Genomic DNA, 288358 nt, shown 5'->3' on the forward strand with positions numbered 1-288358 from the left:
TATTTTCAGATAGAGTGGGAGGGAGAGAGAGAGAGAGAAACATCGACATGAAAGGGACACATCGAGTGGCTGCCACCCACACAACCCAACCAGGGCCGGGGACAAACTGCAACCGAGGTACATGCCCTTAGTGGGAACCGAACCCGGGTCTCTCGGGACCGCAGGCCGATGCTCTAACCACTGAGCCAAACCGGCCAGGGCTATAATTGTATTCTTTTTTGTTGTTGTTGTTGTTTTTTGTTTGTTTTTTATCCTCACCCGAGGATATTTTTCCATTTTTTGTACAGATAGAGTGGGAGGGAGAGAGAGGAAGGGAGAGAGAGAAAGAAACATCGACGTGAAGGGACACATCGAGTGGCTGCCACCCGCACGACCAACCAGGGCCGGGGACAAACTGCAACCGAGGTACATGCCCTTAGTGGGAACCGAACCCGGGTCTCTCCGGACTGCAGGCTGACGCTCTAACCGCTGAGCCAAACTGGCCAGGGCCTATAATTGTATTCTTGATAATAGTTTCTCGGAGTTGGGATTAGTAAATTAACAGTAATTTTTCCTTAGTACTTTGAAGATATTCTTTCATTGTCTTCCATCATTTAGTATTGCTGATAAGACTTAATTTTTAAAATTTTTTTTGCATTTATTGTCAGATAGAATGGGACGAAGAGAGAGAGAGAAACATCAATGTGAGAGAGATACATCAAGCGGTCGCCACCCACACGACCCCAACTGGGCTGGGGACAAACTACAACTGAGGTATGTGCCCTTAGCGGGAACTGAACCCGGGACTCTCTGGTCTGCTCTAATTACTGAGCCAAACCAGCCAGGGCTTAATTTTTTAATTTAATTGTTATTATTTTGTAGGTAGTGTTTTTGTTTTTCTCTCTCTCTGGTAATTCAGAATTTTCTCTTGCTCTTAATATTGTGCAGTTTCATTGTTATATGTCTGGGTATGTATTTAATTTATCCTTCTCATTACTAGGGGTAAACTTTTGAACTAAGGACTTACATTTTTTTAATATTGCCTAATCATTCTTTGGAATTAGTACAGTGAAAGTCTATCTTACCAGTTTCCAGATTTAATAAAAATTAAAGTTTTGCCTAATCGCCTCATTTGCCCTTTTCCCCTCTCTCTTTCTTTGCATAAGAGCTTCAGTTAAGTATCTCTAAAAATATATGGATTATTTTCTCATATAACCACAATGTCATTATCATACCTAACAAAATAATTTCTTGGAATCAACTAATGTGGAGGCAATAGTCAAACTTTCACAATTATCTTTAAAATGTGTTTTGTTGCCACTGTTTTGTTTGCTTGTCTGTGGTTTTTTGTTTTGTTTTTCTAGAATCAGGATCCAGATGAGATCCATGTATTACATTGGGTTGTTATGACTCCTAAGTCCTTTAAAATAAAACAGCTTCTCCTTCTCCTTCCCTTCCTTTATTTTCATGCCTTTGACTTTTAGAAAAGCCAGGTGACTTGTTCCATACTATTAAATGTCCTGTATTCTGGAGTTGTTGGTTTGCTTCTTTATGGCATAATTTAAAGTGGTTTAATCTATCGCCCATATTTCTTATGAAAGAAATTAGCTCATGCAATTATGAAGGCCGAGAATTCCCAAGATCCACAGCCAGCAAGTTGGAGACTCAGGAGAGCTGATGGCATAATTTTCAGTTTGAAAGTTAGCAGGTTTGTGACCTACGAAGAGCTGATATATGAGTCTGAGTCTGCAGGCCAGAAAGACCAATGTCCCAGTTGATGTAGCCAGGCTGGGAGTTCCCTCTTACTCTGTCTTTTTGTTCTATTCAGGTCTTCAACTGATTTCATGAGGCCCATGCACATTAGAGAGGTCAACCTGCTTTCCTCAGTCTATCGATTCAGTGTCGATCTCATGCAGTTATGTCCTCACAAAGTAATGTTTGGCCAAATGTCTAGGCATCCTGTGACCCAGTTAAGCTGATACATACAATTAATCATCTCTACTGGTATAACAAAAATCATGACATCGCTTAATTAGAGTAGTCACCTTGATTGATAGTCAAAACAGAACACAATAGCAGAAGGGAAATTCCTTCCACCCTTATCCTCCAAAATTAGGATGCTAAAATGACTCCAAAGCTTCACTAACACTATGTACAAAAGCATGTAAAAGTGGTAAACAAGAAAACAAAAAACAAAAAAATGAAACATGCTGCATTCAAAGATATTGATATTAGGCAAGTCTAACACAGTACCATTACTACGGAATGAGCAAGATAGTCTTCAATCACTTTCCTACTTCAACTCCAGCTCCTGCTCCTTTATTAATTACTAACTTTTAATTATTTAAATAATTTTAACTATGATATTCCTGGTACTATAGTAATAAGCAAACTATTGTTTTTTTTTTTTATCCTCACCCGAGGACATTTTTCCATCCTTTGTTCTGATAGAGCGGGAGGGAGAGAGAGGAAGAGAGAGAGAGAGAAACATCGATGTGAAGGGACACATCGAGTGGCTGCCACCGCACGACAAACCAGGGCCGGGGACAAACTGCAACCGAGGTACTTGCCCTTAGCGGGAACCAAACCCAGGTCTCTCTGTACCGCAGGCCGACACTCTAACCGCTGAGCCAAATCGGCCAGGGCTCAAACTATTGTTTTTTAAATCCTCACCCGAGGATATTTCTCCACCCATCATCAGATAGAGTGGGAGGGAGGGAGAGAGAGGGAGAAAGAAGGGGAGAGAGAGAAACATCAATGTGAGAGAGACACATCGACTGGCTACCTGCCACGTGACCCAACCAGGGCTGGGGACAAACCACAACTGAGGTATGTACCCTTGACTGAAATTGAACCTGCCACTCACTGGTCTGAAAGCTGACACTCTAACCACTGAGCCAAGCCGGCCAGGGCAATAAGCAAACTATATTGATAAAGTTTAACTTAAGAATAATTATTCAGGTATCCCTTTAAATTATTTAAAACTGGTGCCCTTCCCTGGCCAGTTTGGCTCAGCGGTTAGAGTGTCAGCCTGCGGACTAGAGAGTCCCAGGTTCGGTTCCTGCTAAGGGCATGTACCTCGGTTGCAGTTTGTCCCTAGCCCTGGTTGGGGTCGTGTGGGTGGCAACCATTCCGTGTGTCTCTCCCACATCGATGTTTCTCTCTCTCTCTCTTCCCCCATCTCTCTCCCTCCCACTCTGTCTGAAGATAAATGCAAAAATGTCCTCAGGTGAGGATTAAAAACAAACAAACAAACAAAAAAACTGGTGCCCATGCATAGTTACTTTTATTAACATCTTTAAGTTTTAGGTTATATATATCAACTTGATTTTTCTTTTTTTTTCTTTTATATCCTCACCCAAGGACATTTTTCCATATTTTGTTCAGATAGAGTGGGAGAGAGAGAGAGAGAGAGAGAGAGAGAAGCATCAACGTGAAAGGGACATTTAATAGTATGGTTGCCACCTGCACGACCCAACCAGGGCCGAGGACAAACTGCAACCGAGGTACGTGCCCTGAGCGGGAATCGAACCTGGGTCTCTCTGGACTGCAGGCCGACGCTCTAACCACTGAGCCAAACTGGCCAGGCCTCAACTTGATTTTTAAATGTGAAAAGTGATCTACTAAATTTCTGAAATTGACACTTGCTCTCACAGCTCTTACACTGGGGGTGGGAGGGTGGGAGGCATTTACTTGGTTCTGGAAAATAATTCAGGGTAACTATGGAAGAAACATTTCATTGTCCCAGTACAGAAATGTCTATACTTCTCTTGATTAGTTTGAAATTAACGACTGAGATTCTTGTAAACTTCCAAGGTGCTAGTATCCTCAAGAAATAACATGTAAGCTACTTTTTATTTCATTCATTTTTTTTTTGTTTTAAATATCACACATCCTGAAGTTCATTTTATTGAGTAGTGCATCTCACTAGTCTAAATTTTTACTTTATTCTTTTAAACAAATCTACAGTGAGATAGTTTGCATGTCATGTAATTTGGAGCTAGATTTTGGAACACTGAAGCAGAAAATTAAAGTGGAAAATGGGGTGGCAGTAAAGAAATACTGGTTTAAAATCTGCTCTCAAATGATTTATTTGTGTGACAGGATGTTCTCAAAAGTAACAGTGGTGCTCTTGTTTTCTTACTAGCAACTCACCTAGGAACCGTAGCAACAAAACTAGAAATTTCTCTCCTCCTGGAAAACTACACACATTTTAACAAAGATTGGTGGTGGGCAGTGTCCTTGGGAGAAAAACAGGAGGAAAATATGTAGATACTTCCCAAAGAAAAACAGACTATTTATTTATTTACTCACCTGAGAACATTTTTGCATTTATCTTCAGATAAAGCAGGAGGGAGAAAGAGAGAGAGAGAGAAACATCAGTATGAGAGAGACACAGCAAGTGGTTGCCACCCACACAACCCCAGCCGGGGCCAGGGACAAACTGCAACTGAGGTACATGCCCTTAGTGGAAACCAAACCCAGGACTCTCTGGTCTACAGGCCAATGCTCTAACCACTGAGCCCACTGGCCAGGGTGTAAAATAGCTCTTTTAATCACATATATTTTCATTCCCAATTTCCTTTTGATCCTCACATTCAGATTTCTTAGAGTCCATAGAAAACTTCATCGTGTTTATGCTAAAATTTCTTTAAAAAACTTTTTTTTCCCTTTTATTGATTTTTAGAGAGAGAGGCAGTGAGAGGGAGAGATAGAAACATCGATGAGAGAGAACGTGAAAGAGAACATCAATTGGCCGCCTCCTGCATGCCCCTCACTGGGGATTTGGCTCACAGACTGGGCATGTACCCTGACTGGGAATTGAACCAGCGACCTCTTGGTGCATGGGTCGATGCTCAACCACTGAGCCACACCGGCTGGGCTGATCGGGATAATTATTGTTGATATGATAACATACTGTTTTAAGTTTTTGAGCATTTGTGGTGCAGGTGTGGGTTAATTTAATAGACTCATGAAACAGGTGAGCTAATGAGAAATACAGTTCAATAAGTATATAATTATGAAGGTTTTCCAATTTTTCTATGATATAAAATGCATATATATATATTTTTTTATCCTCACCCGAGGACATTTTTTTTCATTTTTGGTTAAGATAGAGCGGGAGGGAGAGAGAGAGAAAAACATCAACGTGAAAGGGACACATCGAGTGGCTGCCACCCACACGACCCAACCAGGGCCGGGGACAAACTGCAAACAAGGTACATGCCCCCAGCGGGAACCAAATCCGGGTCTCTCTGGACCGCAGGCCGACACTCCAACCGCTGAGCCAAACCAGCTAGGGTTCAAATGCATATTCTTGAAAGCCTGGTTGGAATGGATATGCCACTAAAATACAAAATATTTTAATGTATAGTTTATGTTTGACAGTGTTAGTTTTGCATAAATATATTCTGCTTAGAAAATAAAAAATAGTGAAATCATCTTATAACTAATACAAGGGGTTTCTAAGCTTTACATGAACAAAATATTTATATTTGGGAGACAACTATTATTATAGAAAGTTCTACTGCTATTATTTCTTGTAATGAAGCAAATACTTAGATTACAAATACCATAAATAGCAAAGGTGAATGAAAAAAAAAGACACAGAATATTACCTGTAGAAAGTATAAAGCCATTTATATAAATGTAAAAACTACATACAACTTTATATGAATATATAAATACATGCATATTCAGTAAAGAGCTAGAGTATGAATGAATAATACATATGCAATTAATGCAGTTACTGCTTTTGGAAGGAAAGGGAAGAGAATAGGAACGATAAGGAGTTACAAAGAGAGCTTTGATTACATTTTTAATGTTTTATTATTTTTAAAAGAGCACTTTGTAGCAAACATCAAAATAACATTTGATAATTCTGTGGTTAGTAAAAAATACATTTTCTATTTTCATTTTCTGCAGAATTAAATATCAATACTATGATCATAAAGAATAAAATAAATGAGAGACTTCCGGTCAAGATGGCGGTGTAGGTAAACACGGTATCGCCTCCTCCCACAACCACATCAAAGTTACAACTAAACTACAGAACAACCATCATTCAAAACCACCTGAAATCAAGCTGAATGGAAGTCCTACAACTACGGAATTAAAGCAGCAGCCACATCCAGACTGGTAGGAGGGGCGGAGGGGCGGAGGGGCGGAGAAGCGGACGTGCGAGAGCCCGTGGCTAGACGGGCTGGTCCCACACCCACGTGTGGCGGATAAAAATCAGGAGGACACCTCGGCTGGGAAGGTCCTTCCTAGGACTGAGGAATCCCTGTCCCACACCAGGTGCCCCACTCAGGGTTCCAGTGCCAGGAAGAGAAGTCCCCATAACTTCAGTCTGGAAAAACCAGCGGGAACTGAGGCTCAGGGAAGCTGAAGCGGCTGGAGCCCCGGGCAGCTCCTTAAAGGGCCCGCACACCAACTTATTGGACTCACTCCCTCTAAGCTTGGAGGGGAGGCAGCTCGAGGGGCACCAGAGACATACAGGGAAAACTGAGCTGTTTGGCACTGAAGCGAGGGCTGGAGGAGGAACTTTCTCCGGGACAAACGTGCTGTCAGAGGCCTTTGTTCCTTTGGTGAGCCCTTCCCTGGGGCGGCACATAGCCGCCATATCTGGGACTCCAGCAACCTGGCTCACACTGGTAGCCCCGTCCTGGTGACTCCCCTGAGGCCCCGCCCCACCCCACCCAACTTTCAGGCCCACCCAAGCTGTTGCCACTTGCTTAACCATAGGATTGGCCTGTCTTGGATCCTGCTTCAGGTTTTTCCTAAATTCTTTCAAACAAGCAGCATCTGGTCTTAGCTAGCCCCATACCTCTCATTAAGTAATACACAGAAACAAACACAGGGGGGCAGCCAAAATGAGGAGACAAAGAAACAGGTCCCAAATGAAAGAACAAAACCCCAAGAAAAGAACTAAGCGAAATGGAGATAAGCAACCTAACAGATGTTGAGTTCAAAATACTGCTTATAAGGATGCTCAATGAACTTAGTGAGGGCCTCAAGAACATAAAAAAGGACCAGTCAGAAATTATGGATGCACAGTCAGAATTGAAGGAGGCACTACTGATATAAAGAATAATTTATACAGCTTCAATAGTAGAGTATGTAAATCCAAGAAGCAAACCATCGATTTGGAATACAAGGAAGCAAAAAACGCCCAATCAGAACAGCAAAAAGAAAAAAGAATCCAAAAAAATGAGGATAGTGTAAGGAGCCTCTGGGACAACTTCAAGCGTGCCAACATTCGCATCTTGGGGGTGCCAGAAGGAGAAGAGCAAGAACAAGAAATCGAAAACCTGTTTGAAACAACAATGGCAGAAAACTTTCCTAATTTGGTGAAGGAAACAGACATACAAGTCCAGGAAGCACAGAGAGTCCCCAACAAGATGAACCCCAAGAGGCCCACACCAAGACACATCATCATCAAAATGCAAAAGGTTCAAGACAAAGAGAGAATCTTAAAAGCAGCAAGAGAAAGGCAGATAGTTACCTACAAGGGAGTTCCTATAAGGCTGTCAGCTGATTTCTCAAAAGAAACTTTGCAGGCCAGAAGGAAGTGGCAAGAAATATTCAGAGTGATGAAAAGAAAGAACCTACAACCAAGATTACTCTATCCTGCAAAGATGTCATTTAGAATCGATGGCCATATAAAGACTTTCCCAGACAAGAAAAAGTTAAAGGAGTTCATCACCACCAAACCGTTATTATATGAAATGATGAAGGGTCTTTTTGAAGAAAAAGATAAAATATATGAACAAACAAAATGGCAATGAATACATATCTATCAACAATGGAATCTGCAGACAAAATGAACAGGCAGAACAGAAACATTCTCATAGATACAGAGAACATTTTGTTGGTTGCCAGATGGGAGGGGGTTTGGGGGAATGGTTGAAAAAGGTGAAGAGATTAAGAAGTACAAATTCGCCCTGGCCGGTTTGGCTCAGCTTAGAGCATCAGCCTGCAGTCCCGAGAGACCCAGGTTCGGTTCCCGCTAAGGGCATGTACCTTGGTTGCAGTTTGTCCCCGGCCCTGGTCGGTCGTACGGGTGGCAGCCACTCGATGTGTCCCTTTCACATCGTGTTTCTCTCTCTCTCTCTCTCTCTTCCTCTCTCTCCCTCCCACTCTACCTGAACAAAAAATGTCCTCGGGTGAGGATAAAACAAACAAACAAACAAAACAACAAATTAATTGCTAGATTGACAAACCTCAAAGGGAAAGGGGTTGGGGGTGGGATGGGAAGAAATAAACCAAAGGACTTATGCATAACCAATGGACACAGACAATAGTGTGGGAAAAGGCAGGAGGGGGGGGGGAGTGGGGAGGAGGGGGTCAATGGGGGAAAAATGTGGAACATCTGTAATACATTTTACATTCAATAATAAAGATTTTAAAAAAAGAAGAAGAAAATAAGTGAGCCTTTAGATAGCAGTGTTTAATGCAGTATAATTACATAGGTAATTAGAATGTGTTACAACAGGACAGATCTAAGAATTCTTATTAAAGAAATAGCAGTATATAAATTAGCTGTAGTTGACATAGAATGTAATAAATATAATATAAAAAAGCAAATATTTGTTTCTTAGTACTATGAAATAATGAAAATGTACAATATGTATTCAACTGAACAATGTCTAGAGATGAATTTTAGCAAATAAATTTCCTATTAAATGACGTATCACAAAGGAGAAATAATCTCTAGGATTCATGAGGTTCATAATTTACTTAATTGTTTCTTCATGAAGTGTATTCTATCACGTACAGGCTTTCAGTCCAGTAAAAAAATGACACCCATTACTGTATGTGTTCTTTTGCATTTGATAGAATGTTCTTTTATATTTCTATCTTGGCCTACCATAAAGCTTAGAAAACCAGCCCTGGCCTGTTGGGCTCAGAGGTCAGAACTTCAGCTCATGGACTGAAGAGTTGCAGGTTTGATTCCCGGTCAAGGGCACATTGTACATAGGTTTCAAGTTCGATCCCTGGCCCTGGTTGGAGTTGTGCAGGAGGCAACCATTTAGCGTGTCTCTCTCACATTGATGTTTCTCTCTGTCTCTCTCTCCTTCCTTTCCTCCCATTCTATCTGAAAAACATCCTTGAGAATAAAAAAAAAAAGTAAAGTTTAGAAAACCAATAGGTATTTTTCCATACTGTGACAGTGAAATCCAAGTTTCCCCCTTAGATAATATGTGAAATCTACCAAAGTCTAGGAAGGAAAGAATCAAGATGTAAATTCATGACTAATTTTCTTCAAAGCTGGGTTAAGTTCCACATTCCAGATGAAAAATTGAGATTTTTATCTGTGTGCCCTAGAATAGAGGATAAAATATTTAAATTGTTTCCTCATCTATACATTAAGGATGGTAATACCTACTTCATAGTTATTAATAAGAATTAAATAAGATACTGCAAAGTAATGTGTTATGAAATTTTTTACAGATGTTCCTCTTTTTTTCCCCCATTGACACCCTCCACCCTGCTCCTGACCACCTCCCCACCTTCACCATACAGTTGTCTGTGCCCACTGGTTATACATATATGCATATAAGTTCTTTGCTTTCTCTCTGCCCCCCCATCCCCCTTCCCTTTGAGGTTTGTCAGTCGGTTCCCTACTTCCATGTCTCTGGATCTATGTTGTTCATCAACTTATTTTGTTAATTATATTCCACAAATAAATGAGAACATGTGATATTTGTCTTTCTCTGATTGGCTTATTTTGTTTAGCATAATACTCTCCAGGTCCCTCCATGTTGTCTCAAAGGGTAAGAGATCTTTCTTCCTTACAGCTGCATAGTATTCCATTGTGTATATATACTACAGCTTAAAAAAAATTTTTTTTTCCTTTATTGATTTTAGAGAGAGAGACAGTGAAAGAGAGAGAGAGATAGAAACATCGATGAGCGACAACACTGATTGGCCGCCTTCTGCATGCTCCCCATTGAGGATTGGGCCCACAACCTGGGCATGTGTCCTGATTGGGAATCAAACTAGTGACCTCTTGGTGCATGGGTCGATGCTCAACCACTGAGCTACATCGTTGGTGTACTACAACTTTTTTATCCACTCATCTATTGATGGACACTTGGGCTGTTTCCAGATCTTAGCTGTTTTATTCTTTTTTTTTTTTTTTTACTCCTCACTGGAGGATTTTTCCATTTATCTTCAGATAGAGTGGGAGGGAGGGAGGGAGAGAGAGAGAGAAACATCAACGTGAGACAGACACATCAGCTGGTGACCCCGACCAGGGCTGGGGACGAACTGCAACCGAGGTACATGCCCTTGACCAGAATTGAACCCAAGACTCTTTGGTCCTCAGGCTGACGCTCTAACCATTGTGCCACACCGTCCAGGGCCAGATCTTAGCTCTTTTAATAGTACTGCTATGAACATATAGGGGAGTATATATTCTTTCTGATTGGTGTTTCAGGCTTCTTAGGATATATTCCTAAAAGTGGAATCACTGGGTCAAATGGCAGTTCAATTTTTAATTTTTTGAGGAAACACCATAGTGTTTTCCACAGTGGCCACACCATTTTGCATTCCCACCAGCAGTGTACTAGAGTCCCCTTTTCTCCATATCCTCACCAACACTTGTTATTTGAGGATTTGTTGATGGCAGCCATTCTGGCAGGTGTGAGGTGATACCTCATAGTCGTTTTAATTTGCATTTCTCTGATGATTAGTGATGAGCATTTTTCCCTATGTCTCTTGGCCATATTTGAAGACATGTCTATTCAGGTCCTCTACCCATTTTTTAATTGGACTGTCTGTCTTCCCTTTGTTGAGCTGTATGAGTACTCTATTTTGGATATTAATCCCTTATCTGATGTATCTTTGGCAGTTATGTTCTCCCAGACTGGGTTTCCTTTTCATGTTAATGCTGGTTTCTTTTGCCATGTAGAAGCTTTTTACTTTGATGTAGTCCCATTTACTTTTTTTTTTTTTCCTTTGTTTCTCTTGCCCTAGGCAATGTATTGGTGAAAATTCTGCTACGTGTGATGTCTGAAATTTTGCTGCCTACATTTTCTTCTAGGATCTTTATGGTTTCTTGATTTACATTTAAGTCCTTTATCAATTTTGAGTTTATTCTTATGTATGGTGTAAATTGGTAGTCTAGTTTCATTTTTTTTTGTGTGTGTGCAAGTAGCTGTACAATTTCCCTAACACCATTTACTGAAGAGACTGTCTTTACTCCATTGTATGCTCTTGCCACTTTTGTCAAATATAAATTGAGAATAATGTCTTGGGTCGATTCCTGGGTTCTCTGTTCTGTTCCATTGATTTATATGCCTGTTCTTGTGCCAATACCATTATTATAATGGCTTTGTAGTATAACCTGATATCTGGAGTTCTGATTCCTCCAACTTTGTTCTTTTTCAAGATTGCTGTGGTTATTTGGGATCTTTTTTGGTTCCAAATCAACTATTGGGAGTATTTGTTCAAGATCTGTGAAATACACTGTTGGTATTTAAAAGGGGATTGCACTGAATCTATAGATTGCTTTAGGTAGTATGGACATTTTAATGATGTTAATTCTTCCAATCCATGAACAAGGTATATGCTTCCACTTTATATCTTGCTCTAGTTCTTTTTTCAATGTCCTTATTTTTATGATAACATGTCTTTTACCCCCATGGTTAAGTTTATTCCTAGTTGTCTTAAATTTTTTTTGTTGCAATGGTAAATGGGATTTTTTTTAGTTTCTCTTTCTGTGTGTACATTATTGGTGTACAAATCAGTCATGTTTTGTCTTTGAAACATTCTTTGATAGTATCAAGACCTTGAGGTATCTCATGGTAATAATTATTTCAGTAGGAAAAATATTTTTGAGGTTTTTTTTTCTTTTGTTAATTATATATTTGACCTCATTTATCCTTAATCTCAGACATTCCTTCTTGTGGTTAACTGACATGTTTTGAATGAGTACTGGGTTTGAGTAGAGTTAACAAATATGTTACAAGTATAACAGGACTTACATCACATAGAATCAATGACATCTTGACCAGGTGTAATGAGGAGCAGATCTAAGAAGCATCCATTTAGCTGAAGGAGAAGATCCAGAATAGTTCCTTTTACTCAGCTGGACTAATACTACATTTTTGCTGTCATTAAGTTGTAGAATTTCTTTTTTTTTTCCAATCCTCACCTAAGGACATTTTTCTATTTTTGTTCAGGTAGAAAGAAGAGGGAGAGAGAGAAACATCAATGTGAAAGGGACACATCGAGTGGCTGCCACCTGCACGACCAACCAGGGCTGGGGGCAAACTGCAACTGAGGCACATGCCCCTAGCGGGAACCAAACCTGGGTTTCTCTGGACCGCAGGCCAATGTTCTAACCGATGAGCCAAACCGGCCAGGGCTAGAATTTCTTAGTCTAAGTAAATGTTAAGATTCCACACTGATAGTGATGCAGGCAAGTAAAGCATTGTATGCAATTTAATGGCAAAATCATCCTATATAGTAACTTCTGAAAACCTACATGGGACCTGGCTGGGTGGTTCAGTTGGTTGAAGCATCATTCCATAAACCAAAAAGTTGCAGGTTTGATTCCTGATCAAGGCACATACCTAGGTTGCATCCCTGGTCGGGGCGCATATGGGAGGCACCTAGCGATGTTTCTGTCTCACACTGATGCTTTCTTTCTCTCTCCCCTTCCCTCTCTCTAAATCAATAAACATATTCTTGGACGAGATAAAAAGAAGAAAAAAAAAAACCTACAAGGAACCATATGTATAGGATTAAATTATTACTTTATTCAAGAATTTTGGCTCTGGCCAGTTTGGCTCAGCGGTAAGAGCGTCAGCCTGCAGTCCAGAGACCCAGGTTCGGTTCCCACTAAGGGCACGTACCTTGGTTGCAGTTTATCCCTGGTCCTGGTTGGGTCATGTGGGTGGCAGCCACTCGACGTGTCCCTTTCAGGTTGATCTCTCTCTCCCTCTCTCTCTCTCTCTCTCTCTCCCCCCATCTGAACAAAAAATGGAAAGAAAAAAAAATGTCCCCGGGTGAGGATAAAAAAACAAGAACAAATTTTGAATTATGATCCATTTCTAAACGTTTTCACTTTTCCCTCTGTATCTCTATATCTCAAAATGCTTTACGGGAAATGATAGTTCAGGAAAAATGTCATATTTGAATTCTCGTATAACAATTAACTTTTGACAAAACAGAGGAGATATTTTATCTGTGTACTTCAGGCTTTGTAAGTGTGAAGTGGAATTAACATTAGTCTTTCCCTATCCTCACAAAAATCCAAGTTATATGTACTTTGGAAATAATCCATTAGCAAACTGTTACTATTGGTTACTAAGGAATTGGTAGGGTGTGGGTGGGGTTTCAGTAGTGCAGTCTTTTTTACCATATGTACTTTCGCGATTCTTCAATTTATTGCAATGAGCATAGAGCATGAGAGTTAGGGCCCTGGCCAGGTAGCTTGGTTGGCTAGAGCTTTATCTAAATAGACTAAGGTTGTGGGTTCAATTCCCAGTCAAGGCACATACAAGAAGCAACTAAAGAAAGCATAAATAGTCCTGGCTGGGTTTACTCAGTGGTTAGAGCATCAGCCCGAGGACCAGAGAGTCCTGGGTTCAGTTCCCACTAATGGCATGTACTTTGGTTGCAGTTTGTCCTTGGCCCCGGTTGGGGTTGTGTGGGTGGCAAGCACTTGATGTGTCTCTCTCACATCAATGTTTCTCTCTCTCTCTTTCTCCCTCTCTCCCTCCAGCTCTATCTGAAGATAAATGCAAAAATGTTCTCAGGTGAGGATAAAAAAAAAAAAGGCTAAAATCTCTTTAGGTCCTCAGAATACAACCATTTATTTTAGTAATTTTATGTGAAAATGCTCTACTTAAAAAAAGTATTTACACGTACTTGGGTCTTTAATTTTTCTAAATGTTTCATAATTTTCTTAGTGGATGTTTCACATATCTTTCAGTGGATTTTATTATAAATGCTGTCATTAAAAAATTTCACTTTCCAGTTGTTGCGAGTAAACAGAAAAAAATTATTTCTGTATATTGACTTTGTATCCAGTGGCCTTTGCAAATTCACTTCATTCTAGCACTTTATGATTTTTGACTTCTATACACACAATTATGACATTTGCAAATATGTCAGTTTTATTTCTATTCAGTGGCTTACCATAATCATAAACTGGAAAACAAAATTGTAAAGATGTTAATTCTCCCCAGGTTAATCTACATACAGATTGAATGCAATCTCAATGAAAACCCCAGCAGTTTTTTTTCTTTCTTTTTTGGGGATGAAAAATAACATTTTGAAAATGTATATAGGAATGTCAAAGGACAAAAATAGCCAAGTTAATCTGGAAGAAGTAAAAATTGAATTTACACTGTAGATTATATAATCTTACTATAAAGCTACAGTAATTAAAACAGTGTAATATTGGCAAGGATAGAGAATTAGATTGGTCATCTGATTTATGATCCAAGAAGATTGTCTTTTTGATAGATAATAAAGGATCAGTTGGATGTCTACATGGAGAAAAAACTCAAAAAACCATAACCCGCCGTGGCCAGTTTGGTTCAGCAGTTAGAGTGTCGGCCCGAGGATCAGAGGGTCGTAGGTTCAACTCCAGTCAAGGGCACATGCCTCAGTTGAGGTTCAATCCCTGGCCCTGGTTTGGGTTGTGCGTGAGGCAACCAATTGGTGTCTCTCTCTCACATTGGTGTTTCTCTCCCTTCCTCCCACTGTATCTGAAAATCAATGGAAAAGCGAGGATTTAAAAAAACCCAAAACCCTTAACCCCTACCTCACACATACTGTACACACAAATGAATTCCATATGGATTGTAGAACTAAATGTGAAAGTTTAAACAATAACACTTGCAGAAACTAACACAGAATCATCTTCGTGACCCTGTGGAACAGGCAGATTTCTTCTCTTTTTTTCTGTGGTATGTGCCCCTAGCAGGAACCGAACCCGGGACTCTCTGGTTCGCAGGCTGACGCTCAACCGCTGAGCCAAACTGGCCAGGGCAACAGGCAGATTTCTTAAACAGAACACAAAAGCACTAACTGTAAAGTAAAAATTCAATAAATTCTACTTCACTAAAATTAGTAATTTTTATTCATTAACTGATACCATAAAGAATAAAAAAGGAAGTGTAGTAGACAAAATATTATGCAATTCATAGTTAACTAATTTTTATTTTAATCCTCACCTGAGGGTATTTTTCTACTTATCTTCATATAGAGTGGGAGGAAGAGAGAGGGAGAAAGAAACATCAATGTGAGAGGGACACATCAACTGGTTGCCTCCTGCAGGACCTTGACCAGGGCCAGGGACTAATTGCAACTGAGGTACATGCCCTTGACCAGAATCAAACCCCCAATTCTTTGGTCCTTGGGTCGATGCTCTACCTGTTGAGCCAAACCAGCCAGGGCAGAGACATTGTTTTAAATTATTTTTCCTTAATAGGTGCTAGTACAGGCATACCTCATTGTATTGTGCTTCGCTTTATTGTACTTCATAGACATTGTGTTCTGTAGAAACTGAAAATTTGTGGTAACCCTGTTTTGAGTAAGTCTATTGGCACCATTTGCTCACTTCAGGTCTGTGTCACATTTTGGAAATTCTTGCAATATTTCAAACTTTTCATTATTATTGCTATGGTGATTTGTGACCAGTTACTGGTCACCATGTTACTATTGTAATGAGTTTGAGGTGCCACGAACCATGCCCATATAAAATGACAAACTTAATTGATAAATGCTTGTGTCCTCACTGTTCCACCAACTAGCTGTTTCTCCACCTCTCTCCCTGTCCTCCATCCTCCCCATTCCCTAAAGCACAATACTACTGAAATTGGGCCAATTAGTAACCCTATAATGGCCTCTATGTGTTAAAGTGAAAGGAGGAGTTGCATATCTCTCACTTTAATCAAGCTATATTTCCCAGACTTCCTTACAGCTAGAGTTCTGAATATAATTTAGCATAAGTAAAGAAGGCAGATGTGAGATGGAGGCTGTACTAATACTGGCAAGTATTATCATTAAAGTAATTCTTCTGGAGCAGTGGTGACAGAGATCCTGGTGTTCAGACACAAGATTCATTAGTGGCAAGAGGAATGGTACAAAGCATCTAACTTGGTGTGAATTGTAGCAGACATGGCAAAATGTTGTAGAGAGCCAGCTGTAGAGTGGCTTGCTTATCATGGCATTCTTCTTCCTGATCCTCACACCACGTTAGTACACTCTGGGATTTAGTGGTTTCCTGAACTTAGAAGAGGCTGTTTTGGTTGACCTGGTTCTGCAGTGTGGCAATGGGAGTCATGTCTCAAAACTCTTGTCAATTCTCAACCATTCTATCCTCGGGTTTTTTGTTTAAGAAAAAGTCCTTTCTTGCTTAAACTAATTAGAATGAACTCTGGTCTCTGCACTTTACTGGGCCTTATACATTAAATCTTGCTCTGGCCAGGTAGCTCAGTTGGTTAGAGCATTGTTCCAATACACCAAGGTTGTGGGTTTGATCCCGGAACAAGGAACCAATGAATGCATAAATAAGTGGAGCAACAAACTGATGTTTTCTCTCTCTCTAAATTGATCCATAACAAAATACATTACACCTTAACACCATTACACCTTAACACCATTAGGTAATGGATGGTTCTAAGAAGATGATAAGGACACTATCAAGAAGAGTGAAGAGTCCAAGATTTGACTCTACTTGCAAACAAGTTAGTCTGCCAGCACTTCATGGATCCTAGCAAAAGACATGAGACTCCTGAATCACAGCCAAACAACTTGACACCAACAGTACAAGCAGCATGAGCTTTATGTTCTTATCAGTTCCCCTTGCCCTCCAAGTCCCATGAGAGCAATGCAAAGTGGTTCAGGTGGGTGCTTGAGCATATAGGTTTGTTTGTATCACAGCTGAGGAACCCCAAGTTTAGGGTACCTGAATCCTTTGTAACGAGTTCAAGCAAATCTGCCCAACGTTTGCAGATCTGAGGGAGCATTATCTTTACTATACTGGATGGTAGACGTACCTGCCTTCCACTCGAGGAGACACAATATCTTCCAAGGCTGTTCACTATACAAATATCCTTCCTTGGAAAAGAGTCTAGAAGAAATGCAGTCAGGGCCTCTCTCTGCCCATAAGATGTGAGAAATGTAAAAGAGCCATGTAAAATTGTTTCCTAGTAGACATCAGTCAACTTTTCATTTCAACTATATTAATTCTTCTTTTAGAGCCCAAACTAGGCTTTATCTTTTAAAAATTCACTTTAATCTAATTATGGAATTGAACAAATATTTGTACACTCTCAGAAACTAATTTATAGCATGGTTTCTATACATTTCAGCCTTGAGAAAACACCATAGGAGTCATTACTAAAGGTATCCATTCATAAATTACTTTTATTTCTCATTAAATGAGCACAGAGTCATTAGCATATTAATAACAGATATGTTTATTATTACATATCCATCAGTGCGGCTCTCAATACCACTTGAAACATGCATATCATCCTAGAGACGAATCAGTTTTCCAGTGCTTCTTATTTGATACACATTACTGCAAAGCCATTATAAATTACTGAGGAGGTATTTGGTTAAAAAAATAAACAATAAATCATACTGCCCATACAAATATACTCTTGTTATTACACAAGAGTTTAACAGTATTTATCTGGTAATTCCTATGTTAACTGGAAAACATCACAGATGTATTGCCATAATTTTCTTTTATATTGGTGCAACCTTCTACATGTTTTGCTGTTTTATAAAGTCATTATTTTAGCAGGTAGTTTGATGCAAAGACTGTACTTAATTTATGAAAGTCCAACAGACCTCTAAATATTTAAAATTAAACCAATTATCAATGAAAAACCCACTGACATAATTTTTTGAAAATATGTTTTTTGAAACGTCTATATTTAGTCATGGCAGTAAAATAATTCTCTCAAATTAAGGCACTAAAAGCTCAATGCAACGCCCATTGAAGTGTTCTAAGAATAATTTACATTTCAAACAGTGCATACATTTCTTATATGTTTGTTAACTTAATGTCTTTATCACTTAAAACCACAAAGAAATACATTATACAATTACAGAAATGATGTACCCCACAAAATGTTTTTAAACTTGGTTCTTTTGTACAAGTTAGTTCCTAAAGTCTCTAGTAGTAAAATAATTCAATATGGCTTGGCAAAAATGCATAGATTATATGTAATTTTTTTTGCCTTCTCCCATTCCCCAATCTACAAACTTGCTGAAACACATACAGTATTTTGTAAAGCATAAGTAAGATATTTATTCTCCGTCAAGTCCACCATGGGCAATCACTAGTAAGGCTTTTAAATTCTACAGTGAGGGCACTGAAGTCAAGTGAATCACTGCTTTCTTAGAATAGTTTTGTATAGTCTTGCAAGAGCACAAAAACTGAAGTCATTAAAAAAAATTGCAGTTGTCTCATTTTGAGATATTTTCTTTACTCCTTCCATGAGCTGATCTTGACAGCGATGGCCATTCCACTTAAAAGTGAAAATCCCTTCTTCTCACTCATATGAGGAAACTGTGTTCTATCATGACTGACAGGTGTTTTCTTAGAAATTCAAAAAGGCAGCACCTTTTTAAAAAATATATATCTAGCTAAGCTTTTCCCCAATTTTACTTGCATTACATAGTAATAATTAATCTAATCTACCTGTAGGCAAACCCGCAATAAAAACAAAACAAGAAAAAAAACAAAAAACCCTCGGTGTGCTTTTGTGCCAAAGCATGGACAGAATAACAGCGATCTTAACCCTGAAGCCTGTGATATTGTGTCAAAGGAACAGCCTGTCTGCTCTGCATGGTTAAAGAAACCTGGTTTATCAGGTAGCATCCCACATGATTCCACAAGGTGCTAGGTCACGGTTAACTGTTGATGGAAAAAAAAGAAAAAACTATAATTAAAAAAATGTACTCAGTTGGAGGGAAAGGTAAGTTACATTGTTTTTATATCTAATAATTAAACAAAATTTGAAAAACAAGAAAATAAAAAAATACACTTAGTATTATCTCCTTTTTGACTTTTACTCTATTTAAAATATATATATATTTCAAACATATATATGTATATACAGGGGTTGGCAAAAGTGGGTTTACAGTGTGAGTGCATGAAACAGTCTAATCTTGTGTTACTTATTAATTGTATTAGTAACATCTTTAAAAAATTTTTTTTTCCCCTTTGATTTTTAGGGGGAGAGAGAGAGAAACATCAATGAGAGAGAACATCAAATGGCCACCTCCTGCATGCCCCCCACTGGGGATCTGACCCACAACCTGGGCATGTGCCCTGACTGGGAATCGAACTGGAGACCTCTTGGTGCATGGGTCAATGCTCAACCACTGAGCCTCACCAGCCAATTATTAACAACTTTTAATAATTATCATATGAACTATAAACCTACTTTTGCTCTATATCTATAATTTTTTTACAAAGCTATAATAATTACTTTTAAATAATTTTAGATCCAGGTTTTCTTCTATGCAGGAGGGGGTTGATATAGGATTCTAGAGATATAATTCATGAGTGAAGCAATAATATACTGGAGTAGTCTGGCAGTTGAAGAACACAGAAGGAAAAATGGGTATGACTTGGTTATTGACAATAGGGAGTGAAGAAATGGAATTAATTAAAGATATTCTTAAGCCTACATGGATGATAGCAGCAGATAGGTATCAACTTCTAGAGTCAAATGCCCCCTTTAATACAGAAATTACACTCCAGGGAAAGCTGGTATTTGGTATTGCAAAAAAAAGCATAGGCTTTAGAATGAGATGAAAATGGGTTTCAATCCTGACTGCCACTAGTTAGCTGTATGATCTTGTGCATGTTGTCTAATTCCTTTAAGCCTCATTTAGTCATGTCAAAATGAGAACTTAATATCATAACCTCTCTTCAAGAAAGGGTTTAATTATGTTCTATAATTGTTTTTACAGCATATGAACATTTTTGAAAAAATTCCATCAAAATCATTTAACCTCTCCCAAAGGATACTTATTTGGGAAGTTTATTTGTAACACCATAGTCACAGATAATACCAAATAATTTTGATTAAAAAGAACAAAACTATGCTGATGTAGTTTAAAACTAAAAGATGAACAAAGTTTTATATAAATCTATTTACATTAAAAAAGGGATAAACCACAAGATTTTTAAAATTTTAAGGGCTAAATATGTGCCATGTATACCAACCAATGACAAAACTTGACATGGAACTAAATAAATATGATATATAGAAATATTATTAATTTCTAACAGGAATCAGTTAATTTGTAAAGTCATTTCTAGTCATATATAAATACCTAGCTATAAATGATGCTTTCTATGGGGAAAAGAACAATAAGATTCACATTTTAACAGGTGTTATTCACTCACTTTCACATTGTTAAAAAGGTTAAGATTTCAATCCTTACCTAGTTTTTCCAGATGTATTTTTGACCACTTTCCGGAAAGACTGATTTGCAGTGGATCTTGTAGAAAGTGTTCGAGGGGATGCACGAACAAAACCAGATGGTGGATTCTTAGGTATCTTCTTTACTAAATGAGTTACCCATTTTTTTTGTTCATCCTGAGAACAGGCTAACAACAGCATATCTCTTGCTGATGTTACATCATAACTTACTATGTTAAGAAAAAAAGAGTAAAATTAAAGTCACATAAATCTAAAAGCCCTACTGAATGCATACTTTTATAAGTTCTTAAAATTTTAAAAGATTTACTATGCTTAATTAAGCTTGGACAATATCTTTTTCTCCTTAATTTAATTAAGGCTGAAAATTTAAAAAGAAAACACTAGTTATAAACCAATAAGAAAAAGAAAGTAAAATCAGAAATATAATAAATGCATTAGTGAAAAAAATAAATGCATATTTATAATACAAGTTTCTCATCTTAAAATAGCTATAGCTTGTATTCTTTCCCTCTAGCTACCTCTGGTAAACTAGACATTTTGTCTATGATACAGTATGCTGGTCCAGGCAGTGAAAACCAGATAAAAAGAAAACAAGCCAGAGGTAAAAAATTCAAGGGAAGAATATAGTGGAACTCACCTATTACTCTTCTCTCCAATTTAGAATACCTTGTCAGTGATACTTTTTTAAAAAAAAAGAATGATTCTCTTTAAAGACATTATGTTCAAAGCTAAATGTGTAACTGTAAAATGATAGCTATATGTTGCTCCACCAGTGTCAAAATGTTATTTCATAAAACTATTTTTAGCCCTGGCCGGTTTGGCTCAGCGGTTAGAGCGTCGGCCTGCGGTCCAGAGAGACCCGGGTTCGGTTCCCGCCAAGGGCACGTACCTCGGTTGCAGTTTGTCCCCGGCCCTGGTCGGTCGTGCGGGTGGCAGCCACTCGATGTGTTCCTTTCACGTCGATGTTTCTCTCTCTCTCTCTCTGTTCCTCTTTCTCCCTCCCACTCTACCTGAACAAAAAATGGAAAAATGTCCTCGGGTGAGGATAAAAAAAAAAAAAAACTTTTTAAAAATTTGAGCATATTTGGTATTTATTAGAAGGATCCAGACCAATAGAAGTAGACACTACGTTGCAATAAAGGTTCTTTAAGACATACATTTCATAGCTTATAACCTCTTTTCAACTTGGTATAGAAAATGCTACACTTGAAAAAGTTACTAGGACGTAATTCTCTGTTTTAAGTTGTAAAATTTTTCACGCCTTACCTTTACATGGAGAAATTAAGTCCTCTTTCTTATCTAAGTGATCTCTGTGGCACTTAACATGGCATCTTCGACATTCTAGGGCAGGGGGCGGCTTAAAAACATGCCAGAGAGGTTTGGCACAGGCCTCACAGTTGGCAGGAAAGTGGTAGAGTGTAGGAATGAACTCATGGCCTTTGTGATTTTGAAAATTAGTTTTTTCAGCTTGCTGTACTGGTTCCACCTCTACATCTTTTCTACATTCACCTTCATTTGCATATAGTATCTATATTCAGGAATGGTACAAGAAAGAAGATAAAAAAAGATTTGTATCTGTATATACAAATTTCAAATGTATAAAAGCACTTGTGTGTGTGTGTGTATATATATATATATATGTATATTTACTTCAAAAAATATATATACTTAGTACTTAGGTAAAAGATCTTCTGAAATTATAATTTCAGATTTTTACCTGAAATATTTTAGGAATTTCTTCAGTTTCAGCTCTGTACACATCTCCTTGGGTTACAGGTCGAACATGAAACAATTTACTAAAATGGAAATAAATGTGATATAGGTCATCATAAAAACTCATTTACAGTGAAAGATATAAACAAACATATCTTGAAGATAAATTAGTCATTAGAAAAATACAACTTAAAATCATAGTACCAGCCTGACCGGTGTGGCTCAGTGGTTGAGCATCAACCCATGCACCAAGAGGTCGCCAGTTCAATTCCTGGTCAGGGCACATACCCGGGTTGTGGGCCAAATCCCCAATGGGGGTCATACAGGAGGCAGCCAGTCAATGTTCTCTCTCCCTCTCCCTTCCTCGCTCTCTAAAAATCAATAAAGAAAAAAAAAACAACTAAAGTTAAAAAAATTAAATTATAAAAAAATAAAATCACAGTATCACTATACACTTATAATAATTTAAAAAATAAAAATACTAATAAATCAAATGCTGATGAGGATGCAGAGAAATTAGATTACTCACACAATTGTCGTAAAAATGTAAAATTACAGAACCTCTCTGGAAAAGAGTGTGGCAATTTACAAAACTAAACATGTACTAACCCTATGAGACCCAGCAATTGCACTCCTGGGTTTTTACTCCAGGGTAACATGAGGGATCCCTGTGATGGAACCATTCTATATATTGACTGTAGTTGTGGTCATAAGAATCTATACATGTGATAAGGGCATACAGATCGAAACGAAAGAAGTAAAACTTATTATTTGGAGATGACATGATAGTATATATAGGAAAGCCCTGTGAAAACAAAACAAAACAAAACAAAACAAAACAAAAAAACCCATAAAAATAAGAGAATAGCAAGATTAGAGGACTCAAGATTAATATATAAAAATAGTGTTGGAACAACCAAATATTCACAAGAAAAAAAAAAAGTAACATCAACGAAATACAAAAATAAATTTGAGATTAATCATAACTTAATTGTAAAACCTAGAAAAATAAAGTTCCTAGAAGGAAACATAAAACACCTTCAACAACCTTTGGACAAGCAAAAATTTCTTGGACAGACTACAAAAGACAACAATTCTTTTTAAAACCTTGACATATGGTCTCTGTTAAAAGGTACGGTAAAGAAAATGAACAGGCAAGCCACACACTGGGAAATATTTGCACTACATATTTCTGCCATTTAATTTGTATCCAGACTTATACAGAACTTCTACAAATCAATTAAAAAAAATAAGCAACCTAATTAAAAAATGAGTAAAAGAGTTGGAGACACTTAAGAAAAAATATACAAATGATCAATAAACACATAATAAGATTCTTGGCATAATTGTCATGAAAAAAAAAACAAAAACAAAAACAAATTAAAACAATGAGAAAGCACTGTGCCCTGGCCGGTTTGGCTCAGCGGCTAGAGCGTCGGCCTGTGGTCCAGAGAGACCCGGGTTCGGTTCCCGCTAAGGGCATATACCTTGGTTGCAGTTTGTCCCTGGCCCTGGTTGGTCATGCGGGTGGCAGCCACTCGATGTGTCCCTTTCATGTCGATGTTTCTCTCTCTCTCCCTCCCACTCTATCTGTACAAAAAATGGAAAAATGTCCTCGGGTGAGGATAAAAAAACACAAAAACAAACAAACAATGAGAAAGCATTGTTAATTAAAGACTGACAACACCAAATGTTCATGAGGATATGTAGCAACTGAAACTCATATTACTGGTGACTATAAAATAGTATAACCATTTTTTAAAACAATTTGGTAGATTTTTAAAAGATTAAAACACATTTAAACCCAGTATTCCACTAAAGTCCCCAAAAGGAATGTTCATAGCAGTCTAATTTGTAATAGTCTCAAACTGGAAGCAAGCCAGATGTCTGTCAACAGAACAATGGATGAACAAGTTGAGATATATTCATTCAATGAAATATTACTCAGCAATAAAAACACCCAGACAATTGCTATATATAGCAAAACACTATGCTGAGTGAAAGAACCCAGATACAAAAGAGTATACACTATATAATTCCAGTTATATTAAGTTGTAAAATAGGCAGTGATAGAATTCAAATTTAAAATAATGTTTTTATTGATTTGAGAGAGAGAAAGGGAGAGAGAGAGAGAGAGAGAAAGAGAAACATCCATCAGCTGCCTCCTGCCAGCCCCCTACTGGGAACAGAGCCTGAAACCTGGGCACATGCCCTGCCTAGTGATTGCACCCACAACTTTTTGGTGCACGGGACAATGTTCAACCAACTGAGCTACACCAGACAGGGACAGACTTTTTTTTTTTTCTGAGAAGGGGCAAAAGTGAGCTTTCTAGGATGATGGGAATGTTTTCTTTTCTTGTCTTGGCTGGTGAGCGATTACATGGGTGTTTACAATTACAAAAATCACTGAACAGTATATTTAAGATTTATGTATTTTAATGTATGAAAATCATACCTCAATTAAAAGGTAAAACAAAAATGATCTTTCACTGATCTAAAAAGCATTTAACTTAGTTGAAAGACGTTGTCTCTTATATTATTGTTTATGTATTATTCCAATTAAGTGATCATTTAAATTTTCATAACTAGTGCTTTTAAAAAAAGGGGAATAAAATATCAGTACTCTTTGGTATTTACTCAATTCTTTTTATATTCTAACCATAAATAGCTCCACAAATGTTTAATCTCAATGGCAATACTTCATTTTAAGTGTATGTTTCTCTTGAATAGCACCCACCTCATTTTATTTTTTATTTTTCAAGATTTTTTTTTGAGAGTGGATTTTTATTGGCATGGAGTTACACTTCTGGGGTTGTAAAGTCTCATGTCCCTTGGGGTTATAAAGTTCCATGCCCCTCAGTCCTGTCCTGAAAGAGGAGCAGTTGTGAATATAGTAAGGCTAGAAATAAAGCCAGAGTCCAGAGCGTCTGCTCCATGATGCAGCTGGGTCCAGATTAGGATTAGTCCAGATTCAGTCCATTGCACCCACTTAACTTTAAAATATGTTTTTTATTGATTTTTTTAGAGAGAGAGGAGAAGGGAGAGATAGAAACATCGATGTGAGACAGAAACATCGATTAGCTGCCTCATGCACGCCTCCTACTGGAGATGGAGCCTGCAACCTGGGCATGTGCCCTGACCAAGAATTGAATCGGGACCTCTCAGTCCATGGGACGACACTCAATCCACTGAGCCACACTGGCTGGGCAATGTCACTTTAAATTTACATTTTGTTGAATATGTTTTACCTTTTCTACTACTAGTCTGTAAACTCCTTCAGTATGAAAATGTCTTAAACATCTTTATAAGTGCTACAGCACCTGTGATAGTACAGGCAGCAGTGCTAAGAAATGGTTTTAAAATGAATACAAGGAAAAAAACCTAAGCTTATTACAGGCCTCTTTGACCTGTTATTAAAAAAGAACAAATACATTTATATTTATTTTTTAAAAATGACCACATAATCATATACTTTTTGAGATGCTTTTTGAACTTAAAACCAATAAGCATTGAAATAAAACTTTATGTTAAGTCTTACTTTAGCAAAATGTACTTTGGCCAGGTTACTCAGTTGGTTGGAGTATCTTCCCACATACCAAAAGGTTGCGGGTTTGATCCCTGGGAAGGGCGTATGGGAAGCAACTTATGAATGTTTCTCACATCAATGTTTCTCTCTCTCTTTGCTTCCTCTCTCTAAAATCAATAAGCATATCCTTGGATGATAATTAAAAAAAAAAAAGTTGCCCTGCTGGTGTGGCTCCGTGGTTTAGTGTTGATCCATATACCAGGAGGTCGCTGGTTTGATTCGCAGTTAGGGCACATGCCCAGGTTGTAGACCCAGTCCCCAGTGGGGGGCATCCAGGAGGTGGCCAGTTGATGTTCTCTCTCATCCAATGTTTCTTTTTTATTTTTAATTAATTAATTTTTTTTTATTATCACCCGAGGACATTTTTCCATTTTTTTATTCAGATACAGTGGGAGGGAGAAAGAGGGAGAGAGAGAGAGAGAAAAACATCGATGTAAAAGGGACACATCATGTGGCTGCCATCTGCATGACCCAACCAGGTCTGGGGACAAACTGCAACTGAAGTACATGCCCTTAGCGGGAACTGAACCCAGGTCTCTCTGCACCGCAGGCTGAGCCAAACCGGCCAGAGCTCTTTTTTTTAAAAAATTTTTTCTTTATTGTTTTTTAGAGAAAGAGAAAAGGAGAGACAGATAGAAACATCGATGAGAGAGAACATCGACTGGCCGCCTCCTGCATGCCCCCCAACTGGGGATTTGGCTCACAACCTGGGCATGTGCCCTGACTGGGAATCAAACTGGCGATCTCTTGGTGCATGGGTTGATGCTCAACCGCTGAGCCACACTGGCCGGGCTCATCAATGTTTCTATCTCTCTCTCCCTCTCCCTAAAAAAAAAAAATTAAAAAAAAAAAAGTCTTTAGAATAAACTTAGGTATGCAAAAATTTCCCTCTCACATTTCGCTCAAGTAAGATTTAATGTAAAATTATTTAAATTTAAAAAAAAGAGAGCCTGGCTGGTGTGGCTCAGTGGATGAGCATTGACCCATGCACCAAGAGGCTGCCGATTCAATTCCCGGTCAGGACACATGCCCTGGTTGGGGGCATGCAGGAGGTGGCCAATCGATGTTCTCTCTCATCAATGTTTCTATGTCTCTCTCCCTCTCCCTTTCTCTCTCTCTAAAAATCAATAAAGAAAAAAAATTAGTCTTTAATGGTTATTTAAAAGAGAAAAGTAGACAATATTATTTAAATAAAATATAAACTAAAGTGTAAGTCTAAGAATAATTATAAGTTAACACTCAACTGACTTAAAATTCAATCAAAGACAACTTACTCTATGTCCAATACCATAGATGGATTGGACTGCTCCTTATCTTGTTCATCGTTATAAAACAAAATTTTTTTGCTGCTTACCACAACATACTGAAATGAGAAAAAAAGGGGGGGAAAGAGGTAAAAGAGCGTTAACTTGGTTTAAATAGGCATAATATCTGTCATTTATTTCTAAATTATATTATATTAATCTAAAATCAATGCCAATAGTAGGTCAGTTAATACAAGTTCTATGCTTTAAAAGTAAATATAAAACAAAATATCAACTAAAAAACAATGGAGCATATATGGTACCTGTTTCTTCCAGCCATATCGTTTGATATTTCCTCTATTTGGTACTGAAAGCCAACCTTCAATTCTTGACTCTAGAAGAAAAAGAATATATAGTATTCAGTCTTAAATTGTAACAAAAGGAAAGGCTTTTACAAGTTGTCTGACAGCATGCAACAACAGGCATTTGAACACAGCTAAATGAATAAGTGCTATAATTTGCTCTCCCATGCTTCAATCACACAAATCAACTTTAATGGCCATACAATGACTGCAGAAAAGAATTCCAAGCCACTTTTCCCATAAAATAACATTCAATACTCAATTATAAAAGTATGAAGTAATTTAAGAGCCAGGCAAAACTGGAATGGACTGCAGTTTAAATGGGATATGCTATAGAAGACTTTAAATATCGTTTAACATTCATATAAAAATATTTAGCAACAACAACAAAAAAAATTATGCAGCAAGTGAAACAAATCAGAGCCATGATTTACACAAGAAAGAGCAAGCAAAAGTACAGAAGTGTCCTATTACTCACAGAAGATAAGAATAGAAGATAAATAAATAAGGAATGCAGGCAGAATCAACTAGATATAAAGAATAAAAGACAAGCATTTTATTTGTTTTCTCAGTACAATATTCTGATAAACTTTTTGGTAAAACACCCATAATAATTTCAGTAAAATTGTCCAAATTTAGTTGGTGGGGTACTTAATTCTAGTGGTAAGTCCAATTACAATTCTTATCAAACTAAAAAGGTATAGAGCCTTTTAACTAATTGTGATACCACAATTTAATAAACAAAAGAACACACAATTCAGTTGTTCATCCATTAATATTTTAACCAGTTTGTGCATACCAGAAATTCTAGACTAATTCGATCAAGGCATTTCATAGTAATTATTACTACTGTTTAAACACTGGAGAGTATTATGCTAAGTGAAATAACCAGTCAGAGAAAGACAAGTATCACATGATCTCACTTATATGTGAATCTAATGAACAAAATAAACTGATAAAACAGAAACAAGAGGCATGGAAACATGAAATAGACTGATGAACTTCAGAAGGAAGTGGGGAGGGGGTTAGAAAGAGATTAACCAAAGAACTTATATGCATATGTGAATTACCCATGGACACAGACTATAGAGTGGTGAAGGCCTGGGGTGGGACAGGTCTCAGGAGGAAGGGGGCAATGGGGTGAAAAAAAGGGGAACATCTGTAATACTCTCAACAATAGAGATTTAAAAATAAATAAATACATAAATAAAATTAATGATTATTAGAAATACTTGGGGGCCCTGGCCGGTTTGGCTCAGCAGTAGAGCGTTTGCCTGCAGACCAATGAGTTGAGATCATTGGAATCAGGTTCGATTCCGGTCAAGGGCATGTACCTCAGTTGCGGTTAGTCCCTGGTCTGGGCCGTGGGAGGGGCAACCAGCTGATGTATCCCTCTCATGTCGATGTTTCTCTCTCTCCCTTTCTCCTTCTATCTCCCTCCTACTCTATCTGCAGTTAAATAGAAAAAAAAATATCCTTGGATGTGAGGGCGATCTGGCTGTGACATCTGTCACCCCACTGATCTCCAGGGTTGATTCAGCTGATCTGGCTGGCTAGGCGGGTGTCCCCCTCCTCCCTCAACTGACCCATGTGCGTCCCTCCCCAAGCTGCCTGCTCAGTTGAAGAGGACGACCTTCCCCACAGAGAAGACCGGTCTTCAGTCAAGGGTATACGAGTAGCTGCGCTCCCCTGCTAGAACCTCCAAACAAGCTCTCAAGGTCCATTTGTAGGAGAATGTAGGGTAGTCAAGTTTCCAAGACTCCAGACACATCCATGTGAGGCACTACACATGGCAGTCTGCCTTTCTTTAAAAAAAAAAAATCCTTGGGTGAGGATTAAAAAAAAAATACTCGGGAGAAAAAGATGATTCTATTAGAAATGGTCATTTTATACCAGGTTAGAGACAAGAGTACTTTATTGTTTTTATATACACTTTATATTTGAAACACAAAAGAATGGGAAAGTAACCAAATTTAAAATACGATACTATAACGTGACAGATTATACTATAGCTCAAATCATAATCTAATCAGAATATATACACATTGCCCTTCTGCACATAAAAGCTGTAAAATAGCTCAGCCTTACAATAAAGGTAACAACAATAGATAATATTTACTGAACATTTATTTTTGTCAAGTGCTTTACAACTAATATCTAAAAAATCTGTATAATCCCATGAATACAGGATATTATATTATATTCCTAGAAATACAGGATGGGATAGGTTCTACTATCATCCTCCATTTACAAAGGAAGAGACTGGAGGTTAACAAGAACTGACTTGCCCAAGGATACCTATCAGTAAATGTTAAATTTCTGACCTTATGTTCCTAGAGCACAATGGTCTTCCGTCCTTTAACAAGCTTTGCAGTTAACTGAATCAGGGGTCATGTTCTTCTTGTTCCGACTTCTTTCATGTACTAAATGTCCTTTGCTTTTGTTATTCCCTTTCACCAAAATTGCACTTATTGTTTAAAGTAGAGGAAATAATAAGAAACTTCAGCTCAAAATGATTCCCCTCTTATCTCAAGCTTTTTTCTTAGCTGCTGTTATTTAGTTCATCTGTATTATTTTGTTTCCTTTGGTAGTTCCTTGGTAAGTTTGGGAGTTCAGGGACCATATCTTAACACTTTTATATACATCACTGCTTCTGACACAAGGGTACTTGATAACTATTTGGTGATTATTTTATAATTCTGCTTTTCTAAAATTAGCCAATTAAATCATTCTCTATAAATAATTATAATAATTTAACAACCAAAGGGGAGTTTTATATTAAATAAGAGGCAGAGGCTGGTGATCATTCACAAATATTCTCTTACAAAAGCAAAGAAATTATTGCTAGGATTATTTCCCTTCAGTGTGCCAAAAATTGCACCTCTTACTCCTAAGTCTATTTAATACCAGTGAGTCCTCATTGAAAATAAAAAAAAAACCATGAAAGCCATTGGAATCCTGACATTTATACAAAATTGTATATGCCAAAATACCCTTCCCCTTAGTTATTTTTCTATGAGGATAAATATCAAAAACATTTATGATTTCTGGTTCTGGGTTTGGAGTCACCTGCCAGTGTTTTCTTAAGTATATTTTCAATGAATTACTACATGTTATGACTTTATCTGTCATTTTAATGTTTCTACAGAATTTTTATATACCAAAGGCATTTTATAAATTAAATAAGCCGAATTTTATATTTGTTGCAATTTAAATGAAGAAATTTGGAACTCACAAAAGGTGTAGAGGATATTTTGGTTTTTTTGCCAATTTAGAACAATACTGTTATGAAAGAGAATTCTAGTTTTTCCTTCTGGTGAATTCTCTCCAGAGAAATAGCTGAACAAATAAACAATACATACTCAGCAATAACAAATAAAAAATACAAACTAGCTTCTCCTCTGTTTCCTTTACTTCTGTCTTAGATGCAAGTTAACCAGTTTTTTTATTTTTATTTTTTATTATTATTTTTTTATCCTCACCCAAGGACATTTTTCCATTTTTTGTACAGATAGAGTGGGAGTGAGAGAAAGGAAGAGAGAGAGAGAGAAACATCGATGTGAAAGGGACACATCGAGTGGCTGCCACCCGCACGACCAACCAGGGCCAGGGATAAACTGCAGCCGAAGTACGTGCCCTTAGCGGGAACTGAACCCGGGTCTCTCTGGACCGCAGGCGGACGCGCTAACCGCTGAGCCAAACCGGCCAGGGCCCAGTTTTTTAAATATACAAAGACTTCCTTTAAAATCATAACCATTTGTGATGTAAGTGGCAATTGGAAAGTATAATGCAGTAAATTCCTCTTTTACATCACAGACACTGAAATCAGCTTCTCCAGATAAAGAAATGTTGAAGACTGCTAAATCTAGATTACCATCAATAATATACTATAGAAGTACATAACAACTTAGCACCACATTTTCTATATTTGTATAGCAACTTTAACTTACAAAAAAATTAGTGTCTATTATTCCAATATCAGCAATTGACTCCTTTACCCAAATAAGAGATACAGAGGCTAGCTATATGTAAATCAATATTTAATACAGCCAACTTAAACATCAAAGCTAACTTCTGAAGACTACCTAAGTTTACCTGGATAAACCACATAATGCTTAAGAAAAAGAATTAGAAAACCATTCCAGCATAACTTTAATTATATACATTAAAAAATGAAGTCAACCAATGCTTAAGAATTCAGATGCACTGATTATCTTCAAGTCATCGGTTATATGTGGACAAAGTCACAAACTCTCATACACTCACATACTTGGAAACACATCAAGAAATCTACCATTTAAAGGTTTAAATTGCACAGCTCAAGATCAAGCTGGATGGAAAGAGAATGTTGCACATAATCAATAAGATAATGCATATTAAAATGGAGTGTTGATAGCAAGTGTTTTTCCTAATGCTTCATCTACTTTTACATGCTTAGGTCAACAGTTAAAAAACAAGAAAAGAGAACAAGGAAAGAGAGACTTATTACATTATTCTTTTTTTTTTTAGAGAGAGAGAAACATCGATGTGAGAAATATCCATCGGCTGCGTCCTGCATACCCCCTACCGGGGATCAAGTCTGCAACCTGGGCATGTGCCCTGACTGGGAATCAAATTGGACCTCTCAGTCCATGGGACAATGCTCAATCCACTGAGCCAAATGGGCCATAGTTTAACATTATTCTTTTTGTCATGTAGGCAATGGGCAAACCTTACCCCTAAGAGTAATCTTTACATTTTACACGGTGTGCTAGGCCACAACTTGCCACAAAACCAAAACAAGGATAAAGACATAAAAGAAATAAGAGAATACAAGTGATTTTAAGAACTTCAAAGGGTTATAAGTCAGAGAAGGAGTAACGATTTTTTCTAAGCTTTTCAGAATTAGGAAACGTAGAGGAGAGATTTAATCTAGTCAATGACAAGATGCACACTAAGATTATAGAAGCTGAGATCTAGAGACACATAATAATTAAATAAGACTTTATTTTTTTATTATTTTTATTTTTTTATCCTCACCTGAGGACATTTTTCCATTTTTTGTACAGATAGAGTGGGAGGGAGAGAGAGGAAGGGAGAGAGAGTGAGAAACATCGACGTGAAGGGACACATCGAGTGGCTGCCACCCGCACGACCAACCAGGGCCGGGGACAAACTGCAACCGAAGTACGTGCCCTTAGCGGGAACCGAACCCGGGTCTCTCTGGACCGCAGGCCGACGCTCTAACCGCTGAGCCAAACTGGCCAGGGCATGACTTTATTTTTTTAAATATGTTTTTACTGATTATTTAGAGAGAGAGGAAGGGAGGGATAGAAACATCTATGTGAGAGAGAAACATCAATCGGCTGCTTCCTGCAAGCCCCTACTGGGGATCGGGCCCACAACCTGGGGCATGTGCCCTGACCAAGAATTGAACTGGGACCTCTCAGTCCATGGTATGACACTCAATCCACTGAGCCACACTGGCTGGGCTAAATAAGACTTTTTATATTAAATGATGAAATCAAAGAGAAATAATGAAAGTCATATATCAGTTCATCTATCCAATAACCTAAAAAAAATTTCATTGTGTCTGTTTGGTGTGACTCAGAGGTTGAGTGTCAACCCATGCACCAAGAGGTCGCTAGTTTGATTCCCAGTCAGGACACATGCCCAAGTTGTGGGCCAAATCCCCAGTGGGGGACATGCAGGAGGCAGACAATCGATGTTCTAGCTCATCAATGTTTCTATCTCTCTTTCTCCCTCTCTCTCTAAAATCAATAAAGGGAAAAAAATAAAATTTCATTGAACTAAAAATATGATCCAAATTTCTTTTGTTTTTAAATTTTTATTCATTTATAGATTTTATTTTATTAAAAAATCTTTTTTTCTTTATTGATTTTAGAGAGGGAGGAAGAGTGGGAGAGAGAGAGAGAAACATTGATGAGACAGAACATGGACTGTCCGCCTCCTGCATGCCTCCCCCACTGGGGAATCAGGCCCACAACTTGGGCATGTGCCCTGACCGGGAATCGAATTGGCGAACCTCTTGGTGCATGGGTTGATGCTCAACCACTGAGCCACACAGGCTGGGCTGATCCAAATTTCAAAAGGCCTTTAGCTGTTGAGTAAACATATTCTATTTAATTTCCTCTCTGTAGTTTAAATTCATTCACTAATTTTGTAAAATAAGTAAAATTAATCATTACTCATTACTTGTGAAAAATCTTTCAGATATCTGAATGGCATATAGTTCTCTCATTTAAGAACAAAGTGCCCTGGCTGGTATGGTTCAGCAGATAGAGCATCAGCCCACACACCAAAGGGTCTTGGGTTAGATTTCTGGTAAAGGGCACATACCTGGGTTGGCTGGTTTGGCTCAGCGGTTAGAGCAGTGGCCCGCAGGCCAAAGAGTTGTGGGTTTGATTCTGGTCTAGGGCATGTACCTTGTTTGTGGTTCAGTTCCTGGCCCTGGTCAGGGTTGTGTGGCGGGCAGCCAGTTGATGTGCCTCTCTCACATCGAGGTTTCTCTCTCTCCCTCTCCCTCCTTCCCTCTTATTTTATCTGAATATAAATGGAAAAATATCCTTGGGTGAGGATTAACGTTTGTTAAACAAAGAGCCATGTACTACATATCTTACACTACATTTAACCAAAGAATGAAGCTGTGTTTACATTTTAAATGATTCTCCACTGGAGAAAAGAAGACATAAAAAAATCCTAGCTACGTACTTTTGCCTTTATTTGACTCCCTGCCCCCGTCCACATTTCCCAACCCTTTTAATCTATTTCCATAAAACTGAAACTTAAAGTCTGATTAAAGTTTATCACTACTACATTAGGTAAGCTTCTATACAAAGCTGCTATGGTTCTGATTAAGTACAGTTCTTAATTTTAGCACAAAAATACATAAAACATTAAAGAGCTGCTACTTGTGAAACATATAATTTTCTTTAAGTAGTGAGAGGTGCTGTAGCAGCTTCAACTTTCATCATGGAGTTAGGCTGCTCAAACAGGTTCAAAAAGTTCTTCAGGTTTCTATTCAGATAGAGCTTCTCAGATCTATTTTAATAGCCTAAGATTGCTTATGACTGGTTTTATTCTAAAAATGCACTAAGTATACAAACATCAAGATGTAAAATACCAAATGAAAAAAATATACATTAATTTCCATGACATTTAAACAAACTTGAATGAAGCAATAGAAGATTCTTACCTGGAAGGTTGCCATCAGTTTCATCAGCACTAGGAAAACTAGCAACACTTGTAGAATCCGAAAGGTCCAAAAGTTTAGCACGCAATTGTTCGATATCACTCTCTTTACTAGCCAACTGCATCTGAAGCTCATTCCTATGTGTACATTCTTCTACCAATTGCTATTTTTGAAAAATACAAAGATAATATAAAGAGTCAAGAATAAACTTCCAGCATTAAGAAATTAAAAATTAATGGAAATATAAATAATTTAAAGTGGCTAAAACTAAAAAGTCACTGAAAACTTAATGAATGTTTACCACTACAGACTTCAATATAACTATAAATATGCAAGTTCTCTTCCTCAGGAATACATTGCTTAAGCTCCTTTTCTCCTTGCTTTAAATGAGTTTTTGTTTGTGCATCAAAACAAAAACAAAAACAAACACTTAAGACAACAGAAAATGCTTCTTCAGGGCTCCAAATGAAATTGTTTAAAGGGTACAGAGAGCTTCTCAGTAGGGTAAGATTTGTAAATGATAGAGTCAATGCTTGGATCTAAGGTTAAAAATAGAAACCATGTTCTCAATTTTGTGCTATCAACAACCAAGGAAGTATTCAAAAATCAAGTTTGACATTCTGGTTTCAAAAAAGTGAGTCCTGATTAGAAAAAATAAATATACAAAATATAGAAAATATAGCTCCCATATACCAAAACTTCTATCCCAACTACAGTCACTACAATACCAGCCATATCTCAATTTCAGTCTAAAACCAAACAGCAGGTGCTAATGGATAAAAATTATTCAACTTATGCCCAGCCGGTGTGGCTCAGTGGATTGAGCATTGTCCCAAGGACTGAGAGGTCCCGGTTCCATTCCTGGTCTGGGCACATGCCCGGGTTTCGGGCTCAATCCCTAGTAGGGGGCATGTAGGAGGCAGCCAATCGATGTTTCTCTCTCACACACCGGGTTTTGGGCTCAATCCCTAGTAGGGGTCATGTAGGAGGCAGCCAATCGATGTTTCTCTCTCACACAGATGTTTCTATCTCTCTCTCTCCCTTCCCCTCGCTCTAAAAAAAAATCAACAAAAACATATTTAAAAAAGTTATTCAACTTATAATGGTTAATAGACAACAAGACATCTTTCCAGTTTTTCAAGATCATGGTTCATATCAGAGTAATAATAATCAAACTGTGGAGAGTATAAACCAAAATATGCATTTTTATATAAAAAAATATTCTAAATAAGATTAATAGATAATACCTATATATAGTAACAATAATTTAACAAAATAAGAAAATAACCCTAAACACACACACACAAACCTTACCGCTTGCATGTCGTTCAGTTCCTTCTGATGCTTCACTACCATCTGGTTGAATTTCTCTCTTTCTTGGTTGAGTTCCAGTTGTAGCTTTCGATTTTCCTTTTCTTTCTTCCTCAGGTCCTGTGTATTAGCTTTCTTTCTATCAATTTTAAAATCTTTTCGATTCATTATTTCTGCCAACTTGTTAACAGCCTATTCAAATATTAAAATATTATTAGTAGGAATTATGGTATAGCCATCCAATTTAAATTTCCACCAAAAATGTATTTTTCCTTCAAAATCAGGAAGTGCGACTTTCTTGTGCATAAAAATTAGGATAACCTAATGAAGGTTGGAACATGATTAACATGTAGCACAAGTAACAATTAACTGACTTACCTCATTGTTCAAATGTAAGAACCAGACAAGCTTGCAAAAGTCATTTATCATTCAACAATTATTCAGCACTTATATTGTATGTGACACTCTGCTAGGTACTAGATATAAAGATAGTAAATACAGATATGCCCCAGAGGTATTCTAGTCTGGTGGAGGAGCCAGACAAGCAAGCATTACAGTAGAGTAGTAAGTAAGAAGAAAGAGGCACATAAAGGTGCTATAGGAGCTGTACCTAACTGAGAGTTGGTGAAGTAGGGAAGACTTCCTTAAGGACTTGCATTATGTGTCCACTTATGTTTCTTAAGAGGCAAAAAGAAGTTGGATAAGCAAAAATATGGTATGAAGGAGTGGAGGCAAAGATGGCATTACAATCACAGGAAATAGTACATGGGCAAAAAGGCCTAAGATAATATTTTTCCTTTGGACAAGTAGGAAAGTAGGGGGATAGGGCAACCTGAGCAGACCATACTGAGACCCTTTTGAAAAAGAAAGGAATGTAAATAAGGTTGAGGATAACATCTTTTACCAGAAGGAAAAAATATAATAAAAAAGAGAACTGTTAAAAGCATGTATAATTAGCTACAGAAATTGTAAAACATAAATCATGGTATACTTGTTACACGGTAATGTTAAAAAAAGAAATCAGAGATTTTCCATTAAGACAGACAAAAACCCCTAACTACTATTATTTCCATATAGATTAAGTCCCATCTAGGACGAGAAGCCCAGTAAAAGCTTACTTCATTAAATTCATAAATGCATATTTGTGATTTTTTTCTAATAGTAAGTCTAATATTACAAGAAAAATTAAATATAGAGATATATTATGAAGACAGTGGAAAGCCCTTGTAATATCACCCCCTCAAAGACCAACTCTGCTAAAACCTTCTCTTTTCTTTCACTCTACTGGGTGTATATTCTTCTAAACATTTCCCTATGTATATAATAAGTAGATTCCATACATATTTAAATTTAAATGGAATCATGCTATACATTCTTTGCTGCAACATGCTTTTTTAAAAAATCCTCACCTGAGGATATTTTTTTCCACTGATTTTTAGAGAAAGAGTGGAAGGGAGGGAGTGAAGGGAAAGGGGGAAAGAGAGAGAGAGGGAGGGAGAGAAAGAGACAGACAGGGAGAAAGGCCTCCAGAATGTTGAAATATGGGGCTAGGGATTTAACCTAAATCCAAGGTACATGCCCTTGACAGGGAATTTAACCTGTGACGCTTCGGTGTTCTCGTCAACACTCTACTACTGAGCCACATTGGCCAGGGCGCAATACGCTTTTAAATTTAATATTATTTCACAAATCACAAAAATGCCATTTCCCCATGTCATTACTTATACATCTACTTCATTTATTTTCAGTGGATCCATTGCATTCCACTGTATGGATGTATCATGGTTTATCAATAGATGGGTGGTTGGGTTATTTTTATTTTTTCACTATTAAAGTATATAAATAAATTTCCCTACATTCTTGCCAAAGCTGAGTATCATTTCACTTATTTTATTTTATTTAGTTACTGATTAGAGAGAGAGAGAGAGAGAGAGAGAGAGAGAAACATCGATGAGAGAGAACATCAAATGGCCACCTCCTGCATGCCCCCCTACTGGGGATCTGGCCCACAACCTGAACATGTGCCTTGACCAGGAACTGAACTGGTGACTTCTTGGTGCATGGGTTGATGCCCAACCACAGAGCCACACCTGCCGGGCTAGTATCATTTCATTTAAACCTGCTCATTTGACTGTCAAAAAGATACCTCATTTAAATTTCTATTTCTTTGTTATTGTGGTTGAGCTTTTAAAAAACCATTACTGTTTTTCTCTCAAATGTCCCTTACTTCTTTTTTTCTATTCAATTGTCTTTTTCTTTCTTTCTTTTTTTTTTATCCTCACCTGAGGACAATTTTCCTTTTTTTGTTCAGATAGAGTGGGAGGGAGAGAGAGGAAGAGAGAGAGAGAAACATTGAAGTGAAAGGGACACAACAAGTGGCTGCCTCCTGCACGACCCAACCAGAGCCGGGAACAAACTGCAACCGAGGTACGCGCCCTTAGCGGGAACCGAACGGGGGTCTCTGCGCTGCAGGCTGACGCTCTAACCACTGAGCAAAACTGGCGAGGGCTGAATTGTCTTTTTCTTATTTGCTGATGCTCTTTATACATTTATCTATATTTGTTATAAATATTCTTCCTAGTTTGTTTTCTTTCAACTTATATTATCTTGGGCTCCACAGACCTGCATTTTCATGTAATAAATGTCAACCTTTTTCTTCATGCTCTCTGCTTTGGTATAAAGGGAAGTAAAACCTCCACTGAAGGATTTTAAACAGATAAGGACATTTGTGGAAGATTTGTGCAACATAAAGGATTATTAAACGGGAGAGTGGATTAGTGGTAAAGGATCTATTATAATAATTTAATACAAAGTAGAAAATATTCATTTTGCTGTAAAAATTTCGTATAACGACAAGGTATCAAGTTTTAGTGTGCAAAAATCTGATCTAGCTGCATCATTAAACACAAAACAAAATGATATATCCACCCCTATATGGTTTCTTGTTCATTCTCAATTCTTTTCTCTTGGCTTCAATCAATGTTTTCTCTTCAAAGTTTTCAAAGTGTCAATTAGAGGTCTTCTATACAATCTAAAACACAGTCAAATGACTAGACCAATTAGCTTTCTTAACTCAAGTGAAATCTTATTTCCTGAATAAATTTTCTATATTTAATGAAGAAAGACTATTATTACATTATTTGTTGCAATGAAAAGCTTGAATCTTATAATCTCAATTTTAAGAAAAAGTACATAAAAGTATTAACTTCTGAATACTCAATACTCAAATACAAATATGGAAAAGGCTGAGCACAAGTACCTGTGTTTTAAGGGTTCGTTCTGTACTGATATTCTTTTCATAGGTAGCCTTAAGATTACTGATCTCCTCCTCTTTCTTCAATTTATAATCTGTCAACAAATTATATAAAATGTTATTGTATGGCATTAATTACTTTCATTTCTGCACTCCAAATCAGCAATGTCCTTAATTATCAAATTAGTATACACTATAAAGGAACTTTCAGTAACTTCAAAAAGATATTTTTCCCAGCTTTACTGAGGTATAATTGACAAAATTATAAGATATTTAAAGTATATATTATGATGAGATATATGGGGTGGGCAAAAGTAGATTTACAGTTATATAAAAATAATAATAATACAAAAATAAACTCACATACTCACAACTATAAACCTACTTTTGCCTACCCCATACATACATTGTGAAAAGATTCTCCTCTTCCCCACTGAGTTAACATACCCATCACCTCACAGATCTACCTTATTTTTTAAGGAGGAGAATATTTAAATTCTTTAAAAAACATTTTTTTTTTTTTTTAACTTTTATTGTTTTGAGAGAGGGAGGAAGGGAGAGGGAGAGAGAGAAACATCGATGAGAGAGAACATTGATTGGCTGCCTCCTGCATGCTCCCCACTAGGGATTTGGCTCACAACGTGGACATGTGCCCTGACCGGGAACTGCACCGGTGAATTCTTGGTGCATGGGTTGATGCTCAATCACTAAGCCACACTGGCTGAGCTAAGTTCTTTTTTTTTTAAATCCTCACCTGAGGATATTTTTCTTTTTATCCTCAGATAGAGTGGGAGGGAAGGAGGGAGACAGAGAGAGAGAGAGACATCGACTGGTTGTCGATGATCCTGACCAGGGCCAGGGATGAACTGCTACCAAGGTATGTACCCTTGACCAAAATCAAACCCGAGACTCACTGGTCCAAGGACTGACGCTCTAACCGCTCAGCCAAACTGGCCAGGGCAACATTTAAGTTCTACTAAGATAATTCTTAAGTCTAAATAAGTTATTAATATATAAAAACAAATATTTCCAAGCCTAACAAATAATATAAACAGCTAAAGACTTACTCTGCAATGATTTGATGTTATGCTTAAAAAAAAAAAAACAAACCTACCTTCCTCTGATTTCCTCATTTTATCAGTTAGCTCTTCATTTTCTTTTCTTAATAATTCAATATCTTTGGTTAGCATGCTGTTCATTTCCTCGAGCTAAACAAAGCACACAAAAGTTTAAGCTATAATCTCGTTGCTAGCCTTATATTTAAAGCAATAACCTTTAAAAAAAAAAAAAAACTTTCCTTTTTCCATAAATAACACTGCAAAAAAGCCTCATTTCAAGTTTAAATATGTGACTATAATTAATTTAAAATATTTAAAAACAATTGTTAGCTTCCAAAAATGATTTCAGTGTGTGTGTGTGTGTGTGTGTGTGTGTGTATGCATGCACAGATACGTACGTATATATAGATGAATAAAGGACAAAAATGTAATGGAAAAAGAACTAGACTGGAAACTAGAAACATTTCCATTTAGTTTTCTAGCTCTGTGATCCTTAGCAAGTCATAATCTTTCTGAGTCTCAGTTTCTTCATCTGAATAATGATGAGCATGACAATTAAAAACATTTGATTGATTACTTTTAGTAAGGTACTTATTCACCACTCTATGAATATTATCTAATTTAATCTTCATAAGAATCTGTGGAATAGTATTATTATTTCTGTTTTACAGATGAAGAACCTGAGGCTTGGAGAAGTTAAAGCAAACTGCCAAGACCATGTCACTTCTTAGGGACAAAGCTGGGATTTGAACCCAGGCCTGCTTACACCAGAGTACTCGATGGTGGCTTCAAAAGAAGAAAAATCTCTCTAACTCCCCTTTCTAGACCCATGATCTATTTCAGACTATACTACAAATTTCAGGAATAGGTAACTGTTTGTAGTACTAGTTTTTCTATAATAGATGTGTAGATATCCACAAAGAATTCATCATCCCAAAATAGTTTTTCTGAATTTTAGAGAATTCTGGCCATAAAATCAGTTCCAATGTTTTAAGACAATACAATAAATGAATTTAAACTAAGCATTTCTTCACATAAAATATATTAAGATCTATAGCCAAAAGGAAATAAAACCCCAATACAATAAAATTCAATTCTTAGTAACTGTTTTGAATTATATAAACTATACATGAGTACAGATTGACCACTGTATATAAGTAAATATGCATGCACACACACTTATCCCTTAAACGTTAAGATGCAACCTATTTTGATTTAAAATTTTAGTCATATAATTTACCTGACTATCAGCACTTACCCGACTAACAGTGTGATCTTTATCTGTAATCTCCTGTCTATTTCTTGAAGCAGCTTTCTTGCTTTCTTGGGTCAATTCAAAGTACTGTTCCTCTAAAAGCCCTCGAGCCAACTGCTCAGACTCAGCTTTTGTTTCTGCTAGATCCAACTGAGTAGCAAGAGTTTCTCTGCAACACATTTTTAAGAGAAATGGATACAAACAAATTCAGTTCATTCTTCCAATTTAACCATATGCTTAAAAGCACAATTTACAACTTCTTCATTCTTGCAAAGTGATTGCCATGAACATTCTCATGGTTAATGAAGTCATGCGAGCTGGTTTGTCTTCTCACAAAGGTAAGTGAACTCAAAATCAACTCTTCTAAAACCTGAGACTTAGCATATCTTACATCCAACTACCATTATACAGCCTGACCCATTCTTTTTTAAAAACTGATATTTTAGAGAGGGAGGGAGGAAGAAAGAGAAAGTGAGGGAGAGAGAGAGAGAAACATCAACGTGAGACAGATATATCAATTAGTTGCCTCCTGAACATGTCCCTGTTAGGGATTGAACCCACAAGCTAGGTATGTGCCCTGGCCAGGAATAGAACCCGTGACCCTCTGGGACATGGAACAGCGTTCCAACCAACTGAGACACCTTGCTAGGGCAGTAAAGAACTCTTTAATGTTGTACCTGCTATTGTGCTTAACTAAAGTAATAAAGCAATGATGGCAAGCAGTCTACTGGAATTTGTTGTGGATTTGGAATAGAACTTAGCATGGCACAGGGAAAAAGTCACTAGCTTATAAATCAAGAGGCCAGACTTAAGCCCTTATCTCTGTTCTATCACTAACTAACTAGACAGGAACATTGGGCAAGTTCTTTTTACTTCCGGAAGCTCAACTTAATCAACTCTGTAAAATAAGAGAGTTAAATTAAATTATTTTTGAGGTCCCTTCCAGCTCTGAAATTCAATGAGGTTATGAAGACTTGAATAAATTTGTAAACCATTATAAACTATTCTAGGAATGCTCTTTGGGAATTACACTTTAAGGCTTTTCAGAAAGCACTGACATTCAGATCAGGACCAGATCATTCAGTTTGCCTGCTCTTTTTCCCCCAAAAGACTCTCTTCAATAAGCTATTCTGGTCATGACTGTTCCTCTGTATATATCAGGCTCAATAAGTGTCTGCCAAATGAATACCTTCCACCTGTTTTCTAGTAAGGGGTGTTGCAAATAGAATTTCCTGTCTCAGGCCTAAAAAGAGAGATATAATAACTACAAAAAGTAAAAATAAAAAGAGAGCGAATATTCATTCATTTGTTCAACAAATATTTATCTGAATACTACCATGTGCTAAATTCTGTTCTAGGAATTAAGGCAGGCAGCAGTAATACAGCTGCTGGCCTCAGAAAGCATAATTAGTGGGGTGACACAGACAATTTTTAAAAATGAAGTAATACATAGTATGTCATAGAGAACAATAAAAGAAGGTGTTAGAATGAACAATATATAGTATGCCAGAGAAGAATAAAAATAAAGGTGGAAGAATGTCCTTACGACATAAAATGCGGTCACTATTTTATGTAGGGTGATCTAGAAGTCTTTTCTGCTAAGAAGCATTTGAGAAGAGAGATGAAATAAGAGAGTAAGCCACGTAAGTACCTGGAAATACAGTGTCTGGGCAGAGGAAGCATCTAATAACAAATGCACTAAGGTTGGTCTGAAGGAAGCTATTGTGAGTAGAGTGAGAGATGAAGAAAAGCTGTGAGAGAAAGGCGTGGGGGATGGGTGAGAAGAACAGACATTATAAGGCTTTCTAAAACAATATAGAAACTTTGGCTATTATTCTGAGTGTCCTGTTTTAAAAATTCTGGCTTGGGACTTCTGGTCAAGATGGTGGTGAAGGTAAACACGCTACTTGTCTCCTCCCACAACCACATCAAAATTACAACTAAACTACAGAACAGCTAAACTACATCCTTCAGAACTGCCTGAAATGGAGCTGAATGAAGTCCTACAACTACAAAATTATAGAAGAAGCCAATGAGTCATAGGTTTGATTCTGGTCAGGGGAACGTACCTTAGTTGCGGTTCGTCCCTAGTCCTCATCAGGGTTGTGCGGGGGGCAACCAGTCAACGTGTCCCTCAAACATCGATGCTTCTCTCTCTCTCTCTCCCTCTATCTTCCTCCCTCCCATTCTTTCTGAAGATAAATAGAAAAATATCCTTGGGTGAGGATTAAAAAAAAAATGCAAAAGGTTAAAGACAAAGAGAGAATCTTAAAGCAGCAAGAGAAAATCAACAGTTAGTTACCTACAATGGAGCTCCCATAAGACTATGAGCTGATTTCTCAAAAGAAACTTTGCAGGCCAGAATGGAGTGGCAAGAAATATTTAAAGTGATGAAAAGCAAGGACCTACAACCAAGATTACTGTATCCTGCAAAGCTGTCACTTAGAATAAATGGCCATATAAAGAGTTTCTCAGACAAGAAAAAGCTAAAGGAGTTCACCACCACCAATCAAACCAGTATTATATGAAATGTTGATGGGTCTTCTTGAAGAAGATAAAAAAAATATGAACAATTGCCCTGGCTGGTTTGGCTCAGCGGTTAGAGCATCGGCTTGCAGTCCAGAGATCCAGGTTCGGTTCCCGCTAAGGGCGTGTACCTCAGTTGCAGTTTGTCCCCGGCCCTGGTTGGTTGTGCAGGTGGCAGCCACTTGATGTGTTCCTTTCATGTCGATGTTTCTCTCTCTCTCTCTTCCTCTCTCTCCCTCCCACTCTATCTGAACAAAAAGTGGAAAAATGTCCTTGGGTGAGGATAAAATAAATATGAACAATAGAATGGCAATAAATACATATCTATCAACAACTGAATCTACAAACAAAATGAGCAAGCAGAACAGACACAGACTCACAGAGAACTTTTTGTTGGTTGCCAGATGGGAGGGAGGTTGGGGGGGGAGGGTGAGTGAAAAAGACAAAGGGATTAGGAAGTACAAATTGGTTGTTAGACTGGTGAACCTCAAAGTGAAGGGGGTAGGTGGGTCGGGAAGAGAGAAACCAAAGAACTTATATGCATATATGCATAACCAATAGATACAAACAATAGCGTGGGGAAGGCAGGAAAGGGGCAGGAGTGGGGAGGAGGGGAGGTAAATACGCCACAGGAGAAAAAAGGAGGGACATCTGTAATACATTCAACAATAAATATAAGTTTTTAAAAAAAAGAAGAAAAATTCTGGCTGCTGTATTAAAATCAGACACTAGGGGGACAATGGCAGAAACAGGAATACTAGTTAGAAAAGTACTAAAATAATCAAGATTGGAAATGACATTTCGGATCAGATCGGTAAATGGTACAAATGAACAGATCAGATTCTGGACATATTTTTTAGTTATAGTTAGGAGAATTTTTTTATGGACTGCATGAACAAAATTTTAAAAAGATTCTAGAATGATTTTAAGTTTTTAACTTAAATAACTGGGAATAATAGAATTACTAATACTGAAATGAAAAAGATAGGAAGGAGCCGACTGGCAAAGTTAGGGAATCAGGAATTTTTCTGAACATGTTACATATGAGATGCTTATTAAACACTCAAGTGGAGATGTCAAATAGACAACTTAATATACAAGTCTGGAATTCAGGGGAGAACATACTAGTACATTGATGCTATTTAAAGTTGTGAGGCTGGATAAGAACAAGCGGGAGTACTCCCTCGAGCCCTCCAAACTTTAAAGGTCTCAGAGATGGGAAGGGACAAAGGAGCAAAGGAGGTTGAGAAACAGTAGCCAGTTCAAGAAGAGGAAAATAACATGATGTCACAAAGCCAAGTGAAGAACTTTTGTCAAGACAGAGTAATCAACTATGTCAACTGCTGATGTTAAATAAGATAAGGGCTGAGAACTGACTACTGTCTTTAACTTTAGGAAGTTACCAGTGACCTTGAGAAGGGCTATTTTAGTAGAGTGATGTGTGCAAATATTTGACTGGAGTAAGCTCGAGAGAGAATGGGTGAAGAGGACCTTAAGAGAAATGGTATGTCACTTTCAGGACATTTGCTACAAAAGGAAATAGAAAAATGAGATGGTAGTTGGAAGAGGATAGGCAGTTAAAAGAGGGTTACTTAAAAAAAAAAAACATATGTTTTTACTGATTTTTTTTTAGAGAGAAACATTGATGTGAGAGAAATACATTGATTGGTTGCCTCCTGCATGTTCCCTACTGGGGAGCAAGGGTGAAACCTGGGCATAGTCCCTGACCGGAAATCAAACTGGGACTTCTCAGTCTACCGGACGGCACTCAATCCACTGAGTCACACTGGCTGGGAAAAAGAAGGTTACTTTTTAAGGAGATATCTGCCTGTATGTTTATATAACAATAGAAATGACTATAGAAAGGAAAAAACTGATGTAGGAAAGACAAGAGAATTACTGACTGGAGTCATATTTGTACATAGGCAGCAAGTGATGGGATAGAAGGGTTATCTTTAGGCAAAAGCACATTTTTGCCATTTACATCAATCAGAAGGAAGTCAGGAGTTATAGTACAGATGTACACAGGTTAGTAGCTATGGTGGTGAGAGAGAGTACATGCTCTCCAACATCTAGGGAGTAAGGCTATTTGCTGAGTTATGAGGATAGGTTGCTGAAGATCTTAGGAGACAGAAGGTATAAAATAGTTCTCTAGAAGAGTAGGTGGATTAATATATTAGGTAAAGATAGGAAATACTACCACTGGTAAGCCTATGACTACTAGGGGTGAGTCTGTGCTATTATATTGCAGGGCTTCAGATGGATAACATGTCCTCATCTGGGGTTACCACTTTGCATCAATTCAGAATAAAGCACTGAAGTTATACTTTAAAGTGCCAGAAAACTTATTTACCTCAAATTACATTTCTATCCCAGGCTGTGAAACTGTGCAAGAGACAGCAAAGAAGGAGATGGTTCAGGGTAAAATTACCTGCAACTATTTTCATCTGGGTTTCCTTCACAACTCTCCATAGTGAAAGACCTGTCTTTATTGCTGTTTATGGCCAATCTCTCACCTTCCCCCTGCTCCCCCATCTCCTTAAAAAATTTTTTTATCAACAATTCCCAATTCTTCTACATTATGAGATTATAGGCAGGGGCTTTGTTCTTGTCACTGCTACATTCCAAATGCCTATAAAAGTCTTTGGCCCACAGAAAGTGCTCAGAAATTTTGTTTGAATCAAAGAATAGATAGTCCAGCTAGTGTGGCTCAGTGGTTGAGCATTGACCCATGCACCAAGAGGCCGCCGGTTCAATTCCCAGTCAGGACACATGCCCAGGTTGTGGACCAGATCCCCAGTGGAGGAGGCAGCCATCGATGTTTCTCTCTCTCCCTCTCACTTCCTCTTTCTCTCTCACTTCCTCTTTCTCTAAAATCAATAAAGGGAAAAAAAGAATAGATATGCATGCATCTTTTCCCACTCTGATTTCCTTCTCCTGTCTTACTTAAATATGCTCGAATATCTGCTCTCTTTAATAAAAAAGAAATGGCTCTCCTTCACACTTTCCTCTAGCTATTGCTGCATTTCCTTGCTTTAACAACCATGTTTCTAGAATTTTTCATTTGAAAAATATTTATTGGGCATCTACAATATTCTAGGTGCAATTCAAGGTGCTAGGATTAGAGTTAAGAACAAAACATTAGAAAATTCCTTTCTTCACTGAGCTTAAGTTCTGGTGGAAAAATAAAAATAATCAAGAAAATAAGTAAGCAAATTCTAATCAAGAAAATAAGCAAGCAAATTCTACAATATAGTAGGAGGGAATAGTGTACAGAGAAAAATAAAACAGGGAAGAAAGTATTGAACTGGACTGTGACGTTATAGGTTGGTGCGGGGGATATTTGCAATTTAAAAAAGGGCGTTCAGGGAAGGGTTCTCTGAGATGACATTTATACCTAGACTTGAAGAGGGTGAAGAAGCAAGCCATGTAGATATTCAAAAGAAACTGTTCTAGGCAGAGGGAAGAGCAAGTCCAAATGCCCTGAGGAAAAAATGTAACTGACTGATTTAATAAATAGTAAGGAGGTCAATGTGGCTGTTATATACACTGTCTCTACTTCTACCCTTCCCATGTCTCAATTCACTTTCGTATCTATTCTCATCAGTATTTATGAATTGTTCTCATCAAGGTACCAAACAATCTTAAATATAATGGACAACTTATTTTTTCTTGACCTTTCTGAATATTTGGCATTTTAAATTACTTTCTCTTTTTTGAAATATTCTATTCCCCTAGAGTTTGTGATACCCTAACTGTGGTTTTCTCCTTGTATTACTGGTGACTTCTTACTTTCCCTTCCTCTACCCAATCCTTAACAATATAGGGGCTAGCTTTCTGTTCTCCGCCTTTATGTCTTCTAATCATACACTAGGGGTTACAACTTACTGCCTTGGGGGCCAAATGAGTTCACATAAGTGTCCCCCTACTTCCCTCCAGACACATACACACACTAAATTTGGGCCAACAGTTTATATAAAAATTGAGATTCTTAGCTTCTCTTGAAAAACCAGATCTTGAAATAGTGGGTCAGTGCTACCCTGCAGCAACAAGTGATTAGAACTGAGGAAATAAACTATTCAGTTTATTATAATTGTTACACTCACATAATGAATGTATTTATTCTTAGATCCAAATAACTTCAACCCAGCTAAATGTATGGTACCACAGGCTCATGAGTTTGTAAACTCTGACATACACAATCATATTTACAAATGTCTTCTATCTTAGTGGTTTCAGTATACAATGACTGTCAAATCAGTCCTTATCTTTTCTCGAGTTCTGAAGCAGTAAACCCAACTGTCTTGTACCCATTTTTCGTTGGATATCCCATAGGCATCTCAAACTCAACAGGTCTGAAATGGAAATAATACTGTCTCCCCCCTTTTCACAAATTGGCATCCCTTAACTTAGGGACTAGCACTACCATCAACACAATTGGCCTAGATAGAAATTTGAGTGGATCTGAAATTTTCCCTAACCTTTACCCTCATTCCTCCAAAATCTACAAGTCCTCCTGCTTTTACTTTCTTATTTTCCCCCATACACTTGCCTGTCCTTTTACTGCGAACTTCCACTATACTCTTACATTTAGATTATTCCAATGGCTGTATAAGTGTACTCCTTATATCCACTCAGCTTTGACTCACTCCAATGCATTCTCCACTCTAAGGAGTGGATCTTTCTAAAACACCATTTTGTCAATCCCTAGCTTAGAATTTTCATTCTTTCATTCATTCAATATTTATTGAATACTTATTCTTTGCAAGGATCTGATCTAGGTGATGTGTCTATGCAACAGAAAAAAACAAGAAAAACTAAACTTCCCACTTTTCAATGTTTGAGAAGTCCAAACTCTTTAGCATGCCACACAAGGCTCTTTGTAATATGACTCAGGTTTTTTTCCCCAGTATTACCTGTTACCAACTGTCTCCCTACCTGCAAACTAAGCTATTTGCTGTTGAGCAAATAACAAACTGGCTTTTGCCTATATTTCCCCCTTCCCCATATCCCATTTCCTGGCAAATCCTTTTTTCTTGTCACCTGGGAAATGTTCTCTGAATCCCACATGATAAGATGAGGTATATCCTTCTCTGGCCTATATTCTGAAGCACTTGAGAGTGAAAACAGTAACTTACTAGTAATTATGTCATGGTATGAAAGTTAGTACAATAGTAATGATCAATATATTTCTCTTAAATAGATCAAACAAGGGCAAACATGTCAATCCTTTAAAACAATACAGTATGTGGTAGATTGGGTACCCCCATCACAGTGAATGCACACTACCTGGGATTGCATATTACACCATGAATACCATACAAATGATAGGCCAGGCTTTATTCTACAATAGGAGTCTATCACCATCACAAAGACTAACCAAGAAACATAACTTTATACGTACTTTAGACTCTGCCTAATGTATTAAGGCTCTAAGCACTAGTGTCAATGGTTGCTAACAACACAAATAGGCAACCAGACATAACAAAGTTATATATGAGGCGGTCTTGTTCCCTCTAAGAATCATATTTGAATTTGAGTAAGCCTCCAGAATAGGGATGTCCAATTACATTTTCTACAATGATGAAATGTTCTACACCTGTGCTGTCCAATATGGTAGACACTAACCACATACCACTATTAAGCACCTGAAATGTGGCTAGCACATCTAGACTTAAGTTTTAATTTCATTTAAATGGATTAAAGTTTAAATTTAAATGGCTACTAGTGGCTACTATATTAGACAACATAGCTCTAGATTTAACCACTGATTTGCAGGAAACACAGAAGGAGGATGAAAATATCCAAGTAATTATGAAAATGAAATCAACAAAATCACAACTGAGGAAAACTGTATAGGACAAATAATCCAGTTCTTTCAACAGATAAGTGTTAGGCTAGTGATTACTCTTGTGGTAGAGAGGGAAGAAGATATAATTAAAGAGGGAATATTGTGGAAATCTGCTGTGGAGAACAAAGTTCGATCTCTTCCATTAGTGGTAGTTATAATGGTATTTGTCATATAATTAATAAAAGTATACATGTGTATAATACAAATTATATATTTGTTTGTTTCAACAATAAAAGTTACATTTTAAAATTTCTTTCAAAGATGGTGGTTATATGAAAAGAGAATATAACAATGTCAGAAAACTAGTTCCAATGTCTGTTCTAACTCTATATAGCTATGAGAAGTTGTTACACTTAAGTAGCTTTAAAGGTGTTCTCTTTCTAAGGCTCTAAACACATGCAATGGAAATTAACTTATATAATCGGTTAATTTCACATGAGGAAGACCTTAAATACCTTTATCTAACATAAAATGACTTGTGAATATAGCATGAACTATTTATATTCAAATAGATGTTTGAAAATTAAGAGAGCATTGAAAATAATTTACTGGCCCTGGCCGGTTTGGCTCAGCGGTTAGAGCGTCCGCCTGCGGTCCGGAGAGACCCGGGTTCGGTTCCCGCTAAGGGCATATACCTCGGTTGCAGTTTGTCCCCGGCCCTGCTTGGTCGTGCGGGTGGCAGCCACTCGATGTGTCCCTTTCACATCGATGTTTCCCTCTCTCTTCCTCTCTCTCCCTCCCACTCTGTCTGTACAAAAAATGGAAAAATGTCCTCGGATGAGGATTAAAAAAAAAAAAAAAAAAAAAAAAAAAAAAAAAAGAAAATAATTTACTGTCACAGTTTAGTAAATCTATGTACAATTGCTACAGTGTTAATGTATTAAATTATTTCTTCATCATAAAGTTAAACTTTAGCCTAAATCTAGTTTGATTTGTTTTGAATTAACCCAACATTATTTGCTATACCGCTGCCATCAGAATAATGACACATCTACTCTCTATCTTTAAATTTTAAGAATGCTTTGTTATAATACTGAGTCTCATTCTAAAGTAAAATAAACGTACTTCTCATTTTGCAATTCCTGTATTTTCTTCAAATTTTCTCTGTTTTTTTCTTCAATTTCTTCCTTAAGTTCCTTTACCTGGGTTTTATAAAGTGTCTGTAAAACAAGTGATAAGAAAAAAAAAGTGTTTATAGTGGGTTAAAAAGCAGTTGGTATTTTCTTTATAAAGTTAAACAACTAACAGATGATCCAACAATTACAATCCCAAATATTTAAATGGTAGAGCACAAGCTTGGCAACTAAAAGAAACAAACTAAAAATTCAGAGGCTTCAATAAAGCCTTAAAGCTGTAAATGCTCATCAACAGTAATAATAAAAATAACTTGGCATGGAACAAGTAAGAGTTAGACTGACTTGTTTGGAGAAAAAGCAAAACAGATGCATAAAATGCATATATGGCCAAACAGAAAAAGTTTCTTGAACAAATGTTATGTATGCAGGCTACTGTAATATGCATATAGGAACCATATGTGATAATACTCACACTCTAAACCACCCGAACTTGTTACCAGGCAGACAGAACCCTTACCAAAGTCTCATAAGTAGGTCTAGAGTTTGATGGCAATTCTGGAAATATTTGCACAAATAGGGTTATTTCTTTACAACTTAATAGACTATGAACTCAGATTTAGAAATGAAATGTAGAAATGGAGATATAAAAAGGAAGAAAGCCACTTAATAGTCATTTAAAAAATATCATAGTTCACATTACTAATCTAAATATCTTGTTTTAAGTCAGGTTTTGAAACAGTCTATATGCTAAAAATGATTCTCACCGAGAAATATTGCTCAGCTTCAAGTTGGTCTTGTAGTTCTCGCATCTGTCCTTCATTTCCTCTATATTGTCTTCAGATAAAAGAGAAAATAGTAAACATATGCTCCTATTTATAGCAGACTTTATATTATTCTTTTTCTTAAAGTTTCTAAAATAAAGAAGGTTTACTAAAATGACCGTTGTTTTAAACAATCATACTTCATTATATACTATTACTTTACTAATTATATTTGGTTATGTCATACTGTCTGGCTCCATTTTGCTCCTTATAAAATGATACTATGCAAAGCAGAGGGAAACCTTTTCTAACAAAGGTCACTTTCAGGAGAATATTAATTATAGATTAATGCAAATTATAAAAATAAAAATAATTTTTTGGGTAAATTTTTGTAGAGAAGAGCATTCTTAGGGATACATTTAAAATGTATGTAGTAATATAAACCATTAAAAACAAAGAACATAAAATATTTACTATATAATAAAAACACATCAGTACTATATATTATGGCCAATTAAGAACATGGCAGGGGTGAGGTGGGTAGAAATTAATAATTAGGTAAGGAATAAAAAGGAAGAAAAAGAAACACAGACAACTAGCTACATGTATAGAAAACACACAGAAACACTACTCAGAGAGAAACAGACTCAAAAAGACAGTGACAATGTACCCACAGACAGATTTTCAAAGATGAACAATTCCATCTGCAGCTACTAGGATTTCATATTAGATATTAATAACTTTGTATCTTCAGCATCTAATAAGACATATGGTTGAAAGAAGGTATATAGTTAATGTTCACTGAATGATGAGTTAATTTTGGGAGAAGAAAACTATAACACGTATTACTTGGTGAGAAGAGTGGCTCTAAAAGGAAAAAAAATTTCACCAGTATAAATGCAACAAAACCAAAACTGACAATTTTATGCAAGAATCACTGTGTTGTAAATGAAGCTGGAAAGGTATTATAACAAATTTGGAGGAAATAAACATGTGGTTTAGCATAAGATATCTATGATATTAAATGTTTGAAGCATGTCCTTATACAGGTTCTGAAAGTAATACTGACACCTTGCTCTGTCTCCATTTCAAGTTAGTGGGCACATCAGGTCTCAGAATACAGAGAGAAAAATAGTAGTTTGCATTCTGAGACGAATCAAAGGAACAACACAAAACAAATAAATACAGGGTCATCATGTCTAATTCTAGTCTCTAAAATAAACCTTGAACATTTCTTATAAGGCACTGAGTCCTTAATAAAAAGGCCATCCCTGATATTTGTAATTCAAATGTAGAAAAAGATGATTTTTGTGGATATGAAAACCCTGAGAAAATTGTGGTTTTCCCCCCATAAACAGACTTAGTATAAAGTAGCTTGATAATCTTTTTTCTTCCTTTAAATACTTAAAAAAAAAAAAAAAATTTATTTTTTAATCCTCCCCTGAGGATTAAATCTCACCGAATTTTTTTCCAGATAGAGTGGGAGGGAGGGAGAGATAGAAACATCAATGTGAGAGCCCTGGCCGGTTTGGCTCAGCGGTTGGAACGTCCGCCTGCGGTCCGGAGAGACCCGGTTTTGGTTCCCGCTAAGGGCATGTACCTCGGTTGCAGTTTGTCCCTGGCCCTGATTGGTCGTGCGGGTGGCAGCCACTCGATGTGTCTCTTTCACATCGATGTTTCCCTCTCTCTCACTACCTCTCTCTCCCTCCCACTCTATCTGTACAAAAAAATGGAAAAATGTCCTTGGGTGAGGATAAAAAAAAAAAAAGAAACATCAATGTGAGAGAGACACATCGAATGACTGCCTTCCACAAGGCCTCACCCCGACTGGGGCCGGGGATGGAACACACAACCGAGGTACATACCCTCAAACCTGGGACTCTGGTCTGTGGGCTGATGTTCTAATCGCTGAGCCAAACTGGCCAGGGCAAACAAATACCTGTTGTTTTTTTTTTTATTTAGTGAGCCTGTCTGTACTTCCAAAGCCTGAACTCCCCTGTAAACTTTCTTTGCAAGTAAATTATTTTATTTCTAAATGCTTGTTTTAAGTCGTCTTTCAACAAATTCTATGTAATCTAAACAGACATAAAATATCAAACACATAAGCAATGCCGAATTAAAAAAACAATCAAGAATGTTATTTTTGAGACTTACTTTGTAAGCTGAGCTAACTCAAATTCTAATAATCTCTTTGCTTCCAGTAAAGTATTTATTTCCTGTTTCATCTGCTTTTCTAGACCTTTTAAATTGTCTGCCTCAAATGCTTGAGTCTTCAATTCATTTTGTAACAACAGTCGCTTATTTGATTCCTGCTCCAATTGCAGAGTGAGATTCTTTACCTATGAATGAGAAAAATGATCGGGATCTTAAATCTCTTTAAATTTATTAGACCTTATTTGAAAGAATATGAATCAAATCTCAAGTACATTATAATGCCTTATACAAATACAGAATATCAGTATTCTAAAGAGTGTTCATTATTAAATGTGTTTATTATTAAGTCAAATTAATTCCCAAATTTCAGATATGAGATCTTAGGGGAAAATAATTTGGTTTCTTTCAACTTTAACCTCGAATGGAAATTTTGGAGAAGATGAGTATAAAAGCCACTTTGGGGGGAATTTCCTAAGGGAGCAGGTTCTCAACCTGTGGGTCACGACACCTTCGGGTGTCGAACCACCCTTTCACAGGGGTCACCTAAGACCATCGGAAAACACATATTTCCGATGGTCTTAGGAACCTAGACACTGCTCCTCTATCCCTCTCCAGGCGGGTCCACCCACATGCAGACACGCCCATATACAACATGAGGAACTGTATTAAAGGGTCGCAGCATTAGGAAGGTTGGGAACTACTGTAAGGGGTACTTAAATTTACCACTTCATTCATAAGTGTTTATGCTAGCCTACAGCCCTCCAAAGTTTTTGAGGCCTTCCTTAACTATCAGATGTGACACTCCTATAGAACTTGCTACATGCTTTTTAAAATACATGTCATGCTTTTAATTACTATTTCAATATGTGTCTTTCCCTCTGGACCAAAAGTCAAGACCAGACCGATATTGTTCAGTATCCCAACTCCTAGCACAAAAATAGGTGGGTAACAGATGATCTAAAATTATTTTAAATGACTGAATATTATCTTTCAAACTTTCAACATACATTTTTCCTGTGTGCTGACTCTTATAGGTACATATAATTTCCCTTCTTTCTAGGCCATTATATACTACTGGCTGAGTTTTCCTAAAATAATCTTTTCACCTATATGCCCATTTTAAGTTTAAAAGAATAATACTTTGGTTCTCAAGTTTGTCCCATCACCAATCAACACGTCTCTTCTCTGGTAGATCAGGTCCCTTTTGTTCTTCACCTGTCTTTTAAGCACTCAGTAATCTCTCTTTTATTGTTATCTTCACTGATAATGTTCCCTCCACCAACACAGACTTCTGACTCTCAAACTATAAACCTAAATTAATGGTAATGTTCTGTCCCTCTTTTGTGAAGTCTTTCCTGATTATTCTGGTATTCTCTTTCTCCCTTCTCTAACTTACATGTGTAGCCTAATTACTTTCATCTTATAAATAATTTCTAAAATACATATAAGTAGCCACAAAGATATGTCATTTTGACTTTTAAAAAAAAAATGTTTTGACTTTTTTAGAGAGAAAGGGAGGGAGAAAGAGATAGAAACATCAATGTGACAAAAACATTCACCAGCTGCATGACCCCTACTGAGGATTGAGCCCACAACCTGGGTTTATGCCCTGACCGGAAATTGAACCGGGACCTCTTAGTCCACGGAAGGACACTCCAGCTGGGCATTTCATTTTGCCACCCCCCCTTTTTTCTTTATTGATTCTTAGAGAGGAAGGGAGAGGGAGAGGGAGAGACAGACAGGTACATCAGTGAGAGAGAACACTTATTGGCCACCTCCCGCATGCCCCCCACTGGGGATCGGGCCCACAACCTAGACATGTGCCCTGACCAGGAATCGAACCGGTGACCTCTGATGCATGGGTTGACGCTCAACCACTGAGCTACACTGGCCGGACCATTTTGCCTTTTTACTATTGGTTTGTAAATGTGTACCTGTGCTTTCTATCAATCTAAGGCAGTGAAGAATGCAGTTTAACACTTTTTTGGAACCCTAACAGCAATGCTCCTGTTTGAGATTATAGAATACTTTACAATTAAGGCAGGATTTTGTTTTGTTTTGTTTTTTTAAAAAAAGAAGATGGTCAGTTTCTTCAGGGGAGAAGCTATTACACTTCTACACAGTTGTACTGTCACAGTACAAAATGGTACAGACCCTATGATATGATGTTTAATAACTATTTGAAGATGAAAATTCAAAGAACTAGAGAGAAAATGGTGACCATATAGCAGTGAACACAGCTACATATAGGTTATTTCATTCAAATTTCCTCCATGTTGTTTAAATTATAGATAATGACTTTTCAGACATAATGTGCAATTGTTTCTCTTTTATGAGGTGAAAAATCAGTATTATTTTTCTTACTTCATCCTCCATTCTTTCTTTACTTTCAGTCAAATGTTCAAGCTTCTGCTGAGATTGTTTCAGATCAACATCTAACATGGAACACTGTTTCTCAACCTGAACAACCCTGTTTTCAGCCTTCTCTCGAGCTTCTCTCTCTTCCTTCAACTTTTTTTCCATCTCTGTAAAAAAAAAAAAATTACAAACATACATTTAAAGAAAGAGATTACTTCATGATTTTTCACTTTTATGGGCTGTATAAAACAAACTGGTATCCTATATTCCCACTGTTTTTATCATGAGACTCTAATAAATCTATTACTCATTATAGAAGTCCTAATGTTATTTTAATCATTTATATAGTGGAATCTCTAAAGGAAGAAAGTTAAAATATAATAAAGTAATAAAATAAAACCTCCTAAATCCAGCCTTTGCCCAGTGATATGAGAGATTACCAGTGTCATTTTCAGACCAGAAGATGAAAGTATAGCTGGAAAAAAAAAAAAAAGGAATAACTAAGGAGAAAAATGGAGGTAGTTCAGATAGAAGAAGAAAAATAGGTTGTGGTTGCAGATGACATGATATTGTACATAGAAAACCCTAAAGACTCCATCAAAAATCTATTAGACTTAATAAATGAATTTGGCAAAGTAGCAGGATACAAAATTAACGTCAAGAAATCGACGGCATTCTTGTACATCAATGATGAACTCACAGAAAGAGAAACTGAAAAAACAATCCCATTTACCATCGCGCCAAAAAAATTACGCTACCTAGGAATAAACTTAACCAAAGAAGTAAAGGACCTATTTGCAGAAAACTACAGGTCATTGAAAAAAGAAATAGAGGAAGATATAAAAAAGTGGAAGCACATACCTTGTTCATGGATTGGAAGAATTAACATCATTAAAATGTCCATACTACCCAAAGCAATCTATAGATTCAATGCAATCCCCATCAAAATACCAACGACATATTTCATAGAACTAGAACAAATACTTCAAAAGTTCATATGGAACCAAAAAAGACCCCAAATAGCCACAGCAATCTTGAAAAAGAAGAACAAAGTAGGTGGGATCACAATACCAGATATCAGGTTATACTACAAAGCGACTGTAACCAAAACAGCCTGGTACTGGCACAAGAACAGGCATATAGACCAGTGGAACAGAACTGAAAACCCAGAAATGGACCCAAGGCAATACGCTCAATTAATATTTGACAAAGGTGGCAAGAGCATACAGTGGAGTAAAGACAGCCTCTTTAATAAATGGTGTTGGGAAAATTGGACAGCTACATGCAAAAAAATGAAACTAGACCATCAACTTACACCATACACAAAAATAAACTCAAAATGGATAAAAGACTTAAATGTGACCCGTGAATCCATAAAAATTCTAGAAGAAAATGTAGGCAACAAAATTTCGGACATCACACGTAGCAGAATTTTCACTGATACATCACCTAAGGCAACAGAAATAAAGGAGAAAATGAACACATGGGACTACATCAAACTAAAAAGCTTCTGCACAGCAAAAGAAACAATCATCAAAATGGAAAGGCAACCCACTGTATGGGAGAACATCATTGCCAATGATGTATCAGATAAGGGGTTAATTTCCAATATATATAGAGTGCTCACACAACTCCACAAAAGGAAGACAAAGAACCCAATTAAAAAATGGGCAGAGGAGCTGAATAGACACCTCTCCAAACAGGACATACAAATGGCCAAGAGACATATGAAGAAATGCTCAACATCACTAATCATCAGAGAGATGCAAATTAAAACAACAATGAGGTATCACCTCACACCTGTCAGAATGGCCGCCATCAACAAATGATCAAACAAGTGTTGGCGAGGGTGTGGAGAAAAGGGGACTCTAATACACTGCTGGTGGGAATGCAGACTGGTGCAGCCACTATGGAAAATAATATGGTGCTACCTCAAAAAATTAAAAATTGAACTTCCATTTGACCCAGTGATCCCACTGCTGGGAATATACCCTAAGAAGCCTGAAACACCAATCAGGAAAAATATATGTACCCCCATGTTCATAGCAGCACTATTTACAATAGCTAAGATCTGGAAACAGCCCAAGTGTCCACCAGTAGACAAATGGATAAAAAAGCTGTGGTACATATACACAATGGAGTACTATGCAGCGGTAAGAAAGAAAGATCTCTTATCCTTTGAGACGACATGGAGGGACCTGGAAAGTATTATCCTAAGTGAAAGAAGCCAAGCAGAAAAAGACAAATACCACATGATCTCACTTATATATGGAATATAATGAACATAACAGTCTGAGGAATACAGTAGACCCAGACACATGGAAGTAGGGCACAGACTGACATCCCTCAGAAGAGGGGATGGGGGGTGGGGGGGTGGGAAGAGATAAACCACAGAACTTATATGCATGTATGCATGACCAATGGACATGGACAACTAATCCGGGGACAGGGTGGAGGGGGGGTGGGGTGGGGGGGTGCCAATGGGGTAAAAAGGTAAAATATCTGTAACAAAAAAATAAATAAAAATTCATAAAAAAAAAAAAGAAAAATAGGTTGTGGTTATTAATCTATACCATGTATTGTTCCAGAAAAGTTTCAAGAGACTTAAGGCTATGATAGGAATTCTAATGTAGGCAACTCAGATAAACAAGATTCCATGGTAGTATAACACGTATTTTAATTTTTATCAGAAGATAATAGTCTACACTGAGGTTCCTTTTTTGAAATAATGGTAACTAAGGTTCTAAGAGATTAACTTTTCCATGGTCTTGCAATTAGTAAATTGCGCCAACTTATTAAGTCTGCTTTCCTATTTTCAGAGACTGTCCTCTAGGTGACAAAAAGAAACCATTAGAATGAAACTTCAGCCCTGGCCGGTTTGGCTCAGCGGTTAGAGCGTCGGCCTGCGGTCCGGAGAGACCTGGGTTCAGTTCCCGCTAAGGGCATGTACCTTGGTTGCAGTTTGTCACCGGCCCTGGTTGGTCGTGTGGGTGGCAGCCACTCGATGTGTTCCTTTCACATCGATGTTTCTCTCTCTCTCTTCCTCTCTCTCCCACTCTATCTGTACAAAAAATGGAAAAATGTCCTCAGGTGAGGATGAAAAAAAAAAAAAAAAAAAAGAATGAAACTTCATCTTTCGCTCCAAAACCTACAAACATAGCTATACCAATAAAATCATCACCTCTTATTCCCATCTCTCGAATCAAACATAAATCTATTTATTTCTGTTCAAAACTTTGTTCTCTCAATTATCTATCTTCCTCCCAAATGAATCATTCCTATCAACATAATAAGTTAATTTATCATCTCCTTAAATATCTACTGATCTCACATCCCTCTTCAGCTACCATCCCATTTCTGTGCACAACCAAACTTCTGAAAGAGTTGTCTACACTTACTGTCTCCAGTGCCTTACCTACTATATATTTATCTCTTTCCAATTTGGCTTCTATCTCCACCATTTCACTGTAACTGCTCTTTGTTCGTTAACCAATGATGTCCATCTTGCAAAATTCAGAGGACACACAATATTCATGTATCCATCTTCACTGACCTTAACAGAATTCAATATATTGAATCATTTCCTAATTTTTCCCAATGCTTTGCTCTTCAAGTTTCTAATACCATATTCTCTTGGTTTTCCTGTTACCCCTGTCTGCTCTTTCTTTTGTTGGTTTCTCTTCTTCTACCTGACTTCCAAATGTTAGAATGCCTAAGGGCTCCATTATGATTCTTCTTTCCTGATCTTATTCTTCTCTTCACCGCTTTCATCATGTTTTTCATATGGTCCCATGTGTATGACTCCTGAATTGATACTCTCCTCTGAGCTACATACTTATATACCAATTGACTATTTGGCATCTCCACCTAGATAACAAATATACTTTTCAAAGTTAACATATCTAAAATAGACGCCATTATTTTCCTTCCATCCCAAACCACTTCTACCAGTCACCTCAATGTCGAAATATGTTAACATTCATCCAGCTATTACAATTAAAAGACCGAGTCTTCCTTGATTCCTTCTTTTTCTTCTTTACATTCAATTTATCACCAATTCTTGTTCTCTATATCTCCAGTTCTTTTCAGTTTTACTACCAGCAATCCCTTTATAAATTGTTACCTCTCTCAAAAGCATTAACCACAGAGCAGTAAAGGTGGTCTTTTTTTTTTTTTTTTAAATCCTCATCCAAGTATATGTTTGATTTGAGAGGGGGTCGGGGGGGAAGAGAAACATTAATCGGTTGCCTACCATATGTGCTGCCCCAACTGGGGATGGAACTCACGACCGAGGTATGTGCCCTGACAGGGAATCAAACTTGCAACTCTTTTGTTGTACGGGACAATGCTCCAACCAAGCCATCCGGCTGGGGCAGGAGTGGTCTTTTAAAAACATAAATTATACATCTCAGCACAGCTTAAAACACTACAATGGTTTCTTACCATTCTTGGCACAAGAAGAGTATTAAACTTATTATTTTTATTTTTTTCAATCCTCACCTGAGGACATTTTTGCATTTATCTTTAGATAGAGCGGGAGGGAGGGGGGAGGAAGAGAGAAAGAGAAACATCAATGTGAGAGAGACACAACCGGGGCCAGGACAGACCACAACTGAGGTGCGTGCCCTTAGTGGGAACTGAACCTGGGACTCTCTGGTCCACAGGCCAACGCTCTAACCGCTGAGCCAAACTGGCCAGGGTGAGTATTGAACTTACAATCAGTTCTGCCTGGAACATACTTCCTCCCACTCTTGAAATGTCTGATTCATTTCTTACCTCAAATATCATTAGCTCAGAGAGGCCTTTCCTTGATACTCATAACATTGTGTGTATTTTCACATTAATGATTATAATCAGTACTATTTTATTTATGTTTTGTTTTTATTTATTTATTTTAAATCCATTTATTTTCAGACAGAATGGGAGGGGGATAGAGAGAGACAGAGAGAAACATTGATGTGAGAGAAACACATTGACTGGTTGCCCCCTGCACGACCCCGACCAGTGCTGGGGACCAAACTGTAACTGAGGTCCAGGCACTTGACCAGAATTGAACCCTCAATTCTCTGGTCTGCAGGCTGACGCTCCAACCACTGAGCCAAACTGGCCAGGACTTTTATACTGATTTTTTAGAGAGGGAGAGGAAGGGAGAGAGAGAGAGAGAGAAGCATAGATAGATGTAAGAGATACAGCCCTGGCCGGTTTGGCTCAGTGGTTAGAGCATCAGCCTGCGGTCCCGAGAGACCCGGGTTCGGTTCCCGCTAAGGGCACGTACCTCGGTTGCAGTTTGTCCCCGGCCCTGGTTGGTTGTGCGGGTGGCAGCCACTCGATGTGTCCCTTTCACGTCGATGTTTCTCTCTCTCTCTTCCTCTCTCTCCCTCCCACTCTACCTGAACAAAAAAATGGGAAAATGTCCTCGGGTGAGGATAAAAAAAAAAAAAAAAGAGATACATCATTTGGCTGCCTCCTGCATGCTTCCTACTGGGGCTCAAGCCTGCAATCTGGGCATGTGACCTGACAGAGAATTGAACTGGGACCTCTCAGTCCATGTGATGATGCTCAATCCATTGAGCCACACTGGCCAGGCAATCAGTACCAACTTTAATTTATTTGCTTTTTTGTCCTTTCCTACCATCAGAATATAATCTCTTAGAGGAAGAGTTCCTCTAAATTTTATTCTGTGTATGCTCATTTTCAGTGTGCTTGTCCTATAGTAGGCAGTCACTAATTAATGTGTGTAAAGAAATGTAATTTCAATATAGCTGAAGAACGAGATACATAAAAGAAAGTGCAGAGCACTAAGATTATAAAGACAGGTTAAGTGCCGACTCAAAAATTCTGTATATCATGAAGAATTTCACATGTACCTTATGAATAATGAAAATCCACAAAAGGATTTTAAGAAAGAGTAGCACAGTAAGACTTGAATTTTTAAAAGAACATTCTGACCTAAGTAAGAACAACAAATTTATGGATAGAACAACTCTTGGCAGAGTAAAGATTGAATGTCTATTGTAACAGATGAAGCAAAGTGATGATGTCATCATAAACTAAAAGGGAATAAGAAAGGGGGACTACATTATATATACCATTTGGAAGCAGAAATCCTGAATGATTTCCAGATTTCTGACTTGGCCAGCTGGATACTGAAAACCATCACCCTCCTTAACCATAACAATATCTCCCATTTATTGAAAGCTTTCTATGTACAGACATTTTACATGCATTTTCTCATTTAATTTTTCAATTAGTCACAAAATGGCTAACAGGCAAAATAGACTTGTCTGATTCCAAGCTTGGGCTCATAAAACTATATAGCCATTAATCAGGATAGTAAGAATAGGGGATAAAAACAAGTTTGACAGATAATATCTTAAGTTTCTCTTTGAACTAAATTTAAGGTGCCAAGTGACACTTGCAGATTGTAGTAGATTAAGAAGTGAGTAGAAGGTGAAGAAAAGGAACTTTCTTCTTTTTAGAAGTCTGGCTATAAAGAGGTGAATAAAACAGTGGCAATTAGTAAGGATCACAGGTTGCTACAAGGGTCGCCTATTTTTTATTTTTAAATGGGGGGGAGAAAGAGATTTGCACCTATTTATAACAATAAAGGATTCAGTAGAGGAGAAAAGGTTGAGAATAAAGAAGAGAAAAAAAGAGATATAGTCCCCCCTTATCCACAAAGAACACATTCCAAGACCCCCAGTGGATTCATGAACTGAAGATAATACTGAACCTGTATTTACTATGTGTTTTCACTCTTGAAAAAATACTCTTAGGTAAGAAATAACAATGACAAAAAATTGACAGCTCAAGTGAGGCTGCAGATAATGCAGTGGTCTAACACCCATCTGAAGAACTATATGAAGTAAAGAAAGTGGTTGATTGATCTGATCAAGGCCTAATACAGTGGAATTACAAATAAATGAGAAAACTGAGAATACAAAGCAAGAAAGCAGATAAATTAACAGAATGAATTGGTAAGAAAAAAGTAAAAACAGGAAAAAAGAGTGATTTCACTAACAAAAAAAAGTTCTTATTGATTTCAGAAAGAAAGGAAGGGAAAGGTAGAGAAACACCTATCAGCTGCCTCCTGTAAGCCCTCAACTGGAGATCAAGCCCACAACCTGGGCAGGTGCCCTGACCTGGAATTGAACCAGCGACCTCCTGATACATGGGAGGATGCTCAAACAACTGAGCCACACCAACCAGGTGCAATTACACTGACTTTTATATGTAGTAGAGGGTAGTACAGGGTGGTAGAATGAGGAAACTAGAAGGTGAAATTGTAATTTCAAAAAATGGAAGGTATCCAAAAAAGGGGGAATGATTATTCTCTTTCTAGATCATTATTTATAATTTTTAAGAATTTGTACTACTACTATAAAGTAAAATTTTGATTAGAATCTAATCATGTAAAGAACATTAAAATTGACACTTACCATACATTGCAACAGACTTTGCCTCTTCAATGGATTGATGTTTGTCAGTTAAACGAGCTTTGGTTACTTTATGTTCATTTAACTCTTGTTCTAACCGTTGTTGTAATGATTTAAGCTTATAGTTCAAATCTATCTCTAAATTATTCTTTTCCTAGAAAATGAGAAAGTGAGTCATATAATACATTGTTCAAAAGACACATTAATCTTACATTATTTAATATCCCACAAAAAATAATATATGAATCAACTGGTTTGAAATATAACATCATATTTCTTAAATATTTTAATTCAGGACGTGTTTATTTTTTTATACTTTCTTGTATATTTCACATTACCTATAATGTCTTACTATTAAAATCACAATAAGCAAAATATCACATTTCTTTACCCCCAACTTCCCACTGGAATCATTAGCCATGAGTGATGGCAGGGCAAGGTTGTGGTGGTGATTATGTTAGAAGGTTTAAATGCCAGGATCCAAAATAAATAAGACAGCCCTGGCCAGTGTTTCTTAGTGGTCAGAGCATCAGTCAGTGCACTGGAGGGTCTTGGGTTAGATTTCAGGCCAAGGGCATGTCCTTGGTCAAAGCTTGTGGGGGAAGCAACCAATCGATGTGTCTCTCACATCGATGTGTCTCTCTCTCTCTCATTTTCTCTCCCCTTCCCTCCCCCTCTTTCACTCTTTCTAAAAAACAACAGAAAAATATCCTCAGGTGAGGATTAACAACAAGAACAAAAAAGACAATTTTTCAATTCACAAAAAAAAATGTGTTACCTCTTTTAAAAAAAAAATTAAATAATCTCCATCTACATTTGTATCTATACCTAAATTTATGTTGCTCTCATGAAAGAACAAGTCAAATTGTATTTAATTTCATTTCTACCCTTCCTTCTTTCACCTTATTTCTACATTTCCACCAGAATTAGACATGAAAAAACTATTCTGATTGTCACAAAACAGGTACAAAAGACAAGATAACTGGTAGATTTTCTCATCATTTACCTGAGGATCTAGTAAACCTACATTACAGCAAGGCGCCAAAAAAGTGAGCGCTAGATCTGCATATTATCTATTTAAACCCTGCCCTGGTTTTTTAAGCGGGGTAGGAACAGAGGATAACCAATGACATTTTTGATTAAGAAAATTCTACATGTAAAGGCCAATCACTTTGTGCATTTTGTATTTTTCTAATTCCTACCAACAAAATGCAAAAAGGATCTATATACTGATCCTTTGTTTTCCTTCTTCATAAGGATAGTAATAAGGTTCAGCAGTTTCATAATAGCCGTGTACAAAAAAATTCTATATAAAAAAGTATATCCAAACCAAAGCAATTTGTGATAAGACAGTATCAAACAATACTCTTCAAGGGTAAAAACAAAAATAACAGTACAAAGTCCCAACCAAGACACATACTCTCACCCCCCCACAATCTACTGATCAACCATAAAACTTTCAGAAATATAGAAACATTAGGAATGAAGCTATTTTATAAAACTACTTTATATTATTTGATAACGAGTAAATACTATGTCATAATTGGTAATGTTAAATCATTTACCTTTTCTGAATGATTAAGCATGTCTTGAGCCTCTTTTCTTTCTTTTTCTACTCTTTCAAGATTATGTTTGAGATGTTTCACCTCCTCTTGTAAAGATGTAATTCGAGCTATAAAGTGAAAAAGAAGTTCAAGTCATATAGTCATTAAAATGAGTCTTTTTGTTCAGCATTACCATTAAGATATAAAATTTTTAAATTTCCTGATCAGTTTGAATTGTTTTCTTGGTAGTACATAGGGTGACAATAATATATAATAATAAAAATGTAAATGCTAATTGGAGATCATCTAGTACATATTCTTTATTTCACAAACGGTCAAAGAGATGGAGCCTGAATTTGGTCCAGAAATCAAGTCTGAGTCTATATTCAGTACTCTTTCTACCATGTTAAGAGTGAAATGCTTTAGTTAATTAAGGCAAGTATTTAAGTGGCTTTTTATGTGTCAGACATTTTCAAAGTGTTTAATTTTACACTTAAACTTAATGGAACCAAACTCCATTTTTTATAGAAAATTAAGTTTTAAGAAATTCAAGCATTCTGACATAGTTTAGTTTTAACTCACCTAAGACTCATGCCATACACAATGGCAGCAACTTATACTTAGTAATTTCGTAACATGCTTTATGCCATTAAGGTTTTTAATGCATAACTATTTAACAAACACACAAATTTAATACATGTAGAATTTAACAAAAATGAATATAAATATATGGTCTAGTTCTAAAGCCAGAATTTCTAAGTCTTCACTCTACCTGCTTCTTATGTTTTAATGTTTTTACTGAACAAATGATCATTACACCTTTGGTAGACAGAAATGAAACAATTTTATTCACTCACACAAAATGGCATTATGTTCATGTAGGAATATGTTCATGTAGGAGAAAGAAGCATCTGCCAATTTCTCTCAAATGACTGGGCAAAAATACAGTGTGCTTATATGGAGAGATACAAAGCAAATGTGGCAAGACGTTTAAATGTTGAAGTGTTATTAAAAATGTTTCTTGCTCATATAAAAAAGTATATCCAAACCAGGGCACATGCCCAGGTTGTGGGCCAAATCCCCAGTGGGGAGAGTGCAGGAGGTGGCCAATCAATGTTCTCTCTCACTGATGTTTTTCTCTCTCTCCCTTCCTCTCTCTCTAAAATCAATAAAGAAAAAAAAGTAAGTTTCTTCTTGCCCTGGCTGGTTTGACTTAGCAGTTAGAGCATCAGCCCTCAGACCAAAGGGTCACAGGTTTGATTCACAGTCAAGGGCACATACCTGGGTTGCAGGTTCCATGCCCGGCCCATGCAGGAGGCAACCAATAGATATGTCTCTCTCACATCAATGTTTCTCTCTCTCTCTCTCTCTCTCTCTCTCTCTCCCCCTCCCTCCCTCCCTCCCTCCCTCCCACTCTATCTAAAAATCAATGAAAAAATATCCCCAGGTGAGGATTAACAATAGTAACAACAACAAAATGTTTCTTCTTCATGCAGTCATAATAAATAGGTTTTAGCCCTGGCTGGTTTGGCCTAGTGGTTAGAGCGTCGGCCTGTGGACCAATGAGTCACAGGTTCGATTCCGGTCAAGGGCATATAGTACCTTAGTTGTGGTTCGTCCCTGGCCCTGGTCGGGGTCATGCAAGAGGCAACCTGTTGATGTGTCCCTCTCATGATGAAGTTTCTCTGTCTCTCTCTCTCCCTTCCTCCCACTCTATCTGAAGATAAATAAAAAATTATCCTTGAGTGAGGATTTAAAAAAAAATGAATAAAAAGGCAAACCACACAGTGGAAAACGGCAATACAATACATATATTTGATAAAAGACTAGTATATAGGAGCCATACAAACCAGTAAGAAAAAGTAAAACAATCCAGTAAAAAATGGTCAAAAGACTTGAAGAGCACATCACAAATTGCCAGTAAATATGGCAAGTTGCTCAATGTTAGAAATCAGGGAAATACAAATTAACCCTTAAGAAAATATCACCATGCCCTGGCCAGTCTGGCTCAGCGATTAGAGCGTCGGCCCATGAACCAATGAGTCACAGGTTCAATTCCGGCCCTGGTCGGGTCATGAGGGAGGCAACCAGTCGATGTGGCTCTATCACATAGATGTTTCTCTCTGTCTCTCTCTCTCTCTGTCTCTCTCTCTCTCTCTCTCTCTCCCTCCCTCCCTCCCTCCCTCCCTCCCTCCCTCCCTCCCACTCTATATGATAATAAATAGAAAAGTATCCTCGGGTGAGGAATAAAAAAAAAGAAAGTATCATCATGCACCATCAAGACCGACAAAAGTCAGTTGGGATGAATATTGTTCTTGATAAAAATATGGAGCAACTGGAACTCTCACATACACTGCTGGTGAATGAAAACTGGTGCTGCTACTTTGAAATACCTGGAAGTACGTACTAAAGCCAAATACACATATACCCTATGGCTTTGCCACTACAAGTTGTTTTACAACAGAAATCACATGTATGATTACCAAAAGAATATGTACAAGAAGTTCCTATCAGCACTATCCATAACAGTCTCCAAATGGTAGTAATCAGAATATCCATTTGTCACAGAATGATTGTAGTGGTTGTATATAATAAATGGGATATTATATAGCAAGGAGAAATAAATTATTGCCATACACAATAAAGGGATTAAAATCACAAACATAATGTTGAATGAAATAAACCAGACACAAAGGAGTATTTATTACATGATTCCATTTATAAAAAGTTAAAAAGTAAGCAAATTTAATTAATGGTGTTAGTAGTAAGAACAATGATGACTTACAAAGAAGGCTGTTAGAACTTGTAGGTTGCTGATAATGTTTAGTTTCATACTCTGGATTCTTGTTATGCAGGTCTGTTCATGTTGTAAAAATTTCTCCAGATGTATATATATATAATTCATTTAAATATGTGCATATATGTTGAGTTTCAACAAAAAAGCCTTGCTTTAAAAAATCTAAATGTTAAAATTCCGAAATATGAAATCTACAATTTAAATTTGAGGCCTAACAACTACATTAAAAAAAAAAAAAAAAGAATAGTCAAACACATAACAGGAAAGTGCAAAATAAGGAAAAAAAAAAACCCCTCAAGGTCAGATGCACTTAATACCATTTATAATAATTGTAATCCAGTAAGAAGATATAAAAGTCATAAAACCTTGCCCTGGCCGGTTTGGCTCAGCAGTTAGAGCATTGGCCTGCGGTCCCGAGAGACCCGGGTTCAGTTCCCGCTAAGGGCATGTACTTGGATTGCAGTCTGTCCCCGGCCCTGGTTGGGTCGTGCGGGTGGCAGCCACTCGATGTGTCCCTTTCACATTGATGTTTCTCTCTCTCTTCCTCTCTTTCCCTTCCACTCTATCTGAACAAAAAAATGGAAAAATGTCCTTGGGTGAGGATAAAAAAAGTAAATTAAAAAAAAGTCATAAAACCTTAACACACCAATACTGCATTATATATAAACAAATCAGGGTATTTATGAAATACCCATAGCTAATATACTAAATAAACAATATGAAAAGAAAATGAAAACAATTCAATTTACAGGAGCATTTAAAAAAATAAAATACATAGAAACAATGTAACCATGGAGGTGTAAGACTTGTACACCAAAAACTAAAAAACAAAACAAAAAAACTGCTGAAATGAATTTTAAAAAGACCTAAATAAATAAAAATATATCTCACGTTCATAGACTGGAAAACTTAATGTTAAGATGGCAATACTACCCAAAGTGCTCTACAGATTCAGTGCAACCCCTATCAAAATCCCACAGATCTTTAATGCAGAAATGGAAAACCAGATCCTCAAATTATATGAAATTATAAGGAGCCCTGAATAGGTAAAACAATACTGAAAAAGAATGACAACTATGTAGAACTCAAACTTCCCTATTTCAAAATTTGCTATAAAGCTACAGTAGATCAAAACAGTGTGGTATTGATATAAGGGTAGACACATAGACTAACTATGTGTCTGAGTAATATTCTGAGTAATAGAACTGAGAATCCAAAAAAAAATGTATCTATGGCCAACTGATTTTCAACAAGGATGTCAAAACCATTCAGTGGGAGAAAGAATAATCTCTTCAACAAATAGTGCTGGAACAACTGGCCATCTACATGCAAAAGAATAAAGTTGGATCCCTACATCACAAAATATACAAAAATTAACTCAAGATAGGTCAGAGACCTAAATAGAAGTGCTAAAATCATAAAATATTTAGAAGACATGGGTAAAATCTTCATAATATTGGATTTGGCAATATATATGGAGATATGACAACAAAGTATGAGCAACATATAATAGATAAGCTGGACTTCATCCAAATTAACTCTTGTAAGACATTATCAAAAAAGTGAAAAGACAACTTACAGAATAGTAGTAAATATTAAGCAAATCATGTATCTGATAAGGTCTAGTATTCAGACTCTGAAAGTCAACAAAAATATAACCAACCCAATTAAAAATAAATAAAGGACAGAATAGACATTTTTCCAAAAATAATATACAAATGACCAATAAGCATATGAAAAGATGCTCACCATCATTAGTCACTAGGAAAATAAAAATCAAAGCCACTTCACACCCATTAGGGTGTCTATGACAAGAAATGGTTAAATATCAAGTACTGGCAAGGATGTGGAGAAACTAAAACCCTTACACATTGCTGGTGGGAAAGTAAAAAGCACAGCCATTATGGAAACAGTCTGGAAGTTCCCCAAAAGTTAAACACAGAATTACCACATGACCGAGCAATTCTATTCCTAGATATATAAGAGATATGACAACAGATACTCCCAAAAAATCATTGTACATAAATGTTCAGAGCAGTGTTAGTCACAATAGTCAAAAGGCTAAACAAAATACGGTATATACATATAACAGAATATTACTCAGACATAAATGAAGTACTGATACATGCAACAACATGGATGAATCTTAAAAATGTGCTAAGTGAAAGAAGCCTGACACAAAAGGCCACATATTGTATGCTATCATTTATATGAAATATCCAGAAAAGGTAAATTCAGAGATAGAAAGGAGATAAGTGGTTGCCAGGGGATGGGGGGAGGAAGATTTAGAAAGAAACAGCTTAAAGTGTACAAGATTTTCTTTTGGAATAATGAAAATACTTGAAACTAAATAGAAGAGGTGATTGCAGAACACTGTGAATGTACTAAATGCCACTGAATTGTACACTTTTAAATAGCTAATTTCTTATTATATGAATATCACCTCAATAAAAAATATATAGAGCAAAAGTTGTTAGAAATACAAGGGAGCTAGGAGAAAAAGAAGCGAAAATCAAAGTGCTAATTTTCTATTATTTTTAAAATTATTTATTTATTTTTAATTATTAATTTATTTTTGTTACAGATGTTTCTCCTCACCCCCCCCAACTGATTCCCCCCTACTCCATCAACCCCGCACTGTCCCAAGCTTTGTTGTCCATGTCCATTGTTCATGCATACATGGATACAAGTTCTGTGGTTTCTCTCTCCACCACCCCCTCTGCTAGGGATTATCAGTCTATACCCCAATTCCATGTCTCTGGGACTACCCCATTCCTCAGATTGTTAGGTTCATTATATTCCACAAATAAGTGAGGTCAAACGATACTTGTCGTTCTCTGTTTGGCTTGTTTCGCCTAATACTTTCTAGGTCCCTTCATGTCATTTCAAAGGATAAAGCTTTCTTTCTTACAGCTGCGTAGTGCGCCATTGTGTATATGTATCACTGCTTTTTTTATCCATTTGTCTACTGATGGACATTTGGGCTGTTTCCAGATCTTAGCTATTGTAAATAGTGCTGCTACAAACATGGGGGTACACAAATTCTTTCTGATTGGTGTTTTAGGCTTCTTAGGGTATATTCCTAGAAGTGTGGTCACTGGGTCAAACGGAAGTTAAATATTTAATTTTTTGTGGTAACACCATATTGTTTTCCCATAGTGGCTGCACCAGTCTGCATTCCCACCAGCAGTGTACTAGAGCCCCCTTTTCTCCACACCCTCTCCAACACTTGTTTGATGATTTGTTGATGGCAGCCATTCTGACAGGTGTGAGGTGATACCTCATTGTTGTTTTAATCTGCATCTCTGATGATTAGTGATGTTGAGCATTTCTTCATATATCTCTTAGCCATTTGTATGTCCTGTTTGGAGAGGCATCTATTTAGTTCCTCCGCCATTTTTTAATTGGGTTCTTTGTCTTCCTTTTGTTGAGTTGTATGAGTACTCTATATATATTGAAAATTAACTCCTTATCTGATACATCATTGGCAATTATGCTCTCCCATACAGTAGGTTGCCTTTCCATTTTGATGATTGTATTTTTTGCTGTGCAGAAGCGTCTGGGTTTGATGTAGTCCCATGTGTTCATTTTCTCCTTTGTTTCTGTTGCCTTAGGTGATGTATCAGTGAAAATTCTGCTGTGTATGATGTCTGAAATTTTGTTGCCTACATTTTCTTCTAGGATTTTTATGGGTTCATGAGTCACATTTAAGTCTTTTACCCATTTTGGGTTTATTCTTGTGTATGGTGTAAGTTGATGGTCTAGTTTCATTTTTTTGCATGTAGCTGTCCAATTTTCCCAACACCATTTATTAAAGAGGCTGTCTTTAATCCACTGTATGCTCTTGCCACCTTTGTCAAATATTAATTGAGAGTATTGCCTTGGGTTCATTTCTGGGTTATCTGTTCTGTTCCACTGGTCTATATGCCTGTTCTTGTGCCAGTACCAGACTGTTTTGATTACAGTGGCTTTGTAGTACAACCTGAAACCTGGTAATGTGATCGCTTTAACTTCATTCTTCTTTTTCAAGATTGCTGTAGCTATTTGAGGTCTTTTTGTTCCATATGAACTTTTGAAGTATGTGTTCTAGTTCTGTGAAGTATGTCGTTGGTATCTTGATGGGGATTGCACTGAATCTATAGATTGCTTTGGGTAGTATGGACATTTTAATGATGTTAATTCCTCCAATCCATGAACAAGGTATGTGCTTCCACTTTTTTATATCTTCTTCTATTTCCTTTTATCAATGACCTGACAGTTTTCTGCAAATAGCTCCTTTGTTTCTTTGGTTAAGCTTATTCCTAGGTATCTTAATTTTTTTACCGCGATGGCAAATGGAATTTTTATTAGCTTCTCTTTCTGTGAGTTCATCACTGGTGTATTAGAATGCCATGGATTTCTTGTCCTGGCCGGTTTGGCTCAGCGGTTAGAGCGTCGGCCTGCGGTCCGAAGAGACCCGGGTTCGGTTCCCGCTAAGGGCGCGTACTTCGGTTGCAGTTTGTTCCCGGCCCTGGTTGGTCGTGCAGGTGGCAGCCACTCGATGTGTCCCTTTCACGTCGATGTTTCTCTCTCTCTCTCTCCCTCTCACTCTATCTGTACAAAAATTGGAAAAATGTCCTCGGGTGAGGATAAAAAAAAAAAAAAAAAAAAAGATAGAATGCCATGGATTTCTTGACATTAATTTTGTATCTTGCTACTTTTCCAAATTCATTTAAGTCTAATAAATTTTTGATGGAGTCTTTGGGGTTTTCTATGTATAGTATCATGCCCTCTGCGAATAATGACGGTTTTAATTCCTCCTTTCCAATTTGGATTCCTTTTGTTTTTTTCTTCCTGATTGCTGTGGCTAAGACTTCCAGTACTATGTTAAATAAGAGTGGCAAAAGTGGGCATCCTTGTTGTGTTCCTGTTCTTAAGGGAAATGCTTTTAGGTTTTGCCCATTGAGTATGATGTTGGCTGTAGGTCTTTCATATGTGGCCTTTATTGTGTCGAGATATGATCCCTGTATTCCCACATTGCGGAGTGTTTTTATCAGAAATGGATGCTAGATTTTGTCGAAGGCTTTTTCGGCATCTATTGATATGATCATGTGGTTTTTATTCTTCATTTTATTTATGTGGTGTATCACATTTATTGATTTGCGAATATTGTACCAGTCTTGCATCCATGGGATGAATCCCACTTGGTCATGGTGAATAATTTTTTTGATGTATTGCTGGATCCGATCTGCTAGTATATTGTTCAGAATTTAGGCATCTATGTTCATCAGGGATATTGGCCTGTAGTTTTCTTTCTTTGTAATGTCTTTTTCTGGTTTTCAAATTAGAATTATGCTGGCCTCATAAAACGAGTTTGGAAGTCTTCCTTCTTCTTGAATTTTTTGAAATAGATTGAGGAGAATGGGTGTTAGTTCTTCTTTGAATGTTCGGTAAAATTCCCCCGTGAAGCCATGTGGGCCTGGGTTTTTGTTTGCTGGGTGAGTCTTGATTACCTCTTCAATTTCCTTAGTTGTTATTGGTCTGTTCAAGTTTTCTGTCTCTTCCCGGTCCAGTTTTGGGAGACTGTGTGTTTCTAGAAATGTGTCCATTTCGCTTATTGTCGAATTTGTTGCCGTATAAGTGTTCATAGTATTTGTTAATGATCCTTTGTATTTCTATGGTGTCAGTTGTTACTTCTCCTCTTCCATTTCTGATTTTGTGGATTTGGGTTCTCTCTCTGTTTCTTGGTGAGTCTAGCTAAGGGTCCATCAATCTTGTTTATCTTTTCAAAGAACCAGCTCTTTGTTTCATTGATCCTTTGAATTGTGTTTTTTTTTTTTGGTCTTTCTTGCTCCTTGAGGTAGGCCTGTAGTGCTATGAACTTCCCTCTCAGAACTGCTTTTGCTGCATCCCATAGATTTTGTGTTGCTGTGTGTTCATTTTCATTGGTTTCCAGGAAGTTTTTAATTTCTTCCTTGATCTCCATGGTAACTCATTCATTGTTCAATAACATGCTATTTAGCCTCCATGTTTTCAAATGTCTTTGCATGTTCTTGTTGCAATTGATTTCTAGTTGCATGCCATTGTGATCTGAGAAGATGCTTGATATGATTTCAACCTTCTTGAACTTGTAGAGACTTAATTTGTGCCCTAACATGTGGTCTACCTTTGAGAATGTCCCATGTGCACTTAAGAATGTGAATTCTGCAGTTTTGGGGTGTAATTCTCTGTAGATATCTATTAAATACATTTGGTCTAGTGCTTCATTTAGAGTTTCTGTTTCCTTGCTAATTTTTTGTGTAGAGGATCTATTCAGTGGTGTCAACGGGGTGTTGAAGTCCCCTGCTGTGATTGTATTGCTGTCGATTTCTTCTTTGAAGTCCTCCGGAAGATTTTTAATATATGTTGGTGCCCCTATATTGGTTGCATATATGTTTACCATGGTTATATCTTCCTGTTGGATAGATCCTTTCAATATTATGTAGTGGCCTTCTTTGTCTCTAGTTATGGCCTTCATTTTGAAATGTAATTGATCAGATATTAGTATTGCTACCCCAGTGTTTTTTTCCTTTCCGTTTGCTTTAAAGATTTGTTTCCATCCCTTCACTTTAATCCTATATGAGTCTTTTGTTGTGAGGTGGGTCTTTTGTAAACAACTAATGTGAGTCATGCTTTCTTATCCAGTCAGCTACTCTGTGTCTTTTTATTGGAGCATTCAAAACCATTCACATTTAAGCTGATAATTGATATGTACTTATTTATTGCCATTTTTGTTTAGTCTGGTTCTATTTTTCTTCCTATTTCTTCTACTAATTACAGCAGTCCTTTTAGCATATCTTGCAGTGCTGGTTTGGTGTTAATATATTCCCTCAGCCTTTTTCTTTTGGGGGTGGGGGTCTGGAAAACTCTTTATTTGACCTTCTATTCTGAATGATAGCCTTGCTGGATAGAAAAGTCTTGGATTCAGATCCTTGTTTTTCATGACCCTGATCACTTCATGCCACTCCCTTCTGGCCTGTAGCGTTTCTGTTGAGAAGTCAGCTGAGAGCCTTATGGGGTTTCCTTTGTAGGTAACCTGTTGCTTATCTCTTGATGCTTTTAGGATTCTCTCTTTGTCTTTAATTTTTGGCATTTTAATTACTATGTGTCTTGGTATGGGCCTGTTTGGGTTCTTCTTACTTGGGGTTCTCTGTGCCTCTTGAACTTGAATGCCTTCTTCCTTCACCAAGTTAGGAAAGTTTGCTGTCATTATTTCTTTTCATATATTCTCTAACCCTTGCTCATTTTCTTCCTCTTCGGGGACTCCTATAATGCAAATGTTCTTAAGTTTCCAGTTGTCCCACAGTTCTCTTAAGCTGTCTTCCTGTTTTTTTAATTGTTTTTTTCCTTTTGATTTTCTGATTGGTTGATATTTTCTACCGTTTTCTAATTCACTGATCCAGTCCTCAGCTTCCTCTACTCTGCTGGTTAGTCCTTCCAATGTGCTCTTAATTTCTGCTATGTCATTCTTAATTTCCAATTAGTTGGATCTCAATGTTTCTATTCTTTACTCATGGGACTGATGTCCTTACTCATGCTGTTGAGCTTCCTCAAGATCATGGCTATAAACTCTATCTCTGATAATTTGCCTAGGTGCATTTCATTGATCTCATCTTTGATAGAGTTCTTTCATTTGGGATTTCTTTGTTTCACCGTTAGTTATCTCAGTGGGTTTTGGAGCCTGCAAAATTTTCCCTGTGGGTGTTGGTGTCCTGCTGTTTGTGGCTCTCGCTACTGGGTTTGGATGCGCCTGGATGGGCCCACATTAAACACCACTGTCAAGTCTTACTTTCCTGGGTAGATTTGCAAGCCAGGAAAGGTTCAGTTATCTATCATTTTTCCTGGTGGCTAGTCTCAGTTACTCAGTGCCTTGGAATGTAGCCCTGGTATTCTGCATAAGAGGATTTCCAGAGGGTGGGATAGATGCTGGTTATTAATGAGCCTCAATTTGCATTTATTTTCCTCACCTGGGAAAGGCTGAATCTCTGGGGGTGGGGGAAGGAGCACACTGGCCATCATCCTTTGTGGCCACAACTCAGCAAAAACTCTGAGTGTCCTCCAAATCCCGGGTGTCTCCACAGAGTTCCAGCCCAGTTTGCCTTTTCTCTACTGTAGCCCCAGGTGAATGGCTGTGGCTATTTTAGCGCTCTGTCCCTGCTCTCTGAGCTGTGGATCGGGCTTGGTCTTTATTCCCCAAGGGTGCTGCTCACAGCTAAGACTGCTGCTGACTGTGGGCTCCCAGCCTGCCACCCTCTCACGCCTCTGTAGATCCTAACAGTGTCCCTGGTTATATGGTCCTGTCCTGCTGCTTTTCTGTTGCTTTTTTCCAAGGATTTGTCTTTATTTTCGTTGTAGTTCCCTTTTGGTCCTGGGAAATTGTCTGCGTAGCTTCTATTCACTCCACTTCATTTTCACATCCTGTACGCCTATCTTGTGTGCAGCTGGGTCGCACAGGCCTTTCTGGTGCCATGGAACCCTGCAGGTCCCACAGGTAACTGGATCGCAGAGACCCTTTGGGGACCGGGCTCTATGCCTATGTTATGGACTGCTGAGTCGCACAGGCCTCTCTGGTACTTCAGCACCCCACAGGTCCCACAGGTAATTGAATGGCACAGTCGCTGTTGGGTCGCACAGGCATCTCTGGTGCTTCAGCACCCCACAAGCCCCATGCGTAACTAGATCACGCAGTCCCTGCTGGGTTGCACAGTCCTCTCTGGTGCTTCAGCACCCCACAGGTCCCACGGGTAACTGGATCGCACAGTCCCTGCTGGGTCGCACAGGCCTCTCTGGTGCCCCCACACCCTGCAGGTTCCACGGGAGGACAGCTGGATCACACCAGTCTCTCTCAGGCTCCAGTTTCCCACTGATCTTGTGGGCTACTGGACTGCACAGGCCTCTGTGGAGCCCCAGGTCCTGCCACTGGCGGCTGGGGAGTGCTGCTGCCCCATGGGGTTCAACTCTTGCTCAGTTTTTGCTGTAGTTTTTGGGGATGGGTCTCAGCTACTGGTCTGAGCTTCTGTTGCCTGGGGATGGATGTCTCTGCTCCCCAGCCTCTGTTGCTGGGGATATATCTCAACTCTGATCGGGATGTTACTATGGGGGATGGTGCTGGGATCCGGGCTGTCTGCGGTTTCCGTGACCAGCACCTTGGCAGCTCCACTACTATGCACGGATCTGTGTTGACACAGAGTGCCCACTGATCCAATGGTGCCAGGTGTACTGGAGGGCTCAGGTTGCTGGGCCCTAGCCGCTCCCACTGCCTCCTCCCAGGAAAGACCCGGGATCTTCCACAATGGTGGGACCTCTCTGCAGTGCAGGGAGAAGTGCCCTGAAGAGCCACTTACCGCAGTGGCCGGCAGCTCCCGTCCACAGCACAGGAACTATCTGCTCCGCAGCTCTGCACTACTCAGGTTTGGTCATCCACCTTCATGCCCTCTCACACTCTCTCACACTCGCTCACTCTATCACACACTAACCCTCACTTCCGGCCTGCCTGCTGCCATCTTCACCCAAAGTGGTAATTTTAAAGTGCATTTTAAAATTTGACAGATTAAAGAGAAAAAGAATAAAAGGAGTCTTAGACAAATGATTGATTAGGTAAGAAAACAGATCTATTGGTTTTTTCCCCAAAAAACAAATCCAAAATATATTAAGTAAAAATCCTACACAATTTTCAAATGCCCACTGAGAACAAAAAATAAAACAAAATGCATTATGAACCAAGCCAGAAAAAAATTCTGGTGCATAATAGTTTCTAATCACAATACAATAAATGAATTAGCAATTACAATGGAACACAAGTAGTTTCTACCTTTGTCCCACAAACATTTATCAATACAATAGCAATGAGTACCCACAGCATCTAAGTTACAGTCTCTAAATGCCATATGCCACAAAAAGGACTAGGCTTCCTTGGCAAATAGATAATTTCAGGTCTAGACTAGAAAATGATCCTGGAAAATATATTAGGTATACCACAAAGAAAAATGCTATCCAGGACTACGAGGACACTGTCTAAACTTGAAGAGATTTTCACTGGCCGCAAATGAGCATCAATAAGAATATTATGCTAAGTGAAAAAAACTGGTCTGAGAAAGACAAGTATCACATGATCTCTTTTATTTGTGAAATATAATGAACAAAATAAGCTGACGAATAAAACAGATTTGAAGACAGGGAAGTAGGGAACAGACTGACAAACTTCAGAGGAAAGGGGGATAGGAGCATAGGAAGAGATAAACTAAAGAACTTAATGCATATATGCATAACCAGTGGACACACACAACAGTGTGGTGAAGGTGTGTGTGTGTGTGTGTGTGGCAGGAGCAGGAAGGAGGGTGTCAATGGGGGGGGGGGGACATGTGTAATACTTTCAACAATAATTATAAATTAAAAAAAAAATACTGCGCCCTGGCCAGTTTGGCTCAACAGTTAAGAGCGTTGGCCTGTAATCCAGAGAGACCTGGGTTTGGTTCCCACTAAGGGCACATACCTCGGTTGCGGTTTGTCCCCGGGCCTGGTTGGGTCATGCAGAAGGCAACCACTCGATGTGTCCCTTTCACGTTGATGTTTGTGTCTCTCTGTCTCTTCCTCTCTCTCCCTCCTGCTCTATCTGAACAAAAAATGGAAAAATGTCCTCGGGTAAGGATAAAAAAAAATTATTGCCCTGGCTGGTTTGCTCCGTGGTTAGAGCCAAGGCACAAGACTGGGTTGTAGGTTTGATCCTCAACCCCGACCAGGGGTGTGCATGAGGCAATCAATTGATGTGTCTCTCTCACATTGATGTTTTTCTCTCTCCTTCTCTTCCGCTCCCTATCTGGAAAAATAACATCAAGTGAGGATTGACCAAAAAAAAAAAAAAAAAAAATTGCAGTGAGCTAACATATTTAAATATATTAAAATTTGTAAGTTCATAAATATATTTTAAAATGTCACTGGTGACCAGCCAGTGTGGCTCAGTGGTTGAGTGTCAACCCATGCACCAAGAGGGTGCCGGTTCAATTCCTGGTCAGGGCACATGTCCAGGTTGTGGGCCAAATCCCCAATGGGGGGCATGCAAGGAGGTGGCCAATCAATGTTCTCTCTCATGATTGTTTCTCTCTCTCTCTCTCTCCCTCTCCCTTCCTCTTTCTCCCTAAAATCAATAAAGAAACAATATTTTTAAAAATAAATAAATAAAATGTCACTGGTTACCTTTGGAATATACTGGGGATATAACTTACCATTCTGAAAAATAATAAAGAAAAATAAAAGAATCAAGTATTTAACTTGACTTTGTTTTATAAGCTATATCTAAAGATAACTATATAGTTAGTGAAAAAATGCATAGCCCAGTTTGGCTCAGTGGTTAAAGCATTGGCCTGTGGACCAAAGGGTCATGGGTTTGATTTCCACTCAAGGGCACCTACCTGGGTTGCAGGCTTTTTTTTTTATCTTCGCTCGAGGACATTTTTCCATTTTTTGTTCATATAGCGTGGGAGGGAGAGAGAGGAAGAGAGAGAGAGAGAAACATAGACATGAAAGGGACACATTGAGTGGCTGCCACCCACACAACCAACCAGGGCCGGGGACAAACGGCAACCGAGGTACGTTCCCTTAGCAGGAACCGAACCCAGGTCTCTCTGGACCGCAGGCTTACGCTCTAATCACTGAGCCAAACCGGCCAGGGCCTGGGTTGCAGGTTTGATCCCTGGGTCCAGTCAGGGTTGTGAGGGAGGCAACCAATTGATGTGTCTGTGTCTCTCACATTGATGCCTCTCTTTCTCCTTCCTTCCTTCCCTCCCTCCCTTTCAAACTAAAAAAAAATCAATGGAAAAATATCCTAGGGTGAAGATTAACAACAGCAACAAAAAGGACTGCTGAAGGATTTATAGGGGATCACCTATTTTATTCTCCTTGGTTTATAGATAACAAGGCAGATGAAGTGACTTAGTGACTTTCACACAGTTAGGCTCTATATAAAAAGGCCTAAAAAAGCAATTTAAGGAAGTCAAGTATGAGGCTTTTCTAATACATAATGAGGCTACTTTCTTGACTATATTTAGATCTATTTTAAGCCTAGTCCCTGAGAAATAAGATTGCACAATACTACTCAGCTAAGAACCAACGGGAGATCTTAATTTCCGTTTCCACAGTCACAAAAACTGACCCTGACCTCCCTCCACAGAATTATAGCTAATCATCAAGCCCCATGAGACCCCAAACTATGTTCCCATCCTGTTACTAAGGTTAAAACTGACTACCCCACCCCCAATTTTTCCCTTAGAGATCTGGCAACTTCCATGCATATCTGTTTGATTAAGTAATGTAGATGCTGTTGCTAGCAGGAATATAAAATATATGAGAAGTGGGAAGAACCAGGTATCTTTTTAAAACAAACTGAATTTTATTAGCATTATGAAAATTGTTCCTTTATTCACTGTTATACTCAATCTTTTTTCTTTTAGACTCACAAAGACTGCTCATATCTCTAGTTCTAACCTTCCCAAGTACCTAATTCTTTATTTGTGATGGGATTCTATTTCTGCAATTAAGTTTCTATTTCTACCAACAATGCATAAAGAAGTCCCAGGTTTTAATAGTGATAATTCTCTCCGCCTGGATTAGTCCCACGCTGAGTAAAACTTTGTAAATTAGGCATGTTTTTAAAATTAAGTTTTCAGAAATCTGGCTGTAAAGTTAGAAATATCTACATTATCTACCTCACAGGGTGCCCATGAGAGTTAAGAAATTATAATATGATACAAATGTAGGCATTATCCTGAAAGAGGAAAAATGCCAACCATTTCTGGTTTTGCCAAGGTCGTTTTCTTTATGAGGGCAATATGATAAAAAATATACTTAAAAAAGGATTGAGATGGTAAATTTTATGTTTTTAAGCACAATTACAAATAAAAAATTTAGAAAATTACCTTCTATTGATAAAATATATACATACAATGGAATATGATTCAGCCTTAAAAAGGAAGGAAATTCTGATACATGCTACAACATGGATGAATTTTGAATGAAATAAGACAGACACAAAATGTATGATTCCATTTTTACAACAGATTCATAGAGACATAAAGTAGGATGGTGTTAATCAGCGAGTGGGAAGAGTGATAATGGGGAGCTACTGTTTCAAGGCTATAGAATTTTAGTTTGGGAAGAAAAAAAAGTTCTACAGATGGATAGTCATAATTATTGAACAACAAAGTAAAAAGTACTTTATGCCACTGAACTATACACTTAAAAATGGATAAAATAGTAAATTTTATAATATGTATATTTTACCACAATAAGAAAAAATATTACCTTGAAGGTCTCCAATCATCTCAGAATCATGACCTCTGTCTCTTCGTTCAGCTTCTAATGCAGCTTGCAGCTGGTAATACTCCTTGTCAGTTTGTGATTTGGAATTCTCTAAAATTCTATTTCTCTCCTGCAATTCCCTGTTCAGGGACTCTAGCTGACTAATTGACTTGCTCATCTCTGTATGACTCTTCCTTAATCTTACAGCTGTGTCTGATTCTGTCCTAAGTAAGTCATTGGCTTCTTCCAGCTATTAAAAAAAAAAAAAAGACAAGAAAATCAGTTTTTGACCATAATACAATCAAACTTATTGATTATATTTTTAAAAACTATATTCCAAAGTCTTACCTGCTTTTGTAATTGTGCCAGCTTCTCATTAGCAAGCTGTGAATTCTGACTTACTTTCTTTAAGTCTTCCAATTGATCTTTTAATGTAGAAACTAGTAAATAAAGAGATAAAATGTAGAAATTACAAAGTTTTCATGGAAGAAACATATAAACCCATTTAAAAAAGTGAAATTTAGCCTGGCCAGTGTTGCTCAGCGGTTGAGCATCAACCCATGCACTAAGAGGTCAGCGGTTCGATGCCCAGTCAGGGCACATGCCCAGGTTGTGGGCCCAATTCCCAGTGGGGGCATGCAGGAGGCGGCCAATCAATGTTCTTTCTCTTCAATGTTTCTATCTCTCTCTCCCTCTCCCTTCCTCTCTCTCTAAAATCAATAATGAAAAAAAAATTTTGGAAAAAAAAAATTTAGTCTTAGGTCATAATAGTCAGCTACAGTAGGTCCACTCCTAAAGTGAAATTTCATCTTGGAAGTACTTTTTAAATTCATCAAAAAGTACAGCATCGTTTTATAACAAAAAATGCAAAAATAGATTTGTTTCTACTGTTATATTTCAAATTCTTTATTCCTTTAAAAGGTCAATCTATTAGTGAAACATTATAAAGCTAGTTGTTATTGTTTTTTATTTATTGATTTTAGAGAGAGGGGAAGGGAGAGGGAGAGAAGAAATAGAAACATCAATGAGAGAGAACAACCACTGGCCACCTTCTGCATGCCCCTCGATGGGGATTTGGCCCAGAACCTGGGCATGTACCCTGACTGGGAATCGAACCAGTGACCTCTTGGTGCATGGGTCAATGCTCACTGGCCAGGCAAAGCTAGTTTTAATATTAGTTATTTCTGAAAGTGCAAGTCTTTGAATAGTTCATTATTTTTTAAATGATTCAAACCTCCAAAGGTAGCAAATGGTATATAGTATAGAATGAGGCTTTCTGCCTCCACAGTGTCTCCTAGTCCCTGACTCTCCTCCCCAGCTCTAACTATTACTAATTTCTTGCATATCCTTCATAAGACAGTCTATGTATCCATACCCTAATATATAAAAACATACATGTAATAGCTCTGGCCAGTGTGGCTCAGTTGGTTGGAAGTGTCATCCCATACACTGAAAGGTCCTGGGTCTGATTCCCAGTCAGGGCACATACCCAGGTTATGGGTTCAACCCAGCTGGGGTGCGCATGGGAGGTACCAATAGATATTTCTCTCTCACATCAATGTATCTTTTTATCTTTCACATCAATTTAAAAAATTTATTTAAAAAAACCACACGTAATTTATCTGTTTTCACATGTGTATTTATATATGTACACATATATTTAAGCTATATAGACAAGAACCCTTGTTTTAAACAATCTGTACTTTTCTTCTCACTTAAAATACATCTTAGATTCTTTTATGACATTTAAGGAGACACTTTATTATTTTATAAGATGCATAGTATTCTATGATATAGGCATACCAAATTTTATTATATGATTGATTACATTTATGTTGTTTATAATTTTTGCCATTTTAAAAATTGCTACAATGATTAGCCTTGTTTACATATCAGTGTGCATGTGCACAAGTGTGTGTGTAAAATAAATTCTTAAAAGTGAAATCACTGGCTCAAATGATGTAGAGAAAGCTATTTTAAGAGCATTTATAACACAAACATTAAAACATAAAATTCTAGTTTATGAGTTCTCTAAGGTGGCTGCTTGTTAGAAGTACCTAGAGAGCTTAACAAAAATACTGATGCTCAGGCCACATGTCTAGATCAATTAAATTAGAATCTCTGGAGTTTAGTATCCACATTCTTTACTGCTTTCCAGGAGATTCCAATATGCACACAAGGATGTAAATCACTACCTAAAACATTACTGCTGATCTTAATATGTTATATATTTATCTTGGGACATCGGTATTTAGCTCATGAGATGTAGGATTATGGCTTTACAATATATCATAGGTACTAAAATTAAGAAAACCTCATGACAAAGACCTCAAGGATAGTGTTAAGACAGAAATTCCAGGGTTTTTCAAAAAAAGTAACAATTTACCTTCATTTTCTACATTTCTCCTCTTTTCATTTTCCTGTTCTGCTTTCCTTTGGTACTCATTAATTCTGTGCTGTAGTAACATTTTCTCTTTCTCAATCTGAGACACTGTAGATTCTAGACTTCTTCTTTGGTGCCCCTGAAATTATAATGACAAAAGTTACCATTGCAATTAATACTCTTCATTTTTTTGAGAGAATACTGTTCCTAAAAACAAAAACACAAAGACTTAAGATAAATTTTTGGTTTCAAAAATCAGATAGTACCTCCTAATGACAACTTTCTAATAACATAATTACTTAGCTTGCCTTATAAGACAGTGGGCATCCTCTATTCAAACTAGATATGTAAAATATTCAACGAGTTTTAAATTCACGAATATAAAGAAACCATCAGATCAAAAGTCACTTTATTAGTTTAAGATGAGCACAATGCATTATATTACCAATATTTTGGTTTATTTACAATCCTATATTTAAGATATGAAATATGAAAGGGATCAGATAATTACATATTTGATAATTAAATGGTACAAAGCTCAAATGGCACCAAATGCTACAGTATTTGCAGTAAGTTAACCAATCCCCCTGTCTCCCTTAATCTTCTCCCTGTCTCAACAACTTACCTTTTCTAAGATTTTCTATGTATCTACCTACTAACACATACTAAAAACTAATGGAGGAAATATCTATTTTAGAAAATCAAACCACAGGGGAGATAAAAGTTAAAGGAAAAAAAACAACAACCCAAACTTTCACAGCTTAAAAATTTATCTCCAGACTTCCGATCAAGATGGAGGCGTAGGTAAACGCGGTATGGCCTCCTCCCACAACCACATAAAAATGAAAACTAAACTACAACACAGCCATCATTCAGAACCACCTGACATCGAGCTGAAAGAAAGTCCTACCACTGAAAAACTAAAGCAACAGCCACATGGAAACTGGTAGGAGGGGCCGAGGGGTGGACAGCTGGTCCCACACCCATGTGTGGCAGATAAAAATCAGGAGGGACACCTCGAAAGGGAAGGTCCTCCCTGCGGAGTGAGGGATCCCCATCCCACACTAGGCACCCAGCTCAGGGTCCCAGCGCCAGAAGTCCCTATCACTTCTGTCTGTAAAAACCAGCAGAAACTGAGGCTGAGGGAGGCTGAGGCTGCTGGAGCCACAGGCAATTCCTCTTAAAGAGCCCGCACATCGGACTTGCTCCCTCTAAGCTCAGAGGAGAGGCAGCTTGAGGGGCGCCAGAGACATACAGGAAAGAACTGAGCTGTTTGACCTTGGGACGAGGTCTAGAGAGGAGGCTTTCTCCTGGACAAACGTGCTGGCAGAGACTGATGTTTCTTTGGTGAGCCCTTTCCTGGGGTGGCAGACAGCCGCCATATCTGGGACTCCTGCAACCTGGCTCACACTGTTTGCCCCTCTCCCAGGTGATTCCGTGAGGCCCTGCCCCTCCCAACTTTCGGGCCCACCCAAGTTATTTCCAAAGGTTTTACCATAGGATTGGCCTGTCTTGGATCCTGCTTCAGAGTGCCCTAAAATCTCTCAAAAAAGCAGCATCTGGTCTCAGCAAGCCCCATACTTATTAAGTAGCACCAGGCCTGGCACTAGAAGCAACCGGCTTTGATTCACAACTTGGCTTTTCCTGGGTACCTCCAAGCCCAGCACAAGAAGCAGCCATCTACAGATCACTCTGTAGCTTATGCTGGGAAGCCCCAGATAGAATGCAGGCAGTGGTTGACCTTGCCCCAGAGCCAGTACACCCAGTGGACAGCTTCAGACCACATCAAAACATCACCATCCAACCACCTCCACAAGTGACACACTCAATGAGTGAACTCAGTGGGTACCAGAGCCCTGATGAAGTAAGTCTTGCTCTGTGCGGTGGGCCCCTACACAGTGGCCAGTGGAAACAGCCAGTCCTTGCAGCTCATCAGCCTGAGTAAATCCCTCTCATTCACGTGCCAACAGCAATCAAGACTCAATTACAACAGAATGGTGTACAATCCACACTAGGGGTGTACCTCGAAGATCCAGCTGGGGAGATCAGGGAGGCTGTGCCACTGGATCCTACAGGACACCTACAATAGTCCACCCCACGAAGCCTAGGAGACATAGCAACTTTACCTAACACATAGAAACAATCACAGGGAAACAGTCAAAATGAGGAGACAAAGAAACATGTCCGAAATGAAAGTAAAGAACAAAACTCCAGGAAAAGCGTTGAACAAAATGGAGATAAGCAAGCAATCAGATGCAGAGTTCAAAACACTGGTTACAAGGCTGCTCAAGGAACTTGGTGAGACATTTCAAGGAACTTAGTGAGAACATCAACAACATAAAAAAGGACCAGTCAGAAATGGAGGATGCACTAACTGAAATAAAAAATAATTTACAGGGAATCAATAGTAAAGTAGGCAAAGCCAAGAAGCAAACCATCAATTTGGAATATAAGGAAGCAAAAAACACCCAATTAGAATAGCAAAAAGAAAAAAAGAATCCAAAAGATAAGGTTAGTGTAAGGAACCTCTGGGACAACTTCAAGCGTGCCAACATTTGCATCATAGGGATGTCAGAAGGGGTGGGGGGAGAGAGAGAGAGAGAGAGAGAAAGAGAGAGCGAGAGCGTGTGCAAGAAATAGAAAACCTATTTGAAACAATAATGACAGAAAAATTCCTTAACTTGGTGATGGGAACAGACATGCAAGTCCAGGAAGCACAGTGAGTCCCAAACAAAATGAACCCAAAGAGGTCCACACCAAGACACATAATCATCAAAATGCCAAAGGTTAAATACAAAGAGAGACTCTTAAAAGCAGCAAGAGAAAAGCAGTCCATTACCTACAAGGGAGCTCCCATAAGACTGTCAGCTGATTTCTCAAAAGAAACTTTGCAAGCCAGAAAGGAGTGGCAAGAGATATTCAAGGTAATGAAAAGCAATGTCCTACAACTAAGATTACTCTATCCCGCAAAGCTATCATTTAGAATTGATGGATATATCAAGAGTTTCCCAGACAAGAAAAAGCTAAAGAAGTTCATCACCACCAAACCAGTATTATATGAAATGTTGAAGGGTCTTCTTGAAGGAGAACAACAGAAATATGAACAATAAAATGGCAATAAATACACATCTATCAAAATTGACTCTACAAACAAAATGAACAAGCAGAACAGAAAAAGACTCATAGATACAGAGAACTTTTTGTTGCTTGCCAGATGGGCTTGGGATGGGGGGATGGGTGAAAAAGATGAAGAAATTAAGAAGTACAAACTGGCTGTTAGACTGATGAACCTCAAAGGGGAGGGGTGGGGGAGGGCAGGATAAGATAAGCCAAAGAACTTCTATGCATATATGCATAACCAATGGACACCAGCAAGTGTGGGGAAGGCAGGAGGGGGGTGGAATTGGGGAGGAGGGGGTCAATGGAGAAAAAAGGAAGAAACATCTGTAATACATTTAACAATAAAGATGAGTTAAAAAAAATTTATCTCCTGTTTCTGAGTTATCACTATCAGCATATCCTGCGCTTTTGATGCTTCATTTTTATCTTTAAGACTCCGCATTGGAAAAACCACCTTAATAGTATATGTTTTTTTCTGGGCTTTCCCATTTAATAAAAAAAAATCTTTTGGGTAAGATGCTTTCAGATTTAGCAAAATTTGACAGATCATATAAAGTCTTTCCTATTCTAAGACATTTTCCTTTTATTGTTTTTGCATTTCTATTTTGAAATAATGCTATATTTCGGGAAGCTGCAAAGGTAGTACAGAGAGGTCTCAGGTACATTTCCACTAATTTTCCTCTAATAGTTACATTGTATATAACAATAGTACAATAACAAAATCAGGAAAATGATACTGGTAATAAAGTATGTATAGTTCCATGTCATTTTATCTCATATGTAGATTCATGCAACCATCACCGTAATAAAAAAACAAAATTGTTCTATCAGCACAAGGATCTCCTTCCAACCACTACTTACAGCTACACTCATCCCTGTTCTTCCACCACCTAGCAACCAATAATGGGTCCTCTCTCTGCATAATTTTGTTAACTCAAGATTATTATACTAAGGAATCATAAAATATAGACCTTTTGAGACTGACTTTTTACACTCAATATATGCCCTACAGATCCATCCAAGTTTTATCAATAATTAATTCCTTTTTGTTGCTGAGTAGTATTCCATGGTACAGATATGTCAAACTTGGCTCAACCATTGATTTACTGCAGAACATTTTAGTTGTTTCTAGTTTTTTTGCTATTAAAAATAAAGCTACAGGTTTTTGTAGCAGTGTACAGGTTTTTGTAGCAGTGTACAGGTTTTTGTAAGGATATGAGTTTTCATTTTTCTGAGAAAAACTTTCAATTGCTGGATCACATGGTAGTTGCATGTTTTAGTATTTTAGGCAACTGCCAAACTATTTTCCAGAATAGGTGTAACATTTCCCATTCCCATCTACAATGTATAAGTAATTCAGTTTCTCCACATCCTTGTCAGTTTTGGTAGTCACATTATTATTAATAGTAATACAGTAGTATCTCATAGTGCTTTTTCTTTTCTTAATCCTCACCTAGAATATTTTTTCCATCGATTTTTAGAGAGACTAGAAGTGAGGGAGAGAGGGAGGGAGGAAGGGGGAGACAGAGGGAGGAGGGAGGGAGAGGGAGGGAGAGAGAGGGAGAGAGAGAAAGAAACATTCATCAGCTGCCTCCAGCATGCCCCCTACTGGAGATCAAGCCTGCAACCCAGGCATGTGCCCTGACCAGGAATCGAACCAGAACCTCTCAGTCCATGGGACGATGCTCAATCCACTGAGCCACACTGGCTGGACTCACAGTGCTTTTTAATCTGCATTTCTCTAGTGGCTAATGATGTTGAGCATCTCTTCATGAGCTTGTGATTCACTTTGATAAAATGTATGTTCATGACTTGTGTCAATTTTTTTTCTATTTAAATTATTTTTTATTTTTCAATTATAGTTGACATACTATATTATAGTAGTTTTAGGTGTACACCTGTGATTAGACATTATATAACTTACCAAGTGATCTTCCCCATAAATCTAGTACCCATCTGACACTATATATAGTTATTAGAATATTACTGACTATATGCCATATGCTGTACTTTACATCTCCATGACTATTTTGTAACAATCAATTTGTACTTCTTAATGCCTTCATCTTTTCCACCCATTACCCCAACACCCTCCTATCTGGCAGCATTCAAAATGTTCTCTGTGTCTATGAGTCTGTTTCTGTTCTGTTTCTTCTTTTTTGTTTTTTTTTTATCCTCACCCAAGGACATTTTTTTCCATTGTTTTTTGTTCAGATAGAGTGGAAGGGAAAGAGAGAGAGAGAAACATCGACGTAAAAGGGACACATTAAGTGGCTGCCACCCACACGACCAACCAGGGCTGGGGACAAACTGCAACCTAGGTACGTGCCCCTAGTGGGAACCGAACCCAGGTCTCTCTGGACCGCAGGCCAACGACCAGGGCATCTTCATTTGGTTTTTAGATGCATTCGTTGATAAATATGTACTATGGCCATTTTATTGTTCAAATTTTAAAAATATTTCTTCTTTTTCTTAAAGAAGGCCCATTAACATTTCATGTAATACTGGTTTAGCGGTGATGAACTCCTTTAGTTTTTCCTTGTCTGGGAAGCTCTTTACACGTTCTTTGAGTCTAAATGATAGCTTTGCTGAGTAGTTTTGGTTGTAGGTCCTTGCTTTTCTTCACTTTGAATATTTCCAGCCAGTCTCTTTTGGCCTGCAAAGTTTCTGTTGAATAGCTGACAGTCTTACGGAAGTTCCCTTGGAGGTAACTGCTTTCCTCTTGCTACTTTTATAATTCTCTCTTGTCTTTAACCTTTTGCATTTTAATTATGATGTGTCTCAGTGTGGGCCTCTTTGGGTTCATCTTGTTTGGGACTCTCTGTGCATCCTGGACTTGTATGTCTACTTCCTCCACCAGGTTAGGGAAGTTTCCTCCAATAGGTTTTCAATTTTTTGCTCTTTCTCTTCTCCTTCTGGCAACTACATGATGTGAATATTAGTACTATGCTTGAAGTTGTTTCAGAGGCTACTTATACTATCTTCATTTTTTAAAATTTATTTTTTCTTTTTGCTGTTCTGATTGGGTATTTTTTGCTTCCTTATATTCCAAATCACTGATTTGATTCTTGGCTTCATTTACTCTACTGTAGATTCCCTGTAAATTCTTCATTTCAGTTAGTGTATCCTTCATTTCTGACTGGTCCATTTTCTGGTTTCCATGTCCTTTTATATGCTATTAAATTTCGAAGTTCTGCCTGGCTGGTGTGGCTCACTGGTTGAGCAGTGACCCATGCACCAAGAGGTCAGAGGTTCGATTCCTGGTCAGGGCACATGCCCAGGTTGTGGGCCCAATCCCCAGTGGGGGGCATCAGGAGGCGGCCAATCAATGTTCTCTCTCATCGATGTTCCTATCTCTCCCACCCTCTCCCTTCCTCTCTCTCTAAAATCAATAAAAAAAATATATTTTAAAAAAGATTTCTAAGTTCAACTACTCTTCCCCCAGCTTCCTTCCTCTCTCCCTCCTGCTCTAGCTGAAGATAAATGCAAAAATGTCGTCAGGTGAGGATAAAAAAAAAAAAAAAGAAAGAAAGAAAGAAAGAGACATATTGACTGGTTGCCTCCCGCACAACCCTGTCCAGGGCCCTGGATGAACTGAAACCAAGGTATGTGCCTCCTTGTGCCCTTGACTGGAATCAAACCCATGACTCATTGGTCCGTGGGCCGATGCTCTAACCGCTGAGCCAAACTAGCCATGGCTATAACCAATGTTTTAAACTCTGTATCTAGTAGGTAGCTTGTCTCCATTTTGTTTAGTTCTTTTTTTGGAGTTTTGTTCTATTCCTTCATTTAGGACGTTTCTTTGTCTCCTCATTTTGGCAGCCTTTCTCTGTTTGTTTCTATGTATTAGGTAGAGCTACGACATCTCTCAGGCTTGGTAGAGTGGCATAATATAGTAGGTGTTCTGTAGAGTTCAATGGCACAGCCTCGCTGATACCCAAGCTGGGCACTCCAGGAGCACCCCCCCCACACACACACTGTGTAGTCTGTGTACACCCTCCTGTTGTAGTTAAGCCTTGATTGCTGTTGACACATCAATGGGAAGGACTTACCCCCAGGCTGAAAGGACTAGCTGCAACCACTGACCACTGCCACCACCAACCACCATCATCATTGATTACCACCATCATCGACTGCCACTACCATCGACCACTGTGCAGGATCAGCTGTGCAGGGTCCCACCCCACAGAGCAGGACTTACTTTGGTGGAGCTGTGGTGCCTGCTGAGTCTGCCCTTTGAGTGTGTTACTGTGGAAGTGGTAGAGTGGTGCTTCAACATGGTCTGAAGCTGTCCACTGGGTGCGCTGCCTCTAGCAACTTCTAAGAGGTACAGGCCAAGGTCAGCTGCTGCCTGTGTTCTGCCCAGGGACACCCAGCTTGAGTTACAAAGAGATCTGCAGATGGCTGCAGATGGCTGCAGATGGGTGCTAGGCTTGGAGGTTTGCAGAAGAGGCCAAGCTTCAAACCATAGCCAGCTGCTGCTAGTGTTGGGTTGGAGAATACTTAGGGAAAGGTACACAGAGGCCAGATGCTAATTCTTTTGAGAGATTTTAGTAAAGTTTGAAGGGTGAGCCAAGATAGGCCATTTGTATGGAAAAGCCACTGGAAAAAGCTTGGGTGGGCCTAGAAGTTGGGTGGGGCAGGGTCTCAGACAATCACAAGGATGGAGCAAATGGTGTGAGCCAGCTTGATGGAGACTTCGACATGGCACTTGACCGACTATCAATACTGTAGGGCGAAGGGCTCATCAAAAGAAACAAGGTCACCCTGGCTGGTTTGGCTCAGCGGTAAGCGCGTCGGCCCACAGACCAGAGAGTCCTGGGTTTGGTTTCTGCTAAGGACACATACCCGGCTACAGTTTGTCCCTGACCCCGGTTGGGGTTGTGTCTCTCTCATGTTGATGTTTCTCTCTTGCTCTCTTCTTCCTTCCCTCCCTCCCGCTCTAGCTGAAGATAAATGCAAAAATGTTCTTGGGTGATGAAAAAACAAAACAAAAAAAACAAGGCCTCTGACAATATTTTGTCTGGGAGAAAGCTGCCCCTGCCCCAGTTCTCACCTTTATCCCATACAATTCAGTTCTTTCCCATATGTCCCTGCCTTTCGAGGTGGTATCCTAGCGCTGGTGCTCAGAGGGAGTGAGTCAGAGTAAATCCATGTGTTGGCCATTTAAGGGGAATTGCCTGGGACTCTAGAAGTCCTCTATTTCAGCCTCAATCCTTGCTGGTTTTTACAGCCAGAACTAATAACTTCTCTTCCCAGCATTGGAACCCTGGCTTGGGCGCCTGGTGTGAGGCTGGGAACCACTGCTCCTCAGGGGGGCCTTTGCAGGTTGAGATATCTCCCCCCCCCCATTTTTATTTGCCATACACTGGTGTGGGGCCAGCCTGTTCGCATCTCTGCCCCTCCTACAGTCTCAATTTGGCTTCTTCTTTAAATCCCTAGTTGTAGGACTTCTATTCAGCTAGATTTCAATTGGTTCTGAATGTTCTGTAGTTTATTTGTAATTTTGGTATGGTTGTGATAAGGTACAAGTAGTGCATTTACCTACATTGCCATCTTGAGCAGGAGTTCTCTAAAACCCCAATTTTCAAACTTGATTTATTTACTTTTGAGTTTTAGAATTCTTTAAACCTTCTAGATATTCTGTGTCTTTGTGAGATACATTCTTGGCAAATATTTTTTCCTAGGCTATAACTTGTCATTTCATCCTGGTATGAGGGTTTTTCACAGAATAAATATCGTTAATTTTGATGTAGTCCAATTTAGTAAATGTTTTTCCTTATATGGATCATGTTTGTGGTCTCATGTCTAAGAACTCTTCATTAAGCTTAAGTCTCAAGGATTTTCACTAAAATTTTATATTTTTTTATGTTCACATTTAAATATATGATTCATTTTTTACTTAATTTTTACTAGCTGTGTGACTTAGGTTGAGGTTCAAATCTTGGGCCTATGGATCTCTAATTGCTCCAGCACTACTTGTAAAAAAGACAATCCTGCCCTGGCCGGTTTGGCTCAGCGGTTAGAGTGTTGACCCGCAGTCCAGAGAGACCTAGGTTTGGTTCCCACTAAGAGCATGTACCTCGGTTAGAGTTTGTCCCCGGCCCTGGTTGGGGTCGTGCGGGTGGCAGCCAGTCAATGTCTCTCTCTCACATTGATGTTTCTCTCTCTTCTCCATCTCTCCCTCCCGCTCTATCTGAAGATGAATGCAAAAGGGTCCTCAAGTGAGGATAAAAAAAAAAAAAAAAAATTCCTCCATTAAATTGCTTTTGTACCTTTCTCACAAATCAGTTGGTTATAAATTGAGGAATACTGATCCATAGTTTTCTTTGGTGTACTGTCTTTATTAAATTTTCATATTGGGGTAATTCTAGCCACATACAATTCTTTGGGGAGTGTTCCCTCCTCTTATATTTTCTGGAAGAGATAGTATAGAATTGGTGTTATTTCTTAAAATACCCAGTAGAACCTCTAGTAAAACCATCTGGTCCTGCAGATTACTTTTTTTGGGGAGCTCTTAAATTATGAATTCTTTTTAATAGTTTTATAGGGCTATTTAAATAATCTATTTCACATTGTGTGAGTTGTGGTAGTTTGTATTTTTGTAGGAATTAGTCCATATAATCTAAATTTCACATTTATGTGTTTAGAATCTTTGCAGTATTTCCTTATAGACCGTTTGATATCTGTAGAGTCTATAGTAATGTGTCTTATGTTATTTCTGACATGGAAAATTTGAGTCTTCTTTTTTTCCTCTATCTTGTTAGAAGTTTGCCAGTTTGTTAATCTTTCCAAACAGCTATCTTTTGGTTTTCATTGATTTTCTCTAATGTTTCTGATTTTAAGTGCACTGATCTTTGCTATTATCCTAATTTTTTCCTTCTTTTTTTCCTATTCTTTTCTAGGTTCTTGAGGCACAAGCATAGACAACTGACTTGATACTTTCAATCTTTTTCTAATGTAAGCATTTAATGTACAAATTTCTCTTAGAGCACTATGGTTGTTACATCCACAAGTTTCCATGTCTTTTTAAAAAACGTTTTTATTCATTTTGGGGGTGGGGGATAGAAGCACCAATGAGAGAGAAACATTACTGGCTGCCTCCTACACACCCTCTACTATGAACCCAGGCATGTGCCCTGGCCAGGAATCGAATGGGTGACCTCTTGGTGCATGGGACAGTGATCAACCAACTGAGCCATATAGACTGGGCAAATTTTCATGTTTTATTTTCACTTTCATGGTTCAAATATTTTTAAAAAGATGAACCACCATAATTAACATTACAACGTATTTTTTCATCTGCTTTGTGATTTCCTCTCTTACCTATGGATTATTTAGAACTGTGTTTAGTTCCCATGTGTTTGCAGATTTGCCTGATCTTTCTGCTATTCATTCTAGTTTGAACACATTTTGGTCAGAGAATACATTCTGTGTGACTTCATTTCTTTTAAATTTGTAGAAGTTTGCTCAGGATGTGGTCTATCTTGTTCCTTGAGTGCTTGAAAAGGATGTGTATTTTGCTGCTGTTTGGTGGAGGATTCTATGAATGTTGAACAGATCCTCTGGTTGACGGTGTGGTTGAGTCCCCCATGTATTTGTAGATTCTCTATGTATGGAGTGGTATTGAAGTCTCCAACCATAATTGTGAATTTTTCTACTTCTCCTTTTGCTTCACTTACTTTGTAGCTTCATTGTTTGGTGAATACAAATGTAGGAATGCTATTTATTACTGGACTGATTATTTTAATCATATGTTATATACCTCTCTGCCCTTGGTAATATTCTTTGCCCTGAAGTCTAACTTACCTGATATTAATATAGCCACTGCTGCCTTCTTTTTGCTAATGTTTGCATGGTATATTTTTCCATCCTCTTATTTTCAAATTGCCTATTTTGTTACATTTAAAGAGTATTTATGATAGATAGCATATCGTTAGGTCATTTAACAATATCTACTCTGACAATATTTTTCTTTTAATTGCTGCTACATTTAATTTACCCTTAATGTAATTATTGATATGTTAGAATTAAGTCTCCCATTTTTGTTTTTTGTTTGAGCTGTGTTTTTTTCCCCTTTCTTGTCTTTCTGTGGGTTATTTGAACATTTTTTAGAATTCTATTTTGATTTACCTATAGCACTCTTTAGGGTATCACTTTGTATAACTTTTTAGTAGCTTCTTTAGGTATTATATTACATATACAGTACACAGTTTATCACAATCTACTGGTGTTGGCATCTTACCAGTTTAATTAAAGTATAAAACCTTTACTTCCATTTATATCTGTTTATCCTCCTGTTCATAATTATCTTAAATATTTCTACGTATACAGAGAGTTACAGTAGCCAATGCTATAATTTCTGCTTCAACTGTCAAAATATTAAAACCACAAGAGTTCTCGAGAAGGCAAGTGAATTGTATTTACCCACATTTTTACTCTGTTGTTCTTTCTTCTTCCCTATTATGTCAAGATTATTTTACCATTTCCTTTCTATTTAGAGGATTTCCTTCAGCAATTCTTTTTTTTAATCCTCACCCAAGAACATTTTTCCATTTTTTGTTCCAATAGAGTAGGAGGGAGAGAGAGAAACATCGACATGAAAGGTACACATTGAGTGGTTGCCACCCGCACAACCCAACCAGGGCTGGGGACAAATTGCAACAGAGATACGTGCCCTTAGCGGGAACCAAACCCCGGTGTCTCTGGACCACAGGCTGACGCTCTAACCGCTGAGCCAAACCGGCCAGGGTTTCAGCAATTCTTTTAGAGAAAGTACGTAGATTTCCTTCATCTGAGAATGCTATAATTTTCATTGCACATAGAATTCTGGGTTGATAGTTCATCAACTGAACTGCCCACTTCCTCCTGTCCTCCATGTTTTTGTTTTTTAAATCCTCACCCGAGGATATTTTTCTATTTATCTTCAGGTAGAGAGAGAGGGAGAGAAAAGGGGAGAGAGAGAAACATTGACGTGAGAGGGACAAATCAATTGGTAGCCTCCCACACGACCCCGCCAGGGCCGGGGATGAACCACAACTGAGGTATGTGCCCTTGGCTGGAATCAAACCCAGGACTCATTGGTCCACAGGCCGATGCTCTAACTGCTGAGCCAAACTGGTTGGGTCCTCCATGGTTTCTGATAAGAATCTGCTGTGATTTCTAATGAGCTTCCCACTAGTTAAATGTCTTGCTGCATATATAATTTCCTGTTATTAGTTTTGAGAAGTCTGATTATTGTGTGCCTGAATGTGGATATCTTCTGGTTTATTTTTTTTGTGGCCCACTCAGCTTCCTGTAGTTCTGGTCTTTGTTTGTAGGTTCATGGCTTGCCAAATTTATGGAATTTTCAGCCATCATTTCTTCTTGACCCCCTTTTCTCTTCTCCTTCAGCAATTCCAATGATACAAATGTTAGAACTTAAAAAACTTTTTTAAATTAAATGTATTGGGGTGACATTGGTTAACAAGAATATATAGGTTTCAAGTGTACATTTCTATGATACACTTCCCCCCCCCACTGTTATTCAGACTGGGTAATTTCTATTGTTCTATCTTCAAGTTCTTTGATTCATTCCTCTGTAGACTTCACTCTGCTGTTGAGCCCACTCATTAAAATTTTTATTTAGTTACTGTAATTTTTGGTTGGTTCTACTTTTTATCTTCTATGTCTCTGCTAGGCCTTTCTATTTCTTTGCTGAGACTTTCTAATTTAAATTTTTCAGTTGTTTCAAGTATGTTTGTAGTTGCTCACTAAAACATATTTACAATGATCCCTTTAAATACATGTGACATGATCTTAACACCTGTTATCTCAGTGTTGGCATCTGCTTATTGTGTGTTTACTGTTTCAATGGAAACCTGGACATTTCAGGTATCATTTTACAATCCTCTGGATCTTATTTAAGTGTTCTATTTTAGCAGGTCTCGTCTGTCACTGTTCTGGTGAGATTAAGGAGGTGCTGCCTCCTCTCTGCCAGATGGAGGTAGAAATCTAGGTTGATCTTTATTGACACGGAGATTGAGGGGGCATGGACCCTCATTACTACTGGGTAGGAATGGAAGTCCTGGTACCCCACTAGGACTCCACTAATGACACCATTGCTGGGGGATTGGGGAGCAGGCTTGTTATTTCAGTGTTGAAGGTTCAAACTCTCTACCTGGTCTTTCTGACATCACCCCAGCAGAGAGTGGGAGGGGGTCCTTGTTGCTGCTAAGTGAAAGTGAAAAACTAGACTCCCCACATGGTTGCCAATGACACTGACTGGGGAGGTGGAGAGGGCTTGTCACTTCTCAGTGGATATGAAAGTCCCTCCAATGGGTCTTCTGTGACACCATGTGACAGAAGGCTGAAAGTCTAGGCTTTTCACCCAGCCTTTCCTTGTGGGGGTGGGGTTAACTGTTTATATTGTGTTTGGCTGACTAGAGCAGTGATTATGTAAAAGTTTTCAGACTTGCCAGCCTGCCATTTTCCTAGTCTGTTAGCTAGAGACAACAGCTTTTCTTGTCTGTGCTTGTTAATTTTTCCAGATTGCTGGTTTCTCTAGCACCCAGTCTGGGATATATGCTGTGAAAAGAAAACCCATAATATTTACTTCTGTGTTGTTTCTTGGGACTCAAGTCCTCCAGTTGTTCTGCCTTCTCTTTACCATTCAAAATCTTTTTTATGGTTGTTTTATATTTAATGTCTAGCCTTTTTAGCGTACTTTATAGAAGGAATAGGGGAAAGTACTTTTACTCCATCTTTCCAGAAGCAGGACTATAGCAACCCACTGTTTGTGGTTTTACTTTCCATACTGCAGTTATCTGCAGTCAACCGAGGTCCAGAAATATTAAATGGAAAATCCCAGAAATAAATAATTCATAAATTTTCAACTGTATACCATTCTAAGCAGTATGACATCTCACACTGTCCACTCCGTCCTGCTCAGGATGTGAATTACCCCTTTGTCAGAGTATCCATGCTGTCTGTATATGCTCCCCACCTTGGTTATCAAATGGACTGCACTGTATCATGGTGCTCGTGTTCAAATAACCCTTATTTTACTTAATAATGGCCCCAAAGCGCAAGAGTAGTGATGCTGGCAATTCAGATATGCCAAAGGGAAGCCGTAAAGTGATTCCTTTAAGTGAAAAGGTATGTATGTAAAGGAAAAAACAAGAGTATATATAGGGTTCAATACTACTGGGCGTTTCAGGCATTCATGAGGGGTCTTGAAACATATTCCCAGCAGATAAGGAGGGACTACTGTATTCTGTTATAATTAAGATCTCCCTTTCTATCTTGAATTTGGAAACCTGAATAACTTGAATCTAGCACACTTGAATTTTATCTGTTTTAGAAATGAAATAATAAATGCAGGATATTCAAAAAGGATTTCTTATATACTTATATTCAAATAAATAGTGCTAGGCTGAGTACACAATGACCAATGACAAGTTGGTAAAATATTATCTAAATCTCCTCAGCTGACTATATGTACTATATCCAAAGCTATAAATGAAAACAACAACAACAAAGAACCCCACCACTAACAGTGTTCCTTAAGAGAAAATTAAGACAGCACAAAACCATCAAAATGATCAAATCTAAAATGACAAATGAAGTAATTAATGAGAGAAAGACTATACAGACTATTTTTCTTTTCAAGGGACTCTTCATACATGTGGTAGAAAGACATTTATAAGATGACCCAAAGGAATGAAAATGTATTACATATTTGCAAGCAAACATCTGTATCACAAAATGTTTATGATGTGTTTCCCTGGTAATAATAACTGCATGTTAGGTGACCATGGAAAACACAAATAACTTTATTTACTTATCTATTTATTTTATTTTTTAATTAATTAATTTATTTATTTTTGTTACAGATGTTTCTCCTTTTTCCCCATTGACACCCTCCTCGTCACTCCTGTCCCGCCCCGCCTTCACAGCATTAATTTTAAAATCAATATATTTCCTATTTGATGACATGAAGTTATGTTAATGTCAATTCTTTTAAAATTGTATTCTTTTCTTTCCTATTTGTCTCTTTCTGCTATAGCTACACATTCAATTTCTGAGCTCTTGATTCTTTTGCTCCTTTCTCACTGTTTTCAACTGTTAACAACTGAAATAAAATCTCTGTGCTAAAATTAACATTGTTCTACAATAAAACTATACAAAACCAAACAAAAGTATAATCTAATCTGCATCATTTGAACCTGCAACTCCACTGTGAGGCTCTCATCATAATTCTTTGAATTTCAACCTATAAAGTTCAAATGAAATTTTTTTAGGAAACGAAACAATCTGAAAGAGGAGAAAAAACTCTCAAAAAGGAACATTTCTGATTAGAAAACAAAAATTACTTACCTCTTCATCCAATTCTTTCATTATCTTGTCTAGTTTAATGTTTGAAGTTCTATAAAAACAAAAGCAATATAGATTAGAAATACGTTTATTTTTTATGGACCATAGGTGGAACCCCACATTTCTTACTCTTCCATTTAACTTAGATTTCTTAACTTTTTTGTACTGTAGATCTCTTTGGCAGTCTGGTGAAGCCTACTGCCTTTTCTCAGAATAATATCTTGAAAGTTAAGAAAAGCTAAGATATTAAAATACAGTCATAAGCTTAAAAAATGTATGATTTAGTAATATGTGTGCTTCCTTGTTAATACACTAAATCACAAGATCTAGTAGCAGTAATTTCAAAGTAGTAGTAAGCACAAATAATATTTAGAGGTAACAACTGTATTATAAAAAAATATCTGTAATTTCTATTGGTAATAAAAAATTCACAGCTATTGCAAATAATTGTGGATTACCATCTATATTTATAATTAAAGGAAATGCTGAATTTCACTTATAAGTTAGAGAAAATATTCACTTTTTCTCATCTAAGTTTAAAGACCTTGAATTCCACCCATGAACCCTTTGGGGGAGAGGTCTATGCATTCCAAGTTAAGGATCCCTGAAGTCACTTATGTAATACTTGCTACTACTAAATAAAAATTAGCCATTTAACCTTTAATAAACAATTAAGTAAGTGAAGAGAAAGGTGACACATATATGACTAAACATTCCCACTAGCAACTTGAGCAAAAATTTGAGGTAAACTGAAAGTATATTATCTACATCACAATTCATTTTCATTGGCTATAAGCATTATTCAGAGCTTTAAATTTGTATATGAATATCTCATCAAATATCTCAATCAGCAGTTCCAGAATGAAACTTATTTCCTCTGCTCCACACCCCTATCTACAGTACTAATCTGCTTCTTCTCTACGTGTCCCTAAGTAAAGGAATCATCCTTGACTCATCTTCCTCTCATCCCCATTTAGTTGAATTAATAAATGTCAAGTGCTGCCAACACTTAAAAGCAAATTTGATGACCATTTTTTACTTCTACTTATACGTTTTTGGGGTTTTCCCCCTAAGCTTAGTAACTTTCAATGTTTTTCTATCATCCTTAAGATAAAATTATAAATTTCTTAGCTTGTCAAAAAATAAAGTCCTTTAAGATCTAGATTCTGTTGACCTTCCCAGACCTCCCCAACACTGTCATGTGATTACTGGCCACTTTGGCCATTCTTATTTCTCCTCAAATCCTCACCACCACCACCACTACCACTAGTTTGTCATTTGCCTTTCAGTTTTGATTATAGTATTTGTTTTAGATGTAGGAACTTCTCAACATTTATACAATAACATCTATTTATTCCCTCATTTTATACTTAGAAATTCATTCCAAATCCTGGCATCAGTTATTTGCTTATATTCAAGTGCTTTTATTAAAAAGTTTACATTATATGTTTTACTATTTAATCTATCAGGAATGGTAATGCAGTGAGAATTTTACTTGTTTTCTCTTACCCCCAGTCACAAAATTTCCAGTTTTCCCAATTCCATTTGTTGCCTACTTTATCTCTATGTTACCTCTATATCTTGTTTATTCAATATATCCACTAAGAATAAAAATAATTATAAAAAGTCATTATTTGTAATTAATAAGTAACTCACCATTATGCTAAGTTATATAAAATAATCTTTTTTATATTTTCATAAATATGCTCTCTTATTAAATTTAGACTCATAGGAAAAAATCCTGAGTTACTGCTCTAAAAAATCACAGTGGAAAACAGAATGTCTGTATCAAAAATTCAGTGAATTTTAATCTTCAACAACATTTATATTTTAGAAAGCATCTCATTTAATGTAAACTAATTTCCTCTTTCAGCTACCTAATTAAAACGGGAGAAAAAAAGCAATAAATCAGGCACTAAGTGAATTAACACTATATAGTTTTTAAATAAAGACCATAGGGAGCAAATGCACTTTATATTCTGAGAAAAAGAAATCTATAACTAATGCCAACATACATACTACTTTCCAATTCTAACCAAGACATTCTTCATTGACTGTATCTCAGTACCAACTTTTATATCACCACCTTCTACTTTCAAGTGTTTATAGAGTGCAAGCTTTTAAACAAGCTTCACTGTGCAACTTTTAAAGTAAAAAACATACGAAGTATATTCTCACCTGCACTTCTGCTCCATTTCATCTTTTAATTGCATTTCATTATGTAGCTGTTCTTCCAGCTTATAAATTGTTTTCTGCAAACTTTCCTGCTTTAATTGAAAATAAAACAAATCTCATTCTACTAAGAATATTCATAGAGAATTTAAAATTAGAAAGTTTATGTTACCATTTTACACTGTTTAGGAGGGAATTGTTTGATTCAATCTTACCCTTTTCCTTTCTATCTAACATTTTTATTATTAATTTAATGAGCATTCCCTCCCCCCCAACACCTACACATATGTATGACACTATGGTAGGCATTATTAGTAATACAAAAATAAAGATTTGGTCAACAGTTAAATAGTAGGACATAGGAGAATGAAAGGGTGAAAAGAACCTACAGTAACCCATGGACATATACACAAATATTACAACATAATGTAGTAAGTGATAATAAAATTATATATAAAACATTATGAATGAGAGAAGAGGTCACATCCAATTATTCCAGGAAGATGTAAAGTTTGAAATGAAACCTACAAGGTGAAAGAACTTTACTAAGCAGAGGAGGCAGAAGGAAGGCATTTTCGCTTTCCAAAAGTAGAGAGGCAGAAGAAAATATGATATATTTTGGAAATGGAAAGAAATTAAATATAGGCAGAGCATATAACATAGAGAATGAATCGCATAAAATCTGAAAAGGGGAGTGGGGCCATGATCCTTGTATGCAAAAATAGGAGTTGGGGGCTTTGATGTATAAGCATTTTATTATTATTATTATTATTTTAATCCTCACCTGAGGATATTTTTCTATTTATCTTCAGATGGAGTGAGAGGGAGAGGAAGAGAAAGAGGGAGAGGGGGAGAGGGAGGGAGAGGGGGAGAGGGAGAGAGAGGGCAGGAGGGAGAGAGAAACATCGATGTGAAAGAGACACATCAACTGGTTGCCGACCAGGGCCTGGGATGAACTGCAAACGAGGTACATGCCCTTGACTGGAATCGAACCTGTGATTCATTGGTCCTTGTATTGATGCTTTAACCGCTGAGCCAAACCGGCCAGGACATGTATAAGCATTTTAAAAAGAGCATTTTAGAAACATCACTTCAATAATAATAAGGTGAATAGATTAGAGGGTAGAAAAACTAGCCAACACAGCCAGTTAACAAGCTACTGAAACAGTTCAGGCAAAAGACTCATGTCTCTAATATCTACTTCTGGTAATTTTCAGGTCTAATATAAGGCAGAGGCTATAGGACAAGAGGAGAAAATGGATAACTGTGTCAATTAGAAGGTAGAATGTACAACTTAACAACTGATTAGAAATAAGAACAGAGTGCCATTACAAAAAATAAATAACACAACAAAAACTGCTGGGGAGAGAATGGAGAGAGAACTGTGAGTTAGCTTTGGCCTAGGTTGAGAATCCTGAGAGAGATGCAGGAAGAGAAGTCCAGTCAGAGAGAGAGAAGAGAGATTCAAGCCTGGAGCTCAGAGGAACAGGCTGGACATGTATGAGACTACGTATGGAAAATGAACAGAGAGCAGAGATCAGAACCACCTTGAGAAACATTAAAGGGGAGGGAGGGAAGAAGGAAAGCAAATTTAGGGAGGGGGAAGAGAACTTGCAAAGTAGACTGAAGATAAAATCCAAAGAGGCAGGAAGAAAAAAAGAAAGAAGAAATTAGGAAAATGAAAGAGTTACAAACACTGCAAATTCTAAGGAGGAAGAATTAGTACAAATGCATCAAAAAAGAAAAACAGATATGGAATGAAAATTATTGTATTTGGCAACAGCAAAGTTATGCATTAGCCTCGCTGCTAGAAGGCTTTCAAGGAAGAGTTTAAAATTAAATTCATTGCCTTTTGTATTTAGTTCTAGGTTAAAAGAGATAGTAGGCATGCCTATGTTTTCTTTTTCCCTGTGAGCTTACCAGAGCAAAAGATAAAAGGTAACAGCCACTGAAAGAAACCTATGGCAATCATCACTGAACAAGATCAGCCCCACCAAACATGATTCCATTGAATATTTTTTGAAGTCCTGATGTACCACTAATCCTGCAGATAAGTAATACACTGAGGGCTGGGTTGCAGAAGCTCCTAATTGCCACATTCCCTAGGTTAAAAGGTGCTTAAATTTTATTTACTGATTTTTATTTTTTAATCCTCATCTGAAGATATTTTTCCATTGATTTTTTTTTTTTAGATAGAGTGGAAAGGAGGGAGGGAGGAGAGAGAGAGAGAAACATCAACATGAGAGAGAGACATCAATTGGTTGCCTCCTGTATGACCTGAGGGGGCAGGGGTTTGAACCTGCAAACCAGGTATGTGCCCTTGACTGGGATCAAACCTACTACCCTTGGTCGGAGGGCTGATGCTCTAACTGCTGAGCCAAACTGGCCAGGGCAAAAGTGCTTAAATTTTAAAGATTTCTGAGCTCTTGTTAGTTATATAACTTGACAAATAGCTTTGTTAGGATCAGAATTTAAGAAAGATGACCTGAACAGTTAATAGGTACTCACATTAAGCTGAGTAAAATAAACTGATCACAAAAAGTCAAGTATTGTATGATTCCATTTATATGGGGTAACTAAAGTAGTCAAATTCATGGAGAAAGAAAACAGAATAATAGTTACTAGGGGCATGGGAGGAGGAAAATGGGGAATTTAATGGGTAAAGGTTTTAGTCTGGGATGAAGAAAAGGTTATATGGAAATGGATGGTGATGGTCGCATGACAATGTGAAGGTGCTTAACGCCAGTGAACTATACACTTAAATATGGATTAAAATGGTAAATTTTGTGTTATATACATATCACAAAACTCTCTTCATTTAAATATTTTAAATGTACCATCTATTTTCTTGTCAAGACCCTTACTGATACCTTGACTTATCATAAATTCCTATTCCAAGAAATTAGAAAGACCACGACTATCCATCTGTGTAGCAATTTATAGTTTATTAACTGCCTCTACATATAATATCCCACTTGATATTTAGGCAAGAAATCAAACTAGAGAGCAGACAGTAAGTAAAAAGTGCTATAAAAAGTTAAGTTCAGCCCTGGCCGGTGTAGTTCAGTTGGTTGTAGCGTTGCCCATATACAAAAAGGTGGCAGGTTCAATTCTGGGTTAGGGTACATACTCAGGTTATGGGTTCGACCCCCAGTCGGGGTGCACAGGGGAGGCAACCAATGCTTCTCTCTCACATCAGTATCTTTGTCCGTCTGTCTCCCTCTCTTTTTCTTTCTACAACAATGAAAAGCATATCCTCCAAAGAGAATTAAAAAAATTTTTAAGTCCACAAACTAGTATTCAGAAGTAATATGTCTACTTAATATCATGCACATAAAATACATTATCCACAAAACTTTTTTTAAAAGAATATGAAAATACCTACCAAGCTTTTATCCGCACTGGAGCTAGTTCTGTTATCATTAGGATTTGCTGAAGATAAGTATCTGGGAGGAAAAAAGATTTTAAAAATAAATAAAACAAAAAACTCTTTAATGTCCAATAACAACCAATAACAAATACTACATGTTTATTTTTTGTTCAGTATTGTATTTGTTCTGCTTTTTAAAAATTGAGTACAGTCCTGGCCGGTTTGGCTCAGTGGTTAAGAGCGTTGGCCCATGGACCAAAGAGTCACAAGTTGGATTCAAGGGCATGTACACCTTAGTTGTGATTCGGCCCCAGTCAGGTTCATTCAGAAGGCAACCAATCGATATGTCTCTCTCATGTTGATGTTTCTCTCTCTCCCCTTCCCATTCTATCTGAAGATAAATGGAAAAATATCCTCAGGTGAAGACTGAAGAAAAAAAAAATTGAGTATAGGTAAGGCACTACTGCTGCTGCTGCCCCTGCCACTTCCTACATGCTACAACTATTATTAATACTTCTATCGCTACCACTATAGCCACTGCCCTTGGTTAACCAGTAGAGCTTTCTCAAAAAGATACCAAATAGCTACAGTATACTGTACAGCTCTTTTGGGGCAGTTGTTAATGTACTAGATATTAATAGTGAAAAATAGAACATATTAAAGTGTCCTTTAACTACTATCAAACATATTTAACAGCCATGGCCGGGTGGCTCACTAGGTTAAAGCGTCCTCTCGTACACCAAAAGGTTGCAGGTTCAATCACTGGCTGGGGTGCATACGACAGGAAACCAATCAATGTTCCTCTCTCACATCGATATTCCCCCCCACACACCTCCACACCCACACTTTCCTCTCTCACTAAAAGCAACAAAAACATCCTTGGGTGAGGATTTAAACAAACAAAAACCGTATGTAACGATGCTTTAAAAGAAACTGTAGAAAAATATGTCACTTCCTATGTTTTCTTTGGAAAATTATTCAGATCAACTAGAGAATCGAATAATCAGGAGACAACAGGTGCTATGTAGTAGATTGGTAGAGAAAAGGTCCCATGTGACAAATGACAAATTCTAGATGCAGTACAATTTAATTCCACTGACTATTAAGTAATTTATAAATTCAGAGTGAGATTCTGCATTATGTAAGTAGAAGTATATAGCAATGCCAATAGAATCTGAATTATATCCCACTCTTTGATCCCGAAGCTGTCTTCTAAATTTAATATCCTATGTAACTAAAGTTGATTTTTAGCTTTCTGCAAAGTTAATAATAAGTTTCTCTGAATGGCCCTGGCCAGTTTGGCTCAGCGGTTAGAGCATTGGCCTGCAGTCCAGAGAGACCTGGGTTCAGTTCCCGCTAAGGGCACATACCTGGGTTGCAGTTTGTCCCTGGCCCTGGTTGGGTCGTGTGGGTGGCAGCCACTCGATGTGTCCCTTTCACATCGATGTTTCTCTCTCTCTCTCTCTCTCCCTCCCGCTCTATCTGAACAAAATATCAAAAAATGTCCTCGAGTGAGGATTAAAAAAAAAAAAGTTTCTCTAAATGCAGCACTGGGAATGTAAGAACACACTGGTACACATCTATTCATTCCTCTACTTGTTTTTTCTTTCAAGGTTTTTTTGCATATTATATTGTTGCTTTTATATAGAATCTAGTCATTTAGGTAACTTTTTACGAAAGAGGTATTAGATTATTAGAAATGTAGCTCTAAAAAGTTTAAATCTATTTTTAAAATCATTTTTAATTCAGATATATTTTAGTAATAAAGATCTCTCCCCTTGGTAACTAAAAGTATGTTTAGATTTCAGAAGTAAAAATTTCAGAAGTTATCTTTTTCATGCCAATAATTCAAAATTATACTTACATATTATAGTAAGTCTAATTAATACCTTGCTGATTTTTTCTTTATTAAGAGTAACCGTCCCCTTGACCATTCACATAATATGTAATTACTAAGAACAGAGTTCAATTTCTACTTTTAAGAACTAAGGAAGTTAGTTTGGGATATGTAACATATGAATATAAGGAAAAACCAGAGAAGATAATAATCAACTGTATGACAACACAGTACAAGTAGTATATTTAACTAATTCAAAATTAGCTTTGTATATATAAATCTAAATACAGTAATTAACTGCTATTATCTATAGAAAATCTAAAATACAATGAGGTTTGTTTATACCAACATCTCAAGTGATTCAGAAATCAAGCCAGAGAATAATTTATAAAAATAAAAATAAAAATAAATTGAAAAGGGTGCTTCAGCAAAAAACACTTCAAAACTTCTCTGTGTATTTATTTCAATATAAAATAGCTACAATATTATACTCATAGAATGTTAGGAGGAAAAAAGAATTAAAATATGGGACTTTTCTAAGGGTCAGAACTCAACTACTACCAACCTGGTTGGTGATGCAACAAAAAGTATTCAATATTGTCTAACATCTGGGTTACTGGAAAATTTTCGTAAGCCAGGACAAAACTGCCTTCTTGACTTGAATTAGCCCTTATAAAAAAGTAGACTAAAATGATGACACTTCACTTTAAAATAAGGTTAGCTTATAATAACCTCACATTTAATTACTACTTCAAGCAATTCAAATATCTAATACCACTCTAATGAAATATAATTTAATTAAAAGTATATATTTTAAACATAAATCTAACAAGTAGATTTAACACACCCAGTAAATATTGCCATATGGCTTACTATATATTGGTATAGCACTTTGTTTAGATTTCTATTGTGTAGTAGTTAACCAACCTATATTGTACAATTTATTCATATTCTGTGTAGGATATGAGCATCTCAAGAGAATGTACTGAACTATTCAACATGGAGGAGGAGGTTGATAAGCTGGAATTGATGTTCCAGAAAGCTGACTCTGATCTGAATTACATTCAATACAGGCTGGAATATGAAATCAAGACTAATCATCCTGATTCAGCAGGCGAGAAAAATCCAGTTACACTCTTACAGGAATTGTCAGCAATAAAAACTCGACATCAAATTTTGCATGCATGCTTTAAACCAATTGCTGATGAGCAGAAAGAGACTAAGAGCCGCATTTGTGCTACTTTCAATAAGACTATGACCATGATACAAAATCTACAAAAGCAAACAGACCTGGAGCTGTCACCAGTGACCAAAGAAGAAAAAATGGCAATACAGCAATTAAAATCTCACTTGTCAGACTTATGAAGAAATGGACTTGCAAAAGGAAACTCTAATAGAGAAGAGATCAATTCCAGAGAGATTTAGGAAGATGTCTTATTAGCACTTGGTAACTAGAGGTGGGGTAGGTGAAGGAGAAGATTTGGCCTGGGTGACTAGATAGTGATGCCTTTCACAAGAGAGGGGACTATAAGAAGGGCAGATATGAATACATTTCAGTCAAAAGGATGAAATGGGAATAAAGGGGTTTAAACAGTATATACACACACACTTAGTTTTGCAGTGTCAGGTAAGAAAGTCTTAACACTATTTTGCATCTGTTTTTGTATAACCAAGATAACACAGGTGTCCTGACCTATCTGTCAGTCAAATGTGAATGAGCGTGTTTTGGAAATTAAAAAAAATATATTTGTATTATATTATACATTATATGTATATGTAGAGAATTTTGTTTTTGAAAATTTTGATTGAAGATGTGATCACACACTATGGGTGAGACTGATGTGACCTATAGTCTCCCATAAAACCTAACTTGTGTAATAAGCTGAAAAAAAAAAAAGAGAGAATGTACTATATCTTATTCATCCTTTCCTTGTACCTTGATGCTTAGTACATACCTGACAAAGAGTTGGCAAACATGTCTGTTGACTGAATGAATAAATGAATACTCAGCAAAGTAAAATAATGTTAAATGTTTCTTATATTTCAAGTCCATTTGAAAAAATTAAAGCTAACATTAGTTCATACTATTAATAATAGCTAACACTGGCTGCTTATTCCATGTAAAGCATTATTCTAAGTGTATTTCTGTGTTCTGATTTACTTAATCCTTACAACAACCCTATGACACTAGTATTATCATTATTATCATAATCATCATCCCTGTTTTTGAGGAATTGGAGGCATAAAAGGTCAAAGTCACTTGCCTAAGGTCACAAGGTCTTTCTTACATGTTATAAAACATGGTGAATTCACTTAGTGGTTTTTGGGAGGAAACACAATTTTCAAAGAACTAAAAATTATAGGCCTTTGGCATTATCAATATAGCAATGATAATGCTAGAAAACTGTATGTTATTCCAAAATGTATTATAAAATCAGAACTCTTTGGATAACAAGATTAACCAAAATATTAGCATTAAAAGAATCTTTTAAACTATTAATTGCTATAACTTGTAGATATACACTATACCATTCAATAAAAAATTTCTGAAAAACAATATCCTGAACATGGATGAGTCTGAAAGAAATTAAATATGAAATACCAGAAATACCATGCATTGCTGAAAAATGGTGTATTAAAATATCTCTTTATATACCATTAAATCTACTTTAAAGATCTTAAAATGATTTTTAGATATCCCTAAGAAAATAATATGACAACACAAATAAGTACCTATCCCTAAAATCATACTTACCTACGATTGCTGTAATAAGTAAATCCTACAAAAGGTAGTTGATTGCCAACAAAAGCTTTAGGTATAGGGAATGTTTCCTCATCTCCTTTATCTTCTTCCAAGTCATCAAAGTTACTTGTATCAATGTCGCTACTTAAATCAGGTACAACTGGTGCTACAGCTAAAAATAAAAATAAAATTAGTAGTTCACTTCAAACATAATGTAAAAATAAAGATTCCATACCAACTACTAATGGTTTCTTACATAAAAATAACTTGCAAACCACGAATTCCAAATAGGGTGAATCCTATTACAGTGTGATTTATTAGCATAATCACTCCATTGATATTGATCATGTGTAATTCTGTGAAACAATTATCTTCAAAATCACCTATAATTATCATCTACAGCTCAAGTTCAATCTCAGTATTTTAAGTCAGGTTATTAAGGTTTGTTTTAGAATACACAATAATATAAAATATGCAAAAGCAGAACTATAGAAAAGACTTTTCAGAAATTATTGCATAAAAAATTGTACTCAAGCCCTGGCAGGTTTGGCTCAGTGGTTAGAGTGTCGGCCCACTCTAAAGAATCGTGGGGTCAATTCCAGTCCAGGGCATGAACCTCGGTTTCGGTTCAGTCTCCGGCCCTGGTCAGGGTCGTGCGGGAGGCAACCAGTCGATGTGTCCCTCTCACATCGATGTTTCTGTTTCTCTTTCTCCCCCCATCCCTTCCTCCCTCCCACTCTAGCTGAAGGTAGATGGAGAAGTATCCTCGGGTGAGGATTTAAAAAAAAAATGGTACTCAAAGTTGATAGTTTCAAATATAGTATTTTGTTTGTTAATATGCCCTATAGCAAACTAGAAATCAAGGTTACTCTTAATGGACTTGCATATAATAATTTGGTATTGAAATATTTTTATTTAATCTAAAATCTAGATGATTCGTATTCTCCCCTCACTAAATATCTCTATAAAATTAAGTTATAAAAAGCAAAGTATTTTGACTTATATTTTCAGACTAGCTACCTTCCCTGAATCAAGTGACTAAGGAACAACTCTGAGGTATTTATAAAATGAGTGTAAAGAAAAAAGGCAGGGATGTAAAATATGCATATAGAATCTTTAAGAATTATAAACTTGATGGGGAGCAAAGCTCAGATGTACTTAATAATATAAAATTATCATTACTATGCTTAAATTTGTATAACACAAAAGAAAATACCATATAAAACTAATACTACTATTATCTTCTTTGAAGCTTACTACAGAGAATACATCTAAAAATAAATTTTAACTTGACTTGGGGTAGTGAATACATAATACAATATATAGATGATGGATTATAAAACTGTACACCTGAAACCTAAATAATTTTATTAACCAATTTCACCACAATAAATTCATTAAAAAATAAAAATAAGCCCTGGCTGGTTTGGCTCAGCGGTTAGAGTGTTGGCCTGTGGACTAAAGGGTCACCACCAGTTTGATTCCTGGTCAAGGGCATGTACCTGGGTTGTAGGTTTGATCACCAGCCCCGGATGGGGTCGTGTGGGAGGCAACCAATCGATGTCTGTCTCTCTTTCACTCTCTCCTTCCCTCCCTTCACCTCTATCTAAAAATCAATGGAAAAAATATCCCTGAGTGAGGATTAACAAAATAAATAATACAAATAAATTTTAGGAAAAATTATTTTTTAGTTTAAAGATACAGAGCACAGTAAATATCAATGAAATATTATCATTAAAATATTGAATAACTACTTTGGATACGATCATCTCATGTTTCTTCTGTGGTGGTTTTTTTTTTGGTACGTGCCCTTAGTGGGAACCGAACCCGGGACTCTGTGGTCCGCAGGCCAACGCTCCAACCACTGAGCCAAACCGGCTAGGGCCATCTCATGTTTCTTAACAGACCTGGTTTCATGATCTTAATCTCTTATATACAGGAACAATTTTTCTATTGAATCATCTGGGTTTTCCAGACAAAAAATAACTATTGTTGTGCATCTCAGATATTTGATGATCATGGGAATGAAACACATTTAACCCAAAGAAACTATAATACTAAATAACAATGAATAAAGATAGACCTTTTCTACCATTCTCTTTCCTTAATGGCCAAAAGAATTGCCTGACTGGACAATTCTAACTTCCTAATAATAGCTAATTTATAAAATGGGGAAGAAGAAAAATAGTTCTCTCTCCAAGTGAAGTATGTAAGTCAACTATGATCTTGGTATAAATTATACTTTAAAACAGTAGTTCTCAATTTTATAACAATTTTGTCGCCCCCCCCCCCCCTTGCCCCGACACAAATGGTAAGTCTGGGTACATTTTTTTTTTTTTTTTTTTTTTAATCCTCACCTGAGGACATTTTTCCATTTTTTGTACAGATAGAGTGGGAGGGAGAGAGAGGAAGAGAGAGAGAGAGAGAGAAACATCGACGTGAAAGGGACACATCGAGTGGCTGCCACCCGCACGACCAACCAGGGCCGGGGACAAACTGCAACCGAAGTACGTGCCCTTAGCGGGAACCGAACCTGGGTCTCTCCATACTGCAGGCCAACGCTCTAACCGCTGAGCCAAACCGGCCAGGGCTGGGTACATTTTTGGATGTTATACTGAGGAAGGCATGCTACTGGCATTTAGTGGGTAGAAACCAGGGACAGTATCTACACCATATACAAAAATTAACTCAAAAGAGCCCTGGCCGGTTTGGCTCAGCAGTTAGAGCATTGGTCGGCAAACCAGAGGGTCTAAGGTTGGATTCCCGGTCCAGGGCAAATACCTGGGTTGCAGGTTCAATCCCTGGCCCTGGTTGGGGTCATATAGAAGGCAACCAATCATTGTGTTTCTTGCACATCAATATTTTTCTCTCTCTCCCCCACCCCTCCACTCTCTCTGGAAACCAATGGAAAAAGTATCCTTGGGTGAGGATTAAAAAAAAAAACAAAAAAAAAAATGAACTTAAAAGAATGGAAAACAACTCTGACATATTATCAGTACACAAATGTTCAGAAAAGCATTATTCACAATAGCTTAAAGGTAAAAAGCACTCTGAGTGTCTACCACCAAATAAATAGCTAAAAATATGACATACATAGACACAATGCAGTATTATTCACCCCGGAAATGAAATTCTGATACATGCCAAAACATGGATAAACCTTGAAGACAAACTAAGTGAAATAAGTCAATCTCAAAAAAATAAATATTGCAGATTTCACTTCTCTGAGTACCCAGAATAGTTAAAGTGATAAAGACAGAATGCAGAATAGTGGCTATAGTGGCTGTGTGGGGGCTACAATGAATGGAGAGTTGTTGTTTAATGTGTATAAAGATTTAGTTTGGGATGATAAAAAAGTCCTGGAGATATATGGTGGTGAGGGTTGCAAAATGATAGTAATTAGTGCCACTGAGCTGTACACTAAAAAAAAAAAAAAGATCAAAATGGTAAATTTGACACACCTTCATGGTCACAGGTACCTGGCCTCACCAGCCTAGGCCTCACCTGCCCAGGAAGACCCTGCCTCTTGAGCATTAATAATTTTAATTTTGGAGCAATATGTAAGATGACAGTGGCATAGGCAGACCTTTCTTGTACCTCCTTCCAGGGCCAGACTGGAACTAAAACTAAACTGAGGAGCATTCACCCAGAATTACCAACTGAGGTCCAGCTAAGGAGGGGAATTATAACAAGGAAGGGCAGAAACCACCTGGAGACTAGTGGGAAAGGTGAGGTCTAAGAGGGGCTGGCATGCTGCCCAAGAGTAAGATGGGATCTCTCGGATATTGGGGGGTAGGTTCCCTATGAGGATCAATGTCCAGACCCCACGCTGGACTCCTCAGTCCAGAACACCAGGGCCAAGTACAGTGGCCCATGTAACATCCACCTGTGAAAGGTAGCAGGGCTTCTGGCCATTGCCATGGAGACCGAAGCCTGTCAGACATCAAGCCACAGTTCTTTTTTTAAACCCAGAGGACAGGATTTTTGTTTGCAGCTACTCACCCTAGACTTTGGTGGAGAAAGGGCAGTGTGGACTGGAGTTGCCTGAGGAGAGGCTGGGGTGGGAAGCATTGGGGAGAGACATGGAAAAAGCTGCTGGGAAACCTGCAATCAGTCATACCTACCCCAAACTGAAGCTGTTATTTTTCCTGAGACACAGAACCCCTTCCAGCAGACATAGCTCAGGAAAAGGCATATACCCTGCCCAAGGGGATACAGCTTGCCCCACCCTCAGGAAACCTGCTTGCCACACCCAGCATTTAGACTCCTGTAGAGAAGAGAGCAGCAAGGCTGTCTACAGGTTTGAACAGTCTTAGAAAGAAGGGTCAGTGACTGGACTGAGGGTGGGGAGATCCACCCACTGTCCTGGCAACCTCACTTATGCTTGGGTCTCACTGGAGAGTTATAGAAACTCCCCATTTCCAGCAGGCCCCACTGGGCTGCACATGAGTATCTCTGCCCAGGTAAGGGGAGGGAAATATTCTGGGACACCTCAGAGGAATAGCTCTGGGATAGTAAAACACCCACACCACTTTCCCTGAAATCTGAATGGCACTTCCCGTCCTGGGAGACACAGAGGTTTTATACTCCTAATTCTGCCTAAAGCCCTTCCAGAAACAGATTTTTCAGTGATTAAGACTGACAGCTGGCCAGCATGACAAGGGGGGTAGACACAGAGACTGGGGAACCTGGAGAACCTGGGAAAGTACAGCTTGGACCCTCCCACTTGCAGCCAAGACCTATGAAGACAGACACAAACTGTGGATTGCTGCCAAAGTACCATCCAGGATGTCCAGAAACAGCAGACCAAACAATCAGCTGCAGTAAATAGAAGAGCAGGATCCAAAGGCACTAAACTCTGAAACCGCATTTTTAAATTTGCACTATTTTATTAATTTTCTCATTCATTGCTTTATTATTTTTTCTTTTTTCATATTTCTAATTGTGCTCTTTCATTTTCTGTTTGTTTATTTATTTATTTATTTATTTATTTATTTATTTATTTATATCCTCACCTGAGGACATTTTTCCATATTTTGTTCAGAGAGAGTGGGAGGGGGAGAGGGAGAGAGAAACATTGACGTGACAGGGACACATCGAGTGGTTGCCACCTGCACGACCCAACCAGGGCCAGGGACAAACTGCAACCAGGGATAAACTGCAACCGAGGTACGAGCCCTTAGTGGGAACTGAACCGAGGTCTCTCTGGACCGCAGGCAGTCGTTCTAACCGCTGAGCCAAACTGGCCAGGGCCCTTTTCTTATTTTTAAAAAATTCTCTGTTTTCACTTCTTTTTCCTTTTCTAATTTTTTTTAAAATTAATCCTCACCCAATAATATTTTTAACCATTGATTTTTAGAGACTGGAAGGGAGGGAGGAAGAGGGAGAGGGGTAGAGAGAGGGAGGAAAACATCAACGTGAAAGAGACACATCAAGACTAGCCAGTGTGGTTCAGTGGTTGAGCATCAACCCATGCACCAAGAGGTCGCCGATTTGATTCCCGTTCAGGGCACATGCCCAGGTTGTGGGCCAAATCCCCATTGGGGGGAGTGCAGGAGGCAGTCAATCGATGTTCTCTCTCATTGATATTTCTATCTCTCCCTCTCCCTTCCTCTCTCTCTAAAAATCAATAAAGAAAAAAAAAAGAAACACATTTATTGCCTCCCGCATGACCCAAACTGGGGCAGGAATCAAACCTACAACCTAGATACATGTCCTTGACCAGAAATTGAACCCATGACACTTCAGTGCATGGGCCAACGCTCTAACCACACTGACCCACATGGGCCAGGGTTGCTTTCATAATGTCTTATCTTTCTTCTTTCTCCTCTTACTCCCTTTTTTCTAGCTCTTTTCTTTTACACTGTTTTCCTTCCCACATTCTTTATTCTTATTTTCTTTCTTTCCCTTTTGCCCTTTCATATTCCATTTTCTTCCCATTTGTTTTTCCCTTCTCATATTTTTTGTTCTTTCCTTTTATTATTATTGTTCATGTTTCTCTTTCTTAATTCTCTTTTCTTTTGTGGTTTTTGTAGGGGTATTTTCTACATTTTTGTTTTGCTTCTTGTTTTGTTTTGTTGTCCACATGTGCAAAACAGCTCACATGATGTGTTTGGGGGGTGAGCCTCACAGTCAGCCAGCCTGAGAGGAGACCTCACCAATGAATAGGACAACAACAATCAAGACCTAATTATAACAGGAAAGCCCAAATAACCCACACAATGGACATCCCAAGAGCATCTAGCTTAGGAGATCAAAGAGACTGCACCACTGGGTGCCACAGAACACGTACTACATTAGGGCCACACCACAAAGACTGGGAGGCATAGCAGTTTAATCTAATACATACAAACAAATACAATGGGACAGTAAAAATGAGGAGACAAAGAAATAATCCCCAAATGAAAGAAATGGAGGATCTCTAGAAAAAGAGTTAAATGAAACAGAGGCAAGCAATTTATAACGATGCTCAAGGAACATAGTGATAATCCAAGGAACTTAGGGGGAACTACACCAGCATGAAACAAGATAGAGCAGCCATGAACAAGAACCAGGTGGAAATGAAGAATAACATAGCTGACATCAAGAATACACTGGAAGGAAGCAAAAGAAGATTGAAGGAGGCAGTGATTCAGAAAACAAGGGAGGAAAAAACCACCCAATTAGAGCAGCAAAAAGAGAAAAGAGCCCTGGCCAGTTTGGCTCAGCGGTTAGTGTGTCAGCCCGCGGTCCAGACAGACCCGGGTTCGGTTCCCGCTAAGGGCACGTACCTCGGTTGTAGTTTGTCCCCGGCCCTGGTTGGGTTGTGTGGGTGGCAGCCACCCGATGTGTCCCTTTCATGTCGTTGTTTCTCTCTCTCTCCCCCTCTCTCTTCCTCTCACTCTATCTGAACAAAAAATGGAAAAATGTCCTCGGGTGAGAATTAAAAAAAAAAAAGTAAAAAGCAGCAGAATAGTTTAAGGGAACTTTGGGACAATATGAAATATAACAACATCTGCATCACAGGGATACCAGAAGAAGAAAGTGAACAAGGAATAGAAAATTTCTTTAAAGAAATAATGACAAAAATCTACCCTAACCTGGTGAAGGAAAAGTCACACAAGTTCAGGAAGCACAGAGAATCCCAATCAAGATGAACCCAAAAAGACTCACACAAGAAACATATTTAAAATGATAAACATTAAAGACAAAGAAAGAATCTTAAAGGCAATAAGAGAAAGACAGAAAGGGAGTAACCATTAGAATGTCAGCTGCTTGCTCAACAGAAACCCTTCAGGCCAGAAAGGACTGGCATTAGTATTCAAAAAACTAAAAAACAAGGACCTGAACCTAAGGCTACTCTATCCAGTAAGGCTGTATCACTTAAAACTGAAGGCAAAAATCAAGAGCTTTACAAATCAAGGCTAAAGGCTTACATTACCACCAAACCAGCAGTGCAAGAAATGTTAAGGGGAATGCTTTTAGAAGAAAATGAGATGAGAAGAAGATGGCAGCGGGCAAGACCAGAGTGAAGGTGAGTGTGTGAGTGTGAAAGAGAGTGTGAGTGGACGTGACTGTGGACGAGCAACCTTGAGTAGTGCAGAAACATGGGGCAGAGGGTTCCTGTGCTGTGGCCGGGGAACAGCTGGCTACTGCGGTAAGCGGCTTGTCAGGGAGCTTCTCCCTGCGCAGCTGGAAGGCCTTGCCATTTTGGAAGATCCCTGGTCTTTTCTGGGAGGAAGCAGCAGAAGCAGGTAGTGCCAAATGAGCTGAGTCCACCAGAGTGCCTTGCACCATCGGACAAGTGGACCCCAATGTGTCAACGCAGACCAGCACACAGTAGTGGCGCTATCGAGGTGCCTGCTGCAGTAGTCGCAACCAGCTGGGAGCCGAGCACCATCCCCTACAGCAGCAGCCTGACTGGCACCAAACACCATCCCCCACAGCAGCAACCTGATCTGAGCCTAGCACCTTCCCTCACAGCAGCAGTGACTGGGCGGGAGTACAGCCCTACCCCCAACAGCAGCAGAGGTTCAGGAGCAGACATCCATCCCCAGGCAGCAGCAAGACTTGGGCAGCCAAGACCTACCCCTGACAACTGCAGTAGCGGATTTGGAGTGAAGCCCCTCCCCCAGCAACAGCAAAGTCCCAGGAGCTGAGCATCCTCAGCCCCCAACAGCAACAGAGGATTGGGAGCTGAGAGCACCCCCTGGCAACAGCAGCAGCAGTAGCAGAGCAAACCAGGAGCTGACATTCTCCCCCAGCAGTGACTGATCAGGAGCTGAGACCCACCAGGCAGTAGCTTACCCCAAAAGCAAACCAGCAGGACCCAGGCACCTGAGCCGGGCACCAGCAGGACCCACACACACCAGCAGTGCACCAGTGGGACCCACACATCCCAGGCAGAGGCTACACAGATTGGCAGCTGAGAACCATCCCCAAAGGCATTGGCAGAGGCTGATTAGGAGCAGTGCTCCAGTCCAAACAGCAGCAAGACTCGGGCAGCCAAGACCTGCACGAGAGAACTAACACAACAGATCAATACCAGCCACCACTTGTCAATCCTCCAGGACCCACAGCAGGCAAGAGGTGCCACACATCAAAACAGTCTGGGAGGCACAACAGCCTTATTTGATACACATCAACCTGCCTACACATTCCAACATCCCTCACCGGGCCTAGAACTACCAGACTGCTAAAATGGTGAGATAAAGAAACAACACCCAAGTGAAAGAAAAGGAGAAATCCCCAGAAAAGAAACTACATGAAATGGAAGAAAGCAATTTGTCAGATAAAGAATTCAAAGCAATGATTTTAAGGTTGCTCAAACAATTTAATGAGAACTGCAAGCAACTTAAGAATTATGAAGAGCTCAGTAGGAACTAAAAAGTTTAAAAAGAGAGGTAGATACGTGAAGTTTTCTGGAAGATATGTTGTTGTTTGAACAAGGTAATCACTTGAATTATTGCCTTCAGGATAATCTGTCCCATTGAGTGTAGTGTTTTTATTTGTATAAAGCCTGGTCATGTGTTCTATTGTTTTCATATTTTCTTTCAACATTGTTCCTCGAACTTGTACCATAAAAAGATATGTGTTGGCGATGCCCGGAGACACATAGATTAAGTAGAGACAAGATGAGGACAGGGAGAAGAAGAAGAAGATGAAAGCGAGTAGGGAGCGAATGGAGACCTACATCATCCTCCTGAGCACAATTTTCCTCTTCCCGGCCAGCAGCTTAGGCTGCACTCTCCGGCCAGACTTGTGGGCACCGTCCAGGCCCTAAACTTCCATGAATGTGCTAAGAACTCCAAGGCCACAAAGGGATCCGCATGGGGAGGCTCTGTGGGAGAGGGCCAAAGATCTGGAAACACCCAAATGTCCATCAGTAGACAAATGGATAAAAAAGCTGTGGTACATATACACAATGGAGTACTATGCAGCTGTAAGAAAGAAAGAGCTCTTATCCTTTGAGATAACATGGAGAGACCTGGAAAGTATTATCCTAAGCGAAACAAGCCAAACAGAGAAAGACAAGTATCACATGTTCTCACTTATTTGTGGAATATAATGAACATAACAGTCTGAAGAACAGGGTAGTCCCAGAGACATGGAAGTAGGGTTCAGACTGACAATCCCCAGAAGAGGGGGTGGGAGGGGATAAACCACAGAACTTATATGAATGTATGCATGACCAATGGACATGGACAACAAAGGTGGGGACAGGGCAGGGAGGGAGAGGGAGGAGGGTGTCAATGGGGGAAAAGGAGAAACATCTGTAACAAAAATAAATAAATAAAATTTAAAAAAATAAAATATTTTAAATGTGTACTATTAAAAAAAGAGAGGTAGAAGCTATGAATAAAAGTCAAGAGGAAATAGTGATGTAGCTGTTATGAAATATACCTCAGGAGGATTCAATAGTAGATTAAAAAAAGATGAAGACCAAATCTGCAACTTAGAAGACAAGGTAGAAAAAAACACCCAAATAGAGCACAAATGGGAAAAACAATAAAAAGCAGGAGGAGAGTTTAAGGGAGCTTTGGGACAATACGAAACGTAAAAACATTCGCATCATAGGGGTACCAGAAGGAGAAGAATCGGAGAAAGAAATAAAGAATCTGTTGGAAGACATAATGACAGAAAACATCCTCCCTAATTTGGTGAAAGAAAAAGCAACACAAGTCCAGGAAACACAAAGAGTCCAAAGCAAGATAAACCTGAAAAGACCTACAGCTAGACATATTATAATTCAAATGGCAAACATTAAAGACAAAGAAAGAATCTTAAAGGAAGCAAGAGAGAAACAGAAAGTTACCAACAAGGGAGTTCCTATTAGTCTGTCAGCTTATTTCTCAACAGATACACTGCAGGCCAGAGAGAGTGGCATGAAGTATACAAAGTAATGAAAGGCAAGAGTCTGAATCCAAGACTACTGTATTCAGCAAGGCTATCATTCAAAATTTAAAGAGAAATAAAGAGCTTTACAGACAAAAAAAGGCTAAAGTAATTTACCACCACCAAACCAGCACTGCAAGAAATCCTAAAGGGACTGTTGTAAGAAGAAGAAATAGAGAGAGAGAGAGAAACACAGGCATAAAATAAAAATGGCAACTAGTAAGTATCTATCGATAACCTTAAATATAAATAGTTTAAATGCTCCAATCAAAATAGGGTAGCTGATTGAATAAGAAAACATGACCTATATATATGGTATCTACAAGAGACCCACCTCACCCCAAAACACTCACACAAGATTAAAGTGAAGGGATGGAAAAAAATTTTCCAGCAAATGGAAATTTAAAAAAAGCTGGTGTAGCAATACTCATATCTGGTAAGACAGACTTCAAATCGAGGGCCATAATAAGAGACAAAGAAGGTCACTACATAATATTAAAAGGATCAATCCAACAAGAGGGTATAACCCTAGTAAACATATATGCACCAACAAGGGAGCACCAAAATATATTTAAAAAATTCTGGAGGACTTCAAGGGAAAGATCAATAGCAATACAATCATAGTGGGTGACTTTAACACCCCAGTGACACCACTGGATAGATCTACTAGAAAAAAAATTAACAAGGACACAGAATCCTTAAATGACGAACTAGATCAGTTGGATTTAATTGATATTTACAGAACATTTCACCCCAAAGCTGCAGAATATACATTCTTCTCAAGTGCACACGGGACATTCTCAAAGACAGACCACATACTAGGGCACAAAGTAAGTCTCTACAAATTCAAGAAGACTGAAATCATATCAAGCATCTTCTCAGATCACAATACCATGAAACTAGAAATAAATTACAACAAAAACACACAAAAATATTCAAACACTTGGAGGCTAAATAGCATGTTATTAAACAACGAATGTGTCACCAAGGAGATTTTAAGAAAATACTTTGAGCAACTATATATGCTAACAAACTGGATAACCTGGGCAAGATGGAGAAATACTTAAAAATATACAATATGCCTAAACTCAATCAGGAAGAATCAGAAAACCTGAACAGGCCAATAACGACTACTAAAAGTGAAGCAGTAAAAAAAAAATACACCCCCAGCAAAGAAAATCCCTGGACCAGAGGCCTTCACAGGTGAGTTCTACAAACCACTCTAAGAAGAATTAACACCTATCCTCCTCTAACTATTCCAAAAAATTCAAGAAGATGAAAGACTTTAAAGCTCTTTTTATGAAGCCTAATTATTATCCTAATTCCAAAACCAGATAAAGAAACTGCACAGATATAAAATTATAGGCCAATAACCTAATAAACTTAGATGCTAAAATGCTAAAAAAAAAAAATAACAGTAAATCAGATCCAGCAATACACTATAAAGACCATACACCGTGAACAAATGGGATTAATTCTGGGGATGCAAGGATGGTTCAATATTCGCAAATCAATAAACATGATACAATATGTATCATGAAATAATATGAAAGATAAAAGTCATATGATCATATAAAAAAAAACAGACAAAGCATTCAACAAAATTCAGCACCCATTTCTGATAAAAACTCTCAGCAAAGTGGGAATAAAGGGATCATACCTCAACTTAAAAAAGGCCATATATGACAAACCTATTGCCAACGTCATACTCAACAGGCAAAAACTAAAAGCATTTCACTTAAAATCAGAAACAAGATAGGGAAGTCCTCTTTCACCACTCTTATTCAACACAGTACTGGAAGTCTTAATCACAGGGACCAGACAAGAAGAATTAAAAGGTATCCAACTGGGAGAAGAAGAAAGTAAAACTGCCATTATTAACTGATGGCATGATATTGTACATAGAAACCCATAGAGCTCTGGCTGGTTTGGCTCAGCAGTTGGAGAATCGACCTGTGAACTGAAGGGTCTTGGGTTTGATTCCTGGTTAGGAGCATGTAACCTTGATTACAGATTCGATCTCTAGCCCTGGTCAGGGTCATGCGGGAGGCAACCAATGTCTCTCTGTCACATTGATTTCTCTCCCCCCCCCCCCACTTCCTTCCACTCCATCTAAAAATCAATGGAAAAATATCCTTGAGGATTAAGAAAGAAAAAGAAAGAAAACCGTAAAGACTCCACCAAAAAAAACTACTTGATTTAATAATTACATTCATCAAAGTTGCAGAATATAAAGTTAACACCGGGAAATCAATGGATCTTTTACATAACAGTACTGAACTCTCTCAGAAAGAGAAACAAAACAAACAAACAAACAAAATCCCATTTACCATTGTAATAACAACAACAAAAAGATATCCGGGAATAAACTTAACCAAGGAGGCAAAAAACCTGTATTAGAAAAACTTAGGACATTGGAAAAGGAAAGGAGGAAGATAGGGGGTTAATTTCCAAAATATACAAAGAACAAGTGATACAAAGAACAAGTGGAAGCATATTCTGTGTTCATGGATTGGAAGAATTAATATCATCAAAATATCCATACTATCCAAAGCAATCTACAGATTCGACACAATCCCTATTAAAATACCAATGGCATAATTCAGAGATCTAGAACAAATATTCCAAAAATTTGTATGGAACCAAAAAAGGACTCCAAATAACCACAGCAATCTTGAGAAAGAAGAACAAAGTTGGAGGGATCACAATACTGGATATTAAACTATACTACAAATCCACTGTAATCTAAACAGCCTGGTACTGGTACAGCCTGGTACAACAACAGGCATATAGGCCAATGGAACACAACAGAGACCCCAGAAATCAACCCACGTCAATATGGCCAATTAATATTTTATAAAGGAGGTAAGATCATACAATGGAGTAAAGACAGTCTCTTCAATTTATGGTACTGGGAAAATTGAATAGGTATATGCAAAAAAAAATGAAGCTAGACAACCAACTTATACCATGCTGAAGAATAAACTCAAAATGGATAAAAAGCTTAAATGTAAGTCGCGAAACTATAAAAATCCTAGAAGAGAACATAGGCAGTAAAATCTCAGACATTTCCCATAGCATTATTTTCACTGATACATTGCCCAGGGCAAGAGAAACAAAGATAAAAATAAACAAATGGGACTACATCAAATTAAAAAGCTTCTGCAAAGAAAAGGAAACCATCAACAAAATTAAAAGGGAACCTACTGCATGGGAGAACATATTCATTAATGATACACATCTGATAGGGGGTTAATTTCCAAAATATACAAAGAACTCATACAACTCAACACCAGGAAGACAAACAATCCAATTAAAAATGGGCAAAGGACTTGAATGGACACTTCTCCAAAGAGAACATACACATGGCCAACAGACATATGAAAATACTCAACATCAGAGAGATGCAAATTAAAACATCAGAGAGATGCAAATTAAAACGACAATGAGGTATCACCTCACACCTGCCAGAATGGCCACCATCAATAAATCAACAAACAAGTTCTGACAAGAACGGGGAGAAAAGGGTACTCTAGTAAACTGCTGGTGGGAATACAGACTGGTACAGCAACTTTGGAAAACAGTATAGAGGTTCCTCAAAAAATTCAAAATGGAACTGCCATTTGAAGCAGTGATCCCGTTTCTGGGAATATATCCTAAGAATCCTGAAACACCAATTAGAAAGAATATATGGATCCCTGTGTTCATAGCAGCACTATTTACAATTGCTAAGATCTGAAAACAGCCCAAGTGCCCATCAGTAGATGAGTGAATAAAAAAATTGTGGTACATTTACACAGTGGAACACTATGTAGCTGTAAAAAAGGAGTTCTTACCCTTAGAAACAGCATAAATAGACCTGGAGACTCTTATGCTAAGTGAAATAAGTCAGTTAGAGAAAGATAAATATCCAATGATCTTACTTATGTGTAGAATCTAATGAACAAAATAAACTGAAAAACAAAATAGGGCCAGAGGTATGAATGCACAGAACACAATAACAGATCTCAGGGGGGTAGGGGGAGGGGACAGACAGGAAAAGATTAATAACAACAACAAATATGTATGTATACACACACACCCATGCCTGGCCAGTGTGGCTCAGTGGTTGAGCATCAACCCATTTACTAAGAGGTCACCGGTTTGATTCCATGTCAGGGCACGTGCCCAGGTTGTGGGGCCAATCGATGTTCTCTCTATCATTGATGTTTCTCTCTCTCTCTCCCTCTCCCTCTCTCTCTAAAATCAATAAAGAGCCCTGGCCAGTTTAGCTCAGCAGTTAGAGCATTGGCCCACGGACCAGAGAGTTCTGGGTTTGGTTTCCGCTAAGGGCACGTACCTCGGTTGCAGTTTGTCCCCAGCCCCAGTTGGGAGGTTGCAGTTGTGTGGGTGGCAACCAGTCTATGTCTCTCTCACGTCAATGTTTGTCTCTCTCTTCCTCCCTCTCTCCCTCCCGTTCTGTCTGAAGATAAATGTAAAAATGTCCTCAAGGGAGGATTAAAAATAAATAAATAAATAAATAAATAAATAAATAAATAAATAAATAAATAAAATCAATAAAGAAAAGTAATAATATTCTAATAACTATTCATGGTGTGAGATAGGTATGGGATTTAGCAGGATGATCACTTAGTAATTGTATAATGTCCACTCACTGGGGTATATACCTGAAACTAATATAATATTGTATGTCAAATGTAATTGTAAAATAAAAAATGATTTAAAATAAAAAAGAGCCCTGGCTGGTTTTGCTCAGTGGTTAGACTGTTGGCCTGTGGACCAAAGAGTTGCAGGTTTGATTCTGGTCAAGGGCACATACCTTGGTTGTGATTCAATCCCCGATCCTGGTTGGGGTCATGCAGGAGGGAACCAATTCATGTATCTCTCTCGCATCAATGTTTCTCTCTTGCTCCCTCCCTCCTTCCCTCTTTCTCTCACTTTTCTGAAGATAAATGGGAAAATATCCTCAGATGAGGATCAAAAAAGAAAAATTTTGTTTTTCATGGGGTCAAGTATATATAACATAAAATTTGCCTTTATTGAAACTTTAAAAATTCTTGACAGTATTACAGATATCTCCCTTTTTCTCTTTTTTTGCCCCCTCCACCCATTACCTACCCCACCCCAGGCCTTCCCCATACTGTTGTCTGTGTCCATGATTAATGCATATATATATTTTTTTCTTTATTGATTTTAGAGAGAGAGGAAGGGAGAGGGAGAAAGAGATAGAAACATCGATGAGAGAGAACATTAATCAGCAGCCTCCTGTATACCCCCCACTGGGAATTTGGCCCACAACCTGGGCATGTGCCCTGATTGGCAATTGAACCGGCGACTTCTTGGTGCATGAGTTGATGCTCAACCACTGAGCCACACTGGCCGGGCTGGAATACTATTGACTATGCTATACTTTACATCCCCATGAGTATTCTGTAGCTACCAATTTAATTTGCACTTCTTAATCCCTTCAACCTTTTCACCCATCCTCCCAACCCCCTTCCCATTTGGTAATATTCAGTGTTCTCTGTACTTATGGGTGGGTCTGTTTATGTTCCACTTGTTCATTTATTTTGGTTTTTAGATTCAACTGTTTATAGATATGTATTTATTGCCATATTATTGTTCATATTTTCTTCTTTTGTTCTTCTTAAGACCACTTAACATTCCATGTCATACTGGTTTGATGGTGATGAACTCCTTTAACTTTCTGTTGTCTGGAAAGCTCTTTATATGTCCTTTGATTGTAAATGATAACTTTGCTGGATAGAGTAACCTTGGTTGTAGGTCCTTGCTTTTCTCCACTTTGAGTATTTCCTGCCAATCCCGCTGGCCTGCACTTTCTGTTGAGAATCAGCTGACAGTGTTATGGAAGCTCCCTTGTAGGTAACTAACTGCTTTTCTCATTCTCTATCTTTAACCTTTTGCATTTTGTTTATGATGTGTCTTGGTGTAGGCCTCTTTGGGTTTATCTTGTTTGGTCCTCTCTGTGCCTCCTGGATTTGTATGTCCATTTCCTTAGGTTAAGAAAGTTTTCTGTCATTATTTTTTCAAACAGGATTACAATTTCTTTCATTCTCTCTCTTCTTCCAGCACCCCTGTGATGTGAATGTTAGTACTACACTTAAAGCTGTCCCAGATCCTTCAAATCTTTATTTTTTTTAATTCTTTTTTCTTTTTGCTGTTTTGATGGGGTGTTTTCTGCTTCCTTATATTCCAAATTGCTGACTTGATTCTCAGCTTCATCTACTCTACTGTTGATTCCTATTAATCATTCTTCATTTCAGTTACTGTATCCTTCATTTCTGACTAGTTTATTTTTATGGTTTGTATGGCCTTTCTCATGCTGTTGAAGTTCTCACTAAGTTCTTTGAGCATCCTTATAACCATTGTTTTGAACTTTGTATCTGGTAGTTTGATTTCCTTCACTTAGTTCTTGTTGTGGAGATTTTTCCTGTTCTTTCCTTTGGGACCTGTTTGACTCTGCATTTTCTGCTTCCCTATGTTTGTTTCTATGTATTTGGTAGAACTGCTATGTTTCTCAAACTTAGTAGAGTGGCCTTGTGTAGTAGATGTCCTGTGGGGCCCAGTGGAGAGCAGCCTCCCCAGGCACCTGAACGGGGAACTCCAGCTACACCCCTATGTGGGCTGTGTACATACTTCTGTTGTAGTTGAGCCTTGATTACTGTTGTTATCACCACTGGGAGGTACTGATCTCCAGGCCAATCAGCTCAAATAATGTTTGCATCTACAGTGGAAGAGCTGCTGTATGGAGTCAACCCTAAGGAGCAGGACTTGTTTCAGTAGTGCTTTGATTCTCACAAAATCGGCCCCTTGAGTGTGTCACTTGTGGAAGTCATAGAGTTGTAATCCAGTGTGGTCTAAAGCTGTCCACTAGGTGCACTGTCTCTGAGGCCTCCCGGGAGGTACAAGGTCAGCCACTGCCTATGTCCTGGCTGGGGCCACCCAGCACAAGCTACAGAGCAATCTGCAGATGGCTCCTACTTGTGCTGAGTTTGGAAGCGCCTAAGAGAGGTCAAGCTGTGAATCAAGGCCACCTTCTGCTAGTGCCAGGCCTGAGGCCACTTAGCACGGGGTATGCTGAAGCCAAATCCTGCTTGTTTGAGAGATTTTAAGAAAGTCCAAATCATGAAGCAGGAGATGCCATTTGTATAGAAAAGCCACTGGAAACGGCTTAGGTGGGCCCACAAGTTGGGTGGGGAGGGGTCTCAAGGAATCACCAGGATGGGGCTAAGAGTGTGAGCCAGGTTGAGACTCACGTATGGCACAAGCCTGTCAGCTCTGTAGGGTGTGGGAGGGTCTCAGGAAAGAAACAATGGAAAGAAAAATTCTGCCGGCACTTTTATCTGGCAGAAAGCTGCATCCTCCCACCCCAGTTCTCTTCCTGATGCCAGACACTTCTGTTTCTTCCGGTATGTCACTGGTTCCTTTCAAGCTGCTATTCTAACACTGGAGCTCAGAGGGAGTGAGTCCAAGTAAGTACACAGGCCCATTAAGAGGAACTGCCTGGGACTCCAGAAGCCCTTAGTCTCACCCAGCCATAATCCCCGTTGGATTTTATAGCCAGAGTTATAGGAACTTCTCTTCCTGGCTCTGGAACCCTGGGCTTGGGGGCCTGGTATAGGGCTGAGACCCTTTGTTCCTCAGGCAGGACCTCCACAGCCAAGATATCCCTCCCAATTTTTATCTTCCACACATCAGTATGGGACCAACCCATTCTGTGTCTCTTCCCCTCCTACCAGTTGTGATGTGTCTTCTTCTTTATATACTTAAGTTGTAGGACTTCTATTAAGCTAAATTTCAGGCAGTTCTGAGTGATAGTTGTTCTGTAGTTTAGTTGTCATTTTGATGTGGTTGTGGCAAGATTTGAGTATTGCATTTACCTATGTTGCCATTCTGACCAGACAGCTCGAGATAATCTTTCTTATAGTTTGCTTGCTTATTTATTTATTTATTTATTTATTTAGTTAGTTAGTTAGTTAATCCTCACCCAAGGATATTTTTTCCGTTGATTTTTTTTGTTTTAGAGAGAGTAGAAGGGAGGGAAGGTCAGAGAGAGAGAAAGAGAGAAGGAGAGACATATTGATTGGTTGCCTCCCGCATGTGCCCCAATTGTGGCTGTGGGTCAAACATGCAACTCAGGTATGTTCCCTTGACCAGAAATTGAACCTGCAACCCTTTAGTGCATGAGCCAATGCTCTAACCATTGAGCGCACCAGCCAGGGCCTTATAGTTTATTTTTTTAAAAAGAGCCCAATGTAATGCTGAGAAAGTCCTAAACCCATGAAACTTGGTAGACTCCAAATTCTTTATCCATAAAGCTTACATTAATAACCTGTCTCGAAGGGAATGTAACTCTAAAAGAAAGGACACTAGAGTTAATCCATAGAACCTAGAATGGAGTATATATGTACTTAAAGACAGTAAATTTTGTTTGTTTTTATCCTCATCCAAGGATATGTTTTTACTGATTTTGAGAGAAAAAGGAAGGGAGAAACAGAGAGAGAGAGAAACATCAATATGAGAGAAAAACACTGATCAGCTGCCTTTGTACACACCCCAACCAGGGACAGAACCCACAATCTAGGTTTGTGCTGGAACTGGGAATCAAATCCACAACCTTTTTGGTGTATGGATGACACTCCAACCAACTTAGCCACCCAGCCAGCGCAATTTTGTTGTTTATAACTAAACTAAAATTGTGAACTGCAATGGAGTTGACAATTACCATTGTTATCATCTTGTGTATTTCTCACCAGTTACAGGTGAATTAAGTAATGGCAATATTTATCTCAAATGTGGTAATGAATGGCACAGTGTTCTGCAAGTAACCATGTATTACATTTAACATCATATTATTAAAAATATATTATTATATGTATTAATGCTATCATTTCCTATTTCTCCAAATGTAACTGCCAATAAGTGTTGATCCCTACATTTCCAGTCTGCATAATAATAGTGAATAATCTGCAAAACTTTCAACAATAAAGATAAAATAATAATAATAATAATAATAATAATAATACTGAATAGTGGAAATGTTTAAATGGTACACAGTATTCCAGATGATCAAAAGCTTTGGAGTCAAACAGACTTAGATGTGAATGAATGACACCGTCATTCACTAGATATGTAACTTGTAGCCAAGTTATATCTTTAATTCAACTCCTGTCATTTCTTTAACACTATCTCAAATGATTAGAAAAAGTAATTTTATAAACTTAATACTTTGTGTCTGTAAACTAACAGTGTATAAGATCAGAAAGGTCATAGAAATTCTGCCAAAATCAAGCTATTTTGTACCGTATTTCCACACCACCACCAAGGAACAGATGGTAAAGATTAATTGTCTTATAACTTACAGGCATGTAAGTGATAAAATTACCAAAAGAACTATTATTGCAAAAGGTAAGCAATTTTGCCAACAAAAATTAGGGAGCTGAAAAGAATTAAAAGTGTTAAAAGTCAGTTCAGAATAAAAATATTCTTGGTATTTTAGGGGTGGGAAGTGAAGAAGGGGTAGAAAGAGGGAAAGGGAAGAAAAGAACAATAAGTTCTATAGACTTCAATTTTTCTTTCTTTCTTTTTTTTTTACAATAACCACAAAAATGAGCTATTAGGATTAGGAAAAGCTATTAAAATGTTTGCAAGGATGTTTAATCTAAGTATACCATAGCAAAACCATAAATAACAATATAGAGCTTTAAATAACATAGACATGATAATACAAAATTACCTAATTATAGAAATTCTTTAAATATAAAGTTTTTTTTTATTTCAATCAATGAAGTAATTAACTTTACCTGCTTTTTTCATAACTACAAAGAGTTATATTAAAGAGGTATAACAATATCATAAAATGCTTTTAATTACGACTCCCCTATTCCACCAGACTATGAGCCCCACAAGGTAAAGAACGTTTGTTGGTTTGATCACTGCTGTTTTCCTAGTACCTGAAATAAAATAGTGCTCAGCATATAGTAGGTGTTCCATATTTGATGATAGGTTACCTCCCCTCCTAATTATCAGCTTTTCAATACATAAAGGAAAATATGTCATCCTTACTTTAGAGTCGTTTATTGTGTAATTATTCTAGTTATTTATGCATTACTTTGAAAAAGAATTTAAAGTAATACAAAAGATACTATGTATTTCTTCAGTCCGCTTTTAAATTTTCTTCAGATTTATGAACATGTTTGTATGTTTCAGCCTTCCTAAACTTTACTAAGAGGATAACTTGAATAAAAACACGGAGCTTCACAATGCAACCATTCATCACTTCACTCTCTACTCATCTCTCTGTCTTGCAAATTTCTCATGCAGCATGAAGGCAACAACCATGTCACTTATTTATGAGTAGGAGGAAGTTTCCCACTTCCTGGTGTATAATTATTAATAAATTCTCTCAAGGTCAAGCTGCTCCTGTACTTTCTCCAAACAGCAGGTCATTCAATGTCATTCTGTCTAGTGGTATAATTTCTTAATTTCCACAAGAATTTATTCCCCTTTTTCCTTCTCAGTCAATTTTATAGCTTAGTACAATGTATACACAGTACTCAAAGAATATAACTAGTTATTTTAAAATATTTGATAACTAAATACATCACTCATTTTGGCAAACACACATGATCGATTTCTTCAAAATTAACAAGATTTTTCTCCCCTGAAAGTCTCAACTAGATAGGCAGTCCTTAAGACAAATACCTAGCCCTGGACGGTATGGCTCAGCGGTTGGAGCGTCGGCCTGCGGACCAGAGAGTCCTGGGTTCGGTTCATGGCACGGGCACGTACCAAAACAAACAAACAAACGACAAATATCTAATTTATGACTTCCTAAAATCACACAGCTGAGTTCAGTTCTATTATTACTGTTCCTTGTTATTATTACAGCAGGAATGAGGGGCTGGTATACAATAGCCTTTCTTTGATAAATAAAAGAGAAAAAAGTTCCTGAGACTTCAACAAGGAAAAGATAAATTCTTAGCCTTCCAAATCCACAAAGATGATGGAACCTTGGTGCCATTACAATTTTGATTGAGCTATTTTGAATAAGGTTTTCTGTGAATCATCATAAAGTTTTAACTTTTCTTTTTAAATAGGGAAATGTTCTAAAGTGACAGAAAATGAACTTCTTGCATACTACATATTTTGTTTTTTTTCCTCACCCGAGGACATTTTTCCATTTTTTATACAGATAGAGTGGGAGGGAGAGAGAGGAAGAGAGAGAGAGGGAAACATCGATGTGAAAGGGACACATCAAGTGGCTGCCACCCGCATGACCAACCAGGGCCGGGGACAAACTGCAACCAAGGTACATGCCCTTAGCGGGAACCGAACCCGGGTCTCTCCAGACCGCAGGTGGATGCTCTAACCGCTGAGCCAAACCGGCCAGGGCGTACTACATATTTTGATTTGTGAACTGCAAGCTTCATGCCTGCTGGAATCAAGTATACCATAATTTCCTATATCCTTATACAAATGAATATTCTACTTATATGTATTAAGAATAGAACTTTATATTTTAGTTTAGGTTTCAGTAAAAATAAGAGAATAACTTGTATTTTCATAAGAAATACACTTTAATTTAATTAACCCTTATTTATTGACTCTCCAAAAAGTAATACAACTAATATCAAAATCAAATTATGACTGCTAAGCCCAACTCCATTACATGATATAATATTTCACCTTGGTATCCTGAGTGTAAGAGAAGCAGTGTTACAAATTTCTCAATATTATCAAACATTCTCTCTTTAACTAGGTTAGGACAATACCCATATTGCATCTGTGTATTTTTTTTTTTTTTATCCTCACCCGAGGACATTTTTCCACTTTTTTGTTAAGATAGAGTGGGAGGGAGAAAGAGGAAGAGAGAGAGAGAGAGAAACATCGACGTGAAAGGGACACATCGAGCGGCCGCCACCTGCACGACCAGCCAGGGCCAGGGACAAACTGTAACCGAGGCACGTGCCCTTAGCGGGAACCGAACCCAGGTCTCTCTGGACCGCAGGCCGACTCTCTTACCGCTGAGCCAAACCGGCCAGGGCTCATCTATGTATTTTTTATTTACACAGATATACACATATAATTAGCAAGGCAGTTCAACAGACTACCACTACTTTCAAATATTTACTGTAACATGCAAGAAAAAGTAACTTACTGTCTCGAAGTGTTTCCCAAGCCCACTGATCATTTTTGAAGAAGAGATGTCGTTTGATTTCTTCCACACCATTTCGCCCTAATCTCACCTCTCTGAAAATTGGGAAGGAGAAAAGTTATTAATCACTTAAGATGTTATTATTATAATCTGTCCAGATTTATTTGTTGGCAGAATGCTAAATCTGTGCAAGATAAATAGGCCTAAAACACCCTAAAATTATATTGATTACCAGCATAATTTTCTGCTTAAATAAAAAATAAGGTGAAGGCTGAGAATTTTTTAAAGAAAAAAAGTCTGCCTGGTGTGTCTCAGGGGTTGAGCGTCACCCACGCACCAAGAAGTTGCCAGTTTAATCCCTGGTCAGACACATGCCCAGGTTGTGGGCCCGATTCCCAGTGGGGGGCATGCAGGAGGCAGCCAATCAATGTTCTCTCTTGTGGATGTTTCTGTCTCTCCTTCTCACTTCCTCTCTCTCTAAAATCAATAAAGGAAAAAATAAATAAATAAAAAAAACCAGATTTGTTGATACTCCATGACTTCTGTTGATAACAATAATCCAGATGAATCACTCACCCTGCTTCATAAGCATAATGAATAAAACACAGCAAATCTTAATAACTTTTAAAAACAATCCTAATTATACATTTATTGTAACTAACAACTTTACTTCCCATCAGAAGCTAACAAAAACTCAGAAAGGCATTTTAAATTCTAAATTTCCATTTATAATCTACTAAATATTTCTGACCAATCAAAAACCAATAATAATTAATTCTTGACATGACTACGAAATTGAGTGCTTTATTGGGACAAGTTATTGATGCCTGACCTCAACATACAATGTTTAAAGATGTGCCTTTAGCTGATTTCAAAAGATGAACTCAGCAAGTTTTCTTCTCTAGTAGTGCTTATAAAATAGAATACCCTGAATCCCAAATTTTTTTAGGAGTTAAAAGGTAAATTGCTTTAGATATGGGATACCTTTTAAAGAAGTTTTCACGGTTTTCTCAGACTAGACTAGGGAACCTCTCCATGATTCTACAGAACACAGTACTTAATTCAGAGTACGTATCTCTCTGTACAATAAATGTCTCATTTGCTTATCTATTTTCCCCAAAGAACCATTAGGTAGTGGAGAACAGAAGCTATATATCTTGTTCATTTCTATATCCCTAGCACCTAACACAAAGCATAGAAACTATGTTTACATAGCACACACATTAAAATGTAAAATTTTGAAAAACTGTAATTTTCAGTTTCTAAGAGACATATAGAAGGAGGATAAATTAATTAAAGTAAATCTGAAATTGAGAAATATTAAAAAATAATAGGTCTCCCTAGTATTCAAATTAACAACATACAACTATAATGTTAAATATAATCTTAGTCATCTGGCTCGTGTTTAAATTTAAAAATTAAACCACAAGGGTCTACATAACATGCTATTTTTGTTTCTAAAACACATGCATGCATATATATACGATTATTATATCTAGAAGGAAGAAGATAGGAAATATATTCTTTTTTAGAGCTTTGCACTATTTACTTAATTTCAACAAGCACATACTGTATATAATTAAATCTTTTTTCCAGCTCTACTGAGGTATATAGACAACATTTTAAGATATTTAAAGTGTACAACATGATGATTTGATATACACACATAGTGAAAGGATTCCCCCATCAAGTTAATTAACACATCCATCAACTCACATGTTTACCCTTTTTGTGTGTGAGAACATATAAGTTCTACTCTTTTAGAAAATTTCAATTATATAATACAGTGTTATCTTGAATGGCATCAATTGGAAGATAAATCACCATTGTTCTATCACTAGGAAAAATATTTTCCCAATTAAATTAATACAGGCCATTGATTATAATATGCACTTTATTTCAGAGATGCTAACATGTTAAAAAAAAATCTCAGATGCAATAAAATATACCATCATTTTAATACTTAAGTTAAAAGTTTAACAATGAAATACAAAGAATCATCTGGTCTAGCCATCAGAAAAGAATATATTCTAGCTCAGTTTCCTCGGTATAATGAGTTGTGATCCAGAAAAAACATTCAGGAAATCGTAAAATTATATTAGGTTTCACTATCATAAATTATTTTGGAAATGGTAGCATTTTTATTCCAATACTTCAAACACAGGTGCTCAGATATAGACCTTAAAAATGAGTAGCAAAATGAGAGGTAAATTCAATGTTTAGATTGTTTACCTGTCAGTAAGGAAGGCACAGATAAGATTTTTTGCTTCTTTTGATATGTCATTATCATCAGGAAAAGTAAGTGAATTTTTGTGGTTCATAATCTTACTGTAAGTTCCAACCAGAGAATCTGCATAAAAAGGTGTATCACCTGAAAATTTGACAAGAAAACAAAAGCACAAGACACATTACAAAAAATCAGTTTCAAAGGAAGAATCAATGTTACCCATTTAAAGATTACTAAATATACATAAACTAAAAACATACACTTAATACGTAAAAACTAATACATAACAAAGTTGCTTTAAATCTAGTTTTAAAAAACATACACAAAAAGCAGGTTTGGATCAGTTTGTTTAGTATAAACAAAATCAATATTGCTTAATGTAGTATTTTAACAGAAGAAACTAAGTGGTCAATTTTGGGATAAACAACTATTTTAGAGGTACGCAAAATTCTCCTTTACTCACCTACAAGCATTTCATATAAAAATACCCCAACTGACCACCAATCACATTCTCTTCCATAATAACCATCACCACCTTGAGATTTTAATACTTCAGGGGAAATATAATCAGGTGTTCCAACTGCTGTATCACATCGTACCATACCTTCCTAAAAAGAATTGTAGGCCAAATTTTGTTAGGATATAAAGTCTCAATTATTTAAAATGACATATAATCTGTAGAACTAATAAATCTTTGGGCTATATCAAAATGTAATGCAAACTTAAAAATTAACAAATAACTTAATCATATATACATATTATATACACAGTACGTATATTCCTAATATGTGTATACATAAGTAATTTTTATTTTATAATAATACAAGACACACTACCAATATTTATTATTCCCCCAGTTGTGCCAATATAATGACTGCATCTTAATTGCAGAGAGTAAGTATATAATAAACCAATGCAAACAGACTGAGGGGCTAATAGGATGACTCATTTGATATTACTATATAAATGCTGATTTAATTATTTTTATTAAAATAGCCGTTTAATTTAACAATACTTGAAACTGAGGAAAACATGTAAGAATTGAATGTACAAATATAAAAACGGGAAGCACGGGAAAAGGTTGTACTAGTGTTAAGAATACTGAAACATCTACCTAATATGCATTTTAACTGTCAAAAAAACCTAACCATACAAACCTGTTACTTATTTTAGCTGGTATTAATGCAACAGAATTATAATTAAATATTCACACAAAAGTTCTCCTGTACTGTTTCCTTCTAATCAATAATTTTCCTTTTAAAATTATAAATACAACTTCCTGGATATTGTTCTGTGATAAGTTTCAACTGAAAATAAAGCAGCATAATTGCTACTTCAGCTATAGTTGTTATTTATTATATAGTGAGAATAGATATCTTTTAAGCTTGACTCCAAATGTTAATAGAAGGCTACGTAAAACACTAAAAATGACACATTATTGAAACCTAGTATTTATGAAACTCTAATTTTAACACTGGCATTAGTATTTAGGGTCTATTTACATTTCTAGTTACCAATAGTATATTACAGATTTATTTTAAAAGACTTAGTAAATCGGGCAATCTACACTTACCCTAAGTAGAGAGGAGAAAATAAATCACAAGTTACTAATACAACAATGAACTCTTGGCATCTATTTCAATAAATGAGACAGGTCACATCAATTCTGTATAAGTCCAGCTACGGTTAGTAAATTCTATAGCATTTTCTAAAAAGCATCTGTCTTGAATTAGCAAAAACTAAATTAAAATCTAATTATTTAACCTTATTCATCTTCATACAAGTACCAAAATCGGCTAACTTCAAATGTCCAGATTTATCCAGCAGCATGTTATCAGGCTTCACATCTCTGAGGGAAGAAAAAAAAAAGAGCATTTCTGAAAAAGATCAGACACTGATAAAAATTATATGAGGCAGCTATTTTAGGTTATTTATCCTCACTCAATGTAGATAAGGCACTTTTGACCTGTATGTGCTCTCTATCCACACGTAGAAACTGAACTTCAGCAAGGAAACTTCTTTATATGTTAATGCCTCAGCAGAAGACATATAACATGCCCTTTCCTTTTAAGTAGAGGTTGATTCCTCCGGGGGGTGGGGAAGATCAAATCATTTGAGAGAGAATAACCATAAAATTTAACACTTAGACATAAAAAGTAATTGAAACACACTTCTCAACATAAATACATAAACAATTCCAGGACAGGGTCTAAGACACTTTCATTCTTGTATCTTTGGAACTCAGTATAGCAACTGCACGGCGAATTCAAATGGTGTTTGCAGAACAAAAAAAAGTATTATTCTAACAAATAAATATGATATATTCACTAATTAAAAGCAAAGTAATTTGTATATTAAAATCTGTATATAAAACCTAATCAAAAGCAAATTAATTTGTATATTAAAACATGAAAATTATTTAACACTCTGGCACATAACTCAGAAAACCAGCTTACAATTTTCATTTTTCAGAACACCAAATAAAAGCTATATAATCAGATTAAGAAATAGCAAAAAATACACTTATATCAACATTAAGCTTAAATGTTAAAACTACAAATTTCAAAGTTTTAAATTCTGAAATAACACTCATATACAAGGAGAATAGGTGGATTTAGAGTGGGAAATGTGAATCAAATAAAGTTTAAATATTTTCAGCTTCTCTCTTCAACACTTGAGAAAATGTAAAGCATTTTTATCTTTACCTATGAATAAAACCCATGGAATGGATTGCATCCAATGCAAGAACTACTTCTGCAGTATAGAATCGTGCCCATTTTTCAGGCACATCATAGTTGCTCATTAAGTTTACAAGATCTCCACCAGGCATGTATTCCATCACCATGTAGAGATAACGATCATCTTGGAATGCATAAAAAAGCTATACAAATACAAAAAAAAATTCATTAATATTAAGCAAAATTGTTTCATTTAAAAATTGGCAAAAATATTAATAAAAGATTTAATTAAAATAGTCAAATGACAGTGGTTTTTGTAATCTTTAAAAACAGAAACAAACCCAAACATAAGCACCACAAAGACGCTTATATAAGCAGAGGAATTGTTAACAGTGATTATTTCTGAGGATTTAGATGGAGACTTTATATATATATATATATATATATATACACACACACACATATATATAAAAATTTTTATCGATTTGAGAGAGAGAGAGAGAGCAAGAGCGAGAAACATTGATTTGTTGTTTCACTCATTCATGCACTCATTGGTTGATTCTTGTATGTGCCCTGACTGGGGATCAAACCTGCAACCTTGGTGTATCAGGACAACACTCCAACCAACTAAGCAACTCAGCCAGGAAAATATATACTTCTATATTAATTGAATTTTTTATACTGAGAATTAAAAATTATAATAGTTTCATATAAGTTTCCTAAGCAAAGAAATATTTTGGTTCTAATTTAACTTGTGCTTTAGTGGGGTTTACTGTTTACTTTATATCAACATTACAATTCTCAAAGAAATCTGATAAACTGGGCTACAGTCTCAGCTGTCCCTTATTAGTTGTGTGACTAGGCAATTTACTTAACTTCCCTGAGTCCATCACTATAATCCCTTCCAGAAGAATGTTAGGGATTATATCTTGTTTGACTTTTATACCTGCTGCTCAGTCAGCATCTGGATATCTGGCAATCAGTGACTGCTTAATAAATGTCTAATGAATAAAGTATAAATTAACCTATAAATTGGGCATGTATCTAATAGGGATTAATTGCCTTTCAGAGCTGTTTAAAAAATTAGTGAATATAAAAAGCACTTAAGTACAACAGGTGCTCAATAAATGACAGCAGTCAGTAGGAGGAGGAGCAGTAACAACTAACAAAGAAACAGGAAGAGGGCAGCAGCTAAAGTCAAAGAAGGAAGAGTAAATGAAATTGGCAAGAATACCAGGCATAAATATATTTATTATGTGACCACGGTTGAAGTTACAAAAAGAGCAAATTTACAAAAGAACATTTTAAATAAACATAAGGTTAGAATCCAACTAAAATGAATAAAATAATCCCTAGAGAAAAATATAACCAATTTACCTAGACATTTATGCCTTAAAAATCTTTGTTTCATTTTTCAAGTGTTTAATGACATTAATTACAGATTTAGTTACTTTAATTAAAATATATGTTTTGGGCCCTGGCGGGTGTGGCTCAGTGATTACAGCATTCAATTCTTGGTTAAGGGCACGTACCTGGGTTGCAGGTACGATCCCCGGCTCTGGTCAGGGAGCACGCAGGAGGCAACCAACTTATGTCTCTCTTTGTCTTTGTCTGTCTCTCTCTGTGTTTCTCTCTCTCTCCCTCCTCCCTCTCTCTTAGGGGAAAAAAAAAAATCAATGGAAAAAATATCCTCAGGTGAGGGTTAACAAAAAATTAAAAATAAATAAAATATATGTTTTAGGAAAGAAAGTAAGTGGTAGATGCTATCCCAGATATACAATTTGGCACCATAATTAATAAAACATTGTTGCCCTGGCCAGTTTGGCTCAGCGGTTAGAGCGGCGGCCTGAGAGACCCGGGTTCGGTTCCCGCTACGGGCACGTACCTCGGTTGCAGTTTGTCCCCGACCCTGGTTGGTCGTGCGGGTGGCAACCACTCGATGTGTCCCTTTCACGTCAATGTTTCTCTCTCTCTCTCTCTTCCCCTCTCTCCCTCCCGCTCTATCTGAACAAAAAATGAAAAATGTCCTCGGGTGAGGATAAAAAAAAAACAAAAAACATTGTTGATATTGGCGGTAGTTTATTTACGGAAAATGTATCAAAGAAAACAAAACTTCAAGCACAGAAGTTATAAATTTAACCCTAAAAGCAACAATTATGTCATATGTCTTAACTCTCTACAGAACAGTAGACATTTTCTATATCAGTGGTTCCCAACCCAAGGAGACAATCAATAATGTCTGCACACATTTTTGGTTGTTACAACTGGTGTGTGGGAAGTAAGGAGGATTGCTACTGGCATTACCTGGGTAGAAGCCAGGGATGCTGGTAAAAATTCTATAATGCACAGAATAGCCCCCAACAACAAACGATTAGCTGGCCCAAAATGTCATACAATACTGAGTCCAAGAAACCATGCTAAACACAGCTGATAAAAACAGAGCAGACATTCAAGTGTCAGAGTCTAATTATGTAAACCTTAAACATTTTCCATACCCTTTTTATCCCAATTAGTAGGATACTTAGGATATGCTTCATTTTATACTATAAATCAATCAATCAATCAATCTCAAAATACATGTTAGGAATTAGAAATGGTCTAGCCCAATAGTTTTTCTTTTTTTTTTTTTAAAGTCAGAAGACTTTATTTCCCCCATATAAAATCTTACATTAGGATTCCAATATATGACAGATAAAAAACACGGGGCTGCTCTAGTTGAGGGAGAAATAGAAAACCAAGAATTATAACCCACCCCAAATTCCTGCTTGTCCTTATGACTTTCCCTGAGGTACCTCCACAGTTTAAAATAACCAATTTAAGCCAACTGTCACATTTTTAAGCAAGGAAATTGAGGCCAGAGATATTGTAAATAACCTGGCCACAACTTCATAGATAGGCCTATGGCAGTCAAGACTAGGACCTACAATTACAGACTCTTCTTTCCACGGAAAAGCCTAAAACTAATACAATATCATTTGGAGGCCTAGCTTAACTCACTTCCCCCCTCATTTTTTCCATTCCTTCCTCTCCACAAAATGAGAGGGACAAATAGATGAATAGACAGTTAAATAAATAAGATCTCATATTTGGGAAAATAACAAATTTTAATATTAAACATAAATATTACTTAGAGTATAATAATATATGACTTCCCCCAAATCAAAGCAGATTACTTAAAATTTCTAATATTTAAATTCTACAGAAACATAATTATTTTTCTTTAGCCTTACTTTCCTCCTAGAGATGATTCAATAGAACTAAATTATATGATTTTAAAAATAATGGTATATTAGACAATTATATAATTGCCAATAAATTCTCTATTACTGTTCTAGAAAACAAACTAAGCTTCTCAGGTATGTTTATTAACAAACTAGTAGAGCAAAAATGAAACAGTAGTAATATCATACCTGAACAACCCAAGGACTGTTAGCAAAAGCCATGATGTCCCTTTCTTCCCAGAAAAAAGCAGAATCGGATCTCTTAATCATTTCAAATTTGCTGAGAAGCTTCATAGCATATACCTTCCTGGTGGATTTATGCCTTACCTTTAAAATTGAAAATAACATATTTTTGTGTTAACATTTAAATTTAAAGGTCAACATTTCCTAAAACAATTTGCTAAATAATTTTAACAACTTGTTAAATAATTTAACATTGTTTAAAGCTATTTTTTCTTCCCTTCTGAATTATCCCAACTGGATAGCAAAGCTTTAATTACCAGAATCAAGTAATGTTAGAAAAAAAAATCTTTATTTCCTCTGTTATATAGTACATTCTCCCTCCTTTATCCTGCTGTATATGCTGCTTCCTATTTATAGTACTATTGCACAGCATTTTAGATAGTCTAATATTAGGAGTAAAGATTTCTCTTCTAATGCTTGAAACCTTTTCTCTACCCATGAACACGTGGGGAAAATATTTCACACTACTGAATTTGACCCTAGGCTTTCATATCCTTAAACAAGAGTATCTAGAGAAATTTAAAGTAACAATTTCATTAAAATATTTTCCTAAATAATATGTTAAAAATACAGTAGATTTTTAAAATTTAAAAATGTTATTGTTTTATAATAACCTACCAATTGAACTTCTCCAAATGCACCTCTACCAATCACCTTCACTACTTCATAATCTTCAGCTTTCATTCGTAAATCTCTCATTTTATTTATTGTGTCTTTATCTGTATGAAAAGAAAAGTTCATCATTTTAAATCACTGAAGCATTACTATAACTAAAACTACTTATTTTACATTCAGGTTCTTGAGAAAAACAATGAAAACAAAGAAATTCATTGAGAATTATTTAATATATTAAAAATGTAAAGTTATAAAACAGAGGAATGTTCAATGTACTAATAATTTTTTAAAATAAATTCTGAAATAACTTTATTGAAATGTTTTCGTTAAAATCTGATTAGAATATTTTAGAAAACAAATATACTATAAACACACACAAAGATAATTATTTAATTAGTTATAGATATTTTAAGTACACATCAAATTTGAATTGAGGGACTATGAGTAGATATTTTAGATTAATGAAATAAAATTTTCTCTTTATCAAGTCAGTTTTGACGATCCTTTAAAAAAGATATATAACTAATTTCAGATATCAAAGGCAAACATGCTAAACAATCACATACTTGTTTTTGTCATTACATTTCTCTATTTGAACTTAGACTTTAAAACAGTGGGAATCACTGCAATTATTTATATAAACCTGTCATGCTACAAAGTACAATAATTTACAAATCCCCACAGGATAGATATTTTAATTCCTAATTTGGTCATAGATTAAAATAGGGCTATTTTAATCCACATGGGTCAACATTGGCATGAGATTACATGGAAAAGCTTCACATTTCAGAGTTGTACAAAACACAGAACAGCTATTAAACATAAGTTCTAGTTCCTAATAAAAGCTGCATACAATTCTCTTTCTTTTTAAATGCACATTTCAACCCAAGTATTTTTTATTATGATCAATAAGCACATGTAACAGAGAACAAATTTTTACACAGAGAAAACATAAGTACATGTAATTTTAGGTTACATGTCTACTGGAAGATTCACCAGAATGATATAGATGATAATCAATTAATTTACTATACAAATATTTGTGTCTACCATACAGGTTCTATAGTAATCATTACAGATATATAAAGATAATTTTAAAACATAGTTTTTACTCTTAAGAAGTTCAAACTCTAGCAAATGAAACAGAAAAAAAGAAACCCCACAACAAAAACAAAAAACAAAACACCCCAAACAATAAAGGAGATAAGAAGTTTGCTGAGTACTAAGGAAGACACCTAACCCAAGACTGTCTGGGAGGGAGGTGGTTAAAGAAGGCTTTCTGGAGAAAATAACATCTGAAACTAATCTAAAATGAAGAAAGAATAGCAGTTAGCCAGGTGGGGAAGAAGAAAAGAGAAAATACTACAGGCAGATGCGCAATACAAGCAAGACACAGAGGAACTGTATACAAGAAGTTCTATGTTACTAGAGTATCAAGTTTGTGGTAAGGATTGGCAGCAGAGGCTAGACAGACCCAAACTGGTTAAAGAGCTAGAACTTTATCTGTAGGCCAGTAGTTATAAAATTATTTAACCATCAAAAATATTTCCACAAAATTTAAAGCATTTCAATATGTAAAACAGATCAAAGAAAGGCCTAAACCAGAATAATGCATTATATAATAGCCTGTGGGATGGAGAAAGGATCCCTGGCTCTGGTAATATGAGGTTTAGAGCCATAAATAGACTACAAAGTCTGTAGTTTGATCTCAGAAAATATATCTGCTGCAAATTTGTGTGGGAATTGAAAGCTTGCTTCCTGTTTTAATTTCTGACAGTACAGGAAATATATAAAGGCAGCGTGATATTACTTGTAATTCAAACAATATTAGTTGTCAAAATGACTTCATTACATTTAAGTTTTGCATAGAAGTACTATTTTGCTTTTTAATTTTAAGTTGAATCCAATGAGAAACATTATCAAGTCTGGAGCAAAGATTTATTTCAAAAGTCAGCCAGTGTTCAATGAAAATTCAATGACAGCTGAGAATGGTTCTTCTCATTCAGAAGAAACTTCATCTTGGTTCTTATCTTAGTCAGCTCATACTTCTATACAAAATACTGGGTGGTTTAAACAACAGACATTACTTTTCTCACAGTTTTAGAGTCTGAAAGTCCAGGATCAGGGGGCCAGCCTTTTTGGTTTCTGATAAGGTCTCTTTTCTTGGTTTGTTGGGCAGCCGGTATCTTTCTGTTTACTCACATAGTACTTCTTCCTTGTATGTGCACACAAGAACACTAATCCTATCTTATCAGAGTCCTACCCCTATGACTTCATTCAATTTTAATTTTCTCTTTTATTGACCCTATCTCTAAATACAGTCATGATGGCATTAGGACTTCAACAAGCAAATTGGTGGGGAGGGGCAACTCAGTCCTTAGCAGTCCTTAACTAAAAAAGAAAAAAATCACAATAAAATTACCACAACTAAGCTACTGCTGTATGCTAAGGTAATTGGGATGCTCAGCTTCAATTTCTGACAAATACAGAACTGATGATGGTTAGTCCATGAAAGTAAATTATGTTTACCGCTGACACTAACAATAGCACATGATAGATTTAAAAAGTTCCTACTGATGTATAATACAATAAATAACTATAGGTTTTAAATACCTTACTTTCACAAGCTTTGTTAGTTTATCCAACTAAGCCCTTTTCTATACCATATATACTACTTATAACACATCTTAGCACACTCCACTTCAAGTTGTAGTGTTTTCTCAATTTCTTTAAAAATATTCTTACCTGTACTTGTTCCATGCAGACTACATATTGAGGATAACTATTTAGTCACTTCAAACTCGCTCCTGACTCCAAAAAAACAAGAGTCAAGAAAAATCAATCAAAATTGTTTGTTTTGTTTTCTGACTCTTGATGCTGCTCCCAATGGCAATTCTTTGAGCACGTGTTCATGCCAAAAAGCTAATAGTCTTAAGCAAGTTCTTTCTCTTTACACATGTGTTTTGTTCCTGCAAACACGCACCCTCAGTGAACACTTTCTCTGCTTGGCTAACAAGTAAGACACTCATACATTTATGTAAGGTTGCAGTGTGATGTTCCTTTTTAATTTTTGTGAAAAAAATTCTGCTGTGATAAGATATTCCATTTTCAATTTCCTATTTTTTTCTGACTGTTGCTTTTCTAGAACTGAGAATATTATGATGAATGCTTACTCTGGTAATGTCAATGTAGTTATAGTGTCACTACATAATAAACACAATGCTTTGCCATCTAACTTGATAAAATAATACACATTCCACTGTGACTCAAAATGACAACATTCAAAAGTTCACTTTTCTTTTCCGATTTGAAACAATGAGTATGCACTGGCAATAAAAAATAATTAAAGAAAATCTGTGGTATGGTGATATGTATGGAACACTGTCAAGTTGTAACTGTGCCACTATGATTACTGAGTAGCAGTGTAAAGCAATGACAAAGCCACATACCATTTCTGTCACAACTACTCAATTTGGCCTATTTATAGCACAAAAGCAGTCATAAACAACACACAAAAGAAAGAGCATGAATGTTTTCAAAATGGTGGCAGAACGAATGGAAGCTACACAGACCTTCTCCCAGGACCAAACTGGAATTACAACTAAAATAAAGAGAAATTGTCAGGTAAAACCAACAGAAAAACAGTTAGACAGGACCCACATAACCAGGAATTGAAAGAGGACACAAAATTGAGCTTGGTAGGAACTGCAGAGGTGCAAGAGGGCAGGCTGGGAGCCCACAGACAGCAGCTGTTTAAACTGTGAGCAGCTCCCTCAGGTTTAAAATCTCAAGCTGCCTCCAAAGCACAGAGAGCTGAGACAGAGCACTAAATTAGCTACAGCCACTCAACTTGGGATCCAGCAAAGGAAGGGCGGACTGGACTGGGATTGTGTGGAGAGAGTTGGGAGCTTGGAGAGCTGGTAGGACAATAGGAGTTTTGTGTGGAACCACTCCCTCACAGAAGAGTTCTGTCTTACTCAAAGAGCACCTTCCAAGAGCCCTGGGGGGAAGAAACAACCCCACCCCCCCAACAGGAATGTAACACCACCTTGCCAGGCCAGAGAAATGCAAACTGAGGCTCATTAACAGCCAGGAAGCATCTGCCCCACACTCTGGAAATCCTCTTATCGTGAACACCTGAGAAATTTCATTCAGTTCAGGGCTACAACCCGAGGCTCATTAAGTAACTGAGACTAATAACCTCCAGGAAAAAGCAAGAGGATAACTGAACCTTTCCTGGGCTTGCAAATCTACCCAGGAAAATAAAACATGACAGTGGTGTTTAACATGGGTTCTCCCAACTCATCCAAACCCAGCAGAGGGAGCCACAATCAAAACAACACCAACATCCACAGGGAAAATGTGGCAAGCTCCACCCACTGAAACAGTCAAAATGGCAGAACAAAGAAACAAATCCCAAATGAAAGAACAAGAGAACTCTACCCAAGAAGAGATCAATGAAATGCAGTTAAGCAAGTTATCAGAGGCAGAGTTCAGAGTGATGATAATGAAAAAGCTCAAAAGCATGAGTAAAGATAGAGAAACACTGAAAATCAACCAATTAGAAATCAAAAACAAAGAAGAATGACAGCAGAAATAAAGAACACATTGGAAGGAATAACCAGCAGAGTAGAGGAAGCTGAGGACCAGATCAGTGAATGAGAAGACAGGGTAGAAAAATTCACCCAATCAGAGAATCAAAAAGAAAAAACAATTTAAAAACAAGAAGACAACTTAAGAGAACCATGGGACAACATGAAATGTAACAATATCTGCATCATAGGAGTTCCAGAAGAAGAAGAAAATGAGCAAAGGTAAGGGAATATATTTGAAAAAACTGTGACAGAAAACTTTCCTAACTTGGTGAAGGAAAAAGGTATATAAGTGCAAGAAAAACAGAGAGCCCCAAGTAAGAAGAACCTAAAGAGACCCACATCAAAACACATAATAATTAAAATGCCAAAAATTAAAGACAAAGAGAGAATCCTAAAGGCAGCAAGAGATAAGCAACAGGTTACCTACATAGAAACTCCCATTAAAGCTCTCAGCTGACTTCTCAACAGAAACACTACAGGCCAGAAGAGAATGGCATGAAGTAATGAGAATGAAAAACAAGGATCTGAATCCAAGACTACTCTATCCAGGAAGACTATCATTCAAACTAGAAGGTCAAATAAAGAGCTTTCCAGACAAAAAAAAAAAAAAGGTTAAGGGAATATATTAGCACCAAGCCAGCACTGCAAGATATGCTAAAGGACTGCTGTAATTAGTAGAAGAAACAGGAAGAAAAATAGAACCACACTAAATAAAAATGGCAATAAATAAGTACATATTAATAATAACCTTGAATGTAAATGGATTAAACACTCATAAAAAGACAGAGTGGCTGATTGGATAAGAAAGCATGACTCATATATATATTTTGTTTACAACAGACCCATTTCACAACAAAAGACTCACATAGGTTGAAAGTGAAGGAATGGTTAAAAGTCTTCCAAGCAAATGGAAAGGAAAGAAGAGCAGGGGAAGCAATACTCGTATCTGATAAAATAGACTTCAAAATAAAGGCCATAACTAGAGAGAAGGCCACTACATAATGTTGAAAGGATTTATCAAACAGGAAGATATAAACTTTGTAAACATATATGCACCCAATATAAGAACACCAAAATACATTTTAAAACTTCTGGAGGATTTCAAAGGAGAAATCAGAAGCAATACAATCATAGCAGGGGACTTTAACACCACACTGACATCACTGAATAGATCCTCTAGACCAGTGGTTCTCAACCTTCCTAATGCCGTGACCCTTTAATACCTCATGTTGTGGTGACCCCCAATCATAAAATTATTGTCGTTGCTACTTCATAACTGTAATTTTGCTACTGTTAAGTCTTAGGCGACCCCTGTGAAAGGGTCATTCAACGCCCAAAGGGGTCACGACCCACAGATTGAAAACCACTGCACTAGACAAAAAATTAACAAGGAAACAAAGACTCTAAATGATGCACAAGATCAAACGGATTTAATAGGTTTCTACAGAGATTTATGCCCCAAAACTGCAGAATTCACATTCTTCGCAAATGCACATGGGACACTCTCAAAGACAGACAACATGTTAAGACACAAACTAAGTGTCTACAAGTTTAAAAAAATTGAAATCATATCAAGCATCTTCTCAGATCACAATGGCATGAAACTAGAAATCAATTACAACAATAACACGCAAAGATATTTAAATACATGGAGGCTAAATATCATGTTCTTAAACAATGAATGGGTTAGCAAGGAGAACAAGGAGGAAATGAAAACCTTCCTGGAAACGAATGAAAATGAACACAAAACAACACCAAATCTAGGGGACCCAGCGAAAACAGACCTGAGAGGGAAGTTCATAGCACTACAGGCTTACCTCAAGAAACAAGAAAAATTTCTAATTGACTATCTAAACCTCACAACTTAAAGAACTAAAAAGCAAACAGAAAGAAAACCCCAGAGCAAGTAGAAGGAAGGAAATAGTAAAGACCAGAGCAAAAATAAATGACATAGAGACTAAAATAAAAACAATTCAAAAGATCAATAAAACAAAGAGCTGGTTCTTTGAAAAGATAAACAAGATTGATGGACCCTCAGCTAGACTAATCAAGAAACAAAGAGAGAGGACCCAAATAAAATCGGAAACTAAAGAGGAGAAGCAACCAATGACACCACAGAAATACAAAGGATCGTTAACAAATACTATGAACAATTATATGCCAACAAACTGGACAATCTAGGCAAAATGGACACATTTCTAGAAACACATAGTCTCTGAAAACTGAACCGGAAAGGATAGAAAACTTGAACAGACCAATAACAACTAAGGAAATTGAAGATGTAATCAAGAAACTAACAGCAAACAAAAGCCCAGCCCAAATGGCTCCATGGGGGAGTTTTACTGAACATTCAAAGAACTAACACCCATTCTCCTCAAACTATTCCAAAAAATTCAAGAAGAAGGAAGACTTCCAAATACGTTTTATGAGGCCAGCATAATTCTAATTCCAAAACCAGATAAAGACACTACAAAGAAAGAAAACAATAGGCCAATATCCATGATGAACATAGATGCCAAAATCCTAAGCAAAATATTAGCAAATTGGATCCAGCAATACATTAAAAAAATGTATTCACTTTGACCAAGTGGGATTCATCCCAGGGATGCAAGGCTGGTACAATATTTGCAAATCAATAAATGTGATACACAACATAAACAAAAGGAAAGATAAAAATCATATGATCATATCAATAGACACTGAAAAAACATTTTTCAAAAATCCAGCACTTATTTCTGATAAAAACGCTCAGCAATGTGGGAATAGAGGGACCATATCTCGACATAATAAAGGCATATATGAAAAACCTATAGTCAACATCATACTCAACAGGCATTTCTAAAAGCATTTCCCTTAAGAACAGGAATAAGAGATGCCCACTTTCACCACTCTAATTTAACATAGTATCAAACTTTAAGCCACAGCAATTAGACATGAAGAAAAAAAAAGGGGGGATCTAAATTGGAAAGAAGGAAATGAAACAGTCATTATTTGCAGATGACATGATATTGTACATAGAAAACCCTAGACTCCATCAAAAATCTACTAGATTTAATAAACGAATTTGGCAAAGTAGCAGGATACGTAATTAACATCAAGAAATCGACAGCATTTTTATACAACAATAATGAACTCACAGAAAGAGAAACTAAAAAAAAAATCCCATTTATCATCGCGGCAAAAAAATTAAGATACCTAGGAATAAACTTAACCAAAGTAAAGGACCTATTTGCAGAAAACTATAGGACATTGAAAATAGAGAGGAAGATACAAAAAAAGTGGAAGCATATACCTTCTTCATGAATTGGAAGAATTAACATACTACCCAAAGCAATCTATAGATTCAACGCAATCCCCATTAAACTACCAATGACATATTTCACAGAACTAGAACAAACACTCCAAAAGTTTATATGGAACCAAATAAGACCCCAAATAGCAACCTTGAAAATGAAGGACAAAGTAGAAGGGATCACAATACTGGATATCAAGTTGTACTACAAAACCATTGTAATCAAAACAGTCCAGTACTGGCACAAGAACAGGCATACAGATCAATGGAACTGAACACAGAAATCAGAAATGATCCAAGACATTATGCTCAATTAATATTTGACAAAGGTGGTAAGCGCATACAATGGAGTAAAGACATCCTCTTTAATAAATGGTGTTGGGAAAATTGAACAGCTACATGCAAAAAAATGAAACTAGACCACCAACTTACACCATACACAAGAATAAACTCAAAATAGATAAAAGACTTAAATGTGACTCATGAATCCTTAAAAATCCTAGAAGAAAATGTAGGCAACAAAATTTCAGACATCATACACAGAATTTTCACTGATATAACACCTAAGGCAAGAGAAACAAAGGAAAAAATGAACACATGGGACTACATCAAACTCAAAAGCTGCTGCACAGCAAAAGAAATAACCATCTAAATAGAAAGGGAACCCACTACATGGGAGAGCATAATTGCCAACAATATATCAGATAAGGGGTTAATTTCCAAAATATATAGAGTATTCATACAATTCAATAAAAGGAAGACAAAAAATACAATTAAAAAATGGTCAGAGAACCTACATAGACACCTCTCCAAAGAAGACATACAAATGGCCAAGAGCCATATGAAAAAATGCTCATGTCACTAATCATCAGAGACATGCAAATTAAAACGACTATGAGATATCACCTCACACCTGTTGTCAGAACAGCTGCCTTCAAGAAATCATCAAACAACAAGTGCTGGTGAGGGTGTGGAGAAAAGGGGACTCTAATACACTGCTGGTGGGAATGCAGACTGGTGCAGCCACTATGAAAAACAATATGATGTCTCCTCAAAGAATTAAAAATGGAACTTCCATTTGACCCAGTGATCCCACTTCTAGGAATATATCCTAAGAAGCCTGCAACACCAATCAGAAAAAAATATATGTACCCCTATGCTCATAGCAGCACTATTCACAATTGCTAAGATCTAGAAACAACCCAAGTGTCCATCAACAGATGAGTGGATAAAAAAGCTGTGGTAAATATACACAATGGAACACTATGCAGCTGTAACAAAGAGAGATATCTTATCCTTTGAGACAACATGGAGGGGCCTGGAAAGTATTATGCTAAGCAAAATAAGCAATCAGAGAAAGACAAATACCACATCTCACTTATTTGTGGAATATAATAAACAAAACAGACCCAGAGACATAGAAAGGAGTATGGTTCAGACTGATAAACCTCGCAGGAGGGGGGTGCTGGGGTGGGGGGCGGGAGGGAAGAGATAAACGAAAGAACTTATATGCACATATGCATAACCAATGGACACAGACAACAATTCTGGGGGTGGGGGTGGGGAGGAGGTTGTTTGGGGGTAGGGAAGGAAAAATGTCACAAAAATAAATTTTTAAAAAATTGCAAAAAAAATTAATGAGCATGGCTATGTCCCAATAAAACTTTAGACACTGAAATAAAAATGTCATATAATTTTCAAGATTATTCTTCCTTTGACTTTAAAAAATATATATATTTTTATCGACTCTTTAGAGAGGGAGGAAGGGATAAAGAGATCGAAACATTGATGTGAGACTCATCAACTGGCTGCCACTTGCATGGTCCCCACTGGGGATTGAGCCGGCAACCCGGGCATGTTCCCTGACCAGAAATCTAATTGGGATCTCTTATCCATGGGATGATACTGAGTCCACTGAGCCACACCGACTGGGCTTCTTTTGACTTTTTTTTTTTTGATCCTCACCCGAGGACATTTTTCCATTTTTTGTTCAGATAGAGTGGGAGGGAGAGAGAGGGAGGGAGGGAGGGGGGGAGAGAGAGAGAGAGAGAGAAACATCAATGTGAAAGGGACATATCAAGTGTCTGCCACCCACAGGATCCAACCAGGGCCGGAGACAAACTGCAACCAAGGTACGTGCCCTTAGTGGGAACCGAACCCGGGCCACTCCAACCGCTGAGCCAAACCGGCCAGGGCTCTTTTGACTTTTTATCAATCATTTTAAAATGTAAAAACCATTCTTAGTGTATGAACTACACAAAAACAGGTGGTAGGCCAGATTTAGCCTGCTGGCTCTAGTTTGTCAACCCCTGACTTCAATAGAAACCCAGCTCATTTCTGAGGGCACCATTTTCCCTGCAGCTCTCAAGCGGTGACCTTTACCCTCACATATGCCTTATATCACTGGCCCTGAAAAGTAGGATAGGTGAACTCCATTGCCATCTGTATACTCCTACATGAAACTTGCCCCAGCTTTAATTTTCATTTTATTAGGTGAGATCTCCCAGTACCTCTCATTGTTGCTATCATCTACTGACCCTTAGGTCATCACATCTCATTGCTATATAATTTCAATACCAGGTTTACTGATCTCTTCATTATTCTTCTGTTTTATTCCTTAAAGATTTTAATAATAACCATAGGTGATATTTCTACTAACCTGGCTTCTTAATACCTTTCCCTTCTCTCCTTCAATGATCTTGTCCTCCATCTTACCTCAGCTACTTATTTCCATGGTCACATACTAGACATTGTCATTATCAGTAATTATAATCCTCCCATAATTTCAATTTCAAATCTTCTACTCTCTAAGCACCCCCTTAGCTTTCCTGCTTACTCCCTCCAATAACTCAACTCTAATAATCCCCAATCTCACCAAGACCTTCAACTCATTGATTCTTTTCCATTTATACTGAACCTCATTGCACTAACTTCTCTTACCTACCCAGTTTATATTTCACGGTTAATATTATAATTACTTGATTGCCTACATCTTCAATGCCCTGGCTCTTATACTGTACTTTGTTTGGCAAAACCATAATCTTAGTTAAATCCAACTCTCCAATTAACTCTATGTCAGTACCCATGCAGCCGAATATATCTCGATAAATACATAAAAACATACCGACTGATCCCACTTTAAATTTATAACCGCAAAGCTGGCCCTTAATTCTGCTCGGTAGTCATATATTTCCCTAGTCTATTTACTCTCCCACTCTGGTAGAGACGGTATTTCCCATTTTATTCTTTCTTCTCAAATCTCCCACAGCTCTTTCAATGATCCTCAGGCACAGTTAAATACTTGTTGGCTGCTACCCTGAAACAAATGAAACAATCAAAGAACCTGACAATTACTATCATATTGGCCTGTGGGCTATAGTTTGCCAACCTCTGCTTAAGGGCACCATGGAACACTAGTGATACTTTCATACCATTTTTTTTCAACCAGCAAACATGTACACTCATATAATTTGGTTGCTATATCTTTTACTATAGGAGAGTACTGCTATCTTACACCAAGCTCTCCAATGACACCATCATTTTCCACTAGTTCAAGAGGATTGCTCCAGTAATTCTCCTCCTCCTGTATCGTCAAGTTTTCCCCTTCTTAATGGGATCTTATCATACTGTTTTCATTCCCATCTTAAACAAACATCTTGATCCCATTTTTCTCACCAATTATTGCATATTAAACAACTCTACTACATCAAAATTCCTCAAAAGTTATAGAAATGCTTTTTTGTTTTTTTTTCTAAATCTTTTCTACATTTTCTCTTAAATCCATTCTGGGTGGGCTTTGGCCATTACCTTTCAACTAAAATTGCTTGTCAAAGAAACAAATGACCAACACTACTGTGTCCATTAGTTAGCATATAAATTATTTGGTTTATTTCTTCCTGCACTCCCCTTCCCTTTGAGGTTCCTTAGTCTACCAACCAATTTGCACTTCTTAATCCCATCTCCCCAAGCCATCAAAAAGTTCTCTGTATCTATGAGTCTGTTTTTGTTCTGCTTATTCATTTGGTTTATAGATTCAACTGTTGATAGACATGTATTTCTTGCCATTTTATTGTTTGTTTTTTTAATTTTTTAGAGAAAGAGGAAGGGAGAGACAGAAACATCAATCGGCCTCCTCCTGCACGAGTCCCCTACTGGAGATTGAGCTCGAAACCCAGGCATGTGCCCTGACCAAGAATCGAACCAGGACCTCTCAGTCCATGGGCAGATGGCTCAATCCACTGAGCCACACCAGCCAGGCCATTGTTCATATTTTTTATCTTCTTCTTCAAGAAGACTCTTCGATATTTCATATAATACTGGTTTGGTGGTAATGAATTCCTTTAGCTTTTTCTTGTCTGGGAAGCTCTTTATATACCCATCAATTCTAAGCAGTAACTTTGCAGGACAGAATAATCTTGGTTGTAGGTCCTTCCATTTCATCGCCTTGAATATTTCTTGCCACTCCCTTCTGGCTTACAAAATTTCTTGTGAGAAATCAGTGAATAGTCTTATGGGAGCTCCCCTGTAGGTAACTAACTGCATTTCTCTTGCTGCTGTTAGTATTTTCTCCTTGTCTTTAATCTTTTGCATTTTAATTATGTGTCTTGGTGTGGGCCTCTTTGGGTTCACCTTGTTTGGGATTCTCTGTGTTTCCTGGACTTGTATGTCTGTTTCCTTCACCAAGTTAGGGAAGTTTTCTGTCATTATTTTTTCAAATAGATTATCAATTTCTTGCTCTCTCTCTTCTCTTCTGGCACCCTCATGATGCAACCAATGGTACGCCTGATATTGTCCCTGAATCTTACACTATCCTCATTTTTATGGTTTCTTTTTTCTTTTTGCAGATCTGATAGGGTGTTATTCCAAATTGATGGTTTGATTCTCGGCTTCACCTATTCTACTGTTGATACCCTGTAAATTATTCTTTATTTCAGTTTGTGCATCCTTCATTTCTGACTGGTCCTTTTTTATGGTCTTGAGGTCCTTACTAAGTTTCTTGAGCATCCTTATAACCAGCGTTTTGAATGATGCATCTGTTAGATTGCTAATCTCCATTTCGTTTAGTTCTTTTCCTAAAGTTTTGTTCTCTTCTTTCATTTGGGAAATGTTTTTTTGTCTCTTCATTTTGGCTGTCTCCTTGTGTTTGTTTCTATGTATCAGGTAGAGTTGCTACATCTCCTAGGCCTGGTAGGGTGGCCTACTGCAGTAGGTGTCCTGTAGGGTCCAGTGGCACAGCCTGCCTGACCACCCCATCTGGGCACTGGAGGTACCCCCCCCCCCCCATGTGGACTGTACATCCTTCTGTTGTAATTGAGTCTTGATTACTGTTGGCACATCAATGGGAGGGATTTACTCAGGCTGATCAGGTGCAACAACTTGCTATGCCCAATGACTGACCTCTGACTACCTAGGAGAATCAGCTGGCAGGGGCCTACCACACAGAGCAAGCTTTACTTCAGCAGGGCTCTGGTACCCCCTGAGTCCACTCCTTGAGAGTGTTTGCTTATGGAGGTGGTTGGGTCTTGGTGCTTTGAAAAGGCCTGAAGCTGTCCACTCGGTTTGTTTGTTTGTTCTGAAGCCTCCCAGGAGGCACAGGCCAAGGTCAACCTCTGCCTGTGTTCTACACAGGACCACCAGGCATAAGCTACAAAGTAATGTGCAGATGGCTGCTTCTTGTGCTGGGCTTGGAGGTGTCCAGGAGAGGCCAAGCTGTGAAGCAAGGCCAGCTAGTGCCAGGCCTAGGACCACTTAGTGAGAGGTATGGGGCTCGCTGAGGCCAAATGCTGCTTGATCGAGAGATTTTAGGAAAGTGCTAAGCATAAGCCAAGACAGGCCAATGCTATGGCAAGGTCACTGGAAACAGTTTGGGTGGGCCTGAAAGTTGGGCAGGGAAAACAGTGTGAGCCAGGTACTGGAGTCCCAGATATGGCACCCATCTGCCCACCCCATGAGGGAAGGCCTCACCAAAGGAACAATGGCCTCCACCAACACATCTGTCTGAGAGAAAGCTGCCCTTCCAGCTCCCCTCTCAATGCCAAACAACTCAGTTCTTCCCCATATGTCTCTGGTGCCTTTCAAGCTGCCTCTCCTGCAATGAAAGCCAGAAGGAATGAGTCTGTGTAAGTCCATGGGTAGGCCCTTTAAGAGGACCTACCTGAGACTCCAGCAACCTCAGTGTCCCTGAGCCTCAATTCCTGCTGGTTTTAATAGCCAGGAGTTATGAGGACTTCTCTTCCTGGAACTGTGTGTGCTGGGGTGCCTGGTGTGGGACAAGGACCTCTTGCTCCTTAGGGAGGACCTTCACAGTCGAGTTATCTATCCTGGTTTTTATCCCCGACACGTGAGTGTGAGACCAGTCCTTCCTAGCTGCTGCCCATCCTACCAGTCTTGATGTGGCTTCTTTAATTTCCTAGTTGTAGGACTTCCATTCAGCTCAATTTCAGGCGGTTCTGAATGATGGTTGTTCTGTAGATAAGGTTTTTTTTTTATCCTCATCCAAGGACATTTTTCCATTTTTTGTTGAGACAGAGTGGGGGGGGGGGGGGGGGGAGAGAAACATCGACGTGAAAGGGACACATCAAGTGGTTGCCACCCGCATGACCCAACCAGGGCCAGGGACAAACTGCAACCGAGGTATGTGCCCTTAGCGGGAACCAAACCTGGGTCTCTCTCGACCGCAGGCTGACGCTCCAACCGCTGAGCCAAACCAGCCAGGGCGATTAGTTGTAATTTTGATGTGGTTGTAGGAGGAGGTGAGTACCATGTTTACCTACACTGCCATCTTGACCGGAAGTTCTCTCTCGGTACTTTCTTCTTTTTCATCCTCACCCAAAGGCATTTTTGCATTTATCTGCAGATAGAGTAGGAGGGAGAGAGGGAGAAAGAGAGAGATACATCGATGTGAGAGAGACACATCGAGTGGTTGCCACCCACACGACCCCAACCGGGGCTGGGGACAAACTGCAACCGAAGTGTGTGCCCTTAGCAGGAACCGAACCTGGGACTCGATGGTCCACAGGCCGATGCTCTAACCGCTGAGCCAAACCAGCCAGGGCTGTCTTGGTACTTTCTTTTTTTTTTTTTATCCTCACCCGAGGACATTTTTCCTTTTTTTTGTTCAGATAGAGTGATAGGAAGAGAGAGAGAGAGAGAGAAACATCGATGCGAAAGGGACACATCGAGTGGCCGCCACCCGCACGACCAACCAGGGCTGGGGACAAACTGCAACCGAGGTACATGCCCTTAGCGGGAACCGAATCCGGGTCTCTCTGGACCGCAGGCCGACGCTCTAACCGCTGAGCCAAACCGGCCAGGGCTGTCTTGGTACTTTCTTTATTTTACTTCCTGGGTACCACATTCTTCCAACAATACTAAGAGTATATTTTTCAACCTCAACAGTTACTCTCAAATATTTATTTCTAGTCCAGACCACTCTCTCAAACGTCAGATTTATATATTCAATTGATTACAAAATATATCTACTTCAGTAACAAATATCTCAAATTTATTGTGTCTGAAATGAAAGAGATGTTCTCACCCAAAACTTATATTCATGATCTCCACATTTCAGCTGATGGCTCAATTTTTCTTGGAACTAAAAACCTAGGGAGCATTCTTGACGTTTTCCCCCATTATACTCCACATCCTACCTTTCAAGAAAACATGTGGCCTCTCTCTACCTTTGAAATATATATTGAACCTGATCACTTCTCAACTTCTCCACTACCATGCTGAACCAAGTCACCATCATCTCTTCCGTGGATTAATGCAGTGGCTTCTTAACTGAGTTCCCTGTATCTACCCTTGCCTCTCCATGGTCTATTCCTGACACAGGGTGATATTCTTAAAACACAAGTTAGATCATGTCAGTCCTCTGCTCAAAACTCTCTAATGTATTGCTACCTCACCGAGAGCAAAAGCCAAAGATCTTACAATGGCCTACAAGACTCTACATGACCTAGCCTCCCTATTTCCTTACTTCTCTGACATTATCCTACAATTCTCTCCCTTGATTAATCCTCGCTAGCCACAATGACTTTCTTGCTGCTCCCCAAACACTCCTCTCTTAAGAACTTTGCACTGGCAATTCCCCTGCATGCCATTCTCTTCTTTCAAACATCTGTATGGCTAACTCTCTCAAATTCTTTAATTCTTTTCTCCAATGTCACCTTTCGTGACCCTAGTCATCCTATCTAAAACTGAAAAATTCTGAGAACTTCCAATCTTTCTTATGGCATTCTAATTTTTCCCACAAATTATCGACCTCTCTATTTATAGAATTTGTTTCATGCAAAATAAAACTTGCAAAATTATAAATTTGGTAAGCCCTCATTAATTCTCAGACCAATAAATAGGATTGTGGTGAACATAAGACTCTCTTACCAATTTCTGATTGTCAGTTGTATTGAACCAAGCAGAAAGCTACAATTCAGAGTACTGAGATATTACTATATAGTAAAAAAAAAAAAAATGAAATGGGAAAACTGAGTCACAAATAGTTTTGACAAGCTAATTTGTCTCTAAACAATTACAAGTCTGCCCTCCCCAGTTTGGCTCAGCGGTTGGAGTGTTGGCCTGTGGACCAGAGTCCTGGGTTTGGTTCCCGCTAGGGGCACGTATCAAAAAAACCCCCACAATAACAAGTCAGCAGAAGAGGCAGTGCAAAAAGGTTGAGAATTTAGTTTTAGGGATACTAAAAATTCATAAGGATTTCAAACACATACAGACTCTTGTATCTAACTTTCTATAAAGCAAATGAGTGGTCATTAAGAGTGTTTTTAAAAAACCGTACTTTATACCCAGTAAATTCTACTTCTGAAAATTTATCCTAAAGAAATTAGATATAATGTGGAACCAAGATTTCTACAATGTTTTTTTAAATGTAAAGATTAAATAATTTCACACACACGTATATAAAATGAAATATTAAGCAACATTTAAAATATTGTTGAAGAATAATTATACAGAATGATATTCAACAGATAATGTTGAGCAAAGAAACAGAATAAACTGCATGTGTTTTATGAACTCAAAAAAATGTTTTTATTAATCCTCACTCAAAGGTATTTCTTCCATTGATTTTTAGAGAGTGGAAGAGGAGAGAGGAAGGTAAAGGGAGAAAAAGAGAAAGGCGGGAGAAACATCAATGTGAGAGAAAGAGAGACATCCATTGGATTGGTTGCCTCCAGCACCCACCGCGACTTGGGCTGGAGATTGAACCTACAACCTAGGTACGTGCCCCCTTAACTAGAAATCGAACCTGTGACCCTTTGGTCTGGGGGCTGACGCTCTAACTACTAAGCCACACTGTCCGGGGCTGAAATCAATTTTTTAAAAACAAAAATATATTGGTATACAGAGAAAAAAGGCCAGAAAGAATATACATCAAACGAATAACTGCAGTCATCTCTGAATGTGATGGGATTACAGATTATTTTATTCCTCACACTTTATATATATTTCAAGTTTTCTAAAATGACTCTGTTCCTTTCTAATGAGGAAAATATATACTCTGCCTAGCTTAAGATTTTAGACTATAAAATGCACCATGCATTTCAGGAACTACTACAGTTTGTAAGACAAATCACAATTGTTTAAAATAAAAACTTTAAAAAAAATGTCAGAGTAGATAAAATATGGTTTAAAGAAAAAAAAAAGTTATGCACAGCCCAGCCAGTGTCGCTCAGTGGGTTGAGCACTGTCCCATGGACTGAGAGGTCTCAGTTCGATTCCCAGTCAGGGCACATGCCTGATGCCCTGTTGAGGGTGTGTGGGAGGAGGCCAATCAATGTTTCTCTCTCACATCAATGTTTCTCTCTCTAAAAAATAAAAATAAATGAATAGATAAATAAGCTATGCAGAATACACTGTTTGACCAAAATACTATCATTATTTGCCTAAAGAAACCCAGTATACCTTGCATACTTTTAAAATAGTCAAAGCAGTCAACACAAGCTCTAAAATTATCTAACATTTATTTGGGCATTTATAATGTGCTATTCAATTCCATAATAACCTGACTTTTACTGCAAAAACTTATTTTATGCCCAAATCTTCAAATACATTTCAAATTTCAGGAACGTGTGTCATGTTTTGTCAGTGTATGTTGTGTACACACACACACACACGCACGCACACACACACACACACACGCACACACTGAGTTTGAAAAACAAATCAGAAAAAAAAATCCAAACCCCTTAACACAGCATAAAAAGGCTTTCAGATCTTGTTACTGTCTGGCTCAGTCTTTTATTTCTAGATACTCTCTTCAACAATGCTCTAGCAATGCCCAATTATTTTCAACTGCCCACACAGCCATACTGGTTCACATTTCTATGCCTTTGCAGATGTTAATCACCAGCCTAAAATGACTTGCCCCACTTATATGACCAAGTTACTATCAAACAAGATCTAGTCCTGTATCTCCTCCTCAGCCATTCCTGATCTCCTCAAGCAGATGGGATGATTCCCTCAAGAACATCACTATTTTTCTAGATTTCATCTATCCATATGGACTGAAATTGTTTACATGCTTTTTCTATTAGACTGTAGTTCCCATTTCCTTAATGATAAAACCATACTTCATTCAGGGATATGTCCCTGATATATGCATGAGCTCAATGATGCTTACAAAAATATTAAAAACATTTAATGATATTTTTCACAAATGGAAACAATCAATTAAAGAAAGTGATAAAAATTAACGTTACCATTGATAAATCATGATAATATCACATACCCAGATATAACATGATGAGGTGTGCACTTTATCTCTGCAGTACATTCATCCCCCAAACCTATAACCTGATTCTAACCACTGAAAAACATTAGAGAAACCCAAACTGATACCTGATTAGTAATCTTCAAAACTGTAAAGGTCATAAAAAACAGGAAAGACAGAGAAACTCTCACAGACTGGAGGAGACTAAGGATAAATTAAATGGCAACTAAATACAATGTGATATTCTAGTAAATACAATGTGATATTCTAGATTAGATTCTGGACCCCCCCCCCCAAAAAAGTAGATTAATGGAGAAACTGATACCTGAATAAAGAATGTAGCTAGTTACTAGTAATACACCAAATTTAATTTCTTTGTACTGTCAATATACCATAGTTGTATGAGATAGTTAACATTAGGGAAAGATGGGTGAAGGGCACACAGGAATCTTTGTACTTTTGTAAATAAATAATGTATGTAAAAAGTTTTTACATAAATTTACAATAATTTTTAAAATAATTTATGTAAAAAGTTTTCAGCCCAGCCAGTGTGGCTCAGTGTCGACCCATGCACCAAGAAGTTGCCAGTTCAATTCCCAGTAAGGGCACATGCCCAGGTTGTGGGCCCAATCCCTAGTGGGGGGCATGCAGGAGGTGGCCAATCAATGTTCTCTCTCATTGATGTTTGTATCTCTCTCTCCCTCTCCCTTCCTCTCTCTCTAAAAATCAATAAAGAAAAATAAATTTTTTTTAAGTTTTTAAAATATGGTACATTCATTCAATGGAATATATGTATTTGCTTTTGTAATGTTTCATCTATACAAACTTAATGACATAAAAAGGTATTTCATGAACTGCTTTTCACCAACCACACTGGAGAGCTGGCTGAATTCTACTGATTTATATTTGGGTTGTCCTCACATTTTGCTCTAACAACTATATTTGCTATAATGAACATTCCTGTATATTTGCAGAGCTGTTTTTGTAGAATATATTTCCTTAAGTAAAAGCATTAGGTTATGCTCATGAATATTATTAGTTTTGAAATATACTGTCTAACTGCTCTCCAAAATGGCTGCACTGATTTTCGCTTTTTTTTTTTCATCCTCACCCGATGACATTTTTGCATTTATCTTCAGATAGAGTGGGAGAGAGAGAGGGAGGAAGAGAGAGAGAAAGAGAAACATCGACGTGAGAGAGAGACATCGAGTGGTTCCCACCCACACCACCTCAACCGGGGCTGGGGACAAACTGCAACCGAGGTTCGTGCCCTTAGTGTAAACCGAACCCACAACTCTCCGGATCGCAGGCAGCAATGTAGATAACTAACTGCAAATGGGCAAAAGTAGATGCACTGAGAGTAGATAGATTTACTGTGATCATTCAAGTAGAGATGATGATGAACAAGAATAGTTGAGGCAGTAAATAAAGAAAGTTCAAGTGTCTGTCTGAAGACTGCCACTGATCAGAAATCTGTCTTTCTTTGGTTCCTTATTTTTAATTTTCTGGCAGCTTCACTATTCTCTAAAGTTTTTCTAAAGATCCTCAATCACATCAGCAGGTTAATTCAAAATTCTAGGGTGTGTAATATGGTGAGGTCTGAGGGTGTAAACTAATTTAAAGTGCTCGAATTTCTTCTCTTTTCCTAAACTTCTATTCCTTTATTTTTAAAACTCACTCAAGCTCAGCCAGTGTGGCTCACTGGCTGAGCATCAACCCATGCACCAAGAGGTTGCCAGTTCGATTCCTGCTCAGGGCACATGCCCAGGTTGTGGGCCAAATCCCCAGTGTGGGGCATACAGAAGGCAGCCAATCAATGTTCTCGCTCATCGATGTTTTTCTCTCTCTCTAAACTCAATAAAGAAAGAAAAAAACTCACTCGAATGAAAACAACAACAAAAAAAACAAGACAACATAATTCTTTTTTATCTAATCCATTAACCCCAAAGACCCAACCTGCCATTTAAGTCTCCTCTGCCAGCTGTCCTCCTAACCCTTTCCTGTTTATCATAAACCAAATTCAATATATACCAAACTCCTGGTTCCTCAAAGATATCATACTTTTGATGGCTCTGTAACTTAACAAATGCTGTTTTCTCTCTGCCTGAATTGTTCCTTCTCAATTGAGAAACCTAGCCCATCTTTAACTCAACTCAAATGTTACTTTCTGAAGCCTTTTTGACTCCCTTCAAGATCTATGTATCATTACACTCTATAGACGTCCACAATTATAAAGGTACATATAAGTTAATATTTGCTGTTGTGTATATCTCCCTCTAGAAAATGGTAAGAGCTATTGTTTTAAAGGAAAAACAGTCTTATTCTTCATGTCTTTAGTGACTGGACATTTAAAAAGTAATTCAACAATAAAAGGTCTCATGTTGTGAATCTGACATTTTCTCATACATCTTGAATCCATAACTCTTAAAAGGGGAAGGCTTAGAAGGAAGAAATTACTTCTGTTGTCTTCAGAACTTTCCATAAGTCTTAGATCATCATGAGCTTTTGGCCTAACACAATTTTTATAGATTAATGATACTCTTTTGCATGTATCCCTGGATGTGTACTCATACTTAGTATGGTCATTCATATCCTTTCCTAGAGTCTTTGGCTACAACCTTCTTATATTTATTTATCACTTTTTGAAATATCGTGCTTCACTCAGAATCACTATTAATAGGATTTATCTTTTCAAGAAATTAGACTAAAAAAAAAAAAGAAATTAGACTGAATTTTCTAAGCATGGAGCGCAAGCCTGACTGTTCCCAGCATTTCTTTTCTTCATTGACAAATTCTTAGGAAACAGCTTTCAAATGAGGGTAATTTTGACCTCTGAGGGAACATCTGGCCAAATCTTGAGACAATTTTGGTTGTCACAATTGGAGGGAGGAGGGAGAGTATGCTACTGGCATCTAGAAGGGAGGCACCAGGGATGCTGCTAAACATCCTACAGTACAAAGACCAGCATCCCCCCCACACCCACAAAAAAGAGCTATCTGACCCAAAATATCAATAGTGTCACTGGTCTAAGGTAAACTGAGTACTCTGTCTCAAGATCTCTGTCACCTCCCAAATGCTAATTAATTCAGCCTTTTAAATCACAAACCTGGAATAACAATTACTCTCGTAACTTACTCAACAATTAGATTACTGGCAAAGCAAATAAAGATTTCATCAATTGTTTTATATGTTTTTATAAGAAGATAGCCTCCACACCATTACTACCATAGCTATTATATTGCTTTTGTAATCTGTATTAGGAAAGCTATATATAGTACACTATCATAAAATATCCTTTCTGGGTTTATTTTTTTAAATCCAAACAAATGCTCTCTACCATATTATTACTCTCAGGTTCATGGGTTTTCTTTATATGTACTTAGTACAATGCTCTTCCTTCCTCCATTACCTTCTTTATAGTGTGGTAAAATTAGTTTAATAAACACATATTTGTTTAAATACTAGTTTTCTTAAACTTATTTGTTTAATAAAGACTTTTGTACTAACATATTATAATTAAAGTCTCGTGATACATTCATAATGGTTTACAGACATTCACAGTCTGTCATAATCACTGTTCCCAAATTCTCCTTCCTTCCACCTCCCAATGCCCCACCCAATATGTTTCTTAAAAAAATGTGAGTAACTCCTATCAAGATAGCTTTTATTTTATCTGGATATCTCTCTAACAACTACCTAAAACTCTTAGAATATTTCTCAGTAATGTGAGGTAGATAAATATTTTCTTTGCAGTCCTCATTATTTAGGTATCATACAAGAGACTCCAGTAAATCTTTATAATTAACTAAGTATTCAGTCAAATGGTCACAGATTCTCTTTTCCCTCTGTTTCCACACATTCTTCCACATAAAAAGATGAAAATTAACAGGCTGTAATATAGTTAGGCCTGGAGTTTAAAATACTTCAAAGTTGCTATACTTTAAGTGAGACTTAGTACATACTAAAGTGAAAGATTATATCCCATATTCCAGATGTATTCTTAGATCACTACATTAGCAAAAAGCACCTATCTGAAACAAAACATTTAACTTCAGAAAAATAATTTAGATGTACTCTCTAATGAAAGTTATAAATATCCACATAAATGAATTTTAGGAGTATGCAAAATACTATTCTAGGAAAATCAATTACTCTGTGTGAAACATTACATAAATACAACTTCAGGAGTTGAAGGAGAATGTTTTGTCATATAAATGGAATCATATAGTATACATCCTTTTGTGCCAGTCTTACCACAATGTTTTTGATATTTATCAACATAACTACACATATCAGTAACTTACTTCTTTTCACTGTTTAAGTATTCCATTACATGGATGTACTACAATCTGTTTATCCATTTACCAGCCAATGGACATTTGGGTTGCTTCCAGTTTACAGCAATTATAAATAAAGCAATAAAGCCACCTTAAACATGCTCATCCAGGTCTTTGTGTGAACAGATACATTCATTTTTCTTGGATAAATACCTAGGAGTTCATTCCAGGGTCATATGGTAAATGCACATATAACTTTATAAGAAAAGTGACAACTGTTGCCCTAGCCCATTTGCCTCAGCGGTTAGAGCATCGGCCTGTGGACCAGAGTCCCGGGTTCGGTTCCCACTCAGGGCACGTACCTCGGTTGCAGTTTGTCCCCGGCCCTGGTTGGGGTCGTGTGGGTGGCAACCACTCCATGTCCCCCCCCCACACACACCTTATCTGAAGATAATTGCAAAAAATGTCCTTGGATGAGGATAAAAGAAAAAAGAAAAAAGTGCCAACTGTTTTCCAAAATGCCTTATTATTTTACAAACCAACCAGAAATGTGTCAGAGTTCAGATGCTCCACATTTTCATATATATGTACTTGATTTTTGTCAGTTTTAAAATTTTTAGTAATTCAAATAGAGGTTACTGGTATCTCATTGTCCCATAAATGGCAACTTCCTAATGACTAATCATATTGGACAGCTTTTTATTTATTTTTTTAAGAGAGTGAGAAAAGGAAAGAGAGAGAGAAGGAGGGAGAAAGGGAGAGAGAGAGAGAGAGAGAGAGAGAGAGAGAGAGAGAGAAAAAACAGAGATGAGAGAGAGAGAGAGACACATGACTTGGTTGCCTCCCACTGGAGATTGAACCAGCAGCTCAGGCATATGCACCAACCAGAACTGAACCCATGAACCAACTCTATGACCTTCTGATGCACAGGACAATGCTCCAACGGAGCAACACTGGTCAGGGCTTGAATAGCTTTTCAAGTGCATACAGGCTACTTGTATATCTTCTTTGGAGAAATGTATATTCAAATCCTTTGCCCATTTAAATTGGGTTGCCTTTTTATTTCTGAGCTTCAAGTCTCCTTTATATATTTTAGATACCAATCCTTTATCAGGTATATGATTTGCTAATATTTTCTCCCATTCTGTGAGTTGTCTTTTTCCTTACTTGATAGTGTCCTCTGAAGCACAAAAGTTTTTAATTTCCATGTACCCAATTTATTTTTCTTTTGTTGGTTGTACGTAGGTATTGTATCTAAGAAACAACTGCCCAGCTCTGGCCGGTTTGGCTCAGCGGTTGGAGCGTCCGCCTGCGGTCCGGAGAGACCCGGGTTCGGTTCCCGCTAAGGGCATGTACCTCGGTTGCAGTTTGTCCCCGGCCCTGGTTGGTCGTGCGGGTGGTAGCCACTTGATGTGTCTCTTTCACATCGATGTTTCCCTCTCTCTCTCTTCCTCTCTCTCCCTCCCACTCTATCTGTACAAAAAATGGAAAAGTGTCCTCGGGTGAGGATAAAAAAATAATAATAATAAAAATAAAAAAAGAGAAAGAAACAACTGCCCAACCAAGGTTATGAAGAGTTATGCCGGTATTTTTTCTAAGACTTTTAAAATTTTAGTTTTTACATTCTGAATTAATTTTGTATATGGTGTAAGGTAGGAGTCCAACTTCATTCTTTTGCATATGAATATATATTTGTTGAAAATACTATTCATTTCCCTTTCACATGTTTTCAACTGTTTTCTCCCAGTCTGTGGCTCACAGACTTTTAGTTTTCGTAGCAGTGTCTCTGAAAAAGAATTCTGATGAAGTGTAGTCTATGTTTAAAAAAACAACAACCATGGTTTGTGCTATTTGTGTTCCATCTTAAAATACTTGCCTAACCAAAATCACAAATATTTTCTATGTTTTCTTTTGGAAGTATTATAGTTTTAGCTCTTACATTTAGGTCTATGATACAATGTGAATTAAATTTTGTATATGGTGCGAAATAAGACTGAATGTTAAAATACCTTATTCCCTTTGTTGAAAATCAATTGACCGTATATATATGGGTCTATTTCTGGACTCTATTTTGTTCCATTTATCTATGTGGTTTTTTTCCAAGAATATCAATTATGCTGTCTTCATATTGAAATCCAGTCATTTCAGTCCTCCAGTTTTGCTCTTGCTTTTCAAAATTGCTTGGCTATCCTACCCTTCAAATTTCCATACGAATTTTATAGAATTGTTGGTCACTTTACACGAAAAGGCTGCTTAGGTTATGAGACTACATGGACTCCATAGATCAATTAATTTGGGGACACTTGACATTTTATTATTATTGTTATTATTTTTTTAGATTCTCACCCAAGAATATTTTTTCCTTTTATCTTCAGATAGAGTGGAAGGGGGATAGAGAGAGAGGGAGAGAGAGAGAAACATCAGAAAGAGACACATGGACTGGCTGCCTCCCACATGACCCCAACCAGGGCCAGGGACCCAACCACAACCAAAGTATGTGCCCTTGACCAGAATCGAACCCACAACTCTTTGGTCCGTGGGACGATACTCTAGCCACTGAACAAAACCGGCCAGGCAACACTTGACATTTTAATTTATTTTTATTTTTATTTTTTATCCTCACCCAAGGATATTTTTCCATTTTTTATTCAGATAGAGCGGGAGGGAGAAAGAGGAAGAGGGGGAGAGGGAGAGGGAGAGAGAGAGAGAAACATCGATGTGAAAGGGACACATCAAGTGGCCGCCACCCGCATGACCCAACCAGGGCCAGGGACAAACTGCAACCAAAGTACATGGCCTTAGCAGGAACCGAACCCAGGTCTCTCTGGAGCACAGGCCAACAGTCTAACCGCTGAGCCAAACTGGCCAGGGCAACACCTGACATTTTAATGTTGACTTTTCCAATCCAGAACACTGAATATCTATTCTTTATTATTTTTTTAGTCTCCTTTATTTTCTCTAAGTAATATAGGTTTTCAGTATACAAATCTTACACATATTTCGTCAAATTTATCCCTAAAGTTTTCATGTATTTTGTTCTATTGTAAATAGTGCTATATTTATTATATCTATTTCAAATTGGTTTTGGCTAATATATAGAAATAGAACTGCTTTTTGTATATTCATCTTCTAACTTGCAACTGTGTTCAACTTAATTAGTTCTTAAAGCTTTTTTGCAGATCTTGAGGATTTTCTATAGAGAAAATCATGTTGTCTGAATGAATAAAATGCTACTTTTTCTGTTTTAATCTATATAATTCTTCTTTATTTTACCTAATTGCACTAAAACTTCTAGGTCAATGTTGAATGAAAGTGGTGAGAAAAGACTAACTTTTCCCAATCTTAAAGAAAAAACATTCAGTCTCACACAAATACAATTATGAACCATATGTTTTTTGTAGATTCTTTTCATCAGGGTAAGGGAGTTTTCCTTTAAATCCTAGATGGCAGAGAGATAGTTTTCAATCAAGAATAAATACTAAATTTTATTTAAGTGATTTTTTTGCATCTACTGAGATATTATGGATTTTCTTTTTTAGCATGTTAATATGGTCAATTACACTAAATGATTTTTGAACCTTCAACTAACTTTGCAATCCTGCTTTAAACTTTCCTTGGTCACAACTGTCACCTGATGTTAGATATGATTTGCTAAAATTTTGTTTTATTATTCTCCGTACTTGTCTGCATTTAAAAAATTAGACTATCAGAAAGGGAAACTAAGAAAACAATCTCATATACAATTGCATTTTTAAAAATTCCTAGGAATAAATTTAAATAAGGAAGTAAAAATCCTGTACTCGAAAAATTAGAAGGTACTGAAAAAGAACCTGCCCTGGCGGGTTTGGCTCAGCGGTTAGAGTGTCGGCCTGCGGACCAGAGAGATCTAGGTTTGGTTCCCGCTAGGGGCACGTACGAGAGAGAGAGAGAGAGAGAGAGAGAGAGAGAGAGAGAGAGAGAGAGAGAGAACACCTGAAGAAAATACAAATAAATGAAAGCATATACCATGCTCATGGGTAAGAAGAATTAACATCATTAAAATGTCCATACTACCCTGGCCGGTGTAGCTCAGTGGCTAGAGTATCTGCCCCTGCACCAAAGGGTCAAGGGTTTGATCTGCCCCTGCACCAAAGGGTCAAGGGTTTGATTCCTGGTCAAGGGCATGTACCTGAGTTGCAGGTTTGATCCTCACCTGGTCGGGGCACATGCAGGAGGCAACCAATCAATGTGTCTCTTCCACATTGATGTTTCTCCCCCCACCCCCAACTCTCTCTAAAACTCAGGGGAAAAAATATCCTCATGTGAGGATAAAAAAATAAAATAAAATATTCATACTATCCAAAGCAATCTATAGAGTCAACATAATTCCTATCAAAATAAACAATGTTTTTTACAGAACTAGAACAAATAACTCAAAAACTTACATGGAACCACAAATAATCACAACAATCCTGAGAAAGAACAACTAAGTTGGAGGTGTCACACTACTTGATAACAAACTATACTATAAGGCTATAGTAATCAAAACAGCATGGTACTGGCATAAAAACAGACACAGATTAATGGAACAAAATAGAGAGCCCAGAAATAAACCCATGCCCATATGACCAATTAATATTTGACAAAGGAGGTGAGAACATACAATGGGGTAAAAATAGTCTATTCAATAAATGTTGTTGGGAAAACTGAACAGATACATGCAAAAAAATAAATAAATAAAACTAGACAACTTCCTTACACCATATACAAGAATAAACTGAAAATAGATTAAAAATTTTAATGTAAAACTTGAAACCATAAAACTCCTAGAAGAAAACATAGGCAGTAAAAACCTGGACATTACTTGCAGCAATATTTTTTCTGATAAATCTCAGGCAAGGGAAACAAAAGGAAAAATAAACAAATGGGACTACATCAAACTAAAAAGTTTTACACAGCAATGGAAACCATCAACAAAAACAAAAAGGCAATCTACTGAATGAAGGAAGATATCTGCCAATGATACATATCATTGGAGATTTATATCCAAAATTTATAAAGACCTCAGACAACTCAACACTAAAAAACAATACAATTAAAAAATGGGCAGAGGACCTGAACAGACACTTCTCCAAAGAGGACATACAGATGGCCAACAGACATATGAAAAGAAGCTCAACATCGCTAACCGTCTGAGAAATGCAAATTAAAACCACAATTAGATATCATCTCACACCTGTCAGAATGGCTATCATCAACACATCTACAAACAACAAGTATTGACGAAGATGTCAAGAAAAAAACCTCGTGCACTGTTGGTGGGAATGCAGATGTGTATAGTCACTATGTAAAACAATACGAAGGGTCCACAAAAAATTTAAAATGAAACTGCCTTATAACCCAGAGATTCCAGTTCTGGGTACATACCCGATGAAACCCAAAACACAAATTCGGAAGAATATACGCATCTCTATGCTCATTGAAGTGTTATTTACAATAGCCAAGATATACCAAGTGTTCATCAGTAGATGACTGGATAAAGAAGATGTGGTACACATATATAATGGAATATTACTTGGCCATAAAAAAGAATAAAATCTTACCATTTGCAACAACATGGATGGACCTAGAGGGTATTATGCTAAGTAAAATAAGTCAGTGAAACACAAATACCATATGATTTCATGTATATGTGGAATCTAAAGAACAAAATAAATAAACAAGCAAGCCTGAAACACTCATAGACACAGAGAATGGACTAATAGTTGTCAGAGAGCAGAGGGTATGGGGGACTGGGTGAAAAGAAGTGAAGGGATTAAGAAGTACAAATTTGGCCCTGGCCGGTTTGGCTCAGCGGTTGGAGCGTCGGCCTGCGGTCCAGAGAGACCTGGGTTCAGTTCCCGCTGGGGGCACATACCTCGGTTGCAGTTTGTCTCCGGCCCTGGTCGGTTGTGCGGGTGGCAGCCACTCGGTGTGTTCCTTTCACATCGATGTTTCTCTCTCTCTCTCTGTTCCTCTCTCTCCCTCCCACTCTACCTGAACAAAGAATGGAAAGGTGTCCTCGGGTGAGGATTAAAAAAAAAAAGAAGTACAAATTTGTAGTTACATAATAGTCATGGGGATGTAAAGTACAGCCATATGGAATACAGTCAATAATATAGTAATAACTATGTATGATGCCAGGTAGTTACTGGAAATATCAGGGGAATACTTTGTAAAGTATATGATTATCTAACCACTATACTATACACCTAAAACTAATACAAAATAATATTGAATGTAAACTACAATTGAAAAATTAAATTTAAGACAAGTTTCAAGAACAAAAAAATAAAAATATAAGCCAGACTAAAATACACAGTTTATCTGTTAAAACGCTTTTCTTTAGCTTTGTTTTCATTTTATTTTACTTATTTCTTTTATAATTATTGATGTTTCTACTTACAAAATGTAATATAAAGGCAAACTTAATATTATGAATGAATGCTGCATAGCAAAAGGAGTAACGAATTAAGAAAACATGTTCCAATTTTGGCTACGATAACTCTAGTTACAACCCCCCCCTTTGTATTAACAAACATTTATCCTTTGTCTACCGTCCAATAAGAAATGGTCATGTTTCTCCACCTTTTATTTTGTTATATTGTTAAGTAGGGAGGTAACCAAATGTAGACAATAATAAAATTTTCCTGCAATTTCAGTTAAGATGTGAGAAATTTAAAAAACTTTTATACTTAAAAAGTCCCCATTCATACTCTGGCACCATATTCCAAAATAAAATTAAGGCCAAATAAATATTTTTATTAAAAAACAAACAAACAGAAAACTAAAACAACATAAAATTGGTAAGTAAAATTCTGAGGCAAAATTTCCAAGTGTATATATGTAAAAGAAATTACAACAAGTAAAAATGTTTGACTACTTAGAAAAATAAAATTTTCTAACCAAATATATGTAACCAAAATTGAAAAATAATACTAAAACAAACTTAACCTAAATGTATCAATATGTATGGTTTAGGAAACAAAGAAATGGAGTAGGGAAGATTTTATGATCTAAATCTTATTATCAAGTTTTTGAAACTACTTTAATTAAAGTTCTTTAATCAAAATTTTAAATGATAGTATCTAATATAAAAATCCCAATGTTTTTAGAAAAGAATATCTGTAAATAAAAGCCAGCTTTGCCCTGGCCGGTTTGGCTCAGCGGTTAGAGCGTCCGCCTGTGGTCTGGAGAGGTCCGGGTTCGGTTCCCGCTAAGGGCATGTACCTCGGTTGCAGTTTGTCCCCGGCCCTGGTTGGTCGTGCAGGTGGCAGCCACTTGATGTGTCCCTTTCACATCGATGTTTCCCTCTCTCTCTCTTCCTCTCTCTCCCTCTCACTCTGTCTGTACAAAAAAATGGAAAAATGTCCTCGGATGAGGATTAAAAAAAAAAAAAAAAAAAGTCAGCTTTCATGAAGAAAATTCTATCTCAGGAGGGCTTTTCATTTGTAACCTATTCTTATATGCAGATATGAAAATATAGTAACTGATTCATTTATAAAAGAAAAATAGAGAATAAATATAATCATATTGAAATGTAATATATTATGTATATGCTTATTTTAGCCATTTACTTTTCATTCCCTAATTTGCAAAATATTTTATAGATTCTCCTAATAGGCACCCAAACTGACTAATAAAGTTTCTTTCCCATTTCACTCATTTTATGTACACACTATTGACGAAATACCCAAAGAGTAGACAGAAGGAAAGAAAGTGCTTAAATGATCTAAGTCAAGATTTCATTATATACAATCAGTCATTAACCTCCACAAAAATTACTTACATCTGCTTAAAAAGTTGTCAATATTTTTGTTTTTTCTTAAGGCAGGAAAATCCAAATCATATACCAAAGCATCCAATCCATCCTAAACAAATAAACAAACAAAAAGTTAGTTTTCTGGATCACTCTATGAACACTTGCCTTTTTTATGAGTAAAGAATAAAATACACCCCTTGATTTTTTTTATTAAAATTTTTTTCCTTTATTGATTTTTAGAGAGAAAGAAAGAGGGAGAGAGAGATAGAAACATCTATGAGAGAGAACATCGAGTGGCTGCCTTCTGCATGCCCCCCACTAGGGAATGGGCCCTCAACCTGGACATGTGCCCTGACTGGGAATCGAACCAGCAATCTCTTGGTGCATGGGTCAATGCTCAACCACTGAGCCACACCTGCTGGGCTACCCTTTAATTTTTAACTGGCCCTCTCTCATACATCTTGCATTCATTTGACATCTTCTACAAGGTTACATGAGTACTGGGAGAAAAGAACATTTGTTTTTATTTCATATATAGATTTTTCACATTCTAACTGTCCCAAACAGAGGAGCAGCAACATCACCACCAACTAGCTAAAACTGACTTCAACTCACACCCTTTTCTCCACATAAGGGCATAAAATTTTACTTTTCACTCCCCATTACTACTACTTCATTTTTCTTTATTTCAGACACTCATAAAAAACAAATGGCCTATCTTTGTGACTACACATATTTTACAAGGTAGTAGCTAAATAGTAATCCCTAAAATGTGAAATTTAGTGTAAAATAAATTCAGCATTTAGATACATTTTTAATTATAAAAAGATATTGGATTTTAATAAGGGTTCTTTTTCTTTCCTTGAAGCACTTTGTAGGGCAGCCATTAGTAAAGGTTAAACACAGGCGTTTACTTTTACTTCTAAGCAAGTGCAGGCAATATGAAGGTGTAACAATCAGTTAAGTGGGAATGCCTCAGGAGGAACATTCAGATAACCCAAGTAATCTTCATTTTACTTAGCTGGGAAATTTAGTCTGCCCCAGCAGTGCCCAAGAATAAAAACAGAAGCAACCAAAGAAGACAAACCTTCTGCAGACCCTGCAGAGTCATGTTCATAAAAGGAAAAATTAAAGCCAGACAATATACATACTTTATACTTTGTGTTAAGCCATTGGTGCCAATCATCCAATTATTTTAGAATATTTAATATTCACCTAGGAAACCAAAAAGCAGAATCAAAGCTTTAAAATATATCATTGTATGAATTGGATAGTGTCCATGGAGAAGAGACTAATATCAATATTACTGACTGCATGAAGAGATCAACCCACCCTACATTGGCTTTTCAAAATTCAGAGGTTTATGCAGATCTGAAGAAAAAGCTCCTCTAGAACAAGTTCATCTGTTTGAGATACATTTCGTAGTGTCTTATGAGCCATTTGAATATTTGTTCATTCTTTTTACAGAAAAGAAATGAGAACCTTTACATGAGAACTTTATTTTTAGAAAGACCAGCTACTGTTTGGTCTCGTCTAAATTGAAAAACCAAACCAATAAATATTTGAATTCACTGTTTTCTAGGAAAAGGTATATTAAACATGAATATATTTTTTAAATTTTTGACTCGATTTTTAAGTTCAAGGCAGAAACCACAGTTAACATCTCATTTTAATTCCAGTGCCTTGAAAAATGTAGACATAAAATGTACAATAAACCAATGATTTTTATGTTTAATAGCAAAGGCATTACAATATTCAAGAAATTATATTTTTCTTAGACTAGATACTAAGTGTCAGTACATCGTGTCAATCCAAAAAATTATACAGACTACAGGAGAGTGCAAGGACAGTAGTCCTCCCTTATCCATGGTTTCAATTACCCATGGTCAAACTCGGTCCAAAAATATTAAATAAAAAATTCCCAAAATAAACAATTCATAAGTTTTAATTATGTGCCATTCTGAGTGACATGATGAAATCTCCCATCATCCCACTCCATCCTGCCAGGGACATGAACCATCCTTTGTCCAGAGTATCTATATTGTATATGCTACCACCCTTTAGTCACTTAGTAACCAAAATGATTATCAGATCACTGTTGTGGTATTAAAATGCTTGTGTTTGAATAACTTTTATTTTACTTAATAATAGCCCCAAAGTGCAAGAGTAGTAATACTGACAATTCAGATATGCCGAAGAGAAGCCAAAAAGTATGTATATGTATGTTTAGGGAAAAAAAACAACATAGTATATATAGGGTTTGGTACTATCCGCAGTTTCAGGTACTCACTGGAGGTCTTGAAATATATTCCCCGTGGATAAGGGGACTACTATACTATTAGCTACACAAGAACAATTTTAGGCAAAATTTGACACCTTAACATTCTCTGGGAAGTGCAAGTAGGTAATAGTGAGATAACCTCAATGTATTATTACATGTTGTAACTATTATTTTAAGAGCTTCTAGTAAACATCTACTTCCAAAGACACATTCCATTTTTAAAAGATTCAGAACATCTAAATTTATATTAGCTCAGATTATTTTCTAACATCAAATAAAACTTTAAACAGTGAGGGCTATATTAAATTTACTCCCATACTCTCTTTGTTAAATATATTTAAAACAACTGCCTCCACTCTTACTCCAAATAAGATTTTAGAAAAATTACTAAATGTTAGACAGAAAAGAACCTCAAAATTTTCCTTGTTTAATTCCCTCATTGTATACCCAAGACAAATAACAATCAGAAATATTAACTGACTTGCCCAATGCCACACAGCTAGCTATGTGGAATCAAAATACTGACTTAGTCTAGTAGTTACAGATATAACATGATCATAATAAAAACATAATTTTAAAAATCCTCAATCTCTTAAAAATAAAATCAGAAGTTTGAAAATAAGCATGTATATTTAAACCTAAGATGTATTGTTTAAAAATTAATAGAAAATCACCAGTCATTCTTCTAATTATAACTAGAAAGCAATGGTTAGACCTCAAAATCCTATGTTTTCCCTAGTATACCACTACTACTTCTACACAACTTTCTTAAACTTATTAAAACTCTTTGTATTAGAATTATTGTTCACTTCAATATTCACAGCTAGATTTTTCAAGCACCTTGAGTAAGCTAAACCCCAGAACTAAGCAGTACGTTTTACTCATAGCATAGCAGATACTATTGGCTTTCCTATCCCAACAACTATTTCTACCTTCTTAATTTAACCCTAATTGTGTTTCGGGGCTCCCCACCTCCATCCAAGAGACAATGAGCTTCCAAGGAGGGAGAGATTTTTCCCAGTTCCAGGAGGCTGGTTCTAATCCAAGGCAAACATGGAGGCTCATTACTCTTGCCAATGTTCAGCTTAAACACAGGAACATGCTAATAATCTGGTACCTGAAGATGTGAAGGAAAACCTACAGAAAAGTTTCTAGAAAAAGTTTCTTCTCTCTTGAAAAGATACATGTAAGATGTCCCTCTGTTCATGAGAAATTATCATCTGTATCTGACACCTTAAACAACAGCAGCCATCTTGCAGCCTCAAGGGATACTGGCAGAGGACAAAGCCAAACACAATGAGGACAACAGAGCCAAAGGATGGAAGAAACCTGAGTCCCTGATGTTTGTTGAACCACTGAATTAAACTACTCTACAGCTACTCTACCCAAGCTTTCTTTTTCTTTTTTTTTTTTCCTATGCCAGAGAAGGAAAGAAGAGAGAGAGGGAGGGACAGAGGGAGGAAGAGGGAAGGAAAGAAGGAAGGAAGGAAGAGAATCTACCCAAGCTTTCTTAATACATTTTCCTTATGGCTTAACTCAGTTTGCATTAAATTTTTTATTTCTTGTGACTAAAAGCATTCAAACTGAAATACACAGTAAGAGCTCAATAAATGCCACTACATTGAAATAGCACTAACCGCCCTGGCTGGTTTTGCTCAGCGGTTAGAGCTTTGGCCTGTGGACCAAAGAGTTGTGGGTTTGATTCTGGGTTGTGGCTTGTCTCTGACCCTGATCAGGGTCGTGCGGGAGGCAACCAGTCGATGTTTTTCTCTCTCTAACCCTTTCTTTTCCTCTCTCTCCCTCCCTCCCACTCTATCTGAAGATAAACAGAAAAATATCCTCGGGTAAGGATTAAAAAAGAAAGAAACAGCATTAACCGATTCAATAGAACGTGTTGGCAGTGAAAGGGCAAGAAAATTGCCCATTCAATAGTGAGGCCACGGACAAGATGGGGCTGACAAAAAGTGTCATTCTGGTAAATGTTACTAGTATAACAGGACAGCACTATGAAGAAGGATTTGGAGTCACGCTTAAAAATAAAATTAATTCCATGGGATCAAATACTTCAAACATGAAAAAATAAAGCAAAATAATTTTAAAGAAAAAAACATGTATATTTTTATGTTACTGTTGGAAGGACAAGTCACATAACTTTTCTGAGCCTCAGTTTTCCCTTTTGTGAAATGAAGATAACTACCTACAACTCACAAGAAATTTGCGAGAATCAAATGTGAAGTATTTGGTCCTAACAGTCTCACTTCCCTCTCTTTCCTTTATTTCTTTAGTGGACATTTGAAAGTTCTGTAAATTTCACTACTGATAGAAAATAAAGCCCTGGCAGGTCTGGCTCAGCAATTAGAGAATCCACCCTCATACCAAAGAGTTGCAGGTTCAATTCCGGTCAAGGGTACATACCTCAGTTACAATATGGTCCCTGGCACTGGTCAGTGTCATGTGGGAGGCAACCAATCAATGTGTCTCTCTTCTACCGGTGTTTCTCTCTCTTTCTCTCTCTCTTTCCCCTTCTTATTTTGTCTGAAAATAAATGGAAAAAATATCCTTGAGTGAGGATTTAAAAAAAAGAGAGAGAGAAAATACACTGTAATGGTGTGGTCATAAAAACTTAATAGTAAATCCTAGGTCACAATGTTAAAACCTTCTCCACTGTAGTAATCACATCTATGATTTTTTTTAAACATGGGGCATCTCATTTTTGTTTGACCACAGAATCTGATCATGCATTAGCTGCCTAGTATGGTATACAGCTTTTCAGTATCATCCATAAGCAAAAACTATATGCCTTTTATCAGAGAAATAGAATGGGCAAGAAAGTACTGTTCTAGCATAATCTAAAACATATAACAAACATAAAACAGTGCTAAGAGGAGATAAAACACTAGGGTACGGGAGAGGGATGCAGGCTTCCGCTTTAATGCAGTGAAGAAGCTACACATCACAAGGTATAGACATCTTTATGGAGCAAGGAATTCTGACTTTTATTCAATACTCCCAAGCTCTGTAAAATAATGAAAAATGAGACTTCCCCATTTCCTAAAGTCCATATTCTAGTACCAGGATTCAAGACACTAACAGAAATTAACATTCCTCCAAGAGCAAAAACAATTCACTGGGAATGACAGCAAAAGCATGTAGTCCTACTACTTATTCCTTCACTTAATTTTATGACTTAGACATGAAAGAAAGCTAACTTCTACTGTCACAACATGTCCATCATCTAGCTTAACCATCAATTTAAGATTTGTAGGGGAGAGGATATATAAGAAAGACAATCAATGTCAAATAATTAATTAATTAAATACATTAATTAAATTATTTGCTACTCTGTTTAATGATAGTAGATCAGTCACAGAAGTATATTTAGAAAGAAGCTAATCACATTGGATAAGCACTTTCACATAAACACACAAGCCAGGTATAAGTAACTGCAAGTGTAACATTTCAGAAGAATCTCTAGAGAATGAACATTTACATTTCACATTTCTTAAGACACACTGGTATTAGAAAGGGGAAAGCTCCAGTTGTGTTATCACACAACAGAGCTTAAGCAAAAGGAAAAGCAAGAGCAATTATTCAACTGAATACTGCTGCAAACTTTAGTTCTCTGGATAGTTTTGAATTACAAAAATAAGAGTCCTGTGTAAAATATCATTTAGGATTATATCCATTAGTGATAATACATTTCTAATAAGGTATGAGAATATAATGGCACCAGAAAAGAAAGGTATACTATGTATAAAAAAACATTTTTAAGTAAAATTTCAAAATCCAAATGGTTACTATGCTAAACATGGACATGTTTTTTTTTTTTTAGAAACTACCAAAAAAAAAAAAATCCATTAAAACTATGGCAGTAAAACCAAGGCTTCCGAAAACCCAAACTAATTCTAAAATAGGCTGACCCTTTGTACTAAAAGACTTCTATAAGACCTGATGACAGAAAATGTACCATTTACAGAAAATATTTTTGGCACATATAAATCTCTTTGCTAGGCAAAGAGGTAAAACGTTTCTCAAGATTAAGCACTAATATGAAAATGAAAACAGAATTTCTTTAGGGAATTTGAACAACTTCTGATGTTAAACACAATTAAAATCTATTTACCCAGTGTGACATTACTATATATGCCAATGCTTCCTATGACTCATTTTCTCTACATGCACGTATCTCTACAATGGCAATTCCAAATCAGTCTCCAACTAAGTTACATAAGTCTATACTTAGTGGGGACTGATCTGGAAGTGCCACCATATGTTTTACTAAATATTTAGAATATTTAATATTTTTGCACTATAATTGTCCTAAAGAACATCAGCATGTATGTAGTAATATCGAATAAGCCATGCTCAACTCTACCCTACAGCCTCTGCACCCACTCTTTTCTCCAGGTGGAATGTGAACATTATTTATGTTAAGATTGCCTCAATGTCACTTACTTTGTGCTGCCTTCCCCCAAAGCCTGAGAAAATATTAATGACTTCTTATGTGTTTTCTCTAACAGGAATTATTATATTTTTTGTATTTATAACTCTGCCTCCTCCTCTGTAGAAAAACAGATAGTAATAGTAATAATAACAATAAATACTTCCTGTCTGTGGGAGTTTTTTGGTTATTAGGCAGAATAAGTAAATAATACAGGATCCTAAGTGTTATAAGTAGGTCTTACATGAATAGAGAAAGGACTATTTAATCAACTGCGGTTTCATAAGGAGGTAAAATTTGAGCTGATCCTTAAAGAAGAAATTTTAGCCCTGGCCGGTTTTGTTCAGTGGTTAGAGCGTCAGCCTCTGGTTCAGAGAGACCATGGTTTGGTTCCCGCTGGGGGCGTGTACCTCAGTTGCAGTTTGTCCCCAGCCCTGGTTGGTTGTGCGGGTGGCGACCACTCGATGTGTCCCTTTCACATCGATGTTTCTCTCTCTCTCTTCCTCTCTCTCCCTCCCACTCTACCTGAACAAAAAAAATGGAAAAATCCTCGGGTAAGAATGATTAAAAAAAAAAAAAAGTATAGACTAATATCTATCATGAATATAAACACAAAAGTTCTTAAAATAGCCCTGGCTGGTGTGGCTTAGTTGGTTGGGTGTCATCTTGTGCACCAAAAGGTTGCCAGTTCAATTCCAATCAGGGCATATGCCCAGGGTTTTAATCGGATCCTCGGTAGGGGGAGTGCGTGCAGGAGGCAGTAGATGGATGTTTTGTTCTCTCACCCTCTTCTTTCCTCTCTCTCTAAAATCAATTAAAATATCTTTTTTAAAAAAAGTTCTTAAAATATTAGCAAATAGAATTCAGCAATATATGAAAGCAATCATACACCATACCCAACAAAGATGCACAAGTTCTTAGAGATTCCAAAGATTTATTCCAAAGATTCAAGACTTATTCAATATTCAAAAATCAACCAGCATTATTTACAATAGCAAGACATAGAAGCAACCTAAGTATCCAACAATAGATGAAGAGATAAAAATGTGGTATATATACATACAATGAAGTATTATCAGGCCATAAAAAAAATAGAAGAAATCTTACCATTTGAGACAACATGGATGGACCTTGGGGGCATTATGCTATGTGAAATAAGTCAGACAGAGAAAGACAAAGACTGTATGATCTCTTACATGTGGAATCTAAAATAAATAAATGATTTCAAAACTCAAAAAACAAAAAAAGGAAACTTGGAATGTGAGGCAAGAAAGAAGAGCAACAGAAGTTATAAATCTATGTTCTTCTCCTTTGAGTTATTTAAAATGTTTGACAGTTGAAAGCAAAAATTATAACATTTTCAATGTATACAGCTGTAATACCTAAGACAACTACAAACTAAAGGGGGGGGGGGTAGAGGGTCCTATATGGTGGTAAGGTTTCTATATTCCACATTAAGTGGTACTATGATTCTAGGTAGTTTATGAACGATTAATTATGTATATTGAAATCCCCAGAACAGCTATCACTAATAAAACTATACAAAAGATATAATCAAGAATATACTAGGTAAAATAAAATAGAATACTAGCCCAACTGGTGTGGCTCAGTGATTGGGCATCAACCCATGCACTAAGAGGTTGCCGGTTCGATTCCTGGTTAGGGCACATGCCCAGGTTGTGGGTCCGATCACCAGTGGGGGGCATGCAGGAGGCAGCCAATAGATGTTCTCTCTCATCGATGTTTCTATCTCTCTCTCCCTCTCCCTTCCTCTCTCTCTAAAATCAATAAAGAAAAAAAACAGAATACTAAAAAATTATAAATAACTCAAAAGAAGGAGCCAGAAAAAGAAAACAGTAATGAGAAAAAAGGAAAGAAACACAAAACAAAAAATAAAACGGGAGACTTAAATTCCAATTTATTAATAATTACATTAAATGTGACTAGTCTTAGCACACTGATTAAAAGACAAAAATAAAAATAAATCCATTAGCCTGGCGAGTGTGGCTCAGTGGTTGAGCATCAACCCAGGAACCAGGAGATCGCCGATTCTATTCCTCATCAGGACACATGCCCAGGTTGTGGGCCCAATCCCCAGTGGTGGGCATGCAGCAGGTGGCCAATTGATGTTCTCTCTCATCGATGTTTCTATCTCTCTTTCCCTTCCTCTCTCGTAATCAGCAAAGAAAAAATAAAAAATAAAAAAATAAATCCATTACAGCCCTGGACAGTTTGGCTCAGCAGTTAAAGTGTCGGCCTGCGGTCCAGAGAGACCCGAGTTTGGTTCCCGCTAAGGGCACGTACCTTGGTTGCAGTTTGTCCCCAGCCCTGGTTGGGTCATGCGGATGGCAGCCGCTCGATGTGTCCCTTTTATGTCGATGTTTCTCTCTCTCTCTTCCTCTCTCTCCCTCCCACTCTATCTGAACAAAAATGGAAAAATGTCCTCGGATGAGGATAAAAATAAATAATTAAAATAAATTAAAAAATCCATTACATGTTAATATAAACATTTTTATGAAAACCACTTTTAATTGATAAGAATGGCATTATTTTACACTTTTACAAATCTCCATTGTCTCACTTAATAGAAGACTGCTGGACTCAAAGCTATCAATCTATTATAATACATTGTCTTGGTTGAGGTAAGAAAATCTGTGAGGTAAGAAAGCCACATAGATACTTAGTTGAAAAAGGGAAGGGTATATTAACAGCATTTTCAGGTAATCATAGAAATAGTCTGTTACACCAAACTTGACAAGAGGTGTTTCAGCTGCAAATGGAATCTGAAACTGTATATATGAACTTTTTGTACCCACTTTGCAATATTAAAATTTATTAGTCTACTTGCACTTTGAGTGGATCTTTTACTCATAGATGATCTTACAACATCACGCAATAGTCAGGTGGAAAATATGGCTCACTGAATTATGAACTCTTCCAAACATTGACACATTTCGTCATACAACACTGAAAATCACATTTACTGTCATCAACCTCATGAAAAAAGTCTTCAGGCACTGGGAAGCTGTCAAGCTCAAGTAGCAGACACAAGTGTTTCAAAATTCTAATTTTCACCTAACATCTATAATTTTATCACTAGCCACAAACATTATCAGTTGTTTTCCAACAGTCATACTTCAAAATACAGTCAGCATAGGTCCTTCCCAAGTAACACATACATACACATAAGTCATACAAAGATAATATCCTTTATACTCAAAGGTCATGGTACTGATAGTAACAAATAAATGTTCAGTTATGTCATGGGACCATTAATCTCTTCACCAAGTATTTTTTTTCCTTTTTATTTTAATTTTGTATTGTTGTTAATCCTCACCCAAGGATATTTTTCCATTGATTTTTTTTTTTTTTAGATGAGTGAAAGGGAAAAAGGGAGACAGAAACATTGATGTGATCAAACCCGCAACCCAGGTACATACCCTTGACCAGGAATCGAACCCAAGACCCTTTAGTCCAGGCTGACGTTCTAAATGTTGAGCCAAACTGGCCAGAGCTTTCCCCCCTTTTTTAAAGGTCCTTTTTTAAAAGGTTTATTGAGGTATTATTTACATAAAGTAAAATTCATCCTTTTTAGGTTTATAGTCCTATGAATTTTGACAAACATACTACAGTGTGACTAGAACCACCACCACCATCACAATCAAGATGCAGAACACTTGCATTACCCTAAATGTTCCCTCATACTTCTCTGTAATCAATCCCCTATCCCATTTTCAGCCCCTGATAAATGTTCAGTTCTGTTATATGACAGTAAGCCATTCACCAAATACAGGGATATTAATTTTTTAAGTATTTTCCCAGTCCTTCAATATCTTAGTTCATACCAATTTAGTAAAATGTTATTATTGCCTACTGTTAATTATGTGCATGTCATTAATCATCACCATTTTATTTTTTTAATTAATTTTTTTTCTTTATTGGTTTTAGAGAGAAAGGAAGTGAGAGGGAGAGAAAGATAGAAACATTGATAAGTGAGACCATCAATTGGCCGCCTCCTGCATGCCCCACACTGGGGATCAGGGCCACAACCTGGGCATGAGTCTTACTGGGAATCGAACCGGTGACCTCTTGGTGCATGGGATGACTCTCACAACCACTGAGCCACACCGGCCGGACAATCATCCCCATTTTAACTGTTCATTTTATTCTACTTCAGATCACCATGCTTCATAGCTTAGATTGCCTATCAACACTCACTTTCCAGATATGTCAAATCCAACAAAAATATGTTTTAGCAGACAGCTATTTGAAACTTGCAATACACTACAGGTTCTATCAAAGAACTAATTCCTCTCTGATCCAGTCAAGTTCTAGACCACTGCTCCAACCCAGTCAATAAACACTAAGATCTTTTCCCCCTACTATTTTAGAGCTCACTTCCCCCACTCAAATTTTTACCAATCCCCATACTTTTCAGTCAATTTAAATATTTTTTAGTTAGTGCATTCTGTGTACAAAGCACTCTAAGTGCTATGGAAACATTTCTCTGTGTCATGTTATCTACAACTTTGGTGTTCTTTCCTCTGTACCACAGACCAAGGATCAAAAAGTCTGCCACATGCTGGCTGTATGCTGTTGGGCAATTCATTTACTTCTTCTAACATCTAATTTCATTACCAAGGGAGAACAATACTTGCCTCACCCAGCCCACAGTATTGATATAAAGATTAAATAAAATAATGGATGTACAAAGTCTAACAAAAATGGGTATGATTGGCTTTTTGGCACCTCATCCAAAATTCAGATATCAGGGGAAAAAAGCTCCACCTATATTTTTATATAGACCGCTTATAGTTTTAAAATGTCTTCCCCCTAGAATATATACACGTTAGATTTAAACAGATTTAAATAACTTATCAATATTACCATATCTCTTAACATATGTCAGTCATTCTTGGCTTTTTGTCACAGAAACAAACAAAAAAACATGTTCTAGTAATTCAACACCCAACAAATATTTATTGAAAACTTTAACTATTGAAGGCACTGCTCTAGGAACTATTGATACATCAGTGATCAAGACAATCAGATACCTACTCTCATGCGCTTATTTGTTGAGTATGAGCATCTCAAAATATAACAGCTCAGAAGCCCAAGAGCTATATAAATAATCAAGATGTATTTCCATTTAAGAAAAAAAATTTTAATTTCATAGAAACAGTAAATTTACAATCTCTTTTATATTTGTAAAAAAATCTTTTTAAAATATAATAAATAGTATTTTATAGCCTGTACACATTTAAACAATTTCATTTTAAGTTCCTAAGAAAATAGGTTCTTTCTTTTTGACAGGCAAAGAAACAAGATACTGGGGAGTTATAATGATGATTGAGGGTAACACTTTTTTGGAATTCTTTATCAAATTTGATCCCCCAACCCCCAAATCAGATCAACCAAATAAAATAAAACAAATCTTCCTATGAAGTATTCTGGGGCAGTAAATGTTCTTTATTGTTTAAGCTAGTTTGGGTTGAATGTTCAGTCCTCTTACAATCAAAAGATTCCTAATTAACATAGGTAAAAAGAAGCAGAATCTCTGGAGGCTCTTGGCCTTCAATTGATTATGATTATAATTCATTTAATAATAATAAATACTCTAAAACTATCTGAGAAAAGCTATGTGACATTAATAACTTCTTCTCTTCTACTCAAAAAGATGGGATGGGGTTGAGTTAGGTAATGCCAAAAGGCCAGTTAGCAACTTGGGAGTGGCTGAGTAAGCACCTAGAGGAACACACACACACACACAGCTTTGAGCCAGGACACAAGAGCACAGAGCATAAAGGTAAAAGGAACCAAGGGGACAGACATTTATCATTAGTTAACACTATTGTTTTTGTAAGGTTTCAAACTCTGCTTTATAGATGATCACATTTAATGCTCACTGCTACCCTCTGAAGTAAATTATTATTAAATCCATTTTACAAATTGAGAAAACATGCCTAGCCCGTGAGGCTAGTGGTTGAGTGTCAACCCATGCATCAAGAGGTCGCTGGTTTGATTCCCGGTCAGGGTACATGCCCAGGTTATGGGCCAAATCCCTAGTGGGGGGCAATGCAGGGGGTGGCCAATCAATGTTCTCTCTCATTGATGTTTCTCTCTCTTCCTCTCCCTTCCTCTCTCTAAAATCAATAAAGGAAAAAAAAACTGAGAAAACAGTTACTGAAGAGTTTAAGAGACTTATGAAAGGTCAAAGAAAACAGGAAAAGGAGAAGGAGTGGTATAATGAACATCTATGCTATTATTTGCCTTTCCTCATTGCCCTAATTTTCCTGGGAACTGCTTCCCCATTCTCATAGTTCTCATGTGATCCTACTCTCCTTATAGGTCAGGTGGGCGATTGACCCAAGCTGAACCAATGACTCTTTTGCTTCAGAACTCTGGATTTGATTCTCAAAGGTTTGAGGTCAGTGGCTGAAATTGGAGTTGTTAGATATAAGGTTCCAGGTGCTACGGGCAGCCATGTTTCCACAAGTGACTAAAACTAGTCTACAAAGAGATTGACAACACAAAGGAAGAATACGAGAATAAAGAGAGAGCCATGATTGCATTTGAGGCCCAAGTTCTAGTTATTACTGAAGTTCAACTGAATTTTATTTTTAATGAGATCAGGTTTCCCTGATTTTATAAATTCTTTTTGCCTCAGAAAATTCAAGTTCAATTCTATCACATATAACTGACAAAGTCCTAACTAATTCAAAGGTAAAGAAAAGGGGAATGAGATTGGGGGATAATCATTCACAACAAATCAACAAATATTATGTGGACAATAATGGTCATAATTATGCTAAGCCGTCAAGGAATTATCATTAGGGAGGTAGGATTAATACTCAAGATCACTCATACAAGATAGCTATGATCAAGTTCGAAATTACATGAAACAAATTATAAATACTGTAGGAGTTCAAAAAAGTATAGCACAGTTGTGACTTACATTAGACAATAAGGATGAGAAAATTGGTGAGGAGAATAAAGGAGAGAACAAAGAGAGAAAATGATATAGCTTAGAACTGTGATAGCAAAGTTAGGAAAAAGCCGGCAACATACTGGAGAAAGTAAGAAACCCATCTGGAACAGACGATTATGGAGAATGGTAGGATGAAGACTAAGGAAATAGGTAAACTAAGACTACATGATAAGAAAAAAACCACATGATAGAGATGCAAAAATGGTGGCAGAGTGAATGGAAGCTACACAGATGATCTCCCAGGACCAAACGAGAATTACAACTAAAATAAAACAAATCGTCGAAAAAGGAACAGAAACACAGTGGGACAGGGCCACATAACCAGGGACACCAAAAGGATCTGAAGACGCGCAAGACGGTGGCGAGCTGGGAGCCCACAGAAAGCAGCGGTCTTAGCTGTGAGCAGTGCCCTCGGGGATAAAATACTAAGCTTGCTCCACAGCTCAGAGGGCTGGAACACAACACTGGATTGGCTACAGCCACTCACCTGGGGCTCCAGCAGAGAGAGGGCAGACTACACTAGAACTCTGGGGGGACCCCGGGGATTTGTAGGCCGCTCAGAGTTTTTGCTGAGTCGTGGCCACAAAGGATGGTGGCCAGCTTGCTCCTTCCCAGACCTATGGGGAAAAGCAGCAGCACCTCCCTCGGAGATTCAACCCTAGCCAGGTGAGCCAAAGAAATGCAAATTGAGGCTCATTAACAACCAGCATCTAAGCCACTCTCCGGAAACCTTCTTACGAAAAACACCTGAGAACTACAGCCCAAGGCCCTGAGTGATTGAGACTAATAGCCTCCAAGCAAAAACCTAGAGGATAACTGAACCGTTCCTGGGCTTGCACATCTACTAGAAAAGTAAGACTTGACAGTGGTGTTTTAGGTGGGCCTTCTGCCCTGGCCAGTTTGGCTCAGCAGTTGGAGTGTTGGCCTGCAGACCAGAGAGTCCCAGGATCAGTTCCGCCTACCGGCATGTACCAAAAATTAAAAAAAAAAATTAAATAATTTGTCCTGGCCGGTTTGGCTCAGCAGTTACAGCGATACCCAGGTTCGGTTCCTCCTAAGGGCACATACCTCAGTTGCAGTTAGTCACCGGCCCTGGTTGGGACGTGCAGGTGGAAACCACTCGATGTGTCCCTTTCATGTCGATGTTTCTCTCTCTCTCTCCCCCTCCCACTCTATCTGAACAAAAAACAAACAAATGTCCTCGGGTGAGTATAGGGAAAAAAAAAAAAAAAAGTGGGCCTCTCCCTGCTCCTCCAAACCCAGTTAAGGGAGAACAAACAGCAGAACACCAACACCCACAGGGAAAATTTGGGAGGCTCCAAAACCCACTGAGATAGCCAAAATGGTGAAACAAAGAAACAAATCCCAAAGGAAAGAACAAGAGAACTCTACCAAAGATGAGATAAATGAAATGCAGTTAAGCAAACTATCAGAAGTAAGAGTTCAGGGCCATGATCTTAAGGAAGCTCAACAGCATGATTAAGGACATCAAACACCATGAATAAAGACATAGAAACACTGAAATCAACCAAGTGGAAATGAAGAATGACATAGCAGAAATAAAGAACACATTGGAAGGACTAACCAGCAGAGCAAAGGAAGCTGAGGACCGGGTCAGTGAATTAGAAGACAGGGTAGAAAAAAATTCAACTAATCAGAAAACCAAAAGGAAAAAACAATTAAAAAACAGGAACACAGCTTCAGAGAACTGTGGGACAACTGAAAACATAATAACATTTGCATCATAGGAGTCCCCAAAGAAGAAGAAAATGGTCAAGAGTTAGAGAATATATTTGAAGAAATAGTGAGAGAAAACTTTCCTAACTTGGTGAAGGAAGAAGGCATTCAAATTCAAGAGGCACAGAGAGCCCCAAGTAAGAAGAACCCAAACAGGCCCACACCAAGACATACAGTAATTAAAATGCCAAAAATTAAAGACAAAGAGAGAATCCTAAGGGGATCAACAAATAAGCAACAGGTTACCTACAAAGGAAACCCCATAAGGCTCTCAGCTGACTTCTCAACAGAAACACTGAAGGCCAGAAGGAAATGGCATGAAGTAATCAAGGTCATGAAAACCAAGGATCTGAATCCAAGATGACTCTATCCAGCAAGGCTATCATTCAAAATAGAAGGTCAAATAAAGACCTTCCCAGATTAAAACAAACAAACACAAAGGCTAAGGGAATATATTAGCACCAAACCAGCACTGCATGATATGTTAAAAGGATTGCTGTAATTAGTAGAAGAAATGGGAAGAAAAATAGAACCACATTAAACAAAAATGGCAATAAATAAGTGCATATCAATAATCACCTTAAATATGAATGGTTTAAATGCTCCAATAAAAAGACACAGAGTAACTGACTGGATAAGAAAGCATGACTCACATATATGTTGTTTAGAAGAGACCCACTGCACAACAAAAGATTCACATAGGTTGAAAGTGAAGGGATAGAAAAAATCTTTCAAGCAAACGGGAAGGGAAAAAAAAAAACTGGGGTAGCAATACTCATATCTGATAAATTAGATTTCAAAATGAAGGCCATAACTAGAGACAAAGAAGGCCACTATATAATATTGAAAGGATCTATCCAACAGGAAGATATAACCATGGTAAACATATATGCACCCAATATAAGAGCATCAAAATATATTAAAAATCTGGAGGACTTCAAAGGAGAAATCAACAGCAATACAATCATAGCAGGGGACTTCAATATCTTGCTGACATCACTGAATAGATCATCTAGACAAAAAATTAACAAGAAAACAGACTCTAAATGAAGTGCTAGATCAAATGGATTTAATAGATATCTACAGAGAATTACACCCCAAAACTACAGAATTCACATTCTTCTCAAGTGCACATGGGACATTCTCAAAGACAGACCACATATTAGAACACAAACTAAGTCTCTACAAGTTCAAGAAGATTGAAATCATACCAAGCTCTTCTCAGATCACAATGACATGAAACTAGGAATCAATTGCAACAAGAACATGCAAAGACATTTGAAAACGTGTAGGCTAAATAGCATGTTATTGAACAATGAATGGGTTACCGAGGAGATCAAGGAAGGAATTAAAAACTTACTGGAAACCAATGAAAATGAACATACAACAACACAAAATCTATGGGATGCAGTAAAAGTAGTTCTGAGAGGGAACTTATAGCGCAAGGGCACCTCAAAAAACAAGAAAAGTTTCTAATAAGTTTCTAATAGACTATCTAACCTCATAACTTAAAGAACTAGAAAGCAAACAGAAAGAAAACCCCAGAGCAAGTAGAAGGAAGGAAATAGTAAAGATCAGAGCAGGAATAAATGACATAGAGACCAAAAAACAGATACAAAGGATCATTGAAACAAAGAGCTGGTTCTTTGAAAAGGTAAATAATGTTGATGGACCCTTAGCTAGACTTGCCAAGAACAAAGAGAGAGAACCCAAATATACAAAATCAGAAATGAAAGAGGAGAAATAATAACTGACAGCGCAGAAATACAAAGGATTGTTAACAAATATTATGAACAATTATACAAAAACAAATTCGACAATCTAAGCGAAATGGACGAATTTCTAGAAACACGAAGTCTCTCCCAAAACTGAACTGGGAAGAGATAGAAAACTTGAACAGACCAATAACAACTAAAGAAATTGAAGATGTAATCAAGACTCCCCCAGCAAACAAACGCCCAGGCCCGAACGACTTCACAGGGAAGTTTTTCCGAACATTCAAAGAAGAACTAATACCCATTCTCCTCAAAGTATTCCAAAAAATTCAAGAAGACTTCCAAACTCGTTCTATGAGGTCAGCATACTTCTAATTCCAAAACCAAAAAGAGGCACTACAAAGAAAGAAAACTACAGGCCAATATCCCTGATGAACATAGATGCCAAAATCCTGAACAAATACTAACAAATCAAATCCAGCAATACATCAAAAAACTTATTCACCATGACCAAGTAGGATTCATACCAGGGATGCAATGATGGTACAATATTCTTAAATCAATAAATGTAATACACCACATAAACAAAATGAAAGATAAAAATCATATGATCATATCAATAGACGCTGAAAAAACATTCAACAAAATCCAGCACCCATTTCTGATAAAAATGCTCAGCAATTTGGGAATAGAGGGATCATATCTCAACATAATAAAGGTGACATGTGAAATATCTACAGCCAATATCATACTCAATAGACAAAAACTAAAAGCATTTACCTTAAGAACAGGAACAAGACAAGGATGCCCACTTCCGTCACTCTTATTTAACATAGTACTGGAAGTCTTAGCCACAGCAATCAGACATGAAGAAAAAATAAAAGGGATCCAAATTGGAAAGGAGGAAGTGAAACTGTCATTATTTGCAGATGACATGATACTATACGTAGAAAAGCCCAAAGACTCCATCAAAAATCTACTAGACTTAATAAATGCATTTGGCAAAGTAGCAAGATACAAAATTAACATCAAGAAATTGATGGCATTCTTATACACCATTGATGAACTCACAGAAAGAGAAACTAAAAAAAAAAAAAATCCCATTTACCATTACAGCAAAAAAAATTAGGATACCTAGGAAAAAACTTAACCAAAGAAATAAAGGACCTATTAGCAGAAAACTACAGGTGATTGAAAATAGAAATAGAGAAAGATAAAAAAAATTGGAAGCACATACCTTGTTCATGGGTTGGAAGAATTAACATCATTAAAATGTCCATATTACCCAAATCAATCTACAGACTCAATGCAATGCTCATCAACATACCAACAACATACTTCACAGAACTAGAACAAATACTTCAAAAGTTAATATGGAACCAAAAAAGACCCCAAATAGCCACAGCAATCTTTAAAAAGATGGACAAAGTACGCGGGATCATAATACCGGATATCAGGTTATACTGCAAAACTACTGTAATCAAAACAGCTGGGTTCTGGTGCAAGAACAGGCACATAGATCAATGGAATAGAACAGAGAACCCAGAAATGGACCCAAAATATTATGCTCAATTAATATTCGACAAAGGTGGCAAGAGCATACAATGGAGTAAAGACAGCCTCTTTAATAAATGGTGTTGGGAAAATTGGACACCTACATGCAAAAAATAAAACTAGACCATCAACTTACACCAAACACAAGAATAAACTCAAAATAGATAAAAGACTTAAATGCAACTCATGAATCCATAAAAATCCTAGAAGAAAATGTAGGCAACAAAATTTCAGACATCATATGAAGCAGAATTTTCACTGACGCATCACCCAAAGCAATAGAAATAAAGGAGAAAATGAACACATGGGATTACATCAAACTCAAAAGCTTCTGCAGAGCAAAAGAAACAACCACCAAAATGGAAAGGCAATCAACTGTATGGGAAAGCATAATTGCCAATGATACATCAGATAAGGGGTTAATTTCTAAAATATAAAGAGTGCTCATACAGTTCAACAAAAGGAAGACAAAGAACCCAATTAAAAAATGGGCAGAGGAACCAAATAGACACCTCTCCAAACAGGACATACAAATGGCCAAGAGACATATGAAGAAATGCTCAACATTACTAATCATCAGAGAGATGCAAATTAAAACAGCAATGAGGTATCACCTCACACCTGTCAGAATGGCTGCCATTAACAAATCAAACAACAAGTGTTGGCGAGGGTGTGGAGAAATGGGGACTCTAGTACACTGCTGGTGGGAATGCAGACTGGTGCAGCCACCATGGAAAACAATATGGTGTTATTTCAAAAAATTAAAAATTGAACTGCCATTTGACCCAGTGATCCCACTTTTAGGAATATACTCTAAGAAGCCTGAAACACCCATCAGAAAGAATATATGTACCCCCATGTTCATAGCAGCACTATTTACAATAGCTAAGATCTGGAAACACCCCAAATGTCCATCAGTAGACAAATGGATAAAAAAGCAGTGGTACATATACACAATGGAGTACTATGCAGCTGTAAGAAAGAAAGATCTCTTATCCTTTGAGACAACATGGAGGGACCTGGAAAGTATTATCCTAAGCGTAACAAGCCAAGCAGAGAAAGACAAATATCACATGATCTCACTTATTTATGGAATATAATGAACAAAACAGTCTCAGGAACGGGGTAGTCTCAGAGACGTGGAAGTGGGGGTACAGACTGACAATCCCCAGAGGAGAGGGAGGGGGGAAAATAAACCATAGAACTTATATGCATGTATGCATAACCAATGGTCATGGACAACAAAGCTGGGGACAGGGCGGGGAGTGAGGGGAAGGAGGGTGTCAATAGGGGAAAAAGGAGAAACATCTGTAACAACAACAATAAAATAAACCATGTGATAAAGTTAAGAAAAAGAGAGATAGAACATGGATTATAGTGGTAAACTACCAAAGTGTCCCACTAATTCAAGAAAGTTGGGTTGAAAATTTGGACTTGGGTAGGGCAGCAATAACAGAAAGCAAAGATCAGATTCAAGAAATATTTCAAATAAAATCCCCTATTTTTTTACACGTTTCCAAGTATTATTTCTAACTACAGCAGAACCTTCATCAAATCTATAATACAACAGAAAAGCAAGGAAAGGAGTAACTATTAACACCCGAATAAAACCATGGTACTTGCATATAAATTATTTCATTTAATCCTCATAATTAAAACCTATGAAGTATTTTCATGATTCTCATTTTGCAAATTAAATATATTCAGGTGCAAAGACATGAGATAACTTGTCCAAGATCACACAGCTACATAAAAAGCTGGCCTACAGGTAGGAAGTTAGATAATAACCCACTTAATCAACACACAAGTTGTTTTCCCAGGAAAAATTATACAATACTGTCTCCATGACTAGAAATTACTAGATATAAGCAGAAGAAATACAATTAGAATGAGATGAGTAAACACTTTAAGAGTGGATGATAATTATAAAAACATTTTCTTTGTTCTCCTTTTAAAGTAGTAAAATTTAAGCAATCAATGAAAGAACAAAGAGAAAATGTATATCTAAAAGATCATTGTTTTCATAAAGTTGGGAATTTAAATAAACTCATATCTAAAGAAATTAACTTGAAAATGGTTTCAATTAGTGAATTTTGGGTTTTTCCTTTTCACTGAATTTTTTTAATCTTCATCCGAGGACCTTTTTCCATTTTTTATTCAGACAGAGCAGGAGGGAGAGAGAGGAAGAGAGAGAGAGAAACATCGATGTGAAAGGGACACATCGAGTGGCTGCCACCCGCATGACCCAACCAGGGCCAGGGACAAACTGCAACCGATGTACATGCCCTTAGCAGGAACCGAACCCGGGTCTCTCTGGACCGCAGGCCAACACTCTAACCGCTGAGCCAAACCGGCCAGGGCCCTTTTCACTGAATTTACTGGGGTGATACTGCTTAACAAAATTATACAGGTTTCAGGTAAACAATTCTATAACACATCATCTGTACACTGTATTGTGTTCACCACACCAAATAAAGTATTTGTCCATTACCATTTGTCCCCCTACACCCTCCCCTCCATCTCCCTCCACCCCCCTACTCCCCTCCCCACAATCATCACACTGTTGTCTGTATCCATGAGTTTTTTCTCTTTTTTCTTTTCTGCTCAATCCCCCTCTCCTACCCCAACTGCTGTTAGCCTGCTTTTCGTCTAAGAGTCTGTCACTTCAATTAGTGAATATTGTATTCACTCCTAAAGTAAATCAAGGTTCAGAGAGTGGATATTATCTGTGCAAAGCAAACGATTTTTCAATTACAATTTACAGAGTCAATTAGAGAGTAGAATTCAGGGCTTCACACATCTCCCCTCCCATGTTCAGTTTTTTTTCACTATATCATACCTACATTCTTAGAAATCAAACATATGTGTAATTATGTTAGTGTTGTTAGAACTAAGATTTTTCATGTAAGAGAAAAAATACAAAGTCAAAGTGATGATAAAAATTGAAATTATCAATATAAAGCATTTTCCTTCTTTTCAAAATAAATTTCATAGCTCTATTCATTAACAAGGACAAGAAGCAATTTTAACCTAATAGCAACGAGTACTCCTAACATCCAGATTGTGGAAGGGAATGGCTGATTACTAAGTTTGGAGCAAGAAATGTACAAGATGAGCCTGAGCATCTTATACCAAAAAAACAAGGAAGCACTGCCAAACATTATTAAGATCACATACGCAAATGAGATGGGAGCCAATGTAAAAATGCTCCCCTTAGTCAAAGATAGGAAAAATTGAGCATTAGGAAGAATGACAAAAATTAATTGAAACACACCATATATATATATATATATATATACTTTTTCTTTTATTTATTTGTATTAATTTATTTTTGTAACATATGTTTCTCCTTTTCCCCCCCATTGACCACCTTCCTCCCGATCCCGCCTCCACCCAGCATTGTTGTCTATGTCCATGGTTACCTATACATGCATTTAAGTTCGGTGGTTTTATCCCTTCCCTTCCCCATATCCCCCTCTTCTGATTCAACTATTTCAACAGATCATAAAATGGATGGAACCACTAGGTGAAAGGATGAAGAATTTTTACAAAGGAAGTTATTACTGACTATTACCACCTGAACACACTGATTAACCTCAGCATCACTAAGGCTGACAGATACTATGCACCTCTCGATGTGATGCAAAAGAAAATACAATTTATGAAACACTCTGGACTAAGAATTAGAAATAATTAAATCAAGCTTTTAGTTCTAAGTACCAATTAACAGGAAATATGGAAGATAATGGAGCAAGTTAAATGATATCACAAGGAAACAAGAAGAAAAATCCAGAATGTGGAACATTGTACACTATGAATGACCTAGTTTTCTCAACAAAACAATGGAGGGTGGGTAGAAGAATTCAAGGGAGAATACTGCTCTATATATTAAAAAGCGACTTAAAAGACCTAACAAACAAAAGTAACATGTGGACTGTGTCTGGATCCAGATTCTAATAAAGCAACCATAAAAATGAGTGTTTTAGATAACCAGAGGAATTTGAGTATAAATTGGGAATTAATGGTACCAGGAGCTTTTAATTTTGTTAGACACAATGATGGCCATTGTGGTAATAAAAGAAAATGTTCTTTTTTTTTAAAGATGCTTACTGAAATATGTAAAGGTAAAATGAATAAAAGAAAATGTTTTTTTTTTCTTTTAAGATGCTTACTGAAATATGTAAAGGTAAAATGACAATATCTGGGACTTTTAAATATTTTGGCAAGGAAAATGGTGATTGATGAAGCAAGTATGACAAAATTTTGAAAACTGCAGAATCTGGGTAATGGGGATTCACTATGTTATTTTCCCTACTTCAGTGTTGTGTGAAATTTTTCACTTATAAAATTACCAAACAAAACAAAAATCCATGTTCTTTTCACTATAACCACAGTTTCAAACTTGAGTGACATGTGTCCAAATCCACATCTCGTGCAGAAATCCTAGGATTCATCTCTCAAAATTCTGATTTTGTTTATCTGGGCATGGACCTAGATTACATTTTTAGAAAGTCCTCAAGTGAATCTAATACAATCTCAGATACACTCATATCTGAAAATTATATACTTACACTACTTTACAAGTCTTTAAATATATCCCAAAACTTAAAGAAAAGGCATGATCATATCTCTTACCTCCTCTGCAAGCATCATTCCACTTTATTTATTCATAATTATCTTTCTCCTGAGTCTAAATTCCATGAAAGCAGAGCCCATGTTTGTTTTGACTTACCATGGTGTCCCTAGTGCCCATCAGAGTACATAGCACACAGTACATATCAAATGAACTTTTGCTGAATGAATAAATGAATGAATAACAGCAAAGAGAAAAAAGAAAGAGTTAACTGGAGTCTACTATTTCATAATTAATTCCAGGAAAAAACCTGAGATAAGATTTCAATTTCTTGCCAAAGTCAATATAGGAAATACGGAATAAAAGACTGTAAATAAAGTATGGGAATAACAACAAAATAATAAAAATAAATATAGGAATAAAGAGGGAGCAAAGGTTAGTCTACCTCTTAAAATATGACCTAAGTATAAGTTAGCCTCTCCCCTCTCTGAGACATCAAACTTCGGACATTAATCTGAACATCTATCTAAACTTCCTACTAGTTGTTTAGAAACTATACTGAAAATGTACTCTAATATTTCACAATCCCACACAAGGAGAAGTAAAATACATGTATATATTTTAAAGGATACATTAATGAGTAATCCAATCACTACTTTCTCTGTTCAATAAGTACAAACCCCTAGAGTTATAAACACAAGTCACAAATGCAAAAAAGAGTAAGTGCCAAATATAACAATTAAAATTAGTTTAGGATGACCTCCCAAGGCTATATAGAAATAGTTCCAAAAACAGCACTTAAAAAGATGATTCTTATCCTTATATTTCTACCCCAACACCATTTAACTTTTTTATTTTATCTTAAATACTAAATCAATAACAGAACTTTTAAAGATTTTGTTTTTTTTAAATCTTCACCTGAGGATATTTTTCTATGTATCTCCAGATAAAGTGGGAGGGAGGGAGAGAGAGAGAAACATCAATGTCAGTGAGACACATCGACTCGTTGCCTCCCGCATTACCTGGTCCAGGGCCAGGGAGGAACCGCAACCGAGATACATGGTCTTGACTGGAATCAAACCCATGACTCATTGGTCCTTGGGCGGACGCTCTAACCGCTGAGCCAAACCGGCCAGGGCAGAACTTTTAAAGTTTTTGTGAACCTGGCCGGTTTGGCTCAGCAGTTAGAGCGTTGGCCCGTAGACCAGAGAGTCCCGGGTTCGGTTTCCTCTAAGAGCATGTACCTTGGTTGCAGTTTGTCCCCGACTCCGGTAGGGTTGTGTGGGTGACGACCAGTAGATGTGTCTCTCTCACGTCAATGTTTCTCTCTCTCTCTCTTCCTCTCTCTCTCCTTCCCATTCTATCTGAATATAAATACAAAAATGTCCTCAGATGAGGATAAAAAAAATAATAAAATAATTTAAGCCCTGGCCAGTTTTGCTCAGCGGTTAGAGCATCAGCCTGCAGACCAGAGAGTTCCAGGTTCAGTTCCCGCTAAGGGCGCGTACCTCAGTTGCAGTTGGTCCCCGGCCCTGGTTGGGGTCGTGTGAGTGGCAACCACTCAATGTGTCTCTCTCACATTGATGTTTCTCTCTCTCTCTTCCTCCCTCTCTCCCTTCCACTCTGTCTGAAGATAAATGCAAAAATATCCTCGGGTAAGGATAAAAAAAATAATTAAAAAAAAAAGTTCTTATGGAAGTATAATAAATCAAGACTCACAGGATTTTTAGAGACACAATGGACATCAGCAACTATATGGCCCAACTCTTCATTTTACAAATGGGGAAACTGAAGCCCAAATAAGAAAAAAGATTTACTTGATTACAGATAGTTAATAGCAAAACAAGGATATGCCAATGCTCTTAATTTCTAGTCCAGTGCTCTTTTTACTATATCATGCTAATAGCATGTTTTTAAAAATAAATATTTTCAATTGTGAAATACAGTACTATCCGCTCATCTTCTTGTACATACATGTGTGCGGTATCCATCAGCTACTCTCTGGACTTTAACTAAATGAATGTACCTCTTTTTTTAGTGGGAATGGGAATGGGGAAGTGGAGCTACTGGATTATCTTCAGCACTGGAACTCAATATACAGTATTTCCTAATATGTGGGTTTTTCTGTCATTTATCATAATCTCTAGTTTTCACCATATATACACAGTATCAAAACTTATAATCATGAAATAAAACTAAACTGCAAAGTTATGTAAAATGTAATCTAAAACTAAGAATTTACTCTTTGTTCATTATAAAATTTTATATGTGGCTCTTCCTGGATTAAAAACATTTATGACTCAAGAGATTAATGAATGGCCCAATTCATGCTTCAGCTGTTACTCTGAGCCACTTCTATTTACACCCACAGGGTGCTTGTAGTGCAAGAGAGTGTATTTACAGAACACATACTGAAAGTATAAAAGATACACACAGAAAGAGAGCAAGATAACAACTAAATTTCAACAAATCAGCTCCCAACTGTCCTTCTTATAAATCTAAATCTGTGGCATAAAGTATGTTATAAATCACGACTAAATGAATAAAGTCTCCAAAAGCCCCTCCCCATTCTACTGAATCCCATCTAACTGTCTCCACTTTCAGTTACAATTGGCTTAAACACTTTCAATAAAGTACAGCTGGATTATGAATTTATGGGCATGGCTTGAGGTGCCAGATAAATTATTCTGCACTTAGAGAAGACAATAAATATCAACTTCCAGACTAAGTATAATGACTAGCATATAACAGGAATACTAGTTACCAATTAACAGATGCTTACTAAATGCCATATGCTGTGATTTCTTTGTCTATATTATTTAATCCTTAAAACAATCTAGTACTATTATCCCCCACTTTCCTCAAGATGAAAAGAGCTTTGAGGGGTTAAAATAAGTCATCAAAATATAAAAAATATATATATATTTTTTAATTCTTGCAACATATTAACATCAAAACAGTCTGGTCCAAACTAACCAGATGTGCAACTGATAGTGGTAACACCCATTAACTCACAAATTATGAATAATGACAGGCATATAGCTTTAAGGCCCAAAGATTTAATGACTTCAGGTCTTTTCATTTCATCACCAGCACTTTAACCCTAAGTGCAATCAATTCAACTGGAAGGATGTACAGAGGGATTTCTACAGCAGTAATCTAGAATCTGGAATACTAGCCAAGATCTGTTGAAATAATCTGATGTGTGGCCTAGGACTATCAAAGTTAATGTTCAAAACAAAAATTCCAGTTGAGTGACAGGGGAGAGTAGTGGTAGTGATGACAAAACAGGTTAAGTGCATGGGAGAAAGCTTATGGAGGAATCTGAATGATAACATAACACCAAAGATGTTATGTAGGCAGTCCAATAAATTTAGGATTTAAACCACTCCCCCCTCCAAAAAAAATCTGAAAAATAAAGATATAGACATCATGGGCAAGAGATGATAGTAGTTGAAGCTGAAAGAATGGATAAACTCTGTAAGAGAGTGAAGAGAAAGATAAATATTATGGGCAAAAGACTGAAGCTAAGAGAAAAAGAAATCAACAATGAAAAGATGGAAAACACTGGGTCAAGAAGTCCAGGAAAAGAGAATTTAAAGGAAGAAAAGCTCAAAAACGAACACCTGATACTTAGATTTGCTTTGTACATTCTAAAAAACTAACTGGCTCAGTTGGTTTGAGCGTTGCCCCCATACATTAAGGTTGCAGGTTTGATCCCTGGTCAGGGCACATACAAGAATCAACCAATGAAGGCATAAATAAGTGAAACAACCAATCAATGTATGTTTCTCTCTTTCTCCCTCAATAAAAAAATAAAGCAAATATGTTTTTAAAAACTAACAAAATATGGTAGCAACAAATATGTACAAAAGGAACAGCAGTGTTAGAACTCAGTATGCACTGTTCAAGTAATATTGGGTTCCCTTCCCTCCTTTCTACCCACACCTCCACCAGATAAACAAAAACTAAAAAAATGGTCATGCTCTTAACTAGCATCCTGCAGGATTGTGCTAAACATGCTAAAGGCAAGATGGCTGTATTTTCAAGAAATGTTAAACTTCAAGACAAATATATATCTACCCCATCCACCCACTTATCTTTGTTCTTCCTTTTTAATTTACAAATCATATGCATTTTTTCCTCTGGAAAAGTTAGACTTAATTAAACTCTACCCATTCAAAGGTTCATACTCAAACTATTGAAAAATTATTAACAAGCCCCAGATGAAAATAACTCTAAGGTAAAAAAAAGTTGGAAAAGGAAAGCAGCTCTTGATAATCACTATAAACTATAACATGAACCATTAAGTAATAGAATCAGTAGGATAATGGGAACAAATCTGACTTACAAAAAAACCAAGGTTGAGCAATCTGGATGATCTAAAAAACTGGTAAATAGTTACCATAATATAATCTTAGCATAGACAAAATATTTTAGCATTTTTATTTGCAATTTGAAAAATAGACTTGTCTAGTCCTTAGAATAAATTACATGTGTTCACAAAAAGGCTGGATAACCACTTTCCAGCTACATTATTTTATAAGTACTAATACTCATTATTAGTACCTCAGCAAAAAAAGCTATTTGGTGGGTAAGGGCGTTTAAAAGATATTTGCCAGCAAAGTCTTCTAATACTAAAAGGTTTAGGAACTTTCACTTCTGAAGAGTAGATCTAGTCAGGGAAGTGGAGAATAAACATAATTTGAGATTACAAAAAACCCACAAAAAAACACTTTGAACTTGAGTGCTTCACATGGCACATAATACATAATAAGTATCAGTTAAATAAATCAACAAAGGCCAAAATAATAAAGAAAGGCAATTAATTTAAAAGATATAAATAAATAAATAAATGAGATATCCAAAGTCCAGAGAGGGAAGAGTAAGAACAAACTCATAGAAAAAGATGAAGTTACCTGATAGGTCATTCTCAATGGTAGAATGAATGGATGATACTTAATGATAAATATAAAATATCACACAAAGAAAATTCATGCTAGACACTACAAAACTGGAAACAGGATTTTTGTCTCCAAAGAAAACTTTAATCTTTACAAGTTCAGATTAATATAATAAAATGACCACAGTTATCAATAAACAGTTATGGAACTAAACAAAAAAAAGGGCCAAGATTTAAGATTACAAGGGGGGGGGGGGGTGGAATCTGTCTGTTGACTATCTTCTTTTTCAAAAGGTCCTTTTAGAAATCTTGGGCTCCAAGATTCCTGGCTATCCTAATTCTGGAAAGCCTTGATTGCCTACCTTCTTGACTCTTCGTTTTGTTCAATTTACATCAGTTTCAACTTGCACTTCTGTACAAATGACTTCAAAATTGTTATATTTAATTATGAGCTCAGTTTCAAATTGCCAATAGTCTACAAGTCATTTCTTCGTGGTTGTCCCAGTTTCAACTCAAAAAGAACAAGTGTAAAACTGAATTTATCTGTTGCCTATTCTTCCCAAGCTATCTCCAAAATTGACCTTCCTGTTTTCACCAGTCTCTCTAATATAATCCAGGCTCAAATTTTTTTAGGATCATCTAATTAGCTTCTCTCTCTCTCTCTGGTTCCCTCTTCTCCTCCCCAGGCCTGCCAATCAAGTTCCATCAATGCTTCCTTCCCCATTCTAATGTCCCAGTTTGGGGCCTTAATAATTTCTGGACTATAATAATTTTTTTTAAGCTACCCAATCTCATCCCATCTCCAGTCTCTTTCCACATAACCCATCCTGCACACAACTACCGATTCATTTTCTTCATTCATCCTGGCACAGTCTTGTTTACAAATATTTAATAGCCACAACATACTACAGAAAATTTAAACTCCTTAGCCTAACAATCAAATCCTCCACACTCTAACTCCAATCTACCCTTCCCACTTTATCTTCTGCTCACCTAAACATGTCATAGCCAGTCATGTCTGCACCATCTACATCATGCTATCCTCCACTCTCCCTATGAATACCCCATTTAAATCCTTCATCATAAAACACCCTGGCTCTCTCAACTCGCAGTGATTGCTTCCTTTCAATACTCAAGAACATGTTTTACCTATACCAACTATTTGAAATTTATTACTTATTTTCTCAATCTGTGAAGTGTTTTGCTATGTTTCTACATATGTATGTGAGATTAGGTCTTGTTTTCCTAAATATAGACTGGAGTTTCAAGCAAGAATCCAAAATTTACATATCCTTGTAGCCTCCACATTTCAATAAATCTTTGAGGTTTCCACCAAATGAAGCTATGGCAAGAGGGTAGAAGACAACTAAAAATTTTTTAAAAAGGTACTATACCCTCAGTGCTTCATGGAATAAGGGGATCAAAAAGCAAAGTAAAATCAAACATACTACATAGAAATTGGATATATAAAAAGATGAATTAGCCCAGCTAGTCTGGCTCAGTGGTTGAGTGTCAACCCATGCACCAAGAGGTCACCGGTTCAATTCCTGGTCAGGGCACATGCCCAGGTTGTGGGCCAAACCCCCAGTGGGGGGCATGCGGGAGGCAGCCAATTGATGTTTTCTCTCTCACGGATGTTTCTAACTCTTTCATCCTCTCCCTTCCTCTCTAAGATCAATAAAGAAAAAAAATTTTTAAGAGAAAAGATTCCTTTCATTAAAAATAAGTAAATAAAAAGAATTAGATTTCTTATAAGTTACAGAAATCCTTACCAGAAAGATGTGTTCTAATTCCTCCCACTTCTCCCATTCAATAAAATGTTTTAAATTGTATTAAGCATCAACCCTCCTTTCTGCTTCTCAATCTGAGGAGCATCCACAATGTGGGTAAGACATTTCAAACATAAACTCACGAGTCATTTCCATAATCAAGGATACTTGATTCCTCGTCAGGGTACATGCCCAGGTTGTGGGCCAAATCCCCAGTGGGGGGGGGGGGGATGCAGGAGGCGGCCAATGGATGTTCTCTCTCATGGATGTTTCTGTCTCTCTCTCTCTCTTTTTATTTTGTTTTTCTTAATCCTCACCAAAGGATATTTTTCCATTTTTTGTTCAGATAGAGTGGGAGGAAGAGAGAGAGAGAGAGAAACATCGCTGTGAAAGGGACACTTGGAGTGGTTGCCACCCACACGACCCATCCATCCAGGGCCTGAGACAAAATGCAACCAAGGTCCGGGCCCTTAGGGGGAACCGAACCCGGGGCCTCTCTGCAGGCTGACACTCTAACCACTGAGCAAAACTGCCAGGGCTCTCTCTCTCTCACTCAAATCAATAAAGGAAAAAAAAAAAAACTATATGATTTTCCTGATTCAAGATGAAACTTTTATATGGTATTATTTCTCTGAATGGCATTACAGTACTTTGTTCATTTAATCTTAATAACAAATATTGTGTACATCTAACATTAATTCTGAGGAGGCTGTAAATTACTATCTATATAAATATTCCTGCAACTCTAGAGATTATATGGTTTTGTTTGGACTAAACTAGAATTATTATATAAGTTTTAGTTGTTCAGTAAAGCAAAAGGAGAAACTCGCTTACAAAAGAGTTTGCAACTATTAGTATTAGAATAAAGTGACAAAACTTAAAAACTCCAATTACTGCCCACCTGGCATGGCTCAGTGGTTGAGTGTCCACCCATGCACCAAGAGGTTGCCAGTTAGATTCCTGGTCAGGGCACATGCCCAGGTTGTGGGCCCCATTCCCAGTGAGGGGCATGCATGCAGGAGGTGGCCAATCCATGTTTCCATCTCTCTCCCCCTCTCCCTTCCCCTCTCTCTAGAATCAATAAAGAAAAAATTTAAAAAAAACAACAACATTCCAGTTACTTAGCTGTCTATACTGAAAGATTTTTAAAATAGGATTTGGGTCTTTCATATCATAAAATCTTTAGAATGTTTTAAAAGTGACATTGTTGAACACACCACCACTAAAAATAGGAGTTAAGATAAAATATCTGTTCGGTACTTTTGTAATCAACAATATTGTAAAAGACATTAATATTGTGATGTCCTATCATCAGTTTCCTTGGATTTTTACAATTAACAGTCCAGCAAAAAGTTCCTTCAAACTCAAGTCACCTATGACATGTTGATTCAAAAATTACTTTCTCGATATCGATTCTCCAATGTCACTTCCACGTCTAAAAACAAATTGAGGAGCTAAATCCTAAATGAAAAGTAGTCTTTCCAATACTGTCAAACTGATCAGAAAGACTATTATTACTAAGAACGCATTCAACTAGCTATATACGTAGTAATAACTATGACGTGTAACTTTTTATATGATGCCTGCACTAGAGGTTTATAAGTATCTTTTGTGTAATGAACTGAGTAAGAGCTAAAAGTTCAGAGAGTAGTCAGTACAGTCAGTCCAATGATAAACAGGGCCATGGCATGAGATTGTAGCGGTATTCCAAGATTCTTCGGGAAAAACACACACCAGATTTTGTGTTTTCCAAGATTATGTACAGCTGCAACTTCATTTTGCAGATAACTAGACTGAACGCAAGAGGAAGGCAAACACAATTCCACACAAGCAAAAGAGAACAGTGCTACTCACCAGCAAACAATCAGAATTCACTTCCGATTTGGGATCCCGCAGCAGGTTGTCGATTTTTTCAAACCGAGTCTCAAAACTGTCCCCAGTCGACATGTTGCTGCTACTGTGACAATACTCTAGTACCAGCACCAGCAGCGGAAAGCAATTTCAACCAACTTCCTCCGTTGGTGGGTTCGCGGCCGCGGGGCGGAGGAGCCGGAACCTCAGGGTCACCAGGTGCGCCCGGTTCCCCCTCCTCCTTCCCCTCACTGAGGGGATCTCCGCTCTCCAGACCCCGGGCCCGGGGCAAGTGCGACCCACAGCCGCTCGGACGCCCAAAGTCGCATCCCACCCGGCTGCCCCTCACGACAGCCGACAGTGCCGTCGCCACCAGCCTCAGAGCTCCCGCGAGGTGCTTCAGCCTAGCGGGCCCGAGCCGCTTTCTCCATGGAGGGTTCCCCGTCCCGAGATGGGCAGGAGGGGGGAGAGAAAGAGAAGCAGGGTGGAGACTCCTCGGGGCAGCAGGGGAGGAAAAAGAGGAAAGGCGAAAGCGAAGGGCGGGTGCGGAGCTGTGCCAGCTGCTACCGCCGCCGCTTGGGCCACGGGCCCGGCCCGCTCCGCTCTGAAGTGCTGTAGGCAGTCTAGCCCCGCATCCCCGGCTCCACTTGGCCCGATCAGACGCACCGATCCGTGTCGGCCGAGAACTGGTCCTGGCGGGATAGCCTCACTTTCCCATTTTGTCCCGTCGCTGCTGGGGCGTCTGCCGCGGTGTCCGGCGGGGCAGGGCGAGGTCGGTGCCCGATGGAGACTTGGAAAGGCTGGAGAGTGGACGATGAGGAAGACGAGAGTCGGGTCCGGGCGGCTGCAGAAGGGGTAGCTTCTGGGAGGCGCTGTGGCCGGGCTGAGGAAAGGGCAAGTGGCAGCAGCGAATGCCTGGGGGGTGGGGCGAGGGGGGCCGTGAGGGACTAATATGTCCGCCTTCCTGTTTAAAACAAACGGAGACCGCCGGCGCGGACTGCGCATGCGGGGCGCGGACGCTCGGAAGGGGAACCGGCCCGGCCCCGAGCGCGCGAGCGCGCGCGCGCACGCCGGCGCCTCTGCAGGGCTGGACTGGGCGGGGCGGGGCGGGGCGCGCCCGGGACTTCGCAGACAGACCGGGAAGGATGGCAATCGGGAGAAGCCGGCAGGGTGCGGCGGACGGCCACAGCCCTTGCGTTGGCAGGCTTAGAGGAGCCACGCAGGGCTCCAGAGTTGCTGTGGAGGTCGGGCGGGGGCGGGACTCTCGCAGCCTCTGGTCGCGTCTTGGCAGCTGCTCCAGCTCGGCGGTCGTCCGGAGAGTTCTGACAAGAAAGGAACGGTGCTTGTTATTGATATTTTGAAGATAGGACTTTTTTGTTTGTTTGTTTGTTTTTCGATTTTTAAGGCAAGATGCTTTTTCGCCGGCGGTCACCAGTATTCTAGCACCAGCGGGGTTTAGTTTGCACTAGTATTTCATCCTTGACCCTCCGTGAACCCCACATTTAACCCGTCTAAGATTCTATGGGAAAATTACAAAGCAAATCACTGTTCAGCCCTCCTAAGCTGAGTGTGTGTGTCAGGGGGAGCATTAAAACATTGGCTGCAGAAAATATAGTCAATGGAAGTCAAGCTCAATTTATTCTTTTTTAAAAGGAGAATAATCTCAGAAAAAAATTTTTTTTAAGTTACTTATACCAGTTCTCACACACCATTAACACTCCCTTGTTCTCTTCCTGATGTGTAATCCTCCCGTTTCAATTTCAAAACGTTCAGTAAAACAGAATTGTGGGTTTGTTTGTTTGTTTGTTTGTTTGTTTGTTTTTTACCAGAGCTAATGTAGAACATCAAAATAATAGGCATTTCCTCCCTAACTCAATTGCTTCATTGATTGTGGTGTGTTACTCAATCAGCTAATAAAGTAATGTTCTTCCTTGCTTCAGTAGGAAATCTACCTTAATTTATTTTTAATCAATCTTAATTTTTAGCTCTAGGAAAGCATTGCTGGAAATAGAAAACGTGGATGTTTTACCTCACACTGAAAGTGCTACAGATGAACCAGTTTTCTTTCTGTATGAAAAGCACTGGACAGCATCTGAATAGTCCAACAACTTCCTGATGTCAGTCAGAGGTTAAGAAAATGTTATATTGTTTGAAAAACAACTATTCTGTTTTCATTTTATTATATACAAGAAATACTTAGATATAAAATCCACTGTATAAATCAAGATAGGAGGTAAGTTCACAAGAATCATATCAAAGACAACAACTAGACAAAATTCAGGTATTTCATTAAAGCTTTTACAGTGACTCTTCTTGGCTTGGTATTTTAAGCCAGTCATGTGAATTAAATTTATTTTTAAGTGTAGGGCTTAAAATAAATCTGGCAGTTGCCCTAAAATTTCCTAAACTCTGCTTGTCCCTTTTTATTACCATTTTTAGGTATTCTTAGGAATTTTGTTGTTTTACTGAGACTGTGAGAATTATGTTGCTTTCTATTTGGACATATATGATAAAGTGCAGGTAGTTAATACATGAGAGACACTAATAAATATAAGTGGGACTGAAAACCAATCTGTCAAAGCTACTAGAAATATATGTGGGATCTATATATTTTACTTATCTATCAGATTTATTTGATGATTATAACATCCACTAGTTGTCTTATACCATAAGAGAGATGGACTCCATATCAATGTTTTGTAATTTTTAAATTAAGTCCTCAGCTGTAATAGGGTAGAATCATGACATTAAAATTCCTTCCAACTTTAAAATTCTATTGTCTTAGATATGACTAATTTCTTTAAAAGCATTGTGAATATTTGAGATTACCCTTAAAGTATATATTAAGGTCCTAAATCAATTGTAAAATACTAATATTATGTATAAATAAAAAATAATATTAATTGTGCATACTGAGTACTTATCATGTGCTGGGGACTAATCCATGTACTTTATACATAGTATTTATTAAAACTTCAAAAGAATTCTGCTATGATTGTACCTACATCATAGATGAGGAAACTGAGGTGCAGCAAGTTTGGATTTATTAGGTTAAAGGTTTTTTTGTTGTTGTTTATGTTTGTTAATCCTCATCCAAGGATATTTTTTCATTTTTATTTTTTTTTAATCCTCACCCAAGGGTACTTCTCCATTTATCTTCAGAAACAGTGGGAGAGAGGGAGAGAAGGGTAGAGAGAGAGAGAAACATTGATGTGAGAGAGAGATACATCAATTGGTTGCCTCCCGCATGGGTTGGGGATCAAACCTGCAACCCAGGTACATGCCCTTGACCAGGAATCAAACCCAAGACCCTTCTTTCCTCAGGCCGAAGCTCTAACTGCTGAACCAAACTGGCCAGGGCAGGTTTAAAGGTTTTTTACTCAAGGTTATGACAACCCAGATTGGAACAGAAGCAGTCTGACTAGAGTCCCCACTTGTAACTGCTCAGTATGCTAACAATATCCAATCCTAATACAATAACATCTATTTCATAATTGTATTATTTACATTAGCACAAATTTAAATGATTCCATGTAAAAGAAGGAATTATAAAATTTGCCATGTGATCAGTATGATCACAATCCCTAAGGAAAGATATGAAATGATTTTAGCAAGGTTCAGAATAAAAAGGACCTTCACAATGTTCAGCAACAGTGGCTTGAGTAGAGTTTTCCAAAGACTAGGCCCAAGAACCAGTGGTAGTTATTGAAGGAGTTTTTCTTACCTGCACCAAAATGAGAAGAATAAAACATAATACTTTATGTTTTCATAACCTAAACAATACTAATTTAAGACTGTCCTTCAGTCTGAAATTCTCTTCATTACTTTAAAAAAAATTGAATGTACTTTCCTTTAGGAGCCAGAGTAGTAAATAGTAGGTGGTATAGTCTTTCTTGTTCTTATTTACAAATTTAAAAATTCAAAGTTGACAACTCTATGAAAATATATAGATTAAGTTAGTCATACCTTAATTTTTCTTGTTTTTGGAATTCAAACATCTGGAAATGTTTAATTTAGATGAGACTTATTCTAGGACCCAATGAGGCTGCAGTGCTGAAAAGAATTTGAATGAGGCAAATTTGGGAGAGATCATGGAAAAATCAGAACCATTTGAGTGACTGTATAGTGAAAGACAATTGAGTTGAGCATTCCTTTGCTTTTGGTTATTTGGTAGGAAATAGTCAGTTTAATGTTTATGGAATTTCTTTCATAAACATTGATGTGGTAGCTATCCTCCAAAGATGGCCGCCAATGAAGTATGTCTCCTAGTAGTCATGCCCCTTGGAATTCCCTCCTACACTGAATCTGGCTGGCTGGGGTCTGATGACCTGCTTTAATCAATAGAATGTAGCAAAAATGGCACTGTGCCTGTTCAGGCCTAAACTTTGAGAGTTTGCCTGGCAACTAACAGTTTAGTGCTCTGGGAAGTCCAACTAAACAGATCACCCTAGTGTGAGGAAATCCAAGCTAACTAACCACATAAAGAGTCCACATTAAAGACAACTGAGGAATCCAGCAGACCTTGAAAACAGAGACTCCAGATTTATGACCCAAGTTGTGCCATTTCAGCAGCCCCTAGCCATTTGAAACACCCCAGATGACACCATGTGGAACAGAAAAGTACTGCTCACACAGAAGACTCCTGAATGAATAATAAAATGGTTGCTCCTTTGAGCCTATAAGCTTTGGGGTAGTTTCTCAGCAACAGATAACCAAAACAGTTGGATCTCATGAAAAGAATTATTGATAGTTAAGTATATATATATAGATATATATTGGGAGTACCTTTTTATACTTTTTAATATTAACCACTATAGAAGAAAGCCATCCACAATGGAGCATTTTATTTTATTTATTTATTTATTTTTTTAGAATCTTTTTATTTTATTTTAATTTTTATTTATTTTTTTGTTACAGATATTTTACCTTTTTTACCCCATTGGCACCCCCCTCCCTACCCCACCCCCGCCCCGTTCCCAGCTTAGTTGTCCATGTCTATTGGTCATGCATACATGCATATAAGTTCTGTGGTTTATCTCTTCCCACCCCCCCACCCCCTCTTCTGAGGGATGTCAGTCTGTGCCCTACTTCCATGTTTCTGGGTCTACTGTATTCTTCAGACTTTTATGTTCATTATATTCCGTATATAAGTGAGATCATGTGGTATTTGTCTTTTTCTGCTTGGCTTATTTCACTTAGGATAATACTTTCCAGGTCCCTCCATGTCATCTCAAAGGATAAGAGATCTTTCTTTCTTACCGCTGCATAGTACTCCAACAATGGAGCATTTTAAAGGAATGACAAATTAATTCATGTTTACTGTCTTTACTTCAACAGAAACTTAGTATAAAAAAAAAAATCAATCTTTTTAAACGAATTAATGAATTAAAGATATAAATTTTTATAGTCCCATATAAACATTTTTTCTGTATTTTTATATTTTTTCAATTTAATGCATACTCGTCTGTCTAAAAAATATATTAAAAATTAAGGTACATACTGTAAATTGCATATCAATTTTAATTCAGTGTAATAAATTGCCTGTAATTTCAAAAATGCATATCACAAATGTGTTAAGAATGTAATGTGGCTAAGTTCCTATAGAAACTTTAGCTAATATTTCCAAGAAAGTATGATGCTTATTATTTTTAATATAATATTCCAAAAGGCATTAAATTTTTTTTAACGCAAAACAATTTTACTTGATTCTGAACAACTTTAGTAAACAAAAAGTTGTGAAAATTTAGATTCATTTCTGATCTAAGAGGTTGATTTTATATGATTAGTATTTTCCCCAAAGTAATGTATATGTACTTATTTTTCTATATTTGAGAAGTAAATCAGGTAGAATATGTTCTTTTACATAGGAGTACCTCTTTTGAAGGATATTCAAGCTTGAGAGTCTATGTATTTTGACATTTTTAGATCTGCTACAGCCTTGGTACCACTCAGGGAGAGTTGGGGATGTGGGCATCTATCAAAATTATAGCAAGGAAAAGTGTAGGGCAATTTGTGAGCACATAGTACCCTTAAGGACTTCTACTGATTCAGCCTGGAATGCCTTCCTCTAACATCTGTTTTTTATTTCCTAGAAGTTGCCCTTCCATTCAACTACGAAAATACTTGCATTGACCCCTAAAAACAGAATGGAGAAACAGGTTTCTGTAAATCAGCTACTTCCCTGCTCTATACCATTGTCATCTTGGAGACCCTATTGTTACCACACTAACATATCCAAGTATGCAAAAGGCTAATATTACAATTTATTCTAAGGATGGGAACTGTTATGTTTGTGACCCCCTTGAGATGGTAGGTGCATGACCACAGTAAGAGGACATAATAATGGATACACATAGTTGGTCACATACTCTCATTTTTTGCAACAGCCTTCTATCCAAATGTTCCCCTCCTACTGCTCCATTGAATCCCAAGGTTAAGTGTGCTTTCTGACTCATTGCTTTTTAGGTTCTTACATCTTCCTCTTTAGGGCCCTTAAACTGGTGAATTGCCTTTTTTGGCAGTGACTGTTCACCCAATATCTACTTCTCTTTTTTTCTTATTCATTACAACTTTTACACTCATCTCAGGTCCAACTTTAAGACTTCCACACCAAACACCTGGAAACAGAAAAATGTCTGTTTTAGACATTTCACAATTTTACCCTCCCTTCCATCATTCAAACACCTCCTAAAATATTACATCTTCCCTAAAAAATCTCTGTAACTAAAAGAAAGGCACTGAGTCAGTTACCAAACTCAAGGGGTCCATTGCTTGGGGTACTCTTTTCAAGGATGAGATGTATGCCCTGGCTGGTTTGGCTTAGGGGTTAGAGCATCGGTCCGTAGACTGAAGAGTAACGGGTTCGATTCCAGTCAAGGGCACATACCTTGGTTTCGGTTTGTCCTAGCCCTGGTCAGAGTCGTGTGGGAGGCAACCAGTCAATGTGTCCCTCTCACATCAATGTTTCTCTCTCTCTTTCCCTCTCTCCTTCCCACTGTATCTGAAGATAAATAGAAAAATGTCCTCAGGTAAGGATTAAAAAAAAAGAGATGTGGTTGTAAAGGTAGTTTTATTTACATGCAGCAAGTAAAGGAGACAGGGGATTCATATCCAAAGCTCTGCCCCTCCAAAAGAAGGCCTAGCCATCGCTTATATATACTATTTGGTAAATTATGTTTTTTTAAAATTAATTTTTGTTGTTGTTACAGATGCTTCTCCTTTTTTCCCCCATTGACACCCTCCTCCCCACTCCAGCCTCCCCTTCATAGTATTGTTGTCTATGTCCATTGGTTATGCATATAGGCATATAAGTTCTTTGGTTTATCTTTTCCCTCCCACCCTATCCTGCTCTTCTGAGGTTTGTCAGTCTGTACCCTACTTCTGTGTCTATTTTATTTATCAGCTTATTTTGTTCATTATATTCCACAAATAAGTGAGGTCATGTGATACTTGTCTTTCTCTGACTGGGTTATTTTGCTTAGCATAACACTCTCCAGGTCCTTCTATGTTGTCTCAGAGGATAAGAGATCTTTCTTTCTTACATCTGCATAGTATTCCATTGTGTAAATGTCTCACAGCTTTTTATCCACTCATCTGTTGATGGACACCTGGGCTGTTTCCAGATCTTAGCGATTGTAAATAGTGATGCTATGAACATAGGAGTGAATATATTCTTTCTAATCGGCGTTTTGGGCTTCTTGGGATATATTCCTAGAAGTGGGATCACTGGATCAAATGGCAGTTCCATTTTTAATTTTGGGGGGGAGACATCATATTGTTTTCAATAGTGGCTGCACCAGTCTGCATTCCCACCAGCAGTGTATTAGAGTCCCCTTTTCTCCACACCCTTGCCAGCACTTGTTGTTTGATGATTTCTTAAAGGCAGCCATCCTGGCAGGTGTGAGGTGATATCTCATAGGGATATGGGTTATACTTCTATAACTGCTTCCTGCTGAACAAGGACAGAGTATGTCTTTAAGTTACAGGAATAAGATTCTCTGGCTGCCTGACTTATGAAAGTCTTGGGGTCCCCTAGATTCTGGGATTCCTGTGAACAGGAGTGCATAAAAAGACACTACTCTAATAGGAGACATGTCCCATAAGAGGTGAGGCAGAAGCAGGGGGGAAATCAAGGAATTGGAGACCCTGCCACTTATAAACTCTCACTCTGGTGGGGATCTAATGGGCAAGGTGGACCAGCCTTCCTAAGGACAAAAATGCCAGCAAGGAAGAAAAGGGGAAAGGTGCTATCATAGTTTAATCTTCTTCCCATACAGACTAGGCCACCAAGTCATGGTTTTTATTCAGGAATCACTTACTGAGCTGTTAGATCAATCCAGGACTTTGAAGGACAGGTAGGATCTCGCCAGGAAGTGACCATACAGAAAGGGCCAGCCTGATGGATGAAGCATGGCAATCCCAAAGAGCTACCAGATATGATACTTTTATACAATGTGCAATCCGTGGTTTCTCAAGCCCAATGATGCTTGCTATGTGGCCTAGTGAAGAGCTATACTGCCTAAGGCACCTTGGCTTGAGCAGGTAGGACAGTTCAAGAGGAAGTCCTGACATGGCCTTCTGCATTTACTCTCTTGAGACAGTGCACCACAGAACCTCCCCACCATGATGGCAGGATGCACTCCCAGGGAATACAAACTTTGTGTGCATGTGTGTGTGTGTGTGTGTGTGTGTGTGTGTGTGTGTAATACAAATTCTATGTGTGTGTATATACCCATGTACACACACACACAGGAGGAAGGTAAGGCCAAACATGTGAAGCCACACTGTTCAGGCCCACACAGCACAAGGCCCTTTATGGTCAGACATCTTGTTCGACATCATCCCCTAGTTAGCCAGCTACATAGCTACAATTCAGAGACTAAAGCCCATCTGAAAATCAGGATAAAGGAAGAAAGCATCACTCACTCACAACCTCGCTGTCTTCCAAACCCCAGTGCCCAGAAGGTGCTGGGACAAGCCTTGAGATGAGCAGATCACCTGAAGTCTATATAACCCACAGTTTCCATCTTTCACAGACTGTGGCTCCTCCACCCCTTCTCTCCAGTTTGAAAACGATAGGATCTCAAGACTGAAAGTGAAGACTGGAAATAGCTTCTGGTGGACACAGGTTGTAATGAAACAGGAGACAAAAGTGGGAGAGTCAGCAGTGCCATGAGGGGCTGCTCACATAAGGCACTGCCTGACCTCACCTCTTCTCTCTGGGCACAGATGCCCACACTGGCAGAGTTACCACCTACTGCAGTTACAGGTTCTAGCTCCTCTCAGACCTCCAGCTTTTGGACTCTTAGAGAAGATGGGCTGAGAAGGCCTCCCCAGGGCTTGTCCCCATGTCCTACGCACTTGGGACTGTGAAAAGCAGAGGACAGGTCCAGGATACCTGATTTAACAGCTTGGCTCACATACCAAAATTCAGACCCAATCTGTTAAAAAGAATGTTCTGGGTGGTATGGCCTCTCTGCACCTGTCTTCCTTCCAGCTCATACCTTAGCAGTACAGTATTCTGTTCCTAAACTTAGAACACTGGGCTACTCCACCTTGCTGCTTCCACAGGACAAATGCCCAGGTCATCCTATTCCACTGCCAGTCAGCAGATACCCCAACCCATAGGGACCTGTGCCCAGGCTGAGTGAAGGCCACTCCTCAAGGTGAGGACACAGCTTAGAAACACCTTGTCCTGCCTGTGGATGTTGAGAGCAAACTCTCTCACCTCTACCTGACACCCCACAGCTTTGGAGGAGAGAGGGGGAACTCGTCTCATCTAGCAATCTCTCATACCCAGCTATCAACATATAAATATTACCCATATGCATTCTACATATTCTTTGTTAATAACCATGACACTTTACACACTTAACCCCTTTTTGTTTGCAGGCATACTCTGCTAATTAAATTCACACATTTGTTTCTGTTTCTGTTCTTGTCTTTGCTGCTGGCCTCATCAAATGAGTTTGGAAGTCTTCCTTCTTCCAGGATTTTTTGGAATAGTGTGAGGACAATGGGTGTTAGTTCCTCTCTGAATGTTAGGTGCTTGTTCTTGTGCCAGAACCAGGCTGTTTTGATTACAGTAGTTTTGTAGTATAACCTGATATCCGATATTATGATCCCGCGTACTTTGTCTATCTTTTTAAAGATTGCTGTGGCTATTCGGGGTCTTTTTTGGTTCCAAATGAACTTTTGAAATATTTGTTCTTGTTCTGTGAAATATTTTGTTGGGGTGTGCATTGAATCTACAGTTTGCTTTGGTAAAATAAACATTTTAATGATGTTAATTCATCCAATCCATGAACAAGTTGTATGCTTCCACTTTGTAATATCTTCCTCTATTTCTTTTTTAATCCTCATCCGAGGACATTTTTTGATATTTTGTTCAGATAGAGTGGGAGGGAGAGAGAGAGAGAGAAACATCGATGTGAAAGGGACACATCAAGTGGTTGCCACCCACATGACCCACCCAGGGCCGGGGACAAACTGCAACCCAGGTACATGCTCTTAGTGGGAACCGAACCCAGGCTTCTCCAGAGAGCAGGCTGACGCTCTAACCGCTGAACCAAACTGGCCAGGGCCCTCTATTTCTTTTTAAAATGTCCTGTAGTTTTCTGCAAATAGGCCTTTACATTTTGGTTAAGTTTATTCCTAGGTATCTTAATTTTTTTGCCGCGATGGTAAATGGGATTGTTTTTTAGTTTCTCTTTCTGTGAGTTCATCATTGGTGTATAAGAATGCCGTAGATTTCATTTTATTTTATTTTATTTTTTATTAATTAATTTATTCGTTTTTGTTACAGATCATTCTCCTTTTCTCCCAACTAATTCTCCCCTCCCCTGTCCCCGCCCTGTCCCGAGCTATGTTGTCCATGTCCATTGTTCATGCACACATGCATATAAATTCTGTGGTTTATTTCTCCCCACCACCCCCTCTTCTGGGGATTGTCAGTCTGTACCCCACTTCCATGTCTCTGGGACTAACACATTACTCAGACTGTTATGTTCATTATATTCCAGAAATAGGTGAGGTCATATGATACTTGTTTCTCCTTGTTTGGCTTGTTTCACTTAGGATAATACTTTCCAGGTCCCTCCATGTCGTCTCAAAGGATAAGAGATCTTTCTTTCTTACAGCTGCATAGTACTCCACTGTGTATATGTACCACTTCTTTTTTATCCATTTGTCTACTGATGGACACTTGGGCTGTTTCCAGATCTTAGCGATTGTAAATAGTGCTGCTACAAATATGGGGGTACATATATTCTTCTGTTGGGTGTTTCAGGCTTCTTAGGGTATATTCCTAGAAGTGGGATCACTGGGTCAAATGGAAGTTCAATTTTTAATTTTTTGAGGTAACATCATATTGTTTTCCATAGTGGCTGCACCAGTCTGCATTCCCACCAGCAGTGTACTAGAGTCCCCTTTTCTCCACACCCTTGCCAACACTTGTTTGATGATTTGTTGATGGCGACCATTATGACAGGTGTGATGTGATACCTCATTGTTGTTTCAATTTGCATCTTTCTGATGATTAGTGATGTTGAGCATTTTGTCATATGTCTCTTAGCCATTTGTATGTCCTGTTTGGAGAGGTGTCTATTTAGTTCCTCCACCATTTTTTAATTGGGTTCTTTGACTTTTTTTGTTGAGTTGTATGAGCACTCTATATATATTGGATATTAACCCCTTATCTGATATATCATTGGCAATTTTGCTCTCCCATACAGTTGGTTGCCTTTCCATTTTGATGATTGTATTTTTGCTGTGCAGAAGCTTTTGAGTTTCATGTAGTCCCATGTGTTCATTTAATCCCATGTGTTCATGTTTCTATTGCCTTAGGTGATGTATCAGAGAAAATTCTGCTGCGTATGATGTCTGAAATTTTGTTGCCTACAGTTTCTTCTAGGATTTTTATGAATTCATGAGTCACATTTAAGTCTTTTATCCATTTTGAGTTTATTCTTGTGTATGGTGTAAGTTGATGGTCTAGTTTCATTTTTTTGCATGTAGTTGTCCAATTTTTCCAACACCATTTATTGAAGAGGCTGTCCTTACTCCACTGTATGCTCTTGCCACCTTTGTCAAATATTAATTGAGCATAATATTTTGGGTCCATTTCAGGGTTCTCTGTTCTGTTCCACAGGTCTATATGCCGGTTCTTGTCCCAGTACCAGGCTGTTTTGAGTACAGTGGCTTTGTAGTATATCCTGAAATCTGGTAATGTGATCCTTTCAACTTTATTCTTCTTTTTCAAGATTGCTGTGGCTATTTGAGGTCTTTTTTGGTTCCATGTTAACTTTTGAAGTGTTTGATCTAGTTTTGTGAAATATGTTATTGGTATTTTGATGGGGATTGCATTGAATCTATAGATTGATTTGGGTAGTATGGACATTTTAATGATGTTAATTCTTCCAATCCATGAACAAGGTATGTGCTTCCACTTTTTTATATCTTCCTCTATTTCTTTTTTCATTGACCTATAGTTTTTGTGAATAGGTTGCTGCAGTCAATGGACTCTGATAGCAAGTCAGTGCAGGAGAAAGCTGCCCCTACAGCTCTTGCTCCAGTGCCAGACAACTTAGTTCTCCCCAGTATGACTCTGGTGCCTTTCAAGCTGCCTTCCATATGCTGGAGCCTGGAGGGTGGAGTCTGAGCAAGTAGAGGCCAGGGCCCTTTTAGAGGAACTGCCTGGGGCTCCGGCAGCCTCAGCCTCCCTCAGCCCCCATCCCCAATGGTTTTTATAGCCAGAAGTTATGGGGACTTCCCTTCCTGGCACTGAAATCCTGAGCTGGGCACGTGGTGTGAGACAGGGACCTCTCACTCCTCAAGGAGGAATTCACAGCCGAGTATCCCTCCTGATTTTATCCGCCACACATGGATGTGGGACCGGCCTGTCCATACCTCCAACTCTCCTATCAGTCTTGACGTGGCTTCTTCTTTAATTTCATAGTTGTAGGACTTCCATTCAGCTCGATTTCAGGCAGTTTCGAATTATCATTGTTATGTAGTTTCACTGTAATTTTGATGTGGTTGTGGGAGGAGGTTAGTACCACGTTTACCTACACTGCCATCTTAACTTCATTAAGGTTAATCAGTATTCTGGTTTCTGTTACCATAGATTAGTTCTATGTGTTTTAGAATTTTGCATAAATGGAGTCACACATTATGTACTCTTTTGTGACTGATTTCTTTGATTTTGATATATTTTGGGTGCATTTTTTATAATAAAATATATATCACATAAATTTACCATTTTAACCATTTTAGGTATGCAATAAAGTATCATTAAGAATACTTATGTTGTACTGCAACTGTTACCACCATCTATCTCCAGAACTTTTCAACTTCTGTACCCACTGAACACCAACTTACCAAATTCCCTGTTGTGCTCAGCCCCTGGAAACCACTACTCTACTTTTTGTGTCTATAAATTTTAGATATGTCATATAAGTAGAATCATACAATACTTGTCCTTTTGTGTCTGGCTTATTTCACTTAGCATAATTCTACAAGTCATCCATGTTGTAGCATGTGTAAGAATTTATTCTTTTTAAAGGCTAAATAACATTTCACTGTACATTTATACCACATTTTGTTTGTCTATTCTTCTGTCAATGGAAACAGATTTCTTATTTTCACTGACTTTGTTTTTTTAGAGAGAGAGGATGGGAGAAAGATAGAGAAAAACATCAATGTGAGAAAGAAATATCAACCAGCTGTTTCCCGCACACCCCCTACTGGGGATCAAGCTCACAACCCAGGCATGTGTCCTGACTGGGAGTAGAACCAGGCCCTCTTAGTCCATGGGATGGTGCTTAATCAACAGATCTGGGCAGAAATGTACATTAAAAAAAAAAAAACAATCTTTCTAAAATTTCTTCCTGTTCTTGTAGTAAATCAGTATTAGATAAAGAATTTTTTAAAGTTGTTAGGAGATTGTTTTCCTTGTTTTATATTGCAGAAATTAATTCCACAGGTCTGACATCCTCCTCCCCTCCCTAGTTTTTCAACTTTGGGTTGAGAGGAAAATATCTAGGCCCAGTGTTTGAAAAGAGTTAAGGTTCAGAGTTTTGCTATTTAGTTCCATCCCCATCTAACTTAGGAACTGATGAACTCTCTCATTTTTTTTTTAATCCTCACCTGAGGATATTTTTCTATTTGTATTCAGATAGAGTGTGAGGGAGAGGGGCAGGGGTGGAAGGAGAGACAGAGAGGGAGAAACATCAATGTGAGAGAGATACATAGATTGGTTGGCTCCCACATGACTCCAACTAGGAACAGGGACAGAACCACAGCTAAGTTACGTGCCCTTGACAGAAATCAAACCTGCAACTCTTTGGTCCACAGGCCGGTGCTCTAACCACTGAACCAAACCAGCCAGGGCTGAACTCTACTTCATTAATACTGTATGATTTGATATGCACAGACCTTTATCCAGTTTTCATTACTTAACAGGCATTTATCTTGTGTAGTTCCTTTGAAATGAAATATAGTAACTTCCTGATTCTCTATTTAAAAGAGGATGTTTAAACCTAGAAAATTTAACCATATTTACTCTTCTTTAATGACACTGAGTGCATGACAACCCTTCCCCTGGCTTTTACCAATTTTAGGATTTTTCTATTTCTACCTCATCTGAAGTTTTGACCTTTAAGAGGACTACATATCTCACCATCTCCATTCTTTTTATCCTAGCCTATTGTATACTGGGAATGCAGAAACTGACTTGGTTAATAGGTACTGTTAATGACAGGAGGGTGCACCCTGACCATTCAGAAATCTGCTTCCATACAGTGAAGGCTATGGCTGGCTTTCTTTTTTCTTTCTTTCTTTCTTTCTTTCTTTCTTTCTTTCTTTCTTTCTTTCTTTCTTTCTTTCTTTCTTCCTTCTTTCTTTCCCTCCCTTCCTTCCTTCCTTCCTTCCTTCCTTCCTTCCTTCCTTCCTTCCTTCCTTCCTTCCTTCCTTTTCCTTCCTTCCTTCCTTCCTTCCTTCCTTCCATCCTTTTATTGATTTTTAGAGAGAGAGAGAAAGGAAGAGAGAGAGAGAGAGGAACATCAGTGAGAGAGAAACATTAATTGGCTGCCATCTGCATGCCCCACAACTGGGGGCCCAGAACCTGGGCATGTGCCCTGACCAGGAATCGACCAGTGACCTCTTGGTGCATGGGATAACACTCAACCAACTGAGCAATACTGGCCGGGCTGCCTTGCTTTCTTATTAGAGAAGCCCTGTGTCCCCCAAACTATGAGCAGTCATGAGGGGAACCAGGAACGGGGGCAGGTGAGAAACGGTTCTTGCTACCTATTTTCCAGCTATGCTTTCTTGATTCAAAAGATGCTGTATGCCTCAGGTATCAATTCTGTTTCTTAATTACACTACTGATAATTTATAATAGAAATACTTCTGTAAATCTCTTTTATAATCTCCTTTTATCCTTTATTTCAAAGTTGTTGTGCATTTTCATCTTTTTGTACTAATTCATGAATATGCAATGAAGGTGGGGAGAAGAACAGTTAAGTGCTATTATAACTGAGCCATCATCCTAACCCTAAGGTGTGGGTCCAAGATTGTTTCACTTACTTTGTATAACCAGGGGGTTATAAGTCACCCAAGGAAGAGTCTCGTCCCCCACTAGCCTGATACCTTAACTATTAAGTACTTGCCATTCTCTGGAGCCTCATTAAAGGCCAATATTCTCCAAAGGGGTAAAACAGGTCATTATCATCTTGGTTTGAAATCTTTGATGACCGCTAACATTGCATTTTCTAGTAATCTGTCAAGCACTTTAAATTTGGGGAACAGAAATACTTTTACTGCAATGAACCTTCCCTAGGGCCACAAACAATCCCTTAAAAGTCTTCAGTATTTCCTATCTATATAGTATCTCAGCTATTTTACATGCACCAGAGGAAAAGAGTTGGAAAACACATGATATATGGCTATTGCTGATCAATCTCAAGCTCCTTTTGTAAACTGGTAGCTTTCTATGACATTTTTTTTTAACCGATGAATATCTTAATTGTTAAGAGATCTTATGATACAGTCCAATGTAAACAACAAAAGTGGACTGCTCTAATTGAGGGAGTAGTGCCAGAGAGCCCAGCCACGTTCCAGTACTTTTGCCCTGAAAGTGCTCTATGAATGGCCTAGACCTTGGAGTAGCATAATTTCTAAATCACAATTCTAGACATCAATAAAGAGTATCTGTGCAAGGCTGAAGAAGACTATGAGAAAGGGCATCAAGATATCTTGGCATAACTGGAATGTCTCAGTTCTGACTTCAGGCAGTTATTTTAAGGATACTCTTGATTGTTGTCTATACTTAGCACTCTTACCCAGTCCTACCCTAGACAACTACTGAGGGAGTTCCATTAGACTGCGTGATCTCTAAGACCTCTGTCTTCAATTCTGTTAATTTTTCATATCTTTATAAACATCCTTAGAAAATTTTTCTTACATCAAATGTTAAGACATGTCTTTCAATTGTGATCAATATACAGTATATCTGCTAGGGCCTCTCCTCCTGATCACAACTAAAATCTCTGGGCAAAATATACAAAAGCAATTACCTGAGGACTGTTAAAAGTAAATAAAATCAGGCCAGTTGTTGACTGGAGTCAAAGCTTAAAGAAGCAACAACACATTTGAGAATGAGTTTTCCATTATTTCCCTTCTTTTCTCTTATGACTTTGCCCCAAGAATAGACCCCAAGTGCACAACTGCTAACCAGCAGTTATACAGGCAGTTAAACCTCTAAAAGAAACCTCATATTTTTGCACAGAAAAACTGAGAAATAGGTACTCTATGAGGCAGAGGAATCCTGGAGAGAAGTGAACTGGAGAAGATGTCTCAATACTGTGTAAGCAATGAGACAAATCCCCAGTTTACTCTTGAGTTGCATATTCATGGGACAGACTGAATTAGCATAGCAAAAGTTCTGAGACTTGCACTGCCAGTGTGGCTCAGTGTTTGAGTATCAGCCCATGCATGCACCGAGAGTTCGCTGGTTAGATTCCCAGTCAGGGCACATGCCTTGGTTTCAAGCTCGATCTTTAGTAGGGGGCGGGCAGGAGGCAGCCGATTGATGGACTGATGTTTCTCTCTCACATCGATATTTTTATCCCTTTCTCTCTCCCTTCCTCTCTCCCTAAAACCAATGAAAACATATTTTTAAGAAGTTTGAGACTTGAACTAAGTATTAAACCACCAACCAGTCTGAGACTTAACCTCTTAGAGATGTATGTGTTGAACAGACCTAAAACAGCAGCAATAGGGTTTAAAAAGTGAACTGAGCCCTGGCCAGTTTGGCTCAGCGGTTAGAGCGTCGGCCTGCGGTCCGGAGAGACCCGGGTTCGTTCCCGCTAGGGGCACGTGCTTCGGTTGCAGTTTGTCCCTGGCCCTGGTTGGTCGTGCGGGTGGCAGCCACTCGATGTGTCCCTTCACGTCGATGTTTCTCTCTCTCTCCCTCCCACTCTATCTGTACAAAAAATGGAAAAATATCCTCGGGTGAGGATAAAAAATAAATAAATAAATAAAAAGTGAACTGAAATGGGCACAACTGCCCACAGAAAGTTATTTTTTTGTTCTAACAATCTGTTAATTATTTATTAATTTCTTCATTGAACCACCGCCCACACTGAGGAGGTTATTTCGAGTGGGATTATAAACTGGACCCTGGATTGTGAAATCTGAGGTGCCATCAGCATTTGTTTTTTGGCTTAGGTTGCAGTATAGTCTAGGCAGAATTAGTGTCTCCTTTTGGATACTGCACAAAGGGGACGTAGGCATACCCATAAAGGTGGCCACATCCAGAAGGGTCGATTGGCAGGCTGGAAGACAAAGTCTTTCAATAAAGACATTTTTACCTCAATAGGTATCTCTGTGTTGGCTGGAAATGTTACAGGGGTGCAAGGAGTTAATTCAATGGAACAGTTTTTTGCAGGTTGCAGAGAGAAATGAAAGCGATTCATTTATCAGGCCATTTGCAGGGTCAATAAAGGTTGCTGTATGTCTTTACTGCCTAAAGGGGTTAGAATAAAAGGCATCATAGCCAAAGAGGAATGTAGCAAGTAGGCCCACTATCCCTTGGATAATTATGGAGCTGTTTCCTCGCGCAGCAAGGTCAGGAATGGAGAGGATCAGGTAGAGGAGTGCTGCTGAAAATGATCGTATGAATTCAACCACAGACCAGTTAAGGCATGTTGACTTCTTGTGCAGGCCATATACGCAGATCATAAAGTCCAGAACAGCAAAGTTAAACTCAATCCCTGACAGGGAGAAGAATTCTATTTTTGAGCCTCTGAAAGCAATCAGAATCACCAAGCACAATATCATCTCAGCCAGCAGGAGAAATCCCCTTTGAGTGCGCGAAAAATTGACGCAAGTGTCACAGCAGTGTCGAGGTGAGCTGGAATCCGCCATAGTGTTGGCCAGAGTCTCTAGGGTATACAAAGGATCTGCTCACTTGGTGGCAGGTTTGAGGATGCTGCACAGTTCGATGTCTTGCCTGCTGTCTACAGAGTGATTATAAAAATTTCAGTCTGAAGATTACTGGGCTGGTTACCTGATAAAACAGTAATAGTGATAAAAATAGTAATGATAAGCATAATAATAATAACATCTGTTAGAAAATTCGGACAGGACTCATGTCTACAAAATTTAATATTCCAAATCTTAAGAATAAAATCCAAAATTACTTAATAGGCAAAGGACAAGAAAAATGTGACTAATTATCAGGGAGAAAGATAATGAACAGATGCCAACCCTAGGTGACACAGGTGTTGAAATGATAAGACATACTTTAAAGCACATACTAAAATAAGCTCCATGAAATAATAATAAACACACATGAAATAAAATAAATTGAAAGGCCTGGCTGGTGTGGCTCAGTGGACTGACCATTGTCCCATGGTCAGAGAGGTCCCAGTTCCATTCCCAGTTGGGGCACATGCCGGGTTTGCCGGTTTGATCCCCAGTGAGAGGTGTGCAGGAGGCGGCCAGTTGATGTTTCTCTCTCACATCGATATTTCTATCTCCCCCGCCCCTTTCTTTCTCTCTGAAAAGTCAATTAAAAAATAAATAAAATAAAATAAATGGAAAGACAAAAGTTCTTAGCAAAAGAATGAATATTCTTTAAAACGAGAATTGTATTAAACATACGTTCTACTAGATGAGTTCAATAGCAGAATGAAGATGACAGAGAAAAGAGACAGTGAACTTGGAGAGAGATTGATAGAAATTACCAGTATGAAGAGAAAGAGAACAAAGATGGGAAAAAACTGAATAGAACTTATGGGGGTAATGAGACTCTACCTAAAATCTAACATTTATAACAATAAACAGAACCAATAAACCTTCCAAATTTGGTGAAAGACATTGGCTTGAAGATTCAAAAAGTTCAGTGCAAGTAAAACAGAATAAACTAAAAGAAAACCATATCCAGACATATTATAATCAAACTACTGAAAACTAAATGTAAAGAAAAAAATCTTGGGCAGAATCCAAGTTGGTGGCATAGGAAGACCCTCCTCCGCAGGACACGACAAATGTATACCTACATATAAAGCAATTCCTTCTGAAGAACAACTGAAGACTCATTGAACAGCTTCTGCACAACAAATGATAGAGGGCTCACATAGGGAAGGGTATGAGAGATGGAGACAAGGTAACAATGGGAAAGTTACCCCCATGTTGAGTTTTCCAGTGGGGAGGGAAATCACTGAGGGGCCCATGCACAGACTCACCAGCCCTGGGGCACAACATAAAAACATCAGTTAAAAGGGTACCTAGACTCTACATAAAGGCTATCATTTTACTAACCCTACTGCTAAATGAACTGCTAAATGAATGGGGAACTGTTGAAATTCTCTCCAGGATCAGAAGTGCTGGCAAATACCATGTTTTATGTTCCCTTACCACCTTGATAGCATGAACAGGAACAATGTCCAGGAACTCGAGCTGGCTTGCCAAGGCTGCTCCAGTGCATCCAATGCCCCTGGCCTCACCAGGTTCAGCAGTTTCCCCAAACGTGGCCCAGTTGGCATGTCTCAGGACCCCTAGGCCTGTGTCCACTCCACATCCAGCCATCCCGTCAGGCTGGCCCTCGTGTGGAGCAACCTGTAACCCCCTGACAATGCCTGCTGCAAATCTGGCCATCTCACCAAGGCAGTCCCGGTGCGGAGCACCCTTGGACTCCCTAACCGCCATCTACTCTAGCTCCAGTTGGCTTATCAAACCTGCCTTGCACAAAGGGTCTACGTAGGGGTCACTCCTATACAGCTTATTCCTTCAGGACTGGGAGAGGTAGCTGTTTTGCTTCATTCATAGAAACAAACCCATAAAGTCAAACTAAATGAGGAGACAAAGGAATATGTTCCAAACAAAAGAACAAGATAAAACCCCACAAGAAACCTTAATGAAACAAACATAAGGCATTCACCTGATAAAGAGTACAAAGTAATGGCAATATACTTACCGAATGCAAGAAAAGAATAGAGGAACACAATGAGAACTTCTTCAAAGACATAAAAGATAAAGAATGAATCAGAGTTGTAAAATACAGTAACTGAAACAAAAGAAAACATATATATGTTGGAGGGAATCAATAGCAGATTAGATGATACAGAAGAGCACATTAGTGTAGGTGATATAGAAGAACACACAGATAGAACAGTGGAAATCACCCACTTAGAACAGCAAAATGAAAAGAAGTTTTAAAAAATGACACTAGTTTAAGGGACCTTTAGGACAACATCAAGCATACTAACATTTTCAGTATAGGGGTCCCGAAGGAAAAGAGATAGAAGGGCAGTAAACTTATATGAAGAAATAATGGCGGAAAGCTCCATAACCTGGGAAAGGAAACAAACATCCGGGTCCAGGAAGCACATGGGTCCCAAACGAGAAGAACCCAAAGAGAACCACACCAAGACATATTATAATTTAAATGGCAAAAGTTAAGGAGAGAATGTTAAAGGCAGCAGAAGCACAACACCTAGTTAAAGACAAGGTAAACCCAATAAGTCAATCAACCGAGTTTTCAGCAAAATCTTTGCCCACAAGTCAGGTGTGGCAGGGTATATTTATAGCACTGAAACAGAAAAAGTTACAACTAAGAATACTTTATCCGGAAAGGTTATCAAGTAGAATTGAAGGAGAGATTGAGTTCCCCAGATGAACAAAAAATGAAGGAGTTCATCACCAATAAAAATTCCTTAAAAGAAATGTTAAAGGGTCTTCTGTAAGTGGAAAATAAAAGAATATAAATAGCCCTGGTCAGTTTGGCTTAATGGTTAGAGTGTCGGCCCATGCACCCAAAGGTTGTAGGCACGTGCCTGGGTCGCAGGTTCAATCCCTGGCCCCAGTTGTGGCAGAAGCAGGAGGCAACCAATCGATTTGCCTATTTTACATCGATGTTCCTTTCTCTCCCTTCCTCCCTTCCATTCTCTCTAAAAGTCAATGGAAAAAATATCCTTGGGTGAGGATTAACAAAAAGAAGAAGACGAAGACAAAGATGATGATGATGACGACGACGAAGGAGGAGGAGGAGGAGGAGGAGGAGGAGGAGGAGGAGAACAAATAAGGTAATATGTTTTTTAAAATCTCACAGGTAAACAGTATGAATGGGTTAAAAGACAAAAGTAAGAAAATAATTATAACTACAATAAGCTGTTGTAGGATGCACAAACAAAAAAGATGTAATATATGACATCAAAAGCATAAAACATAAAGGAAGGGAGTTAAAATGTAGTGCTTTTATAATATGATCTAACTTAATTGACAATCAGCTTTAAATAAACTGCTACATATATAGGTTGATATATATGAAGCTCATGGTAAACACAAACAAAAAACCTACAGTAGGTACACCAAAATAAAGAGAACATTAAAGAAAATCATCAATCATAAGGCAAAAGACTAAGAGAAGAAGGAAAGAACAGAAAACTACAAAAACAATTAACAAAATAGCAATACCTATCAATAATTAATTTAAATGTAAATGGACTAAATGCTCCAATCAAAAGACATAAAGTGGCTGAATTGATAATAAAACAAAGACCCCTTTATATGCCACTTACAAGACATTCACTTCAGATCTAAAAACAAACAGAAACTAAAAGTGAAGAGATGGAAAAGATATTTCGTGCAATCAGAAATGAAAAGAAACTGCTTTAGCAATATTCATATAATAAAAAATAGACTTTCAAACAAAGATTGCAACAAAAGACATTGCATCATGATAAGGGGCTGATCCAGGGAGAAGATATAATATTCATAAATATTTATATACCTAACATAGAAACACCTAAATATATAAAGCAAATATTAACAGACATATAGGGAGAAATTGACAGTATTGCAATAATAGTCATGGACTTTAATACCCCCTTTACATGAATGGATAGATCATCCAGACAGAAGACCAATAGGGAAACATTGGCTTTAAATGATACATAACATGAGGTGCATTTAATAGATATAGATAGAACATTACATCCAAAAATGCAGAATACACATTCTTTTCAACTGCACATGGAACATTCTTCAAGACAGATCATGTTAGTCCACAAAACAAGTCTTAAACTAAATTCAAGAAAATTGAAATCATATCAAGCATCTTTTCAACCACAACAGTATGAAACTAGAAATCAATCACAAGATTAAAACTGGACAAAAATACAAACATATTGAGACTAAACAACATGTTACTGAATGAACAACCAATGGATTGATGAATAAATTAAAGAACAAATAAGAAAAATCTTGCAACAAAAAATAAAATGGAAACAGAACTTTCCAAAATCTATGGGATGTAGCAAAAGCAATTCTAAAAGGGATGTTCATAGCAATACAGGCCTATCTCAAGAAACAAACAAAAAAATCCCCCAACAAGCAATCTAATGTTGTACCTAAAGGAACTAGAAAAAGAAGAACAAAGCCCTAAGTTCATAGAAGAAAGGAAATAATAAAGATCAAAGGGGAAATAAATGAAATAGACACAACAACAACAATAGGATCAATAAATATAAAAGCTATTTTTATGAAAAGGCAAACAAGATGTAAATTCAAGTTTTAAAGATAAAATAGATAAACCTTTAGGCAGAATCATCAAGAAAAAAAGAGAAGGGCTCAAAATAAAATCAGAAATGAAAGAGGAAAAGCTGCAACTGACACCACAGAAATACAAAGAATTATAATAGACTATTACAAACAATTATACACCAACATTGGTTAACAAAATTTGAAGATGATGCACAAATATATGGACAGGAATGTTATACTCATAGATTGAAGAAATTAATATTGTTAAAATGTCCATATGACCCAAAGCAACTTACAGATTTAATGCAATCCCTTTCAAAATGCCAGTAGAAGTGTTCACAGAACTAGAACAAAGAATGTTAAAATTTATATGGAACCACAAAACACCCTGAATAGCCAAAGCACCTTGAGAAAGAACAGCAACCTGCAGGTATCATGCTCTGTGGTTTCGAACTATAATTCATAGCTATAGTAGTCAAAATAGTATGGTACTGGCACTAAAACAGAAACAAAGATCAATGGAATACAATAATGAGCCCAGAAATAAACCCATGCATATATGGCCAATCAATCTATGACAAAGGAGGCAACAATATACAATGGGGAAAGAACAATATTTTCAATAAATTGTGTTAGAAAAATTGTACAGATACATGCAAAAGAATAAAACTGGATACCTATCTTACACTATATACAAAAATAAATAAAAAATGGCCCAGCCAATATTGCTCAGAGGTTCCGGTTCGATTCCCGATAGGGACACATGCCAAGATTTTGGGCTCGGTCCCCAGTGGGTGGCATGCAGGAGGCGGCTGATCAATGTTCTCGTTCATTGATGTTTCTATCTCTCTCTCCCTCTCTCTAAAAATCAATAAAAAAATTTAAAAAAATAATATACAATTAAAAATATATAAAAACCGGATTAAAGACTAAAATGCAAGACCTAAAACCATAAAATTTCTAGAAGAAAACACAGTTCTTTGACATTAGTCTTAGCAATATTTTTTTGGACCAGTCTCCTCTGGCAAGGTCAACAAAAGCAAAAACAAACAAATAGAATTTCATCAAACTAAAAAGCTTTTGTGCATCAAAGGAAACCATCAACAAAACAAATAGGTAACCTACTGAATGAGAGAAGATATTTGAAAATCACATATCTAATAAGGGGTTAATATCCAAAATACATAAAGAACTTATACAACTTGATATAGAAAATCCCAAACAGCCCATTTAAAAAATGGACAGATGACTTGAATAGATATTTTTCCAAAAAAGATATACAGATGTCGAACAGGCACATAAAAAGATTATCAGGCCCAGCCGTTGTGGCTCAGTGGTTGAACATCGACCCATGCACCAACAGGTTGCCAGTTTGATTTCTTATCAGGGCATATGCCCAGGTTGTGGGCCAAATCCCCAGTCAGAGGCATGCAGGAGACAGCCAATTGATCTACTCTCTCATTGATGTTTCTCTCTCTCTCTCTCTCCCTCTCCCTAAAATCAATGAAGACAAAAAAAAGTAAAGAAAAAAAAAATTATCAGTCCTGGCCAATGTTGCTCAGTGGTTAAAGTGTCAGCCTGCTTACCAAAGGGTCACAGGTTGGTTTCAAGGTCAAGGGTATGTACTTGTACCTGAGTTGCAGGTTTGATCCCCAGCCCTAGTCAGGGTGCATGTGGGAGGCAACCAATCGATGTGTCTCTCTCACTTCAATGTTTCTCTCTCTCCCTCTCTTTCCTCTATCCCTCCTTCCTTTCACTCTCTCTAAAAAAGTCAATAGAAAAAATTTTTCTTGGATGAGGATTAACAAAAAACAAAACAAAACAGTTAAAAAATAACAAGTGTTGATGAGGATGTTGATAAAGGGAACCCTCATGCACTCTTAGTGGGAATGTAAAATGATACAGTCACTACAGAAAACATTATGAAGGTTCCTCAAAAAATTACAAACAGAACTACCATAAAACCCAATAATTACACTTTTGGGTATTTGTCTGAAGAAAACAAAAACACTAATTTGAAAAGATACCTGCACCCTATGTTCACTGAAGCATTATTTACAAAAGCCAATATATGGAAGTAACCTAAGTGTCCATCAATAGATGAATGGATGAAGAAGATATGGGAATATATATATATGTGTGTGTATAAATATATATATGTATATATATATTTGTATATATATGTATATATATTTGTATATATGTATATATGTATATAAATATATATGTATACATAAATGTATATATACATATGTATATATACATAAATATATGTATATATATATATACACACATATGTATATGTATGTGTATGTATATAATTACTCAGCCATAAAAGGGAGTGAAATCTTTCCATTTTCAACAACATGGATGAACCCACATGGTATTATGCTAAGTGAAATAAGTCAGAAAAAGACAAATACCACACAGCTTCACTTATATGTGGAATCTAAAAAACAGAAGAAATAAAACAGAAACAGACTCACAGGTACTGGACACAAACTGATGGTTACCAGAGAAGAGAGAGGTTATAAGATGGGCAAAATAGGTGAAGGGGATTAAGAGGTAAAAAATTCCACTTATAAAATAAGTCATGGAGATAAAATGTACAGCATAGGGGATATAGACAATACTACTGTAGTAATTTTGTATGATGATAGATGGTAACTAGACTTGTTGTGAAAATCATTTTGTAATGTATATAAATATTGAATCACTGTGATATACATCTGAAAGTAATAGCTATTCTATGTCAACTATACCTCAATAAAAAATTTTTATTGATTGATTTTGAGAGAGAGAGAGAGAGAGAGACATTGAATTGTTGTTCTAGTTGTTTATACATTCATTGGTTAATTCTTGTATGTGCCCTGACCAGAGATCAAACTGATAACCTTGGCATATTGGGATGACGCTCTAACCAACTGACTTACCTGGCCAGGGCCAATAACATTTTTTTAAGAAAGGAAGATGCTTAAAAGCTACTAAGGAAGCTATGGCTCAGTTGACTGGGCAATGTCCTGTGCATGCAATTCTCAGTCAGGGCACATACCTAGGTTGCAGGTTTGATCACCAGGCTTGGTGCATGGGGGAGGCTACCAATCAATGTTTTTCTCTCACAACCATGTTTCTCTTTCTCTCTAAAGTCTATTTAAAAAAGCATATGTGATTTTTTTAAAAGCATCTAAGGAAGATTGACACATTGTGTGTAGAAAAGAATGGTGTTAATAATGTTGTGGACTTCTCATCAGAAACTATGGAGGCCAGGAGACAGTAGAACATCTTTAAAACAATAGGAAAGAGAAGATATGCAGACTTCCGGTCAAGATGGCAGCATAGGTAAACGCGGTATCGCGTCCTCCCACAACCACATCAAAGTTACAACTAAACTACAGAACAACCATCATTCAAAACCGCCTGAAATCAAGCTGAATGGAAGTCCTACAACTACAAAATTAAAGCAGCAGCCACATACAGACTGGTAGGAGGGGCGGAGGTGCAAGGGGCGGTGCAACAGGCTGGTCCCACAGCCACGTGTGGTGGATAAAAATCAGGAGGATACTTTGGCTGGGAAGGTCCTTCCTGAGGACTGAGGGGTCCCCGTCCCACACCAGGTGCCCTGCTCAGGGTTCCAATGCCAGGAAGAGAAGTCCCCATAATTCTGGCTGGAAAAAACAGCAGGAACTGAGGCTCAGGGAAGCTGAAGGGGCGGGAGTCCCAGGCAGCTCCTTAAAGGGCCCGCGCACCAACTTATCGGACTCACTCCCTCTAAGCTTGGAGGGGAGGCAGCTCGAGGTGCACCAGAGACATACAGGAAAGAACTGAGCTGTTTGGCACTGGAGCGAGGGCTGGAGAGGAGGCTTTCTCCGGGACAAATGTGCTGTAAGAGGCCTTTGTTCCTTTGGTGAGACCTTTCCGGGGGCGGCAGACAGTCACCATATCTGGGACTCCAGCAACCTGGCTCACACTGGTAGCCCCGCCCTGTGACTCCCTGAGGCCCCACCCCACCCCACCCAACTTTCAAGCCCACCCAAGCTGTTGCCACTTGCTTAACCATAGGATTGGCCTGTCTTGGATCCTGCTTCAGGTTTTCCTAAATTCTTTCAGACAAGCAGCATCTGGTCTCAGCGAGCCCCATACCTCTTGTTAAGTAATACACTGAAACAAACACAGGGAGGCAGCCAAAATGAGGAGACAAAGAAACAGGTCCAAAATGAAAGAACAGAACAAAACCCCAATAAAAGAACTAAGCGAAATGGAGATAAGCAACCTAACAGATACTGAGTTCAAAATACTGCTTATAAGGATGCTCAATGAACTTAGTGAGAACCTCAGTGAACTTAGGGAGGGCCTCAAGAGCATAAAAAAGGACCAGTCAGAAATCATGGATGCACAGTTAGAATTGAAGGAGGCATTAACTGAAGTAAAGAATAATTTACACAGCTTCAATAATAGAGTACGTAAATCCAAGGAGCAAACCATCGATTTGGAATATAAGGAAGCAAAAAATCCCCAATCAGAACAGCAAGAAGAAAAAAGAATCCAAAAAAGTGAGGATAGTGTAAGGAGCCTCTGGGACAACTTCAAGCATGCCAACATTCGCATCTTGGGGGTGCCAGAAGGAGAAGAGCGAGAACAAGAAATCGAAAACCTGTTTGAAACAATAATGGCAGAAAACTTTCCTAATTTGGTGAAGGAAACAGACATACAAGTCCAGGAAGCACAGAGAGTCCCAAACAAGATGAACCCCAAGAGGCCCACACCAAGACACATCATCATCAAAATGCAAAAGGTTCAAGACAAAGAGAGAATCTTAAAAGCAGCAAGAGGAAGGCAGCTAGTTACCTACAAGGGAGTTCCCATAAAGCTGTCAGCTGATTTCTCAAAAGAAACTTTGCAGGCCAGAAGGGAGTGGCAAGAAATATTCAGAGTGATGCAAAGCAAGAACCTACAGCCAAGATGACTCTATCCTGCAAAGCTGTCATTTAGAATCGATGGCCATATAAAAACTTTCCCAGACAAGTAAAAGTTAAAGGAGTTCATCACCACCAAACCGTTATTATATGAAATGATGAAGGGTCTTTTTGAAGAAAAAGATAAAATATATGAACAAACAAAATGGCAATGAATACATATCTATCAACAATGGAATCTACAAACAAAATGAACAGGCAGAACAGAAGCATTCTCGTAGATACAGAGAACATTTTGTTGGCTGCCTCAAGTTGGGAGGGGGGTTGGGGAATGGGTGAAAAAGGTGAAGGGATTAAGAAGTACAAATTCATTGCTAGACTGACAAACCTCAAACGGAAAGGGGTTGGGGGGGTGGGAAGAAATAAACCAAAGAACTTATATGCATAACCAATGGACACAGACAATAGTGTGGGAAAAGGTGGGAAGGGGGCGTGAGTGGGGAGGAGGGGGTCAATAGGGGGAAAATGTGGAACGTCTGTAATACATTTTACATCCAACAATAAAGATTTAAAAAATAATAATAATAAAATAAATAAATAAAATAATAGGAAAGAATTGTCACCCCAGCATTCTATATCCACCAAAAGTATCTCAGGAATGAAGAAGAAATAAAGAAATTTTGGGAGAGCATTTGAGATCTTGCTCCCTGGCATATGGTGTCAGTTTGGCTCAAATAAACTCTTATAAAAATTAAAAAAAAAAAGAATTCTCAGATGAAGTTAATCAAAGAGAAAACATAGCTAACTAAAAGAAATGCTAAAGAAGGTCTTCAAACTAAAGGAAAACAATATCAGGTGAAACTTCCAACATTAGAAATGAAAGAAGAATAGAAGCAATAATATCTGGGTAAATATAAAAGACTATTTTTGTTTAAGGTTCTTTAAAATACGTATAATTGTTGAGAAAAATTTTGACATAGTGTTGATGGCGTGATTTTGTTCACTAGGGTCATTTGAAAATGTCTGGGGACAATTTTGACTGCCATAATTGGCTGTCCAGATCAAAGAATTATGATCCAAAATATCAATAGTATTGAGGTTGAGAAACTTTTCTCTGAAACAACGAGAGAGAGAGAGAGAGAGAGAGAACCAAAAAGCAATAGATAAAGTAGAATGAACTATTCAAAAGAAGACAGGAAAGGTGAGACGGGGAGACAAAAAGCAGAAAAAATAAATACAAAACGTATAGCAAAATAATTGATGATCAAAATAGTCATTGGATTTTAAAAATCTACATGACAAGGAATATTATTAGGGATACAAAAGACATTACAGATTTATAAAATGGTCATTTTACTAAGAAGACATACAAACCTGAATGGGTATGCACCTAATAATAACAGGCTTTAAATACAACACACAAAGGAAAAACAAACCTTGACAAATGTAAATAAATTAAAATCATATAGAGTATGTTAATTGATCATAATAAAATTACATTATAAAATAACAACAGCCAGATGGTTCTTTTTTAGTTTTGCATATGGGCGTCAAATTGTTTGATCACCAGTTGCTAAAAAGCGATTTTTTCACCACTGAATTTCTTTGCCAGCTTTGTTGAAAATCAATTGACCACTTTTGTTTGAGTCTATTTCTGAACTCTTTATTCTATTCAACTGATGTAAATGTTTATCTTTACCAGTACTACACTGTCTTGATAACTGTAGCTTTATAATGAGTTTGAATCAAATATTTGTGTTTTGTTTTAAATATGTTTTGGCTATTGTAGGTACTTTGTTTATGAAAATTTTAGAACCAGCTTGCTAATATTTACAAAATATTCTGAGGTTTTTTTTGTTTGTTTGTTTTGTTTTTTGTTTTTTTTTTTGTTCAGGTAGAGTGGGAGGGAGAGAGAGGAACAGAGAGAGAGAGAGAAACATCGACGTAAAAGAGACACATTGAGTGGTTGCCACCCTCACAACCGACCAGGGCCGGGGACAAACTGCAACCGAGGCACGCGCCCTTAGCGGGAACCGAACCCGGGTCTCTCAGGACCGCAGGCCGACGCTCTAACCACTGAGCCAAACCGGCCAGGGCTATTCTGAGGTTTTGATTGAGATTACATTAAATCTTAGATCAATTTGAGGAGAACTAACATCCTTATAATATTAAACCTTCAAATCCACAACCACTATACTCTCTATTTACTTGAGTCTTTTTATTTCTTACATCAATAACATAATTTTAACATACATTTTGTTAGATCACACCTAAGTATTTCATCTTTTATACTACTGTATAAAGTATCTGTTCAAATTTCAATTTATAATAGCTTTTCCAATCTTATAGAAGTGCGATTGATGTTTGATATTGTCCTTGAATCCTGTGACTTTTCTAAATTCACTTATTAGTCCCAGTAGCTGTTTTATACATTCTTTGGGGTTTTCTATGTGTTGTCAGCCAATAGAGACAGATTTATTTATTTATTTATTCATTCCACCATTGAATTATTTATTTTTTTATTTTTCATTATGTTTCTGCACTGGCTTTGTCCTTCAGTACAGAGTTGGATAGAAGCAATGTGGTGGACATCCGTCACTTGTACCAGGTCATAGGGGAAAGCATTCAGTCTTCACCTTTATGTCAGCTACCCTCTATTAAAATGGGGAAATTTCTTTCTATTCTTGGTTTGATGATCTTTCTAAATTTTTTTTAAATTTTGAATATTTAAATGTATGATTTTTTCTCATCTGTTAAAATGTGATTTTTCTTTTTATTCTGTTGATATAGTAAATTACATAGATTTTAAATGTTAAATCAACACTTCATTCCCTGGATAAACCTCCAATTTATCATGAAGTGTTATCCTTTTTATTTATTGCTAGATTCACCTTACTGAAATTTTAAAAGTTTTTTGAGTGTGTCTATGTTATGTTCTCTTCTTTTTTTCTTTTTCATGGTAATACTAGCCTTATAAATGAGTTGGGAAAGGTTTTTTTCCCTCTATCATGTTTTGGTAGAGTCTGTGTAGAATTGTTATAATATTTTTAGGTGATGGGTATAACTCACTAGTGAAATCTGGAGTTTTCTTTTTTGGAAGTTTTAAGCCATAAATTTTATTTCTCCTGTACATATTAAGATTATCCATTTCTTCTTGAGGGAGCTTTTAATTTGTGTCTTTCAAAGAATTGGTCTATTACATCTAAGTTATTATATTTCTGGGAATTAATTTTTTCATTATACAGTGTAAGACAAAAAGTTACAGTTGTTTGTATGTAAAATAATACAATAATTAATAAATAATACAGGAATAAACTATGTTTCTCTTACTCACAACTGTAAACCAACTTTTCCCCACCCTGTATTTCCCTATTATCCTTGTAATATTTGTAGTGTTTCTAGTGATAGCCTCTTTCATTCCTAATGTTGGTAGTTTGCATCGTCTCTCCTTTTCCTTGGTCAGTTTGGCTAGAGGTTTATAATACTGATCTTTTCAAGGAATCAGCTTTCAATTTCATTGTTTTATCTATTATTTTTTCTGTTTTTAAATGTATTGATTTGCATTCTTTATTTTCTTCTACTTGCTTTTCATTTAACTTGCTCCTCTTTTTGTAGATTCTTAAGCTGAAAACTTAGGCTATTATTGACTATAAACCTTTTTTCTTGTCTAATATAAAACATTCAGTTCTATTAATTTTCTTCTAAGTGCTAACTACATTCCACAAATTTTTATGTTTTATTTTCATTCAGTTCAACATATTTTCTAATATTTCGTGAGATTTCCTCTTTGACACATGATTTATTTATTATTTTTATTAGCTCAGTTAGTTAATCTCATTAAAACTTTTTACTAGGTTTTGATACTTCTATAATGTCAATTCTGATATATGGAATAAGCTGCTTTAAAATTATATCCTGCCATAATTTCATAAATAAAATAAGAGGAAAATGATTGTTTGCATATAAATAATGATCATACACAGATATTATCATATGTGAGATGTTTTGGTTATGTAAGAGATAAAGAGTCATGATCGTAATTCATTTTATCTATTTATTTATTTATGTTTATTAATTTATTTTTGTTACAGATGTCTCTCCTTTTTTCCCCATTGATACCCTCCTCCAGATCCCCTCCACCCCCCAGCATTGTTTTCTATATCCATTGGTTACATATACATGCATATAAGTTCTTTGGTTTATTGTTTCCCTCCCGCCCCATTCTGTTCTTCTGAGGTTTTGTCAGTCTGTACCCTACTTCTATGTTTCTGGGTCTATTTTGTTCATCAGCTTATTTTGTTCATTATATTCCACAACAAAGTGAGATCATGTGATATTTGTGTTTCTGATTGGCTTATTCCACTTAACATAATACTCTCCAGCTCCCTCCATGTAGTCTCAAAAGATACAAGATCTTTCTTTCTTACATCTGCATAGTATTCCATTGTGTATACATACCACAGCTTTTTTATCCACTCATCTATTGATGGGCACTTGGGCTGTTTCCAGATCTTAGCAATTGTAAATAGTGCTGCTATGAACATAGGGGTACATATGTTCTTTCTGATTGGTGTTTCAGGATTCTTAGGATATATTTCTAGAAGTGGGATCACTGGGTCAAATGGCAGTTCCATTTCTAATTTTTTGAGGAAACTCCACACTGTATTCTATAGTGGCTGCATGAATCTACATTCTTATCAGCAGTGTACTAGGGTTCCCTTTTTTCCACATCCTCACCAGCCTTGTTGTTTGATGATTTGTTGATGGCAGCCATTCTGGCAGGTGTGAGTCATACCTTATAGTCATTTTTTTTTTTTTTATCCTCACCCGAGGATATTTTTCCATTTTTTGTACAGATAGAGTGGGAGGGAGAGAGAGGAAGGGAGGGAGAGAGAGGAAGGGAGAGAGAGAGAAAAACATCGATGTGAAGGGACACATCGAGTGGCTGCCACCTGCACGACCAACCAGGGCCGGGGACAAACTGCAACCGAAGTACGTTCCCTTAGCAGGAACTGAACCCGGGTCTCTCCGGACCGCAGGCCAACGCTCTAACCGCTGAGCCAAACTGGCCAGGGCCATTTTAATTTGCATCTCTCTGATGGTTAGTGACATTGAGCATTTTTTCATATGTCTCTTGGCTATTTGTATGTCATGTTTAGAGAGGTGTCAATTTAGATCTTCTGCCCATTTTAATTGGATTTTGTATCTTCCTTTTGTTGAGTCATATGAGTACTCTACACATTTTGGACATTAACCCCTTATCTGATGTATAATTGGCAATTATGCTCTCCCATATAGTCAGTTCCCTTTCCATTTTGATGCTTGTTTCTTTTGGTATGCATAAGCTTTTTAGTTTGATATACTCCCATTATTAATTTTTCCTTTGTTTCTCTTGCCTTAGGCATTTTATCAGTGAAATTTGGTTGCCTACATTTTTTTCTAGGATTTTAATGGATTCACAAGTCACATTTAAGTCTCTAATACATTTTGAGTTTATTCTTGTCTATGGTATAAGTTGGTGGTCTAGCTTCAGTGTTTTTTTGCATGTAGCTGTCCAATTTTTCCAATACCATTTTTTTAAATCCTCACTCAAGGATATATTTGTATTTATCTTCAGATAGAGCGGGAGGTAGAGAGGGCGGAAGAGAGAGAGAAACACGGATATGAGAGAGACACATTGACTGGTTGCCACCCACACAACCCCAACTGGGGCTGGAGACAAAATACCACCGAGGTATGTGCCCCTAGCAGGAACTGAACCTGGGACTCTCCTGTCTGCAGGCCAGAGCTCTAACCGCTGAGCCAAACCGGCCAGGGCCTAACACCATTTATAAAGAGACTGTCTTTACTCCATTGTATGCTCTTGCCACTTTTGTCCAATATTAATTGAGCATAATGTCTTGGGTCAATTTCTGGGTTCTCTGTTCTGTTCCATCGATCTCTATGCCTGTTCTAGTGCCAGTATCAGGCTGTTTTGACTTTGTAGTATAACCTGATATCTGATATTCTGATACCTCCTACTTTGTTCTTCTTTTTCAAGATTGCTGTGGCTATTTGGGGTCTTTTTTGGTTCTATATAAACTTTTGGAGTATTTGCTCTAGTTTTGTACAATATGTTGTAGGTATTTTAATGGGGATTGCATTGAATCTATAGATTGCTTTGGGTAGTGTGAGCATTTTAATGATGTTAATTTTTCCAATCTCTGAACAAGGTATATGCTTCCACTTTTTTTATATCTCCCTCTATTTCTTTTTTTTAATGTCCTATAGTTTTCTGAGAATAGGTCCTTTATTCTTTGGTTAAGTTTATTCCTAGGTATCTTAGATTTTTGCTGCAATGGTAAGTGGAATTGTTTTTCTAGTTTCTCTTTCTATAAATTCATTACTAGTGTATAAGAATGCCATTGATTTCTTGATGTTAATTTTGTATCCTGCTACTTTGCCAAATTCATTTATTAAGTCTTGTAGATTTTTGATGGAGTCTTTAGGGTTTTCTATGTACAATATCATGTAATCTGCAAATAATGACAGTTTCACTTCCTCCTTTCTAATTGGGATCCCTTTTATTTTTTCTTCATGTCTAATTGCTGTGGCTAAGACTTCCAGTACTATGTTAAAATAAAAGTGGCAAAGATGGACATCCCTGTCTTGTTCCTCTTCTTAAGGGAAATGTTTTTCAGTATTTGCCCATTGAGTATGATGTTGGCTGTAGGTTTTTCATATATGGCCTTTATTATGTCGAGATATGGCCCTCTATTCCCACATTGCTGAGCATTTTTATCAGAAGTGGGTGCTGGATTTTGTCAAATGCTTTTACAAAGCCTGTTGATATGATCATATGGCTTTTATGTGCCAGCCTTACATCCCTGGGATGAATCCCACTTGGTCATGGTGAATAATTTTTTTAATGTATTGCTGGATCCAATTTGCTAATATTTTTTTAAGGATTGTGGCATCTATGTTTATCAGTGATATTGGCCTGTTGTGGTTGTTTTTTTTTTTTCTTGTAGTGTCTTTATCTGGTTTTGGAATTAGGATTATGCTAGCTTCATAAAAAGAGTTGAAGTCTTACTTCTCCTAGGATTTTTTGGAATAGTTTGAGGAGAATGGGTGTTATTTCTTGTTTGAATGTCCGGTAAAACTTCCTCATGAAGCCATCCAGGCCTGGGCTTTTGTTTGCTGGGAGTTTCTTGATTATATCTTAAATTTCCTTAGTTGTTATTGTTCTGTTCAAGTTTTCTCTCTCTTCCGGTTCAGTTTTGGAAGACTGTGTTTTTAGAAATTTGTCCATTGTTCATAGTATTTTTAACGATCCTTTGGGTTTCTGTGGTGTTGGTTGTTACTTCTCCTCTTTTGTTTCTGACTTTGTTTATTTGGGTCCTTTCTTTTTGGTTCTTGGTAAGTCTGGCTTCAGGGTCCATCAATCCTGTTTATCTTTTCAAAGAACCAACTCTTTGTTTCATTGATCTTTTGAATTGTTTTGCTAGTTTCTATGTTGTTTATTTCTGCTCTGACCTTTACTATTTCTTTCCTTCTCCTTGCTGTGGGTTTTTCTCTGTTTACTTTCTAGTTGTAGGGTTAGTCAATTAGAAATTTTTCTTGTTTCATTCATTCTTTCTTTTTTTTTTTAAATCTTCACCTGAGGGTATTTTCTCAAATATCTTCAGATAGAGTAAAAGGGGTAGAGAGAGAGAGATTGATATCAGAGGAACACATTAATCGGTTACCTCCTGCAGGACTGTGACCAGGGCCAGAAACGAAATGCAACTGAAGTAGGTTTCCTTGGCTAGAATCAAACCCATGACTCTTTGGTTTGCGGGCTGACATGCTAACCGCTGAGCCAAACCAACTATGGCTTTCTTATTTCTTGAGGTTGGCCTGTAGTGCTATGACCTTTCCTCTCAAAACTGCTTAAGTTGCATCCCATAGATTTTGTGTTGTGTGCTCGCTTTCATTGGTTTCCAGGAAGTTTTTAATTTCTTCCTTTCTCTCCTTGGTAACCCATTCATTGTTTAATAACATGCTATTTAGTCTCCATGTGTTTGAATGTTTTTGAGGTAATTGATTTCTAGTTTCATGCATTATGATCTGAGAAGATGCTTGAGGTGATTTCAATCTTCTTCAAATTGTACAGACCTAGTTTCTGTCCTAACATGTGGTCTATCTTTGAGAATGTCCCATATGCACTTGAGAAGAATGTGAATTATGTAGTTTTGAGGTGTAATTCTCTGTAGATATTAAATCCATTTGATCTAGTAAATAATTTAGAGTCTCTGTTTCCTTGTTAATTTTTTGCCTAGAGGATCTATCCAGTGATGATAGTGGGGTGTGGAACTTCCCTGCTATGACTGTATTGCTGTTGATTTCTCCTTTGAAGTCCTCCAGAAGTTTTTAAATGTATTTTGGTGCTCCTATGTTGGGTACATACATGTTTACCAAGGTAATATCCTGTTGTTGTATAGATCTTTTCAATATTATGTAGTGGCCTTTTTCATCTCTTGTTATGGCCTTCATTTTAAAGTTTATTTTATTGGATATGAATATTGCTATCCCAGCTTTTTTTTCTCTTTTAGGTTTGCTTGAAATTTTTTTTTTTCATTCCTTCACTTTCAAGCTATGTGAGTCTTTTGTTGTGAGGTGGGTCTCTTGTAAACAACATATATATGAGTCATGTTTTCTTATCCAATCAGCTACTCTATATCTTTTATCACAGTGTTTAATCCATTTACATTTAAGGTTATTGTTGATATGTACTTATTTATTGCCATTTTTGTTTATTATGGTAATGTTTCTCTTCCTATTTCTTCTGCTTATTACAGTAGTGCTTTTAACATTTCTTGCTGCGCTAGTTTGGTGCTAATGTATTCCCTTAGCCTTTTTTTGTAAGGGAAGTTCTTTATTTCATCTTCTATTTTGAATGATAGCCTTGCTAGGTAGAGTAGTCTTGGATTCAGATCCTTATTTTTCATGACCTTGATTACTTCATGCCATTCCCTTCTGGCCCGTAGTGTTTCTTTTGAAAAGTCAGCTGATAGCCTTATGGGGTTTTTTTGGTAGATAACCTGTTGCTTATCTCTTGCTGCCTTTAGGATTCTCTCTTTGTCTTTAATTTTTGACATTTTAATTATTATGTGTCTTGGTGTGTGCCTGTTTGGGTTCTTCTTACTTGGTGCTCTCTGTGCTTGTAGAACTTGTACACCTTTTGCCTTCACCAACATAGGGACGTTTTCTGTCACGATATCCTCAAATATATTCTCTAACCCTTGCTCATTTTCTTCTTCTTCAGGAACTCCAGTGATGCAGGTGTTGTTATGTTCCATGTTATCCCAGTTCTCAAGCTGTCTTCCTGTTTTTTAGTTGTTTTTTCTTTTTGGGTCTCTGATTGGGTGATTTTTTTTACCCTGTCTTCTACTTCACTGATTCGATCCTTACCTTCCTCTACTCTGCTGGTTATTTCTTCCAATGTATTTTTTTTTTATTAATTAATTTTTGTTACAGATGTTTCTCCTTCCCCCCGCACTGATTCCCCCCTCCCTCTCCCTCCCTGCCCTGTCCCCAGCTTTTTGTCCATGTCCACTGTTCATGCATACATGCATATAAGTTCTGTGGTTTATCTCTCCCCCACCACCCCCTCTTCTGGGGTTTGTCAATCTGTACCCCACTTCCACGTCTCTGGGACTACCCCATTCCTCAGACTGTTCTGTTCATTATATTCCACAAATAAGTGAGAACATATGACACTTGTCTTTCTCTGTTTGGCTTGTTTCACTTAGGATGATACTTTCCAGGTCCCTCCATGTTGTCTCAGAGGATAAGAGATCTTACTTTCTTACAGCTGTGCAGTACTCCATTGTGTATATGTACCACTGCTTTTTTATCCATTCGTCTACTGATGGACACTTGGGCTGTTTCCAGATCTTAGCGATTGTAAATAGTGCTGCTACAAACATGGGTGTACTTATATTCTTTCTGATTGGTGTTTCAGGCTTCTTAGGGTATATTCCTAGAAGTGCGATCACTAGGTCAAATGGAAGTTCAATTTTTAATTTTTTGAGGTAACACTATATTGTTTTCCATAGTGGCTGCACCAGTCTGCATTCCCACCAGCAGTGTACTAGAGTCCCCTTTTCTCCACACCCTCGCAAACACTTGTTGTTTGATGATTTGTTAATGGCAGCCATTCTGACAGGTGTGAGGTGATACCTCATAGTTGTTTTAATTTGCATCTCTCTGATGATTAGTGATGTTGAGCATTTCTTCATATGTCTCTTAGCCATTTGTATGTCCTGTTTGGAGAGGTGTCTATTTAGTTCCTCTGCCCATTTTTTAATTGGGTTTTTTTGTCTTCCTTTTGTTGAGTTGTATGAGCACTCTATATATATTGGATATTAACCCCTTATCTGATATATCATTGGCAATTATGCTCTCCCATACAGTGGGTAGCCTTTCCATTTTGATGATTGTATCTTTCATGGTGCAGAAGCTTTTGAATTTGATGTAGTCCCATGTGTTCATTTTCTCCTTTGTTTCTATTGCCTTAGGTGATGTATCGGTGAAAATTCTGCTGTGTATAATGTCTGAAATTTTGTTGCCTACAATTTCTTCTAGGATTTTTATGGATTCATGAGTCACATTTAAGTCTTTTATCCATTTTGAGTTTATTCTTGTGTAGGGTGTAAGTTTATGGTCTAGTTTCATTTTTCTGCATGTAGGTGTCCAATTTTCCCAACGCCATTTATTGAAGAGGCTGTCCTTACTCCACTGTATGCTCTTGCCACCTTTGTCAAATATTAATTGAGCATATTGTCTTGGGTCTATTTCTGGGTTCTCTGTTCTGTTCCACGGGTCTATATTCCTGTTCTTGTCCCAGTACCAGGCTGTTTTGATTACAGTGGCTTTGTAGTATAACCAGTATTGTGATCCCATCTACTTTGGTTGTAGATTGTTACTTTCATCACTTCGAATATTTTTACCACTGCTTTTTGGCCTGCAAAGTTTGCTTTTGAGAAATCAGCTGATGGTCTTCTGGGAGCTCCTTTGTAGGTAATGAACTGCTTTTCTGTTCTGCTTTTAAGATTCTCTCTTTGTATTTAACCTTTGTAATTTTGATGACGATGTGTCTTGGTGTGGACCTCTTTGGATTCATCTTGTTTAGGACTCTCTGTGCTTCCTGGACTTGTATGTCTATTTCCTTCACCAAGTTAGGGAAGTTCCCTGTCATTATATTTTCAAATAGGTTTTCAATTTATTGCTCTCTCTCTTCTCCTTCTGGCACACCCCATGATGCAAATGTTGGCATGGCTGAAGTTGTCCCAGATGCTCCTTATACTATTCTCATTTTTTTTATCCTTTTTTCTTTTTGCTGTTCTGATTGTTTTTCGCTTCCTTATATTCCAAATTATTGGTTTACTTCTTGGCTTCACTTACTCTACTATTAACTTTCTGTAAATTATTCTTTATTTCACTTAGTACATCCTTAATTTTTGACTGGTCCCTTTTTTTTTTATCCTCACCCAAGGACATTTTTGCATTTATATTCAGATAGAGTAGAAGTGAGAGTGGGAGGATGTGAGAAAGACACATTGAGTGGTTGCCACCCACACAACCCCACCCAGGACCAGAGATGAACTGCAACCAAGGTACATGCCCTTAGTGGGAACTGAACCCAGGACTCTCTGGTCCACGGGCCGACACTCTAGCTGCTGAGCCTAACCAGCCAGGGCCTGAATGGTCCTTTTTTATGTTGTTGATGTTCTCACTAAGTTCTTTGGAGTTCTCATTAAGTTCCTTTTATTTTTTCATTCGAGGACATTTTTCCATATCATCAGATAGAGTGGGTGGGAGGGAGAAAGGGAAAGACAGAGAGAAACATCGATGTGATAGAGCCACATCAACTGGTTGCTTCCTTGATTACCCGACCCGGGCTGGGGATGAACCACAACCGAGGTACATGCCCTTGACCAGAATCTAACCCACGACTCATTGGACCAGTTGCCGAAGATCTACCTGCTGAGCCAAACTGGCCAGGGCTCTCCTTAAGTTCCATGAAGTTCTCACTAAGTTCCTTGCATATCTTTATAACCACGTTTTAAGCTCTGCATCTGATTAATTGCTAATTTCCATTTTGTTTAGTTCTTTTCCTGGAGTTTTGTTCTTTTCTTCATTTGGGACATGTTTTCTTGTCTTCTTATTTTGGCAACTTCCCTGTGTTTGTTTCTATGTATTAAGTAGAGTTGCTATGTCTCCTAGGCTTCATAGGGTGGCCTATCATTGTAGATGTCCTGTAGGATCCAGTGGTACAACCTCCCTGATCACCTCAGCAGGGCCCTTGAGGCACACCTCTAGTGTGGACAGTCCACCCTTCTGTTATAATTGAGTCTTGATTGCTGTTGGCACATTAATGGGAGGGATTTACTCAGGCTGATCGGCTCCAAGGACTGGCTGTGCTCACTGATCAGTGACCTCTGTCTGCCTTGGATGATTATCTGTACAGGGGCCCACCACACAGAACAGGACTTACTTTAGTGGGTTCTGGTACCCACTGAGTCCACTCATTGTGTGTGTCACTTGTGAAGGTTGTTGGGTGGTCATGTTTTGATGTGGTATGAAGCCCCTGAGTGTGCTTGCTTTGGGCAAGGTCAGTTACTGCCTGTGTTCTACTTGGGGCCACCTGGCATAAGCTACAAAGTGATCTGCTGATGGCTACTTCTTATGCTGGGCTTGGAGGTGCCCAGAGAAAGCCAAGTTGTAAATCAAGGTTAGCTGCTTATAGTGCCAGGAATGCAGCCATTTAACAAGAGGTATGGAGCTCGCTGAGACCAGATACTGCTTGTTTGAGAGATTTTAGGAAAATCTGAAGCAGGATCCAAGACAGGCCAATCCTATGGTAAAGCCATTGGAAACAGCTAAGGTGGGGCCAAAACTTGGGTGGGGCAGGGCCTCAGGGAATCACCAAGGCTGGGCAAACAATGTAAGCCAGGTTGCTGCAGTCAATGGATTCTGACAGCAAGTCAATGCAGGAGAAAGCTACCCCTCCAGCTCTTGCCCCAATGCCAAACAACTCAGTTCTTGGTGGTATGACTCTGGTGCCTTTCAAGTTGCCTCCCCCATGCTGGAGCCTGGAGGGTGGAATCTGAGCAAGATGGGGCCGGGGCCCTTTTAAAGAAACTGCCTGGGGCTTCAGCAGCCTCAACCTCCTTCAGCCTCAGTTCCCACTGGTTTTCACAGCCAGAAGTTATGGAGACTTCTCTTCCTAGCACTGAATTCCTGAGGTGGGCACCTGTTGTGGGATGGGGACCCCTCACTCCTCAGGGAGGACCTTCACAGCTGAGTATCCCTCCTGAATTTTATCCACTGCATGTTGATGTGAAACCAGCCTGTCCATGCCTCCACCCCTCCTACCAGTCTCAATGTGGCTTCTTTTTTAATTTCGTAGTTGTAGGACTTCCATTCAGCTTGATTTTGGGCGGATCGGATTCAGGATGGTTGTTCTGTAGTTTAGTCTTAATTTTGATGTGATTGTGGGAGGAGGCTAGTACTGTGTTTACCTACGCTGCCATCTTGACCGGAAGTCCTCCCAATTGGTTGATTTTCAATGTTTCTATATCTTTACTCATGCTGTTGAGCTTTTTATTCATGGTGTGGAGCTTCCTCATAATCATTACTCTGAACTCTATGTCTGATAACTTGCTTAATTCCATTTCCTTCATATCTTCTTCTGTAGAATTCTCTTGTTCTTTCATTTGTGATTTGACCAGGATCGAACCCGCAACTCTTTGGTCTGATGGCTGATGCTCTAACTGCTGAACCAAACCAGCCAGAGCCCAGAGCTTTTTTTTTTTTTTTTAACCAGTTATTCTTACATATAATTTTTTGGGATAAGTTTTCAAGAACCTCCCTACTATCCCCTCCTCCCCATTCCACTCACATTTAAACTGAAATATTATAAATATATGAATTAATTTGGAAAGAAAATTGTTATGATAGTCCATCTTCCCAATAAAAAATTAGTAACTTTTATTCAAAATTGAAAAATATACATTTGACTATGTTTTATAGATTTATCACCTAGGCCACACATATTTCTCACTGTGATTATTTCTGGCCATTCTAAAACTTTGGTTGATGTCCTGAATAGGAACTTTGTTTTGATTATTTCATAATTATTGATAGAAAGGAATACTGTTGATTATAATATATTTATCATCTTTTACCCAGTCATTTTACTGGCTGCTATTTGCGTTTCTATGACTGGCTTATTTCACTTAGCATAATACACTCTAGCCCATCCATGGGTGTCGCATATGGTAGGATTTCATTCTTTTTTATGACTGAGTAATATGCCATTGTATACCACCTTTTTATCCACTCATCTGTTGATGGGCACTTGGGTTACTTCCACAGCTTGGCTATTATAAATACTGCTGCAATAAACATAAAGGTGCATATATTCTTTTGAATTAGTGTTTAGGGTTTCTTTGGATATTTATTCTCAAATTTTTCTTCTGAAACACTGATTTGATTTTTTTTTTTTTTTTTTTTTTGCACTGAGAGGTCCTCCGTATCCTGCCTCCAGAATGAATTTGAGTTACTGCATTTTATTTTATTTTTTTATTTTTTTATTTCTTTTTATCCTCACCCGAGGACATTTTTCCATTTTTTTTTTGTTCAGATAGAGCGGGAGGGAGAGAGAGGAAGAGAGAGAGAGAGAGAAACATCAATGTGAAGGGACACATCGAGTGGCTGCCACCCGCACGACCAACCAGGGCCGGGGACAAACTGCAACCGAGGTACATGCCCTTAGCGGAAACCGAACCCGGGTCTCTCTGTACCGCAGGCCGACGCTCTAACCCCTGAGCCAAACCGGCCAGGGCGAGTTACTGCATTTTAAAATTTTGGTTTCCTTGAGAAAATTCCTAGCTTGTTTTTATTTCAATTTGGCCTGTTCTCTCTCTCTCTCTCTCTCTCTCTCTCTCTTTTTATTTATTTTTATTTATTTATTTATTTATTTTTTATGAATTTTTTATTTATTTATTTATTTTTTTGTTACAGATATTTTACCTTTTTACCCCATTGGCACCCCCCACCCCACCCCCCCTCCATCCTGTCCCCGGCTTAGTTGTCCATGTCCATTGGTCATGCATACATGCATATAAGTTCTGTGGTTTATCTCTTCCCACCCCCCCACCCCCCATCCCCTCTTCTGAGGGATGTCAGTCTGTGCCCTACTTCCATGTGTCTGGGTCTACTGTATTCCTCAGACTGTTATGTTCATTATATTCCGTATATAAGTGAGATCATGTGGTATTTGTCTTTTTCTGCTTGGCTTCTTTCACTTAGGATAATACTTTCCAGGTCCCTCCATGTCGTCTCAAAGGATAAGAGATCTTTCTTTCTTACCGCTGCATAGTATTCCATTGTGTATATGTACACAGCTTTTTGATCCATTCATCTACTGGTGGACACTTGGGCTGTTTCCAGATCTTAGCTATTGTAAATAGTGCTGCTATGAACATGGGGGTACATATATTCTTCCTGATTGGTGTTTTAGGCTTCTTAGGGTATATTCCCAGCAGTGGGATCACTGAGTCAAATGGAAGTTCAATTTTTAATTTTTTGAGGTAGCACCATATTGTTTTCCATAGCGGCTGCACCAGTCTGCATTCCCACCAGCAGTGTATTAGAGTCCCCTTTTCTCCACACCCTCGCCAACACTTGTTGTTTGATGATTTGTTGATGGCGGCCATTCTGACAGGTGTGAGGTGATACCTCATTGTTGTTTTAATTTGCATCTCTCTGATGATTAGTGATGTTGAGCATTTCTTCATATGTCTCTTGGCCATTTGTATGTCCTGTTTGGAGAGGTGTCTATTCAGCTCCTCTGCCCATTTTTTAATTGGGTTCTTTGTCTTCCTTTTGTGGAGTTGTATGAGCACTCTGTATATATTGGAAATTAACCCCTTATCTGATACATCATTGGCAATGATGTTCTCCCATACAGTGGGTTTCCTTTCCATTTTGATGATTGTTTCTTTTGCTGTGCAGAAGCTTTTTAGTTTGATGTAGTCCCATGTGTTCATTTTCTCCTTTATTTCTGTTGCCTTAGGTGATGTATCAGTGAAAATTCTGCTCCGTATGATGTCGGAAATTTTGTTGCCTACATTTTCTTCTAGAATTTTTATGGATTCACGGGTCACATTTAAGTCTTTTATCCATTTTGAGTTTATTTTTGTATATGGTGTAAGTTGATGGTCCAGTTTCATTTTTTTGCATATAGCTGTCCAATTTTCCCAACACCATTTATTAAAGAGGCTGTCTTTACTCCACTGTATGCTCTTGCCACCTTTGTCAAATATTAATTGAGCGTATTGCCTTGGGTCCATTTCTGGGTTTTCAGTTCTGTTCCACTGGTCTATATGCCTGTTCTTGTGCCAGTACCAGGCTGTTTTGGTTACAGTCGCTTTGTAGTATAACCTGATATCTGGTATTGTGATCCCTCCAACTTTGTTCTTCTTTTTCAAGATTGCTGTGGCTATTCGGGGTCTTTTTTGGTTCCATATGAACTTTTGAAGTATTTGTTCTAGTTCTATGAAATATGTCGTTGGTATTTTGATGGGGATTGCATTGAATCTATAGATTGCTTTGGGTAGTATGGACATTTTAATTATGTTAATTCTTCCAATCCATGAACAGGGTATGTGCTTCCACTTTTTTATATCTTCCTCTATTTCTTTTTTCAATGACCTGTAGTTTTCTGCAAATAGGTCCTTTACTTCTTTGGTTAAGTTTATTCCTAGGTATCGTAATTTTTTTGGAGCGATGGTAAATGGGATTGTTTTTTCAGTTTCTCTTTCTGTGAGTTCATCATTGATGTACAAGAATGCCGTCGATTTCTTGACGTTAATTTTGTATCCTGCTACTTTGCCAAATTCATTTATTAAGTCTAATAGATTTTTGATGGAGTCTTTAGGGTTTTCTATGTACAATATCATGTCATCTGCAAATAATGACAGTTTCACTTCCCCCTTTCCAATTTGGATCCCTTTTATTTTTTCTTCATGTCTGATTGCTGTGGCTAAGACTTCCAGTACAATGTTAAATAAGAGTGGCGAAAGTGGACATCCCTGTCTTGTTCCTGTTCTTAATGGAAATGTTTTTCGTTTCTGTCCATTGAGTATGATGTTGGCTGTAGGTCTTTCATATATGGCCTTTATTATGTTGAGATATGATCCCTCTATTCCTACATTGCTGAGCATTTTTATCAGAAATGGATGCTGGATTTTGTCGAATGCTTTTTCAGCATCTATTGATATGATCATGTGGTTTTTATTCTTCATTTTGTTTATGTGGTGTATCACGTTTATTGATTTGCGAATATTGTACCAGCCTTGCATCTCTGGAATGAATCCCACTTGGTCATGGTGAATAATTTTTTTGATGTATTTCTGGATCCGATTTGCTAGTATTTTGTTCAGGATTTTGGCGTCTATGTTCATCAGGGATATTGGCCTGTAGTTTTCTTTCTTCGTAGTGTCTTTTTCTGGTTTTGGAATTAGAATTATGCTGGCCTCATAGAACGTGTTTGGAAGTCTTCCTTCTTCTTGAATTTTTTTAAATAGTTTGAGGAGAATGGGTGTTAGTTCTTTTTTGAATGTTCGGTAAAACTCCCCCGTGAAACCATCTGGGCCTGGGCTTTTGTTTGCTGGGAGAGTCTTGATTACCTCTTCAATTTCCTTAGTTGTTATTGGTCTGTTCAAGTTTTCTATCTCTTCCGGGAATAGTTTTGGGAGACTGTGTGTTTCTAGAAATTTGTCCATTTCGCTGAGATTGTCGAATTTGTTGCCATATAGTTGTTCATAGTAGTTGTTAATGATCTTTTGTATTTCCGTGGTGTTGGTTGTTACTTCTCCTCTTTCATTTCTGATTTTGTGTATTTGGGTTCTCTCTCTTTGTTTCTTGGTGAGTCTAGCTAAGGGTCCATCTATCTTGTTTATCTTTTCGAAAAACCAGCTCTTTGTTTCATTGATCCTTTGAATTGTTTTTTTGGTCTCTATGTCATTTATTTCTGCTCTGATCTTTACTATTTCCTTCCTTCCACTTGCTCTGGGGTTTTCTTTTTGTTTGCTTTCTAATTCTTTAAGTTGTGAGGTTAGACAGTCAATTAGAAATTTTTCTTGTTTTTTGAGGTAGGCCTGTAGTGCTATGAACTTTCCTCTCAGAACTGCTTTCGCTGCATCCCATAGATTTTGTGTTGTTGTGTGTTCATTTTCATTGGTTTCCAGGAAGTTTTTAATTTCTTCCTTGATCTCCTCGGTGACCCATTCATTGTTTAATAACATGCTATTTAGCCTCCATGTGTTGAAATGTCTTTGCATGTTCTTGTTGCAATTGACTTCTAGTTTCATGCCATTGTGATCTGAGAAGATGCTTGATATGATTTCAATCTTCTTGAACATGTAGAGATTTAGTTTGTGTCCTATCATGTGGTCTATCTTTGAGAATGTCCCATGTGCACTTGAGAAGAATGTGTATTCTGTAGTTTTGGGGTGTAATTCTCTGTAGATATCTATTAAATCCATTTGGTCTAGTGCTTCATTTAGAGTCTCTGTTTCCTTGCTAATTTTTTGCCTAGAGGATCTATCCAGTGCTGTCAACGGGGTGTTGAAGTCCCCTGCTATGATTGTATTGTTGTCGATTTCTCCTTGGAAGTCCTCCAGAAGATTTTTAATATATTTTGGTGCTCCTATATTGGGTGCATATATGTTTATCAAGGTGATATCTTCCTGTTGGATAGATCCTTTCAATATTATGTAGTGGCCGTCTTTGTCTCTAGTTATGGTCTTCAATTTGAAATCTATTTTATCAGATATGAGAATTGCTACCCCAGCTTTTTTTTGCTTTCCATTTGCTTGGAAAATTTTTCTCCATCCCTTCACTTTCAACCGATGTGAGTCTTTTGTTGAGAGGTGGGTCTCTTGTAAACAACATATAGATGAGTCATGCTTTCTTATCCAATCAGCTACTCTGTGTCTCTTTATGGGAGCATTCAATCCATTTACGTTTAAGGTGATTATTGATATGTACTTATTTATTGCCATTTTTGTTTAGTGTGGTTCTATTTTTCTTCCCATGTCTACTGCTAATTACAGCAGTCCTTTTAACATTTCTTGCAGTGCTGGTTTGGTGCTAATGTATTCCCTTAGCCTTTTTTTGTCTGGGAAGCTCTTTATTTGATCTTCTATTTTGAATGATAGCCTTGCTGGGTAGAGTAGTCTTGGATTCAGATTCTTGTTTTTCATGACTTTGATTACTTCATGCCATTCTCTTCTGGCCTGTAGTGTTTCTTGTGAGAAGTCAGCTGAGAGCCTTATGGGGTTCCCTTTGTAGGTAACCTGTTGCTTATCTCTTGCTGCTTTTAGGATTCTCTCTTTGTCTTTAATTTGTGGCATTTTAATTACTATATGTCTTGGTGTGGGCCTGTTTGGGTTCTTCTTACTTGGGACTCTCTGTGCTTCTTGAACTTGAATGCCTTCTTCCTTCACCAAATTAGGGAAGTTTTCTCTCACTATTTTTTTGAATATATTCTCTATCCCTTGCTCATTTTCTTCTTCTTCGGGGACTCCTATGATGCGAATATTATTACGTTTCCAGTTGTCCCATAGTTCTCTTAAGCTGTCTTCCTGTTTTTTAATAGTTTTTTCCTTTTGTTTTTCTGATTGGTTGATTTTTTCTACGCTGTCTTCTAATTCACTGATCCGGTCCTCAGCTTCCCCTACTCTGCTTTTTAAACCTTCCAATGTGTTTTTCATTTCGGATATGTCATTTTTTATCTCTTCTTGTTGGTTTTTAATTTCCATTTGGCTTATTTTCAGTGTCTCTATGTCCTTACTCATGCTGTTCAGCTTCCTCAAGATCATGGCTCTGAATTCTAGCTCTGTTAACATGCCTAATTGCTCCACATTGATCTCATCTTCTGTGGAGGTGTCTTGCTCTTTCATTTGGCTTCTGTTTCTGTGTTTCACCATTTTGGCTATCACTGTGGGCTTTGGAGCCTGTCAAGTTCTCCCTGTGGGTGTTGGTGTTCTACTGTTTGTGGCTCCCTCTCCTGTGTTTAGATGAGCGAGGGAGGACCCACGTTGAACACCACTGTCAAGTCTTACTTTCCTGGTTAAAGTTGCCAGCCCAGGAAAGGTACTGTTATCCTCTAGCTTTTTGCCTGGAGGCTAGCAGTCTAGGTTAATTGATGAGTTTTGGGTTGTCAGTTGATTGAAAAACTCCCTCTGGTGCTCAACCAAGGGGCTTTCACGAGGGTGGGGCAGATGCTGGTCATTAGTGAGCCTCAACACTTCAATGGCCCACAGGGTGGGGTTGGATCTCCGAGGGAGGGGCTGCTGCCTCTCCCCAGAGCCCTGGGAAGGAGCAATGTGGCTACCGTCCTGAGTGGCTGCACTCAGCCAAAGCTCTGAGCGCCCTCCAAACCCCGAGTGTCCCGACACAGTTCCAGTCCAGTCTGCCCTCCCTCCGCCGGAGCCCAAGGTGAGTGGCTGTGGCTGTTTTAGCCTCTGTCCCGGCTGCACTGTGGGGCCGCCTGGGAGTGTAACCCGCGGGCGCCGCTTATAGCTAAGGCCGCTGCCGAGCTGCCGACCGTGGGCTCCCAGCCCCGTCTCGTGCCTTCGCAATCCTACCGAGATGGAGTCAGTGTCCCTCGTTGTATGGTCCTCCAAGCTGCTTTTCTGTTGGTTTTTCCCGTCGATTTGTCTGTGTTATAGTTGTAATTCCAGTTTGGTTCTGGGAGACGGTCTGTGTAGCTCCGTTCACTCCGCCGCCATTTTTCGGTTCTCTCTCTCTCTCTTTTTAAAACTCATTCATTGTCGCCCTGGCCAGTTTGGCTCAGCGGTTAGAGCATCGGCCTGCGGTCCGGAGAGACCCGGGTTCGGTTCCCACTAAGGGCACGTACCTCGGTTGCAGTTTGTCCCCTGCCCTGGTTGGTTGTGCGGGTGGTGACCACTTGATGTGTCCCTTTCACATCGATGTTTCTCTCTCTCTCTTCCTCTCTCTCCCTCCCACTCTATCTGAACAAAGAATGGAAAAATGTCCTCTGGTGAGGATGATAAAAAAATAAAAAAATAAAATAAAACTCATTCATTGTCATAGGCTCAGATTTTTAAAAAGATATAACATATATGTTTAAAAAATACAAATCTTAAATGTACAATTCAATGTAGTTTTATATATGTATACACCCAGGTGAATCCTAACCAAATCAATTATAGAACACTTTCAACACTCTCAAATGGTTTCTCATTCCCTCTCTGCATAAATTCCTCACTAAGGTTAATCAGTATTCTGGTTTCTATTACCTTAGATTAGTTCTATATGTTTTAGAATTTTGCAGAAATGGAGTCACACATTATGTACTCTTTTTTTTTTTCTTTTTTAATCTTTATTGTTGAATGTATTACAGATGTTCCTCATTTTTCCCTCATTGTCCCCCTCCTCCCCAATTCCACCCCCTCCCACCTTTTCCCCACACAGTTGTCTATGTCCATTGGTTATGCATATAAGTTCTTTGGTTTATTTCCTCCAATCTCCCAACCCCCTTCTCTTTGAGGTTTGCCAGTCTAGCAACCAATTTGTTCTTAATCCCTTCACCTTTTTCACCCATTCCCCCAACCCCTCTCCAATCCTGCAACCAACAAAATGTTCTCTGTATCTACGAGAATGTTTCTGTTCTGCCTGTTCATTTTGTTTGTAGATTCCATTGTCGATAGATATGTATTCATTGTGATTTTGTTTGTTCATATATTTTATCTTTTTCTTCAAAAAGACCCTTCATCATTTCATATAATAACGGTTTGGTGGTGATGAATGCCTTTAACTTTCTCTTGTCTGGGAAAGTCTTTATATGGCCATCGATTCTACATGACAGCTTTGCAGGATAGAGTCATCTTGGTTGTAGGTTCTTGCTTTTCATCACTCTGAATGTTTCTTGCCACTCCCTTGGCCTGCAAAGTTTCTTTTGAGAAATCAGCTGACAGCCTTATGGGAACTCCCTTGTGGGTAACTAACTGCTTTTCTCTTGCTGTTTTAAGATTCTCTCTTTGTCTTGAACCTTTTGCATTTTGATGATGATGTGTCTTGGTGTGGGCCTCTTGGGGTTCATCTTGTTTGGGACTCTGTGCTTCCTGGACTTGTATGTCTGTTTCCTTCACCAAGTTAGGAAAGTTTTCTGCCATTATTGTTTCAAATAGGTTTTCAATTTCTTGTTCGTGCTCTTCTCCTTCTGGCACCCCAAGATGTGAATGTTGGCACGCTTGAAGTTGTCCCAGAGGCTCCTTACACTATTCTCATTTTTTTGGATTCTTTTTTCTTTTTGCTGTTCTGATTGGGTGTTTTTTGTTTCCTGATATTCCAAATTGATGGTTTTCTTCTTGGCTTTACCTACTCTATTATTGAATCTGTGTAAATTATTCTTTATTTTAGTTAGTGCCTCGTTCATTTATGACTGTGCATCCTTCATTTATGACTGGTCTTTTTTTATGCTCTTGAGGCCCTCCCTAAGTTCACTGAGGTTCTCACTAAGTTCATTGAGCATCCTTATAAGCAGTATTTTGAACTCAGCATCTATTAGATTGCTTATCTCCATTTCACTTAGTTCTTTTCCTGGAGATTTGTTCTGTTCTTTCATTTGGGACCTGTTTCTTTGTCTCCTCATTTTGCCTGCCTCCCTGTGTTTGTTTCTATATATTACTTAACGAGAGGTATGGGGCTCGCTGAAACCAGATCCTGCTTGTTTGAAAGAATTTAGAAAAACCTGAAGCAGGATCCATGACAGGCCAAGCCTATGATTAAGCAACTGGCAACAGCTTGGGTGGGCCTAAAAGTTGGGTAGGGCAGGGCTTCAGGGAATCACCAGGGCAGGGCAACCAGTATAAGCCTGGTTGCTGGAGTCCCAGATATGGCAGCTGTGTGCCCCCCCAGGGATGGGCTCACCAAAGGAACAAAGGCCTCCGACAGCATGTTTATCCTGGAGAAAGCCCCCTCTCCAGCCCTCGCTCCAGTGCCAAACAGCTCAGTTCTTCCCTGTGTGTCTCTGGCGCCACTCCAGCTGCCTCCCCCCAAGCTTAGAGGTAGAGAGTCCGATAAGTTCGTGTGCAGGCCCTTTAAGGAGCTGCCTGGGGCTCCATCCGCATCAGCTTCCCTGAGCCTCAGTTCCCTCTGGGTTTTACAGCCAGAAGTGATGGGGACTTCTCTTCCTGGCACTAGAACCCTGAGAAGGGCACCTAGTGTGGGATGGGGACCCCTCAGTCCACAGAGAGGACTTTCCCAGCTGAAGTGTCCTCCAGATTTTTATCCACCACACGTGGGTTTGGGACCAGCCCATCCACCTCTGCCCCTCCTACCAGTCTGGATGTGGCTGCTGCTTTAATTCCGTAGTTGTAGGACTTCCATTCAGCTCAATTTCAGGCAGTTTTGAATGATGATTGTTCTGTAGTTTAGTTGTAACTTTGATGTGGTTGTGGGAGGATGCGATACTGTGTTTACCTATGCTGCCACCGTGACCGGAAGTCCCATTATGTACTCTTTTGTGACTGACTTCTTTGGTTTTTATATATGTTTTGGCATTTTTCATTATAAAATATACATCACATAAATTTACCATTTTATCCCTTTTAAGTATGCAGTGAAGGATCATTAAGTATACTTACATTGTTCTGCAACCATTACCACCATCTATCTCCAGAACTTTTCAAATTCTGTACCACTGAACACCAACTTACCAAATTCCCTGTTCTGCTCAGCTCCTGGTAACCACTACTTTTTGTGTCTATTAATTTTAGATACCTCATATAAGTAGAATCATACAATACTTGTCTCTTTGTGTCTGGCTTATTTTACTTAGCATAATGTTGACATGTCATCCATGTTTTAGCATGAGTAAGAATTTATTCTTTTAAAGGCTAAATAATATTTCACTGGACATATATACCACATTTTGTTTGTCTATTCTTCTGTCAATGGAAACGTAGATTTTTAAATTTTATTTATTTATTTATTTTTTTAGAGAGAGGAACAGAGAGAGATATAGAAAAACATCAATGTGAGAGAGAAATTTCAACCAGTTGCTTCCCGCATACCCCCTAATGGGGATCGAGCCCACAACCTGGGCATGTGCCCTGACTGGGAATAGAACCAGAACCTCTCAGTCCATGGGATGGCACTCAATCTACTGAGCCACACTGGCTGGGCAGAAATGTAGATTTGAAAATAATAATCTTTCTAAAATTTCTTCCTGTTCCTGTAGTAAATCAGTATTAGATAAAGAATTTTTTAAAGTTGTTAGGAGATTATTTTCCTTGTTTTATACTGCAGAAATTAATACCACAAGTCCCACTTCCTCCCCCTTCCCCTAGTTTATCAACTTTGGGTTAAGAGAAAAATTCTAGGGCCAGTGTTTGAAAACAGATAAGGTTCAGAGTTTTGCTATTTAGTTCCATCCCCATCTAACTTAGGAACTGATGAACTCTCCTTTTTTTTTTTTTTTTTTTCATCCTTTCCAGACTATATTTTCCCATTTGTCTTCAGATGGAGTGGGAAGGAGAGTGGCAGGGGAGAGAGAGGGAGAAAGAGAAACATCACTGTGAGAGAGATACATAGATTGGTTGCCTCCCGCATGACTCCAACCAGGGACAGGGACAGAACCACAACTAAGGTACGTGTCCTCGACAGAAATCAAACCTGCAACTCTTTGGTCCACAGGCCGGTGCTCTAACCACTGAACCAAACCAGCCAGGGCTGAACTCTACTTCATTAATACTGTATGATTTGATATGCACAGACCTTAATCCAGTTTTCATTGCTTAACAGGCATTTATCTTGTGTAGTTCCTTTGAAATGAAATATAGTAACTTCCTGATTCTCTATTTAAAAGAGGATGTTTAAACCTAGAGAATTTAACTGTATTTACTCTTCTTTAATGACACTGAGTGCATGACAACCCTTCCCCTGGTTTTACCACTTTTAGGATTTTTCTATTTCTACCTCATCTGAAATTTTGACCTTTAAGAGGACTACATATCTCACTATCTCCATTCTTTTTATCCTAGCCTTATTGTGTACTGGGAATGCAGAAACTGACGTGGTTAATAGGTACTGTTAATGACAGGAGGGTGCACTCTGACCATTCAGAAATCAGCTTCCGTAAAGCGAAGGCTATGGCTGGCTTCTCTTTTTCTTCTTTCTTTCTTTCTTTCTTTCTTTCTTTCTTTTTTCTTTTCTTTTCTTTTCTTTCTTTTCTTTCTTCTTTCTTTCTTCTTTCTTTTCTTTCTCTCTCTTCTCTTTTTTCTTTCTTTCTTTCTTTTTTTCCTTTCTTTCTTTCTTCTTTCTTCTTTTCTTTTCTTCTTTCTTTCTTTCTTCTTCCTTTTTTCCTGCCTTTTCTGCCTTCTGCCTCTTCTTTCGCCTTCCTTCCTTCTTCTTCCTTCTTCCCTCCCTTCCTTTCCTCCTTCCTCCTCCTTCCTTCCTTCCTTCCTCCTTCTTCCTCCTTCCTTCCCTTCCTTTTCTCCTTTCCTTCTTCTTCTCCTTCCTTCCTTCCTTCCCTTCCTTCTTCCTTTTTCCTTCCTTTCTCCTTTCTTTTCCTTTTCTTTTCCTTCCTTCCCTTCCTTCCTTCCTCCTTCCTTCCTTCTTCCCTTCTTTCTTCTTCCTTCTTTTTCTCCTTCCCTTCTCCTTCCTTTTCAGCCTCCTTCCTTCCTTCCTTCCTTCCTTCCTTCCTTCCTTCCTTCCTTCCTTCCTTTCCTTCTTTCTCCTTCCTTCTTCCCTTCCCTCTTCTTTCCTTTTACTTTTCCTGTCTCCTTTACTTTCCTTCCTCCCTCCTTCCATTCTCCCTTCTTTCCTTCCTTCCTTCCTTCCTTCCTTCCTTCCTTCCTTCCTTCCTTCCTTCCTTCCTTTTCCTTCCTCTCCTTTTCTTCCCTTACTTTCCTTTCCTTCCTTCCTTCCTTCCTTCCTTCCTTCCTTCCTTCCTTCCTTCCTTCCTTCCTTCCTTCCCTCCTTCCTTTCCTCCCTTCCTTTCCTCCCTTCCTTCCTTCCTTCCTTCCTTCCTTCCTTCCTTCCTTCTTTCTCCTTCCTTCCTTCCTTCTTCCCTTCCCTTCTCCTTCCTTCCTTCCTTCCTTCCTTCCTTCCTTCCTTCCTTCCTTCCTTCCTTCCTTCCTTCCTTCCTCCCTTCCTTTCTCCTTCTTTCCTCCCTTCCTTTCTCCTTCCTTCCTTCCTTCCTTCCTTCCTTCCTTCCTTCCTTCCTTCCTTTCATCTTTTTATTGATTTTTAAAGAGAGAGAAAGGAAGAGGGAGAGAGAGAGAGAGAGGAACATCAGTGAGAAAGAAATATTAATTGGCTGCCATCTGCATGCCCCACAACTGGGGGCCCAGAACCTGGGCGTGTGCCCTGACCAGGAATTGAACCAGTGACCTCTTGGTGCATGGGATAACACTCAACCAACTGAGCAACACTGGCCGGGCTGCCTTGCTTTCTTATTAGAGAAGCCCTGTGTCCCCCAAACTATGAGCAGTCATGAGGGGAACCAGAAACGGGGGCAGGTGAGAAACGGTTCTTGCTACCTATTTTCCAGCTATGCTTTATTGATTCAAAAGATGCTGTATGCCTCAGATATCAATTCTGTTTCTTAATTACACTACTGATAATTTATAATAGAAATACTTCTGTAAATCTCTTTTATAATCTCCTTTTATCCTTTATTTCAAAGTTGTTGTGCATTTTCATCTTTTTGTACTAATTCATGAATATGCAATGAAGGTGGGGAGAAGAACAGTTAAGTGCTATTATAACTGAGCCATCATCCTAACCCAAAGGTGTGGGTCCAAGATTGTTTCACTTACTTTGTATAACCAGGGGGTTATAAGTCACCCAAGGAAGAGTCTCGTCCCCCACTAGCCTGATACCTTAACTATTAAGTACTTGCCATTCTCTGGAGCCTCATTAAAGGCCAATATTCGGAATTCCGGTCAAGATGGTGGCGTAGGTAAACGCGGTATCGCCTCCTCCCACAACCACATCAAAGTTACAACTAAACTATAGAACAACCATCATTCAAAACTGCCTGAAATCAAGCTGAATAAAGTCCTACAATTACGGAATTAAAGCAGCAGCCACATCCAGACTGGTAGGAGAGGCAGAGGAGGCAGCGACGGCGCTACGGGCTGGCCCCGCACCCACGTGTGGCGGATAAAAATCAGGAGGATGTCTCAGCTGGGAAGATCCTCTCTGAGGACTGAGGGGTCCCCGTCCCACACCAGGCACCCCGCTCAGGGTTACAGTGCCAGGAAGAGAATCCCCATAACTTCTGGCTCGAAAAACCAGAGGGAACTGAGGCTCAGGGAAGCTGATACGGCTGGAGCCCCAGGCAGCTCCTTAAAGGGCCCGCACACGAACTTATCGGACTCTCTCCCTCTAAGCTTGGAGGGGAGGCAGCTCGAGGGGTGCCAGAGACACACAGGGAAGAACTGAGCTGTTTGGCACTGGAGCGAGGGCTGGAGAGGGGACTTTCTCCAGGACAAACATGCTGTCGGAGGCCTTTGTTCCTTTGGTGAGCCCATCCCTGGGGCGGCAGACAGAAGCCATATCAGAGACTCCAGCAACCTGGCTCACACTGGTAGCCTCGCCCTGGTGACTCCCTGAGGCCCCACCACACCCCACCCAACTTTCAAGCCCACCCAAGCTGTTGCCACTTGCTTAACCATAGGATTGGCCTGTCTTGGATCCTGATTCAGGTTTTTCCTAAATTCTTTCAAGCGAGCAGCCTCTGGTCTCAGCTAGCCCCATACCTCTCGTTAAGTAATACATAGAAACAAACACAGGAAGGCAGCAGAATGAGGAGACAAAGAAACAGGTCCCAAATGAAAGAACAGAACAAAACACTAGGAAAAGAACTAAGCGAAATGAAGATAAGCAACCTACCAGATGCTGAGTTCAAAATACTGCTTATAAGGATGCTCAATGAACTTAGTGAGAACCTCAGTGAACTTAGGGAGGGCCTCAAGAGCATAAAAAAGGACCAGTCAGAAATCATGGATGCACAGTTAGAATTGAAGGAGGCATTAACTGAAGTAAAGAATAATTTACACAGCTTCAATGATAGAGTACGTAAATTCAAGGAGCAAACCATCGATTTGGAATATAAGGAAGCAAAAAATGCCCAATCAGAACAGCAAAAAGAAAAAAGAATCCGAAAAAGTGAGGATAGTGTAAGGAACCTCTGGGACAACTTCAAGCGTGCCAACATTCGCATCTTGGGGGTGCCAGAAGGAGAAGAGCGAGAACAAGAAATCGAAAACCTGTTTGAAACAATAATGGCAGAAAACTTTCCTAACTTGGTGAAGGAAACAGACATACAAGTCCAGGAAGCACAGAGAGTCCCAAACAAGATGAACCCCAAGAGGCCCACACCAAGACACATCATCATCAAAATGCAAAAGGTTCAAGACAAAGAGAGAATCTTAAAAGCAGCAAGAGGAAGGCAGCTAGTTACCTACAAGGGAGTTCCCATAAGGCTGTCAGCTGATTTGTCAAAAGAAACTTTGCACGCCAGAAGGGAGTGGCAAGAAATATTCAGAGTGATGAAAAGCAAGAACCTACAGCCAAGATGACTCTATCCTGCAAAGCTGTCATTTAGAATCGATGGCCATATAAAGAGTTTCCCAGACAAGAGAATGTTAAAGGAGTTCATCACCACCAAATTGTTATTATATGAAATGATGAAGGGTCTTTTTGAAGAAAAAGATAAAATATATGAACAAACAAAATCACAATGAATACATATCTATCGACAATGGAATCTACAAACAAAATGAACAGGTAGAACAGAAACATTCTCACAGATACAGAGAACATTTTGTTGGTTGCCAGTTGGGAGGGGGGTTGGGGGAATGGGTGAAAAAGGTGAAGAGATTAAGAAGTATAAATTCATTGCTAGACTGACAAACCTCAAAGGGAAAGGGATTGGGGGGGGGGGGGAAATAAACCAAAGAACTTATATGCATAACCAATGGACACAGACAATAGTGTAGGAAAAGGCGGGAGGGAGGAGGGGGGTCAATGGGGGGAAAATGTGGAACATCTGTAATACATTTTATATTCAACAATAAAGATTAAAAAAAAAAAAAGGCGAATATTCTCCAAAGGGGCAAAACAGGTCATTATCATCTTGGTTTGAAATCTTTGATGACCGCTAACATTGCATTTTCTAATAAGCTGTCAAGCACTTTAAATTTGGGGAGCAGAAATACTTTTACTGCAATGAACCTTCCCTAGGGCCATAAGCAATCGCTTAAAAGTCCTCAGTATTTCCTATCTATAGTATCTCAGCTATTTTACATGCACCAGAGGAAAAGAGTTGGAAAACACATGATATATGGCTATTGCTGATCAATCTCAAGCTCCTTTTGTAAACTGGTAGCTTTCTATTCTATGACATTTTTTTAAACTGATGCATATCTTAATTGTTAAGAGATCTTATGATACAATCCAATGTAAACAACAAAAGTGGACTGCTCTAATTGAGGAAGGGAGTAGTGCCAGAGAGCCCAGCCACGTTCCAGTACTTTTGCCCTAAAAGCGCTCTATGGATGGCTTAGACCTTGGAGTAGCATAATTTCTAAATCACTATTTTAGACATCAATAAAAGGTATCTGTGCAAGGCTGAAGAAGACTATGAGAAAGGGCATCAAGATATCTTGGCATAACTGGAATGTCTGAGTTCTGACTTCAGGCAGTTATTTTAAGGATACTCTTGATTGTTGTCTATACTTAGCACTCTTACCCAGTCCTACCCTAGACAACTACTGAGGGATTTCCATTAGACTGCGTGATCTCTAAGACCTCTGTCTTCAATTCTGTTAATTTTTCATATCTTTATAAACATCCTTAGAAAATTTTTCTTACATCAAATGTTAAGACATGTCTTTCAATTGATCAATATACAGTATATCTGCTAGGGCCTCTCCTCCTGATCACAACTAAAATCTCTGGGCAAAATATACAAAAGCAATTACCTGAGGACTGTTAAAAGTAAATAAAATCAGGCCAGTTGTTGACTGGAGTCAAAGCTTAAAGAAGCAACAACACATTTGAGAATGAGTTTTCCATTATTTCCCTTCTTTTCTCTTATGACTTTGCCCCAAGAATAGACCCCAAGTGCACAACTGCTAACCAGCAGTTATACAGGCAGTTAAACCTCTAAAAGAAACCTCATATTTTTGCACAGAAAAACTGAGAAATAGGTACTCTATGAGGCAGAGGAATCCTGGAGAGAAGTGAGCTGGAGAAGATGTCTCAATACTGTGTAAGCAATGAGACAAATCCCCAGTTTACTCTTGAGTTGCATATTCATGGGACAGACTGAATTAGCATAGCAAAAGTTCTGAGACTTGCACTGCCAGTGTGGCTCAGTGCATGCACCGAGAGTTCGCTGGTTAGATTCCCAGTCAGGGCACATGCCTTGGTTTCAAGCTCGATCTTTAGTAGGGGGCGGGCAGGAGGCAGCCGATTGATGGACTGATGTTTCTCTCTCACATCGATATTTTTATCCCTTTCTCTCTCCCTTCCTCTCTCCCTAAAACCAATGAAAACATATTTTTAAGAAGTTTGAGACTTGAACTAAGTATTAAACCACCAACCAGTCTGAGACTTAACCTCTTAGAGATGTATGTGTTGAACAGACCTAAAACAGCAGCAATAGGGTTTAAAAAGTGAACTGAAATGGGCACAACTGCCCACAGAAAGTTATTTTTTTTGTTCTAACAATCTGTTTATTATTTATTTTATTATTTTTTTTTTTATCCTCACCTGAACACATTTTCATTTTTTGTTCACATAGAATTGGAGGGAGAGAGAGAGAGAAAGAGAGAGAGAGAGAGAAACATCGATGTGAAAGTTACACATCGAGTGGCTGCTACCCACACAACCCAACCAGGGCCAGTGACAAACTGCAACCAAGATACATGCCCTTAGCGGGAACCGAACCCAGGTCTCTCTGGACCGCAGGCCGATGCTCTAACCGCTGAGCAAAACCAGCCAGAGCTGTTTATTATTTATTTATTCCTTCATTGAACCCCCCCACCCACACACACACACTGAGTAGGTTATTTGGAGTGGGGTTTAACCTGGACCCTGGATTCTGAAATCTGAGATGCCATCAGCATTCATTTTTTGGCTTAGGTTGCGGTATAGTCCAGGTGGAAATAGTGTCTCCTTTTGGACACTGTACAAAGGGGACCTAGGCACACCCATAAAGGTGGCCACAACCAGGAGCATTGACTGGCAGGCTGGAAGACAAAATCTTTCAATAAAGGCGATTGTACCTCAATGTGATTTCGGTGTTTGCTGGAAATGTGATAGGGGTGGGTGGAATCAACTCAATGGAGGAGTTATTTGTAGATTCCAGAGAGAAATGAAGGTTATTCACTATATTGGCCATCCACATAGTCAATAATAGTTTATGTATGTCTTACTGCCTCAAAGGGAAAGAGATAAAGGCATCATAGCCAAAGAGGCATGTAGCAAGCAGGCCCAATAACCCTTCCATAATTTTGGTGCGGTTTCCTTTCTCAGTAAGGTCAGGAATGGAGAAGATCAGGTAGAGTATTGCTGCTCCACAGGGTCTAAAGAATTCACACCAGGACCAGCTGATGCATGTTGACTTGGTGTGCAGGCCACTCGAGAGGATGACAAAGTTGACAGCAGCAAAGTCAAATTCAATCCCCGACAGGGAGAAGAATTCTATTTTTGAGCCTCTGAAAGCAATCAGTATCACCAAGCACAATTTCATCTCAGCAAGCATGAGAACTGCCTTTTGAGAGAACAAGAAATTGGTGAAAGTGTCCCAGCAGTTGCGGGATGAGAGTGAATCCGACATAGTGTTGGCCAGAGTCGCTACGGTGCACAGAGGATCTGTTCACTTGGTGGCAGGTTTGAGGATGCTGCACAATTCAATGTCTTGCCTGCTGTCTACAGAGTGATTATAAAAATTTCAGTCTGAAGCTTACTGGGCTGGTTACCTGATAAAACAGTAATAGTGATAAAAATAGTAATGATAAGCATAGTAATAATAACATCTGTTAGAAAATTCGGACAGGACTCATGTCAACAAAATTCAATATTCCAAATCTTTAGAATAAAATAAAAAATTACTTAATAGGCATAGGACAAGGAAAATGTGACTAATTATCAGGGGAAAAGATAATCAACAGATGCCAACCCTAGGTGACACAGGTTTTGAAATGATAAGACATACTTTAAAGCAGATACTAAAATAAGCTCCATGAAATAATAATAAACACACATGAAATAAAATAAATTGAAAGGCCTGGCTGGTGTGGCTCAGTGGACGACCATTGTCCCATGGTCAGAGAGGTCCCAGTTCCATTCCCAGTTGGGGCACATGCCGGGTTTGCCGGTTTGATCCCCAGTGAGAGGTGTGCAGGAGGCGGCCAGTTGATGTTTCTCTCTCACATCGATATTTCTATCTCCCCCGCCCCTTTCTTTCTCTCTGAAAAGTCAATTAAAAAATAAATAAAATAAAATAAATGGAAATACAAAAGTTCTTAGCAAAGGAATTAATATTTTTTAAAACAAGAATTGTATTAAACATACGTTCTACTAGATGAGTTCAATAGCAGAATGAAGATGACAGAGAAAAGAGACAGTGAACTTGGAGAGAGATTGATAGAAATTACCAGTATGAAGAGCAAGAGAAAAAAGATGGGAAAAAACTGAATAGAACTTACGGAGGTAATGAGACTCTACCTAAAATCTAACATTTATAACAATAAACAGAACCAATAAACCTTCCAAATTTGGTGAAAGACATTGGCTTGAAGATTCAAAAAGTTCAGTGCAAGTAAAACAGAATAAACTAAAAGAAAACCATATCCAGACATATTATAATCAAACTACTGAAAACTAAATGTAAAGAAAAAAATCTTGGGCAGAATCCAAGTTGGTGGCATAGGAAGACCCTCCTCCGCAGGACACGACAAATGTATACCTACATATAAAGCAATTCTTTCTGAAGAACAACTGAAGACTCATTGAACAGCTTCTGCACAACAAATGATAGAGGGCTCACATAGGGAAGGGTATGAGAGATGGAGACAAGGTAACAATGGGAAAGTTACCCCCATGTTGAGTTTTCCAGTGGGGAGGGAAATCACTGAGGGGCCCATGCACAGACTCACCAGCCCTGGGGCACAGCATAAAAACAGCAGCTAAAAGGGTACCTAGACTCTACATAAAGGCTATCGTTTTACTAACCCTACAGTAACTGCTAAATGAATGGGGAACTGTTGAAATTCTCTCCAGGATCAGAAGTGCTGGCAAATACCATGTTTTATGTTCCCTTACCACCTTGATAGCATGAGCAGGAGCAATGTCCAGGAACTCGAGCTGGCTTGCCAAGGCTGCTCCAGTGCATCCAATGCCCCTGGCCTCACCAGGTTCAGCAGTTTCCCCAAACGTGGCCCAGTTGGCATGTCTCAGGACCCCTAGGCCTGTGTCCACTCCACATCCAGCCATCCCGTCAGGCTGGCCCTCGTGTGGAGCAACCTGTAACCCCTTGACAATGCCTGATGCAAATCTGGCCATCTCACCAAGGCAGTCCCGGTGCGGAGCACCCTTGGACTCCCTAACCGCCATCCACTCTAGCTCCAGGTGGCTTATCAAACCTACCTTGCACAAAGGGTCTATGTAGGGGTCACTCCTATACAGCTTATTCCTTCAGGACTGGGAGAGGTAGCTGTTTTGCTTCATTCATAGAAACAAACCCATAAAGTCAAACTAAATGAGGAGACAAAGGAATATGTTCCAAACAAAAGAACAAGATAAAACCCCACAAGAAACCCTAATGAAACAAACATAAGGCATTCACCTGATAAAGAGTACAAAGTAATGGCAATATACTTACCGAATGCAAGAAAAGAATAGAGGAACACAATGAGAACTTCTTCAAAGACATAAAAGATAAGAAAGAATGAATCAGAGTTGTAAAATACAGTAACTGAAACAAAAGAAAACATATATATGTTGGAGGGAATCAATAGCAGATTAGATGATACAGAAGAGCACATTAGTGTAGGTGATATAGAAGAACACACAGATAGAACAGTGGAAATCACCCATTTAGAACAGCAAAATGAAAAGAAGTTTTAAAAAATGACACTAGTTTAAGGGACCTTTAGGACAACATCAAGCATATTAACATTTTCAGTATAGGGGTCCCGAAGGAAAAGAGATAGAAGGGCAGTAAACTTATATGAAGAAATAATGGCGGAAAGCTCCATAACCTGGGAAAGGAAACAAACATCCGGGTCCAGGAAGCACATGGGTCCCAAACGAGAAGAACCCAAAGAGAACCACACCAAGACATATTATAATTTAAATGGCAAAAGTTAAAGAGAGAATGTTAAAGGCAGCAGAAGCACAACACCTAGTTAAAGACAAGGTAAACCCAATAAGTCAATCAACCGAGTTTTCAGCAAAATCTTTGCCCACAAGTCAGGTGTGGCAGGGTATATTTATAGCACTGAAACAGAAAAAGTTACAACTAAGAATACTTTATCCGGAAAGGTTATCAAGTACAGTGATACCTCGGTTCTCGAACATAATTCGTTCCAGGAGGACGGTCGAGAACCGAATTGTTCGAGAACCGAAGCAATGAAACCAATAGGAAAGCTTGACTCCACAAAGCGTGACTCTCTCTCTGCACTCACACTGATGACGCAAGCAAGGCGCGCTGGGCCGAATGAACGCCATTCGGCTCATCTCGGAAGTTCGAGTTCCAAATATTTGTTCGGATTCCGAGACAAAAGTTTCTCGAATCTCCATTTGGTCGAAAGCCGAGGCGTTCGAGAACCGAGGTATCACTGTAGAATTGAAGGAGAGATTGAGTTCCCCAGATGAACAAAAAATGAAGGAGTTCATCACCAATAAAAATTCCTTAAAAGAAATGTTAAAGGGTCTTCTGTAAGTGGAAAATAAAAGAATATAAATAGCCCTGGTCAGTTTGGCTTAATGGTTAGAGTGTCGCCCCATGCACCCAAAGGTTGTAGGCACGTGCCTGGGTCGCAGGTTCAATCCCTGGCCCCAGGAGGCAACCAATCGATTTGCCTATTTTACATCGATGTTCCTTTCTCTCCCTTCCTCCCTTCCATTCTCTCTAAAAGTCAATGGAAAAATATCCTTCGGTGAGGATTAACAAAAAGAAGAAGACGAAGACAAAGATGATGACGATGACGACGACGGAGGAGGAGGAGGAGGAGGAGGAGGAGGAGGAGGAGGACAATAAATAAGGTAATATGTTTTTAAAAATCTCACAGGTAATCAGTATGAATGGGTTAAAAGACAAAAGTAAGAAAATAATTATAACTACAATAAGCTGTTGTAGGATACACAAACAAAAAAGATGTAATATATGACATCGAAAGCATAAAACATAAAGGAGGGGAGTTAAAGTGCAGTGCTTTTAGAATATGATCTAACTTAATTGACAATCAGCTTTAAATAAACTGCTACATATCTAGGTTGATATATATGAACCTCATGATAAACACAAACAAAAATCCTATCTCTCTCTCCCTCTCCCTAAAATCAATGAAGACAAAAAAAAGTAAAGAAAAAACAATTATCAGTCCTGGCCAATGTTGCTCAGTGGTTAGTGTCAGCCTGCTCACCAAAGGGTCACAGGTTGGTTTCAAGGTCAAGGGTATGTACTTGTACCTGAATTGCAGGTTTGATCCCCAGCCCCAGTCAGGGTGCATGTGGGAGGCAACCAATCGATGTGTCTCTCTCACTTCAATGTTTCTCTCTCTCCCTCTCTTTCCTCTATCCCTCCCTCCCTTTCACTCTGTCTAAAAAAATCAATAGAAAAAATTTTTCTTGGATGAGGATTAACAAAAAACAAAACAAAACAGTTAAAAAATAACAAGTGTTGATGAGGATGTTGATAAAGGGAACCCTCATGCACTCTTAGTGGGAATGTAAAATGATACAGTCACTACAGAAAACATTATGAAGGTTCCTCAAAAAATTACAAACAGAACTACCATAAAACCCAATAATTACACTTTTGGGTATTTGTCTGAAGAAAACAAAAACACTAATTTGAAAAGATACCTGCACCCTATGTTCACTGAAGCATTATTTACAAAAGCCAATATATGGAAGTAACCTAAGTGTCCATCAATAGATGAATGGATGAAGAAGATATGGGAATATATATATATGTGTGTGTATATATATATATTTATACACACACACACACACATATGTATATGTATATGTATGTATATAATTACTCAGCCATAAAAGGGAGTGAAATCTTTCCATTTTCATTTTATTTTATTTTATTTTTATCCTCACCCGAGGACATTTTTTTCCATATTTTTGTTCAGGTAGAGTGGGAGGGAGAGAGAGGAAGAGAGAGAGAGAGAAACATCGATGTGAAAGGGACACATCGAGTGGCTGCCACCCGCACGACCAACCAGGGCCGGGGACAAACTGCAACCGAGGTACGTGCCCTTAGCGGGAACCGAACCCGGGTCTCTTGGGACCGCAGGCCGACGCTCTAACCGCTGAGCCAAACTGGCCAGGGCATCTTTTCATTTTCAACAACATGGATGAACCCACATGGTATTATGCTAAGTGAAATAAGACAGAAAAAGACAAATACCACACAGCTTCACTTATATGTGGAATCTAAAAAACAAAAGAAATAAAACAGAAACAGACTCACAGGTACTAGACACAAACTGATGGTTACCAGAGAAGAGAGAGGTTATAAGATGGGCAAAATAGGTGAAGGGGATTAAGAGGTGAAAAATTCCACTTATAAAATAAGTCATGGAGATAAAATGTACAGCATAGGGGATATAGACAATACTACTGTAGTAATTTTGTATGATGATAGATGGAAACTAGACTTATTGTGAAAATCATTTTGTAATGTATATAAATATCGAAGCACTGTGATATACATCTGAAAGTAATAGCTATTCTATGTCAACTATACCTCAATAAAAAATTTTTATTGATTGATTTTGAGAGAGAGAGAGACATTGAATTGTTGTTCTAGTTGTTTATACATTCATTGGTTAATTCTTGTATGTGCCCTGACCAGAGATCAAACTGATAACCTTGGCATATTGGGATGACGCTCTAACCAACTGACTTACCTGGCCAGGGCCAATAACATTTTTTTAAGAAAGGAAGATGCTTAAAAGCTACTAAGGAAGCTATGGCTCAGTTGACTGGGCAATGTCCTGTGCATGCAATTCTCAGTCAGGGCACATACCTAGGTTGCAGGTTTGATCACCAGGCTTGGTGCATGGGGGAGGCTACCAATCAATGTTTTTCTCTCACAACCATGTTTCTCTTTCTCTCTAAAGTCTATTTAAAAAAGCATATGTGATTTTTTAAAAGCAGCTAAGGAAGATTGACACATTATGTGTAGAAAAGAATGGTGTTAATAATGTTGTGGACTTCTCATCAGAAACTATGGAGTCCAGGAGACAGTAGAACATCTTTAAAACAATAGGAAAGAATAGTCACCCCAGCATTCTATATCCACCAAAAGTATCTCAGGAATGAAGAAGAAATAAAGAAATTTTTGGAGAGCATTTGAGATCTTGCTCCCTGGCATATGTTGTCAGTTTGGCTCAAATAAACTCTTATAAAAATTAAAAAACAAAAGAAATTCTCAGATGAAGTTAATCAAAGAGAAAACATAGCTAACTAAAAGAAATGCTTAAGAAGGTCTTCAAACTAAAGGAAAACAATATCAGGTGAAACTTCCAACATTAGAAATGAAAGAAGAATAGAAGCAATAATATCTGGGTAAATATAAAAGACTATTTTTGTTTAAGGTTCTTTAAAATACGTATAATTGTTGAGAAAAATTTTGACATAGTGTTGATGGCATGATTTTGCTCGCTAGGGACAATTGAAAATGTCTGGGGACAATCTTGACTGCCATAATTGGCTGTCCAGATCAAAGAATTATGATCCAAAATATCAATAGTATTGAGGTTGAGAAACTTTTCTCTGAAACAACGAGAGAGAGAGGAGAGAGAGAGAGAGAGAGAGAGAGAGAGAGAGAGAGAACCAAAAAGCAATAAAGTAGAATGAACTATTCAAAAGAAGACAGGAAAGGTGAAACAGGGAGACAAAAAGCAGAAAAAATAAATACAAAACGTAGAGCAAAATAATCAATGATCAGAGTAGTCATATTGGATTAAAAAATCTACATGAGTGTCTCAAGAAAGCCAGTTTAAATATAAGGACTTAGGTTAAAAGTAAAAGAATGGGTGCTCGCTTCGGCAGCACATATACTAAAATTGGAACAATACAGAGAAGATTAGCATGGCCCCTGTGCAAGGATGACACACAAATTCTGAAGCGTCCCATATTTAAAAAAAAAAAGTAAAAAAAAATGGGAAAAGATGTACCATGCAAACAAGGTTGGAGTGGCGATTTTAATTTCAGACAGAGTATACTTTAAAACAAGGAATGCTGGTAGGGATACAAAAGACATTACAGATTTATGAAATGGTCATTTTACTAAAGACATACATACTTAAATGGGTATACACCTAGTAAAAACAGACTTTAAATACAATACCCGAAGAAAAAACAAACCTTCACAAATGTAATTAAATTAAAATCATACAGAGTATGTTAATTGATCATAATAAAATTATATTATAAAATAACAACAAGATGGTTCTTTTTTAGTTTTGCATGTGGGTGTCAAATTGTTTGATCACCAGTTGCTAAAAAGCGATTTTTTCACCATTGAATTTCTTTGCCACCTTTGTTGAAAATCAATTGACCACTTTTGTTTGAGTCTATTTCTGAACTCTTTATTCTATTCAACTGATGTAAATGTTTATCTTTACCAGTACTACACTGTCTTGATAACTGTAGCTTTATAATGAGTTTGAATCAAGTATTTGCATTCTAATTTAAATATGTTTTGGCTATTGTAGGTACTTTGTTTATGGAAATTTTATTTATTTTATTTTTTTATTTTATATATTTATTTATTTTTTTAATCTTTATTGTTGAATATATTACAGATGTTCCTCATTTTTCCCCCATTGACCCCCTCCTCCCCACTCCTGCCCCCCTCCCACCTTTTCCCACACTATTGTCTGTGTTTATTGGTTATGCATATAAGTTCTTTGGTTTATTTCTTCCCTCCCCCCAACTCCTTTCCATTTGAGGTTTGTCAGTCTAGCAATGAATTTGTACTTCTTAATCCCTTCACCTTTTTCACCCATTCCCCCAACCCCCCTCCCAGCTGGCAACCAACAAATTGTTCTCTGTATATATGAGAATGTTTCTGTTCTGTCTGTTCATTTTGTTTGTAGATTCCATTGTCGATAGATATGTATTCATTGTCATTTCGTTTGTTCATATATTTTATCTTTTTCTTCAAAAAGACCCTTCATCATTTCATATAATAACGGTTTGGTGGTGATGAACTCCTTTAACATTCTCTTGTCTGGGAAACTCTTTATATGGCCATCAATTCTAAATGACAGCTTTGCAGGATAGAGTCATCTTGGCTGTAGGTTCTTGCTTTTCATCACTCTGAATGTTTCTTGCCACTCCCTTGGCCTGCAAAGTTTCTTTTGAGAAATCAGCTGACAGCCTTATGGGAACTCCCTTGTAGGTAACTAACTGCTTTTCTCTTGCTGCTTTTAAGATTCTCTCTTTGTCTTGAACCTTTTACATTTTGATGATGATGTGTCTTGGTGTGGGCCTCTTGGGGTTCATCTTGTTTAGGACTCTCTGTGCTTCCTGGACTTGTATGTCTGTTTCCTTCACCAAGTTAGGAAAGTTTTCTGCCATTATTGTTTCAAATAGGTTTTTGATTTCTTGTTCTCACTCTTCTCCTTCTGGCACCCCCAAGATGCGAATGTTGGCACGCTTGAAGTTGTCCCAGAGGCTCCTTACACTATTCTCATTTTTTTGGATTCATTTTTCTTTTTGCTGTTCTGATTGGGGATTTTTTGCTTCCTTATATTCCAAATCAATGGTTTACTTCTTGGATTTACGTACTCTACTATTGAATCTGTGTAAATTATTTTTTATTTCAGTTAATGCCTCCTTCATTTCTGACTGTGCATCCATCATTTCTGACTGGTCTTTTTTTATGCTCTTAAGGCCCTCACTAAGTTCACTGAGGTTCTCACTAAGTTCATTGAGCATCCTTATAAGCAGTATTTTGAACTCAGCATCTGTTAGGTTGCTTATCTCCATTTCACTTAGTTCTTTTCCTAGGGTTTTGTTCTGTTCTTTCAATTGGGACCTGTTTCTTTGTCTCCTCATTTTGCCTGCCTCCCTGTGTTTGTTTCTATGTATTACTTAATGAGAGGTATGGGGCTCACTGAAACCAGATCCTGCTTGTTTGAAAGAATTTAGAAAAACCTGAAGCAGGATCCACGACAGGCCAATCCTATGGTTAAGCAACTGGCAACAGCTTGGGTGGGCCTGAAAGTTGGGTGCGGTGGGGCCTTAGGGAATCACCAGGGCAGGGAAACCAGTGTGAGCCAGGTTGCTGGAGTCCCAGATATGGCAACTGTCTGCCACCCCAGTGAAGGGCTCACCAAAGGAACAAAGGCCTCCGACAGCACGTTTATCCTGGAGAAAGCCCCCTCTCCAGCCCTCGCTCCAGTGCCAAACAGCTCAGTTCTTCCCTGTATGTCTCTGGTGCCCCTGGAGCTGCCTCCCCTCCAAGCTTAGTGGGAGTGAGTCTGTGCGTGGGCCCTTTAAGGAGCTGCCTGGGGCTCCAGCTGCGCCAGCTTCCCTGAGCCTCAGTTCCCTCTGGTTTTTACAGCCAGAAGTGATGGGGTTCTCTTCCTGGCACTGGAACCCTGAGCAGGACGTGTGGTGCGGGACAGGGACCCCTCCGTCCTCAGGGAGGACTTTCCCAGCCAAGGTGTCCTCCTGATTTTTATCTGCCACACGTGAGTGTGGGACCAGCCCGTCACACCTCCGCCCCTCCTACCAGTCTCAATGTGGCTGCGTCTTTAATTCCGTAGTTGTAGGACTTCCATTCAGCTTGATTTCAGGTGGTTTTGAATGATGGTTGTTCTGTAGTTTAGTTGTAAGTATGATGTGGTTGTGGGAGGACTCGATACCACGTTTATCTACGCTGCCATCTTGACCCGGAAACAGGATTCTTGAGAAGCCTTATTTTATTTTTTTAAATTAATTTATTTTTGTTACAGATGTTTCTCCTTTCCCCCCACTGATTCCCCCCTTCCCCTCCCTCCTTTACCTGTCCCCAGCTTTGTTGTCCATGTGCATTGTTCATGCATACATGCATATAAGTTCTGTGGTTTATCTCTCCCCACCATCCCCTCTTCTGGGGATTGTCAGTCTGTACCCCACTTCCACGTCTCTGGGACTAACACATTACTCAGACTGTTCTATTCATTATATTCCACAAATAAGTGAGAACATATGACACTTGTCTTTCTCTGTTTGGCTTTTTTCGCTTAGGATAATACTTTCCAGTTCCCTCCATGTCGTTTCAGAGGATAAGAGATCTTTCTTTCTTACAGCTGCATAGTACTCCATTGTGTATATGTACCACTGCTTTTTTATCCATTCGTCTACTGATGGACACTTGGGCTGTTTCCAGATCTTAGCTATTGTAAATAGTGCTGCTACAAACATGGGGGTACATATATTCTTTCTGAATAATGTTTCAGGCTTCTTAGGGTATATTCCTAGAAGTGAGATCACTGGGTCAAATGGAAGGTCAATTTTTAATTTTTTGAGGTAACACCATATTGTTTTCCATAGTGGCTGCACCAGTCTGCATTCCCACCAGCAGTGTACTAGAGTCCCCTTTTCTCTACACTCTCGCTAACACTTGTTGTTTGAAGATTTGTTGATGGCGGCCATTCTGACAGGTGTGCGGTGATACCTTGTTGTTTTAATCTGCATCTCTCTGATGATTAGTGATGTTGAGCATTTCTTCATATATCCCAAAACCATTTTTATATCCTGTTTGGAAAGGTGTCTATTTAGGTCCTCTGCCCATTTTTTAATTGGATTCTTTGTCTTCCTTTTGTTGAGTTGTATGAGCACTCTATATATATTGGAAATTACACCCTTATCTGATATATCATTGGCAATTATGCTCTCAAATTCAGTGGGTTTCCTTTCGATTTTGATGATTGTTTTTTTGGTGTGCAGTAGCTTTTGAGTTTGATGTAGTCCCACGTGTTCATTTTCTCCTTTGTTTCTGTTGCCTTAGGTGACGTATCAGTGAAAATTCTGCTGCATATGATGTCTGAAATTTTGCTGTCTACAGTTTCTTCTAGGATTTTTATGGATTCGTGAGTCACATTTAAGTCTTTTATTCATTTTGAGTTTATTCTTGTGTATGGTGTAGGATGATGGTCTAGTTTCAATTTTTTGCATGTAGCTGTCCAATTTTCCCAACACCATTTATTAAAGATGCTGTATTTACTCCAGTGTATGCTCTTGCCACCTTTGTCAATCTTCTTGAACTTGTAGAGACTTAGTTTGTGTCGTATCATGTGGTCTATCTTTGAGTATGTCCCATGTACACTGAGAAGAATGTGAATTCTGTAGTTTTGGGGTGTAATTCTCTGTAGATATCTATTAAATCCATTCTATCTAGTGCTTTATTTAGAGTCTTTGTTTCCTTGTTAATTTTTTTGTCTAGAGGATCTATCCAGTGATATGAGCAGGGTGTTAAAGTCCCCTGCTATGATTGTATTGCTGTTGATTTCTCCTTTGAAGTCCTCCAGAAGATTTTTAATATATTTTGGTGCTCCTATATTGGGTGCATATATATTTACTAAAGTTATGTCTTCCTATTAGATAGATTCTTTCAATATTATATAGCGACCTTCTTTGTCTCTTATTATGGACTTCATTTTGAAATCTATTTTATCAAATATGAGTATTGCTACCCCAGCTTTTTTTTTCTTTTCTGTTTGCTTGGGAGATTTTTTTTCATCCCTTCACTTTCAGCCTATGTGAGACTTATGTTGTGAGGTGGGTCTCTTGTAAATAGCATGTGTATGAGTCATGCTTTTTTATACAATCAGCTACTCTAGGTCTTTTTATCAGAGCATTCAATCCATTTACATTTAAGGTTATTATTGATATGCACTTATTCATTGCCATTTTTGTTTAGTGTGATTATATTTTTCTTCCTATTTCTTCTACTAATTACAGCAGTCCTTTGAACATATCTTGCAGTGCTGATTTGGTGCTCATATATTCCCTTAGCCTTTTTTTGTCTGGAAAGCTCTTTATTTGACCTTCTATTTTGAATGATAGCCTTGCTGGATAGAGTAGTCTTGGATTCAGATCCTTGTTTTTCATGACCTTGATTACTTCATGCCATTCCCTTCTGGCCTGTAGTGTTTCTGTTGAGAAGTCTGCTGAGAGCCTTAAGGGGGTTTATATGTAGGTAACCTGTTGCTTATCTCTTGCTGCCTTTAGGATTCTCTCTGTCTTTAATTTTTGGCATTTTAATTACTATGTGTCATGGTGTGTGCCTATTTGGGTTCTTCTTACTTGGGGCTCTCTGTGCTTCTTGAACTTGCATGCTTTTTTTTTTTTTTTTTTTTTTTTTTTCACCAAGTTAGGGAAGTTTTCTGTCACAATTTCTTCAAATATATTCTAATCATTGCTCTTTTTTTTTCTTCTTCTGGCACTCCTATGATTCAGATGTTGTTACATTTCATATTGTCTCAAAGTTGTTTTAGGCTACCTTCCTGTTTTTTAATTGTATTTTCTTTTTGGTTCTTTTATTTGGCGATTTTTTTCTACCCTGTCTTCTAATTCACTGATCCAATCCTTGGCCTCCTCTACTATGCTGGATATTCCTTCCAATGTGTTCTTTATTTCTGCTATATCATTCTTCATTTCCATTTGGTTGGTTTTTAATGTTTCTATATCTTTTCTCATGCTGTTGAGCTTCCTCATAATTATTACTCTGAAATGTTACCTCTCATATCTTGCTTAATTCCATTTCATTTATATCTTCTCCTGTAGAATTCTCTTGTTCTTTTATTTGGGATTTGTTTCTTTGTTTTACCATTTTTGGCTGTCACATTGGGTTTTGGAGCTTGCCAAATTTTTCCTGTGGGCATTGGTGTTCCACTGATTATAGCTCCCTCTTCTGGGTTTAGATGAGTGTGGGAGAACCCACATTAAATACCACTGTCAAGTTTTACTTTCCTGGGTACGTTCGCAAGCCAAGGAAAGTTTCAGTTATCCTCTAGCTTTTGCCTGGAGGTTATTAGTCTCAGTTAGTTGATGAGCATCAATTTGTAGCCCTCAGCTGAATGAAAAATCCCTCAGGTGTAAGAGGATTTCCAGTGGGTGGAACACTTGCTTGCTATCAGACTCTAGATGTTAGTTAATAAGCCCCAATTTGCATTTCTCTGGCCTAACCTGGTGGTGTTCAGTTCCTGAGTGAGGGGCTGTTGCTCCTCCCCTGGGTTCTGAAAAGGGGCTCTTTGAATAATATGGTTACTGTCCTATGAGGGTGTGATTTAACACAAAATTCCCAGTGTCCTCCCCTCTAGCTCTCCTGAGCTAGGAAACCCAGACTATTTCCACAGAGTTCCAGGCCAGTCCACCCTTCCTCTACTGGAGCCCAATGTGAGTGGCTGTAGCTGATTTGGAGCTTATTTTCATCCTCGCCTGAGGACATTTTTCCATTTTTTGTTCAGATAGAATGGGAGGGAGGGAGGGAGGGAGGGAGGGAGGGAGGGAGGGGGAGAGAGAGAGAGAGAGAGAGAGAGAGAGAGAGAGAGAGAGAGAAACATTGACATGAAAGGGACACATCAAGTGGCCGCCTCCTGCATGACCCAACTAGGGCCAGGGACAAACTTCATCCGAGGCACATGCCCTTAGCAGGAACCAAATCTGGCTCTTTCTGGACCACAGGCTGACACTCTAACCACCTAGCCATACTGGCCAGGGCTAATTTGGTGCATTTTAAAACCCCCACTTTCTCAGCAGGACTGCTCACAGCTATTTTAGTTGTAATTCCAGTTTGGTCCTGGGTGACGTTCTGTGTAGCTCCCATTCACTTTGCTGCCATCATTTTTCTTCTAGATGAAAGTTTGAACTGGGGCCAGGATCCTATAGGTTGAGTTCTACTCCAGTGTTTCAATTATCTTTCAAAATCAGAGATGATACTCTTCTCCCATCTGCCTGCTGGTGTTCTTTCATTTACCACAGGAACTGTGTGTCACATGGTTTATTTAGAAATGTGTTGTTTAATTTCCAAATACTTGAGGATTTTCCTGATATCTTTATTTTATTTTGTTAATTCTGTTTTGGTCAGATAATATAGTATGTATGTAGGTTTTTTCCCAATTAATTTTTTATTGTGGTAAAATATACATAACAGAAAATTTACAATTTTAAACATTTTTTCCCATTTATTTTCTGATAGGGTGGGAGAGAGGGGGGTGAGAGAGAGAAAGAGAGAGAGAGAGAGAGAGAAACATTGATGTGGAAAGACACATCGATTGGTTGCCTCCCACACGAACCTGACCAGGACCAGGGACCAAACTGCAACTGAGGTACGTGTCTTTGACGGAAATCAAACCCATGACTCTTTGCTCTACGGGCCAACACTCTAACCACTGAGCCAAACTCGTCAGGGCATTTTAAACATTTTAAGTGTACAATTCAGTGGCTTTAAGTACATTAGCAATGTTTTATAACCATCACCACTAGCTATTTCTAGAACTTTTTTATCATCCCAAATAGAAACTTTTCACTTATTAAACAATAACTCTCTTTTTTCCCAGCCCCTTGTAACCTCTATTTGACTTTCTTTCTCTATGAATTTGCCTATTCTGTGTATGTGTTTAATATTTTTAAATTGTTAAGATTTGTTTTGTGGTCCAGACTATGGTCTATTTTTGTAAATGTTTCATGTGCATTTGAAAAATGTGTGTATTCTGTTGATGATAAAATATTTACAAATGTAAATATGGTCAAGTTGGTTGACAGTATTATTATTATTTTTTTATTCTCACCTGAGGACATTTTTTGCATTTATCTTCAGATAGAGCAGGAGGGAGAGAGGAAGAGAGAGAGAAAAACATCAACATGAGAGAGACACATCGAGTGGCTGTCACCCACACAACCCCAACCAGGGTTGGGGACAAACTGCAACCGAATAAAGTACATGCCTTTAGCGGGAACCAAACCCGGGTCTCTCTGGTCTGCAGGCCGATGCTCTAACCACTTAGCAACCGACCAAGGCAATAGTATTATTCTTTTATACCGTTTGAACTTTTTATTAAATTGTTCTATTAATTTCTAAGAAAGGAGTGTTGATGTCTTCATGTATAAATTTGGATTTTTTCCTGTAGTTCTATTAGTTTTTGCTTCACATATTTTGAAGCCCCATTGTTAGGTACATACACATTTAGGAATGTTACATCTTTTTGATGAATTACCCATTTAGAATTATGTAATCTCTCTTTATTCATACTAATATTTCTTTTTTCATATTTTAAATATAAGCCCTTCAGATTTATGAACTGGAAGTACTCCATCTCACACTCCTGAGTCACATATCTTAATCTAATTTTGTCAGATAACTACAGTAGTTTACATGTTTCTAAAAACAGAACTATTTGGCTTACAGAACAAGTCAAGAGCATGTGGTGACTAAAACAAGGCAATCTCACATTAGCAAAAGAGAATTTTTAGAAAGCCTTTTATGGTAGTTAGTTGAAATAGCAGATTGAATGAAATTTGAAATCTTGTATGTAGCTCTCTATTGTATCTTTTTCTACATTTTGGGACCTCTAGCCTATTTCCTTGTCCTGTACTCTCCCCAAAACTATTGTTTTAGTAAGTATCAGTGGGACTGAGCTTCAGAGTGACCCCTAATGCCAGAGTACACACACTCCTACTCCCTAAATGCCAACCTAAATTCCTGAGGGCCAGGATGGACTTGATATCTATTTCTGGATCTCAGAACAGTGGAGAGTTTTGTTAGGTTGTTTTTAGTCGGAACAAGGCAGCAATAGCCACCACAGCTTGCTATGTCAATGGTGGAGGAAACAGTATAACTTGTCACTTATTCGTGACTTATTTCCCTGGCATGGGACTTAAAAACAACAACTACAAACCAGAAAACAACTCTTACTGCATAAAGAAAGGGAAAACTATCTTTGATGTAATTTGACAGAAAAGTTAAATCATAAAAATGCAAGCATCCTTTCTTAGTCTCAAATTTCTCATCTGGAATCTAAAGATTATGATAATTCCTGCTTCAGATTTTTGTTGGAGAAACACATAAGATAATTGATAAAAATAATTTAATAAGCTGTAAAACTCTCAATGTTAGGTATTAATATTGCCTTTAATTATTATTATTATTTTTTATCCTCACCCGAGGACATTTTTGCATTTATATTCAGATAGAGTGGGAGGGAGAGAGAGAAACATCGACGTGAAAGGGACACATCAAGTGGTTGCCACCCACACGACCCAACCAGGGCCAGGGACAAACTGCAAGCGAGGTACGTGCCCTTAGCAGGAACTGAACCCAGGTCTCTCCAGACCGCAGGCCGACGCTCTAACCACTGAGCCAAACCGGCCAGGGCTAATATTGCCTTTTATATGAACCAATAAGATTTATCATTTTAATGATTTAGTTTTAATTGGAAAAGTTGATACTTTCACTTAGCTTATATTTCTTTCAAATCCCTCTTTTACTTTGTGAAGAGAAGCAGTTGTCATTTCAGCAATCTATTTTCTTTCAATTTTATTTAGATATACTGACATGCAGTACTGTGTAAGTTTAAGGAGTGCCACATAAAGATTTGACTTACATATATTGTGAGTAAATTATTTTTAAATGTCCTTTATCCTTTATATTAATTCATTTGCTTTCTATTTTTAACAAGATGATTCAACCAATTCACATTATTTTCAATGAAGCCATGTTCATTTAAAGGTATTTTAAGAATACAAAATATTTCCAGAAATATACATGGTACATCATATCTTTTAAAGACTAAATTTGAAAAGCCGAAAATATTTCCTCAGCTATTTCTAAAATATATTGCCCCTAAATACTAGTCTTTAAGTTCTCAGAATTCATATCCAGTCATCACTACAGCTCAAGATATATAAATATATTTGGTTTCAGATAATGTCAGTTGGAATATAGTCTTACTGTGTAATTTAACTCTTTAGTCCATGCGAAGCATAGTTTTAAAGTATCTGCACATATAGTATATGTGTTTTTAAAAAATATATGAGATTGACAAAAATAAATACAATAAATTATATTTTAAAATAATTTAGCACACATTATTCAGAATAATTAAAGATTTTAGTGTGCTTCAGTAATCGTCTTTTTGAACATCATGCATTGGCATGAACATGACTGTTCATAGAAGCTACAGGAAATACTGTTGAAAACATAACCTAGATAATTAAAATTTTCTTTAAAGTTCTTCGAATTAGCTTGCTATTTGGAATTCATTGGGATAATTTTTTAGTAATAAATGTTTAATCAAATAATTTTACATCTTACCTACAGCATTCATTTGACCAAACATCTACAAATTTGTAGAATCCTATTGTATATAAAGTGGGAATGTTGATTGAGATTTTTTTGGTAAATATGAAATACAGAAATTTTTAAATTATTCAGTTATCCTGATTGCTTGCACTCTAAATAAACTGGAGTTTTATGTATTTTTCACTGAACAGGCAGTTAGGAGAGAGAGAATGCATTCATAATGACTAAGAATTGACATTTGTGAAAGATAAAAACAATAATTTATAAGTGATTGTTCATTTCATTATTCAGTTTCTCACTATTAAAGTCTAATGGCCAGATATTTATTTATTTATTTAAAAATAATTGATTTTTATTGATTTTAGAGAGAAAGGAAGGTAGAGAGAGAGAGAGAGAAATATCAATTAGAGAGAACATCGACTGGCTGCCTCCTGCATTGGGGATTGGGCCCAGAACCTGGGCATGTGCCCTGACTGGGAATCAAACCGGTGACCTCTTGGTGCATGGGTCAACATTCAACCACTGAGCCACATCAATGACCAGAATTTTAAATTAAAGCATTTATTTCAAAAGATTAAAAATTTTAATTTAAAATATGTTTTGGCCCTAGCTGGTTAGGCTCAGCAGTTAAAGCGTCGGCCTATGGTCCAGAGAGACCCGGGTTCGGTTCCTGCTAAGGGGGTGTACCTCGGTTGCAGTTTGTCCCCGGCCCTGGTTGGTTGTGTGGGTGGCAGCCACTCGATGTGTCCTTTTCACGTGGATGTTTCTCTCTCTCTCTTTCTTCCTCTCTCTCCCTCCCACTCTATCTGAATAAAAAATGGAAAAAAAATGTCCTCGGGTGAGGATTAAAAAAAAAGAAAAGATAAAATGTTCTAAAAAATGTATAAAAAAGAAACAATTTTCAACAGGTCTCTGACTTCATTGTCTTTGAAATTGCATGTGTTTATATATATTTGTGTGCCTGTCTTAATATACAAGTAAACACTGTACTATTTTCATTTGTGTTAAAAGAGGAAGGTAGGAAATTTTTCCCTTCTCTAGTATCCAGTGTAAGGGACCAAAGATTTATATAGTATTTCAGGGTTTTCAAAAAGATATGGGGTATGGTGTTATATTGTGTATCTCGTGAGTATATTTCTATTTTTATAGTTCTTTTGCCTCCTGGACGGAATATTGTTATCTGATATTTTGATAGAAGTGTGTTTTTCTCTAACATTTTAAAGTATGAAAAAAATTGAAAATCCAAACTCTCTAAGTGGCTAAGAAATCAAGTTTAGACATACTGAAAAACATACCAAATAGCTCACAAATAGCAGTTTTAAATATATTTTTGGAAAAAATTTTAATAGACTTTCTTTTTAAGAACAGTTTTAGGTTCATAGCAAAATTGAGTGAAAGTACAAAAAGTTCCCATAGGGAGGCTCCCCCACTATCAACATCCAGCTCCTGAGTGGTACAATCATTGAACCAATAGAGGCACATCATTATACCCAAAGTCTATAGTTACATTAGGGTTCACTCTTTGTGTAGTACATTCTAAGGGTATGGGCAAATGAATAATGATATGTATCTGCCTTTATAGTGCCATACAGGGTAGTTTCACTGCACTAAAAATGTATCCCTCTCTCCCCCCGTAACCCCTAACAACCACTGATATTTTTACTGTCTCCATAGTTTTGCCTTTTCCAGAATGTCTTATAGTTGGAGTCATACAGTATGTATTCTTTTCAGATTGGCTTCTTTTACTTAGTAATATACATTTAAATTCCTCCATGGCTTACCATACCCAAGATCGTAGGTTTTCTTCTCCTACATTATCTCCTAGGAATTTTACAGTTTGCATTTTATATTTAGGACAGTGATCCATTTTGAGTTGATTTTTTGTGAAGGGTTTAAGGTCTGTGTCCAGATTCTTTCTTTCTTCTGTCCCCCCACCCCCCTTTTTTTTAACATGTGGCTGTCCAGTTGTTCCAGCATCATTTATTGAAGAGACTATCTTTTCCCTTTTGTATTGCCTTTGTCAAAGATCAGATTTTTTTTTTAATCCTCAACTGAGGATATTCTTCCGTTTATCTTCAGAGAGAGAGGGAGGGAGAAAGAGAGAGAGAAACATTGATGTGAGAGAGACACATTAATTGGTTGCCTCCGGCACGACCCTTGGGGTCAGGGATGAATTGCAACTGAGGTTCATGCCCTTGGCCGGAATCAAACCCAAGCCTCTGATCCGTGGACTGATGCTCTAACTGCTGAGCCAAACAGGCCAGGGCCAGTTGATTATATTTATGCTAGTCTTTTTCCGGGTTCTCTATACTGTTCCATTAATCTATTTGTCTATTCTTCTACCAATATCAAGCTTTCTTGATTATTTTAGCTTTAGTCTTGATTGGTATTGTAGACTATTAACATGTAATTCAATTGTTGTTATTTTAGGACTTAAATGTACCATTTTGTTTTTTGCTTTGTGTTTACTCTCTCTCTTTCTTTTTGCTTCTCTGTGTTCTTTTTTGTGTGCTTTCCAATGGGTTACTTGAACATCTTGTATAATTCCGTTGTTGTGTATCTATGGTGTGTTTGTACATCTCTTTCTATGGTTTTTGAGTGATTACTCTAGGCATTGCAATTTATGTATATACAACTTATCACAGTTTACTGATGTTGACAATTTACCAGTTCAAATAAAGTATAGAAACCATGCTTGTCTTTATATATATTCCTTTATTCTCCCTTGTTTTTAATATAATTGTCTTAAATATTTCCTCTACATACATTTAAAAACACATCAGGCAGTGAGACATCATCCTGAGTGGGCCTGACCAAATCAGAGAAGCCTTTAAAAGAAGATGAGCCTGTCAAACAACAAGTGTTGGCGAGGGTGTGGAGAAAAGGGGTCTCTAATACACTGCTGGTGGGAATGCAGACTGGTGCAGCCGCTATGGAAAACAATATGGTGCTACCTCAAAAAATTAAAAATTGAACTTCCATTTGACCCAGCGATCCCACTGCTGGGAATATACCCTAGGAAGCCTGAAACACCAATCAGGAAGAATATATGTACCCCCATGTTCATAGCAGCACTATTTACAATAGCTAAGATCTGGAAACAGCCCAAGTGTCCACCAGTAGACGAATGGATCAAAAAGCTGTGGTACATATACACAATGGAATACTATGCAGCGGTAAGAAAGAAAGATCTCTTATCCTTTGAGACGACATGGAGGGACCTGGAAAGTATTATCCTAAGTGAAAGAAGCCAAGCAGAGAAGGACAAATACCACATGATCTCACTTATATACGGAATATAATGAACATAACAGTCTGAGGAATACAGTAGACCCAGACACATGGAAGTGGGGCACAGACTGACATCCCTCAGAAGAGGGGATGGGGGGTGGGGGGGTGGGAAGAGATAAACCACAGAACTTATATGCATGTATTCATGACCAATGGACATGGACAACTAAGCCGGGGACAGGGTGGAGGGGGGGTGGGGTGGGGGGTGCCAATGGGGTAAAAAGGTAAAATATCTGTAACAAAAAAATAAATAAATAAAAAAAATTTTCAAAAAAAAATAAAAATAAAAAATAAAAGAAGATGAGCCTGGCCAGTTTGGCTCAGTGGTTAGAGCATCGGCCTGTGGTCCAGAGAGACCTGGGTTCAGTTCCTGCTAAGGGCACATACCTCGGTTGCAGTTTGTCCCCGGCCCTGGTTGGGTTGTGCGGGTGGCAGCTACTTGATGTATCCCTTTCACGTCGATGTTTCTCTCTTTCTCTCTCTCTCTCTCTTCCTCTCTCTCCCTCCCACTCTATCTGAACAAAAAAATGGAAAAATGTCCTCGGGTGAGGATAAAAAGAGTAAATAAATAAAAATAAAATAAAAGAAGATGAAGTATTAGAGACCACACTCCCACTGGCTGCTGCCTATGGGTGCTTTCTGGGACCTGAAAGTGGTCCCAACCAACAATTAGCAAGGAAACAGAGATCTCTGTCCAACAGCAATAACTTAAATAATCTTGGAAGAAGACTCCAAGCCTCAGATGACAACCACTGCCTCAGCCAACACCCTCCTCATTTTAGCCTGATGAGGCCCTGAGCCGAGGAACCAGCTAACCTGTACTTGGACTCCTGACCAACAGGAACTGTGAGATAAATATGGTGTTGTTTTAAACTGCCAGGGTTGTGGCATTTGGTACACAGCAGTAGAAAACTAATATATAGTTCTTGCTTTTGAGCTTTGTTAGTTGGGACTAGAGCAGCTTTGAGTCTAGGGCTAATTTTGTCCCACTATTGTTTTGCCCCATACTCTGAATTAAGAGGATTTCCACTCTGACTATGGGAACAGGAACCATTTCCACCAATGGATTAACTCCAAAGAGTATTCCTTTTTTTTTTAATCCTCACCTGAGGACACCTTCTTTAAATATCTTCAGATAGAGTGGGAGGGAGGGAGGGAGGGAGAGAGAGAGAGAGAGAGAGAGAGAGAAACCGATTTGAGAGGAACACATCAACTGGCTGCCTCCCAGACCAGGGCTGGGGATGAACCGCAACCAAGGCATGTGCCCCCAGGTGGAATCAAACCTGTGACTCCTTGGTCCACAGGCTGAGGCAAACTGGCCAGGGCAGGATTATTCCTTTTAACTCTTTTTTTTTATCCTCACCAGAGGACATTTTTGCATTTATCTTCAGATAGAGCGGGAGGGAGAGAGGGGAGGAAGAGAGAGAGAAACACAAACACATCTCTCACACATCGATGTGAGAGAGACACATAGACTGGTTGCTACCCACACAACCCCAACCAGGCAGGGACAAACTGCAACCAAGGTACATGCCCTTAGCGGGAAACGAACCCGGGACTCTTTGGTCCACAGGCCGATGCTCTAACCACTGAGCAAACCAGCCAGGGTCCTTTAATCCTTTTTGTTATTCTGTCCCCAGTCTCGGGTAGTTTCTTCACAGGCATATGTTAATCAGTGTTTAGCTGAAGTCTCCAGGGGGAATCTCCTCAGGTCTCTGGAGTTCTTTCTTTTTGCAGCTCCAGTTCTTTTCCTGTATACAATAGGCACCCTTGCCTCCTGAGACTCCCAGCTTCATCTCCTCAAGTGAGGGAGTCCAGTGGACCCTTCCTGGGTTCCTTTTCCCTGAGCCATGGCCTGAAAACTCTCTCTAGAGTTTTTGGGACAACCATAGGGCTCATCTTACTTATTCCCCATCTTATATCCATCACTGTCCTTTGTTACTTGTGTATAATATCTTGAAACCATCATTTCAAAGATTTTGTTTTTTCAGTTGGTTCAGGTGAGAGGATAAATCTGGTTCCCATCATTCAGTTTGACTGGAAGAAGAACTCCAGTGCCACACTGTGTATTTTTTTTTTTTTTTTTTATCCTCGCCCGAGGACATTTTTCCATTTTTTGTTCAGATAGAGCGGGGGGGGGGGGGGGGGGGGGGAGAGAAACATCGACGTGAAGGGACACATCGAGTGGCTGCCACCCGCACGACCAACCAGGGCCGGGGACAAACTGCAACCGAGGTACGTGCCCTTAGCGGGAACCGAACCCGGGTCTCTCCAGACCGCAGGCCGACGCTCTAACCGCTGAGCCAAACTGGCCAGGGCAGTATTTTTAAATCTTGTTTTATTCATCATGTTTTCTCTTCTAGATGATCCACGTGGTGAACTCCTTATGTCCCAATGACAGGTCATATGTTATCTCCTCTATATAGCCTAATCCAAATCTCCAGGAAGAAATAACCATCCCTTCCTTTGTATACCCGAAACCTCATTGCATTATCTTTCTACTATAAGATGCATCACATTATATCCTAATTGCTTGATTAGATGACTGACTTTCCTCTGGAGATGTGAAAGGAAATGGTTTTCATTCAGTGGACATTGCATAAATCCCAATAAATCAGACTCATGTTAGGATTGAGGCTACAATGATGAAGAGAAATATTTTGTACTATTAAGAAATTTAGGTCAACAAGCAATCATAATGCCGTAAGAGAACAGTATATACAAGATGCTGTGCACTATGTGTAGGAAGAAAACATCACAAAATAGGAGTCTGCCCAAGCATACAGGAATATAGGAGTGTATTCCTCTATGTGAATCTGAGGGCTAAGTAGGAATCTACAGGTAAAAGAAACTCTACACAGAGTAACAATGGGTCAAAATCCAGAAAGATGCAGACAGAAAACATTGTATGTTTGGTTAAGGGTGAATAGTTTTAGCACGGATATTTTAATGCTGTTTTCTTTCTTTATTTACATTTGTGAATGTTCAGAAAAAGTAAACCAAAGCCACTTTATCCTTCAATATTTGTTGAGTGCCTATTCTATACCATGTTCTGCTAGATTCTAATGATAAGCAAAAAGAGGTCTAATCCTTGCTCCTATGTAGCTAATGGCCAGTATAAACTGCTATATTGCCAAATACAGAACATGCATGTTGAATAAATAGCATTCAATGATCTTATCAAGGCATGCCAAGTAGTTCTTGTGATGCATACACATTAAGTACAAATTCCAGATTGAATTTTTTTTACCACACTGTTAGTCCACTTCTCATCACTAGTGGCCTAGACATCTGCCCTGCACTCAGGGAATACAAACTAATGCTAATATTAGCTTTGTTAGCACCCAGTAATGAAGGACAGAGGAAGAAAGAAAAGAGGAAGGAAGGCAGTCTGCTGACCTCAAAGGCAATGAGAAATTTTTTCTACCTCTTGTTTTTTGTATTATGCATGCTACTCATTTCATTTAGCTTTGTTAAATACTGACCTAGAGTGATATTGTACAGACTATACTTCACATCACTGACTTTCTCTTCTAGTTATAGACTTGTGTACTCATAGAAAGTGCAACATGAATCACCTGGTGACTGAGTAGCAGCAGTACCAGGACACCACAGCCAAGGAGGGCAAGATGTATGAAGATAAGGAGGAGTCCAAAGTCCAGGGCAAGTGAAGCCAGTGGGGTGCCAGGCCACAGCCAGGCCCAAGAGGTCTGTCCCCAGAGCCATGCAGCCACTGACATGACCCAGCCTCACTCCACCAGGCTCCCATCACATCATCCTAGGTCTCCTGAGTGTCTGTTCTTCAGTATTTACAGAACTCCATCTTCCCACCTTAGGTTATTTCCATTTTTGTGTCACTCATTTGACTCAACTTTGTCAGCTCTGGGTCTGAAGTTTATGTTTTGTTTTGTTTTTAACTGGTTTGTGTTCATATTTAGGGGAATACTTAATAAATTCATTACTGTCAGATAAAAAAAGAAAATGGGTTTCTCATAGAAAGTTATTTGCAATTTTGATAAGCAAAATGGCTTGGTTAATCTAAAACAAACATAAGGGGCTGGGGTGGTGTTAGAGATGGGGAAATATGTTACTAAAGAATTGTTTTCTAAGCATTACATGTGTGTTTCAAATAGATATCAAGAGGAGTTTGTCACTTTTAAAAGGAGAAAAAGGAGAAGAGGGAGAAGAGTTTGATACTAACTTTCTGCCCTGATCTCATTGAGATAACTTTTTTTTCTGCTCTAATGAATTCTTCCTCAAAAGGGCAGAATCCAGGCCTGATGCAGTGAGAGAGAAGGGGTTAGTCTGTTCTATAAACTGTTAGGGATTTAAAAAAATAGGCAGTCTAATTGACTCATACATGGCTCATGGCCATTTAAATGCTTGCAAAATTGCTTCTTGCGTAGTAGTAGTGACCACAGAGAAGCAGAAGTAAAATGGAAGTGAGATGGGAAACTCTTAGAAAATGTTTTACAGGACTTTTTTTCCCCTTAATGTTTTATTATGAAAAATTATAAAAAAAGTGAAAGGGATTTTTTAACATCTTATTTTATATTTATATATTTATTTATTTATTTATTCATTTATTCATTTATTTTTGTTACAGATGTTTCTCCTTTTCCCCCCATTGACACCCTCCTCCCCCTCCCTCCCTGCCCTGTCCCCAGCTTTGTTATCCATGTCCATTGGTTATGCGCACATGCATATAAGTTCTGTGGTTCTCCCACCCCCCATCCCCTCTTCTAGGGATTATCAGCCTGTACCCTACTTCCACATCTCTGGGACTACCCTGTTCTTCAGATTGTTATGTTCATTATATTCCACAAATAAGCGAGATCATATGATACTTGTCTTTCTCTGCTTGGCTTGTTTCACTTAGGATAATACTCTCCAGGCCCCTCCATGTCATCTCAAAGGATAAGAGATCTTTCTTTCTTACAGCTGCACAGTACTCCATTGTGTATATATACCACAGCTTTTTTATCCATTTGTCTACTGATGGACATTTGGGCTGTTTCCAGACCTTAGCTATTGTAAATAGTGCTGCTATGAACATGGGGGTATATATATTCTTTCTGATTGGTGTTTCAGGCTTCTTAGGGTATATTCCTAGAAGTGGGATCACCTGTCAGAATAGCCGCCATCAACTAATCATCAAACAACAAGTGTTGGTGAGGGTGTGGAGAAAAGGGGACTCTAGTACACTGCTGGTGGGAATGCAGACTGGTGCAGCCACTATGGAAAACACTATGGTGTTACCTCAAAAAATTAAATTGCCGTTTTACAGGAC

The 288358-nt window shown here is 37.9% G+C and overlaps 3 protein-coding genes and 1 non-coding gene across 9 annotated transcripts; 2 read left to right on the top strand and 2 right to left on the bottom strand.

Annotated features, from left to right (window-relative positions):
* Nucleotides 1-17352: 17352 nt before the first annotated feature.
* On the bottom strand, nucleotides 17353-204233 carry ROCK1 (Rho associated coiled-coil containing protein kinase 1). Of its 6 annotated transcripts, none has more exons than XM_036245219.1 (33): nucleotides 203200-204233; nucleotides 171412-171493; nucleotides 140721-140821; nucleotides 140049-140186; nucleotides 136666-136841; nucleotides 135725-135809; nucleotides 134424-134568; nucleotides 133966-134104; nucleotides 131737-131828; nucleotides 109194-109353; nucleotides 104617-104677; nucleotides 101238-101326; nucleotides 99063-99111; nucleotides 83589-83724; nucleotides 81551-81642; nucleotides 81206-81452; nucleotides 65116-65222; nucleotides 63554-63704; nucleotides 56121-56281; nucleotides 53757-53941; nucleotides 51606-51675; nucleotides 50831-50925; nucleotides 41392-41557; nucleotides 40190-40283; nucleotides 39082-39170; nucleotides 35826-36014; nucleotides 34515-34674; nucleotides 27281-27351; nucleotides 26988-27076; nucleotides 22132-22210; nucleotides 21681-21942; nucleotides 20416-20623; nucleotides 17353-18874 (listed from the first exon to the last, which is right to left on the bottom strand). In XM_036245219.1, the coding sequence occupies exons 1-33, from the start codon at nucleotides 203290-203292 to the stop codon at nucleotides 18871-18873; spliced, it is 4065 nt and encodes a 1354-aa protein (XP_036101112.1). In that variant the 5' UTR covers nucleotides 203293-204233; the 3' UTR covers nucleotides 17353-18870. The 6 variants fall into 6 exon arrangements, with proteins under 6 accessions (XP_036101112.1, XP_036101113.1, XP_036101114.1 ...); XM_036245220.1 differs by having other exon boundaries at nucleotides 101238-101323; nucleotides 203200-204097; XM_036245221.1 differs by lacking the exons at nucleotides 17353-18874; nucleotides 171412-171493; nucleotides 203200-204233 and adding an exon at nucleotides 155378-155441 and having other exon boundaries at nucleotides 20412-20623.
* On the top strand, nucleotides 107438-107950 carry LOC118618765 (spindle and kinetochore-associated protein 2-like). The gene has a single exon (XM_036245225.1). The coding sequence runs from the start codon at nucleotides 107438-107440 to the stop codon at nucleotides 107801-107803; it is 366 nt and encodes a 121-aa protein (XP_036101118.1). The 3' UTR covers nucleotides 107804-107950.
* Nucleotides 204234-221214: 16981 nt separating the features above from the next.
* Nucleotides 221215-221622, bottom strand: LOC118619247 (proteolipid protein 2-like). Its single transcript, XM_036245952.1, has one exon. It carries the CDS (start codon nucleotides 221620-221622, stop codon nucleotides 221215-221217), a length of 408 nt encoding a protein of 135 aa, XP_036101845.1.
* A 47893-nt stretch (nucleotides 221623-269515) lies between these two features.
* Nucleotides 269516-269621, top strand: LOC118619384. The gene has a single exon (XR_004957167.1). It is a non-coding gene; the product is annotated as a U6 spliceosomal RNA (small nuclear RNA).
* Nucleotides 269622-288358: the final 18737 nt, after the last annotated feature.

Source organism: Molossus molossus, unplaced genomic scaffold (assembly GCF_014108415.1).
Source record: "Molossus molossus isolate mMolMol1 unplaced genomic scaffold, mMolMol1.p scaffold_m16_p_6, whole genome shotgun sequence".
Lineage (NCBI taxonomy): Eukaryota > Metazoa > Chordata > Mammalia > Chiroptera > Molossidae > Molossus > Molossus molossus.

What these genes read in the sequence shown, in the direction of transcription:
- LOC118619247 (XM_036245952.1), bottom strand. Translation starts at nt 221,622, where the DNA reads ATGGCGGATTCCAGCTCACCTCGACACTGCTGTGACACTTGCGTCAAT.
- LOC118618765 (XM_036245225.1), top strand. Translation starts at nt 107,438, where the DNA reads ATGGAGGAGGAGGTTGATAAGCTGGAATTGATGTTCCAGAAAGCTGAC.
- ROCK1 (XM_036245219.1), bottom strand. Translation starts at nt 203,292, where the DNA reads ATGTCGACTGGGGACAGTTTTGAGACTCGGTTTGAAAAAATCGACAAC. An exon ending in TCCATGGGTTTTATTCATAG is followed by an intron (nt 135,810 to 136,665) that starts GTAAAGATAAAA and finishes TTCTTCCCTCAG; the next exon opens with AGATGTGAAGCCTGATAACA. An exon ending in TCTATGGTATTGGACATAGA is followed by an intron (nt 22,211 to 26,987) that starts GTAAGTTGTCTT and finishes TTTCCATTTTAG; the next exon opens with TAAATTGTTTCATGTTCGAC.